The sequence below is a fragment of the Pongo abelii genome, chromosome 4 (assembly GCF_028885655.2).
Source record: "Pongo abelii isolate AG06213 chromosome 4, NHGRI_mPonAbe1-v2.0_pri, whole genome shotgun sequence".
Classification (NCBI taxonomy): domain Eukaryota; kingdom Metazoa; phylum Chordata; class Mammalia; order Primates; family Hominidae; genus Pongo; species Pongo abelii.
Genome location: NC_071989.2, coordinates 140,011,951 through 140,300,308, shown reverse-complemented (window position 1 = coordinate 140,300,308; position 288,358 = coordinate 140,011,951). Strand labels below are relative to the sequence as shown.

General features: G+C 38.7%; 2 protein-coding genes and 1 pseudogene across 4 annotated transcripts in view; all 3 read left to right on the top strand.

Annotated features, from left to right (window-relative positions):
* MEIKIN (meiotic kinetochore factor) overlaps positions 1-119,893 on the top strand; it is a 128,007-nt gene extending 8,114 nt beyond the window's left edge. Inside the window, exons 5-13 of one of the 2 annotated variants that reach the window (XM_024247389.3) lie at positions 3,964-4,092; positions 16,167-16,286; positions 21,169-21,208; positions 26,217-26,281; positions 55,786-55,856; positions 64,632-64,712; positions 69,480-69,599; positions 106,195-106,318; positions 119,625-119,893. In XM_024247389.3, coding sequence (XP_024103157.1) covers positions 3,964-4,092; positions 16,167-16,286; positions 21,169-21,208; positions 26,217-26,281; positions 55,786-55,856; positions 64,632-64,712; positions 69,480-69,599; positions 106,195-106,318; positions 119,625-119,647 — 773 coding nt within the window. In that variant the 3' untranslated portion in view covers positions 119,648-119,893. The remainder of the gene's footprint in view (positions 1-3,963; positions 4,093-16,166; positions 16,287-21,168; positions 21,209-26,216; positions 26,282-55,785; positions 55,857-64,631; positions 64,713-69,479; positions 69,600-106,194; positions 106,319-119,624) is intronic. The other variant, XM_054555918.1, reaches the window with a different exon arrangement.
* An 8,564-nt stretch (positions 119,894-128,457) lies between these two features.
* FNIP1 (folliculin interacting protein 1) lies at positions 128,458-288,083 on the top strand. 2 transcript variants are annotated; one of them, NM_001131596.2, is given in 18 exon segments: positions 129,671-129,947; positions 185,383-185,509; positions 198,853-198,987; positions 210,427-210,527; positions 210,785-210,859; positions 213,197-213,288; positions 219,190-219,273; positions 220,580-220,651; positions 223,321-223,456; positions 225,602-225,803; positions 230,897-230,982; positions 250,657-250,803; positions 251,985-252,154; positions 256,908-258,327; positions 259,204-259,372; positions 277,812-278,009; positions 282,607-282,722; positions 285,036-288,083. In NM_001131596.2, coding segments are annotated over 18 exon segments (3,501 nt in total). In that variant the 5' UTR covers positions 129,671-129,855; the 3' UTR covers positions 285,115-288,083.
* Positions 265,090-271,393, top strand: LOC129059532 (actin, cytoplasmic 1-like; annotated as a pseudogene).
* Positions 288,084-288,358: the final 275 nt, after the last annotated feature.

Here is a 288,358-nt window from a genome sequence, read left to right as displayed (position 1 = left end):
TATATTACTCATATAATGAGCCTTTCCTTTCTCGGGAGAAAGGTGACTCCAAGCAGGACTGAAAATGACTTGAGAATGCAGGGGAAGGAGACCTGGCCTTGAGTTTTCATGATATTAAGAGGATTGGACCAGGTTGAGGTTTCCTGTGCATGGTTTGAACTTTCTACCATTGCCAAAAGATGGAACACCAAAGCTCTCTTGTCACCCAGATGTGAGGTGGGAAGGGGAAGAGGGAACAGTGAGGTTTAAAAGCTGTCACACATCAAAAAATTGAATCAGTCTCTTAAATATACTAACCTAGAATTCTTACCCAGCCAAACTGTCACTCAGTTGTTAGGATAAAGGAATTTTTAGACACATCTTCTTTGTACCTTTTCTCAGAAATGAAGCAGATGTTTGTGAACCAGGAAATAAATCAATAAAGAAGAAATCATGGGATCTAGGAATCAAAGTCTCTTATCTAATACAGGAAATATGTGAATTTCTTAGGATAATGGTAAAGGGAAATACCAAGAAGACAACTGTGTGGGATGCATGGAGGACAAACAGTCCAAATTTGAGCAAATGGATTGAGATCTCCAATAGCTATACTTTTTTAAAAAAGAAGAAAAGACAGAAGAAGAGGGAGAGAGGGAGGAAAATAAAAAATAGATAACCTGGTGTTTTTAAAAGTACTGAGAGGAAATTTATACTCTTGGAAAAAGTTGGCACAAGGCCGGGCGCTGTGGTTCATGCCTGTAATACCAGTACTTTGGGAGGCCAAGGTGGGAGGATTACTTGAGGTCAGGAGTTCGAGACCATCTCTACTAAAAGTACAAAAAATTAGCCAGGCGTAGCAGCACGCACCTGTAATCCCAGCTACTCAGGAGGCTGAGGTGGGAGGATCGGTTGAGCTTGGGAGGCAGAGGTTGCAGTGACCCAAGATCCTGCCACTACACTCCAGCCTGGGTGACAGAGTGAGACTCCATCTCAAAAAGAAAGATAAAAAAAAGTTGGAACAAAATAGTACTTAGTATTAATACTAAATAAGTACTTAGAAAACAAATTTTTAAAATTAGGTAATAAATAGCTCAAAGGAAAAGAAATTGTAGCAAAAAGGTGATGAATGTGGCTCACAGTATAGGGCTTGGCTATGAGTATATTTGAATAGTCATAATAATAGAAACATTGAATGCATTTAATTTAGAAATGTAAAGGAGCTGCCTATCAAAAGAAACCATTAATAGAGTTGAAAGTAGTCATCTCTAGAGAGTAGAAAATTATGATGGGGAGATATGAGACAAGAGATTGCAGTTATTGCTATAAGCCTTGTAGAACTATTTGTCATTTTAACAATGAACAATTTGATAAAAATATATTTTTAATTGCATTTACATTTCTAACTTGTGACACCAGAACAGCCTCCCACTGATACAGCATTAACATTTATTATTTTTTCTACTCACCTACCCAGATGGTGGGCTTTCCTTATTTCTGAGCCTGGCTTGAGTTCTGGGGCTTGGTGTTAAGGATCGCTCAGCTATGAGGGGTATTCATAAAATTTTGAGAAATGGAAGGCCAGACAGATACAACATGTGGATGGGAAGGATGAAGACAGTGTGAGAAGGATAAAAGTTAGCAAGGACAGGGACAGGACACTCTAGGGCAGTTGGAGAAGGGAAAGCAAAGGATGCTCAGAGGGACAGCCTACTACTCTGACAGTTGAGGATATGGAGAAGGATGGTAGATTGAGTCAGTCAATTTAAGTGTTGCAGTGGCAGCTGGAGAAGATGGCCAGGTAGAAAACAATTCTCATTTTTAACAAGGGAGTTGGCATAGGAGAAAAAGTTGTGGTGAGGTCTTAGGAGGAAGGACGAAGAGTTAGTTGTCTCAGGTAGGTAATGGATGAGCAGAGATAGGTGTAAGTTAGTTCCAGGACAGGAAATAATAGGTTTTCAGAACAATGCTCCCCTTTGATCTCTTACTCACCACCCCCGACCCCCGCAACCAGTTTCTATCAGTGTTGATCTCTATCTTGTCATATTGGAAATGTTTAATAAATGTAGACTAAATATAGCAGAGCACATTTTCCCTTTTCTTACCAAATCTCTGGTTCTCCTCAACTTTTAGTACTATGTTCTGTCACCATCATTTATTGGACAGTTCTTCATTCTAGTCCACTCCCATAGGAATGACTTTAAGACCACTGAGTCTGGGAAGATTCTCTGTTCAAATATTTGTCCATTTTCTTATTGAGGATTTGTTTTCTTATTATTGAGTTTTCATAGTTCTTCATATTCTCATTTTTCTTTTTTTTTTTTTTCCTTTTTTTTTTTTTTTGTAGAGACGGGGTTCCACTATGTTGCTCAGGCTGGTCTCAAACTCCTGGGCTCAGATGATCCTCTCACCTTGGCATCCCAAAGTGCTGTTATTACAGGCATGAGCCACTGTGCCGAGCCAGTTCTTTACATTCTGGATTTCAGTCCATTTGCAAATGTTTTCTCCCTATCTGTAGCTTGTCTTTTTTTTTTTTTCCTTTTTCTTTTTTTTTGGATGGAGTCTCACTCTGTCGCCAGGCTGGAGTTCAGTGGCCGATCTTGATCTTGATTCCCTGCAACCTCCACCTCCTGGGTTCAAGAGATTCTCCTGCCTCAGGCTCCCAAGTAGCTGAGACTACAGGTGTGTGTCGCCACGCCCAGCTTATTTTTGTACTTTTAGTAGAGATGGGGTTTCACCATGTTGGCCAGGATGGTCTCTATCTCTTGACTTCGTGATCTGCCTGCCTCTGTCTCCCAAAGTGCTGGGATTACAGGCGTGAGCCACTGCACCTAGCCTATAGCTTTTCTTTTAATAGTCTCTTTTGAAGGGAAGTTTTAAATTTTGCTGAAGTCCAAATTATCAGTGCTATTGTTTTATGAATCTTTTTTAGTGTTATATAAAAAAATTCTTTGCATAACTTGGTGTTACCATTTTCTCCATTTTTTAAAAGAAGTTTTAGAGTTTTAGGAGTTACATTTAGATCTATGACGCATTTAGAGTTAATTTCTTTCCATGATGGAAGGTATGAGTGCAAGTTTTTTTATTTTGTTTTTTTCATATGGATACCTAGTTGTTCCAGCACATTTTGTTTAAAAGACTATCCTTTCTCCACTGAATTGCCTTTACATATTGGTCAAAAATCAGTTGCTTATCTATGTGTGAGTCTATTTCCATGCTCTCTTATTAAATTCCTTTAATCTATTTGTGTATGTGTAGGCTTATTGTTTTATAGATGAAATAACTAGAATCACCCTTTCCTCAGCTAGTTAGCTTACAATTAGTGGGTTACTTATATATAGAACTTAAATTTTGGCTGGGCACGGTGGCTCATGCCTGTAATCCTAGCACTTTGGGAGGCCGAGGCAGGTGGATCATGAGGTCAGGAGTTCAAGACCAACCTGGCCAACATGGTGAAACCCCGTCTCTACTAAAAATACAAAAAAAAAAAAAAAAAATTAGCCAGGACGGTGGCGCATTCCTGTAATCCCAGCTACTCGGGAGGCTGAGGCAGGAGAATTGCTTGAACTGGGACCCAGGAGGCGGAGATTGTAGTGAGCCGAAATCAAGCTACTGCACTCCAGCCTGGACTATAGAGTGAGACTCAGTCTCAAAAAAAAAAAAAAAAAAAAAAAAAAAAAATTAAATTTTTGAGCCAAGAATCACAACTGAACCAAAGTAGAGAAAAGGAGTAAGTTTTAAAACTTTGAAAAACAACAAAAGGGGATTATAACAAATTTATCACCATCAAAAACAGAATGATTGTCCAAGATCAAATTAAAATAGTTTAAAAGATTATGCCTTTTTAGTTGTATGTAGAAGCAGTTTTATGTTCTAGTAATAATGTATAACTAAGCATGTACATTTCCATACATTTCAATTTTTAGGATTTCACATCTGTTTTGTATCAAAACATTTATCCATTTTGTTTGTTCCTTTATTCTACAGGATTAAGTTTGCACCATGGTATGGCCAGTTCTCTTCTGAGCTGTTCAATCACAGACTCTTACGCAGAATACAAGAGTTCTGAAGAGAGCTTTCCATCACCTGAACTGTTCAGAAAATCAGATTATTTAGGTGAGAAAGTAATTCCAACCTTAAATTGCTCTTCTACAGAAATTATTCTTTTGTCCACAAATCCTCCAATGAATAAACGTCCCTTTCAAGAAGGCATACTCCTCTTCCTCACCACCTCACGTCCCTGACCATTACCCGTTGTGTTTCATTCTCAGTCACATAGGACTAATAGAGCAAAAGCCCTCAGATCAAGGAAGGATGAAGAAATGTCATTTAGCATTTATATGTAATACACATCCAATTATTAATCAATTTTGCACCTAATGAATATATACTTGTTCTCTTGAACCATGTGTTATCTTTTTTTTCCTATACTTATCTTAGTTTTCAGCAAATAACTTAAATGTTAGCTAGGCCAAGTCCCTGCTTGAATTTTCTCCACAAATTAAGAGTTATTTACATTTATTATACATATAAATATAGCCCTTGGTTAATGATGGCAGATCAAATACATGCCTTACTCTACAATCTTGCAATGGCAGAAAACAGCTTTTTCTTTGAAGTAATACACTCATAAGGACAAAGATAATTGGAAAAAAGAAAGTACAAAGTTTGGAAGGTTAATCAGGTGGTCTGATACAGCAGACGTAAGAAAGCAGAGTCCTAAACCAACAATGTGAATACCTCAGAAACAAGCCAATTTGCACTATAGTGTCACAGAAAAGCTCATAATTTGGTTGTGCCAAATACTTGTAAATAGATGTCAAAAACATGAAAGATGTGGTTAACTGCTCCTTTCCTGCTCAAAGGGAGCCTGGAGATTTATTCTTTAGAATATTTTGAAACAGGGACTCTAGACTGGAGAATACTAAGTCCTTTTAATAGCAGGGATACTGTGGTATTTTGAAATATCAGTCCCAATTATTCGTTTCTCTGTGGTATTATATTCATACCCTCGTAATGGGTGGAGTGTACTTTTCCACTCTCTGGCTTTGGGATTGGCCATGTCACTTGCTTTCTGCAACAAACACAATTTAAGAAAAGCTTTCAAATTGCTTAAATGGTTGGGCTTGTCTTCTTGCACTTTTGCCATTATCATGAGAATGTATCCTAATTAGCTTCTGCCTCTCTCGTGGAACCCCAGAATGAGAGTTACAGAGTGGAGCAGTCTAGGCAACCAGCTCACTTCAGAGAACTGCCCCAGCTGACCTGCAGACCTGTAATCTGAGTTACCTGAGCCAACTAATAGACATGGAAACAAAAAATAAATGCTTTTCACTTTGTGCCACTGAGATTTTGTGGTTGTTTATTAAACAGCCAAAGCTGACTGCTGCAGATAATGTACTGAATTTGGAAGAGGGAATTAAGTAAAAGTGTACATCTTAAATTATGGGATCTGCTCACCCAATGCTTATTTCCACCCCACCCCAGTAGCCCATTTTTCTTGTCAGCTTCCCAGACTTGAACCTTCTGTTGAGAAAATGGAAGATTATTTTCTCAGGAACTGAGTACCCCAGAAGAAAATATCTAAAGATACTGACCTCAGGAGTCCTCAATGAAACTGACCGGGTGGAAGACCCTACAGTGAAGCCAACTATGTGACAAGCCCCACCTAGGTAATAGGGATACCACTTAGCCTTTTAGGAACCGCTTTTAAATATGAACAGAGAGCCAAGGATCACCAGACTTCTGAGGAAAGCCTCTAACATTAAAAAGAGATATCAAAACAAAACAAAATGTGAGAATGGTGTCAGAAAGATGTTGAAACAGGAAGCCATGGACCTGCCTACTCCTTATGGACACACCAATTCAACAGCAATTTATGGACCAGTTCCCTTTGTGAAAAATTCAGAAAATAGTCGACAGGCGCCTGCATCCTGGCAAGCATGGGGCCGCCCACATCAAAGCCAGTAGGAAAATTTGAGACATCTTCACCATAATTCCTACTCCTAGCACAGCATCATACAATTGAGAGGAAACCCATACCACAGCCTTCAGCTTCTCCCTGAGGGGAAGAGCAAGATAAGGGACTTGACAATACATCCAGTGTTCTGAATTCTCTGAGGGATGCCTGAGGGAACTGATTTCAGTCTTGCCTGTGTCAGAGTGCTGATAGGACCCAACATACCCAAGGTGACTGGTGACTACTGAGAACAAAGATGACAGTTTGGTCTAGGACACAAACATTTGCCATAGGCTCTCCACCTAGCTCAGTGCAGAGTGAGTGGGGGAAAAAGGATTCCAGCTTCTCCCTCGGGAGAGAAAGAGTTGGACTTTGTGTCCAATGTTCCAACTTTTCAAGGGATGTTCTTGGGACTAGCTTCTGTCACACCTGTCTTACAATGTTGACAGGATCTGACATATTCTAAATGCCTGGAGGCTGATAACAACAAAGATGGTGGTTTGGACTAGCACAAAGATTTGAGAGATCCCTGGGTAGGCTTATTCATAAGGATCTTCTGTACAATGCCAGTCTGCAAGACTGGGAGAAGTGGCTGTTATTTTCTAATGTGTAGATGCTTATAAAAGTAAAATTGTCAAGGAAAATTAAGAAGCAGGGAAACATGGTCCAAACAAAGGAACAAGATAAATCCCCAGAAACTGACCCTAATGAAATGGAGATATACAAATTGTCTGACAACTAATTCAAAATAATCGTTAAAAAGATGCTCAACAAGCTGAGAAGAACAATACATGAACAAAATAAGAATTTCAACAAAAAGCTTTAAAAAGAACAAAATAGGAATTTTTGGAGCTGAAGAATACTATAACTGAACTGAGGCCAGGCACAGTGGCTCATGCCTATAATCCCAATGCTTTAGGAGGCTGAGGTGGGAGGATCACTTGAGCCAAGGAGTTTGACCTTACAGTGAGCTATGATTATGCTACTGCACTCCAGCCTGGGTGACAGAGCAAGACTGCTCTAAAAAAAAATAAAAAAGAATAAAAGAAAAATTCAGTAGAGCAATATAACAGCACACTAGCTCAAGAAGAATCAAGAATTAGTGAGCTTGAGGACAGGTCATTTTTAAAGACTCCAAAAGCAATTGCAAGAAGAACAAAAATTGACAAATGGGACCTAATTAAACTGAAGAGCTTCTGCACAGCAAAATAAACTATCAACACAGTAAACAGACAACCTACAGAATGGGAGAAAATATTTGCAAACTATACATCCAACAAAGATCTAATATCCAGAATCTATAAGAAATTTAAATCAGCAAGCAAAAAAACGATCCTATTAAAAAATGGGCAGAGGACATGAATATAAAGAAGACTAAAGAAGTATGTCTTCTTCTCATTAGAGAAATACAAATCAAAACCACAATGAGATACCATCGCATACCAGTCAAGGTGGCTATTATTAAAAAGTCAAAAAATAATGTGTTTGTGAGATTGTAGAGAAAAGGGAAAGCTTATACACTGCTGGTACACAGGAGGAATGGGAATATAAATTAGTTCAGCCAATGTAGAAAGAAGTTTGCAGATTTCTCAAAGAACCTAGAACTATCATTTGACCCAACAATCCTATTACTGGATATATTTCCAAAGGAATCATTCTATAAAGACACATGAACACATATGTTTGTTGCAGCACTTTTCACAATAGCAGAGACGTGGAATCAACCTAAATGCCCATCAGTGGTAGACTGGATAAAGAAAGTGTAGTACACATATACCATGGAATACTACACAGAAATAAAAAAGAATGAAATCATATCTTTTGCATCAACATGGATGCAGCTAGAGACTGTTATCCTAAGCAAATTAATGCAGGAACAGAACACCAAATACCGTATGTTCTCATTTATAAGTGGGAACTAAACATTGAGAACACATGGACACAAAGGAACAGTAGACACTGGGGCTTACTTGAGTTTGGAGGGTGGGAAGAGGGTGAAGATTGAAAAGCTACCTATTGGATACTATGCTCACTATCTGGGTGACAAAATCCATTTGTACACGAAGCCCCAGTGACACACAGTTTTCCCATGTAACAAACATGCATGTGTACCCCCTATATCTAAAATAAAAGTTGGAAGAAAAATAAAGGTCATTTAGCATTATGCCATTAGTGAAGAAAAAAGAATGAGAAGATTGAAGAAATCCTAAGAGACTTGTGAGCCACTATCAAGCAGACCAACATTTGCATTATGGGAGTCCCAGAGAAGAAGAGAGAAAGGACTAGAAAGTGTATTCGAAGAAATAGTGGCTAAAATCATCCCAAATCTGGGGAATGAAATGGACATTTAGATCCAGGAAGCCCAAGGGACCCAAGTAGAAGGAAGCCAAGAAATCCACACTGGGAAACACTGTAATTGAGTTGTCAAAAGTCATATACAAAGATAATTTTGAAAGCAGCAAGTAAAAAGTGACTTGACATGTACAGGGGAGCCCCCATAAAACTATGAGTGGATTTCTCAGCGGAAACCTTACAGATAAGAGAGAATGGGATGATGTATGCAAAGTGCTGAAAGAAAAATTAGCAGCATTATACCCAGGAAAACTGTCTTTCAAAAATGGAGAGACAAGGAGTTTCCCAGACAAACAAAAGCAGAGGGAATTTACCATGACTAGACCTGCCTTACAAGTAATGCTGAAAGGAGTTATTTAAGTTGAAACTCAAGGATGCTAAACAGTAACATGAAAGTATAAAACTCATTGGTAAAGGTAAATATATAGATAAATGCAGAATACAGTAATATTGTAATAGTAGTTTACTATTAAGCTCTTCAGTTTAATTAGATCCCATTTGTCAATTTTTGTTTTTGTTGCAATTGCTTTTGGAGTCTTTAAAAATGACCTGTCCTCAAGCTCACTAATTCTTTATAGTACATTATTACAATAGTAATGTAATAGTAATTGTAATACTCTACAGAATACAGTAATATTGTCATAGTAGTATACCAGAATTAAATCACTTTTAGTTCTGGTGTACGAATTAAAAGATAAAAACGTTAAAAACTAACTGAAGATGTTAATAATACAACATAAAATATATAAATTGTGACATGAATAAAGTGCAGGAGGGGGAGAAGTATAAGTGTAGTTTTTGTATGCAATTGAAATTAAGTTATCAGCTTAGACTGTTACAACTATATAAGATTTTACGTAAGCCCCGTGGTCAACACAAACAAAATTCCTACGGAAGAATCACAAAAGAAGAAAAAGAAAAGCATTATCAATATATACAAAAAGCAGTGGAACACAAAGACAGCACTAAAGGAAAAAGGGACAAAACAATTACAAGACAGAAACAATTAGTGAAATGACAATAGTTAAGTCCTTACCTATCAATAATTACTTTAAATAAGTTAAACTTCCCAATCAAAACACAGAGTGACTGAATGGATAAAAGAACAAGATCTAATGATGTGATGTCTACAAATGACCCTCTTTAGATTTAAGGATACATACACTAAAAGTGGAGAGATGGAAAAAGATATTCCATACAAATGGTAACCAAAAGAGAGCAGGGGTGGCTACATTTATGTCAGACAAGATAGACTTTAAATCAAAAACATCATGAGCGACAAAGAAGAACAAAAATAATAATAAAAGGGTCAATTCACCAGGGAGATACACAGTTATAAATACGTATGCAAGCCAACATCAGCATCTAAATGTATAAAACAGACATTGACAGAACTGAAGGGAAAAATAGTAATACAATAATTGTGGGATAATTCAATATAACCCACTTTTAACAATGGATAGAACATTCAGACAGAAAACAGGTAAGCAAACAGCAGACTTGAACAGTGCTATAGACAACATGGACCTAACATGTATACAAAACATTCTACCCAACAGTGGCAGAATATATATTTCTTTCATGCACAGATAGGACATTCTCCATAATAGATCATGTTATGTCACAAAACAAGTCTTAACAAATGGAAGATTGAAAACATACCAAGTATCTTTTCTGACCATAATGGAACATAACTAGAAATCGGTAGCAGAAGGAATACTGGAAAATTCACAAATATGTGGAAATTTAACATACTCTTGAATAACCAGTGAGTCAAAGAAGAAATCAAAAGGGAAATTAGAAAATATCTTTGGATGAAAGCACAATATATTAAAACGCGGGATATGGCAAAAGCAGTACTGAGGGAATTTTATAACAATAACTAAATTTAAAAAGAAAAATTTCAAATAAGCTAATGTTACACCTCAAGGAACTAGAAAAAAAATGAACAGCAAAAAATTATCAGATAGAAGGAAATAAAATTTAGAGCAGAAATAAATGGAACAGAAAATCGGAAAAAATACAAAGAATATGCGGTGTTTGGTTTTTTGTCCTTGCGATAGTTTACTGAGAATGATGATTTCCAATTTAATCCATGTCCCTACAAAGGACATGAACTCATCATTTTTTATGGCTGCATAGTATTCCATGGTTTATATGTGCCACATTTTCTTAATCCAGTCTATCATTGTTGGACATTTGGGTTGGTTCCAAGTCTTTGCTGTTGTGAATAGTGCCACAATAAACATACGTGTGCATGTGTCTTTATAGCAGCATGATTTATAGTCCTTTGGGTATATACCCAGTAATGGGATGGCTGGGTCAAATGGTATTTCTAGTTCTAGATCCCTGAGGAATCGCCACACTGACTTCCACAATGGTTGAACTAGTTTACAGTCCCACCAACAGTGTAAAAGTGTTCCTATTTCTCCACATCCTCTCCAGCACCTGTTGTTTCCTGACTTTTTAATGATTGCCATTCTAACTGGTGTGAGATGGTATCTCATTGTGGTTTTGATTTGCAAAACTATTGCAAGCACAAAAAACCAAACACCGCATGTTCTCACTCATAGGTGGGAATTGAACAATGAGAACACATGGACACAGGAAGGGGAACATCACACTCTGGGGACTGATGTGGGGTGGGGGGAGGGGGGAGGGATAGCATTAGGAGATATACCTAATGCTAAATGACGAGTTAATGGGTGTAGCACACCAGCATGGCACATGTATACATATGTAACTAACCTGCACATTGTGCACACGTACCCTAAAACTTAAAGTATAATAATAATAAAATAAATTTAAAAAATAGAAATCAGTGAAACTAAGAGTTGGTTTTTTGAAAAGACAAATTTGACAAACTTTTAGTTAGATTAAGAAAAAAAGAAGACTCAATAAAATTCAAAGTGCAAGATGAGACCTTATACCTGATGCCACAGAAACAAAAATAATCATGAGACTACCATGCCAAATTATAGGACAATAAATTGAATAACCTAGAAGGAAAGAAGAAATTCCTAGAAACATATAACCTATTAAGACTGAATCATGAAGAAATATGAAATCTGGACAGACCTATAACTAGTAAGGAGATTGAACCAGCAATCAAAAACCTTCCAACAAAGAAAATCCAGGACCAGATGGCTTCACTGGTGAATTCTACCAAACATTTAAAGAACATTTAATTCTAATTCTTCTTAAACTCTTCTAAGAAATTAAAGAGGAGAAGACACTTTCAAACTCATTCTTTAAGGCCAGCATTACCCTCATACTAAAGCGAGGTAAATACTACAAGCAAAGACAACTGTAAGACAATATCCCTGATGAACATAGATGTAAAAATCCTCAACAAAATACTAGCAATTGAAATTCATCTCTATATTAAAAGGATCATACAGCATGACCAGGTGGCATTTATCTCTGGAATGCAAGGATGGTTCCAAATACAAAAATCAACTAAAGTGATACACTGCATTAACAGAATGAAGGGTAACAATTACACAATAATTTCAATAGATGCAGCAAAAGGATTTGACAAAATTCAACATCTTTTATGATGAAAACTCTCAAACTAGGAGCAGAAGGCAATTACCTCAACATAATAAAGACCATATATGAGAAGCCCATAGCTAACATCATACTCAGTAGTAAAAAACTGAATGCTTTTCTTCTAAGATCAGGAAGTATGCTGAATACTTTTATTCAGCATAGTCCTAGTCACAGCAGTTAGGCAACAAAAAAATAAAAGCGTCTAAATTGAAAAGTAAAATTATCTGTTTTTGCAGATGACATGATCTTATATGTAAAACACTCTAAAGACACCACGAGGCTGGGTGTGGTGGCTCACACCTGTACTCCCAGCACTTTAGGAGGCCAAGGTGGGCAGATCACATGAGATCAGGAGTTAGAGACCAGCCTGGCCAACATGGTGAAACCCCTTCTCTACTAAAAATACAAAAGTAAGCTGGCGTGGTGGCAGGTGCCTGTAGTCCCAGCTACTCAGGAGGCTGAGGCAGGAGAATCGCTTTAACCTGGGAGGTGGAGGTTGCAGTGGGCTGGGATCGTGCCACTACACTCCAGCCTGGGTGACAGAGCAAGACTGTCTCAAAAAAAAACAAAAAACACAAAAACTTATTTGAATGATTAAATGAATTTGGTAAAATTGTAGATTATAAAATCAACATACGAAAATCAGTTGTGTTTCTATATTCTAGCAATAAACTACCTGAAAAGGAAATCAAATAATCTCATTTACAATATCATCAAAAAGTATAAAATATTTAGGAATAAACTTAAGAAGTAGAAGATATGTATGCTGGAAAACGATGAATAAAATTTAAAAAGATGCAAGCAAATGGATGCACATCCCATGTTTATCAGTTGGAAGACTTAATATTGTTAAAATATCCATACACCCAAAGCAGTCTACAAATTTGATGCAATCTCTATCAAAATCTCAATGGCATTTTTTAATAGAAATAACAAAGCAACCCTGAAGTGTATATGGAACCACAAAGAAGCTCAAGTAGCCAAAACAATCTTGAGAAGAACAAAGTAGGAACGTTATACTTCCTGATTTCAAAATACATTGCAATGCTATAGTAATTCAAACAGTATGGTACGGTCATAAGAGAAATGAATCCATACATATATGGCCAACTTATCTTTGACAGGATGGAGTGCCAAGAATACACAATGAGGAAAGGATACTTTCTTCAACAAATGCTATTGGGAAAACTGAATAGCCACATACAAAATAATGAAATTGGACATTGACACCCATACACAAAAATTAACTCAAAATGGATTAAATACTTAAAGATAAGACCTTAAGCTGTAAAACTCCTAGAAGAAAACATAGGGGAAAAGCTTCATAACATTAGTCTTAGCAGTGATTTCGTGGTTATGATACCAAAAGTATAGGCAACAAGAGCAGTAACGAGTGAGACATCATCACTTCTGCACAGCAAAAGCTTCTGCACAGCAAAAGAAACAATCAACACAGTAAAAAGATAACCTACCAAAATGGAAGAAAATATTTGTAAATCATATATCTGATAAAGGAGTAAATAATTAAAATGCATAAGGAACTCTTATAACTGAATAGCAAAACTAAGCAAAAAAGACAACCTGATTGAAAAAATAAGACAAATAACTTGAATATATATTTCTCCAAAGCAGCAGCAGCAATAGCCAACAAGTATATGAAAAAATGCTCAACATCATTAATCATCAGGAACATGCAAATCAAAACCACAATATCACTTCACACTTGTTAAAAGGGCTATTACCAAAAAACAAAAAACAAAAGATAACAAATGTTGGCAAGGGTGTGGATAAATTAGAACCCTTGTGCACTGTTGGTGGGAATGTAAAATGGCACAGCAGCTATAGAAACAGTATGGAGGTGTCTCTAAAAATTAAAAACAGAATGACCATGTGGTCCACCAATCCCTGTGTGAATATCCAAAATAATTAAAATCAGGATCTCAAAGAGATATTAGCATTCCCTTATTCATTGCAGCATTATTCACAGTAGCTAAGAGGTGGAAAAAACCTAAATGTTTGTTGATAGATGAATGGATAAAGAAAATGTGATGTATAAATACAATGGAATATTATTCAACCTTAAGAAAGAAATCCTGCAATTTGTGACAACATGGATGAACCCTGAGGACATTATGTTAAATGAAATAAGCCAGTTACAGAGGGTCAAATACTTGATATTTCCACTTACATAAGTTATCTAAAAGAGCCAAACTCATAGAAGCAGAGAGTAGGATGATGTTTGACAGGATCTGGCAGGAAGGGAAAATTGGGAGTTGCTATCAATGGGTATTAAGTTTCACTTACACATGTAGGAGTGAGCTCTAGAGAGCTGCTATAGAACACTGTGCCTTTAGTTAACAACACTGGATTGTACACTTAAAAGTTTGAGTGTAGATCTCATGTTAAGTGTTCTAACTATAAAAAGAATTTTAAATATTAAAATGTTTAAACTTAAAATTAAAAAAATCTTGAAACAAGGATATTAAGTAGGAGGAAAAAGAATCAAGGAGAAATAGGAACAAGGAGAGGAAAATATTTTTAAAAATCTTCATTGAGATAAGAAAATATGTATTTTATCCATTAAATAAGAATAGGATGCTATGAAAAAGAGGCTGTTCTAAGAACAATGAAGTGCAGAAGCAGAATGGAAAACTCAGTAAAAGGATTAAAATATTAAGTTGAGATTTACCAGAAAAAAAAATCATAAGAAAAAAAGGAGGAAAAAAGAGGAGAAAATAAAGAAAAAAATATTAAAATTTAGAGGAAAAAAGAATGAGATAGAAGAACAGTATATGAAATCCAACATCAAATAATAGGAGTTCCAGGAAAAGATAATGGAAAAAAGGGAAGAAAATTATTAAGAAATAATTCAAGAACATTTTTCTAGCTATAAATTATGAGTTTCCAGGTTAAAAGGACCATAGTGTGCCTAGTACAGTAGATGAAAAACACCAAGGCACAGCATTACAAAATTCTAAAACACCTGGGAGTGGAATAAATGGAATGAATTTATGCAATTTGGTAGCATTTGAGATTAAATAGATATAAAAATATAGAGAGACCAGGAGTGGTGGCACACGCCTGTAATCACAGCACTTTGGGAGGCTGAGGCAGGAGGATTGCTTGAGATCAGGAGTTCGAGACAAGCCTGGCCAACGTGGCGAAACTGTCTCTACACAAATAAAATATTAGCCGGGTGTGGTGGTGGATGCCTGTAATCCCAGCTACTCAGGAGTCTGAGGCAGGAGAATCACTTAAACCCAGGAGGCAGAGGTTGCAGTGAGCCAAGATCACACATCACTGCGTTCTAGCATGGGCGACAGAGCAAGACTGTCTCAAAAAAGTGTGTGTGTGTGTGTGTGTGTGTGTGTGTGTGTATAAAACTAAACAGATGAGGAAAGGGACTTGTATTGACTCCAGGAAAAACAAAAGGTGGTTTTGATATACCGCCAGAGTAAACAGCATTTTTATAACATTTTATCATAATATGTCTATATGAATATTGATCTAACTTAATATATGATATAACAATAGGGGAACAATGGGAGGGGTAGGAAAGGTGGGGATGGGCGAATATACAGGGAATAGCCTTATTCTTCCATAGTGGGAAGTCACTAGAAAGCTTAAAACTGATATTAAGTAATAGCAGTTTACGTACAGTTGTCCCTTGGTATCCATGGGGGTTGGTTCCAAGACCTCCCTTGGATACCAAAATCTGTGGATGCTGAAGTCCCTGATATAAAATGGCATGGTATTTGCATGTAACCTATGCACATCCTCCTGTATACTTTAAATAATCTTTAGATTACTTATAATACTTAATACAATGTAAATGCTATGTAAGTAGTTGTTATACTGTATTGTTTAGAGAATAATGACAAGAAAAAAAAGGCTATATATGTTGAGTATGGATGCAATTTTTTTCCTGAATATTTTCAGTCCATGGTTGGTTGAATCCACAAATATGGAACTCATAGATACAAAGGGCTGACTGTATGTTATTTAGTGATGCGATTTTTAATGGCACATAGGTATAATATATATAAAATATAACAGGCAGCTCACATGTGTGCTACCTGTCTCTTAGATCAATAATCCTTATGGTAGAAAAGTCTAGAGAGGAAGGCAGGGTAAGGGAACCAGAATAGACTGTAGATTATTTACTATATTGATCCATCAAGGCTTATTTTTTTCTGTCTCATCCAAAACCTTCAAATATAATACCATCATTTGGTATGAGCTGGGGACCTAATGTGGGGTAGGGAGTAACCCATCATTTGTAGGCTGTTGTTCAAAGTCTTACACTATTTTTTCTCTGCTGTTTTAGACTGGGAGTGTCCCAGCTTGGAAGAACACATGCAGTGGAAGAATTCTACTCTTCTGGATACCAGTAAAGCAGTAGCAATAGAGAAGGCACCACAGTTTTCAAATGTCTCTGCAATTTTAAGTGAGTTGCACACACAGGGGAACATTTCTCATCTATGTTGGAAAAGCAAAGTATTTTTTCTCTTGAATGATTTCTAAGCTAAGTCTATCAGTTGGATTGCCTTTGGCTACAGATAATATCTAATAATAGCATAAGTATGTATGAGTTTACTTTTTTATTTATTTTGAGACAGAGTCTCACTCTGTTGCCTAGGCTGGAGTGTGGTGGCACGATTTAGGCTCACTGCAACCTCTGTCTCCCAGGTTCAAGTAGTTCTCCTGCCTCAGCCTCCTTAGTAGCTGGGGTTACAGGCACGTGCCACCACAGCTAGTTAATTTTTGTATTTTTATAGATATGGGATTCCACCATGTTGGCCAGGCTGGTCTTGAACTCTTGACCTTAGGTGATGTGCCTGCCTTGGCTTCCCAAAGTGCTGGGATTACAGGTGTGAGCCACTGCTCCTGGGCACATCAAGCTAATTTAAACAATTTTTTCTAGAGATGGAGTCTTGCTATGTTGCCCAGGCTGGTCTCAAACTTCTGGCCTCAAGCAATTCTTCTACCTTGGCCTTCCAAAGTGCTGAGATTACAGGCATGAGCCATTGTACTCAGTCTTTTATAACTTTTTATTTTGAACTATTTTTAGACTTTTCGTTTAGTCTTTCTTTTTTTCTGTTTCATGATACTATCCTGGATCCCATGTCGCATTTAATTGTTATTTCTCCCTAGTCTCCTGCAGTTTGTAATAGTTCCTCAGTCTTTCAGATTACTGATGTTATTCTGTAGAATGTCCCTTACTTGGGATTTGTCTTGATGTTTCCTTGTGATAGGAATGAAGTTATGGCTGGGTGCAGTGGCTGACACCTGTAATCCCAGCACTTTGGGAGACTGAGGTGGGAGGACTGCTTGAGGCGAGGAGTTTGAGACCAGCCTGGGCAACATAGTGAGACCTCTATCTCTACAAAAAATAAAAAATGAGCCAGATGTGATGGTGCACGCCTGTAGTCCCAACTACTCAAGAGGCTGAGGTGGGAGAATGAGAGGATCGCTTGAGCCCAGGAGGTCAAGGCTACAGTGAGCCATGTTTGTACCACTTAACTTCTGCCTGGGTGACAGAATGAGGATCTTCTCAAAAAAAAAAAAAAAGAAAAGGAATGAAGTTATGCAGTTTTTGGTATACCACAGAAATGATGTTGTGCCTTTGCAGTGTATCATATCATATCAAAGGGTTCATGATGTCCCCCCATTTTTATTTGAAGAATATTATGTCTTATTAGTGGTGATGGTAAATTTCATCATTTAGTTAAGGTGGTATCTGCTGAATTTCTCCAATTAAAGATTACGTTTTCTCTTTGTAATTTTTGAATATCTACAAAAAGATGGTTTGAGACTGTAAACTCTGTTTCTGTTTCTCCTCAAACTTTATTTCACTAATTTTAGCAGCCATCAGAGGAGCCAGCTGACTTCAACCTTTATTACTGTGGTGTTTGTCCAAGGGTGATTTTTTATTCTATTCTTTCCTGCTACTTTTATTAATTGGAATTCTACTGTAAAAGAAGAACTTTCTCTTTTCTGCCATTTGTTTATTTGATTACTTATTCAGTGTAGACTCATGGATATTTATTCTATGGTTTGAAATCCAGTACTTTCATCATTTGTTCATTTATTTATTTATTTATTTATTTCTAGTATATATGTATAGAGTAGTTTCAGTAGTGTTAACCCAGGCTCCTGTAAGAAACACATTTAGTAAATAAATTACAGCATTTGTATACAGTTCTTTTTGTCTTTAGCATTACAGCATCCAGTCAAAATACTAATTTTCCAAAGTTACGTAAGTTCATTTTCTCCCCACCTCCCTTAGCATATGAGAAGTTATTCACTTGTAATATGTATAGCTAGATTCATTTGTTATTGATTAACTTTTGCATTCACCTTTCCTGTTTGGTTTTGTTTATGTATTTAGGAATATGAAATATTACTATGGTTTTAAGAGTCATAGCTATATAAAAAGGTATTCTCCGAAAATTGTCACTTTCTCCTTCTTCCAGCTACCATTCTTCTCTTCTTTCTACCCCTTTCTCACCTGTGGTGTAACTGGTCTTTTTAGTTTTTGGCTTATCCTTCCTGTGTTTCTTTTGTACAAATGAGGAGATATCCATGTATTTCTTTATATCCTCTTCTTTGTTACATGAAGGGTACCGCGCTATATAGCTACTCTTTTTTTCACTTTGATTTTTCCACCTAACAGTATGTACTGGAAATCACTCCACATTGGTTGACATAGAGATCTTCCTCTTATTTTTTACAGCTGCATAGTACTCCACTCTGTATTGGGGAAAAATTAGGTTTTTCCCCAATATTTTGCCACCATCAACAATACTGCAATGAATAAACTTATGATATATATTTTCATGTTATTGGCAGTGTGTCTTCAAGGTAGATTTCCAGAGGTAGGATAGCTGGGTCAAAAGGTAAGTGCAGATATCATTTTATTGGATATTGCCAAGTTTTCCTCCAGAAGGATTGTAACAGTTTGCATTCCCAACAGCAGTGTGTTGAAGTGCTGGTCTCCCTATATCCTTACCAATAGAATGTGTTGTCATATATTTTTTTAATTTTTGCTACTTTTATAGGTGACAAATGGTATCTCTGTGCTATTTTAACTTGCATTTCCATAATTATATGTGAGTTTAAACATTTTTCATATGTTTAAGGGCCATTTTTATTTGAAGAATATTGGCCTTTTGTCTGTGGTATATATTATGAATATTTTGTCCCAATTTGTCAGTTGTCTTTTTGTTCATGGTATTTTTTGTCATGCAAAAATTTTTTATTCATATTGGGTTTATGTTTCTCCCATACCAGCCCAGAGCTAGTGTAGCAGTTCACTAATATCATCAAGATCATAGGGTCTTATGTCAACATACAACCAAGTGTGTTGGCTTGTTACCCCATAGTTGCAAGGTGGTTGCTAAACTCTAGGTGTCACAGCCATGTTCCTGGTAGAAAGAATGAGAGAGGGCAGGAGTAGCCCCACATATATTCTTTTATTGGAAGAAGAAAAGCTTTCCCAGAAATTCCCAGCTGACTTCTACTTTGGTCTGTTGGCCAGAACTGGGTCATGCATCTGTCTACCACCAGGGAGGCTGAGAAACCAAGTATTTTGCTTTCCTATCCTCTATTGTGGTAGAAGGCAAGGAAAATGAAGAAGGGCAGTAGGAATGGATATTGTCAGCCTACCTATTAGAGCCTGCCACTAAGAAAGGGTCATGTTAGTCAAAGAACATTGAGTTAGGGGTCCTTTATTGGAAAGTTGATAGCTGTCTGGATGGCAATATTTCTACAGTGTTTGAAGGCCTTGTCTTCTGTGTTATGTTTAGTTTGGCAACTCCTTTGCTGAAATAAAGTTCTCAAAGAAGCAGCCTGTCTCTTTAGCAAATACTTTGGTTAGGATTCTTATCCATTGCAAATGTCAAAAAATCTAATAGTATTAGGTTAAAAAGGGAATTTGTTACCACATGTACCTGAAAAATTCAGCAATAAATCAGGTACAAATGCAACTTGATCCAGGGTTTCAAATGATATCGGTAGGATCCATTTCCTCTCTATCTCTTGGCTCAGGATCCCTCTATGTCAGTTATGCTCTCAGACAAGTCCCTTCTTAGAGAAACTTTTGCTGGCTCTGGGCTTACGTAATCACAGCCTCAAATACATTGAAAAAAGTGCTTCTCTTTCCCAACAATTTGAACTGAAGTCCTGGACCTTAAACATGGGCTTCATTAGTTTATATGCCTTACCCTGAACTAGTCACTTTGTCCAGGGAGATGCAGGGCTCTCACAGCATTGAGTTATAGGCTATGCCTGGACCATCAGGGGAAAAACAATGAGGTGACTGTTACCAGCAAAAACAGAGTAGATGCTAGATGATAAGGGTCCACTGTAGCCCTTTATGTTTTGAGAACCTCCCTTTGAGGAAATGCTTAAAGGCACCATTCACTTTGTCTCCTCTTAATTGGCGAGATTTAAAAATTCTAATCTAACATAAGCAAAGTACCACAGCCACTAAAGGTTTTAATTTCTTTAGACAACTATACCCATGGTTCTTTATATTCCTAGTAATACCTTAATGTACCTGAGGCAGTCAAATGTTGGCTGGCAGAAATTCTCTTGACCAATCTATTAGTATGCATTTCTATATATTTGATACTGGACTAGTATTCGACTATGAGTTTTCTAATTTTTTTTTTTTTTTTTGAGATGGAGTATCACTCTAGCCCAGGCTGGAGTGCAGTGGCGCAATCTCGGCTCACTGCAGCCTCCACCTCCTGGCTTCAAGCAATTCTCGTGCCCCATACTCCCAAGTAGCTGGGATTACAGGCCTATGCTGCCATGGCCAGCTGATTTTTGTGTTTTCAGTAGAGACGGGGTTTCACCATGTTGCCCGGGCTGGTCTTGAACGCCTGACCTCAGGTGATCCACCTGCCTCGGCCCCTCAAAGTGTTGAGATTACAGGCGTGAGCCACCGTGCCCGGCCTAGTTTTGTAATTGGACCAGTTATTTTTTTCTTATATGTAAAATGGGGATAATAAATTGATATATTTACCTGACAGGATTGTTGTAAGAATCAAGTAAGATAATACAGGTGAAGACTTCAAAAATTATAAAGAACTATTCAAATACAAAGGAGAGATTCCTGTATCTCACAAAATTTTGCAACATTTTTTTACTTTGATATTTTGAAAATATTTTTACCTAATTTAAGTGGCAGACATAAAAACAATATTTAAAAAGTTATAAAAATGAACTGCACTTGGGGGAATATATTCATTTTTACCTAATTTTTGCCTCTGGTTTGTCTTTGAATTATATTTCTAATAGATTGTTTTTATTTTCTTTCCTAGGTACCTCTTCAGAAGATTATCAGAAGTGCTATAGAAAAACGTAAGAACTAAAAATTTTAAAATTGTTGAGCTTCTGAAACCCTGTATTATAATAGTTATATAGCAAATATGATTGTTAGTCCACAAACTCAGGTGTTCATTTATTATTTGTTGAGAACTCACTATGTGTCAGTACTGTTGTAATTGCTAGAGATATAGTAGTGAACAAAATTGATTAAAAATAAAATCTCTGCCCTCAGCAATGATAGCGAAAAGGAAAAGTTTGAGAAAAATTCAAGAGGGATAGTCAATACTTTTTAGTGACAGATTGGAAGAAGTTGAAATCCAAGTTGGCTCTCAGCCCTCTGACTTAGGAAATTGGATGAAAACTTGTTCACTAGGTGAGGGAACACAAATGAAAAAGCAAGAGTGGGTTGGGGTAATACTGAGGTACCGACAGCACTTTGAAATGGAGATGTCCAACAACAAGTTGGATGGCCTAGCCTGGAGAGCAAGGGAAAAGTCCTGGACTGAAGGCATAGTTGTCTCCTTGGGAAAGAATGTAGAGTGAGAAGAGAGTAGCGTTAGTATGATAGCCTCTTTATAAATATGCCTGTATCTAAATGGTGAGAAATTTCTGAAGAGAAATTTTCTTGGGTGAATTGTTTTTTTGGGTGAATTGTCCTTCAGTAAATGACAGTGAAAATAGTAAATATAAATGACTAAGGTGACCAGAGATGATGATGGACTCGCTTAAAAAATTCCTTCCACAATTTATAATGTAATATATTCTTAAGGAGGATAGAATGGTATTTGGATAATAATGATACCAGATTTGAGTGCCTGTTATCTACTAGACATCTGGCATTCTCTTTATTTAAGTAGCACATTCACAAAGTAAAACCCCTACAACTTTGACATAGTAGCTAATGGAGGAAGGGGGTTTTATTTATATTGCGATAACTTCTTTATAGATCCACTTTAATGACTGTTGCCTATGTACTGAAATGGAGCAAATGTAATAAAACACTTGATTATGTGTATCTGAGACTATTTCCTGTCTCACCTAAATACTGACCTCTCTTTGAAAAATAAAACCTACTACTTACATGTGTAAAGAAAATATAGCTTCATTTATTTTTTTTTAAAATAACTCATCTAAACTTCTCTTAAACCCTCATCACCCTTCGCCCCTATTTAGCTGGGAAATAATGAGTTAAACTTACTTATTGTCATCCATTTACTTCTGGTTAGAAGTCCTTTTTGGGTAAATGCTGAATCTTGGATTTTCTCCCCATTCCATAGTCCTGAGAATGGCATATTGGTAGGTGATCATATCCCTTTATCTGCCTGGGCAGTTTCAGTGTATGCCTGTTTTTCTGACATAATTCTTAATAGAGTACCCTTGTACTCTCAGAAATGTTCCAGTTTGGACAAATAGTCACCGTAAATGTAAGTGTTTAGGAATAGAGGCAGACCTTACGTAGCCTTGTAGCAATGCTGGGGAAAGGGTAAAGTTGGGATCTGAGAGTATCTGGAATCCCATAAGCTGTCTCTGGATTTTTACTGATTCATGCTGCAAGGCTTCTAGACTGATTCTATACCTGGTCTGGGCTCCACTGAAAAAATCATTGACTCATAAACTTAAGGCCTTATTTAGGACCTGAGGTCCTCCATTGCTGATTTTACCTCACTTTGGTTTTTGTTGCTTTCTCAAACCTTTTGAGTCTCATTGAAGTCCTGTATCCAGACTTTGACTAGGTGGCTTTCCACAACCTTTGTAGTAGAGTCACTTCACCACAGCACACCTATGCCAGGTGTTTTGGCTGTAAATTTGGCCACTTTCTTCATTGCCCTTGGTGTATGGAACCTTGAGAACTTGTTCTCAATGCCCAGGAATTAAGAGAATCTCAGGAGAGCTAACTGATGCCCCCTCTCTGCCTGAGCTCTTCTTGTTATGTTGTTTCCACCCTGTGTGGACATCTCCTAGAGTTCTAAACAGGGAGTTAGTACATACTCCCTGTTCTTTTGGCTTTCTCTTCATCTCTTCTAATGTCATCTTCCCATTTATTACCCCTATCTCCATATTTGGGCCTTGAGGGAGAAAAGTCAGCTCCCATTGTCTGCTTATTTTCTAAGTCTTTGTCCCCCTTCTCTTTCTAATAATGCTCTAGACTGGAAGGTGTGGAGGAGAGATCTATCTTTGTTAACTTCCTTAGCTTTTTCTGTATCATATGGTTGTCTTAGTCTGTTTTCTGTTGCTTATTACAAAATACCTGAAACCGGGTAATTTATAAAGAAAAAGAATTCCTTTCCTTTCCTTACTTCCCTTCCCTTCTCTTCCCCCTTCCCTCTTCCCCCTTCCCCTTCCCCTTTCCCTCCCCTCCCCTCCCTTCCTTTTTTTCTTTTCTTTTTCTCCTCTTTCTCTTTCTTTCTTTCTCTCTCTCCCCACCCCCTTCCTTCCATCTGTCTGTCCATCCTTCTTCCTTCCTTCCTTCTTTCCTTTCTTTCTTTCTTTCTTTTCTTTTTTTTTTTTTTTTGAGACAGAGTCTTACTCTGTTGCTCAGGCTGGAGTGCAGTGGCACCATCATAGCTCACTGTAACCTCAAACTCCTGGGTTCAAGTGATCCTCCAGCCTCAGCCTCCTAAGTAAATAGGACTACAGGCATGTGCCACCATGCCTGGCTAGGAATTTATTTCTTACAGTTATAGAGGCTAAGAATTCTAAGGTCAAGGGGCTGTAGTTAGTGACGGCCTTCTTGCTGATGGGGACTCTCTGCAGAGTCCCGAGGTGGCAAAGGGCATTACATAGCAAAGGGACTGAACGTAGTAGCTCAGGTTTCTCTTTTTCCTCTTGTAAAGCCAATCATACCATTCCCATGATAACATATTAATCCATTACTCCATTAATCCATGAATGGCTTAATCCATTTATGGAGGCAGAGCCCTCATGATCCAGTCACCTCTTAAAGACCCTGTCTCTCAATACTGCCACATTGGCTATTAAATTTCAACACGAATTTTGGAGTGGAAAACATTCAAACCATAGCAATGGCTAATAGTAGAACTCTGTAGTTGTGTTTTAACTTACATATGTTAATAGGAACTTGAGGAAGGTAGCAAAATGTTAAATGTGGTTTTCATGTTGTCTTAGAGTTTGGACAGTGGCCTTACTGATGAACACAAATCGTTGACAAGTACCCCCATTCCTTATTCTGTGTAGAATTATCTATGTGGAGTTTGTAAAAGGTGAGGCCAAAAACCAATTCTACCAGCATTAGCTTATTACTCATCTCCAAACTAAGAAAAGGCTAAGAATACATGGAGAGGATGAAAAGTCCAAGGATGCATGTGTCTTTGATAAGAGCTATATATTGGTATCACGTGGAGCGAGGAGTCTTCTCCCTCACCTCAACACAAGAAAGGAAGCTCCAAGAGAACCATTTGGAAGGTTCAACATATGTCCCTGGGAGTTAGTTTCTGACTCATACCCGAAAAGTCTAAAGGCAAAGAGGGTCTGTTAGGTGCTTTGGAATGGCAGAATAAAGAGGAAGCTAGATATACTTTCAGAGTTTGACATGACAAAGATTTGTGCACAATGCCAATAGGCCAAATATGGATTCCATAGAAGGGGGCTAATTATGGATCATTTTGAAAGGGATTATGCCCAATATGACTTCCTGCAAAGGATGAAGTAACCTCACTCAAAAGCAGTTGGAGGTTCTATCATCAAAGGCAAAAGCTGAGGAGATGATAAAAAGCAGCAAGTGAGAGAGCTCCAGTGATAGGTAGAGCTGCAGTGATAGGTAAACCTCCAGTGATAGGTAAACCTCCAACGAACCCTTCAGAATACTTCAAGTTTAAAAGAGTCCACATTTGATTACCTGTCATATCCCAGAGATACCAATGGCACATAACTGTGTCAGTCAAGATTGAGAAAGACTTTCCTGTATGTTTTTAAAACTCCTTTCCTATAATTCACTGCCAGAGGAACCCAAAGTGTAGTTTCCAAATAGGCAAGGGAAAAGAACAAGAAACAGAGATGAGACCAATGGTGGTTGCTCTTCCCACAGCATATTCTGAGTCTAAATCATGCCCAAGCTGAGAAAAGGAAAAAATTTAAATTGCGTAAGGAGAGTTTGGATTTGTAATATTACACTGAACTTTGTGTTACCTAAAAATAGCTACTTATTACAAGAGAATGCCAGAAAGGTGTTAGTAAAAAGAAATCTACCTGAAAGTTCATTCAGAGGCAAGAAAGTACTATTTTGACAGGATACGTTTAAAAGGAAATATGAAAGAATAAAATTGTTTCTGTTTACTGAGTTCAACTATTCAGTTAATCAGTGTAGGAATTTAGAAAATTCCCTTCTCACATTTGGTTTTCAACTGCATTTTCTTGCTAGGGACTCAGAAATCCCATTTTTGTGGTCAGAGGCTGAGCTTTGATCCTTTGGTATTTATTCCTTTTGTGATAGCTAGTCCTTTCCTACACATTTAGGTAGAACTGGGGGTGGTCTAGTTTGTAGAAGTACAAAAAAAAACCCCAGCATATTAATTTCAAAAAAATATTTTACTGCAGTCTAGCCTGGGTAACAGAGCAAGACCCTCTCTCAATAATAATAATAATAATAATAAATAATAATAATAATAATAATAAATCTGTCATGTATCTTAAAATTCTTTCCACAAGAATCTCAGGAAACAAGATTGCTATCCCTTTTGCATAAATGAGGTAACCAAGACTCAAGACAGGCTAAGTAGCTTTCCAAAGGCCACTCAAGTGTGAGTAGTGGAACTGGAGTTTAAAGCAACGTCTGTCTTATTCTAAACACTATGCCCTGTCCTCTACGCATATTGTTTCACACTCATAAATGTATAAATATATTGCCTTTTTTATTAAACTATTTGTTCGTATAAATACCATAACATTTTTCTAAGCAACTGTATATTTTCCCACAGGATAATTAATCTCAAATAAATATCTTTATTTTAAATATTATTTGAGGGTTTTTGAAAGTTACTGAAGGATTTAGAAAATACCACTAACTAGTTTGTTCTTGTTATAGAGTGATGACCACAGCAGATCAAAATGTTTCTCCAAAAGCAAAGTGTGCTTCAAATTCAGAATCAGGTAATAAATAATGAAACTAATTATTTTATGTAGTAATTGTAATATTTATGTTAAAATACATGATTCTGTATTTATTTTTGCTACCTGCAACATGCATTAACAAAGTTAGTAGCCCAGTAAAACAAGTACTGTTTAGCTTGGTTGTATTTAAGCAATGAAGATATGTGGGATCAGAAAGTGGGTCTTTGCTATCCCCACAGCATCAATCATTTATTCATTTAATAAACATTTAATGAATGTGAACTCCATACTAGATATTGTTGTATATACTAGTGGAAGTGATATACTTTTCCTCCGCTTGTAGATTTCAGCTGTAGGAGAGGACAATAAGTAAGCATATATTGTAGTTATGCATAATGATTGAAAAATAAAGAGATCAGCAAAGTGTCTTGCAAACCCTTATGTAGTTTACTATTAGGATAAATTTAGCAAGACATTTATATCCTTATTAACCTCTACTGTATCTCATATTTTTCTGTATTTCCTGCATCAAGTTTTATAGCATCCATTTGAGAGTAAACTTGAAGAATTGCTGATTTTGCTCTTGATGGTTGTAAATGTTTGTATGAATATATATTTGCATAATCTTCATTTTAAGAAGTTATCTTAATGAGCATTTACTAAATGCCACACATTAAGTTAGGAACTGTAGGTATAAAACAATTAATATACTTTCTTTTCTAAGCAAAATTAGTCTAGTGATAAAAACTAATCTTGTAAAAGCACAAAATCCTTGGAAGGAGCAATACCTTCTACCCCGGAGGGTTAGCATTGGAAGAAGGATTTGTTTTACAGATCAAAGAATAGGGGAATGTGTGAATAACAGATAAGCACTAATTAAAGGGAAAGTGGTAAGTGTACCAAAAACAACCATGATTTTACCTAGGTTTTGCCGAATAAAAAGTGTTGCTTTAGCTGTGGAAAATATTTACAAAGCTTGGTGGTAGAGCAGAATAGTGATTCTTGAATTCTGTATGTTTTTGTATTCTTACTTTTATATGGTAACTTAAAATTTAAAATTAAATAAGCCACTTCTTACTCTAGAGATTTTTTTACACATTTCTTTTTACAATTTTTTTATTATTAATATTTGTGGATACGTAGATGGTGTATATGTTTATGGCTTACATGAGATATTTTAATACAGGCATGCAATGCATAATAATCACATCAGGGTAAGTAGGGTATCCATGCCCTCAAGCATTTATCCTTTGTGTTACAAATAATACAGTTATACTCTTTTAGTTATTTTTAAATGTATAGTTAAATTATTTTTGACTACAGTCATCCTGTTGTGCTAGCAAATACTAGGTCTTATTCATTCTTTCTAACTATTTTTTTGTACTCATTAACCATCCCCACCTTCCCTACAAACCACTCCCCCTCCCCAGCTATCAGCCTCTGATAACCATCCTTCTATTCTCTATCTCCATGAGTTCAATTGTTTTTATTTTAGATCCCACAAATAAGTGGGAACAAGCAATATTTGTCCTTCTGTGCCTGGTTTATTTCACTTATCATAATGACCTTCAGTTTTATTCATGTTATTGTAAATGACAGGATCTCATTCTTTTTTAAGGCTGAATAGTACTCCATTGTGTTTATGTACCACATTTTCTTTATCCATTCATCTGTTGATGGACACTTAGGTTGCTTCCAAATCTTGGCTGTTGTGAATAGTGCTGAAACAAATATGGGAGTGCAGATACCTCTTTGATATACTGATTTCCTTTAGTTTGCATGTATACTCAGCAGTAGGATTGCTGGATCGTATGATATCTCTATCTTTATGTTTTCGAGGAAGCTCCAAACAGTTCTCCTTAGTGGTTATATTAATGTACGTTCCCACCAACAGTATACGAGGGTTCCCTTTTCTCCACATCCTCACCAGCATGTTATTGCCTGACTTTCGGATAAACGCAATTTTAACTGGGGTAAGATGATATGACATTGTAGTTTTGATTTGCATTTCTCTGATGATCAGTGATGTTGAGCACCTTTTCATAGACCTGTTTGCCATTTGTATGTCTTCTTTTGAGAAATGTCTGTTTAGGTCTTTTGCTCATTTTTAATTGGATTATCAGATTTTTGTTTTTCCTATAGAGTTGTGTGAGCTCCTTATATATTCTGGTTATTAATCCTTAATTAGGTGGAGTAGTTTGCAAATATTTTCCCCCATTCTATGGGTTGTCGCTTCACTTTATTGATTGTTTCCTTTGCTGTGCAGAAGCATTTTAACTTGATGTAATCTCATTTGTCATTTTGCTTTGGTTGCCTGTGTTTGTGGGGTATTACTCAAGACATCTTTGCCCAGCCCAATGTCCTAGAGACTTTCCCCAATGTTTTCTTGTAGTAGTTTCATAGTCTGAGGTCTTAGATTTAAGTTTTTAATCCATGTTAATTTGATTTTTATATATGGCAACAGACAAGGGTCTAGTTTCATTCTTTTTCACGTAGCTATCCAGTTTTCCAAGCACCATGTTAAAGAAACTGGCCCTTCCCCAAAGAATGTCCTTGGCACCTTTGTAAAAAAATGAGTTCAGTGTGGATGTATAGATTTATCTATGGGTTCTCTTTTCTGATTCCTTGGTCTATGTGTCTGTTTTTTATGCCAGTACCATGCTGTTTGGGTTACTGTAGCGCCATAGTATAATTTAAAGTCACGTAATGTGATTTCTCAGTTTCATTATTTTCGCTCAGGTTAGCTTTGACTATTCTGGATCTTTTGTGTTCCATATAAATTTTAGTACTTTGTTTTATTTGTGGGAAGAATTTCATTGATATTTTGATAGGGATTGCATTAAACCTACAGATTGCTTTGGGTAGTGTGGCCATATTAACAATATTGATTCTTTCAGTCCATGAACATGGAATACCTTTCCAATTTTTTGCTGTCTTCTTCAATTTCTTGCAGCAGTGTTTCATAGTTTTCATTACAGAGATCTTTCAGATCTTTGGTTAAGTCCTAGATATTTTAGTTTATTTGTTGCTCTTGTAAATGGTATTACTTTCTTGACTTCTTTTTCAGATTGTTTACAGTTGGCATATGAAAATGCCACTGATTTTTGTATGTTGATTTTGTGTCAAGTAACTTTGCTAATTTATTTATCAGTTCTACTAATTTTTTGGTGGAATTTTTCATTTTTCTTTTAAGTATAAGACCATGTCATCTGCAAACAAAGATAATTTGACTTCTTCCTTTATAATTTGGATGCCCTTTATTTTTTTCTCTTGTCTGACTGCTCTAGCTAGACTTCCGATACTATGTTGAATAATAATGGTGAAAGTGAGCATCGTGTCTTGTTCCAGGTTTACAAAGAAAGGCTTTCAGTTTTTCCCCATTTAGTATGATACTAGCTGTAGGTCTGTCATATATTGGCTTTTATTATATTGAGGTATGTTCCTTTTGTACCTAGTGTTTTGAGAATTTTTATCATGAAGGGATGTTGAATTTTATCACATGATTTTCTAGCATAATTTAAATGATCATATGGTTTTTTTTCCTTTATTCTGTTGATATGATGTATCTATTGATTGATTTGCATAGGTTGAACCATCCTTGTGTCCCTGGAGTAAATCCCACTTAGTCTTGAAGAATGATCTGTTTAACATGTTGTTGAATTCAGTTTGCTATTTTATTGAGGATTTTTACATCAATATTCATCAGAAATATTGGCCTATAGTTTTCTTTTTTTGATATGTCTTTGTCTGGTTTTCGCATCAGGGTAATACTGATAGCATTGAATGAGTTTGGCAGTATTCCCTCATCCTCTGTTTTTTGGAACAGTTTGAGTAGGATTGGTATTAGTTCTTCTTTAAATATTTGGTAGAATTCAACAGTGAAGTCACTAGGTCCTGGAATTTTCTTTACCAGGAGACTTTTTATTATAGCTTCAATCTTGTTACTTGTATTGTCCTGTTCAGGTTTTGGATTTATTTATTTATTTATTTATTTATCTTGAGACGGAGTCTCACTCTGTTGCCCAGGCTGGAGTGCAGTGGCACAATCTCAGCTCACTGCAACCCCCGACTCCCAGGTTCAAGTGATTCTCTTGCCTCAGCCTCCTGAGTAGCTGGTATTACAGACGCACGCCACCACGCCCGGCTAATTTTTGTATTTTTAGTAGAGATGGGGTTTCACCATGTTGGTCAGGCTGGACTCGAACTCCTGACTTCGTGATCCGCCCACCTTGGCCTCCCAAAGTGCTGGGATTACAGGCGTGAGCCAACTGCCTGGCTCAAGGTTTTGGGTTGCTTCCTGGTTCAGTCATACTAGATTACATCTGTCTACTGGCATGTAGTTGCTCATAGTAGATACTAATGATCCTTTGAATGTCTGCAGTATCAGTTGTAATGTCTCCCTTTTCATCTCTGATTTTATTTAATTGGGTTTTCTCTCTTGTTTGTTAGTCTGGCTACAGGTTTGTCAGTTTTTTTTTACAAGAAACCAATTTTTTATTTCATTGCTTTTTTGTATTGTTTTCAACTTCATTTGTTTCTACTCTGATCTTTTTTATTTCTTCTACCAATTTTGGGTTTGGTTTGCTCTTTTTTAGTTCTTTAAGATGCACTGTTAGGTTGTTTATTTGAAGTTTTTATTCTTTTTGATATGAGCATTTGTAACTGTAAATTTCCCTGTTAGTACTGCTTTCACTGTATCCTGTAGGTTTTGGTATGTTGTGTTTCCATTATGATTTGTTTCAAGAATATTTTCAGTTTCCTTCTTAATTCTTCATTGACTCACTAGTCATTCAGGAGCATATTGTTTAATTTTCATGTGTTTGTTAGTTTCCAAAATTCCTCGTTATTTTTTATCTTTTATTTTAGATTCAGGTGTACACGTATCTAATTTGTTATGTAGATAAATTGGGTGTCACGGTAGTTTGGTGTGCAGATTATTTCTTCATCTATGTAATAATCATAGTACCTGATAGGTACTTTTTCAATAGTCACCCTCCTCTCACCCTCAAGTAGGCCCCAGTGTCTGTTGTTCCTTCTTTCTGTCCATATATACCCAGTGTTTAGGTCCCACTTATAAGTGAGACTGTGCAGTATTTGGTTTTCTGTTCCTGTATTAGTTTGCTTAGGATAATGGCCTTCAGATTTATCTGCATTGCTGCTGAGGACGTATTCTTCTTTTGTGTGACTGCATAGCATTCCATGGTGTATATGTACCACATTTTTTTCCTCCAGTCTACCATTGATGAACATTTAAGTTGATTCCATGTCTTTGCTATTGTGAATAATGCTGTGATAAATATATGCTTGTATGTGTCTTTATGGTAGAATAAGTTATATTCCTTTGGGTATATACCCAATAATGGGATTGCTGGGTCAAATGATAGTTCTGTTTTTAGCTGCTCGAGGAATTACCACACTGCTTTCCACAATGGTTGAAATAATTTACACTCCCACTAACAGTATATAAGCATTCTGTTTTCTCTGCAACTTTGTCAGTATCTGTTATTTTTTTACTTTTTATTAATAGTCATTCTGACTAGTGTGAGATGGTATCATTGTGGTTTTGATTTGCATTTCTCTAATGATTAGTGATGTTGAGCATTTTTGCATGTTTGTCGGTCGTGTATATGTCTTCTTTTGAAGAGTGTCTGTTCATGTCCTTTGCCCACTTTTTAATGGAATGGTTCTTTGCTTATAAATTTGTTTTATAGATTCTGATATTAGACCTTTGTCAGATGCATAGTTAGCAAATATTTTCTCCCATTCTGTAGATTGTTGATTCTGTTGATAGTTTCTTTTGCTGTGCAGAAGCTCTTTAGTTTAATTGGGTCCCATTTGTCATTTTTGCTCTCATTGCAATTTCTTTTGGCGTCATTGTTATGAAGTCTTAGCCATGTCCTTTGTCTAGAGTGGTATTTCCTAGGTTATTTTCCAGGGTTTTGATAGTTTTGAGTCTTAGATATACATCTTTAATCCATCTTGAGTTAATTTTTGTTTATGGTGTAAGGAAGGGATCTCCAATTTCAGTCTTCTGCATATGGCTGGCCAGTTATCCCAGCACTATTTATTGAATAGGGGGTCCTTTCCCCATTGCTTGTTTTGGTAGATTTGTCGAAGATCTGGTGGTTATGTCTGCGTTCTCTATTTTGTTTCTCTATTGGTCTGTGTGTTTATCCATTTCTTCTAGGTTTTCTAGCTTGTGTGCATAGAGGTGTTTATAATAGTCTCTGAGGGTTTTTTGTGTTTCTGTGGGGTCAGTGGTAATGTCTCCTTTGTCATTTCTAATTGTGTTTATTTGGCTCTTCTCTTTGTTTTCTTTATTAATCTAGCTAGTGGTCTATCAGATTAATTCTATTAGAGAAGTAGCCCCTGATTCATTGATCTTTTGTATGGTTTTTTTCATCTTAGTTTCCTTTAGTCTGATTTTGGTTATTTATTGTCTTCTGCTAGCTTTGGGGTTGATTTGCTCTTGTTTTTCTGGTTCCTCTAGTTGTGATATTAGGTTGCTAATTTGAGTTATTTCTGACTTTTTGATGTGAGCATTTAGTGCTATAAACTTCCCTCTTACATTGCTTTGGCTGTGTCCCAGAGAGTCTGGTATGTTGTATCTTTTTCCTCATTAGTTTCAAAAAAGTAATTGATTTGTGCCTTAATTTCATTATTTACCCAGAAGTCATTCAGGTTTTTTAAATTTCCATTTAATTGTATGGTTTTTTTTCACTTTTTAAAAAATTATACTTGAAGTTCTGGGATACATGTGCAGAACGTGCAGGTTTGTTACATAGGTATACACATGGTGGTTTGCTGCACCCATCAACCCTTCATCTACATTAGGTATTTCTCCTAATGCTATTCCTCCCCTATCCCCCAACCCCCTGACAGGCCCTGGTGTGTGATGTTCCCCTCCCTATGTCCATGTGTTCTCATTGTTCAACTTACAAGTGAGAACATGTGGTGTTTGGTTTTCTGTTTCTGTGTTAGTTTGCTGAGAATGATGGTTTCCAGCTTCATCCATGTCCCTGCAAAGGACATGAACTCATCCTTTTTTATGGCTGCATAGTATTCCATGGTGTATATGTGCCACATTTTCTTAATCCAGCCTATCATTGATGGGCATTTGGGTTGGTTCCAAGTCTTTGCTATTGTGAACAGTGCTGCAATAAGCATACGTGTGCATGTGTCTTTATAGTAGAATGATTTATAATCCTTTGGGTATATACCCAGTAATGGGATCGCTGGGTCAAATGATAGTTCTGATTCTAGATCCTTGAGGAATCGCCACACTGTCTGTAACACTTTTACACTATTGGTGGGAGTGTAAATTAGTTCAATAATTGTATGATTTTGAGCAATTTTCTTAGCAGTTATTTCTATTTTTATTGCCCTATGGTCTGAGAGAGTGGTTGGTATGATTTCATTTCTTTTGAAATTTGCTGAAGATTCTTTTGTACCTGACTTTGTGATCAGTATTTGCCATGTGCGTATAAGGAGAATGTATATTCTGTTGTTTTGGGGTGGAGAGTTCTGTAGATGTCCATTAGATCCATTTGGTCAAGTGTTGTGTTAAGGCTCTGAATATCTTTGTTAGTTTTCTGCCTTGACAATCTGTCTGATACTGTCAGGGGGTGTTTAAGTGTCCCATTATTATTCTGTGGTTTTCTAAATCTCTTCATAGGTCTCTAAGAACTTCCTTTATGAATCTGGGTGCTCCTGTGTTAGGTGCATATATATTTAGGAAAGATAGATCTTCTTGTTGAATTGAGCCCCATAATGCCCTTCTTACATTATGTAATGCCCTTCTTAGTCTTTTTTTGATCTTGGTTAAAATCTATTTTGTCTAAAATTAGAATAGCTGCATCTGCTTTTTTTCTGTTTTTTGTTTTTTGTTTTTTGGGTTTTTTTTTAATTGGCTTGGTAGATTTTTTCTTCATCCCTTTACTTTGGGTGTGTGTCATTGTACGTGAGATGGATCTCTTGAAGACAGCATACTGTTGGGTTTTGTTTCTTTATCCAACTTGCCACTCTGTGCCTTTTAATTGGGAGTATTTAGCTCATTTACATTCAAGGTTAGTATTGATATGTGTGGATTTGGTCCTTTCGTCATGTTGTTAGTTGGTTATTATGCATACTTGTTTGTGTGGTTGCTTTGTAGTGTCACTTGTCTATGTACTTAAGTGTGTTTTTTGTAGTAGCTGGTAATGGTCTTTCTTGTCCATATTTAGCACTCCCTTCAGGACCTGTTGTAAGGCAGGTCTTGTGCTAACAAATTCCCTTAGCATTTGTTTGTCTGAAAAGGATCTTATTTCTCCTTTGCTTGTGAAGCTTGGTTTGGCTGGATATGAAAATCTTGGTTGAAAATTATTTTCTTTTACAATGCTGAATATAGGCCCCTATTCTCTTCTGGCTTATGGGGTTTCCGCTGATAGGTCTGCTGTTAGCCTAATGGGATTTCCTTTGTAGGTGACCTGCCCCTTCACTCTAGCTGACTTTAACATTTTTTCTTTCATTTTGACCTTGGAGAATCTGATGACTGTGTGTCTTGAGGATGGTCTTCTTATGTAGTATTTTGCAGGGGTTCTCTGCTTTTCCTGAATTTGAATGTTGGCCTCTCTAGTGAGGTTGGGGAAATTTTCATGGATGATATCTTGAAATGTCTTCCAGGTTGCTTGGTTTCTTTCCTTCTCTTTTAGGCATACCAATGACTCATAGATTAGGCCTCTTTACATAATCACATATTTTTTGGAGGTTTTGTTCATTCTTTTTCATTGTTTCTTCTTTATTTTTATCTGAGTTCTTTTGTACATCCAGGCTTCAACCTCTGAGATTCTTTCCTCAGCATGGTCAATTCTACTCTTAATACTTGCAATTGCGTTATGAAATTCTCAGAGTGTATTTTTTAGCTCTGTTGCATCAGTTCAGTTCTTTCTTATAATGGCCATTTTGCCTATCAGCTCCAGTATCATTTTATTATAATCCTTAGATTCCTTGGATTGGGTTTCGACTTTCTCCTGTATGTCGATGATCCTTGTTCCTATCCATATTCTGATTCCTATTTCCGTCATTTCAGCCATCTCAGCGTGGTTAACAGCCATTGCTGGGGAACTAGTGGGGTTTTTGGGAGGTAAGAAGACACTCTGGCTTTTTGAATTGCCAGAGTTTTTGCACTGGTTCTTTCCCATCTTTGTGGGCTGATGTTTCTTCAGTCTTTGAAGTTGCTCTCTGTATTATTCATTCTTGCATTACTATAAAGAAATATCTGAGACTGGGTTATTTATAAAGAAAAGAGGCTTAATTGGCTCATGGTTCTGCAGGCTGTACAGGAAGCATGATGCTGGCATCTTCCTGGTTTCTGGGGAGGCCACAGGAAACTTCTTCTTTTTTTTTTTTTAATTGAGAAAGATCTCACTCTGTCACCCAGGCTGGAGTGCAGTGGCACCATCTTGGCTTACCACAACCTTCACCTCCCAGGCTCAAGTGATCCTCCCACTTCAGCCTCCTAAGTAGCTGGGACCACAGGTGTGCACCACCATACCTGGCTAATTTTTTGTATTTTAGTAGAGACAGGGTTTCACCGTGTTGCCCAGGCTGGTCACGAACTCCTAAGCTCAAGTGATCCACTTGCCTTGGCCTCCCAAAGTTCTGGGATTGCAGGCATGAGCCATTGTGCCCAGCAATCTCAGGAAACTTACAGTCATGGCAGAAGGCAAAGAGGGAGCTAGCACTTCACATGGCTGGAGCAGGAGAAGAGAGACAGGGAGAGGGAGGAGGTACTATACACTTTTAAAGGACCAGATCTCATGAGAACTCACTATCATGATAATAGCACCAAGAGGATGGTACTAAAGCACTTATGAGAAACCACCCCCATGATCTAATCACCTTTCACTAGGCCTCACCTCCAACATTGGGGATCACAGTTAGACATGAGATTTGGTCAGGGACACAGATTCAAATCATATCACTGCCCTTTGGATTTTTTTTTTCTTTTGCCCTGTTTGATATCCTTGGGGGTTTTCTTGTTGTATAAGGTGGGTTCAGTCAACTGGTTTTGTTTCTGGAAGATTTTGTGGGGGGCCAAGGCTCAGCTCAGGACCTCTGGATTGTGTGGGCTCCAATTCTGTGGGGCTGGTATCAGGCCCCTGGCTTTGTTCTCTGGCCCCTTCAGGTGAGCAACCTGCTCACCAAGGGCCAAGGTGTTCCCAGACTGCTGGTCACAGCACTCTGGTGAGTGGTGCCAGCCAAAGCACTTCACAGGGCAGTGGCAGTGGGATTTGTACATGCCAGCAGCAGTGGCAATGCAGCAGGGTGCATACTCCTTGATTATGGCAGGGTGCTGGCAATTGTAGGGGTACCATTGTCCATGCAGGTATTAACAGTGGTGGGGTTGGCAGCATGGCACAGGGGGAACAGGCCCCACTGGGGTCCCTGTGCACATTCACACTGGTGGCGATGTTAGGACGAGGTGGGTGCTGGCAGGTGTGGGACTCTGTGTGCCATCTGTACAGGTATCCATGCAGGCAGCAGTGGCCACTCAGGGTAGGGGAAGGTCTGCCAGTCTCCCTATATAGTTTTGTGCCAATGGCAGTGTCAGCACAGGGACAGAGCATTGGTAGGTGTGGGACTGATGCCATCTGTGCGTGCATTCATGTGAGTGGCAGTGGCCTTGCAGGGTGTGGGGTAGGTCTGTTGGTCACCACATGCAGTTTCACGCCAACGGCTGTGTCAGCACAACAACAGGGCACTGGCAGGCATGGGGCTAGCAGTTTTCGTGCCTGCAAATGCTTCGACAGCAATGGCAGCATGGTGGGTGAGTGGGTGGGGTGCACAGTAAGGTCTACCCATACATACATGTGCAAGCAAAGCAATCTAGGTGTTGGACATGGGCAAATGTGTGCAGGCAAAGCCACACGAAGGAGGCTGCAGCAGGGGGAGGGCATGGGTGGGCTGGTGTACAGCCACGGTGTCTGCTCTCCTGGAACTCTATACCAGTCAGGAGCAGTCTGCCAGCACAGGAGCTATGATGCTGCTCCCCCAGGAGGCACCTCCCTGGGCATCTGAGGCTACATTCAAGCAAATGCTGCCAGGCTGGATCCCCAGGATAGGCAGGCCAACCAAGAGGTGACCAGGTAGAGCAGCCCCATCTCATAGGCAAGACTACCCTGGGCTGTTCAAGTCCAACAGTTCCCCTAGGGCTAAAGTCTCCTAGAGGAGCAAGGCAAGCCTTGGGAGATGGGCATCATTGGCTGTGCTCCACTACTCATGCTCCAACACCAAACCCTCTGAGATCCACACCAGCTGGAGTTCTGCCCCTACAGAACAAGTGTCTGTGGGGTCATGAGGTCTCCTCCTGCCAGGATTCCAGAGGCCCATGGCGAGGGTGGGTTGCTACTTGCCTGCTCAACTCACCCCTTCCCCAGGAGTCATTGGGGCCAGGAATGAGTCCAGTGCGCCTTAGCCCTCTGCAGGGTTCCCAGCTTCTTTTTCCTTTAGCCTAGCATCTATGTCTTCCTTCCATTCACTCTCAATGCCTTCCCTCTGAAGATATGCTAGGAATTCACCAGTCTTCCCAATGTCCCATTCCCTCAGCGACAGATGTTCCTCCTGGCTGTGTCTAGTCAGCCATCTTATCTCACTCTTCTCTCTTGTTATTGACTTCTAGTTTTATTTCATTGTGCTCAGAGAAGATGTTTGATATTATTTTAGTTTTTTGGAATGTTTTAAGACTTGTTTTGTGACCTAACATATGACCTTGAGACTGATCCATGTGCTGAGGAGAAAAATGTATATTCTGAATCCATTGGATAAAATTTGCTGCAAATATCTATTAGGTTTATTTGTTCTAAATAATTGAAGACAAATGAATAAGTGAAGATTAAGTCCAGTGTTTCCTTGTTGACTTTCTGTTTGGAAGATCCGTCCAATGCTGAAAGTGGAGTGTTGAAATCTCCAGCAATTTTTGTATTAGGGCCTATTTTTCTCTTTAGCTCTAATATGTTTGCTTTATATATCTGGATGACCCAGTGTTAGGTGCATATATATTTAAAATTATTACATCTTCTTGCTGAATTGACCCCTTTATCATTATATATAACCTTCTTTGTCTTGAAATCTGTTTTGTCTGATATAAATATAGCTACTCCTACTCTTTTTTGACTTCCGTTGGCATGGAATATTTCTTTGCATCCCTTTATTTACAGTCTGTGTGTGTCTTTATAGGTGAAGTGTGTTTCTTGCAGGCAACAGATCACTGGGTCTTGTTTTTTTTTGTTTTTTTTTTTAAATCCATTCAGCCACTCTGTATCTTTTGATTGGACAGTGTAGCCCATTTACATTCAGTGTTACTATTGATAAGTAGAGACTTACTCCTGACATTTTGTTATTTCTGGTTGTTTTGTGGCCTTCTTTCTTTCCTTTTTGTGTTCCTATTAATGAAGGTGATTTACTCTAGTGGTATAGTTTAATTTCTTATTTTTTTTGTGTATCTGTTGCATGTTTTTTGATTTGAGGTTACTATGAGGCTTGCAAATACTATCTTATAATCCATTATTTTAAGCTGATAACAACTTAACGTTGTTTGCATAAACAAACAAGTGAAAAGAAAACTAATAAAACTACATCTTAGCTTCATCTCCCCACTTTTTAACTTTTTGTTGTTTTTATTTATATCTTATTGCATTATGTCTTGAAAAGTTATTGTAGTTATTATTTTTGGCTAGTTCATCATTTAGTCTTTCTAATTGAGATAAGAGTAGAGGTCCGTTCCAAGATGGCTGAACAGGAACAGCCCCGGTCTGCAGCTCCCAGCATGATCGACACAGAAGACGGGTAATTTCTGCATTTCCAACTGAGGTACCTGGTTCATCTCACTGGGACTGCTTGGACAGTGGGTACAGCCCATGGAAGGCAAGCCGAAGCAGGGCGGGGCATTGCCTCACCCGGGAAGTGCAAGGGACTGGGGGATTTCCCTTTCCTAGCCAAGGGAAGCCATGACAGACTGTACCTGGAAAAATGGGACACTCCTGCCCAAATATTGTGCTTTTCCCACTGTCTCAGCAACTGACAGACCAGGAGATTCTGTCTCGTGCCTCGCTCAGGGGGTCCATGCCCATGGAGTTTTGCTCACTGCTAGCGCAGCATCCTGAGATTGACCTGTGAGGGTGCAGCCAGGCATGGGGAGGGGCTTCCGCCATTGCTGAGGCTAGAGTTGGTAAACAAAGTGGCTGGGAAGCTCGAACTGGGCAGAGCCCACTGCAGCTCAGCAAGGCTTACTGCCTCTATAGACTCCACCTCTGTGGGCAGGGCATAGCTGAACAAAAGGCAGCAGAAACTTCTGCAGACTTAAATGTCCCTGTCTGACAGCTCTGAAGAGAGCAGTGGTTCTCCCAGCACAGTGTTTGAGCTCTGAGAATGGACAGACTGCCTCCTCAAGTGGGTCCCTGACCCCTGTGTAGCCTAACTGGGAGACACCTCCCAGTAGGGGCCGACAGACACATCATATAGGCGGCTGCCCCTCTGGGACAAAGCTTCCAGAGGAAGGATCAGGCAGCAATATTTGTTGTTCTGCAATATTTGCTGTTCTGCAGCCTCTGCTGGTGATACCCAGGCAAACAGGGTCTGAGGTGGACCTCCAGCAAACTCCAACAGACCTGCAGCTGAGGGACCTGACTGTTATAAGGAAAACTAACAAACGGAAAGGAATAGCATCAACATCAACAAAAAAGACATCCACACCAAAACCCCATCTGTAGGGCACCAACATCAAAGACCAAAGATAGATAACACCACAAAGATGGGAGGAAACCAGAGCAGAAAAGCAGAAAATTCTAAAAACCAGAGCACCTCTTCTCCTCCAAAGAATCGCATCTCCTCGCCAGCAACAGAGCAAAGCTGGAGGGAGAATGACTTTGATGAGTTGACAAAAGTCGGCTTCAGAGGGTTGGTAATAACAAACTTCTCTGACCTAAAGGAGCATGTTCTAACCCATTGCAAGGAAGCTAAAAACCTTGAAAAAAGGTTAGATGAATGGCTAACTAGAATAAACAGTGTAGAGAAGACCTTAAATGACCTGATGGAGCTGAAAACCATGGCATGAAAACTTCGTGATGCATGCACGAGCTTCAATAGCCGATTTGACCAAGTGGAAGAAAGGATATCAGTGATTGAGGATCAAAATAATGAAATAAATTGAGAAGACAAGATCAGAGGAAAAGGAATGAAAAGGAATGAACAAGCCTCCAAGAAATATGGGACTATGTGAAAAGACCAAATCTACGTTTGATTGGTGTACCTGAAAGTGACGGGGAGAGTGGAACCAAGTTGGAAAACACTCTTCAGGATATTATCCAGGAGAATTTCCCCAACCTAGCAAGGCAGGCCAACATTCAAATTCAGGAAATACAGAGAACACCACAAAGATACTCCTCAAGAACAGCAACCCTAAGACACATAATTCAGATTCACCAAGGTTGAAATGAAGGAAAAAATGTTAAGGGCAGCCAGAGAGAAAGGTTGGGTTACCTGTAAAGGGAAGCCCATCACACTAACAGCGGATCTCTTGGCAGAAACCCTACAAGCCAGAAGATAGTGAGGGCTAATATTCCGCATTCTTAAAGAAAAGAATTTTCAACCCAGAATTTCATATCCAGCCAAACTATGCTTCATAAGTGAAGGAGAAATAAAATCCTTTCCAGACAAGCAAATGCTGAGAGATTTTGTCACCACCAGGCCTGCCTTATAAGACCTCCTGAAGGAAGCACGAAACATGGAAAGGAACAATCGCTACCAGCCACTGCAAAAACATGCCAGATTGTAAAGAGGACCGATGCTAGGAAAAAATTGCATCAATTAACGGGCAAAATAACCAGCTAACATCATAATGACAGGATCAAATTCACACATAACAATATTAACCTTAAATGTAAATGGGCTAAATGCCCCAATTAAAAGACACAGACTGGCAAATTGGATAAAGAGTCAAGACCCATCAGTGTGCTGTATTCAGGAGACCCATCTCATGTGCAGAGAAACACATAGGCTCAAAATAAAGGCTCCCCCTCCCCCTCCCCCTTCCCCTCCCCCTCCCCTCCCCCTCCCCTTTCTTCGGTCTCCCTCTCCTTCTTTTTTCGGTCTCCCTCTGTAGCCGAAGCTGGACTGTACTGCCGTGATCTCGGCTCGCTGCAACCTCCCTGCCTCGGGCTCCTGTGACTCTCCTGCCTCGGCCTGCCGAGTGCCTGAGATTGCAGGCGCGCGCCGCCACGCCTGAATGGTTTTTGTATTTTTGGTGGAGACGGGGTTTCGCCGTGTTGACCGGGTTGGTCTCCAGCTCCTGGCCTCGAGTGATCTGCCTGCCTCGGCCTCCTGAGGTGCTGGGATTGCAGACGGAGTCTCGCTCACTCAATGCTCAATGGTGCTCAGACTGGAGTGCAGTGGCGTGATCTTGGCTCACTACAACCTCCACCTACCAGCCTCCTGCCTTGGCCTCTTAAAGTGCTAAGATTACAGGCTCTGCCCTGCCGCCACCCCGTCTAGGAAGTGAGGAGCATCTCTGCCTGGCTGCCCATCATCTGGGATGTGAGGATCCCCTCTGCCCAGCCGCCCCATCTGGGAAGTGAGGAGCACCTCTGCCCGACGGCCATCCCGTATAGGAAGTGAGGAACGTCTCTGCCCGGCCGCCCATCGTCTGGGATGTGAGGAGCGCCTCTGCCCGGCTGCCCTGTCTGGGAAGTGAGGAGTGCTTCTGCTCAGTCGCCCAACGTCTGGGAAGTGAGGAGCGCTTCTGCCCGGCTGCCACCCTATCTGGGAGGAAGTGAGGAGCACCTCTGCCCGGCTGCCCCGTTTGGGAGATGAGGAGCATCTCTGCCCGGCCGCCCCGTCTGGGAGGTGAGGAGCGCCTCTGCCTGGCCGCCACCCCGTCTAGGAGGAAGTGAGGAGCGCCTCTGCCCGGCTGCTCCATCTGGGAAGTGAGGAGCGCCTCTGCCCGGCCGCCACCCCATATGGGAAGTGAGGAGCGCCTCTGCCCGGCCACCCCGTCTGGGAGGTGAGGAGCGCCTCTGCCCGGCCACCCCGTCTGGGAAGCGAGGAGCGCCTCTGCCCGGCCGCCCCGTCTGGGAAGTGAGGAGCGCCTCTGCCCGGCCGCCCCGTCTGGGAAGTGAGGAGCGCCTCTGCCCGGCCGCCCTGTCTGGGAAGTGAGGAGCGCCTCTGCCCAGCCGCCCCATCTGGGAGGTGAGGAGTGCCTCTGCCCGGCTGCCACCCTGTCTGGGAGGAAGTGAGGAGCACCTCTGCCCAGCTGCCCCGTCTGGGAGATGAGGAGCACCTCTGCCCGGCTGCCCCGTCTGGGAGGTGAGGAGCGCCTCTGCCTGGCCGCCACCCTGTCTGGGAGGAAGTGAGGAGCGCCTCTGCCCGGCTGCCCCATCTGGGAAGTGAGGAGTGCCTCTGCCCGGCTGCCACCCCATATGGGAAGTGAGGAGCGCCTCTGCCTGGCCACCCCGTCTGGGAGGTGAGGAGCGCCTCTGCCCAGCTGCCCAGTCTGGGAAGTGAGGAGCGCCTCTGCCCGGCCGCCTTGTCTGGGAGGTGAGGAGCACCTCTGCCTGGCTGCCACCCCGTCTGGGAGGAAGTGAGGAGCGTCTCTGCCCGGCCGCCCCGTTTGGGAAATGAGGAGCGCCTCTGCCCGGCCGCCCTGTCTGGGAGGTGTACCCAACAGCTCCGAAGAGACAGCGACCATCGGGAGCGGGCCATGAGGACGATGGCAGTTTTGTTGAAAAGAAGTGGGGGGAAGTGTGGGGAAAGGAAGGAGAGATCAGATTGTTGCTGTGTCTGTGTAGAAAGAGGTGGGCATAGGAGACTCCATTTCGTTCTGACTAGGAGAAATTCTTCTGCCTTGGGATGCTGTTGATCTATGGCCTTTCCCCCAGCCCCGTGCTCTCTGAAACATGTGCTGTGTCAACTCAGGGTTAAATGGATTAAGGGCGGTGCAAGATGTGCTTTGTTAAACAGATGCTTGAAGGCAGCATGCTCTTTAAGAGTCATCACCACTCCCTAATCTCAAGTACCCAGGGACACAAACACTGCAGAAGGCCGCAGGGACCTCTCCCTAGGAAAACTAGAGACCTTTGTTCATGTGTTTATCTCCTGACCTTCTCTCCACTATTATCCTATGACCCTGCCATATCCCCTCTCCAAGAAACACCCAAGAATGATCAATAAATACTTCATAAATTAAAAAAAAAAAAAAAAAAGAGTCATCACCACTCCCTAATCTCAAGTACCCAGGGACACAAACACTGCAGAAGGCCACAGGGACCTCTGCCTAAGAAAACCAGAGACCTTTGTTCATGTGTTTATCTCCTGACCTTCTCTCCACTATCATCCTATGACCCTGCCATATCCCCCTCTCTGAGAAACACCCAAGAATGATCAATAAATACTTAATAAAAAATAAATAAATAAATAAATAAATAAATAACTAAATAAAAGTGGATCTTGAATCAGTAGGTCCAGGACAGGATCCACGATTATGCATGTCTTATAAGCTCCAGGTACTGCCAGTATTGCTGGTCATGAACCATTCTCTTAATAGAAAATACCCATTTTCTATTATCCTATTACTTCTATTATCCTATTCTATTATTTCTATTTATTCTCATGTTAATAAATAAGAAAACATAATAACCCTAATAGACTAACATATAAAGGATGTGAGGAAACTCAAATATGAATAAATGCTCTCCAGTATTCTAAAGTTGCATGTATTGGTAATTTATTATTTTTATTGCTCAAAAGTATTCCTTTATATGTACCTATCACCCTTTGTATAATCATTCACCAGCTGATGGATATATGGGTTGTCTCTAGTTTTTAACTACTATGAATAAAGTTGCTATGAACAAACAAACAAACAAAAAAAGGGATGGAGGAAAATATACCAAGCAAATGGAAAGCGAGAAAAAGCAGGGATTGCAATCCTAGTCTCTGATAAAACAGACTTTAAACCAACAAAGATCAAAAGAGACAAAGAAGGCCATTACATAATGATAAAGGGATCAATTCAACAAGAAGAGCTAATGATAAAGGGATCAATTCAACAAGAAGAGCTAACTATCCTAAATATATATGCATCCAATACAGGAGCACCCAGATTCATAAAGCAAGTCCTGAGTGACCTACAAAGAGACTTAGACTCCCACACAATAATAATGGGAGACTTTAACACCCCACTGTCAACATTAGACAGATCAACAAGACAGAAAGTTAACAAGGATACCCAGGAATTGAACTCAGCTCTGCACCAAGCAGACCTAATAGACATCTACAGAACTTTCCACCCCAAATCAACAGAATATACATTTTTTTCAGCACCACAACACACCTATTCCAAAATTGACCACATAGTTGGAAGTAAAGCTCTCCTCAGCGTATGTCAAAGAACAGAAATTATAACAAACTGTCTCTCAGACCACAGTGCAATCAAACTAGAACTCAGGATTAAGAAACTCACTCAAAACCGCTCAACTACATGGAAACTGAACAACCTGCTCCTGAATGACTACTGGGTACCTAACGAAATGAAGGCAGAAATAAAGGTGTTCTTTAAAACAACGAGAACAAAGACACAACGTACCAGAATCTCTGGGACACATTCAAAGCAGTGTGTAGAGGGAAATTTGTAGCACTAAATGCCCACAAGAGAAAGCAGGAAAGATCTAAAATTGACACCCTAACATCACAATTAAAAGAACTAGAGAAGCAAGAGCAAACACATTCAAAAGCTAGAAGAAGGCAAGAAATAACTAAGATCAGAGCAGAACTGAAGGAAATAGAGACACAAAAAACCCTTCAAAAAATCAATGAATCCAGGAGCTGGTTTTTTGAAAAGATCAACAAAATTGATAGACCACTAGCAAGACTAATAAAGAAGAAAAGAGAGAAGAATCAAATAGACACAATAAAAAATGACAAAGGGGATATCACCACCGATCCCACAGAAATACAAACTACCATCAGAGAATACTACAAACACCTCTACACAAATAAACTAGAAAATCTAGAAGAAATGGATAAATTCCTGGACACATACACGCTCCCAAGACTAAACCAGGAAGAAGTTGAATCTCTGTGTAGACCAATAACAGGTTCTGAAATTGAGGCAATAATTAATAGCTTACCAACCAAAAAGAGTCCAGGACCAGATGGATTCACAGCCGAATTCTACCAGAGGTACAAGGAGGAGCTGGTACCATTCGTTCTGAAACTATTCCAATCAATAGAAAAAGAGGGAATCCTCCCTAACTCATTTTCTGAGGCCAGCATCATCCTGATACCAAAGCCTGGCAGAGACACAACCAAAAAAGAGAATTTTAGACCAATATCCTTGATGAACATTGATGCAAACATCCTCAATAAAATACTGGCAAACCGAATCCAGCAGCACATCAAAAAGCTTATCCACCATGATCAAGTGGGCTTCATCCCTGGGATGCAAGGCTGGTTCAATATCCACAAATCAGTAAATGTAATCCAGCATATAAACAGAACCAAAGACAAATACCACATGATTATCTCAATAGATGCAGAAAAGGCCTTTGACAAAATTCAACAACCCTTCATGCTAAAAACTCTCAATAAATTAGGTATTCATGGGACGTATCTCAAAATAATAAAAGCTATCTATGACAAACTCACAGCCAATATCATACTGAATGGGCAAAAACTGGAAGTATTCCCTTTGAAAACTGGCACAAGACAGGGATGCCCTCTCTCACCACTCCTATTCAACATAGTGTTGGAAGTTCTGGCCACGGCAATCAGGCAGGAGAAGGAAATAAAGGCCATTCAATTAGGAAAAGAGGAAGTCAAATTGTCCCTGTTTGCAGATGACATGATTGTACATCTAGAAAACCCCATCATCTCAGCCCGAAATCTCCTTAAGCTGATAAGCAACTTCAGCAAAGTCTCAGGATACAAAATCAATGTGCAAAAATCACAAGCATTCTTATACACCAATAACAGACAAACAGAGAGACAAATCATGAGTGAACTCCCATTCACAATTGCTTCAAAGAGAATAAAATACCTAGGAATCCAACTTACAAGGGATGTGAAGGACCTCTTCAAGGAGAACTACAAACCACTGCTCAATGAAATAAAAGAGGATACAAACAAGTGGAAGAACATTCCATGCTCATTGGTAGGAAGAATCAATATCGTGAAAATGGCCATACTGCCCAAGTAATGTATAGATTCAATGCCATCTCCATCAAGTTACCAATGACTTTCTTCACAGAATTGGAAAAAACTACTTTAAAGTTCATATGGAACCAAAAAAGAGCCCACATTGCCAAGTCAATCCTAAGCCAAAAGAACAAAGCTGGAGGCATCACGCTACCTGACTTCAAACTATACTACAAGGCTACATTAACCACAACAGGATGGTACTGGTACCAAAACAGAGATGTAGACCAGTGGAACAGAACAGAGCCCTCAGAAATAATGCTGCATATCTACAACTATCTGATCTTTGACAAACCTGAGAAAAACAAGCAATGGGAAAAGGATTTCCTATTTAATAAATGGTGCTGGGAAAACTAGCTAGCCGTATGTAGAAAGCTGAAACTGGATGCCTTCCTTACACCTTATACAAAAATTAATTCAAGATGGATTAAAGACTTAAACGTTAGACCTAAAACCATAAAAACCCTAGAAGAAAACCTATGCAATACCATTCAGGACATAGGCATGGGCTAGGACTTCATGTCTAAAACACCGAAAACAATGGCAACAAAAGCCAAAATTGGTAAATGGGATCTAATTAAACTAAAGAGCTTCTGCACAGCAAAAGAAACTACCATGAGAGTGAACAGGCAACCTACAGAATGGGAGAAAATTTTTGCAATCTACTCATCTGACAAAGGGCTAATATCCAGAATCTACAATGAACTCAAACAAATTTACAAGAAAAACACAAACAACCCCATCAAAAAGTGGCTGAAGGATATGAACAGACACTTATCAAAAGAAGACCTTTATGCAACCAACAGACACATGAAATGATGCTCATCATCTTTGGTCATCGGATAAATGCAAATCAAAACCACAATGAGATACCATCTCACACCAGTTAGAAAGGTGATCATGAAAAAGTCAGGAAACAACAGGTGCTGGAGAGGATGTGGAGAAATAGGAATGCTTTTACAGTGTTGGTGGGAGTGTAAATTAGTTCAACCATTGTGGAAGACAGTGTGGCAATTCCTCAAGGATCTAGAACTAGAAATACCATTTGACCCAGTGATCCCATTACTGGGTATATACCCAAAGGATTATAAATCATGCTACTATAAAGGCACACGCACACATATAAACAATATGTTTATTGCAGCACTCTTCACAATAGCAAAGACTTGGAACCAACCGAAATGTCCATCAATGATAGACTGGATTAAGAAAATGTGGCACATATACCCCATGGAATACTATGCTGCCATAAAAAAGGATGAGTTCATGTCCTTTGCAGGGGCGTGGGTGAAGCTGGAAACTATCATTCTCAGCAAACTATCACAAGGACAGAAAACCAAATACCGCATGTTCTCACCCATAGGTGGGAATTGAACAATGAGAACACTTGGACACATGGCGAGGAAATCACACACTGGGGCTTGTCAGGGGATGGGGAGCTGGGGGAGTGATAGCATTAGGAGAAATACCTAATGTAAATGATGAGTTGATGGGTGCAGCAAACCAACATGGCACATACCTGTGTAACAAACCTGCATGTTGTGCACATGTACCCTAGAACTTAAAATATAATTAAAAAAAAAAAGAGATAAGAGTAGTTTACACACCACAATTACACTGTTATAATACTTTGTGTTTTTCTGTGAACTTATTACCAATGAGTTTCGTACCTTCACGTGTTTTCTTATTGCTCATTAATGTCCTTTTCTTTGTAAATGAAGTACTCTCTTTGGAATTCCTTATAGGACAGGTCTGGCACTCATGACATCCCTCAGCTTTTGTTTGTGGGAAGGTCTGTGTTTCTCCTTGGTGCTTAAAGGATATTTTTGCCTGATATGCTATTGTAGGGTAAAAGTTGTTTTCCTTCAGCACTTTAAATATGTCATGCTGTTCTCCCCTGGAGTGTAAGTTTTCCACTGAAAAGTCTGCTCCTAGTGAAGCTCCATTGTATGTTGTGTTTCTTTTTTCTTGCTGCTCTTAAGATCTTTTCTTTATCCTTGAACTTTCAGAGTTTGATTATTAAATGCCTTAAAGTAGTCTGGGTTAAATATTCTTGGTGTTCTATAACTTCTTGTACTTGATATTGATATCTTTCTCTAGATTTGGGAAATTACGTGTTGTTATCCCTTTGAATAAACTTTTTACCCCTGTCTTTTTCTCTACCTCCTGTTTAAGGCCAACAACCCTTAGATTTGCCCTTTCGAAGCTATTTTCTAGATCTTGTAAACATGCTTCATTGTTTTTTATTCAATCTTCTCTATGTATATTTAAACAACCTGTCTTCAAACTCACTAGTGCTTTCTTCTGCTAGATCAATTCTGCCATTAAAAGACTGATGGATTCTTCAATGTGTCAGTTGCATTTTTCAACTCCAGAATTTCTTATTTCTTTTTAGTTATTTAAATTTCTTTGTAAAATTTACCAGACAGAATTCTGAATTTCTTCTCTGTGTTATTTTAAATTTCTTTGAATTTCCTCAAAACAGCTATTTTGCATTATCTGTCTAAAAGGTCATATATCTCTGTTTCTCCAGGATTGGTCCCTGGTGCTTTACTTGGTTCATTTGGTGAATCTGTTTGGTGCTCTGCCCCTCTGTGGCTGAGCTGTCATGTTTTCCTGGATAGTACTGATGCTTGTAGATGTTTGTTGGTGTCTGGACACTGAAGAGTTAGCTATTTCTTGTAAGTTTTGCATTCTGGGCTTGTTTGTACCTGTCCTTCTTAGGAAGACTTTCCAGGTATTTGAAAGGACTTGGGTGTTGTGATCTAAACTGTATCTCCATTAGGCGGCACCCAAAGCCCAGTAACACTGTAGTTCTTGCAGACTTATGGAAGTACCACCTTGGTGGTCTTAGATAAGATCTGGAAGAATTATCTGGATTACCAGGCAGAGACACTTTTTCTCTTCCCTTACTTTCTCCCATACAAACAGAATCAATTTCAATCAATCTCTCGCTCTCTCTCTCTCTCTCTCTCTCTTTCAGTTCTGAGCGGCCTGCAGCTGGGGGTGGGGTAACACAAGCACCTCTGTGGCCTCCAATTCCCAATACTGAGACTGTGCTTGGTCAGAACTAAAGCCAGCACAGCACTGGGTCTCACCCAAGGCTCATTGTAACTAATACCTGGCTATTGCCTGTGTTTTCTCAAGGCCCTAAGGGTCTGCAAACAACAGATGATGAAGCCAACCAAGCTTATGTCCTTCCCTGCAGGGTGGCAAGTTCCCCCAGACCCTGGGCAGGTCCAGAGTGGCTGTCCATGAGCCAGGAATTAGAGTGAAAACCCTTAGCAGTCTACTTGGTGTTCTGTTTTACTGTGGCTGAGCTGGCACTCATACCATGGGACATAATCCTTCCCACTCTTCTCTCTTCTTTCCACAGGCAGAGGAGCCTCACCCTGCGGCCACGGCCACCACAGGCCCATGGGGAGTACTGCCAGGCTACCCACCAGTGTTCCTTTAAGGCCCAAGGGCTCTTCAGTCAGCTTGTGGTAAATGCTGCCTGGGACTCACCCTTCAGGGCAGTGGACTCCTCTCTGGCCCAGGGCACGTCCAGAAATGCTGTCCAAGAGCCAAGGCCTGGAATTAGGGACCCCCAAGAGCCCACTTGGTGCTCTACCCTTCTGTGGCTGAGCTGGTATCTAAGGTGCAAGATAAAATCTCCTTTACATTTCCCTCACTTTTCTCAGGCAGAGAGTCTCTCCCCATAACCACCATAGCTGGGAATGTGCTGAGTGTCACTTGCAGCCAGTCTCAGAGTCTCACCCAAGGGCCATGGTATACTACCTGGTATCATTGCTGGTTATTTAGGGCCCAAGGGCTCTTTAATCAGCAGGTGATGAAACCTGCCAGGATTGGGTCTTCCTTCCCTTCAAGGCAGTGGGTTCCCTTCAAGGCAGTGGGTTCCCTTCTGGCCCAGGGTGTGTCTAGAAATGTTGTCTGGGAGCCAGAGTCTTACTGCTCTTCCTGGTACCCTACCCTGCTGTGGCTGAGCTGGTATCCAGGATGGAAGACAATGTCCTCTTTACTCTTTTCTCTCTTCTCCTTAAGCAAAAGGAAGGGGTCTCTTTTGGAGCCATGAGCTGTGCAGCCTGGGGTTGTGAGAGGGGTGGCACAAGCACTCCCTTAGCTGCCTTGGCTGGTGTCTCAGTAGGTCACATCCCCGCTCCCCCCCCACCACCCCACCCCGCCCGCCCCGAGTCCACTGGCTCTGAGCCCAGTTCAGCACTAGGACTTGCCTGGGAGTTACAGTCCTTGTAGCCTAGGCTTTCAAGTTTATTTAGGGCCCCAGAACATTTTATTCCACAGTGGCAAGGCTTGCTGGAACTCAAGTTCTGACTGTTGGAATGGGCGATTTCCCTTTGGCTAGGTCTGGTTTAAATACTCCCTCCATGGGTAGACACCAGCTGAGTTCAGCCCAGGTTTGCTTTCCACTTGACAGGGCAGCACTGAGTTCAGTGCAATGTCTCACAATCCCTGTACTCTCCTTCCAAATGCACAGATTCTGTCTACATGCCACAGGGCTGCTGTGGGGGGATGAAGGAGGTGTGGCATTAGTGATTCAAGACTGTCTTTCTTAACCTTCTCCAGTGCCTCTTTTAGCAACATGAAGTTAAAACCAGATCCTATGAGTGCTCATCTGAATTTTGGTTCTTATGAAGATGCTTTTTGTATGTAGATAGTTGTTAAATTGGTGTCCTTGCAGGGGCAATGATCAGTGGAGTCTTCTATTCGGCCATCTTGCTTTGTCCTTCCTTATACATTTCTTAATTCAGCAAATCCAGCTGTGTTTCAGTTGTGTGCCAGGCTTTTCTACTAAGTGTTAAGAAATTCGGAAAGGGTTGTTCTTCTTGCTGTCAATGATTGTATGGTCTAGTAATAGAGATAAACAAATAAACAAGAAAGTACTTCTCAAGCAACTCCTGTTCAGACTTGCAATCTTAATTGCCAACATCAGTCATTAAATGTGGGAGTTTTTCAAAGTTAGTTCCTAGATTCTAATCTCTTTTTATCTTCTGCCTGATATATATAGGTGTCTTGTAATAGGCTGGATTTCCAGGTTTTCTCTTAACCTAAACTCTCCTCCTCTGAGATTAAGACCATTATATGCAGCTGCCTTCTAGATATCTCCTCCTGGATATTTTAGAGGCATCTCAATTTAGTGTTCATTAATTTAGTTCATTCAGCAAATATCTATTAAGCACCTAAGTATGACATAAACTGTTTTAGTTACTGGGAAACATGACAGTATCCTTGCCCTAATAGAACAAATGTTACATAGTGGAAAAAAGATAATAAACAGATAAATAAATATATAACGTCAAGTAGAAGTAACAGTAACTAAGGAATATAAGGTAGGGTAAAGAGGTGTAATTAGGCATGCTATTTTAGATAGAGCAATCAGGATAGGCCTCTCTGAGGAGGTGAGAGCCTGAATAAAGTTAGAGAGTCAGCCTTGTGGAAACCTGGGGGGCAGAGCATGCCAGGCAAGGGGAACAATAAGTGAAAAAACCATGAGATGGGAATGTGCTTGGCATGTTTGAGGGAGAGGAAAGAGGTCAGTTTGGCTGGAGCACAGTGAGTAGGAAGATGAATAGTTGAAATTGTGGTCAGAGAGCTAATCAGGTTGTATAAAGTAGAGCCTTGTATACTATTGTAAGGACTATGGATTTTATTCTAAATGTACTGAGAAATACATCTCAGATCATCTTAGAGCAGAGGGATGACATGATCAGATATATATTTTTTTATTTTACATTTTATTTCATTTTAAATGAATTTAAATAGCCCCATAGGTCGGTAGCTACAACACCTGACATTACCATTTTAGGATATTCATATATGTTGTAGTAAGATGGAAAATAATCTAAATATAAATCTGAGAAACTACTGTGTTTCACCTATTCTTTCTGCTTTATCCATCACTCCAGAGGAGCAAGCTCTAAACTGGAGAAACTCCAAGCTTCCAAGAGCCCTTGAGTTCTATGTGTCTGGGTCCGGTGCATCTGTGGTCCTAATGTTCTAAGAGGTGGTACTTTTCTATTTTCCGAAGACTCAGATTATATATTTTAGAATTATCATTTTGGCTGCTATGTGGAGAATAGACTAAGAGGGCAAGAGTAGAAGCAAGGAGACCTTATTAAACTATTACAGTGATCAGATAATAGTGTTTTAAACCATGATGGTAGCAGTGGTCTGATTTGGAATATATTTTAAAGGCAGATATACCAGGAATTTGTGATTAGGCTGGATATTAGGTAAGAGAAAAAAATAGAAATCAAGGATGAATATTAAATTCTTGAGAAATTGGATGAATGATTGTACCATTTATTGAGATGGGAGCACTATAGGGCAGACCAAGTTGGGAGAATGGTTAAGAGAATTTTTTTGGGCATATTAAATTTGATCTGTCAGCCCATACACATTAAGTTTTGTGAAAGAACACACATGTATATACTATATAATTTCATATATATAAAGTTCAAGAACAGGCAAGACTCTTCTGGGTGACATGTCAAAACAGTGGTAGTCTTTGGAAAAAGGATGCCAACAAGGAAAGAACACATAGAAAACTTCTCAGGTGCTGGAAATATTTTGTATCTTGATCTGGGTGGTAGATACATGGATGGATGCATATATACCAAGATTGTGACTTATTATATATATGGTATACTTCGATAAAATATTTAAAAACTGAAAGGCTTATTAGCTTTCAAGTGGAGATGTCATGAAGGCAGTTTATGATGCAGGAGTCTGGAGAACTCCAGACCAGAGGCTGGGGCTATGGATACATATTTGGAGTCAGCAAAGAGATGTTTTGAAGCTATAGGATTAAACAAAATCATGTAGGAGGTAAAAATAATTTTTAAAAAACATACGCAGTGAATGGGAATGGGACACTCCAGCATTTAGAGGTAGGGAAAGGGAGAAATATCCGGCAAAAAAAAAACACAAAAAAACCTGAGACCTAGTGGCTGGTGCTGTAGTAGGAAAACCAGGAAAGAATGATGAAACCAGGAGAGGAGAGTGTTTTAAGGTAGGAATAATACCAGCTATGACAAAAGTTATCAAGATTATGAAATCAAATGAGGATTGAGGACTAAGAATTGTCACAGCCAAGACCTAACCTGGTCCTACACTGTTGTCCTCCAGGTTGGTTAACAGATGTGGTTTTAGCAAACCAGAAACCTGAGGGTCATCCTTAACACTTCCTTTTTTGTCATTTCTCAGGCTAATATCTAATCTATTTCCAAATCTTGGTATTAGTTTTATCTCCTACAGAGCTCTCAAACCCAGCTGCTGCTTCTTACCCTCAAAGATCCATATGGCAGGAGTGATTAGTCTCTAGGATTAACAGATTTAGCAAATAAAGTTACAGAATACCCAGTTAAATTTGAATTCTAATAAACAGAAAATAATTTTTAAGATAAGTGTGTCCTAAATATTGCTCATGCTTGTGCTATTAAGTGTAATATACTAAAATATTATACAGTGTTTATTTGAAATTCACATTTAACTGGGCATAGTGTATTTTATCTGTCAATCCTATTAGCCTCTGTAGTGAGGCTGAGGAATACATAAGAAATACACAGATCATAAAAAGAAGGACTTTGTAATGGTAAATTAAGGAGCTTAAGTTTAACTTGGGGGCAATAGAAAGCCTTTGAAGAGTTTTAAGCAAACAATATTTGCATTTTAAGTATACAAGGATAATGGACTGCAGAGGGAGGTGAATTGAAATGCTATTGAAACCTAAAGAAAAATCTTTTGGTGCCTTAATTCAAGGTAGTATTGTTAAGAATAAAGAAAAGCTGGACCGGATATCGTGGCTTACGCCTGTAATCCCAGTACTTTGGGAGGCCGAGGCAGGCGGATCACTTGAGGTCAAGCATTGAGTTTGAGACCAGCCTGGTCAACATGGTGAGACCCCGTCTCTACTTAAAAAAAAAAAAAATAGGCCAGGCATGTTGGCTCACGCCTGTAATCCCAACACTTTGAGAGGCCGAGGCGGGCAGATCACCTGAGGTCAGGAGTTTGAGACCAGCCTGGCCAACATGGTGAAACCCTGTCTCTACTAAAAAAAAAAAAAAAAATACAAAAATTAGCTGGGCATGGTGGCAGGCACCTGTAATCCCAGCTACTTGGGAGGCTGAGACAGGAGAATCGCTTGAACCCAGGAGGTGGAGATTGCAGTGAGCCTAGATCGCGCCACTGCACTCCAGCCTGGGCAACAAAGAGCAAAACTCCGTCTCAAAAAAAAATTATATATATATATATATATATAAATTAGCTGGGCGTGGTGGTGTGTGCCTGTAATCTCAGCTACTTGGGAGGCTGAGGCAGGAGAATTGCTTGAACCCGAGAGGTGGAGTTTGCCATGAGCCCGGATTGTGCCACTACCCTCCAGCCTGGGGAACAGAGTGAGACTCCATCTCAAAAAAAGAAAAAGAAAAGCTGAATATGCAATTTAAATGCATATGATAGGCAAAATTGGCACATAGCAGATACTCAATAAATACTTATTGCTTGGATTGAGTCCAGAGAGAGGAAAAGGGAAGACTCAAGACTGAAGAAGAGACATAAAAAGGAGCCAGGTTAGAAATGTTCCAGCCTGTCGTAGTAAGGTCCAGTGAGGCAGGACAGGAAAGGTTTCTGCTGATATTGGTGGAAGTGCAACTGGATACTTTGGATTTGGAAGTAAATAGGAGGAGAGGAAATAAAGTTGGTATATGTGGACAGATCTTTTAAGAAATTTGCCTGTGGGCAAGAGGAGGTATAGGGGCTATAGCAGGAGGTAGATATGAGGTACAAGGAAAGTTTTTGATGAAAGAGGCTTGAGAATGTTTAAAATGCTGATAGAAAAGTTGCAGTAAACAGGTACACTAAAAGCCGAGGCTTCGCCACTGTACAATTTTTCCATATAACTGAAAACCACTTGTACCCCTAAAGCTATTGAAATTTAAAAAAAGAAAAAAGAAAAGATTGTAGTAGAAAAAGAGCTTGAAAATGTGGAGAGTGGAAATGGTAGGATAATGAATGAAGAATTATAATCACATGCAACTTTCCCTACTAACTGAAAAGAAAATATTTTATATATTTTTTATTTGCTTCTGTGAAACCTGGAGCTCTTAAGATAAGGATGTTTTTATTATTCAACGTACATTAATTTTTCTTGTTTAATTATTGACAAAGGTGCAGTCATTAAAATCAGGGGTATTAAAAATATTGTTTTGTTTTGTCAAATTTGAATTCTCTTGTCCTTTGGACTCATAGTTAATGACAGTTGAAATAAGTAGAATACTAAACTATGTTTTTATTTATAGATAATGCAGTTTGTGAGATTTTACTTGCTGAGAAAACTTGCCCTTCAACCCCTGAAAAAACAAAGAAAAAAGCAAGTATTGAAGCAGAATAACTACATAAATCATAATACATTTCATTAATAAAGAATATACTTTTAACTAACAGTTTAAATTTACTTTTTTTTTTTTTTTAAAGAAATGGGGTCTCATTCTATCACCCAGGTTAGAGTTCAGTGCTGTGATCATAGCTCACTACAGCCTTGAACTTCTGGGCTCAAGCTGTTCTCCTGTTTCAACCTCCTGAGTAACTGGAACTATAGGCATGCATGCACTACCATGCCAAGCTAATTCTTAAATTTTTTTGTAGAGATGGGGTATCACTTGTTGTCCAGGCTCATCTCAAACTCATGGCCTCAAGTGATCCTACCACCTCAGCCTCCCAAAGTGCTAGAATTATAGGCATGAGCCACTGTACCCAGCCTTAACCAATACTTTTTTTTTTTTGAGACAGTTTCACTCTGTCGTCCAGGGTGGAGTGCAGTGGCATGATCTCGGCTCACTGGAAGCTCTGCCTCCTGGGTTCATGCCATTCTCCTGCCTCAGCCTCCCAAGTAGCTGGGACTACGGGTGCCTGCCACTACGCCTGGATAATTTTTTGTATTTTTAGTAGAGACAGAGTTTCACTGTGTTAGCCAGGATGGTCTCGATCTCCTGACCTCGTGATCCTCCCGCCTCGGCCTCCCAAAGTGCTGGGATTACAGGCGTGAGCCAGCGCGCCTGGCCAACCAATACTTTCATAGGAATTCTTTTTCAGCTATTTAAGTCAATAATTAAAAGCATTTTGGGAGTTTATCAAATAGATTATTCAATTTATGAAAAAGCTATGCAGCTTATAAATGAGTATATACTCTATATAAGTTTAATGAAAGAGAATGAAAATGTATAGTAGTCCCCCCTTATCTGTGAGGAATACATCCCAAGACCCACAGTGGATGTGGATAGTACTGAACCCTATATATACTACATGTTTTTGATCTGATAACTGAGACAGCTACTGAGTAACTAATGAGCGGATAGTATGTCTATCATGGATATGCTGGATAAAGGGATGATTGATCCTGGAGTGGACTGGACTGAGGGGGATGGCACACGATTTCATCATGCTACTCAGAATGGTGTGCAATTTAAAACTTACAGATTGTTTATTTCCAGAACTTTCCATTTTATATTTTGGATTGTGGTTGACCACAGGTAACTGAAACTGTGGTAGACAAAACTATGGATGGGTGTGCTTTACATTTTTTCCAACTTTCCTTTGAATAATGCTGAAGATTACTTATGAATCATTATGTTAGTCATGGAATCAGGATCTTTCTTTTTGTTTTCTTTCGTGTTTTTTTGAAACAAGGTCTTGCTCTGTCACCCAGGCTGGAGTGCAGTGGCTCTCTCACCACTCACTGTAACCTTGACCTCCTCAGACTCAAATGATTCTCTTGCCTCAGCCTACCTAGTAGCTGAGACTACAGGCACACACTGCCACAAATGGCTAATTTTCATATTTTTGGTAGAGACGGGGTTACACCATGTTGCTCAGGCTGGCCTTGAACTCCTGGGTTCAAGCGATCCACCCGCTTCAACCTCCCAAAGTGTTGGTACAGGTGTGAGCCATCACACCCAGTTGGAATCTGGAGGTCTTTAGGGAAAAACTTGGACTTTATTTGTATATAGCAAGAGCTACTTTTTGAGTGGCTTTTCATTAATTATATGTTTTCTTTATGGTATTCCAGGCAGGTTAGTAGTTAGTTTCTGTTTGTTTGTTTTTACCTATTTTTTTAATCATTAAAAAAATTCAACTTTTTATTTCATAATTTTGCTTTTTTTAAAATTTTATTATTATTATACTTCAAGTTTTAGGGTACATGTGCACAACGTGCAGGTTTGTTACATATGTATACATGTGCCATGTTGGTGTGCTGCACCCATTAACTCGTCATTTAGCATTAGCTATATCTCCTAATGCTATCCCTCCCCCCTCCCCCCACCCCACAACAGTCCCTGGTGTGTGATGTTCCCCTTCCTGTGTCCATGTGTTCTCACTGTTCAATTCCCACCTATGAGTGAGAACATGCGGTGTTTGGTTTTTTGTTCTTGCGATAGTTTGCTGAGAATGATGGTTTCCAGCTTCATCCATGTCCCTACAAAGGACATGAACTCATCCTTTTTTATGGCTGCATAGTATTCCATGGTGTATATATGCCACATTTTCTTAATCCAGTCTATCATTGTTGGACATTTGGGTTGGTTCCAAGTCTTTGCTATTGTGAATACTGCCGAAATAAACATACGTGTGCATGTGTCTTTATAGCAGCATCATTTATAATCCTTTGGGTATATACCCAGTAATGGGATGGCAGGGTCAAATGGTATTTCTAGTTCTAGATCCCTGAGGAATCGCCACACTGACTTCCACAATGGTTGAACTAGTTTACAGTCCCACCAACAGTGTAAAAGTGTTCCTATTTCTCCACATCCTCTCCAGCACCTGTTGTTTCCTGACTTTTTAACGATCGCCATCCTAACTGGTGTGAGATGGTATCTCATTGTGGTTTTGATTTGCATTTCTCTCATGGCCAGTGATGATGAGCATTTTTTCATGTGTTTTTTGGCTGCACAAATGTCTTCTTTTGAGAAGTGCCTGTTCATATCCTTCGCCCACTTTTTGATGGGGTTGTTTGTGTTTTTCTTGTAAATTTGTTTGAGTTCATTGTAGATTCTGGATATTAGCCCTTTGTCAGATGAGTAGGTTGCAAAAATTTTCTCCCATTCTGTAGGTTGCCTGTTCACTCTGATGGTAGTTTCTTTTGCTGTGCAGAAGCTCTTTAGTTTAATTAGATCCCATTTGTCAATTTTGGCTTTTGTTGCCATTGCTTTTGGTGTTTTAGACATGAAGTCCTTGCCCATGCCTATGTCCTGAATGGTATTGCCTAGGTTTTCTTCTAGGGTTTTTATGGTTTTAGGTCTAACGTTTAAGTCTTTAATCCATCTTGAATTAATTTTTTTATAAGGTGTAAGGAAGGGATCCACTCTTAGCTTTCTACATATGGCTAGCCAGTTTTCCCAGCACCATTTATTAAATAGGGAATCCTTTCCCCATTGCTTGTTTTTCTCAGGTTTGTCAAAGATCAGATAGTTGTAGATATGCAGCATTATTTCTGGGGGCTCTGTTCTGTTCCATTGATCTATATCTCTGTTTTGGTACCAGTACCATGCTGTTTTGGTTACTGTAGCCTTGTAGTATAGTTTGAAGTCAGATAGCGTGATGCCTCCAGCTTTGTTCTTTTGGCTTAGGATTGACTTGGCGATGTGGGCTCTTTTCTGGTTCCATATGAACTTTAAAGTAGTTTTTTCCAATTCTGTGAAGAAAGTCATTGGTAGCTTGATGGGGATGGCATTGAATCTATAAATTACCTGGGGCAGTATGGCCATTTTCACGATATTGATTCTTCCTACCCATGAGCATGGAATGTTCTTCCATTTGTTTGTATCCTCTTTTATTTCATTGAGCAGTGGTTTATAGTTCTCCTTGAAGAGGTCCTTCACGTCCCTTGTAAGTTGGATTCCTAAGTATTTTATTCTCTTTGAAGCAGTTGTGAATGGGAGTTCACTCATGATTTGTCTCTCTGTTTGTCTGTTATTGGTGTATAAGAATGCTTGTGATGTTTGTACATTGATTTTGTATCCTGAGACTTTGCTGAAGTTGCTTATCAGCTTAAGGAGATTTTGGCCTGAGACAATGGGGTTTTCTAGATATACAATCATGTCATCTGCAAACAGGGACAATTTGATTTCCTCTTTTCCTAATTGAATACCCTTTATTTCCTTCTCCTGCCTGATTGCCGTGGCCAGAACTTCCAACACTATGTTGAATAGGAGTGGTGAGAGAGGGCATCCCTGTCTTGTGCCAGTTTTCAAAGGGAATGCTTCCAGTTTTTCCCATTCAGTATGATATTGGCTGTGGGTTTGTCATAGATAGCTTTTATTATTTTGAGATACGTCCCATGAATACCTAATTTATTGAGAGTTTTTAGCATGAAGGGTTGTTGAATTTTGTCAAAGGCCTTTTCTGCATCTATTGAGATAATCATGTGGTATTTGTCTTTGGTTCTGTTTATATGCTGGATTACATTTATTGATTTGCGTATGTTGAACGAGGCTTGCATCCCAGGGATGAAGCCCACTTGATCATGGTGGATAAGCTTTTTGATGTGTTGCTGGACTCGGTTTGCCAGTATTTTATTGAGGATGTTTGCATCAATGTTCATCAAGGATATTGGTCTAAAATTCTCTTTTTTGGTTGTGTCTCTGCCCGGCTTTGGTATCAGGATGATGCTGGCCTCAGAAAATGAGTTAGGGAGGATTCCCTCTTTTTCTATTGATTGGAATAGTTTCAGAACGAATGGTACCAGTTCCTCCTTATACCTCTGGTAGAATTCGGCTGTGAATCCATCTGGTCCTGGACTCTTTTTGGTTGGTAAGCTATTAATTATTGCCTCAATTTCAGAACCTGTTATTGGTCTACACAGAGATTCAACTTCTTCCTGGTTTAGTCTTGGGAGCGTGTATGTGTCCAGGAATTTATCCATTTCTTCTAGATTTTCTAGTTTATTTGTGTAGAGGTGTTTGTAGTATTCTCTGATGGTAGTTTGTATTTCTGTGGGATCGGTGGTGATATCCCCTTTATCATTTTTTGTTGCATCTATTTGATTCTTCTCTCTTTTTTTTTTATTGGTCTTGCTAGCGGTCTATCAATTTTGTTGATCCTTTCAAAAAACCAGCTCCTGGATTCATTAATTTTATGAAGGGTTTTCTGTGTCTCTATTTCCTTCAGTTCTGCTCTGATTTTAGTTATTTCTTGCCTTCTGCTAGCTTTTGAATGTGTTTGCTCTTGCTTTTCTAGTTCTTTTAATTGTGATGTTAGGGTGTCAATTTTGGATCTTTCCTGCTTTCTCTTGTGGGCATTTAGTGCTATAAATTTCCCTCTACACACTGCTTTGAATGTGTCCCAGAGATTCTGGTACATTGTGTCTTTGTTCTCATTGTTTTAAAGAACACCTTTATTTCTGCCTTCATTTCGTTATGTACCCAGTAGTCATTCAGGAGCAGGTTGTTCAGTTTCCATGTAGTTGAGCGGTTTTGAGTGAGTTTCTTAATCCTGAGTTCTAGTTTGATTGCACTGTGGTCTGAGAGACAGTTTGTTATAATTTCTGATCTTTTACATTTGCTGAGGAGAGCTTTACTTCCAACTATGTGGTCAATTTTGGAATAGGTGTGGTGTGGTGCTGAAAAAAATGTATATTCTGTTGATTTGGGGTGGAGAGTTCTGTAGATGTCTATTAGGTCTGCTTGGTGCAGAGCTGGGTTCAATTCCTGGGTATCCTTGTTAACTTTCTGTCGTGTTGATCTGTCTAATGTTGACAGTGGGGTGTTAAAGTCTCCCATTATTATTGTGTGGGAGTCTAAGTCTCTTTGTAGGTCACTCAGGACTTGCTTTATGAATCTGGGTGCTCCTGTATTGGGTGCATATATATTTAGGATAGTTAGCTCTTCTCGTTGAATTGATCCCTTTATCGTTGTGTAATGGCCTTCTTTGTCTCTTTTGATCTTTGTTGGTTTAAAGTCTGTTTTATCAGAGACTAGGATTGCAACCCCTGCCTTTTTTTGTTTTCCATTTGCGTGGTAGATCTTCCTCCATCCTTTTATTTTGAGCCTATGTGTGTCTCTGCATGTGAGATGGGTTTCCTGAATACAGCACACTGATGGGTCTTGGCTCTTTATCCAGTTTGCCAGTCTGTGTCTTTTAATTGGAGCATTTAGTCCATTTACATTTAAAGTTAATATTGTTATGTGTGAATTTGATCCTGTCATTATGATGTTAGCTGGTTATTTTGCTCGTCAGTTGATGCAGTGTGGCGATTCCTCAGGGATCTAGAACTAGAAATACCATTTGACCCTGCCATCCCATAACTGGCTATATACCCAAAGGACTATAAATCATGCTGCTATAAAGACACATGCACATGTATGTTTATTGCGGCACTATTCACAATAGCAAAGACTTGGAACCAACCGAAATGTCCAACAATGATAGACTGGATTAAGAAAATATGGCACATATACACCATGGAATACTATGCAGCCATAAAAAAGGATGAGTTCATGTCCTTTGTAGGGACATGGATGAAATTGGAAATCATCATTCTCAGTAAACTATCACAAGGACCAGAAACCAAACACCACATGTTCTCACTCATAGGTGGGAATTGAACAATGAGAACACATGGACACAGGAAGGGGAACATCACACTCTGGGGACTGTTGTGGGGTAGGGGGAAGGGGGAGGGATAGCATTAGGAGATATAGCTAATGCTAAATGACGAGTTAATGGGTGCAGCACACCAACATGGCACATGTATACGTATGTAACTAACCTGCACATTGTGCACATGTACCCTAAAACTTAAAAGTATAAAAAAAAAAAAGATTCTGAACATAGAGATACAAATTTTCAGTTAAACTCTCATCTAAAAGTCAAGTTTCCATCTTCCCACTATAGGTCTGCTTTTTTGTTAAATGACGAGTTCATGGGTGCAGCACACCAACATGGCACATGTATACATATGTAACTAACCTGCATGTTGTGTACATGTACCCTAAAACTTAAAGTATAATAAAAATAAATAAATAAAAAAAAAAAGAAAGTAATAGCAGGTAGAACAGTTTAGTTCTGCTGCCTCAGTCCCCAAAACCTGCATTGATAAGAACTAGTCTTTTATTAACTAATATTTTTTGAAAAGACTATAAATATGTACTGATTGGGAAGATTTAGAAATATATATATATATATATATATATTTTAACAAATCTAAGAAAAAATGTAGGGAAGCTATATACTTACAGCTACGTACAAGCTGTTGTTTTAAAATTGGACTGATAGTTGACAATTATGTTAAATGAGACCTCTGGGAAGCAGATACTCAGACAGTATAAAGAGTTCAAACATCAGGGGGTAATGACTAAGGAAGGAAGGCAGGGAAGAAGCAGGATTATGCAGGGATAGCCTTAGTCTTCAATGCAGATCTGACAGAAGCTCTCAACAATGGGGAGTTCTGGAGCAAAGATTGTCTATTATGAAAGTCTTGTGTTGGGCTGTTATGCCCAGACATTGGCTGGGGGCTGCTTGAAAAGATGGCGGCCTCAGCATGAAAGCTGAAGCATACTCTAAAGATGTACTTGGGGGCTATCAGCTAACTACACTCCTTGCACTGGAACAGCTGGTTCTTTGTTCAAAGAAACCTGAGCAGAGGACCTTCAGGACTGCCACAGTGATGATGATAATAGTTATCATTGAGTAGCTCCTACTCTCCAGACACCATAGGTTCTCTTTACATATATTATTTGTAACCCTTGCATCACAGTCCCTAGAAATAGAATAACCTTCATTGTTCAAATGTGAAAATTAAATATGGCTAGTAAGTTAGAGGCTGATGTGTTCATTTTATTGTAAATATACCCATAAACATTTCTGACAAAAATTTTCCTAATAAACTATTCCAGATTATGTCTTGTACCAACAATCAGTTTAAAAGCTTTTAAGCCAGAAGGGAAAGAAAGGGTGAAAGTAAGATTCCAGACTTGACATCTTACAAGAGACACCTATTCAAAAAGAACATTTATCAGAAGGATATGGTTGCTTCATGGAGTCTAAAGGCTGAAAAGGCAGCTGATTTCTAGAAATAAAGCTGCCTGTCTCTGTCTGTTTGACTCTCTATCACTCTTACTTTCTACTCTACCTTTCTACCGGTTTCTTTGCTTTTGCTATCCTGGATTTTCTCTCTCTCGCAGTCTCAAGCTCTGTCTCTTTTCCTTGGTCTCTGTCTTGATCTCTCTCACTGTCCTTCTCTGTCTCTCTCTCTCTCAATCTCTGCTCACAATCTATGTTGGTCTCTGTCTTCTCTGTCTTTCTCTTTTTTCCTCTCTCCTTCTCTTGGTCTTCCTCTTTTTCTCTCCTTCTTTGTCTTTTGCTTTTCATTCTTCCTCTCCTACCTCCTCTCCTCTTGTCTACCTCTTCCTTCATCTCCTCTCCATTCCCCTCTTCTCCCTTCCTCCCTCTCTCTCTTTTGGCCTGTCCCTTCCTCGCTTTCTGTCACTTTCTTTAGGTCTTGTATCTTGTCTGTTTCTCTCCTCACTCTGTCTTTTACTCTTTCTTGCTTTGTCTACCTGTCTGTCTGTCTGCCTCTTTGTATCTTCAAGAAGTAGAAAATGAGCCTACATCCTACTTTATAATTTCTTTAACTTTGATGTTCCATAAATGAAAGTATCTATATACATTTAACGTTATATATTTTAAACCAATTATGCTTGCTACATATATTTCACAGCTCCAGAAATAACTTATAATCTCTTTCCACGAAAAGTACAATAATATACTAAGAATTAAATGCTGAAAGTAAAATACCTTTCTTAGTAGTTAACAAAGATAACTGAAGCTCCATTGCCTAACTCAACACTCTAATTAGCTTTTCTTTCTAAATTAATAGTAATTTCAACCAAGGTATTCATTTCAACCAAGGTATTCTCATATAGTTGCTATGCCATATAGAGTTCTCTTGGACGTTGTTTGATCTAGCTCAAGTGAGAAAATTCTTTAGTTTCCTGTGAAGTGGTTTAAAATTTAATGAACAGATTAAGGATTTTCTTAGTACTGTACATTATGATCTAGTCAACTAACTTTAAATTGTAGTTTTACTGTACTAAAATAGTTTATTTCTTTCTGCTATTCAATCCCTGTTTTATAAAAACATTTATAGAAAACAAATTCCAGTACTCCTGGTAAGAAAAACAGAGGCCTTTTAACAAGTACTCCATCTTCAGAGACTGCTGGTTTTGTGGTAAGTATTAGCATTTGGCACTTGTAGTATCTGTTTTCTGGCTCCTCCTCTCCCCATTCTTCTATTTTTCTCATATCAGGGGAATATTGCCTATGGAGAATAATATCTGTGTTTTTCTGTTGCTTAAGCACACTTTCAATGAAAGTACTCTGTATACTACTATACATGCCAGAGAGAAGGAAAAATTAGAGTACTGCAGCAACAACCAGGATTCTTCCGTTTTTTCCTTTCAGTTTTAAAAATTGTGGTGAAATCATAGTATATTTATACATATATATGTATAAACATATACACACACACATTTATACATGTATATATACACACACACATATACACACCCCCAATGTATATATACACACAATATATGTATAATACACACACAATATATATACACACACACCATTTATATATATATATATATTTTTTTTTTTTTTTTTTTTTGAGACGGAGTCTCAATCTGTCGCCCACGCTGGAGTGCAGTGGTGCAATCTCCGCTCACTGCAACCTCTGCTTCCCAGATTCAAGCAATTCTTCTGCTTTAGCCTTCCCAGTGGCTGGGATTACAGGTGCCCACCACCATGCCCGGATAATTTTTTGTATTTTTAGTAGGGGAGGAGGGGTTTCATCATGTTGGCCAGGCTGGTCTCGAACTCCTGACCTCAGGTGATCCACCCACCTCAGCCTCCCAAAGTACTGGGATTACAGGTGTGAGCCACTGCACCTATATATTTATACACACACACCGAGTGGGGTTGTTCAGTCTTAGAAAAGATGGGAGCCTGAAATTTGTGACAGCACGAATGAACCTGAAGGACATTATTAGGATATATATATATATATCTATATATATATCCTAATATACATATGTGTGTGTCACAATGCCTTTATCCATTCATCTATCAAAGGAAACTTGGGTTGTGTCTACATCTTGACCATTGTGAGTAATGCTGCAAGGAACATGGGAGCACGGAATTTTTTTTGAGGTACTGATTTCATTTCCTTTGTGTATATACCCAGAAGAGAGATTGCTGGACATATGGTAGTTCCATTTTTAATTTTTTAAGAAATCTCCATACTGTTTTGCATAATGGCTGTGCAAGTTTACATTTACACCAACAGAATACTAGGGTTCCCTTTTCTCTACAACCTCAGCAACACTTGTTGTCTCTTGACTTTTTGATAATAGATATCCTAATGAGCATGAGGTGATAGCTGATTCTGGTTTTGGTTTGCATTTCCCTGATAATTAGTGTTGTTAAGCACTTTTGCATATTGGTTATTTGTATGTCTTCTTGGGAAATTGTCTTTTTAGGTTCTTTGCTCATTTTTAACAGGGTTATATGTTTTTTCGCTAATGAGTTGCATGAGTTTCCTATATAATTAGAATATTAACTTTTTATTGCATATCTAATTTGTGAATTTGTTTTCAGACTCCTTAGGATATCTTTCATTTTGTTGATTGTTTCTTTTGCTATGCTGAAGATTTTTAGTCCAGTGCAGTCCCACGTGTTTTTTTTTTGCTTTTGTTGCCTTAAGCTTTTGGTGTCATATCCAATAAATCATTGTCAATATCAATGTCATGAAAAAAAAAAAAAAAAAAAGAAAAAAAAAAAAAAAAAAAAAAAAAAATTGTGGTGAAATATATATAACATAATATTTAGAATTTTAACCATTTTTAAGTGTACAGTTGAAGTATATTCATTCACATCATTATGCAACCATCACCACTATTCATCTCTAGAACTTTTTTCATCTTGCAAAACTGAAATTCCATATGCATTAAACAGTAACTTCCTGCTCCTCCCTACCCCACCCCTGGAAACCACCATTTTACTTTCTGTTTCTATTAATTTGACTACTCTAGGTACCTCATACAAGTGGAACCATACAGTATTTGTCCTTTGTGACTAGTTTATGTCACTTAGCATGGCATCTTCAGATTCATCTATGTTACAGCATGCATCAGAATTTTATTTTTAAGGATGAATTGATACTCCATTGTATGTATATGACACATTTTGTTTATCCATTCATCTATTGATGGACAATTGGGTTGCTTCCGCCTTTTGACAATTGTGAATAATGCTGCTATGAACATGGGTGTACAAATATATGTTTGAGTCCCTGCTTTCAATTCTTTTGGGTATGTATCTAGAAGTGGAATTGCTAGAGCATATTGGATATTATCCAGGAGATATTGTTGTAATTCAATTTTTCTTTTTGAGGAACCACCACACTGTTTTCCTTAGTAGCTGTACCATTTTACATTCCCACTAGCAAAATGCACAAGGGTTCCAGTTTCTCTACTTCCTTGCCAGCACTTGTTATTTTCTTTTTTGTAATAGTCATTCTTATGGATGTGAGGTGGTATCTCATTGTGGTTTTGATTTGTATTTCCCTAATAAGGATGACATCGAGCATCTTTTAATGTGTTAATTAGCTATTTGTATATCTTATTTGGGAAAATATCTATTCAAGTCCTTTGTTTATTTTTGAATTTTTAATTGTTGAGTTGTAGGAGTTCTTCATATATCTGGGATATTAACCCATTACCCAACATATGATTTACAAATAATTTGCCCCCTTCCATGGGTTGCCTTTTCACTGTGTTGATAGTGTCCTTTGATGCACAAATGTTTTTTATTTTGTCATAGTAAAATTTGTCTTTTTCTTTTCTCACCTGTTCTTTTGATGTCATATCCAAGAAATCATTATCAAATCCAATGTCATCAAGTCTTCAGTCAAATATCCAATGTTCCTCTTCAGTGTCAGCAATCCTCACAGAGGTCCATGCAGCAGCTTACATAGCAGTGTGGGGACTGCTCAGGCACAAGGAGATGAAATCCAGTATCTTTTTTAACAGCACTTATGCATAACATCCGTGGTCTCCACAAAGGCCATGTGTAATTACAATGTCCCTGCACTCAGGGAAACCCAAAATATTTTAGCTTTTATAGTGCAGTATTTATTTATTTATAGTGCATTTATAGTTCCTCCTAGAGATACATTTTTCCAATCAGACATTATTTTTACCATAAGCAGTGTTACCTAGTAACACAGTTGACATTCTTACACTTATCAGGTTCCTAGGGGAAAAGAGTTACAGATTTAACCAAGAGATGCTCATGATGGGAGAAAGGATTTTGTTAGTACTCTGCTCACAGTCTTTCCAGTGGCCCAAAAATCAATACTTTTTCCAGAAAATGAGTGTCTCATTTTTTATTCATTCTTGGTTGATATTTGGAGTTAAAATGTATTGATGAATAATAAATGTACCAAAATGATTTTTTCGTGGCAAAACTAATTTAGTGACTATTTTACAAATATCAACATATTTTTAAAATTGAGGTACAATGTACATTTTATAAAACTCAGTATACTAAAGTGTATAATTCAGTGGTTTTTAGCATAATTACAAACTGTGCAGCTATCATCACGATCCTATTTAAGAACATTTTCATCACCCTATTCATTAATAGTCAGCCCTCATCCCCCCATCCCACCCTCCAGTCCCAAGAAACTACTGATTTAGTTTCTGTCTCTATAGGTTTGCTCTTTCTGAGTATTTCATATAAATGAGATCATATAACATGTGGCGTTTTGTGCCTGGTTTCTTTCACTTAGCATGATGTTTTAAAAATTCATCTATGTTATAGCAGGTATCAGTACTGCATTCCTTTTTTATGACCAATGTATTAGTCTGTTTCCACACTGCTATAAAGACATACCCAAGACTGGGTAACTTATAAAGAAAAGAGGTTTAATTGGCTCACAGTTCCGCATGGGTGGGGAGGCCTCAGGAAACTTACAATCATGGCGGAAGGGGAAGAGGCCTGTCTTACATGGCAACAGAGGAGAGAGAGCATGGAAGAGCAGGGAAAACTACCTTATAAAACCATCATATCTCAGGAGAACTCAGTCATTATCATCAGAACAGTATGGAGAAAACCACCCCCCTGATTCAATCACCTCCCACAGGGTCCCTCCCTCGACCTATGGGGATTATGGGGATTACAATTCAAGGTGAGATTTGGGTAGAGACACAGCCAAACCAAATCAACTGAATTATACTCCATTATATACATATACCATATTTTGTTTATCAATTCCATTTATGGGCATTTATTTCCATTTATTATCTATTATGAATAATACTGTTATGAACATTTGTTGACAAGTGTTTCTTAAACATGTGTTTTCAGTTGTCTTAACTATATACAGTCATCCCTCAGTATCCATGGGGAATTGGTTCCAGGACTTCTCAAAGATACCAAAATATGTGGATGCTAAAGTTCCTGATATAAAATGGCATAGTATTGTTTTTTTGCATATAACCTACGTGCATACTGCACACCTTAAATCATCTCTAAATCAATCAGTCATCTTTTCTGGAAATTTTTAATTTGGTACAGAAATGTGTGATGATTTCAGTAACCTGATAGAGAAATGGATATGGCACTTAGGAGAGAGTTCTATGTTAGAGATAGTGATTTAAAAATCTCTGGTGTATCATAGCAAACAAAAATTCCTAATTAAAAAATTACTTTAAAGTGAAAGAATGTTATAACCCATTTTACAGATTGATTTGTCTCTAAACATGCATCTTTTGAAGAGTTATTTCCAAATGTCAGTAATTACGTTTATTCAGATGAAATTGTTCCTGTGTCAAGTTTACAGGAAAATGCTTTCAACTTTTCTTTAATTACTTGAAAATCATTGCTTTTGCAATGTTTAACTTCTACAAAAGAATAATGTATTCTTTTATAGATTGATTTGTCCTCAGTGCAAAAAGCATCTTTTGAAGAACTATTTCCAAATGTCAGCAATTATGTTAATTCAAATGAAATTGTTCCTGTGTCAAGTTTGCAGGAAAATTCTTCAAATGAGGTAGTATTTTCCATTTTTCCTTCAATTACTAAAGGAAATAATTACTGTTACATTAGATACTTTGTATATGAGGTGCTATAAGAAATCTCTTAACTCATGAGAAATATAATTTGCAAATATTTTCTCCTATTCTGCGGGTTGCCTTTTTACACTTTGGTTAGGGTACTTGATGCTCAAAATTTTATATTTTTTATGAAGTACAGTTTGTCTATTTTTCTTTTGTTGCTCATTCCTTTGGTGTCCTGTGCCAGAAATCACAGCCAAATCAAATGTCTAAAGCTTTTTGCCTTTTCTCTTCTTTTCTTTCTTTTTTTGACAGAGTCTCACTCTGTCCTGTATGCTGGAGTGCCAGGGTGCAATCAAGGCTCACAGACTCACTGCAGCCTTGACTTCCAGGATTTAGGTGATTCTCTCATCTCAGCCTCTCAAGTAGCTAGGACTGAAGGCGTACACCACCATGCCCAGCTAATGTTTTGTATTTTTTGTAGAGACTTGGTTTTGTTATAGTGCCCAGGCTATTGCCCTGTATTTTCTTCAAATTTTTTTTTTGTTTTAGGTCTTGTATTTAGGTCATTGATCCATTTTGAGTTAATTTTTGTGTATGGTATTAGGTAAGGGTCCAACTTCATTCTTTTGCATGTAGATATCCAGTTTTCTCAGCATCATTTGTTGAAGAAATCGTCCTTTCCCCCGTTGAATGGTCTGGCCCCCTTGCCAAAAATCATTTAACCATATATGTGAGGGTTTATTCCTGGGTTCTCTATTCCATTGATCTATATGTCTGTCTTTATGTTAGTACCATATGGCTTTGATTACTGTAGCTTCGTTCATTTTGAAATCAGGAAGTGTGAGTCCTCCAGCTTTGTTCTTCTTTTTCATTTTTGTTTTTACTATTCAGGATCCCTTGAGATTCCATGTGAATTTTAAAGTGGGTTTTTCTGTTTCTGCAAAAAACATCATTGGAGTTTTGATAGAGATTGAATGGAATCTGTAGATCACCCTAGGTAGTAATGGCATCTTAATGGTATTGCATCTTCCAATCCATAAACATGGGATGTGTTTTAATTTATTTGTGTTTTCTTTAATTTATTTTACCAATGTTTTATAGTTTTCATTGTGTAGGTCTTTGACTTATTTGGTTAATTCCTAAATATTCTTTTGGATGCTATTATGAATTGAACTGTAATTTCTTTTCAAATTGCTTATGTTAGTGTGTAGAAATTCACCTGATTTTTGTGTATTGACTTTGTGTCCTGTTAATTTGCTGAATTCGTTTATTCTAATAATTTTTAATTCAATCTTTAGGGTCTTCTACAGTGATACCATGTTATCTGTGAACAGAGATAATTTTACTTCTTGCTTTACAATTTGGATGCCTTTTATTTCTTTTCCTAATTGCCTAATTGCTCTGGCTAGAACTATCAGTAGTATGTTGAAAATGCAGGCATCCTTGCCTTTTTCTTCATTTTAGAGGAAAAGCTTTCCATCTTTCACCATTGAATGTGATGTTTACTGTGGGCTTTCATATATGGCTGTATTAGTTCATTTTCACATTGCTATAAAGAAATACCTGAGACTGGGTAATTTATAAAGAAAAGAGTTTTCTTTATATAAAGAAAAGAGTTTTCTTTATATAAAGAAAAGAGTTTTCTTTATATAAAGAAAAGAGGTTGCTTATGGTTCCTCAAGCTGTATAGGAAGCATGATTCTGGCACCTGCTACTGGGGAAGCCTCAAGAAACTTCCAATTATGGTGAAAGGCAAAAGGGGAGCAAGGCATCTGACATGGCCAGAGCAGGAGGAAGAGAGAAAATGGGGAGGTGCCACACATTTTAAACAACAAGATCTCACAATAACTCCCCAACTAGAACAGCAACAAGGGCATGGTGCTAAACAATTAGGGACCACCCCTGTGAAGTACCACTCCCATGATCCGGTCACCTCCCACCAGGGCCCACCTCCAACATTGGGGATTACAATTTCACATGAGATTTGGGCAGGGACACAAATCCAAACCATATCAATGGCTTTTATTTTGTTAAAGTAGTTTCCTTCAATTCCTAGTTTATTGTTTTTATCATAAAATGGTATTGAATTTTGTCAAATGCTTTTTCGGCATCAATTGAGAAGATCACATGTTTTTCCCTTTCATTCTACTATATGTGGTATGTTACAGTGATTGATTTTTTTTAAGTCTTACCAAATTAAGCAGAAACATTGATTGGTTTTTGTATGTTGAACCATCCTTGCATTCCATGAATAAAACCCATTTAGTTGTGGCCTATAATTGTTTTAATATGCTGCTGAATTTGGTTTGCTAGTAATTTGTTGAGGATTTTTGCTTCAGTGTTCTAATGGATATTGGCCTGTAGTTTTCTTTTCATGTATTGTCCAGAAAAGACATTTTGTTTGACTTTGGGTAATGTTGGTCTCATAGAATGAGTTATGAATCATTCCTTTCTCTTCTTGGAAAGTTAGAGAAGTATTGGTATTAGTTCTTTAAATGTTTGGTAGAATTCATCAGGGAAGCCATCAGAATCAGGGCTTTTCCTTGTTGGGATTTTTTTCATTACTGATTCAATCTCCCTACTAGTTCTGTAGATATATTCTGGTTTTCTATTTCTGCATGATTTAGTATTGAGAGGCTTTGTGTTTATAGGTATTTGTTTATTTCATCTAGGTTATCAAATTTGTTGGTATACAATTGTTCATAATACTCTCTTTGTAATTCTCTTTTTGGTAGAATTGGCAGTAATGTCACGACTTTCATTTCTGACTTTAGTAATTTAAGTCTTCTTTCCCTTTTTATTAGTATTTTTTCATTAAAGGTTTGCCAGTTTTGTTGCTATTTTCAAAGAACCAATTTTGGTTTGATTGATTTTCTTTATGTTTTTCTATTCTCTATTTTGTTTCTGTCTACTCTAATCTTTATTATTTCCATCTTTCTGCTAGCTTTGAGTTTAGATGGTTCTTCTTTTCTAGTTCCTTAAGTTGTAAAGTTAAGTTGTTGATTTGAGACATTTCTTGTTTTTCAATTTAAGCATTTATAGCCATAAATTTCCCTCTTAGCACTGCTTTCACTAAATCCCGTAAGTTTGGATATGTTGTGGTTTTGTTTTCATTTGTCTCTAAGTATTTTCTAATTTCCCCTGTGATTTCTACTTTGGCCCATTGGTGTTTAAGAGTATGTTGTTTAATTTTCACAGTTTGTTGAATTTTTCAGTTTTACAAACTCTGGTTTTTTTTAATGACTTCATTCTATTTTGGTCAGAAAAAATACTTTGTATGATATATATCTTTTAAAATATATTGAGACTTAATTTATGGCCTGATACATGGTCTATCCTGTAAAATATCCCAGTGCACTTGAGAAGAATATATATGCTGTTATTTGAAATATTGTTCTGTATATATGTTACATGTAATTGATTTATTGTGTTAAGTCCCCTATTTTCGTATTCTCTCCTGTCTGGTTATTCTATCAGTTATTGAGATGGAGGTATTGAAGTCTTCAACTATTATTATAGAACTATCTATTTTCCCCTTCAGTTCTGTCAGTTTTTACTTCATATATTTTGATGGTCTGTCATTCACTGTGTAAATGTTTATAATTGTTATATGTTCTTGCTATCTTGAGTCTTTTATTAATATATAATGTTCATCTTTGTCTCTTATAACCTTTTGATTAAAACTTTATCTGATATTATTATAGCTGCCCCTGCTCTCTTTTGTTACTATTTACATGGAGTAGCTTTTCCTGTTCTTTCACTTTTAATTTATTTATGTCTTTGGATATAAAGTGAGTCTCTTATAAACAACATATAGCATATATTTTTTATCCATTTTGCCAATCCCAGTTTTTCTATGGGAGAATTTAATTCGTTTATTTAAAATACTTACTGATAAGGACAGACTTATTTTTGTCATTTTGCTCATTGTTCTCTATATGCCTTCATCTTTTTTTGTCCTTCACTTTCTACATTACTGTCTTCTTTTGCAGTTAATTGATTTTTTGTAGTGAAATATTTGAATTTATTTCTTATTTCCTTTTGTGTATATTCTATAGCTATTTTCTTTGTGGTTACCAGAGGGATTACCTTTAGCAGTCTAAAGTTATGATACTCTGAGTTTATTTAGCAGTCTAAAGTTATGATACTCTAATTTGAATTTATTTAGCAGTCTAAAGTTATGATACTCTAATTAGAATTTATGGTTAACTTCAATGACATACAAAAACTTTGCCCCTTTACATCTCTGCCTCCACCCCTTTCAGATGATGATGTTAACATTTTTATACATCATGTGCCTTAAAACATAAATTAATAATTTTTTTTGAGATGGAAACTCATTCTATTGCCCAGGCTGAGTGCAGTGGCACGATCATGACTCACTGCAACCTCCACCTCCCAGGCTCAAGCAATCCTCCCAGTTTGGCTTCCTGAGTAGGTGGGACTACAGGCATGCACAACCATGTCCAGCTAATTTTTGTATTTTTTTGTAGAGACAGGGTTTTGTCATGTTTGTCAGGCTGGCCTCCAACTCCTGGGCTTAAGCAATCTGCCTGCAGCTGAGATTACAGGTGTCAGCCACCATGCCAAGTCAATAATACTTTTTAAAACTTCAGTCTTTTAAATTATGAAAATAAAATGTGAGTTACGAACCAATGTTACAGTAATACTAGCTCTTATACCAATAATTATTTTTTAAATTTATTAGTCTCTTAAATCATATAGAAAACAAGAAGTAGAGTTATAAACTGTTGTTATAATAATAGTAGCTTTTATAATTGCCCCTTCTATTTGCCTTTATTTAGATCTTCATTTCTTCATACAACTTCAAGGTACTGTCTAGTGTCCTTTCATTTCACCTTGTAGGACTCCCTTAAGCATTTCTTGCCGGGCAAATCTAGTGGTAACTACCTCCCTCAGCTTTGTTTATCTGGGAATGTCTTAATTTCTCCCTCATTTTTGAAGGACAGTTTTGCTGGATGTAGGATATTTGGTTCACAGATATTTTTCTTTTAGCACTTTGAATTTATCAGCCCACTGCCTTCTGGTAGGCAACATTTCTGACAAGAAATCTGTTGATTATCTTATAAAGATCCCTTGTGTGCAACAAGTCACTTCTCTTGTTGCTTTCAGGATTCTTTGTCTTTCTTTCTAAAGTTTGATTATAATAAATGTGGATGTCTTTCGGTTCATCTTACTTGGAGTTTGTTGAGCTTCTTAGATGTTTATATCTTTTATCAAATTTGGAAAATTTCAGTCATTATTTCTTCTAATATTCTCTCTTCCCCCTTTTCTCATTCTTTTCCTTCTGGGACTTTCACAATATATATGTAGGCTTGCTTGATGGTGCCCCGCAGGTCCCTTACACTCTGTTCATTTTTCTTCAATTTTTAAATTTATTTTCTTCAGACTAAATAAATTCGTTGTCCTATTTTCAAGTTATAGATTCTTCTGCCTGCTTAAATATGCCCTTGGATCTTTCTAGTGAATTTTTCCTTTCAGTTATTGTACTTTTAAGCTGTAGATTTTTTTTTCGCTTCTTTTGAGGTTTTCTGTTTTTATTGGTATTTTAATTTTGTTTATACATAGTTTTCTTGACTTTTTTTCACATCTTCCTTTAGTTCTTTGAGCATCTTTTAAAGAGAATTGTTTTAAAGTTTTTGAATACATTTATCATCAGTTCCTTTTTAGAGGCAGTTTCTGCTGATTTTCTTTTCCATTTGAATGTACCGTACTTTTCTGTTTCTTTTATGCCTTTTGATTTTTTTTGTTAAAAACTGGATGTTTGAATATAATAATGTAGTAAATGTGGAAATGAGTCTCTCCACCCTTCTTAGACTTTGCCATCTTTTTTTTTTTTTTTTTTTTTTTAAGACGGAGTCTCCTCTCTCTGTCGCCCAGGCTGGAGTGCAGTGGTGCCATCTCGGCTCACTGCGAGCTCTGCCTCCCGGGTTCATGCCATTCTCCTGCCTCAGTGTCCAGAGTAGCTGGGACTACAGGTGCCCACCACCATGCCTGGCTAATTTTTTGTGTTTTTAGTAGAGACGAGGTTTCACTGTGTTAGCTAGGATGGTCTTGATCTCATGACCTCATGATCCACCTGCCTCGGCTTCCCAAAGTGCTGGGATTATAGGCGTGAGCCACCACACCCAGCCAACTTTGGCATCTTTTGTAATTGTTTTTGTTTTCATTGTCATAGGCTACTTGTATGGCAAAGGTCAGCTTGAGGTGTAAACTTAAGGTCTTCTTAGGTCTTTTCTGAGGTTTGCATATTTCTCTAGACATGCACAGTCACTGTCTAGCTTTCCTTGTATATGCAGTTGTTTTTTAATGTCTTAGCCATTATTGTGTACCTCCTAAAAGGAGAAAAGAAAAAAATTGAGGAAAAAAAGGGTTCTTGCCTATTAAATCTTCAGGTACTGTTCCCAATATTGTGTAAGCATTAGCACTATTTCTGCTAATCTTTTCAGATAGTTCTTTTACTGGCCTCAGATAGTTTCTTCATAAGCTTGTACTGATCAGTACTCTACTGCATACTGAACAGTGTGCATATTGCTGGAGTTCTCTCTGTATGTAGCTCTCTCCTCTCTGGTATTCCGCCCTATAAACTAAGTCATTTTGGTTTCCCTAGACACTCAGCTGCATCTCCTCAAGTCAGGCAGTCTGCTGGGTACTGCTTAGTTTTCCCTCCCTGTACTGCAGGCTAGAAATTCTCTCAAGGCAGTAAGTTGGGGAAATTGTAAGACTCATATTGTTTGTTTTCCATCTCTTGGAGATTACTGTCCTTCAATGTCTGATGTCCGGTGTCTTGAAAACTGTTGTTTCATATATTTTTTCTGATTTATTTTTGTTGTTTTAGGTGAAAGGATAAGTCTGGAATCATATAGATTGGCTCTGTGTCCTCTCCCAAATCTCTTGTTGAATTGTAATTCCCAGTGTTGGGGGAGAGATCTAGTGGGAGGTGATTGAATCATGGGGGCAGTTTCCCCCTTGCTGTTCTTGTGACAGTGAGTGAATTCTCACGAGATCTAGTTGTTTGAAAGTGTGTGGCACTTCTCCCTTTTCTTTTTCTCCTGTTGCCATGTGAAGATATGCTTGCTTCCACCTCACATTCTGCCATAACCATGTTTCCTGAGGCCTCCCCAGCCATAACTCCTGTACAGCCTGTGGAACTGTGAGTCAATTAAACCTCTTCTCTTTATAAACTACCCAGTCTCAGGTAGTTATTTATAGCAATGTGAGAACAGACTAATACAGAAAATTGATATCAGAGAAATGGGGCATTGCTATAAAGGTACCTGAAAATATGATAGCAACTTTGGAACTGATTAATGGGCAGAGACTGAAACGGTTTGGAGGGCTCAGAAGACAGGAACATGAGGGAAGGTTTGGAACTTCCTGGAGACTTGTTGAATGGTTTTGAACAAAATGCTGATAGTGATATGGACAGAGATGGCCAGGCTGATGAGGTCTCAGATGGAGCTGAGGAACTTATTGGGAACTGGAGTAAAGGTTACTCTTGCTATGCTTTAGTAATTATACTGGCAGCATTGTGCTCCTGCTGTAAAGATCTGTGGAACTTTGAACTTGAGAGAAATAATTTAAGATATCTGGTGGGAGAAATTTTTAAGCAAAGCATTCAAGATGTGGCTTGGCTGCTTCTAACAGCCTATGTTTACATGTGTTCACAAAGAGGTGGTCTGAATTGGAACTTACATTTAAAAAGGAAGAAGAGCATAAAAGTATGGAAAATTTGCAGCCTGACCAGGTGGTAGAAAAGAAGAACCCATTTTCTGATGGGAGACATTCAAGCCAGCTGCAAAAATTTATATAAGTAAAGAGGAGCTGTGTTAATATCCAAGACAATGGGAAAAATACCTACAGAGAATTTCAGAGACCTTCACAACAGCCACTCCCATCACAGGCCTGGAGGCCTGGGAGGGAAAAATGGTTTTCTGGGCTAGGCCCAGGGCCTTGCTGCTCTGTGCAGCCTTGGGACATGGCGCCCTGCATCCCAGCCACTCCAATTCCATCCATGGCCAAAAGGGGCCAAGGTACAGCTCAAGTTATTGCTTAAGAGGGTAAGCCCCAAACCTTGGTGGCTTCCACATTGTGTTGGGCCTGCAGGTGCACAGAAGGCAAGAGTTGAGGTTTGGGAACCTCTGCCTAGATTTCAGAGGCTGTATGGAAACACCTGGACATCCAGACAGAAGTCTGCTGCAGGGGCAGAGCCCTCATGGAAAACCTCTACTAGGGCAGTGTGGAGGGGAAATGTGGGGTTGGAGCTACCATCATTTGTTAAAGAATACACAAAATAAAAATATCTTGTAAAGCATGATATCCAAAGCATAAAATGTGGAAGGGTAGAGTAAAAGCACAGAATGTATGTGATTGAAATTAAGTTGTTATCAGCTCAAAATAGAATGTTCTAACTACAAGATGTTTTATGTGAGCCCTATGGTAACCACAGAGAACAATCCTTTAGTAAATACACAAAAGATAAATAGAAAAGAATGAACACACACTATTGCAAAAAAAAAAAAAATCAACAAATCACAATGAAAAACATCAAGAGAAGAAAAAACATGATATCATTGCAATCAATGCATAAAAACCATTGACAAAATCCAACATTGTTAATGATAAAAACTCTCAACAAATTAGGTATAGATGAAATGTACCTCAACACAATAAAAGCCACTAATGATAAGCCCACAACTAATATACTCAATGATAAAAAGCTGAAAGTTTCTTCTAAGATAAGCAACAAGACCTCAGTACCCATTCTTGCTACTTCTATTCAACATAGTACTAGAAGTCCGAGCCAGAGCAATTAGGCAATGAAAAGAAATAAAAAGCATCCACATTGAAAAAGAAGATGTTGGCTGGGCAAGGTGGCTCACACCTGTAATCCCAGTACTTTGGGAGACCAATGCAGGCAGATCACGAGGTCAAGAGATTGAGATCATCCTGGCCAACATGGTGAAACCCCATCTCTACTAAAAATACAAAAATTAGTTGGGCGTGATGGCATGCGCCTGTAGTCCCTGAACCTGTGAGGTGGAGGTTGCAGTGAGCCGAGATCGTGCCACTGCACTCCAGCCTGGAGACAGAGTGAGACTCTGTCTCAAAAAAAAGAAGTTAAATTGTCTCTGTAGATGACATGATTTCATATGAAAGAAAAACTGAAGACTTCAATGAAAACTGTTAGAACTAATAAACAATATCATATTACAGGATACAAAGTCAATATACAAAAATCAGTTGTCTTTATTCACTAACAATGAGCTTCCAAAAAAGAGATTAAGAAAATAATATCCTTAGGAACAAATACAACCAAGGAGGCAAAAGAGCTATATACTAAAAATTATAAGACATTAATGAAAGAAATTGAAGGCACAAATAAATGTAATGATATACCATTTCATTGATTGGAGGAATTAATATTGTTAAAATGTCCATACGTCAAAGTGATGTACAGATTCATTACAATCATTGTCCCGATTCCCATGTAATTTTTCACAGAAATAGAAAAAACAATCCTAAAATTCATATGGAACCACAAAAGATTTCAAATAGCCAAAGCAATCTTTAGAAACAACAAAGCTGGAGGCATCACACCTCCTAATTTCAAGTTATATTTGAAAACGATAGTAGTCTATACTTGTGTAACAGTATGGTACTGGCATAGAAACAGACATATACCCCTGCCTGCTTGAATGCGCACAAAGGGTACACTCAGACCTGCACCCACTAGTGTCCCACCCCTGTGCTAACACCACCACTACCACAACTGTGCACACAGTTACCAGTGGAAACCTCCTATCCCCTAGAGCTGTGCTGCCTCCACTGCTGACTGTAAATGCCCATAGGGAGGCAGGCACCCTAGGATCCACTAGCACCCTGCTGTAGCTGATGAGTGTGTGCCCCACCACACTGCTGCTACTGCTGGCACATGAGAATGAGAATGGATCCCATTGCCACCAACCTATGAAATGCTTTGGCTGGCACCACCAATTGGATTGTAGAGACCAGTAGTCTGGGAGCACCTCACCCCCCCAACCACTCTCACCCAGTGCAGTAGGTTCCTAACCTTGAGGAGCTAGAGAACAAAGTTGGGGCCCAATACAAGTCCCTCAGAGTTAGAGCATGCATTTCAGGAGTTGGGAGCTGAGACTTGGCCCCCTAAAATCTCCCAGAAACAAAGCCAGTCAATTGAACTCACCTTATACCACAATCAAACCTTCAAGGCCATCAAATAAGATAAAGAAAAAAAACCATCTGAAGAACAGCAACTTCAAAAACTGAAGGAATATCAGCCCACAAAGATGAGAAAGAACCAGCACATGAAAACTGATGAATCAAAAAGCCAGAGTGCCTTTATTCCTCCAAACGATAGCACTACCTCTCCACAAAGCATTCTGAATGTGGCAGAGATGGCTGAAATGACAGAAATAGAGTTCAGAATATGGATAAGAATGAAGATGATTGAGATGCAGGAGTACGTTAAAAGCCAATCCAAGGAAGCTAAGTATCACAGTAAAATGATACAGGAGCTAACAGACAAAAAGCCAGTATAGAAAAGAATGTAATTGACCTGACAGCACTGAGAAACACACGACAAGAATTTCATAATGCAATCACAAGTGTTAATAGCAGAATAGACCAGGCTGAGGAAAGAATCTCAGAGCTTAAGACTGGCTTTCTGAAATAAGACAGATAAGAATAGAGAAAAAAGAATGAACAAAACCTCCAAGAAATATGGGATTATGTAAGAGAGCAAATCTATGACACACTGATGTCATTGATAGAGGAGAATGGAAGCAACTTGGAAAACTTATCTTTCATGATAACTTCCCCAACCTAGCTAGAGAGGCCAACATTTTAATTCAGGAAATGCAGAGAACCTTACTAAGATACTTCACAAGGAAGATATCCCTGAGATCCATAATCATCAGGTTCTCCAAGGTTGAAATGAAAGAAAAAAGGTTAAAGGCAGCTAGAGAAAAAGGTCAGGTCACCCACAAAGGGAAGCCCATCAATCTAACAATGAAACTCTCAGCACAAACCCTAAAAGGCAGAAGAGATTGGGGACCAATATTCAACATTCTTAAGGAAAGTGAATTCCAACCAAGAATTTCATATCAGGCCAAACTAAGATTCATAAGTGAAGGAGAAATAATATCTTTTTCAGACAAGCAATTTGTTTTCACCAGAGGGAATTTATCACCAGATGTAACTTGAAGGAGGCAAGAGCTTCTGAAGAAAGCACTAAATATGGGAAGCAAAGACTGTTACCAGCCACTATGAAAACACACTGAAGTACACAGACCAGTGACACTATAAAGCAACCACACAAACAAGTCTGAATAATAACCAGCTAACATTATGATGACAGGATCAAATCCATACATTTCAATATGAACCTTGAATGTAAACAGGTTAACTACCTCAATTAAAAGGCACATAATGGCAAGCTGGATAGAGAAGCAAGACCCAACAGTATGCTGTCTTCAGGAGACCCATCTCACATGCAATGACATACATAGGCTGAAAACAAAAGGATTGAGGAAAATCTACGAAGCAAATGGAAAACAGAAAAAAGCGTGGGTTGCAATCCAAGTTTCTGACAAAACATATATTAAAACAAAGATCAAAAAAGACAAAGAAGGGTATTACATAATGGTAAAGGGTTCAATTCAACAAGAAGATCTAACTATTCTAAATATACATGCACCCAACAGAGGAGCACCCAGATTCATAAGGCAAGTTGTTAGAGACCTTCAAAGAGAATTAGACTTTCACACAATAATAGTCAGAGACTTCAACACCCCACTGACAGTATTAGACAGATCATCAAGGCAAAAAATTAACAAAGATATTCAGGACCTGAACTCAGCACTGGATCAAATGGACCTGATAGGTATCTACAGAACACTCCACCCCAAAACAACAAAACATATATTCTTCTCATCACCACATGTCACATACTCTAAAATTGATCACATAATCTAAAGTAAAGCACTCCTCAGCAAATGCAAAAGAACTGAAATCATAACAAACAATCGTTTGGACTACAGCACCATTAAAATAGAATTCAAGACAAATAAAATAGTTCAAAACCATACAATTACATGGAATTGAATAACCTGTTCCTGAATGACATTTGGGTAAATAATGAAATAAAGGCAGAAATCAAGAAGTTCTTTGAAACTAATGAGAACAAAGATAAAGCATGCCAGAGTCTCTAGGACATGACTAAGGCAATGTTAAGAGGGAATTTATAGCACTGAATGAACACATCAAAAAATTAGAAAGATTTCAGATTACCAACCTAACATCACAACTAAAAGAACTAGACAACCAAGAGGAAACCTACCTCAAAGTTAGCAGAAGGCAAGAAACAACCAGAATCAAAGCTGAACTGAAGGAGATTGAGTCATGAAAAACCATTTAAAAGATCAACAAATCCAGGGGTTGGTTTTTTGGAAAAAAAAAATACAATGCATAGACTGCTAGCTAAACTAATAAAGAGAAAAGAGAGAAGAGCCAAATAAACACAATTAGAGGTGACAAAAGGGATATTAACACTGGCCCCACAGAAAAGCAAATAACCATCAGATAATATTATGAAAACCTCTATGTACACAAACTAGAAATTCTGGAATAAATGGATAAATTCCTGTACACATGCACCCTCCCACATACACCTTCCTGAACCAGGAAGAAATTGAATCTCTGAACAGACGAATAATGATTTCCTGAATCAGTAATAAAAAGCCTACCAACCAGAAAAAGCCCAGGACCAGAAGGATTCTCAACTAAATTATGCCAGAAGTATAAAGAAGATCTAATACCATTTCTACTTAAATTATTCGAAAAAAATTGAAAATGAGGGACTCCCCTCTAACTTATTCTATGAGGCCTGCATCATCCTGATACCAAAACCTGGCAGAAACACAACAAAAAAAGAAAACTTCAGACCAATATCCTTGATGAACATTGATGCAAAAATCCTCAACAAAATATGAGCAAACTGAATTCCAGCAGCACATCAAAAAGCTAATTCACCACAATTAAGTAGGCTTTATCCCTGGGATGCAAAGTTGAGTCAGTATACGCAAATCAATGTGATTCATCACATAAACAGAACTAAAGACAAAAGCCACGTTATTATCTCAATAGATGCAGAAGAGGTTTTTGATAAAATTCAACACCACTTCATGTTTAAAATTATCAATAAACTAGATATTGAAGGAATATACCTCAAAAAGAGACATCCAGGACAAACCCACAGCCAACATCATAATGAATAGGCAAAAACAGAAGTGATACCCTTGAAAACCAGCACAAGAAAGACAAGAATGCCTTCTCTCACCATTCCTCTTTAATATAGTATTAGGAATCTTGGCCAGAGCAATCAGGTGAGAGAAGGAAATAAAGGGCATAGAAATAGGAAGACAGGATGTCAAACTATTCCTGTTTGCAGACTACATGATCATATATCTAGAAAACTCCATATTCTTGGCCCGAAAGCTCCTTAAGCTAATAAACAACTTCAGCAAATTCTCAGGACAAAATCAATGTACAAAAATAACTAAGATTCCTATACACCAATTACAGTTAAGCCAAGAACCAAATCAGAAACACAATTCTATTCAGAATTGCCAGAAAAAGAATAAAATACCTAGGAATACAGCTAACTAGGGAGGTAAAAGATCTCAACGAAGAGAACTACAAACCACTGCTCAAAGAAATTAGAGATGACACAAACAAATGGAAACACATCCCATGCTTATGAATAGAAAGAATCAACATCGTTAACATGGCCATAGTACCCAAAGCAATTTATAGATTCAATGCTATTCCTATCAAAGTACCAATGATATTCTTCACAGAACTAGAAGCTATTTTAAAATTTGTATGAAAACATAAAAGATCCTGAATAGCCAAGGCAATTGTAAGCAAGAAGAACAAAGGGGGAAGTATCACACTACCTTACTTCAAACTATACTACAGGACTATAGTGACCAAAACAGCATTGTACTGGCATGAATAGACCAAAGGAACAGAATAGAGAGCTCAGAAATAAGGCCACACACCTACAATCATCTGATCTTGGACAAAGCTGAGAAAAGCAAGCAAAGGAAAAAGGACTCCCTATTCAATAAATGGTGCTTGGATAACTGGCTAGCCATAAGCAGAAGATTGAAAATGAACCCCTTCCTTACACCATGTGTAAAAATCAACTCGAGATGGAGTGAAGGCCTAAATATAAAACCCAAAACTATGAAAATCCTGGAGACATAGGAACAGGCAAAGATTTCATGACAAAGATGCCAAAAGCGATTGCAATGAAAGCAAAAATTGACAAATAGGATCTAATGAAACTAAACACTGTCTCCACGGCAAAAGAAACTATCAATAGAGTAAACAGACAACCTACAGAGTGGGAGAAAATCTTCCCAAACTATGCATCTAACAAAGGTCTAATATCCAGCATCTATAAGGAACTGAAACAGATTTACAAGAAAAAAAAACATTAAAAAGTAGACAAAGGACATGCACAGACACTTTCCAGAAGATGACATACATGTGGCCAAAAAGCGTATATAAAAAAAGCTCAACATCACTGATGATTAGAGAAATGCTAGTTAAAACCACAATGAGATATCATCTCACACCAGTTAGAATGGCAATTGTTAAAAAGTAAAAAAATAGCAGATGCTGATGAGGTTGTGGAGAAAAAGGAACAGTCATACACTGTTATTGCGAGTGTAAATTAGTTCAACCATTGTGGAAAGCAGTATGGCAATTCCTCGAACAGCTAAAAACAGAGCTAGCATTCGACCCAGCAATTTCATTATTGGGTATGTACCCAAAGGAATATAAATTGTTCTACCATAAAGACACATGCATGTGTATGTTCATTGCAGCACTGCTCACAATAGCAAGGACATGGAGTCGACTTAAATGCCCATCAGTGATAGACTGGACAAAGAAAATGTGGTACATATATACCATGGAATACTATGCAGCCATAAAAAAGAATGAGATCATGTCTTTTGCAGGAACATGGATGGAGCTGGAGGCCATTATTCTTAGCAACCTAACACAGGAACAGAAAACCAAATATGGCATATTCTCACTTACAAATGAGAGCTAAATGATAAGAACACATGGACATATACAGGGGAACAACACAGGGGCCTTTTAAAGGGTGGAGAGTGGGAGGAGGGAGAGGATCAGGAAAAATAACTAATAGGTACTAGGCCTAATACCTGGATGACAAAATAATCTGTGCAACAAACCCCCATGACATGCGTTTACCTAATAACAAACCTCTACCTGTACCCCTGAACTTAAGAAAAGACAGACATGGCTGGGCACAGTGGCTCATGCCTGTAATCCCAGCACTTTGGGAGGCCGAGGCAGGTGGATCACGAGGTCGGGAGATCGAGACCATCCTGGTTAACACAGTGAAACCCCGTCTCTACTAAAAATACAAAAAATTAGCCGGGCATGGTGGCAGGCACCTGTAGTCCCAGCTACTCAGGAGGCTGAGGCAGAAGAATGGCATGAACTCGGGAGGTGGAACTTGCAATGAGCCGAGATGGCACCACTGCACTCCAGCCTGGGCAACAGAGTGAGACTCCATCTCAAAAAACAAAAAAAAGACAGATATATACACCAATGAAACAGAGCAGAGTGCCCAGAAGTACACCATATACAAAAATTAACTCAAAATGGATTAAAGACTTAAATGTAAGACCTGAAATCATAATAAAACTCCTGAAACAAAAGATAGGGAAAAAGCCTCTTGATATTGGTCTTAGCAGTGATTTCTTGGATATGACACCAAAAGCACAGGCAACAAAAGCAAATATAAACATTCTGGACTACATCAAATAAAAAAGCTTCAGTACAGCAAAGAAAACAACATGATGAAGACACACCTATGGAATGTTAGAAAATATTTGCAAACCACATATCTGATGAAGAATTGATATCGTATATCGTATATATATATATGTTCCATATATATATGTTCCGTATATATATATGTTCCATATATATATGTTCCATATATACATATATATATGGAACACAAAACTCTAGCAAAAAACCAAATAGCTAGATTAAAAAATGCTCAAAGGACCTGAATTGCCATTTCTCCAAAAAAGACATACAAATGGCCAACACTTATATGAAGAGCTCAACATCACTAATCAGGGAAATTCAAAACTACAATGAGAGATGACCTCATACCCGTTAGAACTGCTTATTTTAAAAGCAACAGATTAAAAAGTATGGCAAGAGTGTAGGGAAATGGAACCCTTGTACACTGCTGATAGGAATTTAAATTGGTATCATTATTATGGAAAAAAGGATGGGGGTTCCTCAAAAAATTAAAAATATAGGTTCCAGTAATTTCAACTTTGTGTATATATTCAAAAGAAATGAAATTGGTATCTCAAAGAGATATCTGCACTCCTGTGTTTATTGCAGCAATATTTACAATAGTCAAGATATGGGAACAACACAAGTGTCCATTGACAGATTAATGGATAGAGAAAATGTGACATACATTTGCCAATCAGCCATTAGAAAAGAAGAAGGGTGACATGTATGAACCTGGATGACAGTATACTAAGTGAAGTAAGCCAGACATATAATGACAAATACTGTATGATCTCACTTATATATGGAATCTAAAAATGTCACACGGAAGCAGAGAGTAGAATGGTGGTTGACAGCGGCTGGGGTTGGGGGAAATGGAGAGATGCTGGTCAAAGGGTACCAACTTTTAGTTATAAAATGTGTATGTTCTGGGAATCTAATGTACAGCATGGTGGCTATAGTTAATAACAGTGAATTGTTTACTTGAAATATAATAAGAGAACATATTTGAAATGTTCTTACCACAAACAAAAAAGGGAAGCTGTGTGTTGGTGGATGTGTTAATTTGATTGTGGTACTTCTTACACAATGTATGTGTATATCAAATCACGTACACCTTGAATATATGCAATTTTTATTTGTCAATTATACCTGAGAAAAGCTGGAAAAAATAAAATGGTGATTATAAATAAAATACAGTGGACACTTAGTACACCTCTCCTTCCAAACCAAAATATTTGCAGTCAGTTTTGTACAGCCATTATTAACATGTAAAACTGTTTGTTTTAGTATCCACTACCAGTTATCTTTCATCATAGCTCTCTCGTTTTTTAGTTGTTAACTTTTACTTATTTCTTAGGTAGGTAGAGTGTGTCTGAAGACAAGGTTTTCATGAAGAATTCAGTGATTAATTTTTGGAGTTTTCATTATCTGAGAATATCTTTGTGTAGAAACAAAGGAAAGATAAACATTTTACAAACATTTTCTTCTTAGAACTTGGTAGACATTAATTTATTGTTATATTTCAGAGGTTTCTTTGGTTACTGATACGGTTTGGTTGTGTCCCCACCCAAATCTCAACTTGAATTGTATGTCCCAGAATTCCCATATGTTGTCTGGGAGGGACCCATTGGGAGGTAATTGAATCATGGGGGCTTGTCTTTCCCATGCTATTCTCATGATAGTGAATAAGCCTCAAAAGATCTGATGGGTTTATCAGGGGTTTCCACATTTGCTTCTTCCTCATTTTCTCTTGCTGCTGCCATGTAAGAAGTGCCTTTCGCCTCCTGTTATGATTCTGAGACCTCCCAAGCCATGTGGAACTGTTAGTCCAATTAAACCAAAAATGTGGAAACAACTTTGGAACTGGGTATGAGGCAGAGGTTGGAACAGTTTTGAGGGCTCAGAAGAAGACAGGAAAATGTGAGAAACTTTGGAACCTTCTAGAGACTTGTTGAATGGCTTTGACAAAAATGTTGATCGTAATATAAACAATAAGGTCCAGGCTGAGGTGGTCTCAGATGGAGATGAGGAACTTGTTGGGAACTAGAGCAAAGGTGACTCTTGTTATGTTTTAGCAAATTAGCAAGGAGACTGGCAGCATTTTGCCCCTACCCTAGAGATTTATGGAACTTTGAACTTGAGAGAGATGATTTAGGGTATCTGGCAGAAGAAATTTCTAAGCAGCAAAGCATTCAGGAGGTGACTTGGGTGCTATTAAAAGCATTCTGTTTTAAAAGAGAAACAGGGCATAAAAGTTTGAAAATTTTGCAGCCTTACAGTTTGATAGAAAGGAAAATCTCATTCTCTGAGGAGAAATTCAAGCTGGCTGCAGAAATTTGCATAAGTAATGAGGATCCAAATGTTAATCCCCAAGACAATGGGGAAAATGTCTCCAGGGCATGTCAGAGGTCTCCATGGCAGCCCCTCCCATCACAGGCCTGGAGGCCTAGGAGGAAGAAGTGGTTTTCTGGGCCAGGTCCAGGATCCCCGTGCTATGTGCAGCCTAGAGACTTGGTGCCCTGCATCCTCGCCGCTCTAGCTCTGGCTGAAAGGGGTGAACACAGAGCTTGGGCCATGGCTTCAGATGATGCAAGCCTCAAGCTTGGCAGCTTCCACATGGTATTGAGCCTGTGGGTGCACAGAAGTCAAGAATTGAGGTTTGGGAACCTCCTCTTAGAGTTAAAAAGTTATATGGAAATGCCTGGATGCCCAGGCAGAATTTTGCTGCAAGGGTGGGGTTCTCACTGCTAGGGCAGTGCAGAAGGGAAATGTGGGGTTGGAGTCCCCATACAAAGTCCCTGCTGAGGCACTGCCTACTGGAGCTGTGAGAAAAGGGCCACTGTCCTCCAGACCTCAGAATGGTAGATCCACTGACAGCTTGCACCGTGCACCTGGAAAAGCCACAGACACTCAACACCAGCCCATGAAAGCAGCCAGGAGGGAGGTTGTACCCTGCAAAGCCACAGGGATGGAGCTGTCCAAGACCATGAGAACCCACCTTTTGGATCAGTGTGACCTGGATGTGAGACCTGGAGTCAAAAAAAGATCATTTTGGAGCATTAAAATTTGACTGCCCTGCTGGATTTCAGACTTGCATGGGCCCTGTAACTCGTTTGTTTTGGCCAATTTCTCCCATTTAGAATGGCTGTATTTACCCAATACCTGTACCCCCATTGCATCTAGGAAGTAACTAGTTGCTTTTGATTTCAGAGGCTCATAGGCGGAAGGGACTTGCCTTGTCTCAGATGAGACTTTGGACTGTGGATTTTTGGCTGAAATGAGTTAAGATTTTGGGGGACTGTTGGGAAGGCATGATTAGCTTTGAAATGTGAGGACATGAGATTTGGAGGGGCCAGGGGTGGAATGATATGGTTTGGCTGTGTCCCCACCCAAATCTCAAATTGTATCTCCCAGAATTCCCTTGTGTTATGGGAGGGACCCAGGGGGAGATAATTGACTCATGGGGGCCAGTCTTTCCTATGCTGTTCTTGTGATAGTGAATAAGCCTCACAAGATCTGATGGATTTATCAGGGGTTTCTGCATTTGTTTTCTTCCTCATTTTATCTCGCTGTTACCGTGTAAGAAGTGCCTTTCACCTCCTGCCATGATTCTGAGGCCTCCCCAGCCATGTGGCACTGTAAGTTCAGTTAAACCTCTTTTTCTTCCCAGTCTCAGGTATGTCTTTATCAGCAGCATGAAAACATACTAATACAGTTACAATCACAAAAAAACTCAAATAATGTAAGCCAAAAATAAAAAGTGTAGGAGGAGGATTTATTGACTTCCTGATTGATTGATTGATTGATTGATTGAGACACAGTGTTGCTCTTGTCACCCAGGCTGGAATACAGTGGTGTGATATAGTGCACTGTAATCTCAAACTTCCGGTCTTAAGCAATCCTCCCACTTCAGCCTCCTGAGTAGCTAGAACTACAAGCATGTGGCACCACGGATGGCTAATTTTTAATTTTTTTTTTGTTGAGACAGCAGTCTTACTTTGTTGCCCAGACTGGTCTCAAACTCCTGACCTCAAGCAGTCCTACTGCCTTGGCCTCCCAAAGTGTTGGAATTACAGGTGTGAGCCACCATGCCTGGCCAAAAGAGGATTTATTGACTCATATAAATGGGAAGGAGAGTGTTGAATCCAAACTTTAGTGGATCTTGTTAGAAAGTCCTCTTCAACTCATGCCTGTAATCCCAGCACTTTGGGAGGCTGAGGCAGGCGGATCACCAAAGGTCAGGAGTTCAAGACCAGCCTGGCCAACATGGCGAAACCCTGTCTCTTCTAAAAATACAAAAATTAGCCAGGTGCAATGGCGCACACCTGTAGTCCCAGATACTTGGGAGGCTGAGGCAGGAGAATCACTTGAACCAAGGAGGCAGAGGTTGCAGTGAGCTGAGATCACGCCATTGCACTCCAGCCTGGGTGACAGAGTGAGACTCTGTCTAAAAAAAAACAAAAAAAAAAAACCAAAGTCCTCCTCAGATTTGTAGGTTTTGTTTGTTCTTGTTTTTAAAATCTTAACCTATCTTTGATTGGCTTCATTTTCTTGGGCTTCCACCCAAGAAACAGACTTCCACTCACCTCTTGTGGCTTACTTTGTCACAGTCTAGATTGAAGGGGAGAGCTTTCTTTCTAGGTGTGTATGTTTTTCAGTTCTGGTTAAGGGCTCCAGTTAGCTTTGACTGTTTCACATGCCTACATTTTGGACCAATTGTCATTGCCAGGGAAATGGTAAACTATAATTGGCTAATCCTGGGTCACTTGCTTACTTCTGAGGTCAGGTGACAAAGTTTATAACCAAAAGGAAGATGAGAATCTTGCTGAGCAGATATTTTTCTTTTGAAAATGTGTTAAACTCATTTTCTGTTATATCTTCAATCATTGCCTAGTTTCATTTACTTTCTTTTGTAATGCAAATAGTCTTTAAGGTTTTTTTTGTTTGTTTTGTTTTCTGTTTCATAAATCTTTTTCTTTCAGACAGGATCTCACTCTGTTGCCCAGGCTGGAGTGCAGTGGCACGATAATGGCTCACTGTAGCCTTGACCTCCCAGGCTCAATTGATCCTCTTGCCTCAGCCTCTCAAGTAGCTGGGACTACAGGCATGTGTCAGCACACCTGGATAATTTTTGTATGTTTTTTTTTTATTGTAGAGATGGGGTTTCACCACATTGCCTAGGCTGATCTCAAACTCCTGTGATCAAGCGATCTGCTCACCTCAGCCTCTCAAAGTGCTGGTATTACAGGCATGAGTCACTGTGCCCAGTCTCATAAATCTTAAAATCAGTGGAGATTCTACCCAATTTATGGCATATGGTAAATTGTGACCACTTTTTTGTGTGTTTCTCCTAGAGTTTACTTCTTATGTTAATGCTTTAAAGATGCTTTAAAGATGCTGTAACAAAGAACCACAAACTAGGTGGCTTCTTAAAACAACAGAAATCTGAAATCAAGGTGTTGGCAGGGCCATGCTTCCTCCACAGCCATTAGGGGAGGTACTTTCTTCTATCTTCTGTTAAACTCAGACATTTCTTGGCTTGTGGCAGCATAACTCCAATATCTACCTCCCATCTTCACATGACTGTCTTCCCCCTTTGTCTTTGTGATCTTAACTTGATTAAGTCTGCAGAGACCCTATTTCCAAATAAGGTCACCTTCACAAGTACTGGGGGTTAGGACTTCAACATATTTTTTGGGAGGAGAACACAATTCAACCCATAACACTTATTTTTTTATTTTTCTGTTTAGTCCCTCCTAAACTCTTTGCCGATTGCCTATATTGCCTCTCTAGATCTTCAGATTCACCAAATTTACCACAAATTTCAATTTACTAAGGAAGTCTCTCCTAGAGCATTCTTATCTGTTCTCCTGTAGGGTGCTATTGCCCTCTGTGCCCCATCCTAGGATCTCCTCGTACCATCATCCTGGGAACTCACTTTGCCAATCTTCTGTTTTCCCCATCCCATGGCTTTCTCTTTTTGCCTTAGTTTAGGAGCTAATCTTCCATTGGCTTCCTATGAAAGGGTACATGTTATAGAAATTGTTTGAGACTTTCCATGACCGAAAATGTTTTTATTTCATCTTCATATTTGATTGATTATTTAAGTTGGCTAGAATTTTAGGTGGAAATAATTTTCTTTATAATTTTTTCAGCATAACTTTATTATAGTTCTAGCTTCCAGTGTTGCTTTGAGAAGCCATGTTGATTTTTGCTCCTTTATAATGATCAACTATTTCTCTGTGGTAGCTAGAGGGATCTTCTCCTTGTCCCTTGTATTCTGATATTTTATGATGATGTGCTTCAGTGGTTTCTGCTTTTATTTTTATTGACTTTTTCCTTCTATTTTCTTTCAGCTTATTTTATACATTGCTTAGTACTGGTTTAGCTTTATCCAACAAGTTTGATAGGTTATAATTTCAGTATTATTTGTGTTTATGTAGTTTTAAATTCCATTATGACTTTTTGTTTGACCCAGGAGTTCCTTAGAAATGTGGATTTTAGAAATTCTGAGTACATGAAGACTTTTAACATATATTTGTTGTTCACTTCCAACTTAATTACATCATGGTCAGAGAAAGTGTTGCATACCTGGTATGGATTCTTTGAAATGTGCTTTAATGAGTCTTTTTCTATGTAATGTGGTAGAACATGGTGGATTCTTTTAATTTGGAAAAATAAGCACCTTGGTTTGGGGAAATTTTAAAAATCATTTTATTGATAATCTCTACTTCTTTCTTTTTTTGAGCATCTGTTGTATGGAGATTGGGCTTCCTGTATTGGCCTTCTCATCTTCCTATCTTCTTCTAAGAACCTTTTGTTATTTTGTTCTACTCTCTGGAAGATTTCCTCAATTTTATCTTCCAGATCTTATATTAGGCCAGGCATAGTGGCTCACGCCTGTAATCCCAGCACTTTGGGAGGTCAAAGGCAGGCAAATCGCTTAAGCTCAGGAGTTCAAGACCAGCCTGGGCAACATGGTGAAATCCCCTCTCTAAAAAGAATACAAAAATTAGCCGGGCATGATGGTGTGTGCCTATAGTCTCAGCTACTCAGGAGGCTGAGGTGTGAGGATGACTTGAACCCGGAGAGGGGCAGAGATTGCAGTGAGCCAAGATCCTGAGATCGTGCCACTGCATTCCAGCCTGGGCGACAGAGCCAGATGTGTCTCAAAACAAATCTTATATTAAAGCTTTTGTACTATGCAATAATGTTTTTAATGTATAGGAGCTCTTTTTTGTTCTCTGGGTACTTCACTATTTCATGGTTACTACATCTTCTAATCTTTATTTTTTATTTTTATTTATTTATTTTTTTTGAGACAGGGTCTTGCTCTGTCACCCAGGCTGGAGTGCAGTGGCATGTTCACGGCCTCAAACTCCTGGGCTCAAGTGATCTTCCCACCTCAGCCATCCTGAGTAGCTGGGACCACAGTCATGCACCACCATGCCTGGCAAATTATTTTGAAATTTATTGATAGGTGCAGTACAGCCTAATACATGGTCAATTTTTATTATATGTTGCATGTGTTTGAAAGTAATGTTTATTCTGTAATTGTTGATAGGTAAATTCTCCATATGTCAATTAAATAAAACTTGTTAATTCTGTTTTTCAATATTTCTCTATCTTTCCTAATAGCTTATCATTTAAGCCATCAATAACATAGAGGAATGTGTTGAAATTAGCCACTATTATGATGGTAGATTTATTACTTTCTTCCTATAGATCTGTACATTTTTGCTTTGTGTATTTTAAAGCTCTTTTATTTATTCCATGCATTTTTATGATTGTTATGTTTTTCTAGTGAACTGAACCTGTTTTCATTCTTTAGCAAGCCTTCCTGTTTCTAATAATGTTTTCTTTTGTCTTGAATTCTGTTTTGTCTGCTATATAGTTATCCCACTTTTCTTTACATATTTCCTTGGTATATCTTTTTCTACCCTTTTATTTTCAACCTTCTCATAGCCTTATGTTTATGGTAGGTCTCTTGTAAATAGCTTTCCAGTTTGACAAGCTCTGTCTTTTAACTTTCAAATTTAGTCCACTTATATGTACTGTGATTATTGATACATTTGGACTTGTTTCTGTGACGATAATTATTATTTCCTTTCATCCAGTTTTTTTTGTATGCCTCCCTTTTCTTCTTAACAATTTTTGATTCATTGAAAAAACAATTTTGGCTGGTCATGATGGCTCACACTTGTAATCTCAGCACTTTGGGAGCCTAAAACTGGAGGATTGCTTGAGGCCAGGAGTTCAAAACCAGCCTGGTCAACATAGAGAGACCCTGTCTTTACAAAAGGAAAAATAATTAGCCAGGCATTGTGGCACATGCCTGTAGTCCTAGCTACTCAGAAGGCTGAGATGGGAGGATCACTTGAACCCAGGAGTTTGAGGCTGCAGTAAGCCATGATTGTGTCATTCTAACCTGGGCAGCACGGTGAAACTCTTAAAAATTTTTTAAAAAATTAACTTTTTCCATTTCACTTCTTTCCCCTACTGATTTGAAACTAATACTTTCTATTTTGTTTCTTATCATTGTATTAGTCCATTCTCACACTGCTATAAGGATACTACCTGAGACCAGGTAATTTATAAAGGAAAGAAGTTTAATTGACTCACTGTTCTGCATGGCTGGGGAGGCCTTAGGAAACTTACAATCATGGTGGAAGGTGAAGGGGAAGCAGGTACCTTCTTCACAAGGTGGCAGGAAAGAGAGAGCGCAGGGGAAGTGCCAGACACTTATCAGCCAAATCTCGTGAGAACTCATTAACTATCACAAGAACAGCATGGGGGAAACTGCCTCCAGGATCCAGTCACCTCTCACTAGGTCCCTCTTCCAACATGGGATTATAATTTAGGTTATAATTCAAGATGAGATTTGGGTGGGATACAGAGCCAAACCCTATCAATCATGGCTACTCTTGAAATTTTACGAGGTATATTTAAGTTAGTAATGTCTAAAAATAAACAATAACTCAACTTTGTTGGCAAAAAATATAAGGACCTTACAATACTTTTAAGTTCAATCATCCACTCCCAACTTATATATTTTTGTTTTACAGTATTTTGGTTCTGTCTTTTCTTTAACCCCAAATTATAATAATCAGCATTATTGCTATTATTTAGACAATGTTTGTTTATATTACATATATTTAAATTTACTAACCTTTTATTCTTGCCTCTTAGGACAGCCATCTCAGATCATTTTTCTTCATTTTGAAATTCACCATTTAGGCCAGGCACAGTGACTCATGCTTGTAATCCCAGCACTTTGGGAGGCCAAGGTGGGAGGATTGCCTGAGCCCAGGAGTCCAAGACCAGCCTGAGCAATATAGCAAGATCCCATCTCTAGTAAAAAAAAAAATAAAAAGAAAACAAGAAAAATTCACCATTTAGATTAGTTTATTTAGTGAAGGTCTTTGGTGGTAGATTGCGTTAGTTTTAAAACAATGCCTTTAATTTGCCTTTATTCTTGAAAGATAGTTTTTCTTGGTACACATTTCTAAGTTGACAGTCATTTTCTCTCTGCTCTTTGATGGTGTCATTCCACTGTCTTTTGACTTACATGTGGCAGTTACAGTTGTCCTAATAGTATAATTGTCATTGCTTTGTAAAGTATATGTATGCAGGAAAGGGTTAACTCAGCAGGCTTGCACATTCCCAAGGTCCTTAGGACTGTCCTGTGGCCAGGCTCCTGGGAGATAACCTCTGAGTCCTTGGAGTATTCTGCTTCTTAGGAATGTCTGTATGCTTGAGGTCTTGGGCCTTGCCAGATAGTTTATGCAAACAATGTGGTTTATGGTAAATACTTGTTTTTGAGGCCTGAGGTTTTGGTCCACACTATGTCTGTTTGACCTCTGGGGGCTGAGTAGCTGAGGTCTGTCATGAAGGAACTACATGCCTTTGTGACTGACCCCAAATAGAAACCCTGACCTCAAGGCTCACTGAGCTTCCTCTTTGCACATGGGAGAATTAAGTGCTGACCATGTGACTCCACTGGAGGACAACTGCTCCTTGTCTTGGCCCTGTGTCTTTTCCCTTTGCCAATTTTAATCTGTATCCTTTTGCTGTAATAAACTGTAACCCTGAGTATAACAGCTTTTCTGAATCCTATGAGTCCTAGCAAATCACTGAGCCTGAGGGTGGTCTTGGGGCCTGACACATATATCTTTTCTTTCTGGATTTTGTTAAGGTCTCTTTGTTTGGGGTGTGCTATAATTTTACTGGAATGTGTACATAAGTGGATGATGATGATTATTATTTTTTAAGACAGGGTCTCACTCTGTCACCCAGGCTGGAGTGCAGTGGTAAGATCATGGATCACTGTATCCTTGACCTCCTGGGTTCAAGTGATCCTCCCACCTTAGCCTCTTGAGTAGCTGGGACTACAGATGCATGCCACCATGCCCAGCTTCTTCCTTTTTTTTTTTTTCAGTAAAATGAAGTCTCCCTATATTACCCAGGTTGGTTTTGAACTCCTGGAATCAAGTGATCCTCTCACCTCAGCCTCTCAAAGTACTGGGTTTACAGATGTAAGCCACTGCACCTGGCTTGATTATTAATTTTGTTTGCTGTTCTTTGTAAATTCTATTTTTTCTTGGAATTGGGCTTCCTAAATCTGTGGATTCATGTCTTTCATTAATTTGGGAAAATCTTCAGCTATTATTTATTACATTCTCTCTGGAATGGTAGTTATATGTTAGGCTTCATTCTATCCTCCATGTCGTTCAACCTCTCTTCAATATTTTTCATTTATTTGTTATAGTCTGGGCAATTTCTTTAGTAATTCTTTCTTTATCTACTCTGCTTCTTAAGCCTTTCACTGAATTTTTTATTTCAGAAACTTTTTCATTTCAAGAAATTCTGGTTGTTTCTTTTTCAAATCTTCTTTCCATTCCTGGTTATTGTTTTGTTTTTTTGGGTTGTTTTGTTTTGTTTTGTTTTAAGACAGGATGTCTCTTGATGTCTCTCTCTGTTACCTAGGCTGGAGTGCAGTAGTGGGATTATATCTCACAGTAACCTTCAACTCTTGGGCTCAAGTGATTCTCCTGTCTCAGCCTCCTGAGTAGCTATGGCTGCAGGTGTGGACCACCACACCTGGCTAAGTTTTCTATTTTTTTTTTTTGGAGTCAGGTCTCATTATGCTGCCTAGGCTGGTCTTGAACTCCTGGCCTCAAGTGATCCTCCCACTTTGGCCTCCCAAAGTGCTGGGATTACAAGTGTGAGCCACCGCACCTGGCCTGCATTTTATTCCTGATAGTTTTTGGTTGCTTGTTCATCCCTGAGAACCTGGGGCCTGAGGGAACTCACCACACTGGAGGGAAAGGCCACGGGCAAGGTCTAACGCTGTGCTGGCTTCCGGTCTGACCCAGCTCAGTCCCATTGGTGGTGGTCACAGGGGTGCTTGCATCACCATACCCTCAGTTCCAGGTGGCTCAGCAAAGAGAGATAGAGATTCCATGTGTTTAGGAGAAAGTAAGGGAAAAGAACAGGAGTCTCTGCCTAGGAATCCAGGTAATTTTTCCAGATATTATCCAACACTACCAAGGTGGTACTACCAAGGTGGTACTGCTACAAGTCTTATCCAACACTACCAAGGTGGTACTGCTACAAGTCTGCAAAAACCAGTGTTACTAGGCTTGGGGCCCAAGTCCCTTGGAATACTTAAGAAGCCTTCCCGAGAAGGACAGGCATAAACAAATCCAGACTGTTAAGACTACAATAAATACCTAATTCTTGAATGCCCATACACTGATGAACATCTATAAGCACCAGCATCATCAAGGAGAACATGACCCCACTGGATCTAAATAAGGCACCAGGGACCAATCCTGGAGAACAGAGATATATGTCCTTTCAGACAGAGAATTCAAAATAGTTGTTTTGAGGAAATTCAAAGAAATTCAAGATAACATAGAGAAGGAATTTAGAATTCTATCAGATAAATTAGACAAAGGCATTCAAATACTTAAAAAGAATCAAGCAGAAATCCTGGAGTTGAAACTGCAATTTGGCATACTTAAGAATGCATCAGAGTCTCTTAACAGCAGAACTGATCAAGCAGAAGAAAGAATTAGTGAGCTTAAGACTGGCTATTTGAAAAGACAGAGGAGACAAAAGAAGAAAGAATAAAGAATGAAGCACACCTACGAAATCTAGAAAATATCTTCAGAAGGGCAAACCCAAGAGTTATTGGTCTTAAAGAGGAGGTGGAGAAAGAGATAGGGTAGAAAGTTTATTCAAAGTGATAATAACAGAGAACTTCCCAATCATAGAGAAAAATATGAATATCCAAGGACAAGAAGTTTGTAGAGCACCAAGCAGATTTAATCTGAAGACTACCTCAAAGCATTTAATAATCAAACTCTGAAAGGTCAAGGATAGAGAAAAGATCCTAAAAGCAGCAAGAAAAGAAACAACGTAAAATGGAGCTGTAATACATCTGTCAGCAGACTTTACAGTAGAAACCTTACAGGCCAGGAGAGAGTGGCATGACATATTTAAAGTGCTGAAGGAAAACAACTTTTACCCTAGAATAGTATATCTGGCAAAAAAAAAAAAAAAAAATCCTTTAAGCATGAAGCAGAAATAGAGATCTCCATACACAAACAAAAGCTGAGGGATTTCATCAACACCCGACTTGTCCTATAGGAAATGCTAAAGGGATTTCTTCATTCTGAAAGAAAAGGATGTTAATAAACAATAAGAAATCATCTAAAGGTAGAAAACTCACTGGTAATAGTAAGCACAGAATAGTATAAAAACAGAATAGTATAACATTGTTATCACAGTGTGTAAACTTCTCTTGACTTAAGTAGAAACACTAAACAGTGAACCAGTAAATCATAACTACAACTTTTCAAGACATAGACAGTACAGTAAGACATAAAGAGAAAAAACAAAAAGTTAAAAAGCAAGAGGACAAAGTTATAGAGTTTTAATATTATTTTTGCATGTTTATGAAATCAGTGTTAAGTTGTCATCAGTTTAAAATAATTAGTTATAATATTTGCAAGCCTCATGGTAACCTCAAATCAAAAAATATACAACAGATACACAAAAAATAAAAAGCAAGAAATTGAAGTGTACTGCAAGAGCAAATCATCTTCACTAAAAGGGAGACAGAAAGAAAGAAAAAAAGAAAGAGAAGACCGTCAGTCAACCAGAAAAAAAATAATAAAATGGCAGCAGTTAAGTCCCTAACTATCAATAACAATATTGAATGTAAATGGACTAAACTCTTCAATGAAAAGACATAGAGTGGCTGAATGGATTAAAAAAAGGAAAACAAGACCCAATGATCTGTTGCCTACAGGAAGTACACTTCAGCTATAAAGATACACACAAAATGAAAATAAAGGGATGGAAAAAGATATTTTATCCCAATAGAAACCAAAAAAAAAAGCAGTAGCTATACTTAGACAAAACAGATTTAAAGACAAAAGCTGTAAGAAAAGACAAAGCAGGTTATTACATAAAGATAAAGGGGTCAGTTCAGTAAGAGCATATAATGATTGTGAATACATATGCAACTAACACTGGAGCACCCAGATATATAAAGCAAATATTAGTAGAGCTAAAGAGAGAGTTTGGGTGTGGTGGCTCATGTCTGTAATCCTAGCACTTTGGGAGGCCAAAGTGGGAGGATCACTTGAGCCCAGGAGTTTGAGACCAGCCTGGGTAACAAAGTGAGACCCCATGTCTCCAAAAAAAAAAAAAAAAAAGCCAGGCATGGTGGCACCAGCTATACATGAGGCTGAAGTGGAAGGATTGCTTGATCCCAGGAGGTTAAGGCTGCAGTGAGCTGTGTTTGGACCACTGCATTCCACCCTGGGCAAAAGCAAAAGAGTGAATCTTGTCTCGCAAAAAAAAAAAAAAAAAAAAAAAAAAAAGGCAGACCTCAATATAACAATAGCTAGAGACTTAAAGAGCCCATTTTCAGCATTGGACAGATCTCCCAGACAGAAAATCAACAAAGAAACATCAGACTTAATCTGCACTGTAGAACAAATGGACCTAATAGATATTTATAGAACATTTTATCCAGTGGCTTCAGAATACACATTTTTCTCCTCAACGCATGAATCATTCTCAAAGGACAGGCCATGTGTTGGGTCACAAAATGAGTCTTAAAACCCTCAAAAAATTGAAACAATATCAAGCATCTACCCTGACCACAATGGAGTAAAACTTAAAATCAATAATGAGGAATTTTGGAAACTATACAAACACCTGGAATTTAAACAGTGTGCTCCTGAATGACCAGTGGTCAGTGAAAAATTAAGAAAGAAATTGAAAATATTATTGAAACAAATAATAATGGAGACACAACATTCCAAGACCTATGGGATACAGCAAAAGCAGTACTAATGGAAATTTAGAGCTGTAAGTGCCTACATCAGAAAAGAGGAAAAACTTCAAATAAGCAATCTAATGACGCATCTTAAAGAACTAGAAAAAGCAGGAGCAAAGCAAACCCAAAATTAGTAGAAGGAAAGAAATAATAAAGATCAGCACAGAAATAAGTGAATTTGAAGAAACATACAAAAGATCAACAAAACAAAAAGTTGGTATTTTGAAAAGATAAACAAAATTGACAAATCATTAGCCAGACTAACAAAAAAAAGAAGACCCAAGTAAATAAAATCAGAGATGAAGAAGGAACATTACAATGAATACTACAGAAATTCAAAGGATCATTAGTGTCCACTATGAGCAACTATATGCCAATAATTTGGAAAATTTAGAAGAAATGGATAAATTTCTAGACACATAGAACCTACAAAGATTGAACCATCAATCAAAAACCTGTATAGACCAATACAAGTAATGTGATTGAAGCCATAATAGTCTCCTAGTAAAGAAAAGCCTGGGACCTCATGGCTTTGCTGCTGAATTCTACCAAACATTTGAAGAAGAACTAATACCAATCCTACTCAAACTGTTCTGAAAAATGGAGGAGGGAATACTTTCATTCTGTGAGGCCAGAATTACCCTGATACCAAAACCAGAGAAAGACACATGAAAAAAAAACAAAATTATAAACCAGTATCTCTGATGAATATTGATGGAAAAATCCTGAACAAAATAGTAGCAAACCAAATTCAACAATACATTTAAAAGATCATTTATCAGCCAGGCACGGTGGTTCACGTCTGTAATCCCAGCACTTTGGGAGGCTGAGGCAGGCAGATCACCTGAGGTCAGGAGTTTGAGACCAGCCTGGCCAACATGCTGAAACCCTGTCTCTACTAAAAATACAAAAAAATTAACCAAGCGTGGTGGCACATGCCTGTAATCCCATCTACTCAGGAGGCTGAGGCAGGGGAATCACTTGGACCTGGGAGGCAGAGGTTGCAGTGAGCTGAGAACACACCACTGTACTCCAGCCTGGGCGACAGAGTGAGACTCCATCTCAAAAAAAAAAAAAACAACAAAAAAAAACCATTTATCATGACAAAGTAGGTTTTATCCCAGGGATTCAAGGATGGTTAAGCATATGCAAATCAATCAACATGATACATTGTGTCAACAGAATGAAGGACAAAATCCATATGATCAATTGATGCTGAAAAAGCATGTGATAAAGTTTAATACCCCTTCATGATAAGAACACTCAAAAAACTGGGCATAGAAGGAACATATCTCAACATTGTAAGAATTAAAGAAAGGAAAGAAACAAGAAAGGTAGCTTGCCAGTCAAGACAGGTTTATTTTAGAGAAAACAAACCTGAGAGGAGCCTTCTGGCCGAGTTAGATCAGAGGCACACTCTCTTACAGACTAAGAGTTTTTAAGAATTCAGAGTGGGAGAGTTTATTAGAAGCTTGGACTGCTTCTATGTCTCTTTGTTGTGCTTGCTTTTTTTTTTTTTTTTTGATGGAGTCTAGCTTCTAGCTCTGTCACGCAGGCTGGAAGTGAACCTCCACCTCAGGGGTTCAAGCAATTCTCTTGCCTCAGCCTCCAGAGTAGCTGGGATTACAGGCACACACCACCATGCCTGGCTAATTTTTCTATTTTTAGTAGAGATGGGGTTTCACCATGTTGGCTAGGCTGGTCTTGAACTCCTGATGTCAACTGATCCTCCCACCTTGGCCTCTCAAAGTGCTGGGATAACAGGCAGGAGCCACCATGGCTGGCCTGTTGTGCTTATCTGGGAGGGAGAGTTGTGTGTCTGTTCCCATATATCTTTCTGCAGCTGCGGGCATACCCACCCACCACCTCCCCCTCCACCCCCAGTCTGCTTTTAGCTTCCCTATCTTAGTGCACCTGCAGGGAAAGGAATGTGCCTATTAAGGCCCACTGTTTTACTGGGGCCCATTGTATGAGGGTGAAGTTTGGCAGTTACCCAAGAGACTTTCCCCCCATCTCCCTTTGTGCCGGAGCTGTCTTATCTGTGTCTTACTGTCTGCTCTTTCTGGCGGCTTGTAGTTAGAAGAGAAATGATTTCCTTGAAATGCATGAGGCTAGAAAGGGAGCTGGAACGTAAAGTGGCAGTGTTTGTCTGAGATGATGGTGCTTCTGCTCTGTCAAACATAATAAAAGCCATACATGATAGACGCACAGCTAGTATCATACTGAATGAGAAAAAACTGAAAGCCTTTCTTTTTAAACCTGGAACAAGACAAGGATGCTCACTTTCACCAGTTATTCAACACAGTATTGGAAGTCCTAGCTAGAGGAGTCAGACATGAGAAGGAAATAGAGGGCTTCTGAATTGGAAAGGAAGAAGTTAAATTATCTTTGTTTGCAGATATGATCTTATACTTGGAAAAACCTAAGGATTCCACCAAAAAGTTATTATAACTGATAAATAAATTCAGGAAAGTTGCAGGATACAAAATTAACATACCAAAATCAGTAGCATTTCTATATGCCAACAGTGAACAATCTGAAAAAGAAATTTAAAAAGTAATCCCTTTTACAATAGCCACAAGTAAAATAAATACCTAGGAATTTACTTAACCAAAAAAAGTGAAAGATCTGTACAGTGAAAACTATAAAACATGAAGGAAATTGGAGAGGACACCAAAAAAATGGAAATATATTTCATGTTCATAGATTGGAAGAGTCAGTATCATAAAAATATCCATACTACTCAATGCAATGTACAAATTTAATGGAATTTCTATGAAGATACCAATGACATTCTTCACAGAAATACGAAAAACAGTTCTGAAACTTATATGCAGTCACAAAAGATCCAGAATAGCCAAAGCTATTGATATGGTTTGTCTCTGTGTTCCCACCCAAATCTCACCTTGAATTGTAGTAATCCCCACGTGTCAAAGGTGGGACCAGGTGGAGATAATTGAATCATGGGGGCAGTTTCCCTCATGCTGTTCTGATGATATTGAGTTTTCACAAGATCTGATGGTTTTATAAGGGGCTTCCCCCTTCGCTTGGCACTTTTCTGTCTTCTGCCATCCTGTGAAGAGGTGTGCCTTTCACCATGATTGTAACTTTCCTGAGGCCTTCCCAGCCATGTGGAACTGTGAGTCAATTAAACCTCCTTCCTTTATAAGTTACCTAATTTTGGGTATTTTTTTCATAGCAGTGTGAGAACAGACTAATAGAGCTATCCTGAGCAAAAAAGAACAAAACTGGAGGAATGGCGTTACTTCAAGTTATAGTACAGAGCTATGAAAACAACATGGTACTGACATAAAAAGAGACACATAGACTAATGGAACCGAATAGGGAACCCAGAGAGAAATCCATACATCTACAGCGAGTTCATTTTCCGTAATGGTAGCAAGGACATACATTGGGGAAAGACATTCTCTACAGTAAATTATGCTGGGAAAACTGGATATCCATATGCAGAAGAATGAAAGTTGATCCTTACCTTTTACCTTATACAAAAATTAAAATGGATTAAATACTTTAAGACCTCAGACTATGACACTACTACAAGGAAACATTGAAGAAACACTCTAGGACATTGGGCAGATATTTATTGAATAATACCCCATTAGCACAGGCAACCAAAGCAAAAATAGACAAATAGGATCACATCATGTTAAAATGCTTCTGCACAGCAAAGGAAACAATCAACAATGTGAAGAGACAACCCACAGAATGGGAGAAAATATTTGCAAACTACCCATCTGGCAAGGGATTAATAACCAGGGGCTCAAACAATTCTGTAGGAAAAAGGGGCTTAAATATCTCTGTAGGAAAAAATCTAATAATCTGGTTCAAAAATGGGGAAAAGATTTTAAAAGGTAATTCTCAAAAGGAGACATACAAATTACAAAAAGGTGTATGAAAAAGTGTTCAATATCACTGATCAGAGAAATGCAAATCAAAAGTACAATAAGATATTATGTCACCCCAGTTAAAATGGCTTTTATCCAAAACTCAGGCAATAACAGTTGCTAGTGAGGATGTGGAGAAAGGGAACCCTTATAAACTGTTGGTGGGAATGTCAATTAGTACAGCCACTATGGAGAACTGTTTGGAAGTTCCTCAAAAAACTAAAAATTGGCCAGCTACGGTGGCTCATGCCTGTAATCCCAGCACTTTGGGAGGTCGAGGTGGGCAGATCATGAGGTCAGGAATTCGAGATCAGCCTGGCCAATGTAGCGAAACCCCATCTCTACTGATAATACAAAAATTAGCCAGGCATGGTGGTGTGCTTCTGTAATCCCAGCTACTCGGTAGGCTGAGGCAGGAGAATTGCTTGAACCCGGTAGGTAGAGGTTGCAGTGAGCCAAGATCACGCCACTGCACTCCAGTGTGGGCGACAGAGTGAGACTCTGTCTTGGGGAAACAAACAAACAAACTAGAAATAGAGCTACCATGTGATCCAGCAATCCCACTGCTGGGTATATACCCAAAAGAAAGGAAACCAGTATATCAGAGATATATCTGCACTCCCATGTTTGTTGTAGCACTGTTCACGATAGCCAAGATTTGAAAGCAACCTAAGTGTCCATCCACAGATGAACGGATAAACAAAATGTGATACTTATACACAATGGAGTACTATTCAGCCATGAAAAGGAATGAGATCCTGTCATTTGCAACAACATGGATGGAATTGGGGGTCATTATGTTAAGGGAAATAAGCCCTGTACAGAAAGACTAATATCACTTGTTCTTACTTATATGTGGGATCTAAAAATCAAAACAATTGAACTCGTGGAGATAGAGAATAAAAGGATGGTTACCAGACACTGGGAAAGATAGCTGGGTGCTTGGGGTGGGGGTTGCTGGGGGGAGGTGGGGATGGTTAATGGGTACAAAACAATAGAAAGAATGAATAAGACCTAGTATTTGCTGACCCTATAGGAAATTGCCTTATGTACACAGGAAATTCAGTTATGAATTATATTCTAAGAGTTCTTGCACAAATTGGAAACAGTAAAATTATAAAAGTCTGGTATTTAACATTGTACATTTAAAAATAACTAATTGGATTGTTTGTAATGCAAAGGATAAATGCTTGAGGATACGGATACCCGATTTTCCATAGATGTGATTATTATGCATATCATGTCTGTACCAAAACATCTCATGTACTGCATAAATATATATACCTACTATGTACTTACAAAACTTAAAAAAGATTTTTTAAAATTTACATAAGAAGTTTCTGGCCAGGTACGGTGGCTCACTCCTGTAATCCCAGCACTTTGGGAGGCCGAGGCAGGCAGATCACCTGAGGTCAGAAGTTAGAGACCAGCCTGGCCAACATGGTGAAACACTGTCTCTACTAAAAACATAAAAATTAGCTGGATGTAGTGGCGCATGCCTGTAGTTTCAGCTACTTGGGAGTCTGAGGTATGAAAATCACTTGAACTTGGGAGGCAGAGGTTGCTTTGAGCCGAGATCACACCACTGCACTCCAGCCCGGGCAACAGAATGAGACCCTGTCTCAAAAAAAAAAAACAAACAAAAAAAACACATAAGAAGTTTCTATATAGACTTTATTTAAAATAACAGAAGCCCTGGATAAATACATCTCTGCTTCTGAATTCTAAAAAGCAAGATATGTCACTTCTGAAAGATATGGCATTTCTTTCCTTCCTTTCCCCCCTCCTCTTCCCTCCCTTTCCCCCCTCCTCTTCCCTCCTCCTCTCCCTCTCCCGCTCCCCCTCTCCCTCCTCCTCTCCCTCCCTCTCTGCCTCTGCCTCCACCTCTGCCTCTGCCTCAAGGAATCCTCCTGCATTGGCCTCCCCAGGGTATTGGAATTACAGGCATGAGCCACCGTGCCCAGCGGGTATTTTTTTATTCTGGAGACTATCTGCCTGATGGGAAATTGTCAGCATTACCTGAGGTAAAAAAAATCAAGGAATTTAGTGTTTAACTCAGTTAAATTTAAATTTGGGTTTTAACTCAATAAATCATGCAAACTTTCTCTCCCACTTCAGCATGCTTGAATCTCAGGTCTACCATTACTTACTCTCTATCCTTAAGTAAGTCAATCTCTCTGAAACTGTTTTCTCATTTATAAAATGGAGATAATATAATCTGCCTTGCTTGGTTCTTGTGAATATTAAATGAACATATGTTTTAAAACCAATTACTGTTAGGAGTGGAGTAAGCATTTAATAAATGCTTGCTGTTATTAATATCTAAGAAATACAGATATTAAGACTAGTTGCATTTGAAATAAAGCAACATCCAAATGTAGTATTTGGAGAAATTATGCAATATCTGCTTTTTTTCTTTTCCAGTTTCCTGCAAATGCATCAGAAATATGTTGTATTATTAGAACATCACCAGGAACTAGACAAGTGAAAAATAAAGGTGTTATTGTAAAGAAGAAGAAATATTCTCTTCCTAAGGATATCCCTCAAGGTACTGTAGTATGAATGCAGAGCATACTTTCTGGATGATATAAAACATTTTTTTCATTAAAAATGCCTTATGTACACAGGAAATTCAGCTATAAATTGTATTCTAAGAGTTCTTGCAGAAAGTGGAAATGGTAAAATTATAAAAGCCTGGTCAGGGGTGGACTCAGTGGCTCATGCCTGTAATCCCAGCACTTTGAATAGCTCAGGCAGGAGGATCAGTTGATCCTAGGAGTTCAAGGTTATGGTGAGCTATCATCAGGTCACTGCACTCCAGCCTGAGTGACAGAGAGAGACCCTGTCTCTTCATTAAAAAAAATAAAGTCTGGTCAGATTTCAGAACCAGAACCAGAGTAAAATAATTTTTTTAAAGACAGATACTTCATCTTTTGAAAAATTAGCATATGACACTGATGTAAAATCTATTTATCCAGGATACTTCCTCTTATAATTATGTGAAATTTAGTATTGTTTTGGTTTCAATTTTAGTAGCATTCTTTTTAGAGATGTGGAGATGTTTTTGCATTCACCTCATATTGGTTGAGTACTTCCTCTGTGAAAGGCACTGTGCTAAGAACCTTATATTTTATTACGACTTTATAATAGATGAGATGTGTACTGTTATTCTCATTTTACATATTAAGACTCTGAGATTTAAAGTAGTATGGAATTTGTCCAAGATCATACTTCTTCCACGTGGTAGAGAGGAATTCAATCTTTTAAGCTTTCTAAACTCCAAATGCAGTGTTTTTTTGTTTTGTTTTGTTTTTTCTTTGTTTTTTTGAGTTTAGAAGGCTTAACATCTCCCCTCATTATGCTTCAGCCAGAATGTCCAAAGTGTCAGTGGCACTTTGGAATTTTTATGAGTAAACAGCCAATGAAGCAATTGAAATTTAGTTAGATATGTACAGCTTCAATTCAACCAAGATGTCCACTCTTAATTCTTATACTTATTTCCTCCACAGTACCTGCCCTGAGCATTCTCTAAGTCTGTAGAGATCCCTCTTTTTTATAAGTTACTTTAATACTCAATTCATTGCTACTCATTTGATACTTAATAATTGTATTTGTCAGGGTTCTCCAGAAAAAACAGAACCTAAAGGAGATAGAGATATATGAGAGGGATTTTTTTTTTTTTTTTTTGACAGAGTCTCGCTCTGTCACCCAAGCTGGAGTGCAGTGGCCCAATCTCGGTTCACTGCAAGCTCCACCTCCCAGGTTCACACCATACTCCAGCCTCAGCCTCCCGAGTAGCTGGGACTACAGGCACCTGCCACCATGCCCAGCTAATTTTTTTTTTTTTTTTGTATTTTCAGTAGAGATGGGGTTTCACCGTGTTAGCCAGGATGGTCTTGATCTCGTGACCTTGTGATCTGCCCGCCTTGGCCTCTCAAAGTGTTGGGATTACAGGCGTGAGCCACCGTGCCCGGCCAGTGAGGGGGATTTTTAATGAAAATTGGCTAATATGGTTATGGAGGCTGAAAAGTTCCATGATGTGCCATCTTCCAGCTGGAGAACCAGAGAAGCCAGTGGCATCACTAAGTCCAAGTCCAAGGGACTTAGAACTTGGGGAGTGTTTATGCAATTCCCAGAATCCACAGGCCAAGGAACCTGGAGTTCTAAGGTTCAAGGGCAAGAGAAAATGGATGTTCTCGCTCCAGAAGAGAGAGTAAATCTGCCTTTCCTCCGCCTTTTCTATTCTGGTCCTCAACCAGTTGGATGGTGCCTGACCACTTTGGGTGAGGGCAGATTTTCTTTATTCAGTCCACTGATTCAAATGCCAGTCTCTTCTGGAAACATCCTCACAGAAACAGATCTACTCAGAAATAATGCTTTACCAGCTTTCTGAGTATCCCTTATTCCAGCCAAATTGATATCTAAAATTGACCATCACAATAATATATTGCTACCCAACCTAATTTACAGTGCTGACTTTTCATATTTCATATACTTAGGTTATGAAGTTTTCAAGGAGAAAGCACGTAATTGACTTCTTTCTATCTCTATCTCTGATAACATCAGCATAGTGGTAGGGAATAGCAAGATCCTATATTTGTCAGGATCCTACAAAAGAAAAAGAGCCAATTATATATATATGGAAAATATTAAAGAGAGGTTGAAAGTTATAGAGGATAGAATAAGGCCTAACGTATGCTAATTACCATTCCAGAGAGAATAAAACAAGGAATTGACACATACAGTTATGGAGCTATAGAAGTATAGCTGGGCAAGTTTGCAAACTGTATGGCAGGCTGGAAACTCTTGGGCAGGAGCCAATGATGCAGCCTACAGATAGATTTCTTCTTGTTCAGATAAAATTCAGTTTTGCTCTTAAGGCTTTTCAACTGATTGAATGAGGCCTACCTATATTATCAGGGATAATCTCCTTCAAGTTTATGTAAAGTTTATTATAGATATTAACCACATCTACAAAATACCTTCACAGCAACACTTAGAGTAGTATTTAACTGAATAATTGTGTAATATATCCTAGGCAAGTCGTCACACACAACTAACCATCACAGCGCATTCCTTATCAACTACACATCCATTTGCATCTCCTTAAACCACATTTAATCTCCAAATAAAGACAATAATAAAGTCATACTTTTGCCTAACATGCTACAGCTGTCCTGCATAAAACTGAAAATGTGCTAACCCTTTCCCCAGAAGAGGATACAAAGTTTCGGGCAATGTTCACCCTTCTTCTTGCTATCCTGTAACTTAAAAACTGTGATAAAAGTTAACTATTATTAATACATTGTACATTATATGATAAAGGGATAAGAGAGAGAAGAAAACAAAGATACTTGCCTAACTAATCAGGTGATCATAACAGGTATTTATAACCACCTTCTTCCATTACCCATGCCATATTCCTTCTGCCTTCAGCAAGCACTTCCGATGGTCATGGTTCTTTACCTGGTGGGTGACACAAACTTTATTTCTGATGGGTCTGGGCCATTAGTAGTCCTGCCTGGATTGGGTTGTTGTAGTTTTCCATTAACCTTAATCACAGGGTATGATAAAATTAACAGATACCCTAAGAGATCTCCTGTGTTCCAGACATATTCTTCCTTACCACCATTGTGGAGTAGTAGTTCAGATTCTCTTTGGTAGTCTGGATCAGTCACCCCAGTCAACACCATAAGTCCCTTCTTAGCCTATTGACTCCAAAGTGACTGGGGGCAGTCTTAACTTCCAGTTTAATGGAATTAGTCTCCTGTGGAGGAATTTCTCCCTTTGGAACTAAGACCTCTCTAAGCCAGTGGGGCATAAAATTATGAGAACAGGAAGAATAAATTTTGCTAGTGGGTCACCAGGATTAATAATGCATGGTGCCACTTTTGTTTCTACCCCTTGATTCCTGGCTATGGAGGGAAAAAAAGTACCATTTATTGGATGCTGATTCAGAGCATATATATAGCCCTCTGGAGAACTCTGCCCTACCTGCAAGTTATTGCCACCTAGCTGGTGCTATAACTGAATCTTCAAAAGGCCATCCCATCATCCTATTAGGCCAGCTTCTTTAGCATGATAGGGAACATAGACCAGTGAATTCCAGGAGCAATGACTCATACTGCAATTCTTTTGCTGTGACGTGAGTTCCTTGATCAGAAGCAATGTTGTATGGAACATCATGACAATGGGTAAAGCATTCCATGAGACCATGGATGACAATTTTGGCAGAATTTTGTATGAGGAAGGCAAATCTGTATCGAGTGTCTGTTCTAGTAAGAACAAAATGCTACCCCTTCCATGATGGAAGTAGTTCAATGTAATCAACTACAAAGCTGACTGAGCACCCAGAGGGATAGTGCCATACTTGGAGTCAGTGTTGTTGTCTGCTGCTGACTGGTTGGGCACTCAGCAGTGGCATCCAGGTTGGCCTTGGATAGTGGAAATCCATATTGCTGAGCCTATGTATGACCTCCATTCTTGCCACTGTGGCCACTTTGTTCATGAGCCATGAACAAAGAGGATACCAGTTAGCCTTTTTTCCCAGCCCTGTTCTGACAGAGGTGGCTGGAATAGAGACTGACTGGTTTCCACCGACTTGATTATCCTATATTCACTTCATTATTAAAATCCTCCTCTGCTAAGATCACCTTTGGTGATAATTTTATGGCATACATCCTTCTTTTCTTTTTTTTCCCATTGAGAGAGGTCTGTCCTGGCTGGGTGTGATGGCTCATGCCTGTAATCCCACCACTTTGGGAGGTTGAGGCGAGTAGATTGCTTGAGCCCAAGAGTTTGAGACCAGCCTGGGCAACATTGTGAAAACATCTCTTCAAAAAAATACAAAAATTAGCCAGGTGTGGTGGTGCACTCCTGTAGTTCCAGCTACTTGGGAGGCTGAGGTGGGAGGATCACCTGAGCCCGAGGAGGTGGAGGCTGCAGTAAGCTGTAATCACGCCACTGCACTGCAGCCTGAGCAATAGAGTGAGATCCTGTCTCGAAAAAAAGAAGGTCTGTCCAATGCCTCCTCTCAAATTTTTCAGTCCACTTGTGATGGATTACTGAGTGTCAACTTGATTGGATTAAAGGATGCAAAGTATTGTTCCTGGGTGTGTCTGTGAGGGTATTGTCAAAGGAGATTAACATTTGAGTCAGAGGACTGGGAGAGGCAGACTCACCTTTAATTTGGTGGGCACCATCTATCTAATCAGCTACCAGCGTGCCAGAATAAAAAGCAAGCAGAAGAATGTGAAAGGATTAGACTGGCTTAGCCTCCCAACCTACATCTTTCTCTGATGCTGGATGCTTCCTGCCCTCTAACATCAAACTCCAAGTTCTTCAGCTTTGGGACTTGGACTGGCTTCCTTGCTCCTCAGCTTGCAGATGGCCTATTTTGGGACTCTGTGATCGTGTGAGTTAATACTCCTTAATAAACTCCCTTTTATGTATATATATTCTATTAGTTCTCTCCTTCAGAGAACCCTGACTAATACAGTGTTCTTTCCAAGTCCCTGACCGTACAGCCAAATCATTGGCTACCACTCTAGAATACAGTTAAACATCGGCTGGGCACAGTGGCTCAAGCCTGTAATTCCAGCACTTTGGGAGGCTGAGGCGGGCTGATCACGAGATCAGGAGATCGAGACCATCCTGGCTAACACAGTGAAACCCCATCTCTATTAAAAATACAAAAAAATTAGCCGGGCGTTGTGGTGGGTGCCTGTAGTCCCAGCTACTCAGGAGGCTGAGGCAGGAGAATGGCATGAACCCGGGAGGCGGAGCTTGCAGTGAGCCGAGATCATGCCACTGCACTCCAGCCTGGGTGACAAAGCAAGACTCTGTCTCAAAAAAAAAAAAAAAAATAGAATATAGTTAAACATCTGGTTATTTCTCCTTTCAACAAAGCACACAACCAGGTGCACTCCTCTCAATTCTGCCCACTGGGAGGACTTATCTTCACCAATTTCCTTTAGGGATGTCCCAGAAAGAAATTGTAGGTGCTCTAACTGTCGACTTTAATGCAGTGCCTGCATATCATAGAGAACCATTTGTAAATCAAATATGAGTTTTCTCTTCCTCAGTCAACTGATTGTAGAGAACTCCTCCTGTCATCTTCAGAGCAGGCAGTGAGAGAAAAGGTAATGTAGCCAGGGTAGGGGCCATGGACATTTGGGTCACTTCCTCATGTTACTTACTTATGACTTCAGGGCCTGCTCAAGCTCAATTTTACATAAACCACTTCCATTTGATAATGGAGTGCAGCCATTAACACCAACTTTATGACTTGGTAGGCCAGACAGCACATAGTTCATGATAGGCAGCATGGGTCACATGGTAACTTGATGGCCTATAATTAAGTGCTTAGTTGCTACTAAAGTTTGGCAATAAGCCAAAAGCTGTTTCTCAAAAGAGTAGTTTTCCACTGAGGATGGAAGGACTTCGCTCCAAAATCCTAAAGGTTCACCATGTGAGTCACCTGCAGGGACCTGCCAAAGGCTCCAAGCAGCATCTCTATCTGCCACTAACACTTCAAGCACCGTTGGATCTGCTGGATCATTTGGCACAATTTTCAGAGCAGCTCCACAGCAACCTCGACCTATTGCAGATCATTCTCTTGTTCTGGGCCTCCCTTCAAATCTAGCAGCTTTTTAGGCCACTCAGTGAGTGGGCTGGAGTGGCACACCTAAATGAGAAATATGTTAACTCCAAAATCCAAAATAGCTGACTAGGCATTGTGTCTGCCTTTTGGTTATAGGAGGTGCCAGATGCAATACCTCATTCTTCGCCTTAATAGGGATGTCCCTCATACTACTTGACCCCTGGAAATTACAAAGGTGGAAGGCCTTTGGAGACGCACCAATTTCATTGTAGGAATGTATCAACTGTAATGTATATATGTGTCACCAAAAAATATCTACTAGAATATTAATAGCATCAGTGTTCATGATAGCCTCAAGCTGGAAACTATCCAAATGCCCATTAAGTAAAATCGATAAACTATGGTATATTCATTCATTAGAGTGCTAGATAGCAGTGAAAATCAACAATATAAAGTTATATGCAACTGTTACATATTACATGTTATATACAAAATTACAAACATAATGATGCGTTTAACAAAGGGTGCCAGACCCAGTAGAGTATATTTAATATTATCTACATACAGTATAAAACTTGGCAAAACTAAACTATAATGGAAATCACGATAGTGGATGCCCTTGTTGGAGTGGGGGCATTACTTGGAAGGGATTACAAGGGGGAACTCTAGGGTGCTGGTAATGTTGTGTTTCATTATCTCAGTGCTGTTTACACAGGTATGTCGTTTGTGAAAACCTATCAAGCTGTACATATGTGTACATTTCTGTGTATTTGTTATACTTTAAGAAGAAGTTGGCCGGGCTGGGTGCAGTGGCTCATGCCTGTAATCCCAGCACTTTGGGAGTTCCAGGTGGGTCAGGAGATCGAGACCATCCTGGCTAACACGGTGAAACCCCATCTCTACTAAAACTACAAAAAATTAGCTGGGCATGATGGTGGGCACCTGTAGGCCCAGCTACTCGGGAGGCTGAGGCAGGAGGATGGCATGAACCCGGCAGGCAGAGCTTGCAGTGAGCCGAGATCGCGCCACTGCACTCCAGCCTGGGCGACAGAGTGAGACTCCGTCTCAAAAAGAAAAGAAGAAGAAGTTGGCCAGGCGTGGTGGCTCATGCCTGTAATCCCAGTGCACTGGGAGGCCAAGGTGGGCGGATTACCTGAGGTCAGGAGTTTGAGAACAGCCTAGCCAACATGGCGAAACCCTGTCTCTACTAAAAATACAAAAATTAGCTGGGTGTGGTTGCAGGTGCCAGGAGGCAGAGGTTGCAGTGAGCCAAGATTGCACCACTGCACACCAGCCTGGGCGACAGAGTGAGACTCCATCTCAAAAATCCAAAATTAAAAAAAAAAAAAAGAAAAAATTTACAAGTAACACTAGAAACTCTTAATTTGATCTTTTTGGCCTGTCATATTAGTTTCTGACATTAGATATTGTCAAAATTCTGGACTTAAGTATGCAACAAATCAAAACCAAAGTGTGTCTGGGAGGTTCTTTTGAGTGTTCAGACTGAAGTTTTTTAGTTTAATTTATAGAGATAACTGCCCTCAGTTCCCCTCCCCATTAATGTTGAACTAATGAACTAGTGGTGCCATCTCCTGGCCTCTTTCTAGGTTCTCACCGTAACAGCTGCCTCCTGTTTCCCTTTCAACCTCTGGCCGCTTGTCTCTTTCCATTAGTAAAAATAACAAAGCACCAAGCTAACTAGTGATCATGTTATTTTAAACATGCCGCAGCCTATTTTTAGTCCTGGCATTTAAAGTTTTAGCTATTTTGGCAGTAATCTAATCAGGACTACAGGGTAAAATTTACTTTTGAATTTCAGTCTAGGACTGTGATCAGTATGATTTTTGTTTATTAATAACTGGCACTATGCTGATTAAAGAAAAAACAATGGTGAAAGTGAACCAAAGAGATGTGATACAGGAGGTGGTGTGGGTAAGTCGTTGGAATAGTGACAGCCAGATAAAGGAGGCTGTAGAAAACATCTAGTCTAAGGTTTCTCAATGCGTGGTCCTTCTGACCACCTCACCAGAATAACTACAGACCTGGTAAACTACAGTCTCTAGATATGGCACAGGAACCTGCATTTTGAAAGTGATTCCAGTAAGCACAAACATTTGAGAACCATTTCATTAGTCTATTTTATTCATTTTACATATAACAAAAATGACCTGGCCAGGTTAAGTGGCTTGCCCAAATTCACAGAGCTTATTACTTGTAGAATCAGAACTAGAACAAGACACTGTAGGAACCCAAGAGAGGATACTTTAAACTTTGAGGTGTTAGAGAAGTCTAATAATACCTTTTGGCTAATCAGACAAAACCTGCAGCTATCCTTATAGTAAATTTTAAGATTTTTTTAATTTTATTTTGAGCTCCAGAAGAGACGATAAGTTATGTGTTATGAATTCATATCTCAGTCTAGTACTATAGAATCACAGTCTTTAACTGGATGCATATGTTATCTTTAGTGAGAAGTTTGATTTTCTAGATAATAATAGCAGGCAGAAGTATCACACAGATATATGACAAATGAAGTGGAAACATATTAATTCGAGTATCCGAAAGATGGTAGTAGAAATCGCTTAAGAATAGGACATCCCTAAGTTCAAATCCTAACTGTTATATAAGCACATTCCTTAGACTTTCTGAATTTTAGCCTCCTATCTGTAAAATTGGTAAAATAGTAGTTCTTACCTCAAATAATTGTTGTGAGGACTAGAGATAATCTTTGTAAAGAGTGGGATATATAATAATCACTCATTATGCAATAATTATTTGTTTTCTATAGGTTAGGTTAATTTCTCAAGTTTAGCTTTCTTCATCTCCCTTTTGAAAACTGTTCTTTGGTTTTGTTTGTTTGCTTGTTTTTTGAGACGGAGTCTCACTCTGTTGCCAGGCTGGAGTGCAGTGGCAGCTCACTGCAACCTCCGACTCCCTGGTTCAAGCGATTCTCCTGCCTCAGCCTCCCGAGTAGCTGGGATTACAGGCACGTACCACCATGCCCAGCTAATTTTTGTATTTGTAGTAGAGACAGGGTTTCACCATGTTGGCCAGGAATGTCTTGATCTCCTGACCTTGTGATCCACCTGCCTCAGCCTCCCAAAGTGCTGGGATTACAGGTGTGAGCCACCGTGCCCAGCCTGTTCTTTGGTTTTTATCAAATTGCAAAAAGCCTAAAATATGCTGACTGGTTAGTGTCATTGATGGTAAATTTGGTTATGCCACCTCATGTAAAGAATATGTCAGGTAAGTGTGTATAGTCTTTGACACAGAACCATTGTTCTAGGGAAAGTACAGAGATGAAGTATGCCAGCCAGTGCCTTGGGGATAAAGAAATCAAACTAGTTTGCCATCCTGGAGGCCTTTTAAGTCTGTTGTTTTAGGTCATATGGTTATAGAATGAAAACATGAAGTTCTCCAGTTATTTGGTTCACTCATTCAGCAAACATTTATTGAGTCTGGATATCATATGCTAGAAATAGTTGCTGGTGATATTGAGATAAAGACATAGTTGTCTTTATAAAGTTTATAGTCTCATAGAGGAAGTCAGATATGTAAAACAAGCCCAATAGAGGTATATATGTGTTTTTATTTGTTTGTTTGAGACAGAGTCTTGCTCTGTCGCCCATGCTGGAGTGCAGTGGTGTGATCACAGCTAACTGCAGCCTCGACCTTCCAGGCTGTAGCAATTCTGCCAAGTAGCTGTGACTACAGGCAGGTGCTACCATGCCTACCTAATCTTTATGTATTTTGTAGAGACTGGGTTTCACCATGATGCCCAGGCTGATCTCGTACTCCTGGGCTCAAGCAATCTGCTCACCTTGGCCTCCCAGAGTGCTGGGATTACAAGCATGAGCCACAACACTTGGCCCAAATTTACTTTTTACTTGCTCATTCTCACAGGAAGTATAGGGGTGATTTGAGAAGAAGAAATGACCCTAGAAACAAAAAAGGCCAAGTGGGAGTTTTGCAAAAGTTCCAGTGAGCAAAGTTGAAAAATAAGTATCTGAGCTAGTGTATCTCAAAATGTGGTGCTCAGACCACCAGAGGAACTTATAAATAATGCAGATTTCCAGGTCATCGCCTCAGGGATCTGATTTAGGATTTTTGTAGGATTTAGGAGAACCAGTTTAAACTAGAAATTTTTTATTGGTATAATTGACAGGGCTTAGTGACTAACATAGGTACTGGTGCAGTGTAATAAGAAAGAATAGTAGTTAGAGATGACTTTTGGGTCTCTAGTATTGTAAAGTGTCAGAAATGATGCACCATAGGTGATGGCGAGGGAAAATATAGGTCATGGCCTTGGATGTGTATTTGAAGACTGAGAAGTTGAAGGGTAGGTGAGACAAGATAGTTGGGTGGGCTGATTAGCCATTTGGGAAGTTACCCAGAAGTTCATGTGGAGAGGATGACTGTGAACCATTTTGCAAAGTCTTTAATGAGCGAGCAGTGTCTGAGGTCAGTAAACAGGGAGGAGTAGAGAGTAGTAAGTATAGCCAGCACTTCCCAAACTTTAATGTACTTGTGAATTGCTTGAGGATCTTGTTAAAATGGAGACTTTGATTCAGTGCATTTAGAATGGGACTGCTGATTCTACATTTCTCACAACCTTAGGTGATGCTGACATAACTGGTCCATGGACCCCACTTTGAATAGCAAAGATACACGTGTCTGGTTCTCAACTTAGCTGCACATCATACCTTCCTGGTTGTCTGATATGTGGGTCCCTTATCTAGTTGGTCTGGAAGATGGCCTAGATACCAGGATTTTAAAATCCTAGGTAGTTTTAGATGCAACAAAATTTCAGAGCCATTGATATAGGCTGATTTGGCCAGAGGATGAGGTATATGATAGTATGAAAGTGGCAGTGTTAACTAGGTAAAGCTGGTTCCACTCTGGATCTCTTGGCACAAGATGTGGGGGCAAAGGCCCCAGAATCAATCCTGTCTTTGGGATGGAACCTGGGTTCAACTGTAATAAAGGGTAGAAAATGCAAAGGAAGGATGGGCAAGAGAATATGAGAGGCTTCTTCCCGGGTGGTGGCTGAGGACAGGGATGAAAAGCACAACTGGATCAAGTGCTCCAGGTTACAAGGCTGGGGTTAAAGGCCCTGTGATGGCCACTGACAGCAATTTTTGCTGGGCTTTCCACCAGAATGTTATTGAGAAGATCTCCTTGCTTCTCCAAAGAGAACATGTCCTCAGCATGTCCTAGAAGGGATGAGCCAAATATTCCTTTTTATTTATTTATTTATTTATTTTTTATTATTATACTCTAAGTTTTAGGGTACATGTGCACAATGTGCAGGTTAGTTACATATGCATACATGTGCCATGCTGGTGTGCTGCACCCATTAACTCGTCATTTAGCATTAGGTATATCTCCCAATGCTATCCCTCCCCCCTCCCCCCACCCCACAACAGTCCCCAGAGTGTGATGTTCCCCTTCCTGTGTCCATGTGTTCTCATTGTTCAGTTCCCACCTATGAGTGAGAACATGCGGTGTTTGGTTTTTTGTCCTTGCGATAGTTTACTGAGAATGATGATTTCCAATTTCATCCATGTCCCTAAAAAGGACATGAACTCATCATTTTTTATGGCTGCATAGTATTCCATGGTATATATGTGCCACATTTTCTTAATCCAGTCTATCATTGTTGGACATTTGGGTTGGTTCCAAGTCTTTGCTATTGTGAATAGTGCCACAATAAACATACATGTGCATGTGTCTTTATAGCAGCATGATTTATAATCCTTTGGGCATATACCCAGTAATGGGATGGCTGGGTCAAATGGTATTTCTAGTTCTAGATCCCTGAGGAATCGCCACACTGACTTCCACAATGGTTGAACTAGTTTACAGTCCCACCAACAGTGTAAAAGTGTTCCTATTTCTCCACATCCTCTCCAGTTTTAATGACTGCCATTCTAACTGGTGTGAGATGGTGTCTCATTGTGGTTTTGATTTGCATTTCTCTGATGGCCAATGATGATGAGCATTTTTTCATGTGTCTTTTGGCTGCATAAATGTCTTCTTTTGAGAAGTGTCTGCTCATGTCCTTTGCCCACTTTTTGATGAGGTTGTTTGTTTTTTTCTTGTAAATTTGTTTGAGTTCATTGTAGATTCTGGATATTAGTCCTTTGTCAGATGAGTAGGTTGCGAAAATTTTCTCCCATTTTGTGGGTTGCCTCTTCACTCTGATGGTAGGTTCTTTTGCTGTGCAGAAGCTCTTTAGTTTAATTAGATCCCATTTGTCAATTTTGGCTTTTGTTGCCATTGCTTTCGGTGTTTTAGACATGAAGTCCTTGCCCATGCCTGTGTCCTGAATGGTAATGCCTAGGTTTTCTTCTAGGGTTTTTATGGTTTTAGGTCTAACGTTTAAGTCTTTAATCCATCTTGAATTAATTTTTGTATAAGGTGTAAGGAAGGGATCCAGTTTCAGCTTTCTACATATGGCTAGCCAGTTTTCCCAGCACCATTTATTAAATAGGGAATCCTTTCCCCATTGCTTGTTTTTCTCAGGTTTGTCAAAGATCAGATAGTTGTAGATATGTGGCGTTATTTCTGAGGGCTCTGTTCTGTTCCATTGATCTATATCTCTGTTTTGGTACCAGTACCATGCTGTTTTGGTTACTGTAGCCTTGTAGTATAGTTTGAAGTCAGGTAGCGTGATACCTCCAGCTTTGTTCTTTTGGCTTAGGATTGACTTGGCGATGCGGGCTCTTTTTTGGTTCCATATGAACTTTAGTTTTTTCCAATTCTGTGAAGAAAGTCATTGGTAGCTTGATGGGGATGGCATCAAGCTACCAAAAAATCACAAGCATTCTTATACACCAATAACAGACAAACAGAGAGCCAAATCATGAGTGAACTCCCATTCACAATTGCTTCAAAGAGAATAAAATACTTAGGAATCCAACTTACAACGGACGTGAAGGACCTCTTCAAGGAGAACTATAAACCACTGCTCAATGAAATAAAAGAGGATACAAACAAGTGGAAGAACATTCCATGCTCATGGGTAGGAAGAATCAATATCATGAAAATGGCCATACTGCCCAAGGTAATTTATAGATTCAATGCCATCCCTTTTTTTTTTTAATGGCCTCTGGATTTGTTTCCTAAGGCTTGATGGGCTGAAACTAGAGTGACCTGGGCATTAAGTGCTCTCTCCCCTGCAGACTGGTTATTAGTAAGTATTGGACAACTGCTTTTACACAAAGTAATCCATTGTTATTTTTTTCTCCAGATATCATAATAAAAATGGCATGAAAAAACAGCTGTGGCTGCATTTTCACTACTTTGAAGACAGGAGTGTGAAGTCAAAGTCTATAAAGCAGAATGTCTGCCTGAAATTATATGAAATTAAAAATTAAAAATTCTCCAGTTATTTGTGATACATCTCTGTGTTGAAATTCTACTGAGGTTCTTGTCATTTACTTTTAATCAGTTAAGAAAAAAAATTATTCCATATGCTTCTTAAATATATGTATTTATATTATAAGATAAAGAACCAAATCATTGGTATTAGAAAACTGTACACTAAAATAGATGATTTTAGCTATTCATAAAGAGCCTTCATCCCTGAGAGGTCTGAGAAGGAAAAAAGAAAGACAATGCCAGGGTACAATGTAACTTCCTTTGATTGTTTTTTTTCCTTCAAAGTTTATCGCTAGTACGATTAAAAGTAGTAAATCTTTCTCTAAAGCAATGTAGAGAAAAACAAAAACAAACAACAAAACAAAAAAGTAGTGAAGTTATTGAAGTGCTAAAAATGAAAATGCTTATATTATGAGCTATTTTTAACAGAACTTAATTGAAACCACATGAGTGAGAGACCTAATTTCAGGTCTGACTGAAAGAAACTCTATACTCAAGGTTTGCTGAAGTAGGGAATGTATAATATGTATAATCAGTCCTACACTATTTAATACATTACCTTTTCCCCCAAAAAAACCTTCTTTAGCTAATACTATCTGTAGGATTTTTTAAAATTTGGTAATACAACTTGCAGCATCTCAACAATTCCCTTCTTAAAAAGCAATGATCCTGTACAGTGAACAGAGTCCAGTTGTATAACTTGGAGAGATTTTAACTTGATTAGTCCTTGATGCTAAAGGGCTTTACTAATATTATACATTCGTAAGAGTCAAATTTTCAAAACTTCAGGAATCAGAAAGATTGTAACATCTATGAGTTATTTTGCAGTTAAATAATCTGTATAGTATTCATTTTTAACAAGGCATCCCTATGAAGATACTCTTATAATGATTTGACAAGGCTTTAAGCCGCTAACAAAGCTATTTGTGATTTTGTGATTTCACCTGAAGATGAAATATGGAAAAGTTGTGAAGAAACATAGATGAGAACGTTAGCGATGGAGACTAGCATAAAATTTAGACCTGTATTCTAAATTAATACTCAACTAAGTCAGCAACTCTTGGGGTGGTTTTAAAAGAAGAAATGTGATAAGCAGTGGGGAAGTAAGGAATGAAATAGAAGCCCTCTTCTCTGCCTTCAAGCAGTTTATATTTCAAGTGGGATGTGAGAGAATGAAAATGAATTATTTGCTAGTTTCTAATCAGGTGTTAGGTTCCTGTGAGAAGGAAAGATACTTGATTCTTGGATTGGGCCTGGTGGGGTGGAAGAAATAAACATTTGATGGTTTCACATTGCTGATGAAGAAAATATAGGTAGCTCTGAGAGGTAAATGTTTGGCCAGGGCTATGTAATTTAGGAAGTGATGGAGCCAAGATATGGGGCAGGAGTATTTGAGTATAATATTTTTTTTCTTCTCCCCAGAAAAGGCACATTCAACATTTTTGTTTTATAGACTGCAGCACAAGGAAAGGTCAGAGGGAGGAAGGAATTGGAATTGGCATTGGCATTTAAGGCTTAGGAGTGGAGGATGTAACAACTTCAATTATGATTAAGAGCAAGGAATGGCTGGGTGCGGTGGCTCACGCCTGTAATCCCAGCACTTTGGGAGGCCGAGGCAGGCGGATCACAAGGTCAGGAGATCGAGACCAGCCTCGCTAACACGGTGAAACCCCGCCTCTACTAAAAATACAAAAAATTAGCCAGGCGTGGTGGCAGGCGCCTGTAGTCCCTGCTACTCGGGAGGCTGAGGCGAGAGAATGGCATGAACCCAGGAGGCAGAGCTGGCAGTGAGCCAAGACCGCGCCACTGCACTCCAGCCTGCGTGACAGAGCAAGACTCCGTCTCAAAAAAAAAAAAAAAAAAAAAAAAAGGAAAGCAGAAGAAGCCTGCTGGCTGGGGACATGAGAAGTCCAAAGAGGAATCCTATTGGCAAGTCCTTGGAAAAGGTTGTATGCTTAATCTTACATCTGTTCCAGGCCTCAGAGGTCTTTCAGTGAATCTCCCTGGAAGAATATGAAAAAAGGAATTCATCTCTTTCTGGGATGAGGGGTTCATAGTTTTTATCTATTTTCAATGTAGTCTGCGATCTAAAAAAGGTTAATGAAACAACCCTTTTACTTCAGCATGTAACTAAACTTTATTTTTAAGCATTTAAAATTATATCTTAAAATTTTATCTCATTAAAAACAAATCTCAGGTCATAAGTACCTCAAAAGTTCAGTTAAAAGTGCATGAAAGAGCCAGGCACAGTGGCTCATGCCTATAATCCCAGCACTTTGGGAGGCTGAAGCAAGCAGATCACTTGAGCCCAGGAGTTTGAGGCTAGATTGGGCAACACAGGGAGACTCCATCTCTACAAAAAAAGTACAAAAATTAGCTGGGAGTGGTGGTGCTTGCCTGTAGTCTCAGCTACTCGGGGGTCTGAGGTGGGAAAATTGCTTGAGCCCGGGAGGCAGGGCTGCAGTGAGCCATGGTCGTGCCACTGCACTCCTGCCTGGGTGACAGAGCAAGACCCTATCTCAAAAAAAAAAAAAAAAAAGTACATGAAAGTTGATGTCATTTCCATTTTTAACTAGAATTTTCTCCCACCTGTCCAAGATATCATTCATCGTGGTTTGTTCAGTAATGTAATAGCCTTTTATTTTATGTTGTGTATATAGCATATGTGTTTATATAAAGGGTGTGATGCCCAAACTTTCCAGATAAAAGTTATCTTCAACCTCTCCTGCTCTACTCTTATTTTCTAATCTGAATTTTAAAATGTTTCATCATCTTACATGTTAAATCCTACCTTGACTCCATATGTTCGTCTAGCTAACCTATCATTCTTCATTGGTTTGTATTCATGTTTCCTAAAGAGCGTGCTTTCCACTTTCTCACAGACCCCTCACCTTTTACCCTTCCTAAACATACCCGAACACACATAATTTGGCCTTAGCTTTGTTTCTCCACTGACGTTGTTCCCCTTAAGGCTCCCAGCAACCTCCCTGATGCTAATCTAAGGGGGTATTTTTCAGTTCTCATCTTACCCAATTTCTTCCAGCTAATGATGTTATAGACTAATACGTTCTTCCTAAAAGCCTCCAGAAAAGAATGACTTCTCTGAAACATTACCCTCCAGGCTTTCATCTCATCTTTAGCTCACTCTTTTCCATTTATTACAAAGGCTCCTTTTTTTTCTGCCCAGTCTTTAAGTTTTGGTGTTTCCTGGGGTTCTGTTCTGGGGCCTCTTCTCATGCAACACTTGCACTGGGTGATCTCATATACTCATGGCTTTAGTTACCATCTCTGTGCAGCTGACCCCAAGTTTTTGTCTCTGTTATGGATATTGGTAGTGGACATGTGTGGTGACTTCCCCTGCATTTATCCATTGCCTTTCTAACTTTATCCTAAGTGGATTTTACATTTCTCAGCCATATGGTTTAGGTGGGATTGATCCCACCCATAGTTCCAGGGGTAGGCCTTTAATGGCATAAGCCAATTCATGTTAGCCCTCTCAACTCTGGCTCAGTAATTGGTTCAGTGATGGGTCCAAGGCCTAAAATGATCCTATTGGGATTAAATATCAGAGTTTTTTTCCTGGAATGCTGGGACAGACTTTTCATCTGTCCTTTCTCTTGGACTTTCATCTGAAAGGATATATCCTGGAAGCTGCTGGCAGCCAGCTTATGTCCATGATTGGAGACACTGCCTGGGAATAGAGTCTGCACAGAGAAATCAGAGATGAGAAGAAGAAACTGAATTCTCGATACCATTGATGCAGTCCTTGGATAAAGCTGTGCCTGAACTGTTCATCTACACTAGATCCAGTTATGAGAGCTAATCAATTTCATTCTTTGCTTACGCTAGTTTTGTTTGGGTTTTCTATCATATGCAACGTAGAACATCCCGACTAATGGACTCAATCAAAATCTTTCTAGAGTTTCCTGCATCATAGCATTTATCAAAATGTACTATAATTGCCTGTCAATTTTTTATTTTATTTTTTATTTTTTGTGACAGAGCCTTGCTCTTTGTCACCCAGGCTGGAGTGCAGTGGCATGATCTTGGCTCACTGCAACCTCCGCCTCCTGGGTTCAAGCGATTCTCTTGTCTCAACCTCCTGAGTAGTAGCTCGGACTACTACTACTGGTAGCTGTGCACCATCATGTCCGGCTAATTTTTGTATTTTTAGTACAGACAAGGGTTTTGCCATGTTGGCCAGACATGTCTTCAACTCCTGACCTCAAGTGATCCGCCTGCCTTGACCTCCCAAAGTGTTGGGATTACAGGCGTGAGCCACCACACCCAGCCTGTCAATTGTTTTTTTCTCCCTAGACTGTAAGGTCCTTGATGCAGAAACTATGTCTTGTTCTTTATTGTATTGCTGGATTCTAGCACAGATACATATTAAGCATATTAAATGTTTGAAAAATATTTGTTGAAATAATTTTTGTCATAGTTTTGTGCACTTATAATAGAATTCAAGATGAGGATTTCAAGCCAATTTATATTTGAAGGAAAAGTTTGATTCCCTGAAATAACTTATCACAATCTGTAATAGCTTTTTTGTTATTTAGTTTCTTAAGGGCAGGGCCTGTACCCATCTTGTTCATATTGTATTCCTAGCACTTGGAACATGGTAGGTGCTTATTTTCACCATCCCTATTAGGTTGTTTCTGTTGCATACAAAATTCTCTACTATATTCCATCTTAAAACAAAAGAAAACCAATTTTCCCTTTCCATCTCCTCTCTGCTCCCCATCTCAGCAAAAAAAGAGGAGTTGTCTGCATTTGCTTTACCACTTCCGTTTTGCCCCCTTTATCTTTTGGAACCTGCTTTCACTCACATAACTCCATTGAAACTGTTCTTGTCAAGATATCCATATTGACAAATCTAATGAACACTTGAATTTTCAGCATCATTCAACACAGTTGACTCATGTCTTTTTAGAGACGTTTTCTTCTCTTGTCTTACTGCTGCTCCTTCTCATTCTATGTTGGATCTTTCTCTTCCAGACCTGTAAGTGTTATCCTCTTTGGGTCTTAGTTCTGAACCCTCTTCTTTATATATACACTCCCTTCACGTAAAGTCATCCATTCCATTATTTTAAATTCCGTCGGCCGGGCGCGGTGGCTCATGCCTGTAATCCCGGCACTTTGGGAGGTAGAGGTGGGCGGATCATGAGGTCAGGAGATCGAGACCATCCTGGCTAACACAGTGAAACCCCGTCTCTACTAAAAATACAAAAAAAAAAAAAAAAAAAAAAAAAAAAATTAGCCAGGCATGGTGGTGGGCGCCTGTAGTCCCAGCTACTCAGGAGGCTGAGGCAGGAGAATGGCGTTAACCTGGGAGGCAGAGCTTGCAGTGAGCCAAGATCGTGCCACTGTACTCCAGCCTGGGAGACAGAGGGAGACTGTCTCAAAAAAAATAAATAAAAATAAATTCTGTCTAGAAGCTGATGCCTCCCAAATTTCTCTCACTAATCCTAGCTTCTCCCTATATATTCTACTCAGTATCTCCACATGGATGTCTAATAGGCAATTCAAACTTAATACATCCAAACTTAATATGCTTGGTTTTCCTCTTAAAATCCATGTGTTCCCTGGTCTTTTAATCAGGAAATAACTTCCACTTAGTTGCTCACAGCAGAAACCTAGGAGTCATCTTTTTCTTTCCTTCGTTCCTGTTAGAAGTGTGTATCTCCAAAATAACTTGCTCGCCACCATCAATTCTCTCCTAAAGTACGAGTAGTCACCTATTTCATTTCTCTGATTCCATTCTTCCTCTTTTAAAATTCCTTCTCCACAGAACAGCCACAGTAGAATCATAAATTGTGTTATGTCCCTCTCCTGTTTCAAACTCCTCTGATAGCTCCCATCACACTCAGTCTAACCTCCTTTCCATAATTTACAAGGTCCTACATAATCTGGCCCCTTGTACCTTTCTAACCATTTCAAACCATCTCCCATTCTCAGAGTATATTTTATTTCTTCTGGCTTCCTTTCTCCTCTTCAAACAGGCCAAAACCATTTCTCTCTTAGAGCCTGTGTACTTTTTCTTCTCTTTGCCAGAATGTTCTTCACCACCTTCTTCCTATAGCTGGTTCCTTTTCATTCTTTACATCTTAGCTAAAATCACGCATCTTTGGATAGGCCTTCCCTGACCACCCTATCTAAATTTGGTCTCCATCAGTTGCTTTCTATCCATGCTTTCTTTCCTGGCTCCTAGCACACCTTGCAAACATCTTGTTTATTTTGTCTCTTCCCACAAAAAACTAAGTTTCTAAGAATAAGGACTCTCTTGTTCAATACCATATTCCCAGTGCCTAGAGTAGAGTCTGAGATGTTGGAGGGACTCAAGAAATGTTTGTTGAATAAATCACTGTTTATGTTTTCTGGTGCTTCAGAATACTGCCATTTCCTTATTATATAGCAATAAATGGTCAGTTGGTTTAGGAGTTTTTAAAAGTGGGGTAACTTGAGCCCATCTAAATGTTTTTCGGGCAGGTCTACTTGATCATCTTGATTTTGAATGTCTTGTTCTGAGATGTCATCAATGAAATTATAATTTGTTTCATGATAATTCAGCATAATTGAGACTATACTTATTAGCATGGTGGTTGAGGAAGATTTTAGTTTTATTGCCACCTTTTCCTATATGTAGTAACCAGGAAATGCCTATAGCAAAGAGTGCCTGTCTTTTATGCTATCAGGAGGGGAATCTTTGAAGCAGGTGGACAGAAATCCATAGACTGTTAGAGTTTTGAGGAGACTAAATCTTCTACCCTTGAGTGAGAGTGTAGTAGGCCTTATGTCTAATCTTTGTAACCCAAGTAGTTCCACATTGATATAACGTAGCATGAATGAGTAGATAATTATTTTCTTTCTCACATTTCCTCTTTGTTGACTCCTTCAACTTACAAAGGCTGCCTGTAAGACACCTCAGCTTCTCTGTGATAGGATGTAGTACTAAGTAAAAGGAAAAATAAAAGATAATATTCACTGATACTAAAATTGAAATATTTAAAATTTAATCTGAATAATTATGTATAGTTTTGTCCTCTTTTATTACAAACTTGTATCATTTCAGCGCTCTCTGATTCTGTGACTTTAGTATTACACTGCAGTGTAGGAGAAATGTGATGAATAATAGGAAGTAAATCTACTTTTTCTCTGTACCTTCAAGTATAAGACTAAATGAGACTACAGAAATAAAGCTATTACAAGACTAGAGAATACTGAAAGTGTCTCTTATGCAAGCAGTTATATTCTTTTCCCTTACTATTAATATCTATAATTACCCATGAAGTAATTTTTTCCCAAGACGAAAGCACACAAGGTTATTGTATTTGGAAAGTTCCTTCTGAAGGGACCTGGAACTACTCTTTTCTGTGCCAGTCATGGACAGCCATTAGTCCTTAGTGTCTTTGGTCCTGTATAGACAGACTTTGGCCTGTTTCCACTTGTACTCATTTAGTGTAACTTAACTAGCGTAAAAACAAAACTTCCCCAAATGATTGCCCCATTAATTGACTGATAGGATCTACACTTCTGTTTACTTTTTAAAAATTGCATCGACTTTATTTTTTTGTTTACAAAAACTTCATTCTTCATTCTACATTCAAATGTTTTGTGAGAAAAATATACACAGCTCATTTTACCCTGTTAGAAATCTTTCAGCATTTGATGCCAGAGGATTATCTGAAATGTCTAGGTGAAATAGTACTGCTGTTTTGATCCTGTATTGCCCAGTAGCTTCTGGACCTTGGGTAATACACAGAGCAACTGAATGATTTTCAACCTAAGCACCTCAAATGTTACCTCCTCAGACTTTGCTGACACCCTCATTTCATTGCTTAGTTCTTACTAACTTCACAACAGTAGTTACTATCTGAAATAACTTTAAATACTTATTTACTGCCTCCTCACCTAGAAAGTTAGCTCTTTTTTACTTTGGATCCCCATTGCCTAGAATGTGAATGATTGTGGAAAGAATAGGTCAATATCTTAGTCATCAATAAATAGTGCTTTAAAAAAGTCTTGGAACATTGAAACTCAGTATTTTGGTTGTTGACAAATTCTCAAAGAGATATAAATTCTGCCTATTACTTTTTCTTTTCTAAATATCTTCAGACCCTTATTTAGAGCATAAACTCTAGCTGCGAATCAGTGGGAGTTGGTAGCCACTTAAAGAAAATAAAATTTAATTTGTATACCTAATTAAATGAAATTCTCAAAAACTATTTGTTTTTTGAGATAGGGCCCCCTCTGTTGCCCAGGCTGAAGTACAAGTGGCACTCACTGCAGTGTTTACTTCCCACACTCAAGCTACTCTCCCACCTCAGCCACCCGAGTAGCTGGGACCACAGGTGTGTGCCGTGACCACACCTGGCTAATTTTTGTTTGTTTTTGAGACAGTGTCTTGCTCTTGTTGCCCAGGCTAGAGTGCAATGGCACAATCTCGGCTCACTGCAACCTTCGCCTCCTGGGTTCAAGCAATTATCCTGTCCCAGCATCCCAAGTAGTTGGGATTACAGGCATGCGCTGCCACCACGCCGGCTAATTTTTTGGAGACGGGGTTTCACCATGCTGGTCAGGCTGGTCTCGAACTCATGACCTCAGGTGATCCAGTCGCCTCGGCCTCCCAAAGTGCTGGGATAACAGGCGTGAGCCACAGTGCCCGGCCACACCTGGCTAATTAAAAATTTTTTTGTGTGTAGAGACAGGGTCTTACTGTTGTCCAAGCTGGTTTCGAACTACAGAGCTCAAGCGATCTGCCTGCCTCGGCCTTGCAGTGTTGCGATTACAGACGTGAGCTACCACGCCTGCCCAAAGTATTTTTATCCTGCCTTCCAACCATATACAAGTTATTTCCTAAATTTCTCTGAGGATTACATCCCATTGTACAAGCTTCCTCATCCTGGAGGGGGATTGAGTGAATGGATGGGGTTGCTGAAAATTTATAAGATTAGTTTGATCCAAACCCTGATATATTTTGGTTCCATGGGTTAAATAAGACTGTGAGGTCACATGTGAGCAATGTTTTTCTTTTTTTAGAAAGCGTTTCTTCCCTGTAACTTGACTAAAATTCCACAGTTCCTCCCTTCTTCACACCTAAACATTAAGATAGATTTATTAAAAATCTAAATAATTAGTGTAAAGGGTTAGATATCTGTACATATATGTCTTTAGGCTTGCTGACTTCGTTGGTTTCACCTGATTTTGTTGGTTACCAAGGAAACAGCCTAACTCCTGAGCCTCCAATCGCTAGCTCTTCCAAGAGAGTAATTCCAGGTGTCAGGGTTCTAGGCGCTAGTACAAACTGCCCGCAGTCCCTGCTCGAGGTCGTCTTTGCGGGGAGCCATGGCTGTGGCACGGGTCCCGGCAGGTTCCTTCACCAGTCCCTGTGAGCCAGCCCCCGCGCTGTCCAGATTCCAGACCTCTCGCGGGCCGGCACGGCCTTCTAAGGGCGGGCCTGGGGTCCTGGGCTCAAAGTCCAGCCTTGGCCGCGGCCCCACGGGTACGCTTGTGGGCCTTCCGTGCTCCAGGAGCCGCCAGACTCTGCCCGGCGCGGAATGGAGGTGTGAAGCCGCAGAAGCTAGGAAGGGGCTGACAAGGAAGAGTCGGTTGCCCGTGGTTCCCTACGCAACTCTGTGGGTACGGGGAGTCGAACGAAGGCTTCTGCACTCCAAGGCTCCTGGCATCGTCCCCGCGCCACCCTGGCGTACCCTCTGATGGTCGCTGACAGCCTCAAGGGGGAGGATCGAGACTGAGCCTGCTCCCGCTACACATCCCCAGCCACCTTCTAGCCCTGTTCTCTCGGCTCACGCCCCGCCCCGTGAGCTGCTACGTGACGGGACCCGCCAGTGAGCCTATGGGAGGCAGCCCCGCCCCACGCCGCCACCTTGCCCCTTGCTCCGCGCGCCGCCACGTGATGCGGCCCACCTCCAGCCAATGAGTGCCGGCCTTGCCTCGCGCCCCGCCCCGCGCGCCGTGGCCGTTTGAAGTGACTAATTTCTGTCATATGACTGAGGCGCCCATGGGGGTGGCGGGGCGGCTGTAAGAGTAGGGGCCTAGCAAGCGCCCAGCGGAGCGACCCCTGCCTGGCCGTGGCTAGCATGGCCCCTACGCTGTTCCAGAAGCTCTTCAGCAAGAGGACCGGGCTGGGCACGCCCGGCCGCGACGCCCGGGACCCAGATTGCGGGTTCAGGTAGGGCGCTGTGGGGCGGTGGTCGCGGAGCCGATGGCCTTGTGGGCTCCGGGCTCCAGGGGTGTTGGGGCCTTCGGTGTTCCGACCCAAGCGGAAGCGCCGCGCCGAGACCAGTATCTGGTCCTCGGTGGGGTGGAGCCGGCTGCGGGCTCGCGCCGAAGGGTTGGAGCGAGGTCCTACCTCTTCTTTTACCCCACCCGCCTCGCCGTTGCCCCTTCCCCCTCCTCCCGTCGGTTTGTTTACGACCTGCCCCCGGCCACGCGCGACTCTGCTCCTCCGGACCTAGCACCGCGGCCTGAGACTTTGGGTCCACACGCCTTCCTGGCACCGAGTAGAGTTGGGCGCGGGTTGGATTGGACCTCAGCCGCCGTACTCCGGGCCGCGAAGTTCTCCCCTCCTCCCCGTGACCAGTTGTCCTCCGGGCGCTGCGTTCCAGCTCCGTTGGCGTTGTGGAGAGAGCGGCACGTTTGGCCAAGCTTCTGAGTTGAGAGAAGGCAGGAGGAGCGAGTAGGCAAGGTGCCGTTCTTTCAGGTTTCTTGGACGCTGAAATTGGAGGTGTGCAGTAACCGGACCGAGCGACCTTAATGTTATCGAAGGAGAAATGTGAAACTTGAGTTTAGGGTTACTGCCGAAGCAAGACCAAATTGAATGAAATCTGGCTTTGGAATTGGCTGTAGATTCTTCCTCCTCAGAACTGTTACTGTAAAGGAGTCTTAAAAATTGAAAATGTTAGCAGAGCATTTTGTAGTGTTACAGGCTTTGTTAATTTTTCATTGTAGTACCTGTTGCTGGCAGAGTAACTTTTCAGAATTGTAAGATTTGATATAAACCTGAATTCAAGGTAAAATTTAGTCGTTAAACTGCACCTGAGGAGATTATGGCCAAACAGCCTTTATACGTATTGCAGTGTGGAAACTTGCAAATATAACTAGGCTAAATGTCAAATACCACACGTTTTAAACTTGGTAGGATAGCAAAGAGCCCAGTTGTACAGCAGTAGTAGAAACAAAAAATAAAATAAAACAAAAAATAAAAATAAAAAAGAGCATCTGTCAAATTTTGGAACAGGCAAAGTTGCCACACTGGTTTAAGAAATTTTGCTGTTCTTAAAATTATTCACTCTCTCTTGCTAATGCAGGTCTCATCAGGAAAAATTCAGTAAATGCATATGGAATTGAAGACATTTTTCTACGTAACTGTCTTTTCCCCTGAAAAATAAATGTGTCATGCTCATCTGTCTCTCTTTAAACATTTCTTTAGTGTTTTTCCTTTGAAAAATGAAAGTGCAGCTTAGATAATACTACATTGAGCCATCTAGTAACTCAAGCGACAATAGGAAACAGGTTCCGATAGGATATTTAAAAGGTGGCATTTGAATAGACAACTGCTTTCTATTTCTGGACAAAGATTGACTTTGGGTACGTAGGTTTACAAGGGTCTCAAGTCACTCATATGAAAAAACATTTTCACGTCTGTTTTTCAAAAATGTCTACTATATAGTTGCGTAATACTATTTTACAGTTACCAAAGAACTTTCTCATCAGTTATCTTATTTGATGTTTCACAGCAGTCTTACGAGATAGAGCAAGTAGCAGTGCAGATAACTATATACTTTTGCCAGTGGAAGTAAGAATTATCTGTAAGCCCAATAACTGCAGTACATTATAGAATCGCTCACTTTAAAAATAAAACTTGTGCATGTGAGAAATGAAAACTGATGAAACAGAATAGGCATATCTGAAGGAAAAAAAAACATTCTGGTTAATGTCACGTTGTTAATAACTTACAGATCTAATCAACCCAGGGTTTTTTAAAAACTATTTCATTGAGCTATAATTTATACACAATAAAGTATAAATACATTTTAAGCATACATCGTATACAGTTGTGTACCCACCAACCCCAAGAAGTTTTAGAACACTTCCATCCCCCAAAAAGTTCCCTCATGCTCTGTTGTAGCCTAACCCCTCCTCACCCGTGGCAGTCACTGATACTTTCTGTCATAGTCTTGTGTCTGGCTTGTTTGTTGCATTTATTAGTTCCTTTTTTTCTCACTCTGTCAACAGGCTGTAGTATAGTGGCGCGACCACGCTTAATGCACCGTCAACCTCCTGGGCTCAAGGGATCCTCTCACCTTGACCTCCCAAAGTTCTGGGCTTACAGGGATGAGCCACCACACCCAGCCAGTTCCTTCAATTTTATCACTGAATGGTATTCCATTGTATGGCTATACCATGATTTGTTTATTCACCCACTAGTTGGAGGACATTTGTTTTTTTTTCCAGATTTGGGCTATTATGAATAATGCTGCTGTTAATGTTTGTGTATAAATCTTTATGTGGACATATATTTTCATTTCTCTTGGGTAGAAATCTAGGAGTGGGGTTGCAGAGTCATGTGCTAAGTGTTGTGTTTAACTTTAAAAAAAATTGTCAGACTTTTCCAAAATAGTTGTACCATTTTGTATTCTCAGTAGCAATGCATGAAGGTTACAGTTTCTTCACAGTCTCTTCAATATTGATAGTTATTTTTGTTCTTTTTTAATTAAAAATTTTTATTGTAAAAAACATATAAAATTTACTTTTTTTTTTTTTTTTTAAGATGGGGTCTCACTTGTTGTTGCTCAGGCTAGAGTGCCATGATACAATCAAGGCTCATTGCAGCCTTGACCTGGGCTCAAGTGATCCTCTCACCTCAGCCTCCTGAGTAGCCTCCTAAGTATCCTCCCACCTTGGCCTCCCACAGTGCTGTAATTGCAGGCGTGAGCCACCATGCCTGGCCGAAATTTACTGTCTTAATCGTTTTTTTATTCTTTTGATTATAGCCATTCTAGTAGTATCTTGTGGTTTTAATTTGCATTTCCCGAAGATCATATTCAGCATATTTTTATATAACCCAGGTTTTTGAGTACACTAACATTTAGTTTTCATTCTAGTATACCATGCTTTCATTGCTGGAATCCTTTTTTGGGTGTTTTGTTTTGTTCTAGTCAGCCTAAGTTGTTAAATCACGCTTGGGTGTAGTTAGCCATTGGCAACTAACTAGCTCAGTCCCTAAGAGACAATTCCTAGAGTAATCAATATACAAAGCCCAGTAATTGTAAGCCACAGCAGGACTCTAGAATAGGAGAGACTGCTGTTAAAGAAGCTTTAGGAACCTTTCTGTATTGTCTTTTATGGTTACCCTATTGGAAGAGATGGCCAGGGAATACCCCCTTCCTTTGTCTTCGCTCTAAGGTCTCTTACCATATAGATTTCTATGTGCTTATCTAAGATTCTTGAGCTGGAGATGAGTTTGAAAAATATTATCGGGAGGGTATTTTTTCAGTCGTTTATAGAATTGAGACAGTAATTTGTTTTCTCCATTTAAAGAATTTGGGAGAAAAGGCTGTTTCTAGTAGAAGATATTGCTTTATGTTCTCTCCATTTTCTTCCAGTGGAAGTAAAAAGTATAAGCCTGATAACTATAGTACATATAAAAGTGATTGTTTTGGGCTGGGTGTGGTGGCTTATACTTGTAATCCCAGCACTTTGGGAGGCCATGGCAGGAGGAGTGCTTGAGCCCAGGAGTTCAAGACCAGCCAGGGCAACATGGCAAAACCCCTGTCTCTACAAAAAATATAAAAAATTAGCCAGGTGTGGCAGCATGCACCTGTAGTCCTAGCTACTCAGGATGCTGAGGTGGGAGGTTGCTTAGCCTGGGAGGTTAAGGCTGCAGTGATGAGCCATGATTGTGCCACTGCACTCTGGCCTGAGCAACAGAGTGAAATCCTGTCTCAAAAAAAAAGATTGTTTTAAATAAAATTCCTGAAAACTAATTTGGCAAAGAAGGTTGTTTTGAAGTGAAATGTTTGTAGGGCATAATTAATGTTTGTTAAATAATGTCTGGATTTTTGTTATACAGATTGAGTATCCTTTACCTGAAATGCCTGGTTCTAGAAGTGTTTTGGATTGTGGAATTTTTTGGATTTTTGAATACTTGCATATACATAATGTGTTTTTTCAGAGGTGGGACCTAAGTCTAAACATAAAATTCATTTTTATTTCATACATACCTTGTACACATAGCACATAATTTATACAATACTTTTTAATGATTTTGTGCACAAAACAAAGTGTCGACTGCATTTTGACTCCTCACATGAAGTCAGATGTGAAGTTTTCCACTCTGGTGTCTTGTCAGTGATCAAAAAAATTTTGGACTAGAGATGCTTATCCTGTATTCCAAATATATGAACATTTATTCTGATTCTTTGTATCAGGGATTCTTAATGTACTCAGCCTTTTAACTGGTCTGTGATCACTCTTGCTTTTTTCCAAACTACCCTCAATACCCACTTTTTAAAAAGTGCCAATTGTGGCGGGGCACGGTGGCTCACGCCTGTAATCCCAGCACTTTGGGAGGCCGAGGCAGGTGGATCACCTGAGGTCAGGAGTTCCAGACCAGCCTGGCCAGTGTGGTGAAACCCCATCTCTACTAAAAATACAAGAATCAGCTGGGCGTGGTGGCGGGCGCCTGTAATCCCAGCTACTCAGGAGGCTGAGGCAGGAGAATCGCTTGAACCTGGGAGGCGGAGGTTGCAGTGAGCTGAGATCGCGCCATTGCACTCCACCCTGGGCAACAAGAGTGAAACTCTGTCTCAAAAAAAGAAAAAAAAAAAAAAGTGCCAGTTGTGATAATGAACAGCAGACAAAATGAGAGAAAATGATGTATAGAATTTAATATCTTCATAACAGGTTTATTTTAAGGATTCAGAGATAAGTCATGTAAAGAACTTAATGTGGTGCTTAGCACATGGCTTTCAGGAACCAGAAGTAGTTGTTACTGTTATGTCAGTTTTGTGTAAAAACCACTTAGTTTGGGCCCAGACTCATTAAAGGATGGCTTTTGCCCATTCTGCATAGTGTGGCTTTTGCTAATTTGCTAGCCTTGACTTTTTTTTTTTTTCTTTCCGTAATGACATTTTTTTAAAAAGCCACTATAGTATTATTGTTAATAGAATTAACAGAAATTCCTTAATAATAGCCATTCTTAGTCCATATTCCAATTTTGTGTCATCTCAATTTGTCTTTTTATGGTGGATTTGTTTGAATCGGTCTTAAGAGTCTGTATATTGCATTTGCAGTTAGGCAGCTTAAGTAAATTTTATTCTATAACAGCCCTCCCCCACTTAAATTTGAAATTCCCCACATTCTGTGTTTGGCTTTTCCAGTCTTATGGTTTCCCAGCAATATGTGGTTTAAAAAGCCCCTCCAGGCAATTCTGATGCTCAGGTTTGCTGTAAGTTTGCTATAACCTATTCCTCTGTTTCTTGTCTTTCCTGAAAACTTGAAGTTAGATTTAGATATTTTATCATATTTAGGTTCCCTTTTTTTTCAATAAAATTATTTTGTAGATGTTGTATACTTCCTATTCACCAAAGTTACCTACCTGGTTGCCCCACTTGTAGTGATTTCAGGTGGTATCAGCCTTATTCTTCTATTATATAATTTGCCCTTTAACTAATGATTTTAGCATTCTTTGTTGATCCTTGCCTGAATTCATTATTTTGTTAGAGTTTGCAAAATGGTGATATCCTGATTCTCTAATTTTTTGTGCATTTATTTGCTGGAATAACTTTTATCAACTATTTGGTTACTCCTTGCTACAGAAAAGGGAGCATAAAAGATGATTTCCCTTTGTCATTTTCCAAAGTAATTGGTAATGAGCTGTTCACTGCAGGTTTTTTGTTTTAATCATCATCTTAAAAGATTGTCATGAGCTATTGGATTTTAGTGTGTTTGAATCCACTCCTGTCAAATTGTCTCATATTTGGCCAATGGAAGCCTTTTTAGGTTGACTTGTGTTTCTTTTTGACATGACCTCATTAATCTTTGATAACTTCTTGCTTTCTTCTGGCCTATGTCTTAATCTACACTCCTCCTTCTAAGAGTTTATCACCTTGGATTTATTTTAGATTCTGGGATGTGCCAAGCTGTATTGCTCCCTGTTCTTGACATAGTCCCTTACACCTTTTTGTTTGGCTTTTTGTAGTGATCATCTGGGCTTATTCTAATTACTCCTTCCTCCAGGAAGCCTTTTCTGATTTCTTCCAGACTAGAGTAGGTCTGACTGTAACTTTGTTTCATAGCTTATTGCATGTCCTTCTGTGACATCTGTCATAGTTGTCATTGTCCACGTCTCTCTTCTTTGCTTACTTGAGCCTTTTCTTCAGTGTTAAGCATCAAGATTTATTTTGTAGTCAGAACTCTGTAAATTCACCTAATGGGCTGTGTGTGGGGAATAGATGACTAGGTTTTTGGCTGGAGCAACTAAGTAGATGCCTTTTTTTTTTTTTTTTTTTTGAGACAAGTTCTTGCTCTGTCGCCCAAGTGGGAGAGCAGTGGTGCGATCTTGGTTCACTGCAACCTCCGTCTCCTGGGCTTAAACGATCTCCCCACCTCAGCCTCCCGAGTAGCTGGGTCTACAAGGTGTGGGCCATCACTGCTGGCTAATTTTGTATTTTTTGTAGACACGGGGTTTTGCCATGTTGCCCAGGCCGGTCTAGAGGCTGATCTTAAACACGGTATCAAAAATAGCCACCTTCTCCCCATTTTCTATCAGAACACACACTTTATATCGGTTATAGCTCTTTTAATAATTTATTATAATTTGTCTCCCCCAAGTTCACATTGTTGTGCCAGTGGACAGCACAGTGCCTGAGCATATGCGGAGGAAATATTTGTAGAATGAATAAATGAAATAACAATTTTAAGGGCAGAGGGAGAGGGTCAAAAGTTCTGTTTTGGATATTTGGTCTGGTTTTAATTGCCATTGAGATACCCACGTAGGGATGACAGTTTAATAAAGTCAATCTGGAGTTCACAGTAGAGATTGGGATTGGAGATATGAGTTTGTGTGTATGGTTAGTATTAAAACTACAGAATGGATGAGATCATCTAGGAAAAGGGTGTAGATAGAGAAGTGGAAAGGACCGAGGGCTTCGCCCTGAGGATGTGTTAAAATACACAGATCTGGGAGAGGAAGATATACCAAGAAGATAGATAGGGAAAAGCCAGGGATGTGTGGTGTTAGGGAAGCCAAGAAAAGGAAGTGTTTAAAAAATGATAGAGTGAGTGATAAATTGTTTGTATACTGGTTGCTGACAGGTCTCGTGAAATGAGAAACAGAAAAGTGTCCATTATATTAGTCAAGATGGAGGTAATTGGTGACCTTGATGGTTTTTTGGTAGGGAGGATAAATGTTTGGGGGGAAAAGTGAGATAGATGTGGAGTAAATGTGAGGAAATGGCCCCACTACTTAACTTTCTATTTATTATTTCTATAGGAGAAATAATCTGTAGTGCTGAGTTATTTTTTCACTTTCAGTGTTCTGATTTTATGTCACATTTTGAGCTTCTGAAGTTCTTAAAAGCTAGCTTCATAATATTACCAACAATTGTAAGAATCATGTTTCAGAAGTTTTGTTTTTTAAGTGGGATTTTTAAAAATTTGTCATACACACAAGAATTTTTATTTTACTTAATTTATTTTAAATCTATGTATTTTTAATTGATTGGATACACTTCCCAGCCTCTTGTGACCACTATTCTACTCTACTGCCATGAGATCAACTTTTTTAGTTTCTGCATGTGATTGAGGACATGTGGTATTTGTCTTTCTGTGCCTAATTTCACTTAGCATCATGTCCTCCAGGCTTATCCATATTGCCGCAGATAATAGAATTTCATTCTTTTTAATGGCTGAATAATATTCCATTGTGTATATATACGACATTTTCTTTATCCATTCATCTGTTGATGGACACTTAGGTTGATTGCATGTCTTGGCTAGTGTAAATACTAGATATAAATATCTAGAAATATAAAGATATTTCTTCGACCTACTAATTTTCTTTCTTTTGGATATATATTCAGTAGACAGATTGCTGAATCATATGGTAGTTTAATTTCACAGTAAGAAGTGCAAATATTATAATTTTGGTTGTTAATTTTATCTGCTTTTTCATCCCTAAGTAGTGGAATTAGATTTGTTTTTTAAACTGGGTTTATTGAAAAAAAGAGAAAAATACAGCTTTAAAGTGTAGTTTATGAAACTTGGATATCACTTCTTTCTTTTTTTTTTTTTCTTGAGACAGAGCCTGTCACCTAGGCTGGAGTGCAGCAGCACAATCCCGGCTCACTGCAACCTCTGCCTCCCGGGTTCAAGCAATTCTTGTGCCTCAGCCTCCTGAGAAGCTGGGATTACAGGCACGTGCCACCACGCCCCAAAATTTTTGTATTTGTATGTATTTATTTATTTATTTTAATTTTTGTATTTTTAGTAGAGATGGGAGTTTCACCATGTTGGCCAGGCTGATGTCAAACACCTGACCTCAGGTGATCCGCCCTTCTTGGCCTCCCAAAAGTACTGGGATTACAGGCGTGAGCTACTGCGCCTGGCCTTGGATCTCACTTCTTACTAATGTAATAATTATCTTAAATCCTATTGATTTTATACTTGCTTAAAATAACTTCCCATGTAAAACATAAGATAACCTCTTTTATTTTAAAGGAATCCTAATCTACCCTCTCCTGATTTTGTTTCTGTTTCTGGGACCACCATTCTCTTAGTCTACCAAGTTGAAAATCAGAGATCATTGTTTATTCCTCCTGGTCTTTGATTGCCACATTTGCTCATTTGTTAAGTCCTGTTGATTCAGATTCTTCAGTAGCTTCAGTTCTTTTTCATTTTCCACTGTCATCACCTTATACAAACCGTTGATGCCTTTCTTAAAACTTTGCCATTACTTTCCCACTTCTTGTGTATTCTGTGTTCCCCTCCACACCATACTACTACTTTTTTTCAGCAGGAAGACAGGGTCTCACTGTGTCACCCAGGCTTGAGTTGGAGTTCAGTGGCGCAGTCCTAGCTCACTGCAGCCTCAAACTCTTCACCTTGAGCAGTGGTCCCACCTTGGCCTCTCAGTGTTGGGATTATAGGTGTGAGCTGCTGCACCTGGCCCCACACTGTTCTTCTAAATTGATTTTCCTAGATCATAATTCTAATAAAAACACTCAGAAATCTTGACTCCTCATTTAGCAATGAGGATTGATCTGTGCTGCACACTGTTTTATGTGCTTTACACCTATTAACTCATTTAATTCTCACAATAGCTTTATAAAGAGGTCTGATTATCCCTGTTTCATTGATGAGGAAACAGGCACAGAGAAATTAAGTATCTTACCCCATGTCACATGGCTATTAAGTGATGAAATTAAGATTTGAACTTAGATGTTTAAGTTCTAGAGCCTTTGTTCTTAACGAAGTTCAAAGTCCTCAGTTTGGCTTATCAGCCTTTTATCAAGTTGTTGCTGGTGTGATGGACTTGATGAGTTCGGATCCATGCCCCAGTGCTGCGGGGTGTCTGTGTGTGTGCTTGCATCTCTTAATTCTGAAATCAGACCACTTGGTTTTCAAACCCAAGTTCTCGCACTTAATTGCTGAGTCCTCAGGCTTCATTCTCTTTTGTCATTAGGTAATGCCAGAAGCAGTGCTTCTTGATCTGTTATCTCATACCACTCTGCATAGGAGACAAGACTCTGTACTCCAAGATTTTCAGCAAAAGTCCTAAACTCGGTGCTGTTTATATCACTCTTGAACTTATTCATGGTCATCGTGACCTGATTGGCTTAGGCATAGACTACCTATTTTAGTTACTGTGGCAAGGGGAATGGAGTTGCTCTGATTGTGGTAGTACATCTGGAGCTAGTAGTGAGGTCAGTCTCCCACAAAATGCTGGTTGAAGAGGGGGAAGCAGATACTGAAGAGATAGTCCCAGTATTTATTATACCTACCTTCTGATAGTTGTTTTGAGGATTAAATGGCATAGTAGGTACTCAGATGTTAGAATTTCTTCCCACATCCCCTGCTTTAGCTCAGTATGTGCTGTTATAACAGAATACCAGAGACTGAGTAATGTATAAAGAAAAGAAATTTATTAGGCTCATAGTTCTGGAGGCTAAGAAGTCTGAGAGCATGGTGCTGGCAGCTGGTGATCCCGTGGAAAAAGGCATCACATGGGCAAGAGAGAGTGCGGGAGAGAGCAAGAGGGGGCTGAACTCACTTTTATAACAAACTCACTCTCGAGATAATGACCTTAATTCATTCATGAGGGCAGAGCCCTCATGACCTAATCACCTCTTAATAGTCTCACCTCTCAAAATTGTTGCATTGAGGATTCAGTCTCTGACATGTGAACTTTGGGGGACACATTCAAACTATAGCACTCTAATCCCCCAGTTTCTCCTTTCCAGCCTTCATTTTAGTTTGTCCTCTAGTGGTGGCCTCTAATTAGGACCATTTGATGTTTCTTGAGAATAATCTGTTTCATATGTTTGCAAACTGCTTGGAATACTTTGGATGTGACGTATTTTACAGCTCCAATAGAACTCACGTTTTTCCTGTATTTCTTCATTGTGGCAGATACTTGCTTGTGTTTTAATTGCATTTTTATGTATCTATATTAATACTTCACTAGATTGTAAGTTCTATAAGGGCACAGCCTTTGTCTAACTTAGTGCTGTATTTCTGGTGTCCAGCTCAAAGAAGGCATTCAATAAATATTTGATGAATGAACAAATGAATAAAAATAGTCACTGAACTGAAAAAGTTCTAATTCATTTAACAAAGATGCTTCTGTTTTGAATTGCTTGCCTAAAGTTATTCATTCAATGAGCAATTTAAGCAGTTTTTTCTTTGACATCATTGTTTATCAATTTAAAGGAAAATTTTATTTATTTTGATTTTTTTTAAACATTGCAAGGGTGGCCTCATTTTCCAGAATAAGTTTCCAGAATAAGGTTTGGAATCGGATATGACTCCCATAAATAAGGATTTTGTATGTATTTTGATTAATTTGTAGTTACTTTAGAATATAAAACACAAACTGCACATTTGTAAAAAATAGACATTATTTGTGAATAATTTCAATATTAAAAAATAAATATTTTCGAAGAAACAAGGTCTCACTTTGTTGCCCAGGCTGGGCTTGAACTCCTGGGCTCAAGCTATCTTCCTGCCTCAGCCTCCCAAGTAGCTGAGACTACAAGTGTACGCCACTGTACCCGGCTAATATTTTAAATTTTTATTAATGAAATGCCTGAACATTTTTTAAAGATTACATAGTAAAGCCCCATGTTAATGTACCATCTGTGACACAATCAGTTCCAGTGATGGAACTCCTGACTGGCTAAGTGGTGGAGCTCGTTACTTGTTAATTTTTTTTTTTTTTTTTGAGATGGAGTCTCTGTTGCCCAGGCTGGAGTGCAGTGATACAATTTTGGCTCACTGCAATCTCCGCCTCCCGGGTTCAAGTGATTCTCCTGCCTCAGCCTCCTGAGTAGCTGGGATTATAGGCGCCTGCCACCACGCCCGGCCAATTTTTGTATTTTTAATAGCAGTGGGGTTTCACCATGTTGGGCAGGCTGTTCTCGAACTCCTGACCTCAAGCAGTCCACCTGCCTCAACCTCCTAGAGTGCTGGGATTACAGGCGTGAGCTACTGTGCCCGGCCTACTTGTTAAAATCTGACTCAAAATATTACGTGTTGAATTTTGCCCTGCCCAACAGCGTTATAGCAGAAATTTACTTATGATAGTAGTTCCCTGTCCCACCGTGCCTCAAACCCAGTCTTGATCTTAGAGGCAAACTGCTTTTTCAATTACTTTTGCTGTTGTTGTTTTTTTTTTTGAGTATTTACTTTAATATTTTTGTTTTTGTTATTATTTTTTTGAGAGACAGCCTCACTCTGTCGCCCAGGCTGGAGTGCAGTGGCATGGTCATGGCTCAGTGCAGCCTTGATCTTCCGGGCTCAAGTGATCTTCCTGGCTCAAGTGATCTTCCCACCCCAGCCTCCCAAGTAGCTGAGACCACAAGCAAGAGCTACTATGCCCAGCTAATTTTTATTTTTTGTAGAGATGGAGGGTCTTACTTTGTTGCCCAGGCTGGTCTCGAACTCCTGGGCTCAAACAGTCCTCCCATCTTGGCCTCCCAAAGTGCTGAAATAACAGGTGTGAGCCACTGCACCCGGCCTTCTTTTATAGTTTCAAACAAATTGAATATACTGTTTATTATTGATTTATTTATTATTTCCTGATAATTAAAGATTTAGATCTTTAACGTATACACACATACATACCCTTCTTCATTCTTTCAATATTAGAATTTTTGGTTGAATGATCAAAATTAACTATATTGTGGTATTGTAAATGTCTGTTCACTGATGAGCTAAGTGTATTTTATGTTTTCTTTCCTTTTGAAGGTAATTGCTGAATTTTTGTGTGTTTCGTTTTCTTTGAAATCGTTAGTATTTCTATATCCTTCAACAGCTCCATAAAACCTCTAAAAGCAATTTATCTTTTAGTGAATTATCTGACAGATAATTGATCAGTTCATATTGTTTCCTCCTGGATATGTCCTTTTTTGGAACCTTCCAGCCCTCTCTGGCTCCAGTCTGGAGTGCTGGCCCTGTAGGTATGCTCCCTAGTGTTGTCAGGAGGCTTCCTTTGTCTTGTCTTGGGAATTACTTTGCCCTTTTGCTTTTTCTTCTTCTTTTGTTTTGTTAGGGGCAGATTACCCATTGACTGGCTTCCATGGCTTCTTCCTCTTTGGATTATTCCTGTGTTTCAGTGGACCATATCTATCCAGGAGATTCCTGAGAATGAATGGGTGGGAGACAAATTTTTGAGACTGCAAGTCTGAAAACGTCTTTGTTCTATCTTTATGCTTGGTTGGCAGTCTGCTAAGTACACAATTCTAGATTGAGATTCATTTTAAGTCAGTAATTTGACGGCATTGCCCTATTGTCTTGAGCTTCCAGTATTGCAGCTGAGAAGTCAAAAGCCATAACTGACCCCCAAGAAGCTTTTTGGGGGTTTTCTTGATTTTTCTCTGTACCTTCATTCTGAAATTTTAGTGATGTACCTCATGATTTTGTTTATTTTTGTTTTTTAATTCATTTGCTGATATTTGATGGGGCTTTTAAACTGGAGACATTTTAGTTCTAAGGAATTTTCTTACATGATTTGTTAGATTGCATCACTTCTTTTTAGAACTTTAGATCCTCCCTCCAGGGAGAGTCTCCCGTATTGATCTTTCAAGTTTCTTGTTTTTTTTTTTTTTTCCTCTCCTAATTTCTGACTTAGCTTTCTATTCTACTTCTAGGAGATTTCATTTTTTGGGGGGTGAAGTGTCTATTTTTATGTCAGTTACCATGTTTTTAGTTTCCAAGAGCTCATTCTTATTCCTTTTCATAATTCTCTGTTTTCAGATCTGTTTCTCAACCTCTTTCTCTGAAGTCCTAATGACCATGAGTCTGGTATTTCTTTGACAGTTTCTGAAGAGAATACACCTCTGTTCTGTGTAAAGGATGGGGCTAGGAAAGGGAACTTCATAGTATATAAGCATACATAGGTGATATTGCGTGTTCAATTCTAGGCCAGTAAATATTGCCAAAAAGTAAGCTACACAAATTTTTTGGTTTCCTAGTGCATATAAAAGTTACGTTTACACTACGCTGTAGTCTGTTAAGTGTGTAGTAGCATTATGTCTTAAAAAACAATGTGTACCTAACCTTGATCTAGAAATACTTAAGAAACGGGCCAGGTGCGGTGGCTCACGCCTGTAATCCCAGCACGTCGGGAGGCCGAGGCAGACGGATCACTTGAGGTCAGGAGTTTGAGACTAGCCTGGCCAACGTGGTGAAACCACCACACCTGGCCTAGCCTCCACTTCTAATTCTAATTCTCTTGCTATTTCCACCCCATCTGCAGTTATTTGCTTCACTGAAGTGTTGAACCCCTCAAAGTCATTCATAATAGTTGACTTCAGCTTATTCCAAACTCCTGTTAATATTGGTACTTTCACCTCTTCCCGTGAATCATGGGTATTCTTAAATGGCATCTGGAATGATGAATCCTTTCCATAAGGCTTTCTTTCCCTCCCTCCTTCCCTCCCTCCCTCCCTCCCTTCCTTCCTTTCTCTTTTTCTTTCTTTTTTATTTCTTCATTGAGACAGGGTCTAGCCCTGTTGTTCAGGTTGGAGTGCAGTGACGTAATCTTGGCTCACTACAACCTCTGCCTCGTGGGCTCAAGCCTCCCACCTCAGCCTCCTGAGTAGCTGAGACTACAGGTACTGCCACACCCGGTCAATTTTTGTGCCTGTTTGTTTTTTGTTTTTTTTTTTTTGGTAGAGTCGAGGTTTCACCGCGTTGCCAAGGTTGGTCTCGAACTCCTGGGCTTAAGTGATCCTCCCGTCTCAGCCTCCCAAGGTACTGGGATTACAGGTATGAGCCACAGTGCCTGGCCTCCAGAAGGTTTTCAATTTTATTTTCCCAGATCTATCAGAAGAATCACTTATTTGTGGCAGCTATAGCCTTACAAAATGTATTTCTTTTCCTTCTTTTTATTTTTCTTTTTTTAAGAGACAGAGTCTCCATGTCGCCTAGGCTGGGATGCAGTGGTGTGATCCTAGCTTATTGCAGCCTTGAACTCCTGGGCTTAAGTGATCCTCCCACCTCAGCTTTCCAAGTACCTAGTGCTATAGGTGTTTGCCACAATGCCTGGCTAATTTTTTTGGTTTTACATAAGGTCTTGCTATGTTGTGGAGGCTGGTCTTGAACTCCTGGCCTCAAGCAGTCTTTCCACCTTGGCCTCCCAAAGTGTTGGGATTTACAGTCATGAGCCACCACACCTGGCCCTAAAATGTATTTCTTTTTTTTTCTTTTTCCTAAAATGTATTCCTTAATTAGTAAGACTTGAAGGTCAGAATTACTCCTTGAGCCGTAGGCTGCAGAATAGATGTTGTGTTAGCAGGCATGATAACAACATTAATCTCCTTGTACATCACCATCGGAGCTCTTTGGTGACAAGACGCATTGTCAATGAGTAGTAATATTTTGAAAAGAATCTTTTTTTCTGAGCCGTAGGTCTCAACAGTGGGCTTAAAATACTCAGTTAAACCATGCTGTCAGCAGATGTGCTGTCATCCAGACTTTGTTGTTCATCTATAGAGAATAGGCAAAGTAAATTTAGCATCATTCTTAAGGGCTCTAGGATTTTCAGAATGGCAAATGAGCTTTGGCTTCAACTTAAAGTCACTAGCTGCATTAGCCCCTAACAGGAGAGTCAGCTTGTCCTTTAAAGCTTGGAAGCCAGGCATTGATTTCTCTTGTCTGGCTATGGAAGTCCTAGATGGCATCTTCTTCTGATATAAATAGGCTGTTTTGTCTACATTGATAATCTGTTATTTAGTGTAGCCAGTGTCGTCAGTTATCTTAGCTAGATCTTCTGGGTAATTTGCTTTTTCACCTTGTAATTTTATGTTAATGGAGATGGCTTCTTTCCTTAAACCTCATGAACTAACCTATGCTACTTTCAAACTTCTCACCTCTCTCAGACTTCATAGAGTTGAGAGAGTTAGGACCTTGCCCTGGATTAGGCTTTGGCTTAAGGGACTGTTGTGGCTGGTATGATCTTCCATCCAGACCATTCAAATTTTGTCCCTATCAGCAAATAAGGCTGTTTCATTTTCTTACCATTTTTTTATTCACTGGAGTAGCACTTCTCATTTCCTCTAAGAACTTTTCCTTTGCATTCACAACGTGGCTAACTGGTGCAAGAGGCCTGTCTTTTGGCCTGTCTCAGCCTTCCTCACTACGCTTGATCATTTCTAGCTTTTGATTTACGGTGAGAGATGTGCAATTCTTTCCTTCACTGGAACACTTAGAGGCCATTGTGGGGTTATTAATTGGCCTAATTTCCATATGGTACATCTCAGGGAATAGGGAGGCTCCAGGAAAGGGGGAGAAATGGAGAATGGTTGATGGAGCAGTCAGAACACACACAACACTTACCAAGTAAGTTTGCTGTCTTATATGGGCACAGTTCCTGGTGCCCCCAAAACAATTACAATAGTAACATCAAAGATCAAATAATAATGAAAAAGTTTGAAATATTTTTAGAATTACCAAAATGTGACACAGAGACAAAAAGTGGCATGTTCTGTTGGAAAATGAAACCGACACAGAGTTGCCAAAAACCTTCAATTTGTAAAAACAAACAAACAAAAAAGTGGTATCTGCAAAGTGCAGTAAAGCGGAGTTCAATAAAATAAGAGGCCTACATAGACTTCTGTTCTGTGCCTTTTTCCTCCATCCTTGAAGGTACCTTATGCTTCCAGGGACTTTGCTTCTCTGGGTTCTGAGATGAATCCTGTGGTTGCTCATTGACACTCCCATATATAGACATTTAGGATGTAGTTACTTGTGTTTTTGAAAATTCATTTGCTAGATTTGCTAGTTTTCATCTTTCAGATATTTATTGAAGTCTCTACATTTGATATTTTCCTGTCATATTCTCTTTGTCTTAAAGATACATATATTTCATTTACTGTCATTTTAGTGGGATTTGAATGTGTCAGTGTCCCTTGCTTACATGGATTTCCTGAAAAATTTTAAAGCTTTTATTATTATTATTATTTTTTTTTTTTGCTAGAGACAGGGTTTCACCATGTTGCCCAGGCTGGTCTCAAAACTGCTGGGCTCAAGGAATCCACTCACCTCGGCCTCCCAAAGTACTGGAATTATAGACGTGAGCCCTGCACCCATCCCTAAAGCTTTTTATTATGAAAAATTTCTAACAAAAATGTAAAGAGCATGCTCTAACATCTGCCATTACCCAGATTTCACATTTATCAACATTTCTGGTTTTTTGTTTCATTTTTCCCCCACCTTATTTTAAATATTAATACTATTACTGTTTTTTTGGTTGGTACTGTATTTTAAAACAAATTGTAGACATCCTATCATTTCTTTTTCTTTCTTTTTTTTTCTTTTTTTTTGAGACAGAGTCTCTCTCTGTTGTCCAGGCTGGAGTGCAGTGGTGCGATCTCGGCTCACTGCAACCTCTGCCTCCCACGTTCAAGTGATTCTCCTGCCTCAGCCTCCTGAGTAGCCGGGACTACAGGTGCACGCCGCCATGCCTGGCTAATTTTTGTATTATTATTATTATTTTTTAACTAGAGGTGGGGTTTCACCATGTTGGCCAGGATGGTTTCGATCTCCTGACCTTGTGATCCACCCACCTTGGCCTCCCAAAGTGCTGGGATTACAGGCGTAAGCCACTGTGCCCGGCCATATCTTATCATTTCATGTATACATCCTTGAATATGAATCTTGAAACAATTACTAATAGATCTAAAAATGAGCAGTGATTCTTTGATATTTAATACTCAGTCCATGTTCAGTTTTCCTTGCTTGTTTCAGAAATGACTTTTTAGAGTTGGATGTTTGAAATAGGATCCCAAAGTTCACATACTCATTTGTCTATAGAATGTTCCATATTTTGGATTATGTCTGATTTCTTCCTCACAGTACACTTTGCCTTGTTCCTCTGTCTACATTACTTTCTTTAAATTGAGAGTTAGATCTAGAGGCTTGATTAGATTCAGAGTCAGGTTTTGTTTGTTTGTTTCCCAAGACAATGTCATAGGTGGTGGTATGTTGTTTTTTTGTTTTTGTTTTTGAGAGGGGGGTCTTGTTTTGTTGCCCAGGCTAATCTTGAACTCCCAGGCTCAAGCAATCCTGCAGCCTGGGCCTCCCAAAATGTTGGGATTACAAGCGTGAGCCAATAAAACAGAAAGCACCAGAAAGCACAGAACCTCTGGTTGTCACATTTCTAGTGGTGCTAAGATGAATCAGTAGGTTTATGGGGTGTCAACCTGATCCCCGCCATTATAGGGTTGCCTATCAACCATTCACCTCATGGTTTTAGCATCCATTGGTGATGATTACAATAATTATTATTTCAGTGATGCTCAAACTTTAGCATTCATCATAATCACCTGGAGGACTAGCAAAAACTTAGAATGTTGGGCCCCACCCCCCAGGAATTTGTATTTCTAACAAGTTTTAATTAGTGCTAATGTTGTTAGTGTAGGGACCACACTTTGAGAACCACAATATGATATCATTAGTGGTTGCAAAATAATGATTTGATAGTTTGCATTTCTTCTGAAATAAGTTTTTTCAGTAAAGACAGTATATATGTTTTATTTACCAATTTTCAAAATAATGATTCAGTGTTCTAGCGACTTTCAAAGGTGACCAGTGAACTTTTTTTGGTTGATATTTCCTTTTTTTTTTTAGTATTTGATTCAGTCTATTGCAGTCATGATATGTTTTTGTGAATCATGTTTGGCTGGTGGGAGCCTTTTAGATTGGCACCTATTTTCTTCTCACATTACCTTAGTAGTTTTTTTCGGGCACCAAAGTGTGCTATTCCAAGCATGTTTTTACGACAGGACCATTTTTCCCAGCGATTCCAGTTCTTTTTGGTAGGAACAGCATTTAGTGATCACATTGTATTCTAGAGATCTTCATTGTCACTGATCATCATTATTTCTAGGTGTTTTCAGAGGATAAAACAGAGATACAAAATTTCTCTTGTTCAAAAAAAAAAGTTAACTGAAAGTTCCAATTCAAATTAAATTTTGTTTTAATTTTTAAAATGTTATATTTCTTTTATGTTGAAAATTCTGTTTTCTAACAGTCTTACTATATTTAATTTTATAATATATATATGTGTAGTAGCTTCAGAATAATAATAGTGCACTACCATTCCCTGCTAATATATCTTAGACAATTTTTTTAGTAGACACAGAATCTCACTATGTTGCTTTGACTGGTCTTGAACTCCTCAGCTCAAGCGATCCTCCCACCTCATCCTCCCAGAGTGCTGGGATTATAGACATGAGCCATGCACCCAGCCTAAAGTACAATTTATTGAAGTATAACATGTATTCGGAAAAGTGTATGGATCATAAACATACACCTCAGTACAGTTTCTGAAAGTGAACACACTTTATATAATATATAATAAGCACCCAGATGCAGAAGCAAACTGTTACCAGTGTTCTGGAACCTACTTCATTTGCCTTTCTAGTCACTCTCCCTCATCTTTGCCTGGGGTAACCACTATCCTCACTTCTAACAGTATGAATTAGTTTTGTCTGTTTAACTCTGTGTAAGTGGAATTATGTTCCAATTTTAGTATATGTGATGTGGAAGCAAGCCCAGTGGAATCATATTGTAATCACATACTACTGTGTTTGGCTTGTTTTCAAGGTATTTCAGATTTATTCATATTGCCACATGTAGCAGTTGCTGCTGTTTAGTATTTTGTTGTGTGAAGATACAGTTTACCCAGTCTATTTATGGAGTATTGTTTTTCAGTCAAAGGGTTATTTCCAATTTTTGACTATTAAGAATAGTGCTGCTATGAATATTTTTATATATGTCTTTCAGTGGACAGATGCTGAATACTTTAGCTGATAGTTTCTCTTCAGCATTTCTGTGTTTGGAATATATGTTATATGACAGTTCCAAAGTTACACACATTGCATTCCTAAATATGTTGTGTAATACACATTGCACATGTGTCAGAATTATATGTTTAACCCCAATGTAATTATGGATGTAGAGGATATAGATAAAACTACACCTTACCATATAAAATATGCAGAAGTACACCAGTGACGTCAATTTTGCTGTGGTTGCAGTAAGCAGTGCAGTTCTACAAATTTACCATTTTAAAAGCATTTTAAAATGCTTTTAAACTTTCTGGATACAAAGATGCTGCCAAGGAACTCACAGCCTAATACATGAGTTAAGATGTGAACATAACATACATTATTTTGCATTGTGCTGAAGTCATTTAAGTGCCAGAAGGAATGTGTGAAGTGCTATAGTAGATTAAAAATGTGGTATATCTATAAACAGAGATTCAAAAGGTAAGAGAATGTAACTTATAGCAAAATATTTATTTATAACTTATGTGTCAGGCAGAATTTTAAGGACTTTAGATATATTAATTCATTTAATCCTCGAAACAACTCTACAGGGCTGGGCAAGGTGGCTCCTGCCTCTAATCCCAGCACTTTGGGAGGCTGAGGCGGGCGGATCACCTGAGCTGAGGAGTTTGAGACCAGCCTGGCTAACATGGTGAAACCCCGTCTCTACTAAAAATACAAAAATTAGCCAGACATGGTGGCGGACGCCTGTAATCCAAGGTACTCAGGAGGCTGAAGCAGGAGAATTGGTTGAACCTGGGGGGCGGAGGTTGCATTGAGCCAAGAGTGTGCCACTTCACTCCAACCTGGATGAAAGAGCAAAACTCTTTCTCAAAAAAAAAAAAAATAAATAAATAAATAAAATATATATTTATTTATATTGATAAATTCAATATGGAATTATTAGATAATTGATACATATTTTATTTTTAAATGAACTGTTTTATTATCCTTACTGTTATATTTGTGTATAAAAGATGCTTTGGGATTTTACTTTTTTTCAGTAAATATATACTGATAAATGTTTACATGTTAATTTAAAAAGCTCAGAGGAAAGATTATTCAACTTTCTGAAAACATAGCATACACAATAAATAACTGTTTGCTAGGGGGCAAAAAAAGCCCTGTTGTCTTCTAGTACCAGTTGGTATTACGTAGGTTTGTTTGCTGTCTCATATCTTATTTATAGAAGTTTGGAACTGAAAACTAGATACTAAACAAACAGTAATGTTCCACTGTAGTTTATGCATTAGAATCCTTCTTTGATCATAAGTATTTTTGCATATGCTTCTGTGAAACTAGCAACTTCGGAGAAACTGGCAACTTGCTTGGATCAAATCCATTTTTATATACCTTAATACTGAAACAATATGTAGCACACCTAAATGTACTGATTTGTTTAGATAATATTTGTAAAAGCTTTGTAACATTACTAATAAGTTATAAATTAATAGAAGATACCATAGCAGTTAGAGAGCATGAGGAAACATTTATGGGTATCATATGTCTGACTTTAGAAGCTTTGCAGATTCCTTCCTCTCAAGAAAAGAGCTTCTGTTGGGAGAAATTTCAAATTCCATGACTGTGTTTGTTAAAATATTTCAGATATGTACTAAATATTCTAGGGCTCTCAGAATTTGCAAGTATTTAAAAATCATACTAGTGGATAATTTTAGTTGTGTGTTTATTCTTTTATTGGTCTTTAGCAGCTGTCTAACCTTGCTTTCCTCCTTGAACATGGAGACCAAAGCATTGGGATGACTTCATTTTAGCTAGAAGTTACCTTTATTAGTTAGCCTGATTACTCTTTTATAATAACAGAGAACCTTTGTGAATGAATTTTTCAAAATCTTACAGAACATATGGGAGGGTGTGAAATGAAAGATAGGTGTGTGACTTTCAAAAGTTGATCTGAAAGAGCTCTTAAAAATCTAAGACTTGTTCAGTGTTACTTTTTTAGAGGTAACATAAGGTGTTATATATGATATACTGCCTTTACACTATTTGGAAAATAAAGACTATTTTGGCTTTGTTTTAAAAATGCAAAGGAGGCCAGGCACAGTGGCTCATGCATGTAATCTTAGCAATTTGGGAGGCCAAGATGGGAGGATGGATTGAGGCCAAGAGTTCAAGACCAGCCTAGGCAACAAAGTGAGAACTTTGTCTCTACAAAATATAAAACAATTAGCTGGACATGGTGGCACTCATCTGTAGTCTCAGCTACTTCAGAGGCTAAGGCCGAAGTATCACTTGAGCCCAGGAGTTCAAAGTTGCTATGAGCTATGATCAGGTCACTGCACTCCAGCTTGTTAACAGAATGAGACTCTGTCTCAAAATGCAAAGGAATTAAACAATTGACTTCAAACATAATTCTTTCATTCGTTTGGTAAGCACATGTTGGGCACATCCTCCCCCTGCTCCCTCTTTTTAATGCCAGCCACTGTACTGGGCCTTCATAGAAGAATGAGATCCTGTAGAGAATGAGATTAAGAATGATTAATGATTCTTAATCATTTTTCCTGCCAAATACCCCTCTAGCAGCCTGGTAAAACCTATACACAAACCTCTTCTCATTAAAATTGTTTAGAAACACTTAAAATGAAATTCATAGAGGATTATAAAGGAAACTATGTTGAGATAGTTGTCAGAATATTAAATTTCTAATATAGTAGCACACACTATGTTTTTTTTTTCTTTTTTACATTTAATTTTATTATTATACTTTAAGTTTTAGGGTACATGTGCACAATGTGCAGGTTTGTTACATATGTATACATGTGCCATGTTGGTGTGCTACACCCATTAACTCGTCATTTAGCATTAGGTATATCTCCTAATGCTATCCCTCCCCACTCCCCTCACCCCACAACAGTCCCCAGAGTGTGATGTTCCCCTTCCTGTGTCCATGTGTTCTCATTGTTCAGTTCCCACCTATGACTGAGAACATGCGGTGTTTGGCTTTTTGTCCTTGCGATAGTTTGCTGAGAATGATGGTTTCCAATTTCATCCATGTCCCTACAAAGGACATGAACTCTTCATTTTTTTATGGCTGCATAGTATTCCATGGTGTATAAGTAGCACATACTATATTATTAACTCATGAAATAACAAGACCTAGCAGTGGATCTAATAAGTATTGTAATTTTGAATAGTGATGAGCATAAACACATTTTTCTAGGTATCTACATCAGCTGTAGAATGATGAAACTATCTATGATTCCTATTGGTGATCAAAGTTATAGGAACCTTAATACCTCTGAAGTTTGTTGCCTGCATTTTAATAGAAGGAAACGCTAAATGGTAGTTAGAGATTGGTGGAAATCTCTAACTACAATTCATTCCCCATCCAAGTTGACTGGCCTACCAAACCACAGATCTGTGTGGGTCAGCAGATTGCATGTTAAGAATCCCTGCTCTAGGAGCTTTAGTTTAGGCTGTGAGACTGACACTTCAGTGGGTAGTTATATAATAATTGAAACCTGAGCAGGGATTTTCTCTCATTTATCTTTACATTTTTATGATCTCACAGTGTCCAGTAAACATTAAACAGATGGTTATTAATAGAGCTAGATAAATAATTTGGGGGGTATGTATGGGAGATTACTTCTGTTAGAAGAGGTAGCATTGAGCTGTATTCTAAATTTAGTATACATTGGAATTTTCAGGTTGGATGAAGTAAGGAAGAGGTACTCAGAATTGAGGCATGCTCATAGGAAGGGTATGACAGGAAGGGTATGACAGGTTTGATGATTATTGAGAGTCAAGATAAACATTTAAGGGAATTGCAAGAGATGAGAGGTTGAGATAATGCTGGGGCTCAGATTATAAGGAGGGTTTTGTGTATACTAGGCAACTGGTAACTTACAATGATATGGTACAATCAGCTTTGTGTTTTAGGAAGTTATCTCAGTTGGTGTTGTGGCAGAAAAATGGGACAGAGTGGGAAGAGATTAGAAGCAGAGGCCAGTGAAGCACTGTTGCAGTTATTACAGGTTAGAGAGGGCAGGGTCATGATGGTAGCAGAGAGATGGGAAACAGAGATCCATATCTGGGAGAAGAGGATTCTGTGCTTGACTGAATATGGGATGTGAAGGAGAAGTTGTGGCCTCAATCTACCCTGTTGGGAGACTCGGGCATGGGCCATGGTAGTGCCAAAACATAGAGCTATTAAGGTAAGGAATGCAGGAGGGAAGAGAGGCATGGTGGAGAAGATAGAGAAATTTAGTTGTACTTAGTAAGTTTGAGGTAGGCTGAGATTCAGGTAACAGTTTTCTTAGTAGGCAATTGGGGTGAGAGATTTTGAAATTTTACCCTTTAGATCAATCACTTTTAGATCATTACAGTAATGGTTTTTTTTTATTTGAATTTGTTTTATTCAGATATAGTTTACATGCAGTAAAAATTTATTCTTTTTTAGGTTTGCAGTTTGATGGGTCTGAAAATGTATAGTCATATAACCAACACTACAGTTGAGATATAGAATATTACCCCAGCAAGTTCTCTGTACCTTTTAGTGATTCTCTTCTCCCCCACATCGAGCCCCTGGCAAGAACTGATGTGATTTTTATCCCTACAGTTTGGCCTTTTCCAGAATGTCTTATAAATGATATCATACATTGTGTAGCCTTTTGTATCAGGTTCTTTCACTTAGTATAAATGCCTTTGACATTCCTCTATGCATGTTATTCCTCCATGTATCAGTAGTGTATTTTTGTTGCAAAGTCGTATTCCTTTGTATGTGTGAAAGTTTTAAGAAACACACCTACCTGGGCTCCAAACCCTAATATATCTGAATTCAGAAGGATAGCTAGGAAATGGTAATTTCTTGGACTCCTGTCTCATGGTATGAGATAATGGTACTAGGGAGTAGAGTGCAAAGAGGTCATAGTGTCAAATGTGCATAGGTGGAATGGAACATAAGAGGCTGTGCTTAGGACTGTTTTTCATGTTTGGTTTAAAAGGGAAGGTAAATGTGACAGTAACATAACATAAAACGTTTTAAAGATAAATAGATGAAAGAAACAAATCAGAGGTATAAGGAATAGGTGAGATTTAACAGGAGACTAGAAGGGATGGATCAACTCTGTAGACGTGGAGAGGGAGAGGAATGCTTTTTTCTTTAAGGTAAAAGGAGGACTAGTATGATTGGGTGCTGTTATAAGTGAATTGAGAGGACTTACAGATTTTTGATCTGAGCATCTGGATGAGTAGACTTAGTAGGTTGACTTTAGAGAAATAAACTTCTAATTAATTCAACTACTGGTTTTCCTGTTTTGGAACATGTTCCTTTTTCATCCATTGTTTCTTAGTTTTGTGGCACTTTGCTGGTTTTCAAGCTAGTGGGCATCAAGCTTTTCTCTGGCCAGTTCTTTCCTATCCTGAAACCCTTCAGTGGAAAAACAAATCATGTTCTGCCTTAAGAGTATGATAGTTATTAAGCTATTTTGTATTCCTTGGAGGAAAGGATATACAATCCTGGGGATTCAAAGAAGTGCTTCTTGAAATGAATATGAAGTTTTAGTATCAGACTAGAGGTACAGACAATCATAATGTAGAAAGCATAGATGTTTCCCTTTCTCCAATTTTCTTTTCCTTGGGGTTACATCTTTTAATAGGTAATTCTGAGTTAACTAGTTAGAATTTATGTCTTTGTATTCTTTCTAATTAATCTTTCTTGAAAATGTTTGGTGCACATACGAACAAACTGATAAGTTTGTTTGCCTCTATACCGATGGTATACATACAGTTTTGAACCTTGCTTTTCTTCACGTGACAATCACTTTGGAGATCTTGAAGTGTGTGATGCACATTCTAAGGGTTGAAGAGAGAAACATTATCCCTATACCAATCTTAGAGGTAGTCTTACTTTATAGACAAGTAATTGAGGACTAGAGAAGTTAAGGCACTTCTCTACAATCACAGTGAATCAGTATGTGGCAGAGTTGGAATTTAAATATAAGTTTGGCTGATTCAGAGCCTATTCTTCTGTTTTTGGCATGTTGGGTGTGAGGAATGATTCTTGGTCTCAGCATATTGTCTGTTACCTTATAGATTAATAGCCCATTGTATTAAGGCATTTTTGTTACTGAATTAGTCCTATCGGGATACATACACAGATGCACCCCTTGGTTTTTCTAAAAGAACATGCTGATACATATTAAAATACAAACCCACTGAAAGACAGTGCTTGTAAAGCATTCTAAAATGTCTCTATTTCATGAACCAGCTACTTAATGTATTACAATATGGTAGTCTTATTGAGGTTTATAAATTAAAAGGTAGTATTTTCTGCTAGACTTGTCTACTTGAACTCAACACAAGAGTTCAGATTAGTGAGCCAGTTTACATACTGACCAATCTGGGCCCTGTGATTATTAGGGCCTGCTTTTCAACTTGCTTGTCAGCTGGGTAGAATACAAGCTTGCTATGGCTTCCAAGAATGTGTATGTGGACTTGTCTGAAATAGCAGAGTTGGGACATACAGAAGTTGAGAAAGGAACTATTGTGTTTTCTTGTTTACTACATGAACCTCAGTTTGTTATAGATACGGATTGTTGAAGACCTGGGTTCTAAGCCATTGGTTGCCTGAGCACTCTTACTCTGGACCAGACCTTGTTTAGTTAAAGCATCCTTAAAAAATACATACATTGGCATTTCTGTTCTGCACTAGCTGCCAGGACAGCACTTAGTTTACAGAATACTTAGATTGATTTTCTCGTAGTCATATACTTATAGTAGAAGAGATAAAGGAATTGAAAAGCAGTCGTAATTGCTTCTGTAAAAATCCCAGACTCTTCAGTGAAACAAAAAAGCAGGATGTTACTTGTGAAATGGTAGGACTGGATAGATGGAGCCTTTTGCAAAAATAGATTTTGTCATGGGCAACAGATTTCTTAAAGGCTCCCGGTCCCTCATGGTTCCGTTGCTGGGATTAAGCCTTTTTGCATTGCAGCATGGAGAGCCTTTTATTTGAGTTAAATTCAGACTTCTTGGTATGTCACCTGACAGTCTTGTGGTTTCAGATAAATATGGTTCATTGCTATTATTAACCTGGGTTGACAGTTGTGCATGACTGGAGTTTTTAGGGATTTTGAAAAGTGGAACTGCTTAAGAGAAATAGGATGCCACTAATGTAGAGCTTAACTTAATGTGATATTCAAGTGTGTTAACATCAAAATAATCCAAATCTAGTTAATAATTTGGGGATATGTTTGCTTTAAAATATCTGAAAATTTTAAATGCCAAGATTTTAGATAGACTTATTTTATTGAAAGTTAAATTATGATAATAACCTTAATTATTAGAATGACTTCTTGAAAATGTTTTAAGCAAGTATTATTGTTTTAAAATATGTAATTCATAAATACTGTACAGTATGTTGGTCCTTGGTTTATGTATATTTTATGATTCGCTTTCTGCCATTCATTGCTCTTCTTTCTTGGTATGTTTACATGGAAACCTTCACTGCAGATTTTTGGAAAGCAGTGTGCTTTTGTGTTTGTATCCCATATATATTTATAAGTGAAATGTAAATTAAAAGCTTGACATTGTATTAGTGTATTGATCATAATCCAGTTATTTTTTTTTTATTTTTTATTTTTTTTCTTTAAAACCTTTTATTATGGGTAGATATAAACCAATATAGCAACTAAGCAGGTTCTGACACTGGAGAAAATAGTAACATATAGTGGATCTATTACAAATTACTAAATCAGGAAACTTGTACCAGAAGAGAAATGCACAGGTAATCTTAACACGAAAAAAATTGGTGAAGGAACACAAAATAGAAAATGGAACAGAAATAGTAACAAGCTCAGCACACTGTAAGATGACTTTCTCCTAAATATAAAAGCTACGTACAGTAAAAGGCAACTGAAATAACCAATTGCTATCTACCTATCTCCAGATTTTTTTTGTTTTTTGTTTCTTTTTTTTTTTTTTTTTTTTACGTCATAGTTGCATAATGACAGATTATGTTTTTATTTTTACATAAATGTGTTAATATATGTAATATGCTCATACAATATATAATAAATAATGTATCCCTTTATATAATATATTCTGAAGATGATCCTTTTTTCTTTTTTTTTTATTATTTTTTATTTTTTTATTTATTTTTATTTTTTTATTTTTTATTTTTTTAATTTCTGAAGTATTTATTGATCATTCTTGGGTGTTTCTCGGAGAGGGGGATATGGCAGGGTCATAGGATAATAGTGGAGAGAAGGTCAGGAGATAAACACATGAACAAAGGTCTCTGGTTTTCCTAGGCAGAGGACCCTGCGGCCTTCTGCAGTGTTTGTGCCCCTGAGTACTTGAGATTAGGGAGTGGTGATGACTCTTAAAGAGCATGCTGCCTTCAAGCATCTGTTTAACAAAGCACATCTTGCACCACCCTTAATCCATTTAACCCTGAGTTGACACAGCACATGTTTCAGAGAGCAGGGGGCTGGGGGAAAGGCCATAGATCAACAGCATCCCAAGGCAGAAGAATTTCTCCTAGTCAGAACAAAATAGAGTCTCCTATGCCCACCCCTTTCTACACAGACACAGCAACAATCTGATCTCTCCTTCCTTTCCCCACACTTCCTCCCCTTCTCTTCAACAAAACCGCCATCGTCCTCATGGCCCGCTCCCGATGGTCGCTGTCTCTTCGGAGCTGTTGGGTACACCTCCCAGACAGGGCAGCCGGGCAGAGGCGCTCCTCACCTCCCAGACAGGGCGGCTGGGCAGAGGCGCCCCTCGCTTCCCAGACGGGGCCGCCCGGGCAGAGGCGCTCCTCTCCTCCCAGACGGGGCGGCCGGGCAGAGGCGCTCCTCACTTCCCCGACGGGGCCGCCCGGGCAGAGGCGCTCCTCGCTTCCCAGACGGGGCCGCCCGGGCAGAGGCGCTCCTCAGTTCCTCCCAGACCGGGTGGCAGCCGGGCAGAGGCGCTCCTCACCTCCCAGACGGGGCGGCCGGGCAGAGGCGCTCCTCACTTCCCCGACGGGGCGGCCGAGCAGAGGCGCTCCTCACTTCCCAGAGGGGGCGGCCGAGCAGAGGCGCTCCTCACTTCCCAGAGGGGGCGGCCGGGCAGAGGCGCTCCTCACTTCCCAGACGGGGCGGCCGGGCAGAGACGCTCCTCACTTCCTCCCAGATGGGGTGGCGGCCAGGCAGAGGCGCTCCTCACCTCCCAGACAGGGCGGCCGGGCAGAGGCGCTCCTCACTTCCCAGACTGGGCGGCCGGGCAGAGGCGCTCCTCACCTCCTAGACGGGGCGACCAGGCAGAGGCGCTCCTCACTTCCCAGACGGTGTGGCGGCTGGGCAGAGGTGCTCCTCCCTTCCCAGATGGGGCAGCCAGGCAGAGGCGCTCCTCACTTCCCAGACGGTGTGGCGGCCGGGCAGAGGTGCTCCTCCCTTCCCAGATGGGGCAGCCAGGCAGAGGCGCTCCTCACTTCCCAGACGGTGTGGCGGCCGGGCAGAGGTGCTCCTCCCTTCCCAGATGGGGCAGCCAGGCAGAGGCGCTCCTCACTTCCTCCCAGACGGGGTGGCGGCCAGGCAGAGGCGCTCCTCACTTCCCAGAGGGGGCGGCCGGGCAGAGGTGCTCCTCACTTCCTCCCAGACGGGGTGGCAGCCGGGCAGAGGCACTTCTCACCTCCCAGACGGGGCGGCCGGGCAGAGGTGCTCCTCATCTCCCAGACGGGGCGGCCGGGCAGAGGTGCTCCTCATCTCCCAGACGGGGCGGCCGGGCAGAGGTGCTCCTCACTTCCTCCCAGACGGGGTGACGGCCGGGCAGAGGCACTCCTCACCTCCCAGACGGGGCGGCCGGGCAGAGGCGCTCCTCACCTCCCAGACGGAGTGGTCAGGCAGAGGCGCTCCTCACTTCCCATATGGGGTGGCGGCCGGGCAGAGGCGCTCCTCACTTCCCAGATGGGGCAGCCGGGCAGAGGTGCTCCTCACTTCCTCCCAGACGGGGTGGCAGCCGGGCAGAGGCGCTCCTCACCTCCCAGACGGGGTGGCCGGGCAGAGGCGCTCCTCCCTTCCCAGACGGAGTGGCCGGGCAGAGGCGCTCCTCACCTCCCAGAGTGGGCGGCCGGGCAGAGGTGCTCCTCACTTCCTCCCAGACGGGGTGGCGGCCAGGCAGAGGCGCTCCTCACCTCCCAGACGGGGCGGCCGGGCAGAGGCACTCCTCACCTCCCAGAGTGGGCGGCCGGGCAGAGGCGCTCCTCACTTCCCAGAGTGGGCGGCCGGGCAGAGGCGCTCCTCACCTCCCAGAGTGGGCGGCCGGGCAGAGGTGCTCCTCACTTCCTCCCAGACGGGGTGGCGGCCAGGCAGAGGCGCTCCTCACCTCCCAGACGGGGCGGCCGGGCAGAGGCACTCCTCACCTCCCAGAGTGGGCGGCCGGGCAGAGGCGCTCCTCACTTCCCAGAGTGGGCGGCCGGGCAGAGGCGCTCCTCACTTCCCATAGGGGGTGGCAGCCGGGCAGAGGCGCTCCTCACTTCCCAGATGGGGCAGCTGGGCAGAGGTGCTCCTCACTTCCTCCCAGACGGGGTGGCGGCCAGGCAGAGGCGCTCCTCACCTCCCAGACGGGGTGGCCGGGCAGAGGCACTCCTCACCTCCCAGACGGGGCGGCTGGGCAGAGGCGCTCCTCACCTCCCAGAAGGGGCGGCTGGGCAGAGGCGCTCCTCACTTCCCATATGGGGTGGCAGCCGGGCAGAGGCGCTCCTCACTTCCCAGACGGGGTGGCGGCCAGGCAGAGGCGCTCCTCACTTCCCAGATAGGGCAACAGGGCAGAGGCGCTCCTCACTTCCTCCCAGACGGGGCGGCCGGGCAGAGGTGCTCCTCATCTCCCAGACGGGGCAGCCGGGCAGAGGCGCTCCTCACTTCCTCCCAGACGGGGTGGCAGCCGGGCAGAGGCGCTCCTCACATCCCAGATGATGGGCGGCCGGGCAGAGGCTCTCCTCACTTCCCAGATAGGGCGGCCGGGCAGAGGGGCTCCTCACATCCCAGACGATGGGCGGCCAGGCAGAGACGCTCCTCACTTCCTAGACGGGGTGGCGGTGGGGCAGAGGCTGTAATCTTAGCACTTTAAGAGGCCAAGGCAGGAGGCTGGTAGGTGGAGGTTGCAGAGAGCCGAGATCACACCACTGCACTCCAGCCTGAGCACCATTGAGCATTGAGTTAGCGAGACTCCGTCTGCAATCCCAGCACCTCGGGAGGCCGAGGCAGGCAGATCACTCGAGGCCAGGAGCTGGAGACCAGCCCGGTCAACACGGCGAAACCCCGTCTCCACCAAAAATACAAAAACCATTCAGGCGTGGCGGCGCGCGCCTGCAATCCCAGGCACTCGGCAGGCCAAGGCAGGAGAGTCACAGGAGCCCGAGGCAGGGAGGTTGCAGCAAGCCGAGATCCCGGCAGTACAGTCCAGCTTTGGCAACAGAGGGAGACCGAAAAAAGAAGGAGAGGGAGACCGAAAAAAGAGGGGAGAGGGGGAGGGGGAGGGGGAGGGGGAGGGGGAGAGCTAATCCAGTTATTTTTATAGTTAATGGTATTCTCTGATTTTACTGACATGGACCTGAATTTGTTTAGAATTATTTTTGATGCTTTGTGAACACCTTAAATGTGTGTCCCCATTTAGTCATTTGAGTTAAATAATTTGAATTAGTAATGGCCTTACACTAATTTAGGTACATTGTTTTTATTTTATTTTATTTTATTTTAAAATAAAATAAATTATTTTATTTATTTTAAATAAAATAAATTATTTTATTTATTTTAAATAAAATAAATTATTTTATTTATTTTAAATAAAATAAATTATTTTATTTATTTTAAATAAAATAAATTATTTTATTTATTTTAAATAAAATAAATTATTTTATTTATTTTAAATAAAATAAATTATTTTATTTATTTTAAATAAAATAAATTATTTTATTTATTTTAAATAAAATAAATTATTTTATTTATTTTAAAATAAAATAATTTATTTTATTTTATTATTAGTTTTTGAGACGAGGTCTTGCTGTCTCTCCCACACTGGAGTACAGTGGCGCGATCTTGGCTCACTGCAACCTCAGCCTCCCGGGTTCAAGCAATTCTCCTGCCTCAGGCTCCCAAGTAGCTGAGGAGTACACTACCCCTGGCTAATTTTTGTATTTGTAGTAGAGATGGGGTTTCACCATGCTGGCCAGGCTGGTCTTGAACTCCTGACCTCAGGTGGTCCAACCGCCTCAGCCTCACAAAGTGCTGGGATTACAGGCATGAGCCACCGTGCTGGCCTGTTATTTATTTTAAATAAGTCACATTATACAAGTTCCCCCCCTTTTTAAAAAAAAAAAAAAACTCTGTATGACCCAGTTGAACAACTTGGATACTGGGTCTCTACTGTTTTAGCTCATTTAACATTCTTCCAGTGTTTTGCTGTAGTTTTTAAGTTCATAGGTATATAGAGTTAATGTCAGAAGGTTAAACCGCATAGGCCAGGTACATTTCAATTAGGTATATGTATTGCTGAAAAATACTAAGTAAATATGATAGCATATTATGATACATGATAGCTCTTATGGTGTAGAAATCTACAATTTGTCAATGTGCCATTTTTACCAAGAATTCATGTTAATGAATTTTTCGTGCATATAATTTTATGCATGTTAAATTGTACAATAAATATAAATGAATTTTGGAACTTTAATGCTGGTAATAGTTTATATTTTTGTTATGGTATTTTTTTCACATCTAATTTGATTAAATGATGATAGTAATACTATGGCCAAGCAGCTGACTATCCCTGTCATTGAAATGTAAATTACAGTCACTAGAATTACATTAATACCCTGAGTATAGTTGAATTTATTATGACGAAATAAGTCTAAAGATTAGTGTTCTTACAACATTTAGTATATTAAGATGTAGTTAGAGAAAAATAATTGGATATAAACAGCCTATATAAAAATCAAGATTTTGTGATACAAATAAGTCCTAAATTGATAACTAAATTCTTTGGAACCAAGATTAGCAAATCAATCATGGAATTATTTTCCTGTCAGATTAGAGAATTATAATTCCTTAGGTAGAACAATGATTACTATATATACAGGCTTCCAGCATTAAAATGGGACTCCTTGAAATAGGCATTTACTCACTTGTTTAGCAAAGTAGTTGAAGTTTTATTACATTCATTATCTCTCACAGCTTCTTTCTATGGTATTTAGGTTAATTTGTGATTAACCAGTTGTCAATCTGGAAGGAATTTCCACTGCTTACAAAATCAATTTGAATTATATAGAAACTGGTACAAAATGATGTCTTGTCACTGATGGTCCTACCTGCTTAAGAAAATTTCTTTTTTTTTTTTTTTTTTTTTGAGGCAGAGTCTCGCTCTGTCACCAGGCTAGAGTGCAGTGGCGCAATCTTGGCTTACTGCAGCCTCCGCCTCCCAGGTTCAAGCGATTCTTCCGCCTCAGCCTCCCGAGTAGCTGGGACTACAGGCGCACACCACGCCCAGCTAATTTTTGTGTTTTTAGTAGAGGCGGGGTTTCACCATGTTGGCCACGATGGTCTTGATCTCTTGACCTCGTGATCTGCCCACCTCGGCCTCCCAAAGTGCTGGGATTACAGGCATGAGCCACCACGCCTGGCCAAGAACATTTCTTTTAAGCCTGATAGTAGGAGATACTTTCAAGCGGAGCGCAGTAGAGTTGCAGTGGTATAAGCCATGGTGGTTAATGTTAGGTCTCAGCCTGACTGGATTATGGAATACCTGGAAATTAGAAGAGCATTGTTTCTGAGTGTGTCTGTGAAGGGTGTTTCCCGAGGAGATTTGGTGTGGGAGTCTGTGGACCGAGTGCAGATCAGCCCTCAACATAGGCAGGCACCATCCAGTTGGCTGGGGGCCTAGACAGAACAAAAAAAGGCAGAGGAAATCGGATTTCCTCTGTCTTTCTTCTGGAGCTGGAACATTGTCCTGCCTTTGGACATCAGAACTCCAGGCTATCTGGCCTTTGAACTCAAAGACCTATACCAGTGGCTCACCGGGTTCTTAGGCCTTTGGCCTCAGACTGAGAATTACACCATTGGTTTCCTTGGTTCTGAGGTATTTGGATTTGGACTGAGCCATACTGCTTGCATCCTGGGTCTCCACCTTGCAGATGGCCTGTCATGGGACTTCTCAGCCTCTGTAATCTCATGAGCCAATTTTCCTAATAAATCCCCTCTCATATATCTGTATATGTATTCTGTTGTTTCCACCTCTCTGGAGAACCCTGACCAGTACAGAAACCTTCTAGACTATGACATTTGGGCTTGACTGCTTCCTGGCTACATAACTTAGAAGGAGATTTAACCAGCATTCAACTGAATTGTAAATTGGGACTGGGGGAATTTAAACATTTGGATTGGAGAAGTCTCTTCTTGTTAAAGATAAGTAGGGGCAGGGCTTTAAAAACTACAGGCCAGCTGCAGTGGCTGATGCCTGTAATCTCAGCACTTTGGGAAGCCAAGGCAGGAGGATTGATTGAGACCAGGAGTTCGAGACCAGCCTGGGCCACATAGCAAGACCCTTTCTGTAGTCCTCACTACTTGGAGGCTGAGGCAGAAGGATCACTTGTGCCCAGGAGTTCAAGGTTACACTATTCCAGCCTGAGTGACACAGTGAGACCCTGTCTCAAAAAAAAAAAAAAAAAAAAAAGAAAGAAAAGAAAAAGCAGTAACACTATAGAATAGAGGAAAGGGAATATTAATCTGCAGACTTAGAAAAAGATTAGGTTTCTGAAATTTACTAGTTGGAATCAAAATTTGTAATCAGATAATTTGGCATCCTCAATAGGATGCAAGAAAGAATGTTTTCTGAAACAGCAGAGCGTGAGAAGAAGATACTTGGCAAAGAAGATGTAAGATTACAATGAAAAGGGAGATGGAGAACATAAAGATTGCATAGAAATGAAAACTTATGTGACAAAATTAGGTTTTATAGGGCTGTTAATAAAAAGTAGAGTTGATAAGTGGGGTATTTAGTAAGTGTCATGAAGGTCAAGTATGAAATTCTGCTGAAATACAGAGGAAAAGGAAAAGGTGAAGAAAGTATCACCTGTTATGTGCTTTAGAGTTATGTACTGTAAAGATAAACCATTGGAACAGAAGCCAATATCAGACACTTAGAGTGAAGACGTCAGAATAGAAGAAAGGATATTTACATGCAGATTAAAAGGGTTTAATATTCTTTAAAATGTGGATTCAAATAGTTTTGGTTTCTTTTTAAGGAAAGCATGCTTACATTTGCCTTTTATTGCTGGATTTCTCAACTCATCCTAGTAGGTACTAATGGAGAAAAAAACATGTTCTAACATATCCTCAGGGTTTGCCTAAAGAGGTGATTTTCCATCAAACACTTACATTCACTGAAAGAAAACAGTTTATGATGCATCTGAAAGAAAGCATGCTTACATTTGCCTTTTATAGCTGAATCTATAAACCCATGTAATATGAATCAGTGGAAAAGGAAACATGTCTTAGAAAGGTGTTTCTCCCTCAAACACTTCCATTCACTGAAAGAAAAGTTTTCATGATGCTTTCTTTTTTTTTCCCCCAGACAAGGTCTCCCTCTGTCATCCAGGCTGGAGTGCAGTAACATTGTCACAGCTCACTGCAATCTGGACCTCCTGGGCTCAAGTGATCCTCTTACCTCAGCCTCCCAAGTAGCTGGGACTACAGGCGTGCACCAGCATACTTGGCTAATTTTTCATTTTTTGTAGAGGCAGGGGCTCGCTATGTTGCCCAGGCTGGTCTTGAACTCCTGGCCTTAAGCAGTCCTCCTGTCTCGACCTCTCAAATTGCTGGAATTACAGGTGTGAGCCACCACACCCAGCCATATGATGCATCTTGAAGAAAGCATGCTTCTATTTACCTTTAAGAAAGTTTTAATTTCATCAAGTATAGTGTCATAAAGCAGTATAACAGCCATTTTCGTGCCCGAAAATGGCAAAATTTTGATCTCTGAGTGAGGATAGTTATTGTATCTAGTCCTCAATTCTACAAAAATATTGAGTACTATCTATAAACAGTAAATAATTGATGCATGTGTAGTTCTGGTTCTCAAATGCGTATAGATGTTCTTTTCAGTAGTGCTATACTAAATTCATAGTATCTTTCAGTCCTATTTTGTTAGTTACTGTGTACTTAATTTTTTAAAAACATTAAATAGGTATGACCAGATATGGAGGCCTGACACCCCTAATCCCAGCACTTTGGGAGGCTGAGGTGGACAGACTGTTTGAGCCCACGAGTTTGAGATGAGCCTGGGCAACATGGCGAAACCTCATCTGTACTAAAGAAACAAAAATTAGCCAGGTGTGGTGGTGGACACCTGTGGTCCCATCTACTGGGAGGCTGAGGTGGAAGGATCCACTTGAGCCCAGGAGGTCGAGGTTGCAGTGAGCCATGAACACGTCACTGTACTCCAGCCTGGGTGACAAAGTGGGACCCTGTCTCAAAAAAAAAAATGGTATTTTAGGCCATTCTTGTATTGCTGTAAAGAAATACCTGAGATTTGATGATTTATAAAGAAAAGAGGTTTAATTGGCTCATGGTTCTGTAGGCTGTGCAAGAAGCATAATGCTGGCATCTGCTTGGCTTGTGGAGAGGCCTCAGGAAACTTGCAGTCATGGCAGAAGATGAATGAGGAGCAGGCACTTCACATGGCTAGAGCAGGAGCAAAAAAAGGTGAGGGGACGTACCACACACTTTTAAACAACCAGATCTCAAGAGAGCTCTCTCATGCAAGGACAGCATCAAAGGGATGGTGCTAAACCATTCATGAGAAACTCATCCGCATCATCCAGTCACCTCCCTCCAGGCTCCATCTCCAATACTGGAGATTACTTTCAACGTGAGATTTTGGCAGGGACACAGATCCAAACTATATCAAAAGGTATCTTACTAGAAATGGTTAGGAATTACTGATAACAGGACCATATGTTTGCAGTTGTTTCAATTGAGGCTTGCATATTAATGGAAAAGTCAACTGAAGTGAGGAATTTAAAAATTATGTATTGTAACATTTTGTTTTTAGCTTAAAACATGTAAAATATTGATATGGTTTGGGTCTGTGTCCCTGCCCAAATCTCTTGTTGAATTGTAATCCTCAGTGTTGGAGGTAGGGCTTGGTAGGAGGTGATTGGATCATGGGGGTGGAGTTCTCATGAGACCTAAAACTGTGTAGCACCTCCCCCATTTCTTTCTTCCTCCTACTCCTGCCATGAGGTGCCTCCTTCTTTGCCTTTCCCCACAAATGTAAGTTTTCCTGAGGCTTCCCCAGAAGCCGAGCCGATGCCAGTATCATGCTTCCCGTACAGCCTACAGAACTGTAAGCCATTTAAAACTCTTTTCTTTAATTACACAGTCTCAGGTATTTCTTTACAGCAGTGTGAGAATGGACCAATAATATGCATTCATTTGCCAGTCTTTTGCTGGCCAATGTAGTCGTGTGTGTGTGTGTGTGTGTGTGTGTGTATTTGCATTTGCAGAGTATGTGAGATATTTTAATACAGGCATACAGTGTGTAATAATCACATCAAGGTAAATGGGGTATCTGTCTCCTCAAGCATTTACCCTTTCTTTGTGTTACACACAATCCAATTATACTTTTAGTTATTTTAAAATGTACAATAAATTCTTGTTGACTGTAGTCACCCTGTTGTGCTATGAAACACTAGATCTTATTCGTTCTACTGAACTATATTTTTGTGCCCAATAACCATCCTCACTCCCCCTGCCACTACCCTTCTCAGCCTGTGGTAACCGTCATTCTACTCTGTCTCCACTAGTTCAGTTGTTTTAATTTTTAGCTCCCACAATTAAGTGAGAAGATGCAAAGTTTGTCTTTCTGTGCCTGGCTTATTTCACCATAATGACCTCCATGTTGTTGCAAATGACAGGATCTCATTCTTTTTTTATGACTGAATAATACTCCATTGTGTATAAGTACCACATTTTCTTTATCCATCTGTTGATGGAAGTTTTGGTTGGTTCCCACTGATTTCCTTTCTTTTGGGTATATGCTTAGCAGTGGGATTGCTGTATCATACGGTAATTCTATTTTTAGTTTTTTTGAGGAACCTCCAAACTGTTCTCCATAGTGGTCGTACTAACATTCCTACCAACACTATATGATGGTTCCCTTTTCTCTACATCCTCACCAGCATTTATTATTGCTTGTATTTTGGATAAAAGCCATTTTAACTGGGGTGAGATGATATTGCATGGTAGTTTTGATTTGTGTTTCTCTGATGATCAGTGGTGTTGAGCACCTTTTCATATACCTGTTTGCCATCTGTATGTCTTCTTTTGAGAAATGTCTATTCAGGTCTTTTGCCTATGTTTAATTGGATTATTTGATTTTTTTCCTATATAGTTGTTTGAGCTCCTTATACATTCTGGTTATTAATCCCTCATCAGATGGGTGGTTTGCAAATATTTTCTCCCATTCTATGGGTTGTCTCTTCACTTTGTTGATTGTTTCCCTTACTGTGCAGAAACTTTTTATAACTTGTTGTGATTCCATTTGTCTGTTTTCACTTTAATTACAGGTGTTTCTCAGAATATCTTTGCCTAGTTCAATATCCTGGAGAGTTCTCCCAATGTTTTCTTTTAGCAGTTTCATAGTTTGAGGTCCTAGATGTAAGTCTTTAATGCATTTTGATTTAATTTTTGTATATGGTGAGAGATAGGAATCTGGTTTTATTCTTCTGCATATGGATATCCAGTTTTCTCAGGGCCTTATATTAGGAGACTGTCCTTTCTCAAATGTATGTTCTTGGCAGCTTTGTTGGAAAATGAATTCACTGTAGGATTTGTTTCTGGATTCTGTATTCTCTTCCATTGGTCTGTGTGTCTGTTTTTATACAAGTATCGTGCTGATTTGGTTACTATAGCACTGTAGTATAATTTAAAGTCAGGTAATGTGATTCCTCTAGTTGTGTTCTTTTTGCTTAGGATAGCTTTGGCTATTCTGGATCTTTTGTGGTTCCGTATGAATTTAAGGATTTTTTTTTTCTATTCCTGTGAAGAATGTCATTGGTATTTTTAAAGGGATTGCATTGAATCTGCAGATTAGTTTGGGTAGTGTGGACATTTTAACAATATTGATTCTTCCAATCTATGAACATGGAGTATGATTCCATTTTTTAATGTCCTCATTAATTTCTTTCATCACTTTCATAATTTTTGTTGTAGAGACCTTTCACTTCTTTGGTGAAGTTCCTAGATGTTTTATTTGTAGTTACTGTGACTGGAACTACTTTAAAAAACTTTTTTTCAGATTGGTCACTGGTGGCATGTAGAAATGCTACTGATTTTTGTATGTTGATTTTGTATCCTGCAACGGTACTGAATTTACCAGTTCTGATAGTTTTTTCATAGAGTCTTTAGGTTTTTCCAAACGTAAGATGATGTCTCTGCAGACAAGCTTAATTTGACTTCTTCCTTTCCAATTTGTATGCCCTCTTTTTCTTTCTCCTGTTGAATTGCTCCAGCCGGGACTTCCTGGTCAGTATGTTTTACAGAGGGAATGATGAATGCTATTTCTTTGTAGGACCAAAAAATTAAGTGTTGTGTAAAGTAATAGAGCATTATATGACCATATACTTTGCTGTCAGAAGACATATTTAAAAGTTGGTCAGTTAACAGATTTCTTTAAAGTAAAATCTATTCAGAGGTTTTTAAAAACTCAGAAAACTTTACCAATGTTCAGAAAATATTTCTTCAATTGGCTGTGGTGCTTTTGGTTTCTGATGGTGGCCAGTTATTGGCATGTTGCTATATTGGGAATGTTTTTGGCTTGGCTCTTGCCGCCTAATTTAGCATACTTCTCTCCCTCCCTCCCTCCCTCCTTCCTTCCTTCCTTCTTTCCCTCCTGCTCTCCTTCCCTCTTTCCCTCCTGTCATCAAATTCAGAATGTTTTTCACTGCTTGGTGGTGGTGGTGGTGAATCCCTAATTCTACATGCATAGCTTTTGAAACTTGGCTCCTCTTTTTCTGTTTCACGTGGGAGCATAGGATGTTAATGGTTTCTCAGAATGATCTGTATCACCTTCCGTGTTTTCAGTGAGAAATAACAACGATGGATAAGGCTCAGGAAAGAACAACTAACATAGTGCAAGACACGTAATAGGCACTGTACAAATAATTACCCAATTCATGAACTAAAAAAACTTCATGTTTGATAAGTATACTCTATAGTAAGACCCTCTGATGCTAACTAGAGGTGAAAATATATGGATGGTCAAATGGAAATAAGGGTAGAGAAAGAGAAGAGATTAACTGGTATTTATTTACAGGTTCATGAAATTCAATTTTAAAATGATTGATAAAGAAGAGAGTTGATCACATAGAAACACAAGTGAATTATTTCCGTTATTTTTCTTATAGGTGACAATTTTTAATGTATTGAGATACAAACTAGTGTTTAGCCTAGTATTTCTCAATACTTTTTTTTCACTTATATTCCCCCAAGGAGCCTTTTTAAAAATTAACACCCTGGTTTCTTTTTTTTTTATTTCAACTTTTATTTTAGATACAGGGTGTACATATGTAGGTTTGTTACATGGGCATATTATATGATGCTTAGGTCTGGGGTATGGATTGCATCACCCAGGTAGTGAGCATAGTACTCAATAGGTAGTTTTCCACCCGTGCTTTTTCCTTCTCCCCTCTAGTAGTCCACAGTGTCTGTTTTTCCCATGTTTATGTCAGTGTATGCTCAATGTTTAGCTCCCACTTATAAGTGAGAACATGTGGTATTTGGTTTTCTGTTGCTGTGTTAATTCACTTAGGATTATGGCTTCCAGCTGCCTCCATGTTGCTGCAAAGGACATGATTTCATTCTTTTTTATGGCTGCATATTTCTCCATGGTGTATCCGTACCACATTTTCTTTATTCAGTCCACCATTGATGAGCCCCTAGGTTTATTCCATGTCTTTGTTATCATGAATAGCGTGGTGGTGAACATATGAATGCATGTGTCCTTTTGTACAACAATTTATTTTCCTTTGGATATATACCCAGTAATGAATTGCTGGATCAAATGGTAGCTCTGTTTTAAATTCTTTGAGAAATCTCCAAACTGCTTTCCACAGTGGCTAAACTACCTTCCTGCTAACAGTGTATAAGTGTTCCTTTTTCTCCACAGCCTCACCAGCATGTTATTTTTTGACTTTTTAATAAAAGCCAGTCTGATTGGTGTGAGATGGTATCTCATTGTGGTTTTGATTTATCTCTATCTGATGATTAGTGATGATAAGCATTTTTTCATGTTTGTTGGCTGCTTGGATGTCATCTTTTGAGAAGTGTCAGTGCATGTCGTTTGTCCATTTTTTTAATGGGGTTGTTTTTTGCTTGTTGATTTGTGTAAGTTTCTTATAGATTCTGAGTATTAGACCTTTGTCAGATGCACAGTTTGTGAATATGTTCTCCCATTCTGTTGGTTGTCTGTTTTCTCTGTTTATAATTTCCTTTGCTGTGCAGAAGCTCTTTAGTTTAATTAGGTCCCACTTGCCAATTTTTGTTTTTGTTGCAATTGCTTTTCGGGACTTAGCCAGAAATTCTTTGCCAAGGCCAATGTTGAGAAGGGTATTTTCTAGGTTTTCTTCTAGGATTTTTAAAGTTTGAGATCTTACATTTAAATCTTACTCCATCTTGAGTTAATTTTTTTATATGATTAAAAAGTAAGGATCCAGATAAGGCTAGCCAGTTATCCCAGCACCTTTTATTTAATAAGGATTAACACCCTTTTTTGTTAAGCACCATTCCCCCTCTATGAAATTTTAACACCACAGATATGCTGTGTGTTTGCCTATGTACTGTGGCCCTTTTGAGGGCTACATCCCACTTAATATCTAAGTATTTTTCTCTTCCCTTCCCCACCAAGAACCAGTTTGCCCTCTTGGAAGTGATCTTGTCCGCATTGAGAATGCATGGCTTAGTCCTATTTTAGTTGTCAGTAATGTGTGTTACAGGAGTTCATATGGTCTTCTGAGGTGCAGTGTCAGTGTGTAAAGGAAAGTGTCTATTCCAGCATGTTTATTTTCTATTAGCATTCTTTGAAGGTGCCAGATAAAAAAACATGCAGAGCAGATAAGCTGACACACTATAAATAACATCTGGGTAAAGTCTTAAAATAGCTTGTGGTTCATCACCGAATAGTTTTCTAACCAACGTTTAAATATGCTAAATACAATTGCTTAACAGTAATTACTAAGGAAAGTTTTTCTGTAGCATATAAATTTGTGTGAATGGTGGTGGTATACTTAACACTGTTAGTGATTTGGCTTACATTTGTCTTCAGTTAAATTTTGATAAAAAAGAAGAAACATCATAAAGTGGAAGGCAGTATCAGAAGACTTAGGTTCTGGTAAAATGAGACATCATTCTAAACACTTGAGTGCTGAGCATAAGCAAATACCAGTGAAGACAGAGTAGGGCTACAGGTGAAAAGAAGAGGCACCAGCCAGCACTATCCAGAATAGCAACTTTAGGTAGGTCAGGTTTGCTTCTCCTTCACTTCTTTCACTTGATGAAATGAATAAATTTAGAATGACTATTACCATTTAAACTTATTTGCCTATTAAAAGAGCCACTCTGTTGTGATTGTTTGTTGTTTAATATCATATTCTAAGCAATTAATTTGTCAGGCAACTTTTAGGTAATAAGTTTATTTAGTTAATTTCATGTGTCTATAGATTTCCATGTCACAACTTCTTTCTATTATAAGGTAAAGGGAATCAGAGCTTTATTAGTAACCCTTCATCATTTCAGGGACATACTCTGCAGAAGTACATATGTCTTCCCAGATGATTTTGACCAGCATTTTGTTTTCATTTTTTGTTTATGACTCTAGGGATGTCTGATCTAGACCAAAACAGCTTCACCAAGATTTGTGTTTAAACATAAAGCTGTTATTTTCATCTCTGCTTTAGACATTCTTATCTTATTCAGATATGACCCAAAATATAAGCCCCTCTATGAAGTGAGCTTTCATGTTTTACTCCATCCTTCCCTCCCCTGTCTAATAATGCGTACGCTGCCTTTTCTTTGCATCATTTAGAACTCCTTCCTTGTGTCCCCACTTTCTTCCCAATTTGTCCACCTTTTTGTTTTTTTTTTTTTGGCTTTCAGAGGTTGTAATTCTTCCTTTTGCCCTTCCAGTGGGGAATGTTTATTTTGCCACACACTACCCAACTTTGGGCCTAGTAACTTGGCCCTGTCACTATTGCCTGGAAACTATTCTTGTCCTCTCATGAAAACCTGTTCTTTATGAGGCCTATGACATTGTACCACACTTTGCTCTATTTTGTTATTGGCATCCATGGCTGACATGTACCAGATGGTTGCCCACTGTTCATCAAGAACTCTGACACTTGGCTGATAGTCCTTCTTTCCAGATCACTTTGTGCAGTCATCTTAAGCAGCCCATACATCTAACATTCTGGCCTTCCAGTTCCTTCTCTTATTCTCTACCTTTATATGTTCTTCTTGGCTGTACCTTGAGCCTTCTTAGCTAACTGACTCTCCTCTCTTTCTGAGATCTTCCCATTCTGACCACAAGTTCATATCCTTTGATCTCTCATATCCTTATTCAGACTTGTGCTTTAACTTCATTGAGACCACAGTATGTGTTTGTTTTATACTTCCTTTTCTCCTATCAGCTCCATTCTGGCCACATTTCCTGAGCTAGTCAGTCCTGACTTTTCTTTCTCACTGTCACTCTTAACAGCCTTGCTCCTTTTGATTGAGGCTGCTCAGAAAATCTGTTAAATCCATTGCCTACTTTTGGCCCTTTCACACCTGGAATCTTCTGTGGTAGTACAGAAAATTAGTCCTATCACAGATTTAAGGCTTTCCACTCAGCTGGGCCCTCAAATATGGTTTGATAGTCCTTTTGCTTTTCTTGGGCTAGCTCCTTTCCCCATTTTCTTTGATGACTATGCTGGACTTTTATATCTCAAATCCTATACACCAATTCAGGCCACCCACCTCACATATGCTTGTAAATATGCTTGACCCTTGCTTTTTATAAAACATGAAATGATCAGATATAAATGCTCGATTTCATCTCTCCAGCTTGCATACTTACCTGCAGTAATTTTCACCTGTGGGTCATTTTCTCTACCTCATTAAGTGTATTCTGCTGTTCATTAGGGGCACCCTTGCCCGGGATACTGTGTCTTAACTTCTCTGTGATCTTAATCCAAAAACTCTCTCTGATTACCTTTAAATTCTTTTTCTGATTCCTTCCCCTCAACTTGGAAATATTAGAAAGGAAATACATGCCTTTTTTCCTTTATATATACACCTGTGTATTTCATACACATACACCTTTTTCCTTTTTTTAAAAAAAGGGATCTTGTAGCCTCACTTCTTCTACCTGAGTGACCATGCGTCTTGGTGATTCAAGATAATTTCAGTTTATTTCTGTCTGTTTAGGATCCCTTTTTAGTTTTAAAACTGCAGTTAGGTTGTTGGTTATATGGTCACACTATTGCTTGCTGTTCCTTTTTTACATGGAATATTATATACTGTCTTTCTCAGCTCTTTCTCTTCAATCAATTGCTATATGGTTATTCCTTCCCCTCTGCCTCCACTGAAACTGTTCCAGCGAGAGTACCAAAGACACCAAATTGCTAAATTCCATGAACACTTTTACTCTTCATAAATTTTGGTCTTTCTGCAACATTTGCATTGTGCGTGATTCCTTTCTTTTCATCTTCCTTAACCTTTTTTTTTTTTTTTTTTTGACACAGTCTCTCTGTCGCCCAGGCTGGAATACAGTGGTACAATCTTGGCTCACTGCAACCTCTGCCTCCCAGGTTCAAGCGATTCTCCTTCTTCAGCCTCCCAAGCAGCTAGGACTACAGACATGTGCCACTATGCCCGACTAATTTTTGTATTTTTAGTAGAGACGAGGGTTCACTATGTTGGCCAGGCTGGTCTCGAACTCCTGATCTCAGGTGATCCACCAGCCTCGGCCTCCCAAAGTGCTGGGATTACAGACACGAGCCACCGTGCCTGGCCCGTCTTTCTTAACTTTTTTAACAGTGCTTTACCATGAGTTTTCTTTTCCTCTCTAGTAGTCTGTCTTTACTGATCTTCCCTGGCTTCTCTGCTTTTCTTCTCTCTGTTCTTAAAATATTGATGTATCCTAAAATTCTAGTTTATTAGTTCTTCACATTCTTTTCTATTTTCAATTAATATGTTCTCCCTGAAGATTTCACTACCAATTGTGTGTCAGTAACTCCTGTGTCTGGAACTCTGTTCCCAGTCATTCTCCTGAGCTGCAGACTATTTTTCTTTTTCTTTTTCTTCTTCTTTTTTTTTTTTTTCTTTGAAGATAGAGTCTTGCTCTGTCACCCAGCCTGGAGTGCAGTGGCGCGATCTTGGCTCACTGTGACCTCTGCCTCCCAGGTTCAAGTGGTTCTCCTGTCCCAGCCTCCCAAGTAGCCGGAATTACAGGCACCCACCGTCATGCCTGGCTAATTTTTGTATTTTTAGTAGAGATGGGGTTTCACCATGTTGGCCAGGCTGGTCTCAAACTCCTGATCTCAGGAGATTCACCCACCTTGGCCTCCCAAAGTGCTGGGATTAACAGGCGTGAGCCACTGTGCCCGGACACCAGACCATTTTTCATCAGTCGGTTGCACATCTTTTCTTCAGCTGTCTCACAGCCCCCTTGAACTCAATCTGGCAATACCCTTATCCCAAACTTACTCTCCCTCCTGAGATATTCTTTATCTTGGTTAATGGTATCTCCTTTCATCAAATCTGAAAGCTGAGAGTCAGCCATTCTCATCCTTTATTCCCCATATAATCTTCCAGGTCCTATCTCTGCCTTCTAAATAAGATCTAGCTCTATCACTTTCTATTTTCAGTGCTATTCCTTAGTTCAGGGTATATAACATTCTTTTCTCCAGGCTTCTATCTTGTCAGTTCTTCAAGTTTCTGATTTTCTAAAATGCACAAGTGATCTTGTCAGCTATTGTTTAAAACCTTTGTTTACTCATTGCCTGGATGAAGAAGTCCGTAAGTGTGTGTTGAACTGGTTATGTCTGTTGATCTGATGCTCCAGCCTGCCTTTATAGCTGTGCCTGTTGCTTCATTGCACACTCCTGAGCTAGGGTCACTAAGAATTACAGCAGATGCTGTTTTCTTCTTCCAGAGAAGAGAATGCCCTTCTCCCCTGCCCATCACTTGAAGCTGAAACTTGAAGTATCACTTCCTACTCAAGAGGCCAAGGCCATACACAATGATTTAGATAATGGACTGAAAGACTGCCTGGAATCTAAACCCAGCTTTGACACATTTACTAGCTAGCTGTGTTATTTTGGGCAGGTTATTTATTATTTATTGTATGTCATTTATGATTTTTCTTCAGTAAACTCTTACCTGACCTGCCTATGCACACCTCTTATCTAGATTGTAAGTTTGCCTCAGTCATAGCATGTATCACATTGATAAAATCATTTGTGTGTCTTTTCTATTAGACTGAGCATTTCATGGTATGGCCATCTTTTTCTTTTCTTGCTGAATGAATGCTTTTAAGTCAGTGAATGAATACATAAAGAATGTGACAAGAGAAATATTCCCAGTACCTGGCATTATGCTGTGAGTGTGGTAAATGTTTAATATGTCTGTTTTAGGCCGGACATGGTGGCTCATGCCTGTAATCCCACCACTTTGGGAGGCCAAGGCAGGCACATCACGAGGTCAAGAGATCGAGACCATCCTGGCCAACATGGTGAAACCCTGTCTCTACTAAAAATACAAAAATTAGCTGGACATGGTGGCATGTGCCTGTAGTCCCAGCTACTCGGGAGACTGAGGCAGGAGAATTGCTTGTACCCGGGAGGTGGAGGTTTCAGTGAGCTGAGATTGTGCTACTGCACTCCAACCTGGTGACAGAGCAAGACTCCGTCTCAAAAAAAAAAAAAAAAAATCTGTTTTAATGAGATGTCCATAATGTAATGTAACTTGATGAATATAGTATCATTTTTTTTGTAGTCTTTCTCTCTTAAAAATTGAGCTATAATTTGCATATAATAAAATGCACATATTTTAAATGTATAATTTATTTTGAAAAATATATGCATCTACTTAACCAGAATGGCAATAAACATAAAGAACATTTTGATCACTCTGGAAAGTTCCTTAGTATACATTTCTCCTCCATTTCCCTCACTCCCTACCCCTGATCACTGCTTTGATTTCTATCATTGTCCATTAGTTTTACCTCTTCTACATATAAATAGAATTATCAGTATGTGCCCCATTGTGTCTGGATTCTTTCACGCAACAGTATTTTTTGAGTTCATCTTTGTTACCGTGTGATCAGTAATTCATTCCTTGGTATTTCTGAGTAGTATTTCAATGTAGGAATATATCGTAGTTTGTTTATCCATTCTCTGTGGATTTGGGGTTAAATAAAACTGCGGTGAACATTTCTGTGAGAGTATTTGTGAACATTTATTTTCATTTTTATTGGATAAGTTCCTGTGAGAGGAATTGCTGAATCATAGCTGCCAAGCAATATTCCAAAAATGGTTGTACACTTTTACACTCCTACTAACAATGTATGGGAGTTCCAAGGGCTTCATATTATTACCAACCACTGGTGTTATTAGTTGTGTCAGTTTTAGCCATTTTAATGCTTGTGGCCTTTTTTTTTGTTTGTTTGTGTGTTTTTGTTTTGTTTTGAAACGATGTTTCACTCTTGTTGCCCAGGCTGGAGTGCAATGATGCAATCGTGGCTCACCACAACCTCCACCTCCCGGGTTCAAGCAATTCTCCTGCCTCAGCCTCCCAAGTAGCTGGGATTACAGGCATGCACCACCACACCTGGCTAATTTTGTATATTTTTTTAGTAGAGTTGGGGTTTCTCCCATGTAGGTCAGACTGGTCTCGAACTCTTGACCTCAGGTGACCCACCTGCCTTGGCCTCCCAAAGTGCTGGGATTACAGGTGTGAGTCACCGTGCCCGGCTGTGGCCATGTTTTAATTTGCATTTCTCTGATTAACACTGTTAATTATCATTTCCACATACTGATTATCCATTCATATATCTCCTTTTGTGAAATGCCCAAGTTGTACCTGTACCCTTTTAAAATTGGATTGTTTATTGCTTACTGCTTTGCGGGAGTTGTCTTGGCTGTTTATAAGTATTTTATCAGATATATGCATTGCAAATACTGTCTTCCAATCTCTGGACTGGTCTTTTTTTTTTTTTTTTAGCTCTTTTTTTTGATGTTCAGGTTTAAAATTTTTATAAAGTCCAACTTACCAATTTTTTATTTTATGCATAGTAATTTTTGTATCTTGTTTAAGAACTCTTTGCCTAACCTAAGGTGGCATAATCACCTGTGTTTCTTTATAGAAGCTTTATAATTTTACCTTTTTCATAAAGTCCTATTTTAAATTAACAAAGAATACAAATTCATGGCTGGGCGTGGTGGCTCACACCTGTAATCCCAGCACTTTGGGAGGCTGAGGCAGGCAGATCTTGAGGTCAGGAGATCAAGACCGTCCTGGCTAACACGGTGAAACCCCGTCTCTACTAAAAATACAAAAAATTAGCCGGGCGTGGTGGCCGTTGCCTGTAGTCCCAGCTACTCGGGAGGCTGAGGGAGGAGAATGGCGCGAACCGGGGAGGCAGAGCTTGCAGTGAGCCGAGATCGCGCCACTGCACTCCAGCCTGGGCAACAGAGCGAGACTCCATCTCAAAAAAAAAAAAAGAATGCAAATTCACAAGTAAATTTGGTAATAAAGCCTTTTTTATTATTGCTGAGATATACTTCACGTTCCATAAAATTTACTCTTCTGAAGTGCGTGATTCAGTGTTTTAGGTTGGTTTGGTTGTTGTTTTGTTGTTGTTTTTGTTTGTGGTATATTTACAAAGTTTTTTGGTGACCATCACCGCTGTCTAATTCCAGAACATTTCATCTCCCCAGAAAGAAACCTCGTACACATTGCAGTCATTATGGATTTGCCTATTCTGGACAAGTCATATAAATGGAATCATCATACGTAGCCTTTTTGTGTTTGGCTTTTTTTCTTTAACCTAATGTTTTCAAGGTTCATCCATGTAGTATGCATTCTTTTTATGGCCAAATACTCCATTGTATTGACATACCACATTTTGTTTATTCATGAGTTGATGGACATGCCTTTTAACTTTTTAAAGAAAGCACATTTGTTTTTTCTTCTTTTTTTTTTTTTTTTTTTTCGGATTGTGGAATCCACTCCTGAAATATTTAGTGCCTGTGATATTACATTTACTTAGGGATATGTAGTTTTACTCATTTACCAAGCTTGGGACTGGGGATTCAAAGATGAATAAGATCTTCCCTCAGGGAGCTTTTTTTTCTAGTGGAAGAAACAGGCATGTGAACAGATAAATTACAGGACAATCTGATGAAGATACTATTAGATTTATAATCTAAGGTAAAGTGTAATCCCAAAAGTCAGGAGCTAACTCTGCTTGGAGGAATGAATAACTTTTTAGAGTCGGTGACATTTAGAGCTAGATCTTTAAGAATAAATAAGAGTTTGCCAGAGAGAATGAGAATATTTCAGGTAGAAGACATGGCTTGTACAAAGGCATGGAATTGATATATCTTGGCACCTTTGAGAAGATCAGTATGATGATAATTATGGGTAACATGAAAAGAGTCTGGAAAGGCAGATCTGGGCCAGCCCATGAAGAGCTTTACATCTAAGCAAAGGAACTTGGATTTTATTCTTTGGGTGTCTGGGAGACCAAAGGAGTTTGGCCAAATGAAATGGCGTCACTGCTTATATAAGGTCTATTAGAAGACCACATATCCAGTGAAGCCCAACTTTTCATTTTCTCCAGGAAATTTTGTCCATATTAGGCACCTTTTAAAAAATGAATATATTGGCCAGGTGTGGTAGCTCGTGCTGCCTGTAATCCCAGCAGATTACTTGAGGCCAGGAGTTTGAGACCAGCCTGGCCAACATGGCAAAACCATGTCTCTACTAAAAGTACAAAAATTAGCTGGGCGTGGTGGCACATACCTATAATCTCAGTTAATTGGGAGGCTGGGGCACAAGAATCTCTCAAGCTCAGGAGGCGGAAGTTGCAGTGAGCCGAGATCATGCTACTGCACCCCAGCCTGAGAGACAGAACGAGACTCTGTCTAAAAAAAAAAAAAAAAAAAAAAAAGAAAGAAAGAATATACCTCCCCTCAACCCAAACCATTCTCTCACTACTGCTTTCTATCATAGTCTATTGACTTACCTGAAGTTATCAAGTTAATTTATTTCTTTGCTTAGCTACTGTTGTATCTTTCTTCCAGAGCAGGTTCTTTTTTATCTTGCCCTAACCACTGCTTGGCACATAGTAGGTACATATCTGTATTTAATGATTAAATGAACTATTCTAACTCTAATATCTTGAACTCTAGGATCCTGCCGTGTGATTATAGCTTCCTATTCCTTGTCCTCTCTGCCTCCCACTCTCCTTCTTTGCGTTTTTTTCAGCACTTTGACCGTACTGCCTCCATTTTCTTCTGTTATCCTTGTCCCATCACTACATTCCCTAACTAGCTTAGATCAATTCAGCTGTATTCTTGTCAGTCTTCTACTCCATGTCCATAGCCTTCCTTTTCTTTTGTTCCATATACCTGTCAAAACCCTTGCCTTGGCATGGTCTGATCCAAATTCAAGCACATGAGGTCCTACTGGAGAAAATCACCTAACTGTAGTTTGCAGCCAGTTCATCGTCCTAGTTCATAGTCTTCAACGTTATGTAGATGTACAGCATTGCCTGGAAATCTTATGTTTTCTATTCAACATACACTCATGCACCAGTGAATGATGGGGCTCTGTTCTGAGGAATGCATTGTTAGGCAATTTTGTTGTTATGCAAACATCACACAGTGTACTTATACACACTAGATGGTATAGTCTACTACACACTTAGGCTGTATGATAATAGGCTATTGCTCTTGGGCTACAAAACTGTACAGCATATTGCTGTGCTGAACACTGTAGGGAGTTGTAACACAATGGTAAGTATTTGTGTATCTAAACATATCCAAATATAGAAAAGGTACAGCAAAAATATGGTATAAAAGATAAAAAGTAGGCCAGGCCCAGTGGCTCACACCTGTAATCCCAGAACTTTGGGAGGCCGAGGCAGGCGGATCACCTGAGGTCAGGAGTTTGAGACCAGCCTGGCCAACATGGTGGAACCACGTCTACTAAAAATACAAAAATTAGCCAGGCATGATGGCACACACCTGTAAACCCAGCAACTGGGGAGGCTGAGGCAGGAGAATCACTTGAACCCGGGAAGCGGAGGTTGCAGTGTGCCAAAATCGCATCACTGCACTCCAGCCTGGGCGACAGACTGAGACTGCATCTCAAAAAAAAAAAAAAAGATAAAAAGTGGAAAAGTGGTACACCTATATAGGGCACTTACTGTGAATGGATTTTGCGAGACTGGAAGTTACTGGGTGAGTCAGTGAGTGAGTAGTCAGTGACTGTGAAAGCCTAGGACATTGTTGTACGCTACTGTAGGTTTTATAAATAAGCACTGTATACTTAGGCTACATTAAATTTATTAAAAATGTTTTTCTTCAATAATAAAATTAACCTTAGCTTATTGTAAGTTTTTTCTGTATTAACTTTTTAATTTTAAAATCTTTTGAACTACTGTGTAGTAACACTTTGCTTAGGACACTAACACATTGTACAGCTGTACAAACATATTTTCTTTCTTTATGTGCTTATTCTATAAGCTTTTTTCAGTTAAATTTTTTTGACCTTTTTGTTAAAAACTGAGACACAAACACACCATTAATGTAGGCCTACATAGAGTCAGGATTATCAGTATCACTATCTTCCATCTCCACATCTTGTCCCACTGTAAGGTCTTTAGGGGTAATAACACACGTGGAACTGTCATCTCTTATGCTAATAATGCCTTTTTCTGGAATACCTCCTGAAGGATCTGGCTAAGGCTGTTTTACAGTTAATTTTTTTATAAGTAGGGGTACACTTTAAAATAATGATAAAAGTATAGTAAATTCATAAACTAGTAACATAGTCTTTTTTTTTTTTCTTTTTTTTTTTTTGAGACAGAGGCTCACTCTGTTGCCCAGGCTGGAGTGCAGTGGCGCAATCTCGGCTTCCTGGGTTCAAGTGATTCTCCTGCCTCAGCCTCCTGAGTAGCTGGGACTGCAGGTGCATGCCACCACGCCTGGCTAAGTTTTGTTTTGTACTTTTAGTAGAGACAGAGTTTTACCATGTTAGCCAGGATGGTCTCAATCTCCTGACCTTGTGGTCCGCCCACCTCAGTCTCCTAAAGTGCTGGGATTACAGGTGTGAGCCACTGCACCCGGCCAACATAGTCTTTTATTATCAAGTATTGCATATTTTGCATAATTGTATCCATAATACCTTCATATGACTGAAAGTGCAGTAGGTTTGTTTACATGAGCATCACCACAGACATGTGAGTAATACTTTGTGCTACCATGTGATGACAGCTACAGTGTCACTAGGCAATAGGAGTTTTTGAACTGCATTATAATCTTATGAGACCACCATCATATATACAGTTTGTTGTTGACCAAAACGTTATATGGTGTATGACTGTATTTTATTTCCCAACAACCGCTATTCTCTTTTTTACTCTCTACTATCCCCACATCTTACCACCTTTCCCTTACTTGCCTTCACCTGCTTGACAAAGAAAATGGGTCTCTTAGATATGGATTCCCTCCGCACCTTACCTTCATATGTACAAATCTTTCTGCACCCATGTACATCTTTATCTCTTTTCTTTCCGTCCTAGTGTGAGAGTTATTTTCTTTGAGCTAATGCTTTCACTTGTGCTCTATATCCTGTTCTCTACTTCCTCAGAGGCCTTGTATTTCTCCACCTCAGATTCTGTCATCAGCATATATATAAACATGTTCAGATGTGTCATTTTTTTAATAGCAGAATATCTGTCACTCTCACTCTACTTGAGGATTCATTTTCTTTCTCTTTTTTTCTTACCAGTTGTCTGTTTTCTCTGCTCCTACTCACTCTTCAGTCACCTGGAATCTGACCTCTGTACTCTTTATTCCTTAGAACTGTCCTTGCTATGGTCACCAATGACTTTTGCTTCTCTAGTGGATACTTTTTAGTGACTGCTGTGGTACTTCTTTTTCTTTTCTAAAATGTTCTTTTTCACTGGTTTCCATGAGACCCCTTTCCGTATTTTCATCCTTTGTCAGTCTGTTCCTTTACAGTTTCCTTTGCATGGTATGAAAGCACAATTTAGTAGAAACAGTTGAGTGTGATGCAAGTCATTGTGGTTTAAGGAGGAGTCTCTGGTTTAGCCTGGATGTCTAGGTAGGTCTTTATCATTTACTAGCACACAGACATTTGCTAAAGATTAGACAGAAGAAAACCAAAATTATATTTTCTATCAAGAATTTGGGATGAAGATGTTTGATGTTGCCAGTTATACATAGTTTCACATACGTTGACAGAGTTAGGCTCTCTTAAGGAAGTGAAGAATTGTGTCTGGTGGACAACCCACACAATGGCAGAAAATATTCACAAACTGTACATCAGACAAAAGTCTGATATACAGAATCTATAAGGAATTTAAACAATTTAACAAGCAAAAAACAACCCCAATAAAAAGTGGGCAAAATATATGAACAGACAATTCTCAAAAAAAGACATCCAAGCTGCCAACAAACATGAAAAAATGCTCATCATCACTAATCATCAGAGAAAGACAAATCAAAACTACAATGAGATACCATCTCACATCAATCAGATTGGCTATTATTAAAAAGTCAAAAAATAACAGATGGTGAAAAGGGAATGCTTACACACCATTGATGGGAATGTAAAGTAGTTTAGCCACTGTGGAAAGCAGTTTGAAGATTTGTCAGAGAACTTTGAAAGAGAACTACCATTTGACTCAGCGATCACATTACTGAGTATATATCCAAAAGAAAACAAATCTACCAAAAAGACACATGCACTTGTATGTTCATTGCAGCATTGTTCACAATAGCAAAGACATGGAATCAACCTAGGGGCCCATCAGTGGTGGATTGGATAAAGAAAATGTGGTATGTATGTACTATGGAATACTATGCAGCCATAAAAAAGAATGAAATCCTGTCTTTTGCAGCAACATGAAGGCAGCTGGAGGCCGTTATCCTGAGTGAATTAATGCAGGAACAGAAAATCAGATACCGCATGTTCTCAGTTATAAGTGGGAGCTAAACATTGGATACTCATGGACATAAGGATGGCAACAGTAGACACTGAGGACTAGTAGAGCAAGGCAGGAGGGAGGGGGCAAGAGTTGAAAAACTTAATAGTTGGGTTCTGTGCTCACTCTCTGGGTGACAGCATCAATTGTACCCCAAACCTCAGCATCGTGAGACATATGCATGTAACTTGGACATGTACCCCCTGAATTTAAAAGTTGAAATTATAAAAAATAAATAGCCCATTGTAACTAATGAGAAATAGCTCCTGGCATGTCAGTTCTCCCATTTCTTCACAGCTGTCCTGTCATTTGTATTGTGTTCAGTTCACCAGATATTTGTCATTCGGTTTGTTTTCTCTTTTCCTTCTTCTGTTTTCTCTTTTCCTTCTTCTCTACTTCACCCACCCCATTAATCTTTTAAATTGTGGAATGTAATGGATATGTAGAAGTACATAAAACAAATGTGATGTACTGTTTAAATACATACTGTAAAGTAAAGATCCATGTCAGCACTATCTGGTCAAAACAGAGAACATAGTAATTGCGCCAGTTCACCTGTTATGTCCCTTTTCTGGTTACACTTTTCCCTCCACCTTACTCCTAGAAGTAATTACTCTCCAGACTCTGGAGGTCATTACTTACATTGTTTTCTTTATATTTTAAAAACTAAGTATGAACCCCTAGACAAACGTTGCATGTTTTTAACCTCTATGTAAGTGGAAAAATACAGTAGCTATCTGTGTGTGGGTGAGTCATTGTCTGACTTCTTTTGCTTGTGGTCTCTCCATTTTTGCCTATAGCTGAAATTCATTCATTGTGATAAATTTTTCTGAAGTGGAATTGCTGGGATCAACTTCATTTTTACTGGGATTTGTTTTAGTGTATGTATATATATATATTAAAAAAAACTGTTTTCTAAAGAGATTGTGCCAATTTATTTATTTTTTATTTTTATTTTTTGAGACAGGGTCTCGTTCTGTCACCCAGGGTGGAGTACAGTGGCATGATCACAGCTTGCTATAGCCCTGACCTTCCAGGCTGAAGCGATCCTCCCACTGCAACCTCTTAAGTAGCTGGGACTACAGATGTGTGCTGCCATGCCCGGCTAATTTTTTTGACTTTTTGTAGAGACAGAGTCTCACTATGTTGTCCAGGTTGGTCTTGAACTCCTGGGTTCAAGTGATCCTCCTACCTTGAACTCCCAACGTCCTGGGATTACAGGTGTGAGCCACCACACCCAGGAGTTGTGCCAGTTTATATTCATACCAGCAGCATATGAGAATTTTCACTATACTTGATTGCTTTCCACTTTTTTTTTTATTTGCTTCTTTTTTGTTTTGTAAGTCCTTTGCTATTATTTAAACTGAAAACCATTTCATTTTTCACATTTCCATATTGGAGAAATAGTAACAAAACTACTTAAAAATATGGGTTAACCTTATTATGTCATCTTGGTCCATGACATGAAATCAGTACATATTTTCATTATGTTAAATATACTTATGTATATTTATTAAGTTAATGCTTTCAAAAATCATATGAGGTAACTATATTTTATATATACTGATAGTTACCACTATTATTTTTAAATAAAAATAATTTTGTTTTGCCTTTATTTTTACTTTAAAGTTTTCAGCCATGAACTGGTTATATTTTATAAAAAGATATATATATTATTTAACAATAAGATAATTTTGGGCTTTATTATATAGATTTATTTCTAATAATGTATATGGAATATTTATTAATGTAACTCTAATGGATCTTTACTTTTCTTTCAAGTTGGCCTTTACCAGAGTTTGATCCAAGCCAGATTCGACTGATTGTATATCAAGACTGTGAAAGACGAGGGAGAAATGTTTTGTTTGACTCCAGTGTTAAGAGAAAAAATGAGGACATATCAGTATCGGTGAGCATCATTATTGATTTGGTTGACTTTTAATGTTGAATATTTTGGTAATTCCAGTATTATCAAACTGGATAATTGAGGCTGAGGGAGAAGGAAATGACTGGATATTGGGGCTGAGGGAGAAGGAAATGTTTGGTGAATCTAACATTTTGATTTGAATAGTTGAGGAGTGGTTTGATGCTTAAGAGTCATAGAATTGGAGATGGTCAAGCAGACAGTTGAAATCCAAGGCTAACTACAAATGTGATAAGCATGTCTTCTTTATTTAGACTGCTAACAACAGCTTAGCAGAACTTGGCTGAGGCTGTTTTTTTTTTAAATTATCTCGATTATTTTTGATTACTTTTTCAGCAAACATTTATTGAAGGTTTTTTTTTTTTTGTATTTGATAGTATCCTATTGAATTTCAGCATATGACCTCTCGTTTACTCTTAATTTTGATTAATGCTATTCATTGTGTGTTTGTTCAGCTTTTCTTTTTTATGTTAAACAGCCCTGTAAGAATCCACTCATGCTGTTTTTTGAACTCTCCCTGCATACCTTTTCTGGGACGATGCTTCATTAGTCTCATTAATTTCTCTCCTGCTGATGTATTCCTTCTTCCCTCTCAGCTTTTCTTTTTGCTTGGAAATATTCACAAAGCCTCTAAAATAATTTTTCTTTACTTTTTCCTTCAGGTTTGTGTTTGTCTAGTTCAGGCTACTATAACAAAATACTGTAGACTGGGTGCCTTAAACAAGAAACTTTTGTTTCTCCCGGCATATTTGGGTTTTTTGTGAGGGCTCTCTTCTGGGTTGCAGACTGCTGACTTCTCACTCTACCCTTTACATGGTGGAAAGAAGGCAAGAGAACTCTTCACAGTCCTTTTTATAAGGACACCAGCCCCATTCATGAGGACTTCGTTCTTATGACCTAATCACCTCCTAAAGTCCCCACCTCCTAATGTCGCATGGTGGGTTAGGATGACATATGAATTTTGAGGAGACACATGCATTCAGTCCATAACAGTGTCCTTCTCTGTCTTTTCCCATCCCTGGCCTCTTTGTCCCTCTCAGTCATCTTTCTTGGTGTCTGTTGGTGTCTCTCATTTTCCCTTTGTCTCTCTATTACTCAGGCTCTCTAGAGTGTCTCTTCTCAGTCTCTCTATCTTTTGGTCTCTCCTTGGTCTTCTCTGTCTCTCGGTGTCTCAGTAGTAATACATTGACTCTCTTCTCAAACTATCCAGTTATTACTCAACTTTCTGAAATTTGCCTATAAACCTACTCTTCTTTTTATTGTAAAACTTTTCTAGAAACTCATCAGTGTCTAGAAATCAAACATTGTTGACTACTTCCAGTCTCATTTATTTTATTATGCCTTTATCCTATATACTGTCTCCCTTAATTGAAAATTTATCCTTCTTCAGGGTTTATTTTATCACAGCTTTATGAATCCTTTCTGGTTTTCTCTAGGTAGATTTATATTCTCCTCCATCAGAATTCTCATAGTTATTTACTCATATTCATAGCCTTCTATATCATAGCTGTATTTGTATGTGTATTTGTTACTAGACTGGGAAAAAAATCTTAAAGTAAAAAATTGTCCTGTTACTCACCTTTATTTCCTTCACTGCACATTGCCTTACATGTGGTAAGTACTCAGGACATATTTTGATCAATTGTAATTACTGTTAGGAAGTTTATTTTCAAAATCCTATAAATACTCTCCTGAAGATTTTATGTCTTCCTTTTGAACACTGCTGTACATATTGAAATACTCATTGTTTGTCCTGGATTCTATATATGGAAAGAAGAACATTGTGCTGTAAATTTTTTAAAACTTTCTACATTATAATTTGGGTTCATACATAATAAAGACATTATGTTTAAGCATTAGCAGTTTGCTGGATGTAAGTAAATTATTCAGCTTTGCTGTATTTGTACAATATTCTATTTTGCTATGGTAAATGTTGAAGTAACTTCTCATGTTCTTCTTTCTTAGTTTTAAAACACTTTTCTTAGTTTAAAACAATTTACAAGAGAGAATAAGGACTATAAATATTATTTTGACCATTTAATATACCAAAGCTTTTTCTTTTTTGAGGCAGGGTTTTTTGTTGTTTGTTTGTTTTCTTGAGACAGGGTCTCACTCTCTTGCCCAGGCTGGAGTGCAGTGGCACAATCTGAGCTCACTGAAACCTCTGCCTCCAGGCTCAAGCAATTCTCGTGCCTCAGCCTTGCGAGTAGCTGGGATTACAGGTGTGCACTACCACGCCTGGGTAATTTTTATATTTTTAGTAGAAATGGGGTTTCGCCATGTTGGCCAGACTGGTCTCGAACTTCTGGGCTCAAGCGATCCGCCTGCTTTGGCCTCATAAAGTGCTGGGATTACCAGCGAGAGCCACTTTGCCCGGCGTATTTACCAAAACTTTTATTGAAAACATTCTTTTTAAAAAAATTAGAACATAATGTCGCCATGAGTTATAAACAGAAAGTCAAGCTTTAGAATGTGAGGCTTGCAAAATTGTTTTACTCTGTTCCTTTTATCAAAAAAGAAATTAAAACATTTTCTCATTTGGAAACAGCATCTGTCTGTCCTGCTATGTTGCCCAGGCTGGACTTGAATTCCTGGGATCAAGCAGTCCTCCCTCTTCACGCTACTTGGGACAGTTTGTTATCAACCTGAATCTGAATTTTTGAAAAATGTCATTTGAAAATTGCCAAGTAGGAGTAGAAGATAGTAATATTTGGGCTCACCCAATATGTTTGAGTGTATTTAATTAAACCAAAATCCTATTGATTGTTTACTTTGAAGCTATTTCAGCATTAAAAAATAGTCGTTGTAAAAATACTTACTGAAGTCCTTTTAAATGTGTAAGACACATGGCAGTTTTCCTTGTAAAGATTATAGATGGTCATGATTCACTTTGAGTACCTTTTATCTGGAGTGTGAGAGAAGGCAATATTTCACAGTGGAATATTGATCCATTTCTGCGTTTGGTTGAACCAAAGAATTGTCAATGAAGAATATAACAGTTTATTAACATAAGCAGATCATTTTTGTATTTCCATGCAAAGCAAACATGGTGTATGTAGAGTATATTTAATGGGTTTTGGGAGAAAATTAGGAAGCTATGTATTTTATTACATTTTAAATTCTGTACAAAGTGAACTACATAAATGCTTTGATTATGTTTCAGAAACCAAAGTATTTTGCATGCTCAAATAGTGTCTTATGTAAGTTGAAATAAAATTGGTAATCAGTGTATAGCTTTCTCAGAACTCATTTTTTCAGATCTGTTATATATTTTATGAAAAATGACTGTTGAACTATAAAACCCAATTAAAGTGAATATGTGTAGTGATCTTAAAGAAGTGTTACTGGAAAGGGGTCCGGATCCAGACCCCAAGAGAGGGTTCTTGGATCTTGAGCAAGAAAGAATTCAGGGCAAATCCGTAAAGTGAAAGCAAGTTTATTAAGAAAGTAAAGGAATAGAGAATGGCAACTCCATAGGCAGACCAGCCCCGAGGCCTGATGATTGTGGGTTTTTATGGTTATTTCTTGATTGTATGCTAAACAAGGGGTGGATTATTCAAGACTCCCATTTTTTTACACCATATACTGTAATTTACTGATGTTTCCAGTGGCATTTGTAAACTGTCATGGAGCTGGTGGGAGTGTAGTAGTGAGGATGACCAGAGGTCACTCTCGTCGCCATCTTGGTTTTGGTGCATTTTAGCCAGCTTCTTTACTGTAGCCTTTTTCATCATCAAGGTTTTTATGACCTATATCTTGTGCCAACCTCCTATCTCCTCCTGTGACTTAGAATGCTTTAACCGTCTGGGAATGCAGCCCAGTCGGTCTGAGCCTTATTTTATCCAGCCCCTATTCAAGATGGAGTTGCTCTGGTTCAACACTTCTGACAGAAGAACCTTTCCATGGTAGAAAAAAATATTCAGGTGTGGTTTCGATATGAACACTAACATAGCCAAATGGATCCATTGTGATTTTATCATGCTGTCATCCTTATCCTAGACATTGTTTTTATGTCAACAACAGTGCAATGCTATTTCATGAGTTCCCAGTTAGGTTATATGACCATTCACATGTATCAGCTTTCACTGATTGTAAACAAGGATAAAGTTGTACATCAGTAAATTCAGAGAACTTTGGAAAGATGATTACAGATTTTAAGATATGAGAAACACTCTGAAGCATCATACAATGCTAACTGAATAGTTGAGTCTTATTTATGATATCAAATTTGCACATAGGATTTGATTAGATAATTGGATTTAGGTTAATATACAGAAATCAGTAAGCTCAATATATGCAAATAGCTTCCAGTTTGAACACATAAAAGTGAAACATTCATTTAAAATAGAAATTAAAATGACAAAGTTGCCTATGCATAAACTTAACAAAATCTGTAAGTTTAGAACTTTAAAAGTCTTCTTAAGGGACATAAAAACGTACCTTAACAAATGGAAAGGCAAAACATATTCTATGGCAGTAGTCAATGTTATAAAGTTGTCCAAAGTGCTTTGTAAAATAATGCTATCACAGAAACAATGTTATCCTTATTTTTGTGTGTTTGGGGTGGGGGTAGTGTCTAGAACTAAATAGTGGATTCTAAAGTTCAAATGGAAAAAAATTAGCAATGGTTGTTTGGAAAACTCTGAAAAAGAAGGGCAGTGAGGATGAGCCAGTCCTGTCACATTTGAAAATACACTGCACAGTCTCAGTATCTAAAACAATGTTTTTTTTTTTTTGAGACGGAGTCTCGCTCTGTCACCCAGGCTGGAGTGCAGCGGTGCAATCTTGGCTCACTACAAGCTCCACCTCCTGGGTTCACTCCATTCTCCTGCCTCAGCCTCCCGAGTAGCTGGGACTACAGGTGCCGGCCACCACGCCCAGCTAATTTTTTGTATTTTTAGTAGAGACGGGGTTTCACTGTGTTAGCCAGGGTGGTCTGCATCTCCTGACCTCGTGATCCACCCACCTCGGCCTCCCAAAGTGCTGGGATTACAGGCGTGAGCCACCACGCCTGGCCAAACAGTGTGTTATTGACACATAAATAGGCAATAGACTAATGGAACAAAATAGAGGATCAGAAATACATCCAAATACATACAGGAATTTTGGCATATGATTAAGGCATCATCTTAAATGGTGTTGAGATAATTAGATAGCCATGTGGAAGAAAGATTAATTTAGACTCATACTGTTACTACTTACTATTATTATTATTTTAGAGATGGCGTCTTGCTGTTTTATCCAGGCTGGTCTCAAACTCTTGGGCTCAAGCATGAGTCACTGTGCCTAGCCTTAATTTGGATTCATATCTTACGGTGTACATCAGGATGAAACCAAGTATATCAAACATTTAAATACAAAAATATAAAAGTATAACATTACAAAAGAAAAAATGAGGGAGTTCCTATATATCTGTGGAGTGGAAAAGGTATTTCTAGGCTGGGTGCAGTGGCTCACGCTTGTAAACCCAGCACTTTGGGAGGCCAAGATGGATGAATCACTTGAGGCCAGGTGTTTGAGACCAGTCTGGCCAACATAGGAAGACCCCATCTCTACAGAAAACATAAAAATTAGCTGGGTGTGGTGCTGAGTGTCTGTAGTCCCAGCTACTGGGAGACTGAGGCAGAAGAATCACTTGAGCCCAGGAAGTGGAGGTTGCAATGAGCCAGGATCACGCCGCTGCACTCTAGCCTAAGTGACAAAGCAAGACCCTCTCCCCACCGGCCAAAAAAAAAAAAAAAAAAAAAAGGCCAGATGCAGTGGCTCATGCCTGTAATCCCACACTTTGGGAGGCTGAAAGCCTGAGGAGGGTGGATCACATGAGGTCAGGAGTTCAAGACCAGCCTGGCGAACATGGTGAAACCCCGTCTCTACTAAAAAAAAGTACAAAAATTAGCCGGGTGTGGTGACACATGCCTGTGGTTTCATCTACTAGGGAGGCTGAGACACGAGAATTGCTTGATCCCAGGAGGCAGTGGCTACAGTGAGCCAAGATTGCAATCATGCCACTGCACTCCAGCCTGGGCAACAGAGTGAAACTCTGTCTCAAGCAAAGATATTTCTAGCTATGAGTTAAAATTCAGAAGCCATAAAGTAAAAGATTGACAAATTTGACAGCCATTTTTTTAAAAACTTGCATGATAAAACAGAAAACAACACCATAAGGAAAGTTAAAAGACAAATGGCAACCTGAGAAAACACTTTGACAATTTAATATGCCAAGTGTTAATATAAAGAGTTCCTAGAAATCAAGAACCACTCAGTAGATAATTGAGTGAAGGACAAGAGCAGAGCGTTGATATACAAATTGCTATGACGCATTTAATAAAATCGTATGTTTATAAGATCCTCTCCCTTATCCATAATTAAGAAAATGAAAATCAAAACTATACTGAAGCTGGACATGGTGAGGTGGGAGGATCGCTTGAGCTCAGGAATTTGAGGCCAGCCTGGGCAATATGGTGAGAACTCATCTCTTAAAAAAAAAAAGCAAAAAAACCTATACTGAGATTTCAGGTCTTTCCTTTTCTAATGACAAAAACTAATGCCTGCTGATCTGAGGTGGAACAGTTTCATTCTGAAACCATATCCCCACTACCCTGCCCCAGTCTGCAGAAAAATTGTCTTGCACGAAACTGGTGCCTGGTGCCAAAAAGGTTGGCAACCGCTGTTAAGCACTAGGGAATACAAGTGAATAAAAAAAGACATAGTCCTTTTCCTTATGGAACTAACAATCTAACAGGAGAAAGAGACATTTAACAGATAATTACACAAATATGTGTAATGAAATGTGTATTCCAAGTATGTCTAATAAAAGTAATAATGATAGCAGCAGCTAACTCACGTTAGCACTTAACTACCTTTACATGTAAAGAGTAAATATGTGTAAAACAGAAGAGTACTACCATTATTATTCCAATTTATAGATGAAGAGGTTAAAGGATGACAATGTTTAAGTGAATTGCCATGAAAGGACTTCATTTAGTCTAGGGAGATCAAGAAAGTGATATTTTAAGCTTAGACTATGAGGGAAAAAATGTGTAAGAGTTAAGGTGAAAGAGGAAGCACTTGAGAGAGCTGGAAAGACATTCCAGGCTGAGGTAACCTTGCATGTCCAATCTCTGAAACAAAAGTTTGCTAGAGGAAGAAAAGGGACATACTTCAGTTCCAGGACTAAAGCATAAAAACACGCCTAAAAGTGTGTACAAAAGGATGCACATACACACACATACTATTCTCCCATCAGCTCCTCAGCTGTTGTTTCTCTACTCCCTCCCATCCTAAAGTCGTGGCTTTTCTGAAATCAAACAGCAACAACTACAGTGGCAGATGGTCCTGTAATGAGGGGACAAGGCGCAGTCAACAACAATCCCTCATGTAAGCACAGGACTTCTATAAGCAGGAGTTGTAGGAAAAAGGGTTCAATTTCTTATTATTTTACTTTGTTATCTCAGAGAAGTGATGCTGTACTTTATGTCTAGCCCACAAAAACAAATACCTTCAAATTATGCAAAAAAGTTATAAACATTACTGAAAAATACAACTGGCTTTCTATAACTAAGTTATAATTTTTATTAACTTTTTGAAACAATCACAAATAAGTTGCAAGTTCACTACAAAGAACTTTTGCTTTTCTGAACTGAATAAGAGTAAACTGCCTACTTGATATCCCATCAACTTTGAATACGTCAATGTGTATTTCCTAAAAACATGAACATTCTTCTACGTAACCACAATACAGCAAAAATTCAGGAAATCATTGATATATTATAGCCAAATAATCCTCAGATTCCATTAAAACTTGACAAGTTGTCAAAATAACATCCTACAGAACAAAAGGATCCAGTTGAGAATCTTGCATTGCGTTTATTTGTTGTATCTCTTTAGAGATAGATCTCTCGCATGCACAGTTCACAATAAGATTCAAACTCCTATGAGGATCTAATGCTGAGGCTGATGTGACAGGAGGTGGAGTGCAGGCGGTAATGCTCACTTGCCCCCTGCTCACCTCCTGCCATGTGGTCCGGTTCCTAACAGGCCATGGACTGGTACTGGTCTGCAGCCACCCTCTGGCTTAGAACACGTAGTACTTAAATACTTTTGTTGACTGATGAAATGGCGGTTTGTGATAGTGGATAAGTCAAGCCAACTGGGTTTTGTCTATAAGTAGATAACAGATTTACTAGCTCTTGTAACCTTGGTGAAGTTATTTAACCTGTTTGAGCTTCACGTTCTCATCTGTGAAATAGCATTGATAATACCTACCATGCTTAGTATTGCAGAAAATGTACATTAAGGCCTGGCATTTTGTTGGTGATCAGTAAGTAAGAAGGTTATTAAGATGTGGCAAAGGATGCCAATAGTAAAAATACCCATATTTTTATCAAGTGTTGAAACATACATGGAAATACCTAGTGAAGTCCCTGACTTCAATTATGTTAGCCCCTCATGTTAACTGTTTTCTAATAACAATTATAACTAGGTTGAATGCAGTGGCTCACACCTGTAATCCCAGCCAAGGATTACTTTGGGAGGCCAAGGTGGGAGGATTAGTTTAGCCCAGGAGTTTGACACCAGCCTGGGCAACATAATGAGACTTCATCTCTACAAAAAGTAAAATTAGCTGGATGTGGTGGCATACGCCTGTAGTCCCAGGTCTGTGGAGATAGCTAGGATATTGTAACTATTATATATAATATGTATTATATATGTGTATATATAAAATACACACACACACACACACACACACACATTCCCTTAAGTGTTGTTAGGTAGGGTTTTTCTTCCCATTAAACAAATAACAAATGAAGGTTTAGAGAGGTCAGTTAACTTGCTCAAGGATACAGGTTTTGAACTCTCATCTAGTTCTTTTAATATATATATATACGTATATATATACGTATATGTATATATATATAATACTTTAAGTTCTAGGGTACATGTGCACAATGTGCAGGTTTGTTACATATGTATACATGTACCATGTTGGTGTGCTGCACCCATTAACTCGTCATTTACATTAGGTATGTCTCCTAATGCTATCCCTTCCCCCTCCCCCCACCCCACAACAGTCCCTGGTGTGTGATGTTCCCCTTCCTGTGTCCAAGTGTTCTCATTGTTCAGTTCCTACCTATGAGTGAGAACATACAGTGTTTGGTTTTTTGTCCTTGCGATAATTTGCTGAGCATGATGGTTTCCAGCTTCATCCATGTCCCTACGAAGGACATGAACTCATCCTTTTTTATGGCTGCATAGTATTCCATGGTGTATATGTGCCACATTTTCTTAATCCAGTCTATCATTGTTGGACATTTGGGTTGGTTCCAAGTCTTTGCAATAAACATACGTGTGCATGTGTCTTTATAGCAGCATGATTTATATTCCTTTGGGTATATACCCAGTAATGGGATTGCTAGGTCAAATGGTATTTTTAGTTCTAGATCCCTGAGAAATCGCCACACCGTCTTCCACAATGGTTGAACTAGTTTACAGTCCCACCAACAGTGTAAAAGCATTCCTATTTCTCCACATCCTCTCCAGCACCTGTTGTTTCCTGACATTTTAATGATCACCATTCTAACTGGTGTGAGATGATATCTCATTGTGGTTTTGATTTGCATTTCTCTGATGGCTGGTGATGATGAGCATTTTTTCATGTGTCTGTTGGCTGCATAAATGTGTTCTTTTGAGAAGTGTCTGTTCATATCCTTCGCCTACTTTTTGATGGGGTTGTTTGTTTTTTTTCTTGTAAATTTGTTTGAGTTCTTTGTAGATTCTGGATATTAGCCCTTTGTCAGATGAGTAGATTGCAAAAATTTTACCCCATTCTGTAGGTTGCCTGTTCACTCTGATGGTAGTTTCTTTTGCTGTGCAGAAGCTCTTTAGTTTAATTAGATCCCATTTGTCAATTTTGGCTTTTGTTGCCATTGCTTTTGGTGATGTAGACATGATTAAAAGAACTAGAGAAGCAAGAGCAAACACATTCAAAAGCTAGCAGAAGGCAAGAAATAACTAAGATCAGAGCAGAACTGAAGGAGATAGAGACACAAAAAACCCTTCAAAAAAATCCATGAATCCAAGAGTTGGTTTTTTGAAAAGATCAACAAAATTGATAGACCGCTAGCAAGACTAATAAGAAAAGAGAGAAGAACCAAATAGACGTAATAAAAAATGATAAAGGGGATATCACCACCGATCCCACAGAAATACAGACTACCATCAGAGAATACTATAAACACCTCTACGCAAATAAACTAGAAAATCTAGAAGAAATGGATAAATTCCTGGACACATATACCCTCCCAAGACTAAACCAGGAAGAAGTTGAATCTCTGAATAGACCAGTAACAGGCTCTGAAATTGAGGCAATAATTAATAGCTTACCAACCAAAAAAAGTCCAGGACCAGGTGGATTCACAGCTGAATTCTACCAGAGGTACAAGGAGGAGCTGGTACCATTCGTTCTGAAACTATTCCAATCAATAGAAAAAGAGGGAATCCTCCCTAACTCATTTTATGAGGCCTGATACCAAAGGCTGGCAGAGACACAACAAAAAAAGAGAATTTTAGACCAATATCCCTGATAAACATCGATGCAGAAATCCTCAGTAAAATACTGGCAAACCAAATCCAGCAGCACGTCAAAAAGCTTATCCACCATGATCAAGTGAGCTTCATCCCTGGGATGCAAGGCTGGTTTAACATACACAAATCAATAAACATAATCCAGCATATAAACAGAACCAAAGACAAAAACCACATAATTATCTGAATAGATGCAGAAAAGACCTTCGACAAAATTCAACAGCCCTTCATGCTAAAAACTCTCAATAAATTAGGTACTGATGGGACATATCTCAAAATAATAAGAGCTATATATGACAAACCCACAGCCAATATCATACTGAATGGACAAAAACTGGAAGCATTCCCTTTGAAAACTGGCACAAGACAGGGATGCCCTCTCACCACTCCTATTCAACATAGTGTTGGAAGTTCTGGCCAGGGCAATCAGGCAGGAGAAAGAAATAAAGGGTATTCAGTTAGGAAAAGAGGAAGTCAAATTGTTCCTGTTTGCAGATGACATGATTGTATATCTAGAAAACCCCATTGTCTCAGCCCAAAATCTCCTTAAGCTGATAAGCAACTTCAGCAAAGTCTCAGGATACAAAATCAATGTGCAAAAATCACTAGCATTCTTATACACCAATAACAGACAAACAGAGAGCCAAATCATGAGTGAACTGCCATTCACAATTGCTTCAAAGAGAATAAAATACCTAGGAATCCAAGTTACAGGGGATGTGAAGGACCTCTTCAAGGAGAACTACAAACCACTGCTCAACGAAATAAAAGAGGACACAAACAAGTGGAAGAACATTCCATGCTCATGGATAGGAAGAATCAATATCATGAAAATGGCCATACTGCCCAAGGTAATTTATAGATTCAATGCCATCCCCATCAAGCTACCAATGACTTTCTTCACAGAATTGGAAAAAGCTACTTTAAAGTTCATATGGAACCAGAAAAGAGCCCACATCGCCAAGTCAATCCTAAGCCAAAAGAACAAAGCTGGAGGCATCATGCTACCTGACTTCAAACTATACTACCAGGCTACAGTAACCAAAACAGCATGGTACTGGTACCAAAACAGAGATATAGACCAATGGAACAGAACAGAGCCCTCAGAAATAATACCACACATCAACAACTATCTGATCTTTGACAAACCTGACAAAAACAAGCCATGGGGAAAGGATTCCCTGTTTAACAAATGGTGCTGGGAAAACTGGCTAGCCGTATGTAGAAAGCTGAAACTGGATCCCTTTCTTATACCTTATACAAAAATTAATTCAAGATGGATTAAAGACTTAAACGTTAGACCTAAAACCATAAAAACCCTAGAAGAAAACCTATGCAATACCATTCAGGACATAGGCATGGGCAAGGACCTCATGTTGAACTCATATCTAGTTCTAAAGCTTTTATTCTTTTTACTTTAAATTTTTGGTTAGAGATAACTGGAGACTACTACATGTAATTTTTAACAATGCCTTTGATGATGTGGGTAACTAGAAAACAATCAGTCTTCAGTAAATGTGACTTTAGTCAGATTATTTGTTCTAAAAACCTACCTGAGGTTTGTTAAATGAAAGAATGGACATACTGGTAACTGTGATAAAGCACTGGAATACTTTTAGGAATATCACAGATGTTGGTGGATTGTAACTTTGGTAGTTCTGGGCAGTGAAAGATGTAGAGAAGCTGTTGGGGAGGAAAAAGAGAAAGAGGAATTAAAAAAAAGAAATACATTTTTCTTCCACACTAGACTGCACAACCATGTGGTCCTAAGTTCATTCTCTCATTAAAATTTTATTTATTACATTACTATATTCTCATTTTGAAAGAATAAACATATGTATTTATGTATAGTTAAATCTGAAAGTCTGATTTGCATTTATCCTTTCATCCCTCCGTTTCTCCCCAGAAAAATAGGTTATTTTTTATAACAGTGTTACTTACGTCAACTTGGGTTTATTGTTATATTTAAATGAATCAATAAGTATTTTTTACATGGCCTCAGTTTTAATTTCTAATATGGGAAAATATTGATAAATATAACCCATGTACACAAAAGACTCTTGGGATCCTCGATAACTTGTAAGAATATTAAGGGTTGTTTTGTTTGTTTGCTTTTTTTTTTTTGAGAGACAGAGTCTCACTCTGTCACCCAGGCTGGAGTGCAGTGGTGTGATCTCAGCTCACTGCAACCTTCACTTCCCAGGTTCAAAAGATTCTTGTGCCTCATCCTCCCAAGTAGCTGGGATTACAGGCATGTGCCACCATGCCCAGCTAATTTTTGTCTTTTTAGTAGAGACAGGGTTTCTCCCTGTTGGTCGGGCTGGTCTTGAACTCCTGGTCTCAAGTGATCCGCCTGCCTCAGCTTCCCAAAGTGCTGGAATTACAGGTGTGAGCCACCAAGCCTGGCCCATAAAGGGATTTTGAGACCAAATAATTTGAAAACTACTGCAATATATTATTACATCGGTATTAATGAACATCGTATAGACCATGGTAATCTAGAAAATTCTCAGGATATAATAATGTTGGCCAGAAATACAAGCCCCACAAATTTTATTATAGTTATGAGACAAAGAATAGAAAATAGTACTGGAGAAAATATAGCAAAATGCAAATAGCCATATTAATGTTGTATTATTTTGAGTTGTTTCATTCTTGGTTTTTCCAAAGGTTTTTATACTTTGATGAAATTTGTATATGGTTAAAAATCTGTTAAAACATGAATGGAAATATCTGTATTTCAGAAACTCTGCAGTGATGCTCAAGTTAAAGTCTTTGGGAAATGCTGCCAACTGAAACCTGGAGGAGACAGTTCTTCCTCTTTAGATAGTTCTGTGACTTCATCTTCTGATATAAAAGACCAGTGTCTTAAGTACCAGGTAAGATCATTGATGTCATTTATTTATTCATTCATTTATAAATATTTTTGAACATCATCCAGTGGACTGTGGAGATATAATAGCAATTAGTCCTTATCTTCCTAGAGCTTGCATTGAAGCTGGAGACACAGATAAACAAGTACGTTTATGAACTTTGATAAATCTTAGAATAGGAGAAGTAGAAAGCCATAGGCATAGGTTGCATGAGTATTTTCTCCTTATATTTCCCAATTCAGATTTATTGGGTTATCAGAATAATTTCTTATTTTACATACTTTTTTATTATTGAAATATGAAGATAATTATACTAATACAGTTTCAGTTGTATGAAATTAAAGTATGATTGGAAGTATACATAATACATAGTTTTATTTTCCGAAAGTAATGTGACTTCTTGTAAAATATGGAATTAAACGTATTAGTAAGTACAATACATAGGAACTTCTCTCTAAATGTGTTACATTTTATATAAGATCAGTATTTGGTCTCATGCTTAGCAAGTGTCATCTGATGTAAATTTATTTGTGTCATCCAAGTTTGCATTAATCACAAGTATTTTATATTTACTCAGTATCAAAATAGAATCTTGGCTTTTTAATTACTGGTAATGAGATGATTGTGTTTTGATGGAAATTGATCTTTATACCGAATCAATGGGACAAGGTATGTGAAAAGAGTCTGAAATTACTAAACTCCAGTTGTATTTACTGCACAGTTCCCCCTGCCTTCTTCTATTCCACCTCCTCTTTAGGCATGATACCTTAACAAATCCATAATAGTCTTGTGCCATACAACACCATCATGACTTACACCATTTTGCACAACTTTGAAAGTTTGGTGATTTTTTAAAAATTAGCCATGTGGGCCGGGCACGGTGGCTCATGCCTGTAATCCCAGCATTTTGGGAGGCTGAGGCGGGCGGATCACCTGAGGTCAGGAGTTCGAGACCAGCCTGACCAACATGGAGAAACCCCATCTCTACTAAAAATGTAAAATTAGGCATGGTGGCACATGCCTGTAATCCCAGCTACTCAGGAGGCTGGGGCAGGAGAATCGCTTGAACCCGGGAGGCGGATGTTGCGGTGACCCAAGATTGCGCCATTGCACTACAGCCTGGGCAACAAGAGTGGAACTCTGTCTCAAAAAAAGAAAAAAAAATTAGCCGTGTGTGGTGGTGTGAGCCTGTAGTCCCAGCTACTCACGAGGCTGAGGTGGGAGGATTGCTTGAGCCCAGAAGTTCTAGGATGTGGTGAGTTATGGTCATGCCATAGCAACCCAGCCTGGATGACAGAGTGAGACCTTGTCTCAAAAAAAATATGTATATAGGGTGGCTGGCAAGATGGCCAAATAGGAACAGCTCCGGTCTGTAGCTCCCAGTGAAATCAGCGCAGAAGGTGAGTGATTTCTGCATTTCCGACTGAGTGTAAACAAAGCTGCTGGGAAGTTAGAACTGGGCGGAGCTCACCGCAGCTCAGCAAAGCCACTGTAGCCAGACTGCCTGTCTAGATTCCTCCTCTCTGGGCAGGGCATCTCTGAAAGAAAGGCAGCAGCCCCAGTCGGGGGCTTATAGATAAAACTCCCGTCTCCCTGGGACAGAGCACCTGGAGGAAGGGGTGGCTGTGGGTACAGCCTCAGCAGACTTAAATGTTCCTGCCTGTTGACGCTGAAGAGAACAGTGGATCTCCTAGCACAGCGTTCAAGCTCTGGTAAGGGACAGACTGCCTCCTCAAGTGGGTCCCTGACCCCTATGACTCCTCACTGGGAGACACCTCCCAGCAGGGGTCAACAGACATCACATACAGGAGAGCTCTGGCTGGCATCTGGCAGGGGCTCCTCTGGAATGAAGCTTACAGAGGAAGGGACAGGCAGGAATCTTTGCTGTTCTGCAGCCTCCACTGGTGATACCCAGGCAAACAGGGTCTGGAGTGGACCACCAGCAAACACCAGCAGACCTGCAGCAGAGGGGCCTGACTGGTAGAAGGAAAACTAACAAACAGAAAGGGATAGCATTGACATCAACAAAAAGGACATCCACATGAAAACCCCATCCAAAGGTCACCAGCCTGAAAGACCAAAGATAGATAAATCCACAAAGATGAGGAAAAACGAGCATAAAAGGCTGAAAATTCCAAACACCAGAATGCCTCTCCTCCTCCAAAGGATCACAGCACCTTACCAGCAAGGGAACAAAACTGGATGGAGGATGAGTTTGACAAGTTGACAGAAGTAGGCTTCAGAAGATAATAAAGGTAATAAACTCCTGTGAGCTAAAGGAGCACGTTCTAACCCAATGCAAGGAAGCTAAGAACCTGGAAAAAAGGTTAGACAAATTGCTAACTGGAATAACCAGTTTAGAGAAGAACATGAATGACCTGATGGAGCTGAAAAACACAGTATGAGAACTTCATGAAGCATACACAAGCATCAATAGCTGAATCAATCAGGCGGAAGAAAGGATATCAGAGATTGAAGATCAACTTAATGACATAAAGCGTGAAGACAAAATTAGAGAAAAAAGAATGAAAAGGAACAAAGTCTCCAAGAAATATGGGACTATGTGAAAAGACCAAACCTGCATTTGGTTGGTGTACCTAAAAGGGACAGGGAGAATGGAACCAAGTTGCAAAACACTCTTAAGGATATTATCCAGGAGAACTTTCCCAACCAAGCAAGACAGGCTAACATTAAAATTCAGGAAATACAGAGAACACAACAAAGATACTGCTCGAGAAGAGCAACCCCAAGACACATAATTGTCAGATTCACCAAGGTTGAAATGAAGGAAAAAATGTTAAGGGCAGCTGGAGAGAAACATTGGGTTATACACAAAGGAAAGCCCATCAGACTAACAGTGGATTTCTCTGCAGAAACTCTAATGCCAGAAGAGAGTGGGGGCCAATATTCAACATTCTTAAAGAACATAATTTTCAACCCAGAATTTCATATCCAGCCAAACTAAGCTTCATAAGCGAAGGAGAAATAAAATCCTTTCCAGAGAAGCAAATGCTGAGAGACTTTGTCACCATCAGGCTTGCCTTACAAGAGCTCCTGAAGGAAGCACTAAATATGGAAAGGAAAAACGGTACCAGGCACTGCAAAAACATATGAAATTGTAAACATATGAAGTTGACACTAAGAAGAAACAGCATGAACAAACAGGCAAAATAACCAGCTAGCATCATAATGACAGGATCAAATCCACACATAACAATATTAACCTTAAATATAAATGGGCTAAATGCCCCCATTAAAAGACACAGACTGGCAAATTGGATAACGAGTCAAGACCCATCAGTGTGCTGTATTCAGGAGACCCATCTCATCTGCAAAGATACACATAGGCTCAAGATAAAAGGATAGAGGAATATTTACCAAGCAAATGGAAAGCAAAAAAAAGCAGAGGTTGCAATCCTAGTCTTTGATAAAACAGACTTTAAACCAGCAAAGATATAAAAAAAACAAAAAGACAAGGGCATTACGTAATGGTAAAGGGATCAATGCAACAATAGGGATCAATCCAACAAGAAGAGCTAACTATTGTAAATATATATGTACCCAATACAAGAGCACCCAGATTCATAAAGCAAGTTCTGAAAGACCTACAAAGAAACTGAGACTCCCCCACAGTAATAGTGGGAGACTTTAACAACCCACTGTCAATATTAGACTGATCAACAAGACAGAAAATTAACAAGGATGTTCAGGACTTGAACTCAGCTCTGGACCAAGCAGACCTAATAGACATCTACAGAACTCTCCACCCCAAATAAACAGAATATGCATTCTTCTCAGCAACACATCACACTTATTCTAAAATTGACCACATAATTGGAAGTAAAACACTCCTCAGCAAATGCAAAAGAACGGAAATCATAACAAACAGTCTCTCAGACCAAAGTGCAATCAAATTAGAATTCAGAATTAAGAAACTCACTCAAACCGCACAACTACTTAGAAACTCAACAACCTGCTCCTGAATGACTACTGGGTAAATAACAAACTGAAGGCAGAAATAAGTAAGTTTGAACAAAGACACACCGTACCAGAATCTCTGGGACACAGCTAAAGCAGTGGTTACAGGGAAATTTATAGCACTAAATGCCCACAGGAGAAAGTGGGAAAGATCTAAAATTGACACCCTAACATCACAATTAAAAGAACTAGAGAAGCAAAAGCAAACAAATTCAAAAGCTAGCAGAAGACAAGAAGTAACTAAGATCAGAGCAAAACTGAAGGAATAGAGACACGAAAAACCCTTCAAAAAATCAATGAATCCAGGAGCTGGTTTTTTGAAAAGATTAACAAAATAGACCACTAGCCAGACTAATAAAGAAGAAAAGAGAGAAGAATCAAATAAACACAATAAGAAATGATAAAGGAGATATCACCGCTGATCCCACAGAAATGCAGACTACCATCATAGAATACAATCTACACAAATAAACTAGAAAATCTAGAAGAAGTGGATAAATTCCTGGACACATACACCATCCCAAGACTAAACCAGGAAGAAGTCAAATCCCTGAATAGACCAATAGCAAGTTCTGAAATTGAGGCAGTAATTAATGGCCTATCAACCAAAAAAAGTCCAGGACCAGACTGATTCACAGCCAAATTCTACCAGAGGTACAAAGAGGAGCTGGTGCCATTCCTTCTGAAACTATTCCAATCAATAGAAAAAGAGGAAATCCTCCCTAACTCATTTTATGAGGCCAACATCGTCCTGATATCAAAACCTGGCAGAGACACAACAAAAAAAGAAAATTTCAGGCCGGTATCCCTGATGAACATCAATGGGAAAATCCTCAATAAAATACTGGCAAACCAAATCCAGCAGCACACCAAAAAGCCTATCCACCACGATCAAGTTGCCTTCATCCCTGGGATGCAAGGCTGGTTCAACATATGCAAATCAATAAACGTAATCCATCACATGAACAGAACCAATGACAAAAATCACATGATTATCTCAGATGCAGAAAAGGTCTTCGATAAAATTCAACACCCTATCATGCTAAAAACTCTCAATAAACTAGGTATTGATGGAACGTACCTCAAAATAATAAGAGCTATTTATGACAAACCCATAGCCAGTATCATCCCAAATGGGCAAACGCTGGAAGCATTCCCTTTGAAAACCAGCACAAGATAAGGATATCCTCTCTCACCACTCCTATTCAACATAGTATTGGAAGTTCTGGCCAGGGCATTCAGGCAAGAGAAAGAAATAAAGGGTATTCAAATAGGAAGAGAGGAAGTCAAATTGTTCCTGTTTGCAGATGACATGATTGTATATTTAGAAAACCCCATTGTCTCAGGCCAAAATCTCCTTAAGCTGTTAAGCAACTTCAGCAAAGTCTCAGGATACAAAATCAATGTGCAAAAATCACAAGCATTCCTATACACCAATAATAGACAGCCAAATCGTGAGTGAACTCCCATTCACAATTGCTACAAAGAGAATAAAATACCTAGGAATCCAACTTACAAGGGATGTGAAGGACCTCTTCAAGGAGAAGTACAAACCACTGCTCAAGGAAAAACAGAGGATATAAACAAATGGAAAAACATTTCATGCTTATGGATAGGAAGAATCAGTATCGTGAAAATGGCTATCATGCCTATAGTAATTTATAGATTCAATGCTATCCCCATCAATCTACCTTTGACTTTCTTCACAGAATTAGAAAAAACTACTTTAAATTTCATATGGAACCAAAAAAGAGCCCGTATAGCCAAGAAAATCCTAAGCAAAAAGAACAAAGCTGGAGGCATCACACTACCTGACTTCAAACTATACCACAAGGCTACAGTAAGCAAAACAGCATGGTACTGGTACCAAACAGATACATAGACCAGTGGAACAGAACAGAGCCCTCAGAAATAATGCCACACATCAATAACCTTCTGATCTTTGACAAACCTGACAAAACAAGCAATGGGGAAAGGATTCCCTATTTAATAAATGGTGTTGGGAAAACTGGTTAGCCATATGCAGGAAACTGAAACTGACTCCCTTCCTCACACCTTATACAAAAATTAACTCAAGATGGATTAAAGACTTAAACGTTAGACCTAAAACCATAAAAACCCTAGAAGAAAACCTGTGCAATACCATTCAGGACATAGGCATGGGCAAAGACTTTATGACTAAAACAGCAAAAGCAATGGCAACAAAAGCCAAAATTGACAAATGGGATCTAATTAAAGAGCTTCTGCACAGCAAAAGAAACTATCATCAGAGTCAACAGGCAACCTGCAGAATGGGAGAAAACTTTTGCAATCTATCCATCTGACAAAGGGCTAATATCCAGAATCTATAAGGAACTTAAACAAATTTACAAGAAACGAACAACCCCATCAAAAAGTAGGTGAAGGATACAAACAGACACTTCTCAAAAGAAGACATTTATGCGGCCAACAAACATGAAAAAAAAGCTCATTATCACTGGTCATCAGAGAAATGCAAATCAAAACCATGATGAGATAAGCATCTCACGCCAGTTAGAATGGCGATCATTAGAAAGTCAGGAAACAAAAGATGCTGGAGAAGATGTAGAGAAATAGGAACACTTTTACACTGTTGGTGGGAGTGTAAATTAGTTCAACCATTATGGAAGACAGTGTGCCAATTCCTCAAGGATCTAGATCCAGAAATACCATTTGACCCAGCAATCCCATTACTGGGTATGTACCCAAAGGATTATAAATCATTCTAGTATAAAGACACATGGATACATATGTTTATTGCAGCACTATTCACAATAGCAAAGATTTGGAACCAACCCAAATGTCTATCAATGATTGACTGGATTAAGAAAATGTGGCACATATACACTATGGAATACTGTGCAGCCATAAAAAAGGATGAGTTCGTGTCCTTTGCAGGGACATGGATGAAGCTGGAAACCATCATTCTCAGCAAAATAACACAAGAACAGAAAAGCAGCGCCGCATGTTCTCACTCATAAGTGGGAGTTGAACAATGAAAACACATGGATACAGGGAGGGAAACATCACACACCGGGACCTATTAGGGGGCGGAGGGCTAGGGGAGGGATAGCATTAGGAAAAATACCTAATATAGATGACAGATTGATGGATGCAGCAAACCACCATGGCACTTTTATACCTATGTAACAAACCTGCACATTCTGCACATGTATCCCAGAACTAAAAAGCATAATAATAATTTTTTAAAAATGTATATAATTTCAGGTAAGTGGAACATTGTCTTTGAGTTACACAGGGTTTAACAGATTATTAGCTACCAGGAATGAGTACTTAGAATAGACCTTTTAAATAAGGCATTTTTAAAAAGACGATAATGATAATAGCATCCTTTTAATTATAAGCTTCATTGTAGATTATGTCACATTAAAATACATACCTTGCCAGTCACATTCATGGTAACTATTTAGTATATGTTAGAACAGACAAATAGAACCTTAGTAGTAAACTATACAGTGTCATAAAATTTACACAACAATTTATTAATATTTTTACTGTATTTTGCTTTCTGGGGCTTATTTTATTTGTATAATAGTAAAATCTATAAATGCCTTGGTATTTAAATTTGTATAGTTTGCTTAATACAAGAAATAAGAAATTCAGTCAAAATAACAATAGAGTTAGACGCATTATGGTAAAAATGAGCTTATAAGGGAAGGCTGCCATGTCTCTTGTTAGCCAGAAGTAATTTAGGTTGCCAAGTAATACTGGCATTGATTTTTTAAATAGCTATTTTATCATTAAAAAAATTTTCTGCTCCTTTTCTGAAATGTTGTTCTCAGTACCCAAGCCTCTTTGTCTTGAAATAAAAATTTGATCTTAACCAAATCTCAAGAATAAATTAGTTGCTTTCTATATTAGTAACCTAGGTATGACAGAAATGACTTTTTTCTTAAAAATTAACTTTGTGGGCTGGGTGAGGTGGCTCACACCTGTAATCCCAGCACTTTGGGAGGCCAAGGTAGGTGGATCACGAGGTCAAGAGATCGTTATCATCCTGGCCAAAATGGTGAATCCCCGTCTCTACTAAAAATACAGAAATTAGCTGGGTATGGTGGTGCGCACCTGTAGTCCCAGCTACTCAGGATGCTGAGGCAGGAGAATTGCTTGAACCCGGGAGGCGGAGGTCGCAGTGAGCCGAGATTGTGCCATTGCACTCCAGCCTGGGCGACAAGGGCAAGACTTCATCTCAAAAAAATGTGAAACTGATATAAAAATAGCCATGTATAAAAAAGTGTGTTGCTACTTGAAGGTGTCTTTTTAAAGAAAGGTACAAATATTTAAACATATGGATTATCTTAACCCTAATAATAGGACAATTTAACATAGGTAGTAAAGAGATAAAGGAGTAAAAGAGTCACATGATAAAACGAAAAACAGTGTGCAGCTGTATATCCTGGTCTCCAGTTGTAAAATGGGGATTCTCTTCACTTTATGGTTATTAGAATTTTCCTAAATATTTTAGAAACCATTTATTTTTTGATTTTATATAATTGCATCAGTTAAGAATGGTATTGGGACACTCTCTAAACAGTGGCTTAAACAAATTAGGGGTTGTGTTCCTGACATGATAACCCTAAAAGTGTACTATCTAGGTATGATACTGGGCTTCAAGATACCCTCAGAGACCATGGTTCACTTATCTTTCTACTTAGAGTTAGTGCGTACTTGTTGCCTTGTTGTTATAATATGACATCTCCATCTGTAGTGACTTCCATTTACATCTTACTGACCAGGCCTGTGTCAAATGCATGTGAATGAATAGTTCTGAAAATTGCTACTTCAACCATAACACTGATCTTTTAAGTATAAAAATTACTCTAAATCTCCTATCTTCAAGTGAGGCTGTGAAATGAAATTTTTTTCAGTTGTGCACATTACTGCCCTAAAACAAACTGGACTTCAAAAAATGAGGAAGAATTAGAGAATAGATACTTGGTAGGTAAAAAGTGATATTTGCCATGATATCTAAATAGTAACGAAATGGATAAGCTCAATCTTTAACTGTTGTCTGACTCCTGTGAAGACAAAGAATAATGAAAGAGAATAACTTTTTAATCAGGAAGTTCTTTGGAAACAAGACATAATGTTTCAAGGAAGTCTTGCTCTGTCGCCCAGGCTGGAGTGCAATGGCGTGATCTCCACTCACTACAACCTCTGTCTCCTGGGCTCAAGCGATTCTCCTGCCTCAGCCTCCCGAGTAGCTGGGATTACAGGCGTGCACCACCATGCCCAGCTAATTTTTTGTATTTTTAGCAGAGACGAGGTTCACCGTGTTGGCCAGGCTGGTCTTGAACTCCTGACCTTGTGATCCTCTTGCGTCAGCCTCCCAAAATGCTGGGATTACAAGCGTGATCCACCGCGCCTAGCCTCAAGAAAGTCTTTTAAAAAAAAAATTGTGGGAAGAACGAGATCTACCCTCTTAAATTTTTAAATGTACAATGAATTGTTGTCTATATGTACAGTGTTATACTATAGATTTCTAGAGCTTATTCAAATTGCTTGACTGAAATTTAATGCCATTGATTAGTAAATCCGCATTTCCCCCTCGCCCCAGCCCCTGGTAACTACCATTCTACTCTTTGATTCTGTAAATTTGGCTATTTTAAATACCTCATATAAGTGGAGTATTTATCTTATCATGCAGTATTTATCTTTTTGTGACTGGCTTATTTCATTTAGCCTAACGTCCTTAAGATTCATCCATGTTGTTGCGTGTTGCAGAATTTTCTTCTTTTTGAAAACTGAATAGTGTTTCATTCTGTGTATTTATTATATTTCATTTATCCATTCATCTGTCAATGGACATTTACGGTTATTTTCACATCTTGGCTATTGTGAATAGTGCTGTAATGAATATAGGAGTGCTAATATCTCTTTGAGATCCTGATTTTAATTATTTTGGAAAAATGCCCAGAAGTGGAATTGCCAGATCACATGGTAGTTCTATTTTTAATTTTTGGAGGACTTGCCGTGTTGTTTTCCATAAGTACAATACCATTTTGCATTCCTCCAACAATGTGCAAGGTCTCCAGTTTTCCCACATCCTCACCACTTGTTGTCTTTGCTTTTTTGATTATAGCCAACCTGACAGGTTTTATGGTTTTGATTTACATTTTTCTGATTAGAAATGTTGAGCATTTCTCCTGTATCAGTTGGTCATTTGTATGAATTCTTTGGAGAAATGTTTATTCAAGACCTTAATTGCATTATTAGTTTTTACTATAGAGTTGTAGGGGTTTCTGGTACATTTTGAAGCCAAATCCCTTATCAGATACGTGGTTTGCGAGTATTTTTTCCCATTCCATATTTTATCTTTTTGCCCTCTTGATTATTTTCATTGCTGTGCAGAAACATTTTAGTTTGATGTAGTCCCACTTGTCTGTTTTTGCTGTTATTACCTGTGCTTTGGGTGTCATATCTGTGAAATTATTGCTAAGACCAATGTCATCAAGCTTTTCTCTTGTTTTCTTCTGGGAGTTTTACAGTTTTGGGTCATACATGTAAGCCTTTAATCTATTTTGAGTTGATTTTTGTGCATGATATAGGACACCAGTTTTATTCTTTCGCATGTGGATATCCAGTTTTCCCAGAAGCATTTGTTAAGGAGACTCTCCTGTCCCCATTGTGTTTTCTTAGCACCCTTCTTGAAGATCAGTTGACTGTATACATGTAGGTTTATTTCTGGGCTCTTTGTTCTGTTCCATTGGTCTATGGCTGTCTTAATGTCAGTACCTTACTGTTTTCACTACTGTAGCTTTGTAGTATAATTTAAAATCAGGACGTGTAATGCCCACCAGCTTTGTTCTTTTTCAAGGTTGATTTGGCTCATTGTGGTCTTCTGTGGTTTCATGTGAATTTTAATATGTTTTTCTGTTTTTGTAAAAAATGCCATTAGGATTTTCATAGGCATAGTATTGAACCTGTAGATCACAGATATGTCTTTACAGAAATACAAAATAGATATAAATTGCCCCATTTATGGATGCTTCTTTTAAACAACAGGAGTAGTAAAAATTATTCTGCATATTCTTTGAATTTCACTTATTATTTATCCTGGAGAAACATTGCATATGCATAAGATGCAGTTAAGAATGCCTACTTGTGCATTATTGGTAATAGCAAAAATCTGGAAGTGACTTAAATGCCCGTGAGTAAAGGGAACTGGTCTGACAAACTGTGGTATTTTCATACAATAAAATATTGTACAGCTCTTAAAAGGAATTAGTCAAATTTATGTGTAACAACATGGTTACATCAAGAAAACATTTTAAAATGAAGAAAATCAAGTTGCAGAACAGCATATACAGTGTAGAATTACAACTCAATGTAGAATAACTATATCAAGAATTTTTAATAAAAATCAACATATGAAATAGTCATAAGCTTTTAATTAACACAGTTTGTTAATGTGTGGTTATTGTTTAGGGTTCTCGGTGCTCTTCTGATGCCAATATGCTTGGAGAGATGATGTTTGGCTCAGTAGCAATGAGCTACAAAGGATCTACCTTAAAAATTCATCAGATTCGGTGAGAGGATTTCTGATTTTTTTTTAACGAGTCCCATTTTTAGATATTTGGGTTTTTTTAAGAGAGAATTTTATATGATCTTCACTCAGATTGAGCTTGTCATACTCCATTTAAAATGTTCTGTGGTTTTAATGCTACTTCATGGCTCTTGCAGCTATGCTGTGAAACCTCTGTGACTTACACATTTTTATTTATAATAAATCCAAAAGGTCATTATATTTTAGTTTTGGTCTCTCTCTTTCTCTTTTTCTTCATAGTTCCCCTCCACAGCTCATGCTCAGCAAAGTGTTTACTGCTCGGACTGGCAGCAGTATTTGTGGGAGTCTCAATACGTAAGTGCTTATGGATACGGGGGAAATGTATTACTTTAGATGTGCAAAGTATGAAAACTAACAAACTGCTTTTAGGACTGCAGCACAAGTTCAGATTTTCTGTCTTTCCTTAAGTTTAAAAGTTCATGGAGGCCAGATTTCACTCTCAATTGAGTTTAGTTGAGAAACATGAGATGTCGTTTCTGTTTCTGTGAATCGCTAGAAGCAGTATCTGGAAGTAGAATGATGAATGGATTTCCGTCTTAGGGCAACATGCTGATTTTCAGTTTTGCGGTACCACGCTGAGTTACCTGAGTTACCACAATCTGTAGGTTGATGCCCTTCAATTTTCATATCCCCTACGAAATTAACCCTACAGACAGGACTGACCTAGGTCAGCCATATTGATATTACATATAATATATACACTATATAATGATAGCCACCAGGGTATTACAAGCTATTAATGCAAAGATTGGAATAGTGAAGCTGAAACAAAGGCAGGCCTGGTGTCAGGATCATGGGCCCTGTGCCAGAACCTAGTAAATTACTGGGGCTAAAGTTAGGCAGTAGAAGACCCCAGAGAGAGATTTTGCAGGTGCCATATCAGAGCAAGACTCATTGGCTAGTCAGAGCCCCTGGGGGTAACCCAAGGTCAAAGGCAGCAAGGAAACTACTCCAGACTACAGAAATTCTGCAGGGCCCCCATTAATTGTTAATGCCTTAAAAAGACCTGTTTGGAAGAGTTTTATTAGCTAAGTTTCTAATACCTGTAATTCTTTGGAAGGAAAGTGGGAGGTAGTCTTTTTTTTTTTTTTTTTTTGAGACGGAGCCTCACTGTGTCACCAGGGTGGAGTGCAGTGGCGCGATCTCAGCTCACTGCAACCTCTGCCTCCTGGGTTCAAGCCATTCTCCTGACTCAGCCTCCAGAGTAGGTGGGACTACAGGCGCAGGCCATCACACCCGGCTAATTTTTTTTTTTTGTATTTTTAGTAGAGACAGAGTTTCACTATGTTGGCCAGGCTGGTCTCGAACTCCTGACCTCAAATGATCTGCCTGCCTCAGCCTCCCACAGTGCTGGGATTACAGGCGTGAGCCACCATGCCCGGCCGTGGAAGGTATCCTTTAAAATATTATGGATGCCTTAAAAAATCTTGAAGCCAAAAATACTGATCTTTAAAAGTAGAAATTAGAGATCTACTAAAGTAGAAATTAAAGATTCCATGTTGGAATCACTGATGTTAGCCATAATCACCAGAGTTTTTTCACCTTTTCTAAGTTCTGATAATTCCTAAAATCTCTAGAAAGGATATTTTGCACTAAAAGCATAAAGTACTTTTATTTTTCTTATCCTGAAAGAGACACTAAAAGAAGTGATATAGGTTATTTGTAATATATTAGACTAAAGATAGTTTTTGGATATTTGCCTAATGATTTATTCTACTCTTCTTCCTCCTAGCTTCCACCTCTCCCTAACAGATAATTAGAAAATATTTTTAGGTCTAAAATATGAGGGGAAACCTTGTTTGAAATCTAAATCAGGTTCAGCAACTTCTACTTTAAAGATCCAGATAGTAAATATTGTTTGGCGCAAAGACTTGGAACCAACCCAAATGTCCAACAGTGATAGACTGGATTAAGAAAATGTGGCATGTATACACCATGGAATACTATGCAGCCATAAAAAAGGATGAGTTCATGTCCTTTGTAGGGACATGGATGATGCTGGAAACCATCATTCTCAGCAAACTATTGCAAGGACAAAAAACCAAACACCGCATGTTCTCACTCATAGGTGGGAGTTGAACAATGAGAACACATGGACACAGGAAGGGGGACATCACACACTGGGGCCTGTTGTGGGGTGGGGTGAGCGGGGAGGGATAGCATTAGGAGATATACCTAATGTAAATGACAATGGGTGCAGCACACCAACATGGCACATGTATACGTATGTAACAAACCTGCACATTGTGCACATGTACCCTAAAACTTAAAATAAATAAATAAATAAATAAATAAATAAATAAAATATATATATTTGGCTTTGTGAGCCAGACAATGGGTTGTAGTTTCTCAACTCTGCTGTTGCAGCATCAAAGCATTCATACACAGTATATAAATGAATCGGCATGGCTGTCTTCCAATAAAACTTTATTTACAAAAAAAGGCAGCAGACTAGATCTGGCACTCCAGGCTATAGTTTACCAACCTCTGATTTAAATGATTATGTTAGTTAATTTGTAATGCTAATAGGAAGAAACTGTTTTTGCACTTAAAATTTCATCAGGATGTACAAAGAATTGTCCTTAAACCATAAAATGAATTTGGAATTAATTTTTTTCTCACCCTCCATAGGCTACAAGATAGTCTTGAATTCATCAATCAGGACAACAATACATTAAAGGCTGATAATAACACAGTTATTAATGGACTGCTTGGAAATATAGGTAATGGTTCCTTTGATTTTATAAGTTTAAAAAATATTAGCAGTGGAACAAGTGTTTTTTGAAGTTATTCCTTAATAGTGCAGATCTGTCATGATAACAAAGAATTTCAAATACTGTAAGTGGAAGAGGCATTTAAATTGCCAGTATGTATAACATTTATTTGGAAAACATATTTTTCATATATTTGAACACAATATTTATTTTGTATCTGATAAAGAGTACTGCTGTAGATATATCTAATTTGTCTTCATTGTTTTTCATTGTTAAATTTGATGCATCTTTGAAAGGTGTCAGTGATAAGAAAAGCCCTTAGTAGTTCTTTTGGCTATTTCAGCTGAGGAAGACTATTACACCTTCTTCCTTCTCTCTTCCATAACCATAAAAGTTATTTTAAAATGATGCTTGTTTTTGTGACCTGTAACTCAGATGAGCAGATGTTCAAATTTGATGTTTCTTAAAAGATTTATTAGAATAACAATTTATTTAGTACTTCGGTTAGCTGATTGTTGTTATTTAAGTACTACATTTTAAAGTGACAGACTTTCTAAGATTTCCAGTCATTTTTTCTAGACAGCTCAACTGAACTGCTGCTGTATTGCGATATTTCTGGTGCATAAAAAGCTACATAGTAGCCAAGGGAATGGGATAGCAATTAGAAAAGTATTAATATTTCTTTCATTTTCTGTTTAGCAAGAACTTTTATTTATAATTAATTTTAATAAATATTTGTTATATATTAGTAGAAAAGTTTTTTCTTCCAACTTGAACTGTATGACATCCTATTATTTATTTTTTATAATTTGTGTTTATTCAAATGAACAATCACTTATAAAACACCTATTACTGTGGGCTAGTCATAGTGTTAGGCATATACTTTATAATGTATGTGTGTTATAGAAAAATAGAAGTTCTGCGTTTTCTTAACTTGCTTGATTACTTCATTGATTTTAATAAAGGAAAAATGTGACAAAGAAATAATGAAATCTTTTTTCTTTATAATTTGATACTTTTCAAAGCTCAAGGGGCTTGTTGAAAGTTGAAAGTAATTATGGGTTTTTTTTGTTTGTTTTTGTTTTTTGAGATGGAATCTCACTCTGTCACCCAGGCTGGAGTGCAGTGGCGTGATCTTAGCTCACTGCAACCTCTGCCTCCCGGGTTCAAGCAATCCTCCTGCCTCAACCTCCCAAGTAGCTGGGACTGCAGGCACGCGCCATCACACCCGGCTAGTTTTTGTATTTTTAGTAGAGACAGGGTTTGCTGTGTTGGCCAGGCTAGTCTCGAACTCCTGACCGCAGGTGATCCACCCACCTCAGCCTCTCAAAGTCCTGGGATTACAGGTGTGAGCCACCGTGCCCCAGCCAAAAGGAATTCATTTTATAACACAAATCCATTATTACTTATAAAGGTAAATTATACTATAGAGGTTAGATATACTTGTCTTCTCTTTTAATATAGAGTAGAAAATCCGTTTTACATACTACTGACTTTAAATAATGAGCAGCATTTACTTGCACTCTTTTAATTGTGAATCAAGGATTTTTGTGTGTGTGTCTACCATTTCTTATTTTCTTTCAATTTCCAATCAATCAATCAATCGGTAAGTATGTGGTGAGCACCTATAATATGCCAAGCACTCTGCTAGGCCCTGAAGATACAGTGGTGAACCAGACACAGTTCCTGCCTCAATGGATTTATAGTTAGTGGAAGTCAGAAAAGTAATACAACAATTACAGTATACTATAGTAAATTCTTAGAGTTAAAAGCAGTGTGTGATTAAAATAAGGAGAAGCACTCAGTTCAGTCCTGGAGAGTCAAGGAAGGCTTCCTTGAGGACATGACGCTTAAGCTTGAAGGATTAGCCAGATGGTTAGGGAAAGAAATGTTCTGTGAAGAAGCAGTAGTACGTACACAGACCTAGGGGTAAGAGATCATAGAGTATGGAAAGAATGTGAATAAATCAGTATGTGTGGAGTACAGAGTAGGGGTAAAGTAAATGAAAAAGAAAGAATGGAGCAAAAGCTAGATCACAAAACACACTGTAGGCCACACTGAAGAATTCAGAGTTAATGCTTGGTGTAGTGTAGTTGGGCACCAGTGCAGGTGTGTTGGTTCGGGTCCTTTACCTGTTTTTTTTAACAGGTGCCAAAGACAGGATTAAATGTGCAACAATTGTATTAGGGGAAATGACTATGTAAAGGAAAATGAGGAAAATGCTGGGAAAGTCTGAGAGACCCATCGAATTGTGATGTAAGTCTGACCATGGATGAAGGAGAGAGGGATAGAATGTTGACTGGAAGTGTCTCAGCCCGCTATACAGTTCAAGGGAGGTTTAGCAAGGCCCTGGGAAGTATTTGAGTCAAAGTTGGTTGTCAGAAGTGTCCCATGTCTCCCCAAAATGGGCCTGCCTTAGTATACCTACTGTGTTCAGCCATTGGCTGGGAGCAGCCTATCAGCTATGTGTCCTTGCACAAATGTGGCAATGGATTTCAGTAGGTGTTCTTAATCAACATACTCTTTATAGTTGGAGATCTTTGAGATTTATTCTCGAGGCCACCACAGAGGAATTTTCGGAATATAGCAACACAAATTACATTTGTGTCTGTAGAAGAATATTCTAACTGCAGTAGGAATGGATTCAGATAAGTGGGATTGAGAAAAGGCCCATATTAGAAGGCTGATCATGTTACTCCAAATGACAGATAATGATACCTACAGTAAATTAGTGTCAGTGGGGATAGTTGTTGAGAAATTCACTAAGGGACATAGAGTGGACCAGATTAGCTAATTAAATAGAAGGGGTGAGGCAAAAGGAAGAATCAAGTTTGGCACTTTGCTGGCTGTTTAATTGCATGGATATTGGTGCTGTTCACTAAGGGAAATAGAAGAAATCAGAATTGATGATTTTAGGTTTAGGCATGTTCAGTTGGAAGTACCGGAATATCGAAGTGAAGAAATCCATTGTTGTTAGCTAGTTAGATAGGTATATTGTAGGGTATTCTCTTTAACATAAAAATGGATGAGTGTTTAATAATTTAAAAATAATAGAAGTTGACCAGTTAGTTGTATCTTCTGTGGATTTGAGAATCATCAGGACATAAATTATAATTGAAAGCACAGGAATGGAGGATGACCTTGGAAATGTAAAGAATGAGAAGGAAAGATTGTTGAAGATGGAGCCTTGGGGAATGCTGGCTTTAAGAAGGGTTACGAGGCCGGGCGCGGTGGTTCACGCCTGTAATCCCAGCACTTTGGGAGGCCGAGGTGGGCAGATCACGAGGCCGGGAGATCGACACCATCCTGGCTAACACAGTGAAACCCCATCTCTACTAAAAATACAAAAGAAAATTAGCTGGGTGTGGTGGCGGGCGCCTGTAGTCCCAGCTACTCGAGGCTGAGGCAGGAGAATAGCGTGAACCCCGGAGGCGGAGCTTGCAGTGAGCCAAGATTGCGCCACTGCACTCCAGCCAGAGCGAGATTCCGTCTCAAAAAAAGAAGGGGTAGGAGAAGAGAGGCACACAGACTAAGACTGAGGGGGGAAAATACAGAGAGTGTGTTACGTGGGAAAAAAGTTTACAGTGTAATATAATCAGCATCAATTACTGCTATAAGGTAATATAAAATAATATGGACTAAATTAAGCAACAGGAAGGGTTTTGGTGGCCTAGATGAGCAGTTTCAGTGGGGAGAATAGATGTCAGAATGGGACGACTCAGGGTTTGGACTTTTGTCCAAGATGCAAGCAGTCGTTCTCAAACTTTTTGGTTTTAGGAGCTCTTTACACACTTAGAAATTATTGAGGACTGCAGAGAACTTTTGTTTATGTGGAGTACAACTACTGATAAATACTTTATTAGAAATTACAACCAAAAAATTGAAGAATATTTAGTAAATCCTTGAAAAATTACACTAATACCCCCTTTCATGTTATTACAGGCCTCCAAAAAATCAGTAAGAAGAGTGGCATTGTTTTATATTTTTACAAGTCTCCTTAATTTCTGGATGAGGATACAGCTAAATTCTCATATCTGCATCTGTATTCAGTCTTTTGTGATATGTTGTTTTCATTGAAGTGTATCAAGAAAATCCTGTCTCACACAGATAGGTAGTTGGAAAATGGAGGACTTCACGGACCCCCTGAAAGTCTCGGGGACCCAGTGGGTCCTTGCATGACATTTTGAGAACTGCTGAACTGCTGTAGGATTAGATATATGGAGGGTGGTGGAAGAGACTTGACTGTGTTTAAGTGTTGACAGAAAAAGGAAGTTATAAGGAGCATGAAATTAAAGACTAGAAGTAATAATTGATAGAAGGAGGTTTTTGAAGAAGAATGGGGGATTGGGGTCCTAGCTGATTTAGAGTTAACTTTGGAAGGGAGGGAGGAACTTAGGATTTTTTAATAAGTCACTAGCACATTGTAAGGCTTGAATAACATGACAGCTTAGGCAGGAAGGAGGCAAGGATGGATGAGAGAGTAAGTTTTGAAGCAGGGTGATAGAAAAAAAAGGGTTCCAATCTGGTTAATTCTACTGTGTGTATGTGCATATATGCATGTGCATACTCTAGGAAACAAAAGTTTTATGCTGAGAAGAAGAGGTAGGGAAGGAGTTTGAAAAAGTAGATAATTTTTGAAGTAACGAGGGAAAGAAAGCTAGGACGAATTAAAGAGCTGACCATTGAGACATGGAAGGATTGCTGTACATGTGCTATAATTATAGAAGTTCTTGCTACAGAAAAATAATATCTGTTAGCAATTTGAAAACTACAGTTGGCTGGATAGAGTGGCTCATGCCTGTAATTTCAACACTTTAGGAGGCCAAAGCAGGAGGATCAATTGACCCCAGGAATTTGAGATCAACTCGGCAATGTAGGAAGACTTTGTCTCTACTAAAAAGTTTTCAAAATTAGCTGGGCCTGGTGGCGTGCACCTGGAGTCCTGGCTCATGGGGAGGGTTGAGGAGGGAAGATCACTGGAGCTCAGGAGTTCGAGCTTTCAGTGAGCTATGATTATGCCATTGCATTCCTGCCTACATGACAGAGCAAAACTCTGTTTCAAAAAAGGGAAGAAGAAACATGCAATTGTCACTTTTTAAAACAGAAAGCCCCCTATTCCATCCTAGATAAATGTCCTTCAGGGCTATTTAGACTATTTTGATGAAGCATAACTAACAGGTAACCCAGCTGCTTGCTTTCAGGGTATAATGTCCTTCTTGGGTCTTCAGACTGCAGTTACCTTTTCTTGATGAAGCATGTGGCAGCCACTTCTCTTGAACAGCTGGGAGTCCGGTCCCTGATGAGCTTCATTTGTGTTCCTCCTTCCACAGTGGCTGACTCCTGGTTTAGTAACCTTGGTTTCTTCCATTACTTTGTAACATCACTGGGTTAGAAAAACCAATTTTTAATTTGTCAGTAAGATCTCTTTTCTGGTTTTGCACCCTGTTGTATGCTGTGTGCCAGGTGCTTAGGTGGTTTTCTCCTCACTGCAGTTGTAGGCACATACTATAATCTTCAAACAACTTAAAAAAAATAAATTTATTTGGCAAATATCAGATTAGATAGATAACATTATCGTACTTTTTCAGATCTTTAAAAATACTGCTTTACATTAGAAAGGATTGAACATTTAAAATAATTTTTACTTTATATAGCAGAAGCTTGTTTTTATTACATATAGATTTATTCGTAAAAATACGTGAAGTTGTTGTTTGATATAAATCATGGCTAAAGAAACACCATCCTGTTTCAAAAATGGGAAAGACAGCTTGAATTCTTATTTAGTTTAAAAGTTTCCATCCATATTTGTTGGTCTGCTCTTGTGCTGCCTTAGCTCATCTTTTTTCCCTGACGCATTGTGGCTTCTCTAACAGTCCTCTTTCATGTGTATTTTACGTTTTTGCCATGTAGGTCTTTCACAGTTCTGCAGCCCCAGGCGGGCATTCTCTGAGCAGGGTCCGCTCCGCCTGATCAGGAGCGCCTCTTTCTTTGCAGGTTTGCGATGTGCTGTGTGGGTAGACTAGTTGGTGTGCCCCAACGGCTAGACTCTGTAGTTAAGCTGTGGAAACAAGAGAGTAGATGAATGCAATTGGTGAGGTTGTGGTTAAGAAAACATTGCTTTAGGAAGTATAAAAACTTAATTCCTTTCTACTGAACATGTTCTTAAAGTTTCCAGACACTGAATTATCAGTAGAATTGACATTTTTATGAAATTTCAGTTTGTCATTTCTCTTGTGGCATAATGATTTTAACTTCAGAATCTGAAACCAAAACTTAATATGAACTTTATTTCTTATGATACCACTTGGAATTTTTAATGTGACACTGTCTTGTTTCCATGGCTGAGTAGCTTTTGTACCATAGTTCACCAATTGCAGAAAATTATCCTATCTTGTTATTATTGTAAAATTTCTGATCTACACTATTCCATAAGAACAGTTTTTCTTGGAGCTAAGATTTAGATGAACAAGCACTACTATAACGCTCTGTAAAAGGCGTATACGACTATATTTGCTTACATAATCAAGTTGATGATTGTAGAGTGTGTTCATGTGTATATATCCAGGATTCTAATCATATTCCTTGTTTTCACACATTTTAGCGGATTACCTAACATTGTAAACTTTTAGTGGAAATTACTGGAATGTGAACACATTTACTCTTCATTGTTCTCAGATTGGTATCAATTTAGCCCTTCTTGTTTTGATTAATATTTTCTTTCCCTGTAAATATTAGATATAAAAAATATATATTTATAGAAAACTTGGAAAACACTTTTAAAAGGCAAAAATATATATTAGCCATTTTATCAGCCAGAAATACCTGCTTTTTTGTTTTTTAAAGAAAATTGGGATCATACTATTCAAACAAATATCTTAATTTATTATAGAGAATTTTGAAACATACATTGTTATAGGCAGAAACAGTAGAATGAACTGTGATATACCCACCACTTGGTCCCAGCAAGCACTCATACTGTTCAGTAGCTTGCTTTTGTTCATTTAATAGTATATTGTAAATATCTGTCACTGAATATGCTTCCCAAATATGACTTTTAGTCACTCCTTGCTTCTTTAGATATCATGTTTTAGATTCTTATACTGTGTATCAAATCTTCACAGAGCTCTCAAAGCTTGTTCAACTGAGTAATAGCTCTTGGTGTTGGGTTGGTGCCATGCTATTGAAAAAAATAAGGGAATGCAATGAGATGAGCATGATTTCGTTTGCTATTTAAAAGGAGCTGTTCATCCACCTGAATAGCAATATATTTTATAACTGACAGTTTCATCTTTATTTATAGTTCACAGCAACCCAATGGACATGCCTGGAAGAGAGCTCAATGAGGACAGAGACAGTGGCATAGCACGGTCTGGTAATGTCACGTTCTTGTATTCAGTTTTTTTATGAGATTACTGTTGGCATTGATTTTCTTTTTTATCCCTCCCTTTATTATCAAATTTGTTCATATTGATATTAGCCTTACAAGAGAACTGTGAAAAGACCAGAGCAAAGTCTTATAAATTTAACATTTTTCATGTTTACTTTTAAGTGTGCTGAGTAGAATAAAGCCAGGATGAAGTAAAGCCAGAGTAAAGTACACTGGTTGAAGCCTAGTGAATATAAGAAGAAAAGCATTGGTCAGAAAACTGCTTAGAAACCGTAGTAAAAAAAAACACACACACACACACATTTGCTTATATTTGCTTGCTGCTAACTAAAGTTTAAATTGTCATATTGTCTCTTGCCCGGAAAAGCATAGGCATTTTGAATCAGTGTTATACTTTTTTTTTTTCAAATATGTACCTGTCCAAAATTTGTAGGTCTAGCAAACATTTATTGAAACGTGAAACATGGTGGACATTAAAAAAATTAAAGCCGAGAGTCTGCCCTTATGGAACACAGACGTATGGAGTCTAGTGGGAGAAAAATTAGGAAAATCATCTGTCATAGTTCATTGTGTGATGCATTTAGTGATAGGCCTGCGCAAAAAGCTTCAGAGAAAGAACACCACACTTAGCCTGGGCAAGGGGCAGGGATGCCAACGATGCTTTACAGAAGGATGATGATTAAGTTGTATTTTGGGAAATAAATAGCATTTATCCAGGCAAAAGCTCAGAAAAGCATTTTAGCTAAAAGGAAAAGTGTTTGTTGGGGCCCAGAGAGCAGCATAAGTAAAAGGAGGAGTAATTTTAGGCTTGAATTACTGTTAGATATGAGAAACTTAATTCAGTGTGATAGCATGTGTTGTTACATTATATGGCTCTGCTATCGAAATTGTTCTATAATTCAGTTTTGAGTATAAATGAAAAATCTAAACTTGCCATATATTGCAATCCCTAGGAGTGTATTAGAATAACAAAGAGAAGTTTTATAAAAAATTCAGGTGCCTGAACTCTACTTTCAAAGACTCTCATGTAACCTAGAGAAGGTATCTCTAGGCATCTCTATTTGTGAAACAAAACAAAATGCAAAACCTGACACTTGATTCTAATGGATAGCTAGGGTTGCCACCCCACTACTCTAATAAGAATAGCTTGTGTTTTTCAAGTAATCTCATCTTTCTTTTCTAATTGAGTTTCTTATTTTTGTTTTAAATAATCTAGAGTATATTTCTTTTAATACCCTTTGCTTTGATGTAATCTAGATATTTAGTCTTCCCTGGCAGGAATTTAATTCTCATTATTTTATTTAAGATTTGAGAGATGATAAATTAATTTATTTATACTTACATTCTTTATAAGTTGAAGCATCTGGCTAGACTGATCTGTTAGGCTGCTTCAAGTTATTGGATTCATATATGCCATTTAGGTTAATGTGTGTTTTCTTTTTTTTCTAATAGGGTTATTTTTAATATTAGAATGCAGTGAAATGTATTTTTTCCAAACTGAGGACAGCATTTTATTTTTCACCGAAGTCATACCCAGATTTAGTTGTACATACCCAATCTTGGACTACAAGATTTTGTAATACTAATTGATAAAATGTGGTCTACATTTAGAATCTGCGTTCTAAAGTAATTTAGAATGAGTTCATTGATGGTCTACATGTTTGCATGGCACATACAGCTTTATCCTCTATCATTGAATTTGTCAGAATTCAAATGAATAGATCTTCGTAATGAAAGTGTCTCAGTTTTTAGTGCTGGTGTCCAAAATAATTTATCATCTGGCCTGTACGTTTTTAATAGTGATGATAATAGATCCGTTTTGAATATACATTTTCAGTATGTGCTTATGATCATGAAAGATAGAAGTCTGGAATATTGCCAAACAAAAGCAAGCCCTTAATGGCAAGTCTTATCCTCTCTAAATCCAGTGGGGAAAAGCCTAATGAAAATCCCCTAGCCTAATGAAAAATCAGCAGTTGTAGCTCTTAACACCTCAAGCAATAAACATATCTTATAGATTTCAGAGAAGTGTTTTGGGAAGGGAATAATCCCCAAGATCAGGGGATTGCAGCCGTTAAAGAGTGGAGTCTGCTGGAATGTGTTTGTCACCTTAGATGCTCCAGGGAGCATTCTTTTTTTGGAGCTTAGTAGGTATAGTCATGATTCTTAATTAAAAGTGGTAGGTTTGACTACATGTGCACACGTGATCCATGAATACTTGTAAATGACCTCTTTAAATGCCATTCAGACACTTACTTTCAATAGCTTGTTCTTAAAATCCAGCTGCTGCATTAAGTTTGAATAGCATCAGATTTCCTTTAATTTAAGAACTAAAAGGATTCAGCTAAGTAAGGGGACAGTCAATCCAGTGGCCAAAGGGATAATGCCTTGTTGCAAAGTATAATTTTCTTCTGGAGTCCCTAGAGGGGAATGCCAAAAGGGGATTGTCTCAGAGTTTTTTGCTGATACATTGTTAATATATGATTTTTCTCCTCTGAGACCTTGCTCCAAGAAGGATGTGTTCTTTTAATGGACATTTTAGAGGCTCATGAAGCAAATAAAGTTTAATTTAACCTATTTGTAATTTTGTTAAAAAGAAATTTGTCATTATGCTTAGTCATTATTGACTTATACTTGTTCTTCTGACTTAACAGCATCCCTCAGCAGCTTGCTGATCACTCCATTTCCTTCCCCAAACTCCTCACTTACCCGAAGTTGTGCCAGCAGCTACCAGCGACGTTGGCGACGCAGCCAAACAACAAGTTTGGAAAATGGGGTATTTCCTAGATGGTAAGTTGGAACTTTAAACACAGAACAAGATTGAGTAGTTCCTTAAACACAATTTTATATGGTTTTTTTAGAGCCTGGACTTGTATTCTGTGTATTTTAAGTTTGAAACTGAAAACTTTTAAAATTTACTACATTTTAAAAATTGTGGTAAGTTATACATAACAAATTACAATTTTAACCATTTTTAGGTGTACAGTTCAGTGACATTTATTTAAATACCTTCATATTGTTGTGCAGCCATCATCACCATCCAACTCCAGAACTTTTTCCTCTTCCCAGCTGAAACTCTGTATCCATTCAACGTAATTCCTCATTTCTCCCTTCCCTTCCTCTTGTAACCACCATTCTATTTTCTGTCTTTATGAATTTTCATTCATACCTTGTATGAATGAAATCATACACTGCTTGTCCTTTTGTGTCTGCCTTATTTCATTTAGCATAATGTCTTCAAGGTTTATCGATGTTGTAGCATGTGTCAGAAATTCATTCCTTTTTATGACTGAATAACATTCCATTGTATATACATACCACATTTTGTTTATCCATTTATCTATTGATGGACACTTGGGTTGCTTCCACTTCTTAACTATTGTGAATAATGCTGCTCTGAACATGAGTGTGCAAGTATCTGTTCGAGTCCCCATTTTCAATACTTTTGGTTATATATGCAGAAGTGGAATTGCTGGATCGTATGGTAATTTTGTTTTTAAATTTGTGAGGGACTGTCACGCCGCACACTGTTTTCCATGGTTACTGTACCATTTTACATTCCCACCAGCAATGCACAATGGTTCCAATTTCTCCATATCTTCACCAGCACTTATTTTCTGTTTTTTTTGATAATAGCCATCTTAATGAGTCTGAAGTGGTTCCTCATTGTGGATTTTATTTGCATTTATCTAATAATTAGTGAAGTTGAACATCTTTTCTATTCTTTTATTTTCTTTCCCTTTTGAGTCACCCAGGCTGGAGTGCAGTGGCACAATCACGGCTCACTGCAGCCTCACCCTCCCTGGGCTCAGGTGATCCTTCCACCTCAGCCTCTCAAATAACTGGAACTACAGGCTTGCCACCACACCTGGCTAATTTTTTTTTTTTTTTGTAAAGATGGGGTTTCGCCATGTTGCCCAGGTTAGTAGAACTTCTGGGCTCGAGTGATCCACTTGCCTCAGCCTCCCAAAGTGCTAGGATTACAGGCATGAGGCACCACATCTGACTTGAGCATCTTTTCATGTGCTTGTTGGCTATTTGTATATCTTTTTTGGAGAAATGTCTATTTAAGTCCTTTGCCCATATTATAATTGCATTTTTTTGGTTTGTTGGTGAGGTGGGGAAATTCTGTATATATTTTAGATATTAATCCGTTATCAGATATATGATTTGTAATTTTTTTTTACATTCTGTGGGATGTCTTTTTACTCCATTGATAGTGTCCTTTGATGCACAGAAGGTTAAATTTGTATGTGGTCCAGTTTATTTATTTTTTTCCTTTGTTGACTGTGCTGTTTGTGTTATATCCAAGAAACCATTGCCAAATCAGTGTCATGATGCATGACGCCTTTACCCTTTGTTTTCTTCTAAGAGTTTTATGTTTAGGTCTTTGATTTATATACTACATGTTTTGATATTTCAGTTTTTCATGTTTTTATTTTGGCAAGGTAATTCATTCTTGAAAGATTAGTTTTTAATCTACATTAAGTACAACTGTAGATACTAAAAGTTCTTGTTTTCTCCTCTTTTTTATTTCCTTTATTCCTTCATCTTTGACTTTACTCCTGAAATCAAAAACAGAGACCAGAAGGGCCTAGAACAGGGAAAAGATTGTACCAGACTCATCTATAAATCTTAAAATTTAGCCACTTTTTGGTTGATTATGAATTGGGATTATCTACTTCTTTAGTAACTTCTAATTGGACAAAAAAATGTTCCCAGTCTGACTCTGTAGTAAAATTTCTTAGAAAAACATGAACCTGAAAGAATAGCCAGTAGATTTCTTAAAGAGATATACAATTGGTATGAAATTATAGGTTTGTTTGATAAAACAGCAAAAGACTTAGCTTGCCTACATTTAATTAGCAAGAAGACTAAATTGTGAATTTAATTATTTTTACTTTTGTAAATTAAAAAAAAACATTTATTTTTAAGGTCTATAGAAGAAAGCTTTAATCTCTCAGATGAAAGCTGTGGCCCTAACCCAGGAATTGTGCGGAAAAAGAAGATTGCAATTGGGGTAATCTTTTCATTATCCAAAGATGAAGATGAAAATAACAAATTTAATGAATTCTTTTTTTCACATTTTCCTCTCTTTGAAAGCCACATGAACAAATTAAAGAGTGCAATAGAACAGGTAAGCATAGTTATTTATTTATGTCTTTTCCTTTTAAAATCTTATTCTCCCGATTAAGCATTATATTTATTAATTTGGCAGAAAAATTAACAGACATTGTGCACGTGTCCTATAAAGTGCTCTGGTGGATGCAAATAGATTGAACCCTTTTTAAGATGCTTACTGTCTAATAAAAGATATAAGATCATTCATCCATTTGTTCTGTAAATAAATATTTGAGGGCCTAAAATGTGGTAGACCCCGTTCTACCAACTAAAGAGAAGTGATAAAAGCAACACTTCTGACCTCATGGGACAAATAAACATATGAATATAGATGTATGTAATAAGTCCTGTGAAGAAAAATAAAACGGAGAAAGGTATATAAGGAATCCTGGAAGGAAGGATTACTAATTTTTATAGGCTAGTCAGGAATGCCCCTTGTTAAAGGACGTGTGAATGTGGTCCAGAAATATGGAGCAAGTGAGCTACAACCATCTGGAACAAGGTATTCCAGGCAGGGGCAAAGGCCTTATTGCAGGAGTAAGCCTGATACTTAAGCAGCATTATGAGGCCAAGGTGCCTGGGTTGAAGTGAGACTAGATCATGTAGGGCCTTATAAGATACCATTGTTAAGAACATTAGCATTTATTCTTACGAAAGTATGAAAGATGGGAAACCATTGGAGGGTTTTGAGTGGAGGAAGAATGACATTATTTATGAGGATCACTCTTACTGCTGGTGGATAATAGATTTCTAGGAGCAAAAGTAGATGTTGTGAGACCAATTAGCATACTGTTGCAGTAATCCAGGTGACAGATGATGAATACTCAAACCACTTTAGTGATTGAATTGATAAGAAATAGTTGGATTCTGGATATATTTTGAAAACAGAGCCAGCGTGATTAGCTGGTAGACTGAATTGGCCTATGGGAGAAAAAACCATTAAGGTTGACTCTAAGATTTTTTTAGCCAAGCAGTTAAAAGGATGAAGTTGCCAGCATTGAAGTGAGAAAGACTGCAAGCGAAACAGATTTGATAAAAGAAGATGGATATTTTATATTTGCATCTGGACATCCTTATGTTTTTATGAGTCTGGAGTTTACCAGAGAGGTCATCAGTGTGTAGATGGTATTTAAAGCCATGAAACTCATTGAGATTGGCAAGAGAGGACAGGGAATGGTAAGCCTGAATTGTGGTGCATTTTAACATTGAGTTTGACGAGATGAGAAGGAACCAGCAGAGGAGAAGGAAAAGGATTGGCCATTCAATTAGGAGAAAAAACAAGACTATATTCTTTTGGGGAAAGCCAAGTACAGAAAGTATTTCAAGGAAGGAGTGATCACTTTTGTCGGTTGCTACTGAGATAGTATATACAATACAAATATGTAAAGTAAATTGTGAAATATTAGAATCTAAGCTAAAAAGGAAGGACAAAGTTTTTTTAGAAATTTGGGGGAAAGTGAAATGACTTCCTATTGGGAAGAAGTTTCATTTGGACTGCATTTTGAAGGATGTATGGGATGTTTTGAAACATAAAGCTCTGAAAATTGGATATAGCAGAATAGCAAGAAAATCAACATTCTTGCCACCCAAAGGGAACACAGTAACTCATTGCTGAAAAATCTTATTTAGGCCTTTTTTATGCATATTGTGCTTTTACTTGGTAGGGATTGTGCTGTGTCTACATTTTTCAAATTATATGCCCATTTAAAAAAACTCAGATTGAGCAACATGGCAAGACCCTGTCTCTACAAAAAAAAATTTTAAAATTAGCCAGGCATGGGGGAGCACACCTGTAGTCTTAGCTACTAGGGAGGCCGAGGTGGGAGGAGCACTTGAGCTCAGAAGGTCGAGGCTGTAGTGAGTTTTGGTTGTGCCTCTGCACTGTAGCAACAGAGTGAGTCCCTATCTCAAATAGTAAAATAAAAAAACATCATTGTCACATACACATTTCTCAAGTTATTGTAAATGGTTCTTACATATATTTTAGTAGGTCTCCTCAATTTAAGTAACAGTTTCCCTGTTAGGCCATTTCTACTTTTGCACAATTGTTGCTACCCTATCGTTAACATCTTGGTGAATTTTCCAGATTATTTTTTAGAGGAGATTCCCAGAAGTTGAGCTGATAAAATCAGTGGCTGTCACCAAAGTTTTTTGCAACAGTCTGTGGAGGGGAAAGGATACGAAGAGGAATAGTGAGAGGTACAACTGGCGAAGTTAATGAGGACCTGATGACAAAAAATGTAGAGTGCTTGCCAGGCAGTTCTGACTTTGTCTTTAAGGCTGTTTGCAAGTTGTACTTTGGGGAGATTAACTTGGCAGTGTGTTTTATATATGGCTGCTGAAACGAGCACTTGGTAGTGCATTTTGAAGAGACTGGAATAAGAGACGAGAGGTGGGTAGACCCGTTAGAATGGTTTAGAAAGGAAAGGATGTATCTCAATAACTCATTAGTGACTAAGGATCATCTGCCTTTAGAGAAGACATAGATGTTAGTTATTCATATTGAATATGTCAAAAAATAAATAGTTCATTAGCAATACTTTTTTATTGAACAAATGAGTAAAGGCCATTTTCATTTACCTTTTCTTAAGTTAGACACTGATTACATTTCTTCAATTGGCTGCACTCACATTTTGTAGTCTAGCCAGAGTCATCACACACAGTAATAAGTTGTGGGTGAACTGACATTTTGAGTTATTTGGAGAAGTATTTCAAGCTTTGTATAAAACTTGAAATAGGCATTATAGAACTCATTAAAGATTACTTTTCAAGTGTTTTCATGTTTTAACGCTTTGATAATTCTGTAACCTAAAGCAGCAGTCCCCAACCTTTTTGGCAACCAGGGACCAGTTTTGTGGAAGATAATTTTTTCACAGACGGGGCTGGGGAGGTGGGGAGTTGCCATGGTTTCAGAGGCATTAGTTTCTCATAAGAGTGTGCAACCTAGATCTGTTGCATGCACAGTTCACAATAGGGTATGCGCTCCTATGAGAATCTAATGCTGCCACTGATGTGACAGGAGGTAGCACTCAGGCAGTAATGCTCGCTCACTCGCTTGCTCGACCCAATTCCTGACAGGCCACTGATGGGTACTGGTCCTCGGCCCAGAGGTTGGGGAGCCCGACCTAAAATGTATATTGTTAATGCTTGTAGTTGTTTGGGTATTTGTTCAATTGTAGTATCCCATTTTTTATTAAAGCTGAAAGATGAAATTAAATGAATGCTTTTACATAAATGAATGGGACTTAATTTTTAAAGTTCTATAGTAGTTACTTAATGATAGAATATTATTAAGAATAGAATATAATAGTGAATATTGTACCATCCAAAGAAGTTATCTTCTAGGGCCAGTTTTCAAACTATTTTTTTTTTAAATAAAAGCTATGGATTTTGTTTCTGAACACCTTGGCAGTTATTTTGAAGTCGTCTACCTTTTGAGATTTGTGATTTAATTTAAAAATAGCATTGCTGATAAGATTAAGGAAGAACACTACCAAATTCTAGCACAATAATATTCACTTCTTTATAAATTGCCAGTCTCTTAACAGTTTGAAAAAACATAAAGTGTGTTTCACTTTTACCCTCTGAAGCTTTTGGGTGTACAGGAACATGATTTCTGGCCTAAAGTAGGCTGACATCTTAATTATTTTTTTAGACAATATTTAATCACTTTGTAATTACATAAAGAATACAGAATTCAGTTCTCTTTGAAAAAGTGTAAAAGATTAAAGTTCTTTTTGACCTCCGTATCCTAATCCTGATCCCCCTTTTGCCTACCTAGATTAAGGCTTTTCAACCTTGGCTAAATATATTTTAAGAAAGCAAATATTGGCCGGGCATGGTGGCTCATGCCTGTAACCCCAGCATTTTGGGAGGCCGAGGCGGGTGGATCACAAGGTCAAGAGATCGAGACCATCTTGGTCAACATGGTGAAACCCCATCTCTACTAAAAATACAAAAATTAGCGGGGCATGGTGGCGTGTGCCTGTAGTCCCAGCTACTCGGGAGGCTGAGGCAGGAGAATCGCTTGAACCTGGGAGGCAGAGGTTGCAGTGAGCCAAGATTGTGCCACTGCACTTCAGCTGGCAACAGAGCAGGACTCTGTCTTAAAAAAAAAAAAAAAAAAAAAAAAGCAAATATTACTAACACCTTTAGCTATCTTATTGTAGAATCTTTATATTCCCTTTTTTTTTTTTTTGAGACAGTCTTCCTCCATTACCCAGGCTGGAGTGCAGCAGTGGCATGATCTCGGCTCACTGCAACTGCAGACTTCTGGGTTCAAGCGATTCTCATGCCTCAGCCTCTTTCATAGCTGGGATTACAGGCATGTGTCACCACACCTGGCTAATTTTCATGTTTTTAGTATAGACAGGATTTTGCCATGTTGGCCAGGCTGGGCAAATTTTTAAAGAAGAGTTAACAGGGCTGGGGGCAGTGGCTCATGCCTATAACCCCAGCACTTTGGGAGGCTGAGGTGGGTGGATCATGAGGTCAGGAGTTCAAGGCCAGCCTGGCCAACATGGTGAAACCCCATCTCTACTAAAAATATAAAAATTAGCCAAGCCTGGTGGCAGGCATCTGTAATCCCAGCTACTCAGGAGACTGAGGCAGGAAAATCGCTTGAACCTGGGTGGCAGAGGTTGCAGTGAGCCGAGATCGCGCCATTGCACTCCAGCCTGGGTGACAGAGTGAGACTCTGTCCAAAAAAAAAAAAAAAAGGAGTTAACAGAAGTGTTATCTGTAAAATAAAAGCATAAAACCATGAGTTGTTGTTATTGAGTTATCATTATGTCTTGTTCTGTTTGGGAAAAATAAGTTTTTTGTAACCCAGAAACTGTCAACATCAGTTTTTTTATGTGTTGACAGTCTGCAGTTTTAAAAATAACAGATTGAAAACAGTCAAAAATTTTGAACTTTGTTCAACCATTCATTAATTACCAAATGTGTAGAAGAAAAAGTCACAATAAATGCATTTACTTTCTTTATTTCTTTCTCGATAAGAATTTTGGTAGAGCATTGTGTAAATATGTGACTGTCTAAAAAAGACTTTTTTCCATGTTTTGCTCATGATTAACATAAGAATTAACTATCTTAATGATTGTTTTCAAGGCTATGAAAATGAGCCGGAGATCAGCTGATGCCAGTCAGAGAAGTTTGGCATATAATCGAATAGTTGATGCCCTAAATGAATTCAGGTACATATTACCCAGCTTTCCATAATGCAGTAATTCCTAGTGTACACAGGAAGATTTATTTTTTCTTTAACTTGTTCTAATAAAATTTAATTTCTTTGTCCTATAGTCATATGATGGTGTAATTCAATAGACCTTTGGCTTCTATGTTACTACATCTCAAATGTGCTTGAGAGTCAAGCACATTGAGAGCCATCAGTGGTATGTTTTTCAGTATTGGGCCATTTGAGAAGCAAATATGACCAGGAAAGACCCTTGTTCTAGCAAAAGTATGCTTTATTCTCTCTTGGGACCCTAGATGTAGGGACTGTTAAGTGTTATTTAACCAGTGGTAGTAATCAGATACTCTTGAATACATGAGATACAAGGATATATGGATATAAGGAACATGCACTTGATATTCTAAATGGCTTTGTTGCTTGATCCTTCCTCTAGATATGGCACAGTGAATAGTCCTTCCGCTAGGGTTTTCTGGCTCAACAAAGCTTGTACCTGAAGCCCCAATAACTGCTGTAGCTGTCTTCTAACTATGTGACATACATATTACAAATGATCTTATGTTGGGAATTAGTATACTAAGTGACTGATATGTCTCCCTTGACAAGAGGTTCGGTTTAGGTCTACTTCATTTTCTCAATCTTTCCTCCTTTAGACTAGAGAGATAGTATAGCATAGGGAGTGAAAACTAAGACTCTAGAATCTGTCAGACAGACGTGGATTTTAACCCTGGCTCTGTCATTTACTACCTCTGGTGATCTTGGGCAAGTGCATTAGCGTTTTTGACCCCCAGTTTTCTAGTATAAAATAGGTAAATTCAATTTAGTAATAATCTAATAGATTGTTATAAGGATCAAATGAAATTGTGTGTGTAAGGTACTTAGCAGAATGCCTGACATTAGTGGCACCATTCTTTTCTTTTTTTTTTTTGAGGTGGAGTCTTGCTCTGTCGCCCAGGCTGGAGTGCAGTGGCGTGATCTTGCCTCACTGCAACCTCTGCCTCCTGGGTTCAAGCAATTCTCCTGCCTCAGCCTCCTCAGTAGCTGGGATTACAGACGCGTGCCACCACGACTGGCTAATTTTTTTTTTTATTTTTAGTAGAGATGGGGTTTCACCATGTTGGCCAGGCTGGTCTCAAACTCCTGACCTCAAATGATCCGCCCACCTTGGCCTCCCAAAGTGCTGGGATTACAGGCATGAGCCACTGAGCCTGGCCTATGGTAAACATAACCTACAGCAGTGCTTCCCCAACTTAAGTCACTTACATCATATCTTAACAATTTCACCAAATTTATATATCATGTATACTTTTTAAATTTAGTGTTTCTCTTTAAACTTGACCATCTTTTATACCTAAATAAATTTATTTCAACATGAAACTTCATTACGTTAGATAGGGAAACAATATGCTTTACCATAATAAAACTAGCTATAAAAATAAATTTATAGTAACTAAAATTAAAAATGTGTATCTGGGCTGGGCGCGTTGGCATGTGCCTGTAATCCCAGTACTTTGGGAGGCCAAGGTGGTTAGATTGCTTGAGCTCAGGAGTTTGAGACTAGCCTGGGCAACATAGTGAGACCCCATCGCAAAAATGATAATAAATGTATATTTGTATACCGCATTACACTGTGTACCACTGTGTAAATTTTATTATTACCAGTAGTCTACGTACCTTACTTTTAGAAAAACTACATTTTTTTAATTGACAACTCTGTGGTCTCTTACTGGGGCAGGGATCTTCTAGATTGTTGTTTGTTTAAATGGACCATCACATCTTGGAGTGAAAGGCTGTTTTAGTTTGTGAAACTGCAGGATTGCTCTGATGAAATTGTAGGCATGCCATACATATATATAAAATTTTAAAACTTTTAAAATATATAAAACATTTTTAAAACTGAGCTCAAGAGTGGTAGATTTAAATTGAAGTTTACTTTATGACTGTTGTATAATAATCATTTACTTGACTCAATTATTGAGAAAGAGAATAGTGTCTACTCATTCATTTGGTTTATGCATCATAATGTTTAGTATAAAAGATATGAAAAGCTAGTTAAGTATATCTTACTGTTCTGTACAGTAAACTCAGTGGTTAGGGGAAATGTAGAGAAAAACAGAGAATTTGATTTCACCTTATATTATTTTTTGGTATTAGAAATAATTTGTACAGGCAAAAACTGTATTTGAGATGATATTTGTGCCATATATTAATTTTATTTTAACATTAATTTTAGGCATTTCTTTATTATATGGAGCATGCTAACAACATTTTAGTTTAATATTTTTATTGCGGTAAAAATATCTATAACATTAGATTTAGCTTTATAAATCATTTTTTAGGTGTACAGTTCAGTAGTGTTAAACATATTTATATTGTTTTGAAATCAATCTCTAAAGCTTTTTCATTTTGGGACACTGAAACTCTAGTGATACAGTAATCAGTGTGGGTTTTTTTTTAGTTTACTGTCATCTTGACTCTTTATATCTGAATTATATGCAAAGTTATTCACAATTTCATTTCTTCATACTTAAACCATAAAGGTTGAGATTATTACATTTTGGGTGCCATTCATGATTAAATAAAAGCATTATGTGAATGTTTTTTATAGATGAAGTGTAGGAGAAATCAAATACATTTGCAGAGGAAATTTTATGAGCTGCCTGATGTACAGTCTACTTTGGCTTCATAACTTCTCAATTTATATAGCCCTGTTTGTATGTTTCTAGAAGTTATGTGAAAACACAAAATTTGATGATTTTATGAATGTAAGATGGAAATAATTTTAACATCAGGATTATTTGCTTGAGATGAGAATTTCTTTGAGTTGTATGGTTTTAATATAAATGTTTAGGTATCTTCTTTATGATTTAGGAGGTAAATTATACAAAGTTGCTTAAACCAAATGTTAATGGTTTAGGCCTGCCTAGGATACATACCCTAACCATTGATTTGATATTTCAGTAAGTGTTCTACAGTTAAGGAAAAAGAAGCCCATATTAAGCTCAAGATAAGTGGTTTTCTGTTTTCTCAATGTTGAACACAATTTTTGAAAGCAGGTAAATTGTAGGTGATGGAATTCCAGCCAGCCAGCAGACATTTTATGTGACTACTGTGTTTTTTTAATAAACATTTGAACCTTTAGGGCTGTAGACCAGGCAAGCTTTCTTTAGTTTGGCATAGGCTGTATCTCTCTCAGTCAGTTGTATTAACCCATATATTGTATAATTTTATTCCTGCCAGACCTCTGAAGATTACTAGTTTGTACTTCGGTTTTAGGAGTTGGTGATTTATAGCCAATAATCTAGACCTTATTCTTTTTTAATTTGTAGTGCAGTCTGATTTTTGTGCATCTTCTGATACTATCCATGTTTGTGTCTGAAGAGCTAGACCTGCACAGGCTGAATAATGACTATCACTTCTTTCTTTTCTTCTGGAATGTTGAGAGTGGGAGTGGGGGACAGCAAAACGAAACAGTAACTAAATGGTAAATTCTAAGACATGTCTGTCTCTTATATTGTCTATTTCTTGGCCACTCTGTATTATCAGTTAAGAGTATAAATAGCTGTAAATAGCTTTATTTTTCCAGTTTGATGCATGTGTTTGTGCACGCACGTGCCCACGCACACAATGAATAGACAATTTGAACAGTTTCAGATTTACAGAAAAATTGAGCAAATAGCAGTTTTTCCATATAGCCCTCTCCCCCCCAACCTACAGTTTTCCCAGTTAATGCTTTATTCATTCATTCATTCATTTATTTATTTATTTATTTATTTATTTATTTATTTATTTATTTGAGACAGTGTCTCACTCTGTGGCCCAGGCTGGAGTGCAGTGGCACGATCTCAACTCACTGCAGCCTCTGCCTCCCAGGGTTCAAGCGATTATGTGCCTCAGCCTCCCGAATAGCTGGGTTTACAGGCGTGCACTACTACAGCCAGCCAATTTTTATATTTTAAATAGAGATAAGGTTTCACTATGTTGCCCAGACTGGTGTCAAACTCCTGGTCTCAAGTGATCTGTGTGCCTTGGCCTCCCAAAGTGCTGGGGTTATAGGTGTGAGCCACCACACCTGGTGTCAGTTATTAATGTATTGCATTAGTATGATATATTTGTTAAAACTAATGAACTAATGTTAATACATTATTATTAACCAAAGACCAAAATTTACATTAAAGTTCTCTCTGTTGTATAGTTATATGGTTTTTATTAAATGTATGATGTCATATACACACCATTATAGTATCATATAGAATAGTTTCACCACCCTAAAAATCCCCTGTGCTTTACCTATTTATCCCTACCCACTAACTGCTGGCAACCACTGATCTCTTTACCTCTTTACTTTCTCTATATTTTTGTCAATTCCAGAATGTTGTATGCTTGAAATCATATGCTATGTGGACTTTTCAGACTGGCTTCTTTCACTTAGCCAGTCTTTCATAAGATTCTTCCTTGGTGGTGGTGGTGGTGTTGCTGCTGTTTTGACCTAATAGCTCATTTCTTTTCATCACCGAGTAATATTCCATTATATAGATGTAACACAGTTTGTTCATTCATTTTCATTCACCTATTGAAAGATACCTTGCTTGTAGCTTTTGGTGACTATGAATAATACTGCCATAAATATTCATGTTGGGGGTTTTATGTGGACATGTTTTCAACTCAGTTGGAAAAATACATAGGAGCATGATTGCTGGATATTATGGAAAAATTATGTTTAGCTTTGTAAGAAATGATCAAGCTGTCATCCAAAATGACTGTACCATTTTGCATTCCCACCAGCAATTAGTGAGAGTTCCTGTTGCTCTACATCCTTGTCAGCATTTGATATGGTCAGTTTGTCAATTTTAGCCATTCTAAGAGGCAGGTAGTGATGTATCATTATTGTTTTAATTTGCAGTTCCCCAATGACACATGTTGAGCATTTTTTCAAATCCTTATTTGCCATCTGTGTATCTTTTTCAGTGAGGTGTCTGTTTGGGGTTTTTGTCCTTTTTAAGTTGGCTTTTTTTCCTTATTGTTGAGTTTTGATGGTTTTTGTTGTTGTTGTTTTGTTTTGTTTTGGATACCAGTTCTTTGTCAGATTAAAAAAAAATACTTCTTACCAGTTGGTGGCTTCTTCTTATTCTTATAACAGTGTCTTTCACAGAGCAGAGTTTTTAATTTGAATGTAGTCCAACTTAACATTTTTTCTTTCCTGTATAGTATTTGGTGCTGTATCTAAAAACTCATCACCTAACCAAAGGTCATTTAGATTATCTCCAGTGTAATTTTCTGTCTACTTTATAGTTTTGCATTTTATGCTTATGACTATGATCCATTATGAATTAATTTTATTAAAACTGTAAGGTCTTTGTCTAGATTCGTGCTTTTACATGTGGATGCCAGTCATTGCAGCACCATTTGCTGAAAATACTTTCTTTTCTCAATTGAATTACCTTTGCTCCTTTGTCAAAGATCAGTTTATACTCTAGTTGTGTGAGTCTGTTTGGGGGCTCCCTGTTCTGTTCTATTCTGTTCTGTCCTGTTGATCTCCGTGACTATATATATATATATATATATATGTATATATTTTTGGCTATTACCATGCTTTTTTTTTTTTTTTAGTTGACAGGTAAAAAATTGTGTATCTTTATAGTGTATAAAATGATGTTTTGATATGTGTACACATGTGGAATGGCTAAATCAAGCTATTTAACATATCTATTACCTCACTTAATTATCATTTTTTGTCATTAAAAGACTTAAAATCTACTGTCTTAGCAATATTCCAGTATATAATATTATTATTATTAACTAGTCGCCATGATGTGTAGTAGATCTCTTGAGCCCTGAAATTTTTTTTTTTAATTAATTTTTTTTTTTTAGACAGTCTCACTCTGTCCTCCAGGCTGGAGTGCAGTGGTGCGATTTTGGTTCACTACAACCTCCACCTCCTGGGTTCAAGTGATTCTCATGCCCCACCTTCCCAAGTTACTGGGACTACAGGTGTGTGCCACCACACTTGGCTAATTTTTGTATTTTTAGTAGAGGCAGGGTTTTGTCATGTTGGCCAGGCTGGTCTCAAACTCCTGGCCTCAAGCGATCTGCCCACCTTGGCCTCCCAAAGTACTGGGATTACACGCATGAGCCCTTATGCCAAATTTTGTGTCCTTTGACCAACATCTCCCTTATCTCCCAATCCCCATGCTATCTTAATTACTATATCTTTATAGTAAATCTTGAAGTTCAGTAGTATCAGTCCTCCAACTTTGTTTTTATTCTTAAGTATTGTGTTGATTATTCTGGGTCTTTTTCATTTCTATATAAACTTTAACATCAGTTTGTAGATGTCCACAAAATAACTTACTGGAATTCTCATTGGGATTGTGTTGAATCTATGGATCAAGTTGGGAAGAATTGACGTTTTAACAATAGAGTCTTCCTATTCATTACCATGGAAACTCTTCCCATTTATTTAGATCATCTTTGATTCCTTTCAACAGAATTTTGTAGTTTTCCTCATATAGACCCTGTGTATATTTTCTTAGATTTATACTTGTTTTTTTCGGGGGCAGGGGGAGGGAACCTAATGTAAATGGTATTGTTTTTAATTTCACATTTCAGTTGTTCATTGCTGGTCTATAGGAAAGCAGTTGACTTTTGTATATTTACACTGTATTCTGCAACCTCGTTATAATCATTTATTAGTTCCAACAGTTGTTTTTTTCTTTCGGTTGATTCTTTGAAACTTTTTATATAGAAAATCAAGTCTTCTACAAATAAAGACTTTTATTTCCTTTCCACATGTATACTTTTTCTGTCTTCCTTCTTTCCTTCCTTCCCTCTTTTTTCTATCTTTGTGTCTTTCTTACGGCCCTAGCTATAACTTCCAGTATGATATTGAATGAGAGTTGTGAGAGGACACATCTTGACCTTGCTCCCAGTCATAGGAAAAAAAACATCCAGTCTCTCACCGTAAGTATGATGTTAGCTGTAGGTTTCTTGTAGATATTCTTTCAAGTTGAGGTAGTTTCCCTTTATTCTTTGTTTGCCAGGAGTAGATAATTATTGATTCAATTTTTTAAGTAGACATAGGCTATTCAAGTTAGTCTGTTTCTCCTTATGTGAGTTTTGGCAGTGTGTGTTTTTTAAAAAATTGGTTTATTTCATCTAAATTTGTGGGCATAGACTTGTTCATATAATTCCTTAATTGTCCTTTTAATGTTCATAGTATCCATAGTGATACCCCTCTTTTGTTTCTGTTATTTATAATTTGTGTCTTTTTGTGTTTTTCTTGGTTTCCTGGATAAAGGCTTAAAAATTTTACTGATCTTTTCAGAGAACCAGCGTTTGGTTTTGTTGATATTCTCTATTGATTTTCTGTTCAATTACAATAATTTCTGCTCTAGATTTTACTATTCCTTATCTCTTGAATGCTTTAGTTTTATGTTGCTGTTTGTCTAGTTTCCTAAGATTAAAGCTTAGATCGTTGATTTTAGATCTTCTTTTCTAATATATGTATTCAATACTATTAATTTCCCTTTAAACACTCCTTTTGCTGCATTCACAAGTATTGATAAGTTGAATTCACATTTAGTTCAAAATATTTTAAAATTTCTTTCAAGATGTCTTCTTTGACCTATGTGTTATTTAGATGCATGTTTTCAATCTCCAAGTATTTGGGGATTTTCCAGTTACCTTTTCTTACTGATTTCTAGTTTGTGATTTGAGAACATACATTGTATGATTTCTATTATTTTAAGTTTGCTAAGATGTGTCTTATGGCCTAGAATGTGGTCCATTTTGGCAAATGTTCCCTGTCAGCATGGGAAGATTGTGTATTCTCCTGTTTTTGGATGAGGTATTGTATAAATGTTAATTAGATTCAGTTGACTGATGGTACTGTTCAGCTCTATTATATCCTTACGAATTTTCCGCCTGATGGATATGTCATTTACTGATAGAGGAGTGTTGAAGTTTCTAAAGATAATAATGGATTTATTTCTTCTTGCAGCTCTGTTTTTGCCTCACATACTTTGATGCTTTTTTGTTAACTGCAAACTCATTAAGGATAATTATGTCTTCTTGGAAAATTAGCTCCTTATCATTATGTAGTGCCCCTCTTTATCTCTGATAATTTTCACTGTTCTGACCTCTGCTTTGTCTGAAGTTAACACGGCTATTAGTCCATTTTCGTACTGCTATAAAGAACTGCCCAAGACTGGGTAATTTATAATGGGAAGAGGTTTAATTGACTCACAGTTCAGCATGGCTGTGGAGGCCTCAGGAAACTTATAATTACGGCGAAGTGTGAAGAGGAAGCAAGGCACCTTCTTCACAGGCAGCAGGAAGGAAAAGTGCCGAGCAGAGGGGGAAGAGCTCCTTATAAAACCATCAGATCTGATGAAAACTCAGTCACTATCACAAGAACAGCATGGGGGAAACTGCCTCCGTGATTCAAATACCTCCACATGGTCTTGATCCCTTGACATGTGGGGATTATGGGGATTATGGGCTTACAGTTCAAGAGGAGTTTTGGGTGGGGACACAAAGCCTAACCTTATCGGTTATTCCAGCTTTCTTTCGATTAGTGTTAATGTAGTATATCTTTTTCTATACCTTAACTTTTATTTTATTTTTGAGATGGAGTGTCGCTCTGTCACACAGGCTGGAGTACAGTGGCACGATCTCGGCTCACGGCAAGCTCCGCCTCCCTGATTCACGCCATTCTCCTGCCTCAGCCTCCCGAGTAGCTGGGACTCCAGGCACCCGCCACCATGCCTGGCTAATTTTTTTTGTATTTTTAGTAGAGATGGGGTTTCACCATGTTAGCCAGGATGGTCTCGATCTTCTGACCTCGTGATCCACCCTCCTTGGCCTCCCAAAGTGCTAGGATTACAGGTGTGAGCCACTGCGCCCACCTTCTATACCTTAACTTTTAATCTATCTCTGTCTTTATATTTAAAATGGGTTTCTTGTAGACAACATAAAGTTGGTTCTCTACCTTTTAACTGGTGTATTAAGACCACTCACATTTGAAGTGATAATTGATATAGTTGGATTAATATCTACCATATTTGTAACAGTTTTCTATTTTTTTCACTTTATGTTTTTATCCTCCTCTTTTTATGTCTTCTCTGGTTTTAAGCAGTTAAACGCTTCCATTTTTCTCTCCTCTTTTAGCATGTCATTTATATTTCTTAAAAACTTCACTTTTTAGTGTTTGTCCTATAGTTGGCAATACACATTTACAACTTTCAAATAACCATGTACTGCTTCACAGGGAGTGCACATACTTCATAACAAAATATTCCAATTTCTCCCTCACATCACATCCCTTACAACATTACTGTCATTCAGTTTAATTTTCCGTTAGCTATGATCATTCGATATATTGTCATTTTTATTACCCTAAACAATTATTTTTCTATTAGTTCAATTTAGAATAAGGAAAATGAAAGACTTTATTTTACATTTATTACTTTTCGGATACTCTTTTTATGTAGATTTGAGTTTCTAACCTGTTTTATTTTCTCTGAAAAATATCTTTCAACATATATTAAATGTCATTTTTTTCTGCCATCAGATCTCTCAGTTTTTGTCTGAGGAAGTCTTTCTCTTTTCCTTTTGAATTATTTTGCTGGATACAGAATTCTAGGTTATTGTTTTTCTTTCAATGTTTTAACCATTTTTCTCCAGTCTCTTTTTTTTTTTGCATAGTTTCTAACAAGAACTCTAATGCAGTTCTTATTCTTCTATAGGTAAGGTTGTTTTTGTCCTTCTTACTTCTATTAAGATTTTGTCTTTGGTTTTCTGCAGTTTGAGTATGATATATATAGAAGTAGATTTGTTGGTATTTATCCTGCTTGGTGTTCTGTGAGCCTCCTGCGTCTATGGTTTGTTGTCTGTTACTAATTTTTTTTAATTCGAAGCTATTATTCATATATTTTACTTCTCTATTTTGTATTTATTACATGTATACTTTTGTAATTGTACCACAGCTCCTGGGTATTATTTTTTATCCTTTATTCTCTTGGCTTTTCAGTTTGGGAATTTTTATTGACATACCTTCAAGTTCATTGATTCTTTCCTTGGTCATGTCCAGTCTGCTGATGTGCCCATCAAAAGCATTCTTCATTCCTGCTCCTTTTTTTTTCTTTTTAATTGCTAGCATTTCCTTTTGATTTTTTAAATGACTTTCTATCTCTCTGTTGCATTGCTTATTTGGTCTTGCATGTTGTCTATTTTAAACATCAGAGCTACAATAATCATATAAATTACATAAAATAAACATATTTATCATAATTTTCAATTCTCATTCTGATAATTCTAAAATCTTTGCCAAATTTGAGTTTGACTCTGACGCTTTCTTTGTTCAGACTAGTTTTTGTTGCTTTCTAATTTTTCATTGATAGCTATATATGATGTGTTAGGATATAGGAACTGAGTTTAATAAGATTTTAGTATGAAGTTTTATATTAACCTAGCTAGGAGCCTTAGATGTGTTTAGTGTTTGCTGTAATGTTAGTTGTAGGTGCCAGAAGCCTCACTTTCCCATAGTTTCCTTTTTTTTTAATAATTTTAAACTCCTCTTTCTTTGGTTTTCCCCCAAGAACTACTTCTCTGAATAGATTCTGTGTCCTGCAGCTCTTTTAGTTGTAATCCACATTTGTTACACTGGAGCTATGTTGATATGGAAGTAAGGTGTTGGAGAGAGGAAGGGGAAATGTTCTGTAATCTTATAATTAAATCTGATTTTTTTTTTAGTCTGAATTTCTGGGATGTGACCTTTGGAAGTATTTCTTAGCCATCCCCTCTCCCTGCCGCCTTTTTTTCTTTCCAGAGGCCAGCGAGGAAGGCTGCTCCTCTCTCAAGTCAGATAAGGCTCTGGTAAAATAGTTTTATTTGGAGGGCAGACCTTTGTTTTGGAGAATGCTCTAGGAATATTTCAAAACTGTTACTTTGTCACTACCTCTGTCCGAAACATAGCCAGATGTTTCTCTGATTTTCACCATGAAAATCTGGTAGTACCCCATGAAAGTGGGGAGGTCTCCCTCAGACTAGGCCCCTAGGAGTTTTTGTCACTGAGAGGAATTCACACTCATTCTTCAGCAGTTAGTCAATTACTATTTAAGTGTTCCTGCTGGTTATTGGCTCCAAAGGCTTCTGCTTCAGGTAACTTGATCTCAGTTGTCATTCTCTGTATTTACCCATTTTTTCAGTTTTCAGGGTGATGGTTTTCCCTCTGTCCGCAGTTTGGTGATGTAACTAAGAAAAGTCATTGATTTTTCAGTTCCTTCAGTTTTTCCCTTGTTCTGAGAACAAGAATAATGACTTCTAAGCTCTTTCCAGGTCAAAGCTGAAATTGGAAGTTCACATATTTTTAAATCAATATTTTAATGTAAGAATACATTGAACTGAAGTAAGATTTAAAACTTTGTTGAGTTAAAAACTGAAATTGGGCCAGGTATAGTAGCTCATGCCTGTAATACCAGCACTTTGTGAGGCCAAGGTAGGTGGATCATTTGAGTCCAGGAGTTCAAGACCAGCCTGGGCAACATGGTGAAACTCTGTCTCTACAAACAATACAAAAATTAGCCAGGGTTGGTGGTGCATGCCTGTAATCCCAGCTACTGGGGAGGCTGAGGCAGGAGGATCAGTTGAACCGGGAATGCAGAGGTTGCAGTGAGCTGAGATTGTGCCATTGCACTCTAGCTTGAGTGACAGAGCAAGACCCTATCTCAAAGGAAAAAACAAAAAAGCCAAACAAACCACAACCTAAATTGATCTAGACTTTTCTTTGGAATTTAAATTACGTCATAAACTTACGCTTTTTTTTTTTTTTTTTTTTTTTTGTTGAGAAAAAAAAAAAAAAGTCATTCAGGTACTGCTGTCACTAGAGAAGTATAATGAAAACTGTTTCCCAAACTCCTAGAGTTTGAATTAGTAGGTATGGGGCTAGCATCTACATTTCACAAACTCTTTTGGTAATAACTGGCTTAAACTTTATTCAGGGGCCGAGCTTGGTGGCGCATGCCTGTAATCGCAGAACTTTGGGAGGCCACAGTGAGAGGATTGCTTGGAGTTTTGAGACCAGCCTGGGCAAAAAAAGCAAGACCCTGTGTCTGTTGATAGCACAACAGGGTGACTATAGTCAATAATAATTTAATTGTACATTTAAAAGTAACTAAAAGAGTATGATTGGATTGTTGGTAACAAAGGATATATGCTTAAGATGGTGGATATCCCATTTATCCTGATATGATTATTACACATTGTACCCCATAATTTATATTACACTTACAGTGTACCCACAAAATTAAAAAAAAAAAAGACCTCATCCCTGAAGTACAAATTTTCAAAGTAGCCAGGCTCAAGTGGCATGTACCTGTAGTCCCAGCTACTTAGGAGGCTGAAGCTTGGCAGGATTGGTTGAGCCTAGGTAGTCAAGGTTGCAGTGAGTTATGATTGTGCCACTACACTTCAGCCTGGGTGACAAAGTGAGACCACATCTCTTTAAAAAAATAACAAAACTCTTTTCAAGGAGAAAAATTACCAAATTGTGTCTTTCTTCTGCGCTGCTGTAATGGAACTGTAAACCTTGTCTTACACAATTGCTGTTCAACTCTTAGCAGGGATGTCAGAGTCAGCATTTGAGAGCAGTTTTGTATTGAAATAAAGAGCAATTTCTGATTCTTCAGAGTGATTATATATGCAAACGAAGGTGTCTGTATGTTTTATTGAAATCAAGACATTTTGAACCTAATATCCTGATAAGCTAAAATACTATCAATTGGGTAAAATTGGTTATTTATTATCCCTAATGGTTTATGACAGCTTTACTCTGTATACATTCCCTTGTAGCCCAGTGCATGTGTCACCAGTGCCTGTGCTATTTACATAGCTGGAAGATTGAACTTAACCACAATTCAAACACACACACACACACTAGAGTGGTTTCTCTACCTATAAAATAGGCCTCTTATGAATATAAGTAGTATTTGAGAACTATGAAAAGTTATAGCCTTGTATTTTTCTAAATTTAATCTACAGTTGGAATTTTTTTTTTTTTAACTGGAGTGAGGCAGGATTGCTTGAAAGCTTACTCAAAGATTCTTAAGGAGCCAGGCACGTGGCTCACGCCTGTAATCCCAGCACTTTGAGAGGCTGAGGAGGGTGGATCATCTGAGGTCAGGAGTTTGAGATCACCCTGGCCAGCATGGTGAAGCCTGTCTCTACTAAAAATACAAAAATTAGCTGGGTAGTGGCGGCTGCCTGTAGCCCCAGCTACTGAGGAGGCTGAGGCAGGAGAATTGCTTGAACCTGGGAACCTGGGAGGCGGAGGTTGCAGTGAGCTGAGATCATGCCACTACACTCCAGCCTGGGCAACAGAGCAAGACTCCATCTCAAAAAAAAAAAAGATTCTTAAGGGTTTTGCTTCCCCTGAAGCAGATATTATGCCAGTAATATAAAAGAAATGTGCAATGAATAATCAGGTATTTCATTTGTAATTTTTTATTTTTTGTGGTTTAAATTGTTTTTGTTTTTGAGAGAGGGTCTCAAAACACTCCTAGGCAGGAGTGCAGTGGCAGAGGATAGCTCACTGTAACCTTGATATTTTAAAATATTTTTAAAATACGTTGTATAATGGGGTTACTATGTTGTCCAGGCTAATCTTGAACTCTTGTCCTCAAGGGATCCTCTTGCCTCAACCACCCACAGTACTGGGATTACAGGCATGAGCCACCATGCCTTGTCTGGTTTAAGTTGTTTTAGTTTACTTTGTTAACACCAGAATTATTATTAATACGTTTTATTGAAATCCAGACATTTTATTTTATTTATTGAAATCAAGACATTTAAAATTTTGTGGGTACATTATATGTTTTCAATAGTTCTTTTTGCTTATTTGCTTGAAAGAATCCTTCAGGATTCTTTTTGAGTATCACATATTGCATTAGTATAAGGCAGTGAATCTTTGCCCTTGAACTTGCAGTTAATTATACTATTGGATTGACAAATTCTTTTCTACAGTCACAAGTTTTGTGGCAAAGGCCAAAAGTCTCTGCTTGGGCTCTGAGGAAACACTGTCATTATAGATCCAGCTGAAGCTACCTGAATAGTAAATATTGTCATAAGACTCCTTCCAAACAGGATACTGATCTTACTCTTAGACTTTAAAAGACTTTTTTTATTTTTCAAAATTTTAATTAAATACTTGTGAGTCAATTGCTATGGTATTATATAGTACAAATGGCCTAGACTTAGAATTTCAAGATTGCCTGGAATTTACAACATGCGAGTTATAAAATCTATAAAAGTATATGTCACGATTGTGTGCCTTTCCATTTGTATTGTTTGATTAGTTTGCTTCAGTTGCTGTGCAAGTATGAAAGGGATATTAAATATTCTTATAATATTTTATAATTTTCAATAGGAGGTCTACCTATATAAGTACTTTCACATATACAATTGATATTCACTATTTGTGGATTTTGTATTTTAGAATTCACCTACTTGCTAACATTTATTTGTAACCCCAAAATATATTTGCAGTGCTTTTGCAGTAATTTGTGTACATGTGCAGAGCAATGAAAAATGTGAGTTGCCTGACGCATATGTTCCTAGTTTAGATCAAACAAGGTCTAATGCTCTGCCTTCTTGTTTTAACTCTCATACTGTTAACAAATAGACTTTCCTGACATTTATTTAGTGCCAATTTTTTTGCATTTTTGTGCTTTTTGTTAGTGACTTTGCTGTTAAAAATGGCTTCCAAATGTAGTGCTGAAATGCTGTCTAATATTTAGTGTAAGAAGATTGTGATGTACCTTACAGAAAAAATACATGTGTTAGATAAGTTTCCTTCAGACATTATTTATGGTGCTGTCAGCCATGAGTTTAATATTAATGAATCAACAGCATCAAATAAGATATCCTTAAACAGAGAGGCACATCAAGGTTATGTATAGAGGGTTTGATGAAAATGTGACCAGAGGCTCATAGGAACCTGTTTATTTTCCTTAGGAGCAGTGATTCAGTGTTGCTAATTCAGTGCTTGAGTGGACTTTATAGAAAATAACTACCTCAAATAATGAGAATAGACCCTGCAGTCAGCCCTTTATATCTGTGGGTTCCGCATCTGCAAATCAGCCAACCTCGGATCAAAATATTTGAAAAAGAAAAAACAATAAAAATAACTGCAATTAAACACATTAAAAACCCAATGCAGTATAACAATTATTAACATAGTATTTACATTGCATTTGGTATTATAAGTAATCTAGAGATGGTTTTTTTTTTGTTTTTTTTTTTTTGAGACGGAGTCTCGCTCTGTCGTCCAGGCTGGAGTGCAGTGGCGTAGTCTCGGCTCACTGCAAGCTCTGCCTCCCGGGTTCACGCCATTCTCCTGCCTCAGCCTTCCGAGTAGCTGGGACTACAGGCGCCCCCCACCACGCCCGGCTAATTTTTTTTTTTTTTTGTATTTTTAGTAGCGACGGAGTTTCTCCGTGTTAGCCAGGATGGTCTCGATCTCCTGACCTCGTGATCCGCCTGCCTCGGCCTCCCAAAGTGAGATGGTTTTAAGTATACAGGAGGATGTGCATGGGTTACATGCAAATAGTATGCCATTTCATAAGGGATTTGAGCATCCACGGATTTTGGTAACCATGGGAATTCTGGAACCAATCCCCGAAGACACCAAGAGATAAATGTACTTCTTAAATTAAGCGATTATTTAAAATTAACAATGACATAATCTTTAAATGATTATTTGAGATCAAGTGATTAGTAAATTTTGGGCAGTTGAGAAGAGGAAGGAAATTATTTACATGTATACAGAAACCATGAAAGCTAGAGAAGCAGGAAGCATGTTTAGTTAATGTTGCTGCCTAACAAAGACGAAGTCTTTAGATTTTTATATAGACCCTAGGCATATCAAAGAAAACTAAGTCATGCCCACAGTTTCCTCCCAACCAAGAGAGTCTTTCATTGTCCGGGCACAGACTGGGAAAAATAAGGGGACAGATTACTGAAAGTATTTGCTCTTCTTACCATTGAATGATAGGGCACAATTATTAGTGGGGAAGAAAGAAATGATTTCTAGAATAAACCATTACTTCTAGATTTTTTTTTTTTTTTTTTTTTTTTTTTTTTGAGATGGAGTCTCGCTCTGTCGCCCAGGCTGAAGTGAAGTGCAATCTCAGCTCACTGTGACCTCTGCCTCCCGGGTTCAAGTGATTCTTGTGCCTCAGCCTCCCGAGTGGCTGGAATTACAGGCATTCACCACCACACCCAGCTAATTTTTGTATTTTTAGTAGACAGGGGGTTTTGCCATGTTGGCCAGGCTGGTCTTGAACTCTCAACCTCAGGTGATCCGCCCACCTAGACCTCCCAAAGTGCTGGGATTATAGACGTGAGCCACTGCACCTGGCCATTACTTCTAGATTGTTAATGACAACAACATAGAGTTGTATATAGTGAGAAGCACTGTTGTGTAATTAATTTCTTTGCCTTCTTTATACTTGATAACACTCTGAGGCCATAGCATATATAATACTTTTAAACAAATATAATACTAAAATACTAAAGCAAAGGCTCTCAGTGGACCACTAATACCAGTGTTTGTGATCTGGCTCTGTCCAATGACACATGTACTTATGGTAGACGGTAATATGCTGAAGAAACTCATGAAAAACTCTTAAATGATCAGCATATTTATTTATTTATTTATACATTGTTTCTTTTAATCAAAAAGTGTATGCACATGATTAAGAAACAAAAATTTCTGAAAGGTTTAATAATTAAAAACAAATGAATCCTATCCTACTCACCCCATTCTTCCCAGACACATTCTCTTTTTAACTATTATTTCTTGTTATTTACCTCCATATTATTAAAAAGTATATGAAATGTTGCTGTTTCCTCATTTATCAGTTTTAGATCATATTTATTTTCTGCCATGATATATGAGTTTATACCTGTTTCTTGGTCCTTTATTGTCTCAGTATTGTTACAGCACCATCATGTTCTTCAGCTCTGGTAATTTTTCTACTTTCTTTTACAATTTATTCTGTTTTCTCTCTGGAATCCTTTTTTTTTTTTTTTTTTTTGGAAATTGGCACTCCTGGCTTGTTCTGTGTTCCTTTTTTTTTCATATTTTCCTTCTCTTTTTGTGAATGTTTTGTTTTTCTATCCCTTCTATGCTTTTTTTCATTTCAGCAAATCTTTGATGCTTTCTTATTTTTGGATAATCCTTTTCTTTCAAAATTAGATTCTCTACCATATTCTTTAATTTTAATGTACATTAGAGTTTTGTTTAAAAGTTTTCTTCCATTGTTTGCATTATTTCTGTTTTCCTCTGGAGTCATTTTATATGGGTGAGTATATGTGTGTTTCTGTTCTTGTCTTTTTCTCTTCTTGGAGGGTTTCTCTAAATATCAGTGTTTTTGGTTGCGCTCTGTAGTTGAGAATGAGGTAACAAACTGTAGGTTAGGAATTCTGTGCATAATCAGGCTTTTGACTGGAGACCTTCACTTCAGGGCAGTGTTTTTCAACCTTTTTTTATTATCATTACCTGAAGAAGCATATTTAGATATTTTCCCCCTAATCTCTGCTCCTCCCATACCACCCCCCCCCAATCCCATGAAGATTTAATACTAGAAGATATACTCTATATCTGATTATATACTCTGAAAGATACAAATGCCGGGAAGAGTTTGGAAAAGGTCATTCCTCTGGGCCATTCAACTGCTATATCTACTCTCTCCTTCCTATCTGTAGTCATTTTCTGGGGAAGTGGAGAGGAGGTAGGGAGCTGCCAACCATTTATGGACTTTGAATTGTCTCCCAATTTTCAGTACTGTATCTTAACTCCTGTCATGACTTTCTCAAAAATTTGTGAGTCTTGAGCCTCTTCTTGCTTTAGTGGGGCAAATTAGCTCCCATTTGTCCATGTCTCCCTCTGTGATACTATGACCTTATAACTTCCTCTACTCTGCTACTTCAGTCACAATTCCATCGTATGTTTGTCTTCCAGAATTTCCTGAAATCTCTCATTTTAATTTTCAGTAATAGTTCCTTGGTAATTCTTTTTTTAAAATTAATTTATTTTTTAAATAATAGAGATAGGGTCTCATTGTGTTCCCCAGGCTGGTTTCGAACTCTGGGCTTAAGCAGTCCTCCTGCCCCAGTCTCCCAAAGAGCTGGGATTACAGGTGTGAGCCACCGCACCCAGCTGGTTCTTCTCTAATTCTGTTTGTTGCACTGGTTTATCTGTTTTCAAATCTTTAGGTGGTGTTTGTTTATTTGGGGCCTCAGAAACTGAAGAGAGGATAAACATTTGTCTTCAATTTTCCATCATATCTGGACACCTGTAATAAGCTTTAAAAACAAACATTTTCATATATTCCTAGTTTGTATTCTAGTCATATTTGCTCTATAAAATAACTTTTGTTTATTTTAAAATTCTTAGCAATGATTGTATGTTCTACAGAGAGCTCATTAAAGTGACCTGTTCTTATTGTTTCTATCCATTGTAATACATCATGTTTATATTGTTTCAAATTCAGCAAAACTTGTAGAGGCAAGATAATTCTTCTCTTTTTTGGCTCCTAGGTGTTAGACAGTAATACTGAGGTTGGTATTAGAATTTATGGAAATCTCAGAGAACTTTCTAGAGCAGTATTGCACAATACAATCTCAGCTGTCAGCCACATGTGGCTATTTAACTTAATTAAAATAAATTCCCTTCCTTAGTCATACTGGTCACATGTCATGTGTTCAGTAACCACATACGGCTAGTGGCTACCGTTTCAGACAGTGCAGGTTTCCATCATTGCCAGGTTCTACTAGACAGCATTGTTTTTAAAAGGAGAAAGTAGGACACCATTCTGTAGTTCTGCAAGATTGACTAGTTTCTTAAGCCTCAGGCTTTGCAGGAGTTGCTTAGTCTAGTAAATGTATAGGGCTTTGTTAAATAGATAATGATGTAAAAAGAAAATAATTAACATCTTGAAAGTATGCTTTGAAGCCTTCAGGACAAAGTACAAGTCACAGGACTAGCTATTGTCTAAATTAGTCCAAGAGACAGCTAAGAAAGCACTGTGCTAATTGTGTGATAATCTTTTCTTGTGTTGATTCAAGGAAACGCTGTAGAAGGTTGAGAGAGTCATAAAATGTAGCATGTATGTATACCGTTCTCACTGTCCTTAAGAATGTTACTAGAGTCTTAGCATAGGCAACAAAATGATGCGGATAAACTTGTTTTGAGTGGGTAGATGGATAAGCTGTTACCTCATTTAGAATATTTTCTTTTTGTATATGTAGTTGATTATTTGCAGTATGTTTAAGTACAGCATACCCCGTAGAAATGTGGAGCTGGAAGGGGCTTTAGAAATTATCAACGTATCCTTTCATTTTACAGGTATGGGAAACAAATGCTTAAAGTAGGGAAATAATTTACTCTAGGGCACACAGTCACTGGTGGGGAGAGCCAACACCAGAACCAACATATTTTGAGAACATTTCCCATGGTACTGTGTTGTTGACAAGGAAGAAGGACTTGCTCCATTGTCTTTCCTCAAAAGTTTTAATAATCTAGGTGTAAGGCCCAAGCTGGCAACATAAACTTAAAATTATTTTAAGAGTATGTAACTCTGAGAACTATACATTTCATAATGTGTCTTCCTCTTTTTAGAACAACAATTTGTAATCTTTACACGATGCCACGAATTGGAGAACCTGTCTGGCTTACAATGATGTCGGGGACTCCAGAAAAGAACCACCTTTGCTATCGTTTCATGAAGGAGTTCACTTTTCTAATGGAAAATGCTTCCAAAAATCAGTATGAATTTATTATTTATTTATTTATTTATTTATTTATTTATTATAACTAGATATCTAGATTGTAATCAAACTCAATTACAGATGTGGAAGAATCATCCATTATATTTGGAATTATTTTATATTATTAATCAAAATTAATAATCAGAATTCTAAAAAATAATTAAATGATAGGGTATGGAAGAGTATTACAGAACCTTATGAATGAAAAGCAGTGAAAATGTCTGTAATTATGTAATTAAAATTCCTGACATATTGTAGAATTATCTGAGGCTGCCCATTTTTTGTGAGTTGTATCCATTTATAGTTTTATTTCATAGAAAAGAGGTAGAAAACATGTAAGGATGGCCAGGCGTGGTGGCTCACACCTGTAACCCCAGCACTTTGGGAGGCTGAGGTGGGTGGATCACGAGGTCAGGAGATCGAGACCATCCTGTCTAACACGGTGAAACCCCATCTCTACTAAAAATACAAAAACAAAATTAGCTGGGCATGGTGGCGGGTGCCTGTAGTCCCAGCTACTTGGGAGTCTGAGACAGGAGAATGACGTGAATCCAGGAGGCAGAGCTTGCAGTGAGCGGAGATTGCGCCACTGCACTGTAGCCTGGGTGACAGCAAGACTCCGTCTCAAACAAACAAACAAAAAAAACATGTAAGGAGATGCTGGGATTCTAATGATGCATTTTCAATATGATGTTTTATCATATTGTATTATTTTAACTATTCAAGTCTTTGGAATCCAGATGAGTAATTCAGTTGTTTTTATTCTCTTTGATGATAGACAGAGTTTGCTTAATACTTTGCCTTGTTTTCCCATTCAGTAATTTGGAAATGTAAGGACCTGCTGGTTGATTCAGTAATGAATTGTGTGATTAAACACTGAAAATAATCCATAATTTTTGAAGTAAAATGTCATTTCTGTTTTGTACTTATGATCTGCAATAGCTCTTATGAATGTGTTATCTTTATTTCAAGTAGTTTTTAACTCCTCCTCAACCAGAAACTATTAACTTTCATTTTAATCCTGGTGTTACATACTTATCCTTTCCTCTCTCCTCTCCTTTTTTGGGTGCCATTTGGCCACATGAGCATATATACTCTCCTTGCTTACTTTGTCACTACATTTTACCTAAGGTTTCATGAAGGCTAATTGGAATCTGATCAGATGTATTTTGTTTTCAGATTCTTGCCAGCTCTCATTACTGCAGTTCTGACAAATCATCTTGCCTGGGTTCCAACAGTCATGCCAAATGGACAACCACCTATAAAAATATTTTTAGAAAAGCATTCCTCTCAGAGTGTGGACATGTTGGCAAAGACTCATCCATATAACCCACTTTGGGCACAACTGGGTATGTAATCTGACAACTGTTACACTATGTATTAGACTTTTTTGTAGCTATCTGTAATTATAGCAAAACCAAAAATAAATAAAATGCTTTTACCTCCTGCATTCTAAAGCATCTCTGCTTTGCTTGTCCTTTCATGTCTGCCAATTTATCCTATCCTCATCTTAGACCTGAAATCATTCCTTATAGATGAAGAACTGCAGGTAGAGCAAGAGGAGCAGGCTGATAGCTGGTTTACTAGTAACTTCAGATCTTCAAGATGTTTTATGATTTCGTACTTTGTGTTAGGTACTTTGCAAGAAAGAATAAATCAACAGAGTCACCTGTGATACCTAAAATCAATCTGGTTAGGAGGGAAGCAGTTCACTGAAGTTTCTGTCGATCCACTTTTGTTCACTTGCTAAGTCATTTTGGAAAATGTTTCCCTCAGTGTTAAGCACCACTAAACAAGTAGGGAAACAGAGGGGAGAGTAGGTGGTTGATAAGTTCATAGGCAATAGGGAGGGATTGTACCAGGGTGCTAAAGACACAGGCTGTGGAGTCAGGCACACCACATTTGCATCACAGTCCTTATTCATAAAGTAGGAATAATAATAGATGATACATACTTTAAAAGTTGTAAAAATTAAATGAGATAATACATGTAAATTGGTTGAGACTGTGTCTCGTAAACGTAGCTGCTAATTACCTCTGCTCCTACCCTGTTGCTGTTAGATGATGGGGGAAGAGTAAGATGAGAACATTTTGGTGACTGGGTAGTAACTTTCCTTAGGTTGCTGTGGTGATTGAGCTTGCCAGGTGGATTGTCATATGGCTTATCAATTCATATAACCAACCTCCATCCCTATTGGCTTTCTCCCTTGCTCCCTCCCCCATTCCCTTCCATTTAATATATTGAGTTATAATTGACATACAGTAAATGCATTTTTTTAATGAAGTCTCACTCTTTTGGCCAGGCTGGAGTGCAGTGGCACGATCATGGCTCACTGCAGCTCCAATTTCCCTGGGATCAAATGATCCCCCTACCTTAGTCACCCGAGTAGCTGTGACTACAGGCGCGTACCACCACACCGGGCTAGTTTTTGCATTTTTTGTAGAGATGGGGTTTCGCCGTGTTCCCCCAGGCTGGTCTCAAACTCCCAGACTCAAGCGATCTGCTCATCTTGGCCTCCCAAGGTGCTGGGATTACAGGCGTGAGCCACCACACCTGGCCCAACACATATTTAAAGTACATAATTTGGGCTGGGTGCAATGGCTCATGCCTGTAATCCTGGCACTTTGGGAGGCTGAGGTGGGTGGATTACTTGAGGTCAGGAGTTCGAAACCAGCCTGGCCAACATGGTGAAACCCTGCCTCTACCGAAAATACAAAACAATGGCTGGGCGCAGTGGCTCACGCCTGTAATCTCAGCACTTTGGGAGGCCAAGGCAGGCGGGTCATGAAGGCAGGAGATCGAGACCATCCTGGCTTAACACAGTGAAATCCCATCTCTACTAAAAGTACAAAAAATTAGCCAGGCGTGGTGGCAGGCGCCAGATACTCAAGAGGCTGAGGCAGGAGAATGGCGTGAACCCAGGAGGCGGAGCTTGCAGTGAGCCGAGATCATGCCACTGCACTCCAGCCTGGGCAACATGCAAGACTCCGTCTCAAAAAAAAAAAAAAATTAGCTGGGCGTGGTGGCGGGTGCCTGTAATCCCAGCCACTTAGGAGGCTGAGGCAGGATAATCCCTTGAACCCGGAGGCAGAGGTTGCAGTGAGCCAAGATCATGCCACTGCACCATAGCCTGGGCGACAGAGCGAGAATCTGTCTCAAAAAAAATAAAGCAATTTGGTAAGTTTTGCATATATGCCTCTGAAACCATCACCACAATCAAAATGGTAATCATATTGCATCACTTCCAAAAGTTTCCTTATGCCTTTTTGTAATCTCTTCCTCCTCCTCCTCCCCCTCTCCTTCTCCCCAACTTCCCTGTTCCTCTTCCACCATCCCTAGGCAGCCACTGGCCTACTTTCTGTCATGGTAGATTACTTGCATTTTCTAGAGTTTTATATGAGTAGAATCATGCAGTATATACTTTGATCTCTTTCATTCATTATAATTCAGATTCACCTATTTTGTATGTATTAATAGTTCATTCCTTTTTAATGCTGAGTAGTATTCCATTGCATGGACCTTTTTAAAATCAAATTATTAGTAGTATTTTTTAAATTGGGACATTTAAATCCTTTTTTAATTCTACAATCATTTGTTGACTGTCTAAGGCTCTGTTTAAAAAGCACAGAGGCTATAAAGATGAATGATTTGGAAATTGCCCTCAAGAAGCCGACAGTCTAAGACTGTAGGTAATATATATGCAGACAACAATAATTCAAGGAGGAACTATAACAGAAATGAAAAGTTTAGTGGGAGTTCAACAGGGGAGCCTACTTTTGTCCAAGTGAGGATGCTTAGGTGGGAAGCTATGGACTGGCAGAGATATTGAGGAAAGGGACAGGACATCACATGAGTAAAGAGTCTAGGTGTTAAAAGTGCAGAGCATATTCAGTGGTCCAGTTTAACTGGGGCTTTGTGCGAATAAAGATGATTTCTTCTTCTGACTGCCAAGAAGGAGGATAAGTATAAGAAGATAAAGCTGGAAAAGTAAAGTGGGAATCATGAAAGACTCACTTGCCATGCCAAAGCAATTTCAACTTACTTGGTAATTCGTGGGAATTGTGGGAGTAGTTTAGAACAGTGGCATGGTGATATTTGAGCCAGTATGTTAGCCAGAAGAGAAAATTTATCATAATAGTATCTATAGCTTATATTTATTTGAGACCTATTTATATTTTTTCCTTTAAAAAGTGTGAGGGCTTTGTGAAGTAAAAATAGAGGATTTTAAATATATATAGTGACAACTTCAAAAATTGAATTAAGTTGAAATTAACGGCTTTGTATTCTCCTTTCTTTTTCTTTCTTTCTTGAGACAGGGTCTCACGCTATTGCACAGGCTGGAGTGTGGTGGTGCGATCACAGCTCACTGCAGCCTCAACTTCCTGGGCTCAGGTGATTCTTCTGCCTCAGCCTCTCAGGTAGCTGAGATTACAGGTGCGCACCACCATGCCCAGCTAATTTTCTGTATTTTTTTGTAGAGACAAGGGTTTCGCCATGTTGCCCAGGCTGGTCTTGAACTCCTGGGCTCAAGTGATCAGCCTGCTTCCACCTCCCCAAATGCTGGGATTACATGTGTAAGCCACCATGCCCAGCCCTATTCTCCACAGTTTTGGCACTGAAATTACTGGTTTAATTTGAAGTATAGCATAAACATAGAAATGATAATTTCTAGTCCTGCCCGCCTCACCTCCCCTGCTTTTAACATAATGGCTAGTCATGTTTAGAATGGATTCAAAAGTGAAAATGAACTGCATGGCTGAACTTGTTGCCCTTTCTTTTCCTTTTAGTAAGGATGAGTCTCTCTCTTCCTGCCCTTTCTGGCCTATCCTGAGTACCCAACCTTCTAGGGAATGGAAGGGGAAAATAGGCTTTTACAAACATGGGAGCTGGTGGGGTGGGGTGCTGGCTAGAGGAACAACAGTTAAAGTTCAGAGATATGACTTACTTTTTTATTTTATTTCTTTTTTATTTATTTTATTTTTTATTTTTTTGAGACGGAGTCTCGCTGTTGTTGCCCAGGCTGGAGTGCAGTGGTGTCATCTCGGCTCAGTGCACCTTCTGCCTCCTGGGTTCAAGTAATTCTCCAGCCATAGCCTCCCAAGTAGCTGGGACTAGAGGTGCCCACCACACCACCTGGCTAATTTTTGTATTTTTAGTAGGTACAGGGTTTTACCATCTTGGCCAGGCTGGTCTTGAACTCCTGGTCTCAACTGATCCACCCATCTCGGCCTCCCAGAGTGCTGGAATTAAAAGCGTGAGCCACTGTGCCCGGCCCCAGAGATATGATTTAAATCAGGAATGGTTAAGTGTGTGGTGTGACTACTCTAGCTTTGCTCCATTTTACCGCTACTCCTTTCCTCTCCTTGCAAGCCAGCAGATATTGTGCTTTGTCTTTTCTTGATTGGACACAGCTACAGAATCCTTGTGTACCTAGTACTTCAGGCAGTACTTCTCTAACCAGGTAAAAATGCTCTGCATGGAGCCTGGGTTAGAGAATATTCTTGGGATATGTGAGTTTCAGAACTGACTCTTTGCTTGAGGTTTCTGAACCATAGCATTTGTTTAAAGAAGAAACCAGAAAACCCTTAAATTCACCTTTCTCTCTGGTTAAGATTATTCATCTCATCTTCCTCCCTTGAGTAGTCACTCATCTGTTAAAGAACTAAGAGTGAAGCCAGGCACGGTGGCTCATGCCTGTAATCCCAGCACTTTGGGAGGCCAAGGCCAGTGGATTGCTTGAGCCCAGGAGCTCAAGACCAGCCTAGGAAAAACTGGCCTAGGAAAAATGGCGAAACTCTGTCTCTACAAAAAAAAAATACAAAAAATTAGCCAGGCATGGTGGCATGCACCTATATTCCCAGCTACTCAGGAGGCTGAGGTAGGAGGATCACCTGAGCCTAGGAGGCTGAGGCTGCAGCGAACCATGATTGTACCACTGCACTCCAGCCAGGATTACAGTGTGAGACCCTGTCTCAAAAAAAAAAAAAACAAGAGTAAAACCTAAACTATTACTCATACAGTAAGAGTAGGTTTCTGATCATCAAAAATAGCTTAGCTGTGTCAGTAAAGGACATGTCCAATAACTGATTTTTTCCATTACAGGAGACTTGTATGGCGCTATTGGCTCTCCTGTACGGTTAGCAAGGACTGTGGTAGTTGGCAAACGACAAGACATGGTCCAGAGGCTACTTTATTTTCTTACTTATTTTATAAGATGCTCTGAACTTCAAGAAACGCATCTTTTAGAAAATGGAGAAGATGAAGCCATCGTTATGCCAGGCACAGTAATTACTACCACTTTAGAGAAAGGCGAAATAGAAGAATCGGAGTATGTCCTTGTCACAATGCATAGAAACAAAAGCAGTTTGCTCTTTAAAGAGTCAGAAGAAATAAGAACTCCCAATTGTAACTGTAAATATTGCAGTCATCCACTCCTTGGGCAAAATGTAGAGAACATTTCACAACAAGAGAGAGAAGATATTCAAAACAGCTCTAAGGAGCTGCTAGGAATTTCAGATGAGTGCCGGATGATTTCTCCTTCTGACTGCCAAGAAGAAAATGCTGTTGATGTTAAACAGTACAGAGATAAATTAAGAACTTGCCTTGACGCCAAGTTGGAGACAGTTGTTTGCACAGGATCTGTTCCAGTAGACAAATGTGCATTGTCAGAGTCAGGCTTAGAGCCAACAGAGGAAACATGGCAGAGTGAGAAGCTGCTGGATTCAGACAGTCACACAGGCAAAGCAATGAGATCCACAGGAATGGTTGTGGAAAAAAAACCTCCAGATAAGATTGTGCCTGCTTCATTTTCTTGTGAGGCTGCCCAGACAAAGGTTACTTTCCTGATTGGGGATTCTATGTCACCTGATTCAGATACTGAGCTTCGAAGTCAGGCAGTGGTGGATCAGATTACCAGACATCACACCAAACCATTGAAGGAAGAAAGAGGGGCTATTGATCAGCATCAAGAAACTAAACAAACAACTAAGGACCAATCTAGAGAGTATGATACACAGAACATGGTTTCTGAAGAGCCCTGTGAACTTCCTTGTTGGAATCATTCAGACCCAGAAAGCATGAGCTTATTTGATGAATATTTTAATGATGATTCAATCGAAACCAGGACTATTGATGATGTTCCAGTTAAAACAAGTACAGATAGTAAAGACCATTGCTGTATGTTAGAGTTTTCAAAAATATTGTGTACAAAAAATAACAAACAGAACAATGAATTTTGTAAATGTATAGAAACAGTTCCCCGAGATTCATGTAAAACCTGCTTTCCTCAGCAGGACCAAAGAGATACACTCTCCATTCTTGTCCCCCATGGGGATAAAGAGAGTTCAGATAAAAAAATTGCTGTAGGAACTGAATGGGACATTCCAAGAAATGAAAGTTCAGATAGTGCCCTTGGGGATAGTGAAAGTGAAGATACAGGTCATGATATGACTAGACAAGTTAGCAGTTATTATGGAGGAGAGCAAGAAGATTGGGCAGAAGAGGATGAGATACCTTTTCCTGGGTAAGTAGGAAGTTTTCACCTATAATGGGCCCTATATAAATATGTACCATTCTTTTGTTTAGCTGTTCTCTGAAGGTTAGTATAAAAGAAGAGATCATTGTCCTGGATAGCTCTCTTATTTTCATATTCTCTTAACTCATAAGAAGGTGTAAAGGCTAAGCTCCAGAAACACCCTGGAAAGGTTTTATGAAGACCTCAAAGAAAAGTTAAAGGATCTGGTTGATAAGTATAAGATTTGTTACTGCTTAGAAGGTTTCAAGCCGTTTAGGAGTGACTTATGCTCCCCCAAAAGGACATATGCTGAGCCTGGCAGTTAGGGAACACTAATCCCTGAGATGTTAGAATGGCTGTTAGAAATAGATTTGGCCAAGACTAAGAGGAAAACAGAGAATGTATACTTTGGGTCAAGTATGCAAGGAGAAGATTCATGCTTGAGAAACATTACATACCCAGCTTTGGACTTGTGAGGCATTTAATTGTTTTGTTTTAGATGATTGTTTTCATAATCTGATTGTATTAAGAATGTGCTACAAACACAAGATACAGTTCTCTTAAAGTCTGTTAGGAAAAATTGATCCTCACTTCATTACTCAGTTGCTCATCAGACCTTCTCTGAAAAAGAAGGAGTATTTTATTTTCTGATAGAGCACTTGAGCCAGTTTTTAAATAAGGATGATTTTACTCTTGATTTTACTATTATTACCATTTTACTCTTAATTTTTATGTTTATTACCATTATATAAGGATGATTTTACACTTGATTTTAATACAGACTAGTGTTAAATACGGACAAGTAGAATTCACTTTTTTTTTTTTTTAACTGGTTAAATATATTTATTACTAATTAGATGTCTTTTGGGGACATTTTCCTTCCAGGTCAAAGTTAATCGAAGTGAGTGCTGTTCAGCCCAACATTGCCAACTTTGGGAGGTCCTTGCTGGGTGGCTACTGCTCATCTTATGTGCCTGACTTTGTTCTTCAAGGAATTGGGAGTGATGAGAGGTTCCGTCAGTGTCTGATGTCAGATTTATCTCATGCTGTGCAGGTGAGTGACCTTCACTGTTTTTGAGTTTATTTAGAAGAAATTCTGTTAAGCAGCAGAACCCAAAATTGCCTTATATTTTTGGTCATACTTTTTACAACACAATCATTGTTCTCTGAATCCATCACTTTATATTCAGTGCCCGTATCTTTGTATCTGTCACTGTGAAAGCAAATAAAGTTCCAGAAATCTATCCACATGGATATCTGAAATACAGAAAGTACTTTATGTATTCATGGATGTCCATCAACTAGGTTATTTATAGTATCAAAAATTTGCAAATGCTTAAGTTTGAATGGAATTATTTTCTTAATTTCCTTTTCAGATTACTCATTGCTTACATATAGAAGTGGGGTTGGCTTTTGTGTATTGATCTTATATCCTTTGGTCTTTCTGAAACTCTTATTAGTCTATTCATTTTTCTGTATAGGTTCGCTAAGGTTTTCTACACACAGGCTCATGTTATCAGTGAACAGATAGTTTCAAATCTTTCTTAACAATCTGGATGCCTTTTGTCCCCGCTGCCCCCAACTTTTTTTTTTTTGACTCATTGTACTGGCTAGAATTTTCAATACAATGTTGCATGGAAGTGGTGACCATGGACATCACTGCCTTATTCCTGATCTTAGGGGAAAGACATTGCATCTTTCATGATTAAGTATGATGTTAGTTGTAAGGTTTTTGTGATGCTCTTTATTAGATGGAAGAAGTTCCCTTTTTATTTTTATTTTGTTTAACCGAATACTTCTTTTAGAGACAGGCAGTTCTGTTTTATTCCTAGTTTTTAGATGGTTTGGTTTTTTTTGTCCATCCTTTAATCATGAATGAGTGTGGGATTTTGTCATATGCTTTTTCTCAATGTCTATTGAGATTGTATTGTCATATCATTTTTCATCTTAAAACTATTAATGTCATGGATTTCATTAATTAATTTTTAGATGTTAAACCAACCATTGTATTCCTAGGAAGCAATCCCCACTCTGTCATGGTATATGATTTTTTTATGTGTTGCTGGATTTGATTTACCAATATTTTATTATGGATATTGGAGTCTGTATTCATGAGAAATATTGCTTTTTAGTTTTCTTGTGATGTTTTTGTCTAGCTCTGGTATCAGGATAATACTGGCACGTCCTTCTCTATTTTCTGGAAGAGTTTCTAGAAGATTAGTACTACTTTTTTTCTCTAAACGTTTGGTAGAATTCACTAGTGAAACCATGTGCATCCAGGCTTTTAAGAATAAGAATATTTTAAATTGCTAATTTAGTTTCTTCACCTTTTATACATTTAGATTTTCTATTTGTTTCTGAGTCAGTTTTGTTAATTTTTGTCTTTTAGGAATTTATTAGTTTCATTTAAGTGGTCTAATTTACTAGAATCAAGTTGTTTATATTATACAGTTACAATCCTTTTAGTTTTTATAAGGTTGCTAGTAATGTCCCCTCTTTTGTTCCTGAATTTTGTAATGTGTGTTTTTGTTTGTTTGTTTTTCAAATGGTGAGGGCTTCTCCAAAGAGAAGTTCATTCGTGGTTTCACTTAAATTGTATATATTTTTTGCCCATATGCGTCAAGGATTAGCAAGCTATGGACAGTGGGCCAAATTGTCCTGCTTTTTATAGATGAAGTTTTATTAGAACACAACCACAGTCATTCATTTATGTGCTCTCTGGCTATGTTCATGCCTAACAGCAGAGTTGAATTACTGAGACAGAGACTTTTCAGCCCCCTAACCCTAAAATATTTCCTGTTGGTTCTTATTTTATTTTATTTTTCTTGAGACAGAGTCTAGCTCTGTCACCCAGGCTGGAGTACAGTGGCGCCATCTCAGCTCACAGTAACTTCTGCCTCCCAGGTTCAAGCGATTCTCCTGCCTCAGCCTCTGGAGTAGCTGGGATTACAGGTGCCCACCACCACACCTGCCTAATTTTTGTATTTTTAGTAGAGATGGGGTTTCATTATGTTGGCCAGGTTGGTCTGGAACTCCTGACCTCAGGTGATCCACCCACCTCAGCCTCCCAAAGTGCTGGGATTATAGGCATGAGCCACCGCACCTGGCCAAATCTGACAAATTTTGATCTGTTTTATTTTCAGTTTCATTCATTTCAAAATTTTTTTACATTTTGCTTGTAATTTCTTTGACTTATGAGTTATTTAGAAGTATGCTGTTCAATTTACAAATATTTATGGAATTCTCAAAAGTTGTTTTGCTGTTGGTTTCTAATTTAATTCCATTATGGTTGGAGAACCTACTTTGTTCACCCCTTGTAAATTTATTGAGACTGTTTTATGGCACTTGAAAAGAATATATATTCTGCTTTTGTTGAAATGTTCTATAGCTATCAGGTCAAGTTAGATAACCATTAGATAATAGTCTTAATTAAGTCTTTTATGTCCTTGCTGATTTTCAGTTTGGTTCTGCCATCAATTATTGAGAATGAAGTATTGAAGTCTTCAGCTATTGTTTGGTTGAATTTTCTATTTTTCCCTTCAATTGTACATATCACTTTAATACTTTTCTTTAATAACAAAATCTGGCCACCTCTCAATTTAAAAAGTTAGTAAAGAAATAGAGAGTCCCGGAATGGTGGCTCACGCCTATAATCCCAGCACTTTGGGAGGCCAAGGTGGGTGGATTACTTGAGGTCGGTAGTTTGTGACCAGCCTGGCCAACATGGTGAAACCCTGCCTCTACAAAAATACACAAATTAGCTGGGTGTGGTGGCATGTGCCTGTAATTCCAGCTGCTTGGGAGGCTGAGGCAGGAGAATCACTTGAATCCAGGAGGTAGAGGTTGCAGTGAGTGGAGATCACGCCACTGCACTCCAGCCTGGGCAGCAGAGCAAGACAACCATCTCAAAACAAACAAACAAACAAACAAAAAAACAGAAATGAAGAAAGCCAAGTGGGAAATTATGGATGAGAAAATGTGGCTTAGTGAGCAGCAGTCAATTGTTAGCCAATAAGGTTTAAATCTTCTGTGTCTGTAGAAAGTTACCTAAGTTGTAAAGTTTGGTGTTTTATTGGATACTAGAGAAATTATGGCAAATATAGATAAAAACAATTTGTGAAAAAAACTGATCAGAACTTGTGATCTTCATATTTAAAGGCTAGTTTGCCCAGCTTTTGAATACCAATCAGATCAATATTTATTGACCTACTGTGTTCTGAATATAGTGTCAGTACTCCAAGGGATATATGTATGAAAAAGAAAAAGTTTCTGACTTCAAGTTTTTAACTTAGCAACAGAGAAAATAAGGCCAAGTGTATGAATAAATGTAGTATAAAACATAACAAAAGTAGTGCCTGAGGAAGATGCTTGAATGTATTATTACTTCAAAGGACAGAATTTTTATTAGTTGGTGGTATGGATGCCCTTCAGGGTAAAGGAACCGTTTCTAGTTTTTTCAGTGCTTCCGTCCCAATACCTGATGTAGTGCCTACTATTTGTTGAATTACTTGGTTAAGGAATTGTATATGAGTTCTTCTAATGCACTCTGTGTCTTCTAATGCATTCTTGTCTTTCTTTATGTCTGATCCTAGTTGCTTAGTCTCTTTTCTTCTTTCATCTGTACCCATCGCCAAACACAGTATCTTTTGACTTTCTCTGTGAAATCCTGGCGTTGGAAAACATTGCTGCCTCCTACTGAAGATAAAGACAACATTTTGATTTTAAGGGTTTCTACCTGCTATTATAGGATGAATAATAATAATAGTATTTAGTTTTTATTGTTGCCTTACTGTGTCCCAGGCACTTAAGTGTACTATTTCACTTAATCTTATAATAATCCTTTGAGGTACTTATTATTGTTATCTTTGTGTTTCAGATATGACTCAGAGAAGTTTTTAAGTTACATAGATGGGGAATGGCAAAACTAGAATTCAGTTCTTAACTGCCTGTTCTTAAGCTGCTATGCCATACTGTTACTAAAACAGATGAACAAGGAGTAATACAAATAGCAAAATCACCATTACAAAGTTACAAGACTTTTGTATTAGTGGTCCCAGGTCTGTTGCTCTTGGATTCCTTCCACTGTGGTAAAAAGGAAGGAGCTATTTGTCTTTCCCCCTCTGTTTTAGTAATTGGGTTTCTAGTCTTTCCTTCTCATATTTTCATTTAGTCATGTAAGTATACTATCAAAGCACTATTATGAAAAATTTGACAAAAAGAAAAATAAAATACCTTCAATCTCAGCACTGACAAGTTGTTGAACTTTGTTATCAATCATTTTTCCAACGCATGTATAGGATTTCTAAAAAAATTACTTGGCCAGGCGCGGTGGCTCACGGCTGTAATCTCAGCACTTTAGGAGGCCGAGGCAGGCAGATCACGAGGTCAGGAAATCGAGACCATCCTGGCTAACACGGTGAAACCCCATCTGTACTAAAAATACAAAAATTTAGCCAGGTGTGGTGGTGGGTGCCTATAGTCCCAGCTACTAGGGAGGCTGAGGCAGGAGAATGGCCTGAACCCAGGAGGCGGAGCTTGCAGTGAGCTGAGATCACGCCACTGCACTCCAGCCTGGGTGACAGAGCGAGACTCTGTCTCAGAAAAAAAAAAAAAAAAAAAAATTATTTTTGGCCGAGCGTGGTGGCTCACGCCTGTAATCCCAGCACTTTGGGAGGCCAAGGTGGGCAGATCACGAGGTCAAGAGTTTGAGACCAGTCTGGCCCACATAGTGAAACCCCGTCTCTGCTAAAAATACAAAAAATTAGCTGGGTCTGGTGGTGGGCCTCTGTAATCCCAGCTACTCGGGAGGCTGAGGCAGGAGGATCACTTGAATCTGGGAGGCAGAGGTTGCAGTGAGCCGAGATTTCACCATTGCACTCCAGGCCAGGCAACAGTGTGAGACTCCGTCTCAAAAAAAAAAAAAAAAAAAAAGTGTATATATATATATATATATATATATATATATATATATATATATTTTAATCCTTGCATACTTAAAGTTTATCATATTTAACATGAAAATTTTTTTATATGACTACATGGAAAAACATGTAAGAACCTTTTAATATATAAATAATGGAAGTGATACTTTAAAAAAATACAGTCTTATTCTTCTGAATTATAAGAGGAGAGTGTCTTTTCTTTTTCTCCCTGATTTTTAATAAAGTAGCAGTTTTCTTAATGTATATTTATTATACAAAATGTTGAAATGTGAAGGAAGCCAAACACAAATTTTCCTAACTCTACCATCAGCTATCCTTATAGAGAAACTTCCTCCAGGCATTAGGCAGCATTGTGGCTTCTCATAAAACCCAGAATTGGCCACTTACTACCGGTATATCATAAGACAGAATATTTACTCTAGGAAAGCCTCAGTTTCTTTGGCTATAATGAAAGTAATACTGATGTTTATATTCCAGACTTACACTGTGTGGTGATATTAGTCACAATGTGCTTTGCATCTTCTTGTTATGATTATTATTCTGTATGTATGTATATTTATATATCATATATATGTCTGAAGCCTTATATATAAAAAGATATGCTTGTGTATTTATCTGTGTAAATATTGTGTATTTACACAGATATACATACAAGCATATCTTTTTATATATAAATACACAGATATACACAAGCATATCTTTTTATATATAAGTATATATTTTTATATAGTTGAGTTCTTATATATAAAATATATGCATGTATATGTATTTATATATACCCATATTTTTATACTCTTTATGATTTTATATTATCTGTTTTAAATTCTGCTTTTGTTACATAATAGTTAATGTAAGAATATTTCCCCATACTAACATAGTGTGTAAACATTGTTTTTAATGTATATGGATTATTGCATGGTTTTGTCATAGTTTATGTTCCTCACCATTCTCCTATTGCCCTTTTTTTTTTTTTTTTTTTTGAGACAGGGTCTTGCTCTGTCATCCAGGTTAGAGTGCAGTGGCACGAACATGGCTTACTGGAGCCTTGAACTCCTGGGCTCAAGCAATCCTCCCACCTCAGCTTGCCCAGCAGCTGGGACTGTAGGCACATGCCAGCATGCCCGGCTAATGTGTTTATTTTTTGTGAAGATGCGGTCTCGCTGTATTATCCAGGCTGGTCTCGAACTCTGGAGCCTCAAGTGATCCTCCCACCTCGGCCTCCCAAAAATCTTGTTCTAAAGAGAAAGCCAAGTTTCACCTTTGCATTAGTGTGTTAGTAACGTTAAACCCAATTCTTAATAAAACCTTATAAACAAACTGATTCAATCTTAATTAGTTTAACCATAAGGTAAAATTTTAATAAGCCTTTTTTAATCTTTTACAATTTTCTGTTAAGCAGTAGATCAATTCACTAAGAAAACCATGTTATTCAGACACATGAGCCCAGATTTTGGCCCTGCATTAGTGTGCTCTTATTTCAGTGTTCAACATACAGAAAAATTAAATAATCCCCTTCAAATCTTAGCAAACTTGCTTATACCTACAGAACTTCCTTTATGAGATCAACCCTTCACAAACCCTCTACACCTTGCTTAAACCTTCAGTTTTGTCCCATTACTCTTTTAGGTTAAGAAAATTGTTAAAACCCTCTGAGCTAGACAAAATTTCATTCCCTTTAACAAAAACCATATTCCCATGCATTCTTATATCCTCCCACCAAAACCACATTCTTTTTTCCTTCTACACCTTGTATATAAAACTGTTTTTCCAATAGTCTCAAGTGCATGCTGCACTGTTAACTTTTAGCAAATTTTATTTTTGGTGAGAAACCTGGTAAACAAGCAATTTTAACCATGTATAATATTGTAGAACCCATGACTTTTCCCAGCCTAGCCAGGGGACCTGCCTAACTCCATATGTCTCCAGGCCTTACCTAGAATCTATTGGTTGTAGAACAGACAAACAATTAGTAAAAGTCACAGAAGCAGTTTATCACCTTAAAGCATCCAGCAAACAGTGTTTGACCTGCCAAATTTAGACTAAATATATAAACTTTGAAGACATTTTCATTTTACTTTACCAGTAATCTTCTTTTTTATTTACAAAAAGATTATTAGAGTCATGAGATCTACAGGCATTAAAGTTTCCATTTTTCTGACAATGTTTGATTCAAGCGCTTATTTTTCTTTAAGCCATTTAATTGGAGCTCTGTATATAAACATCACACACACGACACATATAAACACACAGAAACAGAGAATCAAGAAAAAATTCCATTGACTGAGAAGTTTTTGAAGGGAAGGCTGGAGCTTTCAAACAATATCTGTACATATAGCCCAAATATCAGCTATTTAATTAAGTTGATTTCTAACTATAGAGCTCTCAAGAGAAAAATTCTTCTAAAATCTTTTATTACCAGATTTCAGTGAGGACAAACTCTGACTTTTGAATCCTTTTACTAGAGGTAACCTTCTGTGTGAAATCAATAAGCCTTAACTAAGGGGATGACTTAAACAGGGATGCAGGAGATGTCTCCAAAGAGATGGTAAACGATTTATAAGATCTAGAATATCCCCAGGCCAGCCGCGGTGGCTCACACCTGTAATCCCAGCACTTTGGGAGGCCGAGGCAGGTGGATCACCTGAGGTCATGAGTTCAAGACCAGCCTTACCAACATGGCAAAACTCTGTCTCCACTAAACATACAAAAATTAGCCATCAGGTACAGTGGCACACGCCTGTAATCCCAGCTACTCAGGAGGCTGAGGCAGGAGAACTGCTTGAACCTGGGAGGCCGAGGTTGTGGTGAGCCAAGATTGTGCCACTGCACTCCAGCCTGGGTGACAGTGAGACGCCATCTCAAAGAAAAAAAAAAATCTAGAATATCTCCAAAGGTAGTTCAGAGAAAAGAAAATTCAAGATAAGAAATGAGAAGCTGTGCATGGAAGGGAAAAGAATCAATAAATGGCAAAAGTTCCGCAAGTATTAAACCAAAAAGGACTTGCTCCCAAAGGCTGGAATTGAACCCAAGCCACCCACCACTGTGGGAGGGCAAAGCCTTTGCAACTGACCTCCGGTACAAGGTGACTGCTATAGTCTTTTCCAGAAGGAGTCTAGAGCATTTTCAAGCTTGCAAAGGACTGTAACTGCTCAAGAGAATTTTCTAAGACTAACTATGTCATTATTATGCATCTTTCTTTTAATTTAACCTTTTTCTTTCAATGAGGTAGTCAGTTCCAATAGTGACTCAATCTAAGAAACCTATTAAAGTTTAGATGGTAATTTTCCAGTTTTTTTTTTCCTTTCTTTTTACATTAGAAGCAAAAGGTATCTAGGGTAGAAGAGGCATCTCCATGATCCCCAAGAATTCACTCTCGGAAATGGGCTTAAGATAGCAAAAGATGACAAATGCCAATAGAGATGGGACCTTTTCAGACAAAACTCACCCAAGGGCTTGACACATTTGGGATGAAGAATGTGCTGACTCATCTCAGACTCCCAGCCCTTTCAGGTTGGGTGCCTGACATGAACTTGAAAATTCCTGTTCTCTGGATGGTGGAGACCAAGAGAGAGTATCCCCACGTGGTCACAAAGTCATGCTCTCAAGGATGTAAAACAAGATTAGAGGGACGCCTCATTTAGTTTTTGTTTCAGGGACCCACAGCTAAGTTTATAACTGACCCATCGAGAAGTATACCAGAATCACTACAGCCTCAGATTAGCCTCTCACAGATCCTTTTTCTTATTAATAAACAGTGATTTTTACCATTCACTTATCTGATTTGCACAGAGAGAGAGAGAGGCCAGAAGCCTCACTGGTAAGAAATTCTTACCTTTTGCTGGCATGGCAGATTTCTGATTTCCGTTTCCCCCAGCGGCCCTGGCGATGTTGCTCACTGCACCATAGTCATAAAGGAAAATTACTTTTGTGTGTTTCATTGAACCATAGGCAAAAACCTCTCGACTTTGTAAGATGTCACCCAATAGGCTGTGCGGGGGGAGCGAGGGAGAGGGGCGAAAGAACGTCAAATTAACATTCTTTATCTCAGCTTAGTGAAGCACACATAACAAAACAGACACTAGTCACTTTGCTCAGCACCTAATACTGACTTATCAAGGCTCAATCCTTTTCTAGTGTGCCCCTGTCATCTTTGATCCCCTCAAGGTAGGGAGGGGTGACCTCTGACTGGGAATTCATTGGGTGATGTCTGGACAACATGAAGAGCAGAGAGTCACCCCAGGTCAAACCTGTTGAACTTCCTTCACTGCTCAGCAAATGTGACCAAATAAGGTTCTCTGAGTTAGGTCTGCTGGACTTCCATCACCAATTCCTTTAGAGATCCCCTCTAGATGTACAAACACACACACACACAACAAAGACAAGACGGACAGAAGGTCTCCCAAACCAAGATCCCTGAGCAAGAATTCTAAGAGTATGCTTCTATTCTCTGAGAAATCTCCCTGAAATCTTCCTGATTGAGGAGAAGTCTCTCCAACCTAGACTCTTCCTACTGATTAGGGAGAGCCGATTGAAACCCCCAAAGGGGCCAAACTTAGATCCCTTAAGAAGCCAAACCAATCGGGAGAAGGAAGGAGGCATTGGCACCACCTAGAATACCCACCAGACCAGTTTAGAAATGTCTTTACAGGAGCAGTTTCTCTACTGCAATTGAATCCATGCACCATGGGTCAGCAGTGTGTTGCTGGTAGAGATAGTGCCAGCGTCAGCCCCCAGTCCAAGAGAACTATGCAGCCACTTGGGCTGGCCTCTAGATCTATTGCCGGTGGGGGACTACCAAACCGTGGGCAGGTAGCCACAAGGGTGATCCCAGACGAGCCCCCAAATTTGTAACTGCCCAGGGGTTCTTCCTGCCCACTGCATAAAGACTATGATATTGTAGTAGAGAAAAAGTTCAATAGACACAAGGCCAGCCACCCCACATAGGAGATGGAGTTCATACTCAGATCATCTCCTTAAAGCTTGTAGGTTAGGGATTTTTAAAAGGCAGTTTGGGGGAAGGGGTGGGGTGGCCAGGTAACAGGTGCTTGCAGCTGATTGGTTGGGGCAGAAATAAAATAGGGGGTTGAAGCTATCCTACTGGGGCCAAATCACTTCTGGATGGGGCTACAGGAGCAGGTTGTCAGTCCAGGTGGAGCCAAGGGTGTCAGACATGCAAAAAACCTGGAAAGATATCTCAAAATGCCAGTGCACAATAGTGGTGTTATTTGCAGTTGGGAAAGTTTCATTTCTTATAATCTCCAGAATAATGTCTGTGCCTTAGCAGGACTCAAACTCCTTTCCTACTTTCAGCCTGATGGCTTCCTTTTAGCTTTACAAAAGCAGTTGAGTTTTGGGCAAGGCCTATTATCATTTAAACTATAGCCTGGACCACCAAGACTGTGTCCACCCTGCAAGCACAGAGCCTCACCCTCGCCACTCTGCCGCCCATCCACACCTGCCGCCAGTTCACCATGGATGATGATATTGCTGCGCTTGTCGTCGACAATGGCTCTGGCATGTGGAAGGTCTGCTTCACGGGCAGCGATGCCCCTGGGCCGTCTTCCCCTCCATAATGAGGCACCCGAGGCACCAGGGTGTGATGATGGGCATGGGTCAGAAGGACTCCTGTGTGAGCGACAAGGCCCAGAGCAAGAGAGGCATCATGACCCTGAAGTACCCCATGGAGCATGGCATCGTCACCAACTGGGATGACATGGAGAAGATCTGGCACCACACCTTCTACAATGAGCTGCATGTGGCTCCCGAGGAGCACCGTATACTGCTGACTGAGGCCCCCCTGAATCCAAGGCCAACCACAAGAAGATGACTCAGATCACGTTTGAGACCTTCAACACCCCAGCCATGTATATGGCCATCCAGGCCATGCTGTCCCTGTACACCTATGGCCGTACCACTGGCATCGTGATGGACTCTGGTGATGGGGTCATCCACACTGTGCCCATCTACGAGGGGTACGTGGCTGTGTCTGGACGTGGCTGGTCGGGACCTTATTAACTACCTCATGAAGATCCTCACTGAGCACAGCTACAGCTTTACCACCATGGCCAAGCGGGAAATCCTGTGTGACATCAAGGAGAAGCTATACTACATCGCCCTGGACTTTGAGCAGGAGATGGCCACGGCGGCCTGCAGCTCCTCCCTGGAGAAGAGCTATGAGCTGTCCGATGGCCAGGTCATCACCATTGGCAATGAGCTATCCTGCTGCCCTGAGGCGCTCTTCCAGCCTTCCTTCCTGAGCATGGAATCCTGTGACATCCACAAAACTACCTTGAACTCCATCATGAAATGTGACGTGGACATCCGCAAAGACCTGTACGCCAACACAGTGTTGTTTGGCGGCAACAACATGTACCCTGGCATTGCAAACAGGATGCAGAAGATCATCACTCTGGTGTGGATGGGCAGCTCCATCCTGGCCTTACTGTCCACCTTCCAGCAGATGTGGATCAGCAAGCAGGAGTATGACGAGTCTGGCCTCTCCATTGTCCATCGCAAATGCTTCTAGGCGGACTGTTACTTAGTCGTGTTACACCCTTTCTTGACAAAACCTAACTTGTGCAGAAAACAAGATGAGATTAGCATGGCTTTATTTGTTTTTTTGTTTTTGGTGGTGATTTCTTCTTTTTTTTTTTTTTTGCTAGACTCAGGATTTAAAAACTGGGACAGTGAAGGTGACAGCAGTCGGCTGGAGCAAGCATCCCCCAAAGTTCTACAATGTGGCCAAGGACTTTGATTGTACATTGTTCTTTTTTCTAATAGTCATTCCAAATATTGTGAAACACATTGCTACAGGAAGTCCCTTGCCCCCCTAAAAGCCACCCCATTTCTCTCTAAGGAGAATGGCCCAGTCCTCTCCCGAGTCCACACAGGGGAGGTGATAGCATTGCTTTCATGTAAATTATATAATGCAAAAATTTTTAATCTTCACCTTAATACTTTTTTATTTTGTTTTACTTTGAATGATCAGCTTTTGTGGCCCCCCTTTTTTGTCCCCCAACTTGAGATGTATGAAGGCTTTTGGTCACCCTTGGAGTGGGTGGAGGCAGCCAGGGCTTACCTGTACACTGACTTGAGACCAGCTGAATAAAATTGCACACCTTAAAAAAAAAAAATGTAGCCTAAATGTCTTCCGAAGTTAGCTTGGCCCTATACCCCAGGAATAATTAAGGGAAAGGCCAAGATGGGTTTTGGGTTAGCTTAGTTCACTGCTATAATGTTCTCACTAATATAACTTTTGCAAAGGCGGTTTCAGTATCACAGAAGGGCCCATGTGATAAAAGAAATAAAAATCAGTCTTGAATAATATGAACCCTTCTGCTAGATTGTCTAACGTCAGTTTGTTTTTTGGCCTTGCTGCTTTTACGTCTTGTTCCTCATTGTCTGGCACTGGTTTGGAAGCACTCATCTCTATTGAGTTGTCTTCTGTGCATTCCTCTGGTATGGTGTCTGTTAGCTCTTGAATTTCTGCAAGATCCATATCTTTTTTTTTTTTTTTTTTTTTGAGATGGAGTCTTGCTCTGTCGCCCAGGCTGGAGTGCAGTGGCGCGATCTCGGCTCACTGCAAGCTCCGCCTCCCGGGTTCATGCCATTCGCCTGCCTCAGCCTCCCCAGCAGCTGCGACTACAGGTACACGCTGCCACACCCGGCTAATTTTTTTATATTTTTAGTAGAGATGGGGTTTCACCGTGTTAGCCAGGATGGTCTCAATCTCCTGACCTTGTGATCTGCCCACCTCGGCCTCCCGAAGTTGCAAGATCCATATCTTGAAAGCCTTCACCCACCGTTTTTTTTTTTTTTTTGGCCTTATTTTCAAGCTCTTTCATGATTTCCTTGATTGGCTCTGTTGTTAAGTTCTGTGCACAACATCTGGACACAGTTCAGCAGGAAGTTACTGTTTCAGGCTTGATGGCTTTCATGGCTTTTTCTGTAACAGCAATGGCATCTTCTGTGGGGTGATTCTTCGGACTGTCATGATATTCTCTCCATTGGGGTTCTTTTCCATAGCACTGACAATCATTTTTATAGAATATTGTGTTTAATGGTCCTTATGGCACCCTGATCTAGAGGCTGAGTTAGAGATGTGTTTAGGGGCAATTAGACCACATCAACACTTTCAGTGTTAAACTCATAGGATTCTGGGTGGCTAGGGGCATTGTCCAACATAAGAACTTTAAAAGGCAGTCATTTACTGGCAAGGTACTTCTTGATTTTAGAAATAAAGCATGGGTGGGGCCAGGTGTGGTGGCTCACGCCTGTAATCCCAGCACCTTAGGAGGCCGAGGTGGGTGGATCATGAGGTCAGGAGTTCTAGACCAGCCTGGCCAACATAGTGAAAACCCATCTCTACTAAAAATACAAAAATTAGCCAGGCATGGTGGCAGGTGCCTGTAGTCCCAGCTACTTGAGAGGCTGAGTCAGGAGAAGCACTCAAACCTGGGAGTTGGAGGTTGCAGTGAGCTGCCTGGGCAACCCAGCGAGACTCTGTCTCATAAAAAAAAAAAAAAAAAAAGCATGGGTGGATTCAATCCAGAAAAAGAGTTTTTGTTTTTCAGGCTTTCTTGTTCTACAATCAGAAGACTTGCAGGGCTGGTGTTTATCTTTTTTCCTTCAAGGTCCAGAGGTTAGCAGCTCTTTATATAAGGGTAGTTCTGATCTTAATCATGACTACATTTACACAAAACAGTGGAGTTAGCTTATCCCTTCCTGCCTTAAATCTTGGTGCTTGCTCCTCTTTCTTACTAATAAATGTACTTTGTGGCATCTTTTTCCATAATAGGGTTCTTTCATCTGCAATAAAAACCTGTTCAGGTAGATACCTTTTGTCCTCTATGGTTTTCTTGATGGTGTCCAAGAACTTGTGTATTGCCTCTTGGTCAGCAAAAGCTGTTATCTTGATATTTTTTAAGCTAAAACTCTTTCTAAAATTATCAAACCATCCTTTCCTAGCATTAAATTCTCCAGCTTTAGATCCTTTACCCTCCTTTTGCTTTAAGTTGTCATATAATGACTTCATTTAAAAAATAATATTAGAGTTTATAGTTAGAGCTTTCTTACAGCAACCCTGTACCCACGTAAGAGCTGCATTTTCATTATGAGATTTAAAAGGTATTCTGCAAAAGTACCTGGTTTTCACACCTAGTGGCATTGCCGCAATGACAGCTTCACAAATTTCCTTTTCTTATTTTACAACCGTCCTCATGGTGGATTCATTGGTCTTGAAATGATGGGTAATCACAGCTACTTAATCTATGGTCCGTATCAAGCCATTTAAGTTTTTCTCGTAATATCTTAACTTCTCTCTACTTTTCTTGAGAGCATTTGCAGCATCACTAGTGGTACTCCATGTGGGTCCCATGATGTTATTCAGGGTTTGCTGTATCACACTAACCATGATGAAAAATACATGAGAACCTTTAGACATCAGTTTTGTTATCTTTTTGTCTTTTTGTTTTATTAGAGACAGAGTCTCACTCTGTCACCCAGACTGGAGTGCAATGGTGCAGTCATAGCTCACTGCAGCCTCAAACACCTGGGCTTAAGGGATCCTCCTGCCTTAGCCTCCCAAAAGAGATTAGTTTTGTTTTGTTTTGTTTTGTTTTTTTGTTTTTTGAGACAGAGTCTTGCTCTGTCACCCAGCCTGGAGTGCAGTGACGCAATCTTGGTTCACTGCAAGCTCCACCTCCCGGGTTCACGCCATTCTCCTGCCTCAGCCTCCCGGGTAACTGGGACTACAGGCGCCTGCCACCATGCCCGGCTAATTTTTTTTTTTTTTTTTTTTTTGTATTTTTAGTAGAGACGGGGTTTCACTATGTTAGCCAGGATGGCCTCGAAAAGAGATTAGTTTTTAACTGAGATATGCTATTTATTGGAGAGCGGAACTGCTCCTGCAGAGATGATTAAGTTGGCAGGGTGTTTGAAGTACATACTTGCAACACTTGAGCTCTGGGCAATAGCAACAGGAAGTGGCTACAAAACTATTACAGTAGTACAGTAGGTACTGCAGCTAGTTTTATGCAGTTATGATTTAATACTATACATTTGTTAACATTTCTCTGGGCTGTGAATGTCACCTTGTATGCCTTGTAAGTGTGTAAGTTTTTATAAATTTTAACTTCTTATAGTAAATTTGTATTTTACAGTAGTAAATGGTAAAATATACTACCTACATTTTTTTGTTTGTTTGTTTTGAGATGGGTCTTACTATGTTACTCAGGTTAGTCTCTCGAACTACTGGGCTCAATTGATCTTCCCGCCTCTGCCTCCCCAGTAGCTGGGATTACAAACGCACACTACTGTGCCATGCATCCACATATATTTTATGTATTCATAATATGCCTAACTTTTCTTATTTTCCATATTTCTAGGCTACACGGTTTTGTCTAAGTTTTTCAAATTGTTGCAAATTTCCAAAAACTTTACTCATATATTATATTGGAAAAAATTGGCATCTAAGTGGACCTGCAGTTCAAACCCATGTTGTTGGTCAGCTGAATATATTTCACAATATCACAGATGTGTATATATCTTTGCCAAAATTATATTTCCATAATTAAGTGATGAATAACAAAGTGATTTATCCCTGGCAAGAGATGAATAAATATTTGAATACTGTTTTACAAAAAACAAATATAAATTTGGGGCTCCATGGAAAATCTTCTCAAGGTATATTTCTGGACTTTTCCTTTGCCATTCTCTTCTTATTTCTCAATATCATTTCTCACAAATGTAGCCATTTGCATCTACTTCTATTTCTGATTCTTACTCTTACTGAATTATCCATGTTCTTGTCCCATTTTTTTCACCAGTAGTCCTATCTATACACTTCAATGTCATATTCCTACGTCCCTTTCACTGCGAAACTCCCTATCACACAGATCCCGCGATTGCCCTCTACTTCCCAGCAGTTGGTTTCTGCTTCATCAGTAACACATATTTTTTTTTAAGCTAGATGTATTTATTTTGATCTCCCTCACAAGTCTATGAGTTCTGTTGTCTTTGTTTCTTTAGTTTCCAGGAAAGAGCTTTATTCAGAGTAGTTGCTCATTAACTAGGCAAAGAAATATCATTTGAGGATGCCAAACCTGGGCTTATCCAGGAGTAAACTTTTGTCCTAATTGTGGTACCTTTTCCTAATTGTAGTAACATTAAAAGTTAGAGAGGAAAAGCCATTGGTCTCAGTATTTCATATTATAGTTTTAATCTCAGTCTTGTTGCTGCTATTCCATTTGGCCAATAATAAAAAAAAATCCTTACCTTTCCAAATACAGAAAAATATTAAAGGTAGGGTCACTATCTGTTTCTGGCAGTCATGCTCTGTACTTAATTGTCATTTCTGGTCTTTGTTTGTAAACCGGGGGAAGGTAAGGACATAGCCATATGCCTTGTGGCTCTTTCATGACTATGTATATATGAGTCAAAATATTATTTTTCACTGTCTTAACATTTTTAACAATGAAAGTAAATGCTTGTGATAAAAATTCAAACAAACAATAAGGGCTGGGCGCAGTGGCTCACACCTGTAATCCCAGCACTTTGGGAGGCCAAGGTGGGTGGATTGCGAGGTCAGGAGTTCGAGACCATCCTGACCTACATGGTGAAACCCTGTCTCTACTAAAAGTACAAAAATTAGCCGGGCGTGGTGGCACATGCCTGTAATCCCAGCTACTCAGGAGGTTGAGGCAGGAGAATCACTTGAACCCGGGAGGCAGAGGTTGCAGTGAGCTGAGATCATGCCACTGTACTCCAGCCTAGGCTGGTGACAGAGTGAGACTCTGTCTCAAAAAAATAAATAAATAAAAATTAAAAAATTCAAACAGTATAAAGATATACAGAGTAAAAAGTAGAAGTCCTTCATACTCTTAACATTCTTGCTTCACAGAGATCTTCAATACTTCATACTTGATTTGAGTATTTTCTTTTTTCTATACGTTTTCATTTAGATGTAGATCTGAATTTTTAGAAACATAACTGTATGTATAGTGACATTTTTTTTTTTTCCGAGACAGAATTTCGCTCTTGTTGCCCAGGCTAGAGTGCAATGGCATGATCTCAGCTCACTGCAACCTCTGCTTCCCAGGTTCAAGCCATTCTCCTGCCTCAGCCTCCCAAGTAGCTGGGATTACAGGCATCTGCCACCATGCCTGGCTAATGTTTTGTATTTTTAGTAGACTTGGGGTTTCACCATATTGGCCAGGCTGGTCTCAAACTCCTGACCTTAGGTGATCGGTCCACCTCGGCCTCCCAAAGTGCCTGCATTATAGGCGTGAGCTACCACGCCCAGCCTGAATTTTTTTTTTTTTTCACTTAACAGTGTATCTTGGAGAACCCTGTTAGTATATTTTGATGTGTCCCATTTTTAACTGCTGTATTCATACTCTGGACAGATGTCTTAGTCAAACAGAAAAATCTAATTCATGTAGGCAGCAAAGCACTTCATGACATCAAGGAATACCTTCTCTGGTGCTGAGGGATATTAATGCCTGACATATTGGGATAGTTAGCACAGAATCTTACCATTGACTTATTTGTGTGAATAAGTCTTGTTTTTTTGTTGTTGTTGTTTTTTGTGTTTTTTTAAAGACAGGGTCTTACTCTTTGACCCACATTGGAGTGCTGTGGTACAGTTTTAGATCACTGCAATTCTTGGGTTCAAGCAATCATCTCACCTCAGCCTCCTAAGTAGCTAGGATCACAGGTGCATGCCACCATTCCTGGCTGATTTTTTAGATTTTTTTGTAGAGATGAGGTCTGTCTATGTTGCTCAGGCTAGTCTCAAGCTCTTGGCCTTAAGCAGTTCTCTACCTCAGCCTCCCAGTGTGCTGGGATTACAGATGTGAGCCATGGCATCTGTCCTGTCCTGTTCTGTTCTGTTTTTAAAATGTTTGTCTCAGGCCAGGTGCAGTGGCTCACGCCTGTAATCCCAACACTTTGGGAGGCCGAGGTGGGTGGATCACAAGGTTAGGAGATCGAGACCATGGTGAAACCCCGTCTCTACTAAAATACAAAAAATTAGTCAGGCATGGTGGCGTGTGCCTGTAGTCCCAGCTACTTGGGAGGCTGAGGCAGGGGAATGGCTTGAACCTGGGAGGCGGAGGTTGCAGTGAGCTGAGATTGCGCCACTGCACTCCAGCCTGGCTACAGAGCAAGACTCTGTCTGAAAATAAAATAAAATAAAATGTTTGTCTCTTTCAGGGTAAAAAAACATTTTCTTTCAATTGCCTGTCACATAGTTGACACTTAATACATTTGTCAAATTAATGAATGATCAAAAGACTGTTGAAAGTTAAGTTCTGGACTAAATAATACAAAGTCCTTGTAATGAATACAAAGTCTCTATCTGTGATGATATCTATAATATGTCTCAGGGTATTTGTTAATGAGTTAATTATTCTCCTTGGTCAAGGAGATATTGAAATATTGAAGTTTAATTTTTTTTTCTGTTTTTGTTTAGTAAACCTTCATTGCTGAATTACCATTATCTTTGGAAACTTCATTTGCTAAACATAAGATGAATTATTCTTTTATTTCCAGCATCCAGTTTTGGATGAACCAATAGCAGAAGCTGTCTGTATTATAGCTGACATGGATAAATGGACTGTTCAAGTGGCCAGTAGCCAGAGACGAGTGACAGATAATAAATTGGGAAAGGAAGTATTGGTTTCCAGTCTTGTTTCCAATCTGCTTCATTCCACACTTCAGCTTTATAAGCATAACTTGTCTCCAAATTTTGTAAGTATGTGTAACAACACTTGCATTACTTTAAGCACTGCTTAAAGCTTTCATCATTGTTTTTCTGAAAAAAACCTGTTAGGGACTGAATGTTTGTGTCATTACCCGAACTCATATATTGAAGCCCTAATTCCCAGTGTGACAGTATTTGGAGATAGGATCTTTGGGAGGTATCTAAGGTAAGATTAGGTCTTGAGGGTGGGGTACTCTGATGGTATTAGTGGCCTAAGAAGATGAGGAAGAGAGATAAAGATTGTTCTCTCTCCACCATGTGAGGACACAGTGAGAAAACAGCTGTCTGCCAGCAGGAAGAGAGCCCTTACCAGAACCTAACCATAATTGCACCTTCGTCTTAGATTTCTAGCTTCCAGAACTGTGAGAAAATAAATATCTGGAGTTTTTTGTTTGAGACAATGTCTTAATCCCATCACTTGGGCTGGAGCACAGTGGTGCAATCTTGGCTCACCGCAGCCTCAACTTCTTGGGCTCAGGTGATCCTCCTGCCTTAGCCTGCTGAGTAGCAGGAACTACAGGCACGTGCTACCACGCCTAATATTTTGTATTTTTTTAGTAGAGATGGCATTTTGCCCCATTGCCCAGGCTGGTCTCAGACTTCTGGGCTCAAGTGTTCCTCCTGCCCCAGCCTCCCAAAGTGCTGAGATTACAGGCATGAGCCACCATTCCCAGCGATATATCTGTTTTGTTTTTTTTTTAATCCACCCAGTCTATGATACTTTGTTATGGCAGCCCAAGCTAAGACAGAAGGGGATGTGTACATGTCTGTATGTTCTGATTTCAGCAGCCAGAATTTTTGATCATGTGTAGTATAGTCATGCAACATCTCCCAGCTTTGTGTAGAATGCCAGTACATTCTGGATCCTCATTGTCATGTCAGGACTTTTATTGATCTCTTTATAATACTGGTAACCTCTTTCTAAAGACCCCATTTCCAACTTTCAAGGTTCTTTCTTTCACTTATTAGGAGGACTATAACATATCATAGTTAAAAAGCTCTGTAGTTCAAGATGATAAGGGATATCTATGACAAACCCGTAGCCAACATCACACTAAGTGGTGGAAGACTGAAAGTATTTCCCTAAGATTAGGAAAAAGACAATGATACCCACTTTCCCTACTTCTGTTCAACATGCTACTGAGAGTTTTAGCCAGAGCAATCAGGCAAGAAAAATACAAAAGACTTCATGATTGGAAAAGAGGAAATAAAATTATCTCTGTTTGCAGATGACATGATCTTCTCGTACATAGAAAACATAAAGATTCCACAAAAAACTGGTAGAGCTAGTAAGCAAATTCAGCAGATTTGCGTAATACAAAACCCATAAAAATAAGTTGCATTTCTGTATACTTATTTGAACAATGAACACTCTGAAAAGGAAATTAAGAAAACAATTCCACTTACAATAGCAACAAAAAGAATAAATTACTTAGGAATAAATTTAGGGAGACAAAAGACTCCCTTGTACACTATAAGGTATAAAACATTATTGATAGAAATTAAGGACATATATAAATGAAAGCACTTCCCATGCTCATGGATTGAAAGACTTAATATTATTAGGATGTCATTACTACTCAAAGTTATCTACAGATTGACTGTATTCCCTATCAAAATCCAATTGATATTTTTTGCAGAAATAGAAAAACCCATCTTAAAATACATTAAGAATCTCAAGAGATCCCAAAGAGATAAAACAATCTTGAAAAACAACAGTGTTGGTAGATTTCACATTTCTTGATTTCAAAACTTATTACAAAGCTACAGTAATCAAAACATTGTGCTACTGGCATAAGGACAGGTGTATAGACCAATGGAATAGAATGGAGATCCTAAAAGTTAACCCTCACATATAAGTTTAATTGATTTTCAACAAAAGTGCCAAGACCATTCAACAGGGAAAGGAGTCTTTTCAACAAAAGATGCTGGGAAAATTGGATAGCCACATACAAAAGAATTATGCCACGTACAGAAATGAACTCCAAATGGATCAAAGATTTAAGAGCTAAAACTATAAAACTTACAAGAAAACCTAGGGGATAATCTTTGTGACATTGGATATGACAGTGACTTCTTGAATTTGAAACCAAAAGCATAGGTAACAAAAGTAAAAAAATAGATAAAGTGGACTTCATCAAATTAAAAACTTTTGTTTATCAGCTATCAACAGAGTGAAAAGACAAACCTATAAAATAGAAAATATTTGCAAATCATATATCTCAAAAGGGATTGATACTCAGAATGTATAAGTAACTCCCGCAACTCAACAGAAAGCAAATAATTGAATTAAAAAATGGCAAAGGACTTGAATAGACATTTTGCCACAGAAAATATACAAATGGCCAATCAGCACACGAAGATATGCTCAACATCATTAGTCATTAGGAAAATGCAAATAAAACCACAGTGAGCTGCCATTCAATACCTGTAAGGATGACTATGATAAAAAGAATCCACAAAAAATAGTAAGTATTGACCAAGATGTGGTGACCTTGGAACCCTCATGCATTGTTGATGGTAATGTAAAATGGTGCCGGAGCTGTGGAAAAGTTTGGCTGTTCCTCAAAAAGTTTAACATTGTATATTACCATATGATCTATTAATTCCACTTCTGTGTTTATACTCAAAACAATTAAAAGCAGGAATTCAGGCAGTATACTCTTGTTCATAGAAACATTATTCTCAATAGCCAAACGTTAGAAATAACCCAAGCGTCCATCAGCAAACGAATGGATAAACAAAATGTGGTATAATATATACAATGCAATATTTATTCAGCCATGAAAAGGACTGAAATTCTAATACATGCTACAACATGGATGAACCTCATACGCATTATGCTAAGTGAAATAAACTAGACACAAAAGGACAAATATTGTACGATTCCACTTATATGAGGTACCACAAATAGGCAGATTCATAGAGACTGAATCTAAAATAGTGGTTACCAGGGGCTGCGGGAAAGAAGAGAATAAGGAGTTATTGTTTAATGAGTACAGAGTTTTTGTTTGAGATGATGAGTACAGAGTTTTTGAGATGATAAAATGTTCTGGAAATGGATGGTGGTGATGGTTGCACAACATCGAATGCTCTTAGGACTATAGAATTATATACTGTAAAGTGGTTAATATAGTAAATTATATTACATATTTTATATCTACATATATTCTGCAGTTAAAATTTTCTTATGGCATTATCAGCCTAAAGCATTGTGAAAAAACATACACTATAAAACCACAACCATTTGGTTGTGTTTTAACAATAATAAAGTAGATTTTTATTAGGAGCTTTTAATAACTGATTTTCATTGGAAAGGAACACTCTGCAAGAATTTAAAGTTTAGCACCTGAAACTTCTGTTTTTTCCTCAAACATGTTTAGCATCAATTCACATGATAAATCACCTATTTTAGTAAATTGAGCAAGTTAATTGACATTAAACAAAATGTATGTTTCAGGTTTTTTTTTGTTTTTTTTTTGTAACTTTTGTCACCCAGGCTGAATTGCAGTAGTAATCATGGCTCAATGCACCTTCAAAACCCCTGGGCTCAAGTAGCTAAGACTACAGGCACGTGCCACCATGCTCAGCTAATTCTTTTTTTTGTTTTGTTTTGTTTTAATTTTTGTAGAGACAGAGTGTCACTATGTTGCCCAGGCTGATCTCGAACTCCTGGCCTCAGATGATCCTCCTGCCTCCACCTCCCAGAATGTTGCGATTACAAGTATGAGCCACCATGCCCAGATGTGTTTTAATTTTCAGTCTTTCAGCTTAGAAATTGGGGAACTACATAGCATTCTTTGTGAACTTTGGCAAACTTTTTTATTCTCCACAGGAGAATACATCCTTTCCTATGTAAATACATTTGAAAAGTATTAATTTATAAAAATTTTATATTTATCAAATTTGAAATAAAAACATAGTGAAAAAAGTTTTGGAAATGGATAGTAGTGATGGTTGCACAACATTTTGAATGTACTTAGTGCCACTGAAGTATACTTAAAAATGGTTAAAAAGGGCTGGACACGGTGGCTTACACTTGTAATCCCAGCACTTTGGAGGCTGAGGTGGGTGGATCACCTGAGGTCAGGGGTTTGAGACCAGCCTGGCCAACGTGGTAAAACCCCATCTCTATTAAAAATAGAAAAGAAATTAGCCGGGTGTGGTGTGCATGGCTGTAGTCCCAGCTACTCAGGAGACTGAGGCAGGAGAATTGCTTGAACCCGGGAGGCGGAGGTTGCAGTGAGCTGTGGTCGCGCTTTGCACTCCAGTCTGGTTAACAGAGCAAGACTCCGTCTCAAAAACAAAAAACAAACAAAAAATGGTTAAAAGGGCAAATTGTATGTGTATTTTTGCACAGTTAAAAAAAAAAAAAAAGACGCTGTAGAAGCTAATCTTTGATATGAGCCAGAAAAAGGTTCACTTCTCTTTTTAGCTAAAACTACATACTTTAAAAATGTGCTCCAAATTTTAGTTCATGTTGAAATAAACAGAATTGTCAAAAACATTATGTTTTGGAGTTTGCCATGACTGAGAGTTGCAAACTGTTTTCTGACCTGGTTCTTGGTTCCTCCCTAACTACAGTGTGTAATGCATCTTGAAGACCGGTTGCAGGAGCTATACTTCAAAAGTAAAATGCTGTCTGAATACCTGAGGGGGCAGATGCGTGTTCATGTCAAGGAGCTGGGAGTGGTTCTGGGGTATGTTAATGGTTTCTTTTTTGGCTTTGCTTTTATTGCTCTGTCATCAGGCAAGGAATGTTCCTCAGAATTGCCCTTTTTCCTTTTACGTATCTTCTCCTATTAGAAGCTGGAGGCTGTTATCATTTAGGTTGCCCTGTACCATGTAATAGCAGGTTCCCTGTCATCCACTAATCTGAAAGGCATTATCCCTTGTGCCATTACATACAGTAGGTTGAGAATATAATCAGAATGAATTAAAATCTGAATTTTTGTCTCAGAAACATAAGTACATACTCATTTATTAAATATGTTGCAAACTCATTATTCCAAGTATCTGCCCTGCCTTCCAAATGAGCTGATTGAGGTAACAGAAGTCTGTAGATGGTAATATCCATATATTACTCCTTCCCCCCATTAACTATATATTATGTCTGTCTACTCCACATTATTCTCTGGCAGAAAACAGTTATCAAAAATGCTTACTGAAGGAGGAATGGGAAGTTGGTAGAGGGGGCATAGTATAGCCCTATTACATTATGTTCTGTGGTCACTTTTCTTGTGTTCTGTGGCCACTTCAGGCAGGTTCATATGAATGATTTCTTGAATTGCCATTAAAGAAAGCAAAACAAGCTAGAACTTTTATCTAATTTGACTTTTATGATGGGAAAAGAAACCAATATCACTGAGAACCTACTGTGTGTCAGAAACCAAATGAAAATTTTTTACTAGTGTTATTTCTTAATTCTTATTATCATCCTGCAGTGTGTAGGCAATGTTATCCAGGTTGGAAACAGATGATTCTGTAAGTTAACATGCCAGATGTCACACACTGGTAGGACTAATTAGGGATTTGAATGACTATATCTTTTTTACTTTAGACCCTATTTATATTCTGTAGGACCACACTGTTGGTCCAGACTTGATGATTTTGACTTGAGTTATACAGAGAGAATTGTTCTCCAGTATTTGGAAAATCGGTAACAGGATATAATCTTGTTTTTCTGGGGAGTGAGGTGTGTGTTTAATGCCTTTATGTAAAAATATTTAAGACAAGTTTTAAAAAGTAACATACATGTAACCAAAATTCACAGTGCATTTTGGCATACAATGAAAAGTAAGTCATTGTCTTCTTCCCCCAACTTCCAACCCCTACTCAAACACTGTTAACAGATTGTTTTATAGAATTTTTAAATGAATATTATTTAAAAATCTAAGTTGAGTTATACTCTTGTGTCCTTGTACAACTTGCCTTTTACTATATCTTGAATGTTCATATAAGCACATAATAATCTCATTCTTCCTAATGGCTGTCTAGCATTCCATTATATGTTGGAATTTAGATTATTTTTAGTTTTTTGCTACTATAAACCAATGCCAGACTGAATATAAATCTCTGACATTTGTAGGATAAATTCCTTGAAATAGAATTTTTGGTTAAAGGGCCTGTATTGATAGATAGTTTGACAGATTATACTGAATACTCTCCAGAAAGTTTCAAAATGAATTCCCACAAACAGTAAGAGGCACTCTTTCTGGCTATTACCAAATTTGATCTTTGCCAAGCTACTAGCTAAAAAATGGCATCTGATTTTATTCACATTTCTCTAACCATGAGGGAGTCTGATTAATATTTTCTATGTTGATTGGCCATTTTTGTTTTCCTATAAATCTGTGGTAGGATGTACTTTGAAGTAGCTCCCATTACTTCCAATACATCTTATTATAGAAACATTTGAATCTAAAACAATCTGGGTACACATTATTATTCTTTGTTTTTTTTTTTTTGAGACAGGGTCTTGCTCTGTTGCCCTGCTGTTGGTACATGGCTGACTTCAGCCTCAACCTCCTGGGCTCAAGAGATCTTTCTGCCTCAGCTTCCAGAGTAGCTAGTACCACAGGTGCACACTACCATGCCCAGCTAGTTTTTAAAATTTTTTGTGGAGACAGGGTCTCATTATCTTGGTTAGGTTGGTCTTCAACTCCTGGGCTTAAGCGATCCTCCCAACTAGGCCTCCCAAAGTGTTGGGATTACAGGCACAAGTCACCACACCCAGCTATTATTACACTAGATTGTAGTTGTTAGTCATTGTGCCATGCCCCAATTCATGTTCCATCAGCATGTCATTGAGACACTTTCCTACATTTATGACGTTGTTAACTCATATCTGTAGTTCTGTGTTTTATTTACTGAAAATTTTTCCTTTTGGCCAGAGTGGCCTAGCTCCTTAACCGTTGAGGTATAGTGACCTTACAGGTGGTGGTCATTGCCTGTAGAGTTCATGTCCTCAGTACAGAAAATCAAAACTGACATTTTTTTCCCCTTTATTTCAGGATTGAATCCAGTGATCTTCCACTTCTGGCTGCTGTAGCAAGCACTCACTCTCCATATGTTGCACAAATACTCCTTTAATATACCTAAAGATTGTTAGAAATTGGTGGGAAAATAAGTAGAAACCAAGGAAGCAGACACAACACGCATTTATGGAGATTCTTTGTCCCTTTTAGACTTCCATCTGAATGAGTCAGTCACCAGGGTATTCTGCATAGCATTGTATATTCTGTGTATGTCAGATGGCTTTTTCTTTTTGACTGGACATTTGGGTGGTGGTAGATTTTTAAACAAATGAAATTAAAGCAACAATAATTTTAAAGCATTTGAAAAAGCCAAAGCGTACGGTAGAAATTTCTACAAAATGAATATTATCAGGAGTTTCATGTGATCACTGCAGTGTTGTCACAACTCATAAATAGCAACAATGTCTCATGATTTAATGGCTCAGAAATAGTTATTCATTAGTTTTTAATTTTTAATTTCTAAGGCACAGAGATCTATAAAACCTTGATTGTTTGGTAGTTTTGCAATTCAAAACAGCTAATGTCTGGTTATTTCTCAAAGTAAGTATTTTAAACAGCCTGTTAATTATAACAAACTCAGAATAATGAGTGTAAATGTGTTATGTTATCCACCCAAGTGTACATATGTACCTATTTTTTTTAAAAAAGCAGAAATAGAAATACAAGATTGGTAAACATGCCTTTAAAAAATATATATTTTCAACTAGTATTGTCTATAATGCTGAAATACTACTTATTGGTGATTTTTCTGTTTCACACACTCTAAAATATAAGTAATGCCAACCTTTTTTTTTTAAGGCTGAGATTCCCAAAATGAGAATACTACTTTATACCATTTGTTTATAAGTATGAACTATTCTTATAAATATTAATATTTACATGTTCACTAATTTAACATAAATGAAAATTAGGATTAAAAATTGCACCAAAGCATTGGCAAAAACAATACTATATTCTTTAAAAGTGCTCAGGTAGCCAAGGCCCTTGCTTTTGGTATCAACCCTCATGAACCCACAGGAGCTGAATATTTGTTTCACTGCTTAATAATCCTCAATTTACACTAATAGAATTCATAACTCTTAAAATTATTCTCTTTTTTTCTAAGAGCCCCTCCCTTCCAAAAGCGTATTTTTTTCAAAGATTTTCACTTCTCAATTGTTGCCTTTGTACATACTATAGAGTGTTGCTTGTAAGAAAGGCTAATATGGAACCAAACTCCTGTAAGTAATGTAAATAGAAAGGTGGGTGGATAAAGTTTTCAATACTCTTTACTACCTCAGTTTACTTGAATACTACATTATAGTTTATTCTTTGCTTATCTGGTCTAAGAGACTTTTAATGCTAGTAGTAAAGTTGGTTTCTGCTTTCATTGACTATTTTCATCATAATTTCATTATTGATTAAAAAAAGAAAACCACTTGTTTATTCAGTTATTAAATATATTATCCATTCTTGCTGTTTAAATTTTCAATAGTTAATGGAAAGTTGTCTTTGACCTTGAATTTACAGCATTGGGTCACATTTTGCCTTGCTGTGTATGTATTCAAGAGACTTCCAACTAGACAAAGAAAAAATGGTTGTTTTAATGGAATGTAAACCTGAAATTGGTGCGTCTGCAATCTGTTTGGCCCATGACCTTTTACCTAGTCCCAGTTATTACCTGAGTCTCCCATGGATGACTTGCTGCCAAGGAGTGTTTGTGGATATATTTTCTTTGGCTTTATTTTCTTCTGTGCGTTAACAAAATTATCCAGTTGTCTAATTTTGGAATTCTATGAGTCAATCTTTTTGGCAGAATTCAGAATATTAAAAAGTTCATACATTTGCGGGCCATTGTACCTTTTTTGTTTTGTTTTTTTGAGACAGAGTTTCACCCTTGTTGCCCAGGCTGGAGTGCAACAGTGCGATCTCAGCTCACTGCAACCTCCGCCTCCCAGGTTCAAGTGATTCTCCTGCCTCAGCCTCCCAAGTAGCTGGGATTACAAGTGTGTGCCACCATGCTCAGCTAATTTTGTATTTTTAGTAGAGGTGAGATTTCACCATGTGTTGGTCAGGCTGGTCTTGAACTCCTGACCTCAAGTGATCCACCTGCCTCGACCTCCCAAAGTACTGGGATTACAGGCGTGAGCCACTGTGCCCAGCCTTGTACATTTTTTTTTTTTTTTTATTGTAGCTCTGTGTAGCACTTGGATAATGTCTGGGTGTTTCCTTAACCATCAAACTATTCTTTATTTAAAATGTTTAATTACCATTTAGAAATTCTAGTCCTCAATAAGTGGGTGGCTCATGCTATTGTTGTTCCTAAAGCTAAGCTTTGCTGGGAAGGAAATGACCTATAGTTTCTTAAAGAATCATTAATCCTTATAGGATTCCTGAGTTACTGTTTTTTTCCTCCCCACTGCTTCCCGTTCCTGAGTTTTGTAATTCCTAATCCTTCTATAATTTCTATTACCTTCATCATAGTCATTCTTTCCTTACGCAAAGCCCAAGGAATGAGCTGCTGCTACTTTAAAGTGTGGTCATTATGAAGAATGTGAAAAGAGTTTTGGCTTGTTCGAAATAATTTTTACAAGTTATGGTACAGACAGTTGTTACATATCAAAAAAACTCCTGTTTATTGAAACAGGAAATAAAAAAGGGATCTTTTACATTATAGAATTAAAACTAATTTTTTCTTGTATATAAACTAATTGGTTTGATTTTAAATATTTCTGGCTTTTATTAATATGTCTTAATTTTGAGTTTGAAAATGTTAAGTGCAATAAAAACATACTAGTACAGATTTTGTTTTGTTCCAATTGGCATACTCTGGGGATGATCACTTAACAGATTTTACATAATGCCTATTTCTGGTAGATGTCTTATGAGATTGTTCTGCTTTTTCTAAGTTACTTAGATGTTGGATATGTAAAATGTACATAGTTGTTTCTTGTTCTGTATACATTTCTCAAATGTACACTTGTACTATAATAACCTCCCAGTTCTAGGGGATATTTGTGCAATAAATACACATGTCAACTTGATGGATGGTGTTAGTCTTTCTTTCATATATTAAGGTATACATAACATGGACTGATGTCTATCCAGACATCAGATGACAGAAGTTATGGACTGATATAACTTCTGTCAAACTTAGAAGTTTGATACTTCTAAGGATGTGACCTTTCCCCATTGGTATTTCCATATTGGTAATTTAATAGAATCTACTTCATGAGGTGGTTGTGAGAATCAAGTGAAATAATGAATGTTAAGGATTTAGCTCAGTGCTGGCATACTCCAAGTGCTAAATAATTTTTGGC

Coding starts and splice junctions, on each gene's coding strand:
- FNIP1 (XM_009240982.4), top strand. CDS start 129,856: ATGGCCCCTACGCTGTTCCAGAAGCTCTTCAGCAAGAGGACCGGGCTG. Junction 185,510..198,852: donor ATGAGGACATATCAGTATCG/GTGAGCATCATT, acceptor TCTGTATTTCAG/AAACTCTGCAGTGATGCTCA. Junction 230,983..250,656: donor GATGCCCTAAATGAATTCAG/GTACATATTACC, acceptor TCCTCTTTTTAG/AACAACAATTTGTAATCTTT.